General features: G+C 47.1%; 1 protein-coding gene across 1 annotated transcript; it reads left to right on the plus strand.

Annotated features, from left to right (window-relative positions):
* The first annotated feature begins 27553 nt into the window (after positions 1-27553).
* Positions 27554-201821, plus strand: LOC144496035 (cadherin-7-like). Its single transcript, XM_078216988.1, has 16 exons — positions 27554-27643; positions 28016-28231; positions 55344-55445; positions 60053-60122; positions 64921-65109; positions 114573-114886; positions 123937-124237; positions 133173-133292; positions 144669-144836; positions 149082-149269; positions 154634-154887; positions 161173-161309; positions 166705-166826; positions 178553-178670; positions 188873-189124; positions 201328-201821. Exons 1-16 carry the CDS (start codon positions 27554-27556, stop codon positions 201819-201821), a joined length of 3135 nt encoding a protein of 1044 aa, XP_078073114.1.
* Positions 201822-288358: the final 86537 nt, after the last annotated feature.

Here is a 288358-nt window from a genome sequence, read left to right on the forward strand (position 1 = left end):
ATGAATTATTTTCCCTCGTCATATTGCTCATTCAAATTAAAAATGGGAGACTATGGGGGCGAACTCATGAGGACGGCACAAGTCTGCGGGGCATGAGGATGTGACAGACCACAGCTATTATTTCTTAAATGTATCCATAGGAGAAAGACCTCTATTGGTGCATGTGGAGGTAAATTGGCAATGTTGTTTGGATTTATATCAGTGATGGGCAACCCAGGCTGGTGAGTGGGCTACAAGGGTGGCCCTCCTTCATCGCAGTGGGCTGCAAGATTGAAATAGGGCTTGTTCACTAATCATGACCCCATGAAGAAGGTTAAATACATTTATGCACACCAAATATTTCATAACGTGTTGTGGGCGGCATGGTAGCACAGTGGTTAGCGCTGCTGCTTCAGAGCTCCAGGCACCTGGGTTCGATTCCCGGCTTGGGTCACTGTCTGGGTGGAGTTTGCACATTCTCCTCGTGTCTGCGTGGGTTTCCTCCGGGTGCTCCGGTTTCCTCCCACAGTCCAAAGATGTGCGGGTTAGGTTGATTGGCCATGCTAAAATTGCCCCTTAGTGTCCTGGGATGCGTAGATTAGAGGGATTAGCGGGTAAAATATGAAGGGATATGGGGTTAGGGCCTGAGTGGGATTGTGGTCGGTGCAGACTCGATGGGCCGAATGGCCTCTTTCTGTACTGTAGGGTTTCTATGATTTCTATGAAAATGCTCAATCATTCATATATTAATAGGGCGGCACGGTGGCACAGTGGTTAGCACTGCTGCCTCACAGCTCCAGGGACCCGGGTTCAATTCCGACCTCGGCTAACTGTCTGCACATTCTCCCCGTGTCTGTGTGGGTTTCCTCCGGGTGCCCTGATTTCCTCCCACACTCCAAAGATGTGCAGGTTAGGTGGATTGGCCATGCTAAATTGTCCCTTAGTGGCCCAAGATATATAGGTTAGGGGAATTAGTGGGGTAAATATGTGGGGTTACAGGGAGAGTGCCTGGGTAACTTGCTCTGTCAGAAAGTTGGTGCAGGCTCAATGAGTTGAATGGCCTCCTTCTGCACTGTAGGGATTCTGTATCTATATCTAACAATCATGAACTTCAAATGGTTAAAAACAAGAGAAATGTTTACCCTTTGGACACAGAGGGAGCGCAGGGCTCCCACAGTTAGTGTTGTGAGCACTCAGTACCCGCCTCACTTCACTTTCCCTCGCTTTACACATGGATCACTTCAGTCACACCGGTAGGAAAAAACTGCATGGGTGGAAATCAGCGGAATGTGGCGAACCTGTTCGTGGGCAACGGTCAACAAAATGTCTCGTAGGGCCACACTCAGAACCCAGATGGGTTGCTTGTGACCCTTGAGCAACAGGTTGGCCAACACTGATTTATATTGATGTCTGTTTGGCCTCGTTGTTCATCTCTATGACAAAGTTACGTCAACATATTTAAGTACATTTAGGAGCGGCACGGTGGCATAGTGGTTAGCACAACTGCCTCACAGCGCTCGGGACCCGGATCCAATTCCCGGCTTGGGTCACTGTCTGTGTGGAGTTTGCACGTTCTCCCCGTGTCTGCATGGGTTTCCTCCAGGTGCTCCGGTTTCCTCCCACAGTCCAAAGATGTGCGGGTTAGGTAGATTGGCCATGCCAAATTGCTCCTTAGTGTCAGGGGGACTAGCTGGGATAAATGCATGGGGTTATGGGAAAAGGACCTGGGTGGGATTGTGGTCGGTGGAGACTCAAAGGGCCGAATGGCCTTCTTTTGCACAGTATGATTCTATGGTTCTCACTAAACTCTTTGAGACGAGACAAAGAATATTTTACAGAGGTGTGTGTATCAGTCTTATGTGAACAGCCTGATAGTTATTTTTGTTTGGCAGTTTAATATGTGGCACACTCTCTCAATATCACCACGTGAATTCCTTAACTGGAGATGGGCAACGGATTTGAAGCCAGCAGACCAAACATGAATAGACATTATTTTCCTGCACTGAGATTCTCTTCCTCTCTGAAAGACACTGGCTCGGACAGAGCTCTGGTTCTGGGATGTGACCATTCCTCCAGCACTTCACCCAAGTGATTGTCACACCAGCTACATGAACATGACAGGCGTCAGAATCTTACTAAATTCAGCCCTGCAGTCTGAACACAAACACACACACACACTGAGCAACAGAAAGCACTGGACTGGATACCTGCAATGATGCAAGCTCACAGAATCCGTCAGGAAAACAAAGGGCAATTATTATCAAGGGAAGACTGCACAGGCCGGCAGCCGTCCGGATCTTTCAGTCCCTACATGGATACTACATGTCTGCTGGATGCCTTTTGCCGAAGAGAGAACTCCACCCCGTGGGGTGATTACCCATTCTCAGTCCCAATTGGTGCCTCCCTTAGGGTCATAGTTTGAGGATAAGGGGTAAACCTTTTAGAACTGAGGTGAGGAGAAATTTCTTCGCCCAGAGGGTGGTGAATGTGTGGAATTCACTACCTCAGAATGTAGTTGAGGACAAAACATTGTCTGATTTCAAGAAGAAATTAGATATAGCTCTTAGGGCTAAAGGGATCAAGGGATATGCGGGGGAAGGGGGGGGATCAGGATATTGAATTTGATTATCAGCCATGATCAAAATGAATGGTGGAGCAGGTTCGAAGGGCCGAATGGCCTCCTCCTGCTTCTAATTTCTATGCTTCCCAAGCCAGGTGACCATCTTCTACTGAGCGGCATGGTAGCACAGTGATTAGCACCGCTGCCTCACAGGGACCTGGGTTCGATTTGGGTCACTGACGGCTTGGGTCACTGTCTGTGTGGAGTCTGCACATTCTCCCTGTGTCTGGTGGGTTTCCTTCGGATGCTCCGGTTTCCTCCCACAGTCCGAAAGACGTAATGGTCAGGTGCACCTCACTTCACTTGCCCTTGCTTTCATGCGTATCAATTCAATCATATAGTAGGAAAAAAAATCTTTACTTATACATTCTAACTGCTCATTTTATGGCACGTTGCCTCCCGAATTCCTGATAAATTTTGTTTGTGGCTATTCTGTATCTATGATCCCTTGACAGATGCTGTGTCAGGGCAGCACGGTGGCACAGTGGTTAGCACGGCTGCCTCACAACACCAGGGACCCGGGTTCGATTCCCAGCTTGGGTCACTGTCTGTGTGGAGTCTGCACATTCTCCCCGTGTCTGCATGGGTTTCCTCCGGGTGCTCCGGTTTCCTCCCGCAGTCCAAAGATGTGAGTGTTAGGTGGATTGGCCATGCTAAGTTTCCCTTTAGGGCTAGGGGGACTAGCTAGGGTAAGTGCATGGGGTTATGGGGATAGGGCCTGGGTGGGATTGCGGTCAGTGCAGACTCGATGGGCCGAATGGGCTGCACTGTAGGATTCTCTGATTCTATGACCAGTATGACCATTGCTGTGGCGGCATGTGGTTAACTGAACGCAGACCTGGGTTTGAGCCCTATGTGATTGCAGCTTAGACGATGCAAATACTGACTGCACCATCAGTGCAGCTAACACACAGAAAGACCAGATACAAAAACCAGCCGTTCCTGTGGGAGAATGGCTGCAACCTTTGAAGCTTGGGGACATGGCCCAGGGGATTTTGAAAGCACAATGTTCCTCTAACATGATGTGGAGATGCCGGCGTTGGACTGGGGTGGGGCACAGTAAGAAGTCCCATAACACCAGGTTAAAGTCCAACAGATTTACTTGGAGTCACGAGCTTTCGGAGCGCTGCCCCTTCATCAGGTGAGTGGAGAGGTAAAGTCCTTCACTCACCTGACGAAGGAGCAGCGCTCTGAAAGCTCATGATTCCAAATAAACCCGTTAGACTTTAACCTGGTGCTGTGAGACTTCTTACAGTTCCTCTAACATGACAACATTCTCCACAGTGGCAGCTGAGGGGAGCCCTTTTGACTTTGACTCAGTCCTACTCCAGAGGCGTGAGCACCAGTTGACAGCTCAGTTCTGAGGGACTGTTGCAGTGTCTGAGGTGCCATCTTCAGGAGGTGACATTAAATCGAGGACCCGTAAGTCTGCCCCTCCCAGCTGGACAGAAAAGATTCCGCGACACGAAGTCAAGGAATCAATCAGTGTCACTAATACAGATTATCTGATTGTTACCTGCACAAGGTCTTCGGAGGCAGAAGTCCCTTCATCCAAATCCCTTTATTTACAATTCCAACAGCAGTACACAGAGTGCTATCAGTCGGCAGTCTACCTTCGGAAGTGCCAGAGGAACTGACACTCCTGGTTAAATACAAGGAAAAGACTCCCTGATTGACCCATCAATTGACTCTTTAATCAGGGAGTTCATGTTCCAATTGGCCAACCTCAATGGCCTGATTGAAGTCATTACATTATCATATTATTTTTATTTTGGAGTCTTGCTGTGCTCAAATTGGCTGACACATTTCCCCCCCACCTTAGTAACATTGAAACATAGAAAATAGCAGCAGGAGTAGGCCATTCGGCCCTTCAAACTTGCTCCGCCATTCAACATGATCATGGCTGATCCTCTATGTTGACACCACACCCCAGCGCTCTCTCCATACCCCTTGACACCTTTAGAGTCCAGAAATCTCTCTCTCTCCTTCTTAAATATATTCAGCCATTTGGCCTCCACAGCCATCTGTGGCAGAGAATTCCAGAGGCTCACCATATCGAGTCATAGAGGTTTACAGCATGGAAACAGGCCCTTCGGCCCAACTTGCCCATGCCACCTTTTTTTTTTAACCACCCTCTGAGTAAAGATGTTTCTCCTCATCTCAGTCCTAAATGCCCTCCCCCGTATCCTGAGACTGTGACCCCTGGTTCTAGACGCCCCCTCCCCTCCCGCCCAACAACCAGAGGAAACAACATCCCTGTATCCAATCTGCCCAGTCCTGTCAGAAATTTATACGTTTCAATGAGATGCCCTCTCATTCTTCTAAGCTCCACTGAACACAGGCCCGGTTGACCCAATCTCTCCTCATACGGCAATCCTGCCATCCCAGGAATCCCGGACAACAATGACAGCATTTCAACAAAGAGTATTGCTTTTGTTATAAAACATTTTGAGGTGTTCTGAGATTGTGAAAAAAGTGCTATCTTGGTGGGAGTTTTGTTTGAGGCTGAAGTTTCTTGAGGGAAACAGTGTTCTGATTTCCATGAAGATACTACTTCAAAGCACTTGCCCTGTTTCACCTTGAAGAGGAAAGCTAACTCCAGCCCACTGACATATCCCCTTTTATCACACTCAAGAGTACAGTTCAAACCCACCCAACCAACAATGATACTGGAGAATTTTATGCCTTATGCTTCATCAGATGGCAAATTAATCTCATTTTCGCACTGTCGTCATAGAGTCCCGACAGTGCAGAAGGACAACATTCGGCCCATCGAGGCTGCAATGAGCCTCCGAAAGAGCATCTTACACAGGCCCAACCCCCATTTCCTTTCCCTCACCCCAGCCCTATCCTCGTAACCCCACGTATTTACCATGGCTAATCCTCCTAACCGACACATCTTTAGACACTAAGGGACAATTTAACATGGTCAATCCACCTAACCTGTACATCTTTGGAGTGTGGGAGGAAACTGGAGCACACAGGGAAAAGAAACACAGACACGGGGAGAACGTGCACACTCCACACAGTCACCCGAGGCCGGAATTGAACCCGGGTCCCTGGCGCCTTGAGGCAGCAGTGCTAACCACTGAGCCACTGTGCCACCTCAAAAGATGTGAAATGGGATTCTCTGGCCATTCACGCCAGCAGAATACTCACCAAATATTTCCCCTTGTGGGTGGTACGGTGGCACAGTGGTGAGCATTGCTGCCTCACAGCGCCAGGGACCCAGGTTTGATTTCTGGCTTGGGTCATTGTCTGCGCGGAGTCTGCACGTTCTCCCCGTGTCTGCGTGGGTTTCCTCCGGGTGCTCGGGTTTCCTCCCACAGTCTGAAGATGTACGGGTTAGGTTGATTGGCCATGCTAAACTGTCCCTTAGTGTCAAGGGGATCAGCAGGGTAAATATGTGGCATTGTAGGAATAAGGCCTGGATGTCATTGTGGTCAGTGCAGACTCGATGGGCTGAATGGCCTCCTGCTGCACTGTAGGGATCCTATGATTCTATGAAATGGCATGCCTGCTGAATTTGAGCTGGATGACATAGATCCACTCTTGTTAACTTGCAGTAACAGAGACAATTGCCTCGGCTAATTCTCGGCTTCTGGATCCAGTCTCTTCCTCTCGAATCTTCTTCAGTGTCTGTTCTGCTCCATTGGACTCAACAACTGCTGCTGCACAGCCTGGACTGACCCTGTGTCCGTTCATATCTGTCAGCAAGGTTTCAGGTTCCATTGCCCGCCCTCAGTCAGAGCTATGTCAGACTCCTATTTATTGACTACAGCTCAGCCTTCAACACTATTATTCCCATGAAACTCATCTCCAAACTCCGTGGCCTGGGCCTCGGCTCCTCCCACTGCGACTGGATCCTGAACTTCCTAACTCACAGACCACAATCAGTAAGGATAGGCAACAACACCTCCTCCATGATTATCCTCAACACCGGTGCCCCACAAGGCTGTGTTCTCAGCCCCCTACTATACTCCTTATACACCTATGACTGTGCGGCCAAATTCCCCTCCAATTCGATTTTCAAGTTTGCTGACGACACCACCGTAGTGGGTCAGATCTCAAACAATGACGAGACAGAGTATAGGAATGAGATAGAGAATCTGGTGAACTGGTGCGGCAAAAAAACCTCTCCCTCAATGTCAACAAAACGAAGGAGATTGTCATCGACTTCAGGAAGCGTAAAGGAGAACATGCCCCTGTCTGCATGAATAGGGACGAAGTAGAAAGGGTCGAGAGCTTCAAGTTTTTAGGTGTCCAGATCACCAACAACCTGTCCTGGTCCCCCCATGCCGACACTATAGTTAAGAAAGCCCATCAATGCCTCTATTTTCTCAGAAGACTAAGGAAATTTGGCAAGTCATAGAGGTTTAATGCATGGAAACAGGCCCTTCGGCCCAATTTGTCCATGCCGCCTTTTTTTTTTAAAACCCCTAAGCTAATCCCGATTGTCTGCATTTGGCCCATATCCCTCTATACCCCTCGCACCCATGCAACTATCTAAATGCTTTTTAAAAGACAAAATTGTATCTGCCTCTACTGCTACCTCTGGCAGCTTATTCCAGAGACTCACCACCCTCTGTGTGAAAAAATTGCCCCTCTGGACACTTTTGTATCTCTCCCCGCTCACTTTAAACCTCTGCCCTCTAGTTTTAGACTCCCCTGCCTTTGGGAAAAGATATTGATTATCTCGCTGATCTGTGTCCCTCATTATTTTATAGACCTCTATAAGATCACCCCTCAGCCTCCTATGCTCCAGAGAGAAAAGTCCCAGTCTATCCAGCCTCTCTTTATAACTCAATCCATCAAGTCCTGGTAGCATCCTAGTAAATCTTTTCTGCACTCTTTCTGGTTTAATAATATCCTTTCTATAATAGGGTGACCAGAATTGCACACAGTATTCCAAGTGTGGCCTTACCAATGTCTTGTACAACTTCAACAAGACGTCCCAACTCCTGCATTCAATGTTCTGACCGATGAAACCAAACATCTCGAATGCCTTCTTCACCACTCTGTCCACCTGTGACTCCACTTACAAGGAGCTATGAACATGTACCCCGAGATCTCTTTGTTCTGTAACTCTCCCCAACGCCCTACCATTAACTGAGTAAGTCAATCTACCAAAATGCATCACCTCACATTTGTCTAAATTAAACTCCATCTGCCATTCGTCAGTCCACTGGCCCAATTGATCAAGATCCCGTTGCAATTGGAGATAACTTTCTTCACTGTCCACTATGCCACCAATCTTGGTGTCATCTGCAAACTTACTAACCATGCCTCTTATATTCTCATCCAAATCATTAATATAAATGACAAATAACAGTGGACCCAGCACTGATCCCTCAACACTGGTGCCTGCTACGATGTCAGCTACGACTCTCACCAACTTTTACAGATGCACCACAGAAAGCATTCTTTCTGGTTGTATCACCGCTTGGTATGGCTCCTGCTCTGCCCAAGACCGCAAGGAACTGCAAAAGGTCGTGAATGTAGCCCCATCCATCACACAAACCAGCCTCCCATCCATTGACTCTGTCTACACTTCCCGCTGCCTGGGCAAAGCAGCCAGCATAATTAAGGACCCCATGCACCCCGGACATTCTCTCTTCCACCTTCTTCCTTCGGGAAAAAGATACAAAAGTCTGACGTCACATCCCAACCGACTCAAGAACAGCTTCTTCCCTACTGCTTCAGACTTTTGAATGGACTTACTTTGCATTAAGTTGACCTTTCTCTACACCCAAGCTATGACTGTAACACTACATTCACTCTCTCGTTTCCTTCTCTATGAACAGTATGTTTTTCTGTATAGCGCGCAAGAAACAATACTTTTCACTGTCTGTTAATACATGGGACAATAATAAATCAAATCAAATCAAATCAATCTGCTAGTGGTTTCCCAAACCTGGGATGTCATTTTCAATTCCGTGTTCAGTTTCATTTTCAGTTCAGCTTCTCTTTTGAGGTAGGGTCTGCCTCGAAAACACACAAATTAAATTTTAAAATATAGATTCCCACACGATAGACATTTCCAGTGGCAGCCATTTTGTCTCCCTCAAGCCGCGGCCAGTAACTTCACTGGGGTCAACTTTCCGATTTTCACATGTAACCGGGCAGTTGCTGCTCGCCTGAAGTTTCTGCCCCTTTTCCATTGGCCTCACTGTCATTTTGGCAGCGAAGTTTGAGCCAAATAATTCGACAGATGATCAGATGGATGAGTGAGAGTGAGAGTGTTAACACAAACAGCAAAGCTTAAAGGACCATCAGTGCTCTACGGTGTTTGAGAATTCGCTTGCAAATGTGTGATGTGAGGAAAACCATTTCACCTCCCGCCGTGCTCCAGAGACACGAATTCCGCAAGAGTTTCACCTCGAGCAGCTCTTAGATCTTCCATCTTCAGTGAAGGTTATTCATTAGACTTTCTACAGCACTAATTGATACACTAAAAAAAAAACACCTGCTGTAAATGGCTTTTTGTCCTGCTGTGTGTAAAGCTCTTTCTGTACTGGAACCATGGTGTGCAACGCTCCAGAATGAAAGGGCACAGAACAGATGGGCAGATGGCTTGAACCTTTGTTTAACTGTTTGATTTATAACTTGGTTTGATCCACCTCGGCAGTGAAACCATAAATGCAAATCTACTCCTCAGAGAGCCTGTCAGAAAATATATAGTCACAAGGGGTGGCACGGTGGCACAGTGGTTAGCACTGCTGCCTCACAGCGCCAGGGACTCGGGTTCGATTCCCGGCTTGGGTCACTGTCTGAGTGGAGTCTGCACATTCTCCCCGTGTCTGCGTGGGTTTCCTCTGGCTGCTCCGGTTTCCTCCCACAGTCCGAAAGACGTGCTGGTTGGACTGGTTAGGCCATGCTTAATTCTCCCTCAGTGTACCCGAACAGGTGCCGGAGTGTGGCGACTCGGGGATTTTCACAGTAACTTCATTGCAGTGTTAATGTAAGCCGACTTGTGACAAATAAATGAACTGAAAATTAAAACTTATAAAACAAGGCAAGTTCAAGTCCATCTTTGCTGACATCAGATTAGAACATCTGAGTTTCTTTTTCTGACAACATCAGGTTAAAGTCCAACAGCTGTTAACCTGGTGTTGTGAGACTTTTATCGTGCTTACCCCAGTCCAACGCCGGCATCTCCACATCATTCCTTTCTCTGGCCAGTTTATCTAAAATGAAAAAGTCCAAGTTGGCCGGGGGGTGGGCGGTGGGGGGTGGGCGGTGGGGGGGCGGGGGGGGGGGGGGGTGGTGGGGTGGGCGGAATCAAGATATTGAATTTGATGATCAGCCATGATCAAAATGAATTGAATGGAGGAACAGGCTTGAGGGGCTGAGTGGCCTACTCCTACTCCAGATGTTCATGTGTTCAGCTGCAGGTGACCGGTGCAGGCATGTTCGGTGGAGATGCGCAGTTGAAGTTTCTGACGTGTGCCCAATTGCTCAGTACTCAATACTTTGGGGCGGCACAGTGGCACAGTGGCACAGTGGCACAGTGGCACAGTGGTTAGCCCTGCTGCCTCACAGGGACCCAGGTACAATTCCGGCCTCAGGTCACTGTCTGTGCAGAGTCTGCACGTTCTCCCTGTGTCTGCGTGGGTTTCCTCCGGGTGCTCCGGTTTCCTCCCACAGCCCAAAGATGTGCAGGCTAGGTGGGTTGGCCATACTAAATTGACCCTACTGTTAGGGGGACTAGCTAAGGTAAATATGTGAGGTTACGGGAATAGAGCCTGGGTGTGATTGTGGTCAGTACAGACTCGATGGGTCAAATGGCCTCCTTCTGCACTGTAGGGATTCTATGATTCTATGACTCATTGTGACCATGCACACAAGGTGCACCCTTGGTAACAGGCTGTCCGTGGTGGCACATTACCTGGGCGTGTTAGTCGAGTGGGGCGGCACGGTGGCACAGTGGTTAGCACTGCTGCCTCGCAGCGCCAGGGGCCCGGGTTCAATTCCGACCTCGGGTCACTGTCTGTGCAGAGTTTGCACATTCTCCCGTGTCTGCGTGGGTTTCCTCCAGGTGCTCCGGTTTCCTCCCACAGTCCAAAGATGTGCGGGTTAGGTTGATTGGCCATGCTAAACTGAGCCTTGTGTCAGGAGCGATTAGCAGAATAAATATATGAGGTTATGGGCGTAGGGCCTGGGTGGGATTGTGGACAGCACAGGCTCGATGGACCGAATGGCCTCCTCCTGCACTGTAGGGATTCTATGACTCTACGAATAGTGCAATTTTATGACTTTGATGTGTCTGTAGGCATCTGCCCAGCAATGCCCAGGAGTCTAAGAATCGCAATCACTGAACAACATTCGATTGTACGCAGTGAGATCAAAGGGGAATACAAATTCTGAGCAACCAGATTTTTTATCATAACAAGGACTGTCATTACTAATTCTACAGAAACAGTGCTCTGTGGTACCATAATACATATTTATTGTATCTGTAATCTTGCCATCTATTACGAATAAATCCATGCTAAAACTACAGTAATGGTATCATATAGGAGGCTAATATTGTCTTGTCAACGTAACAGTCTCCAACACACAAGCATAGAAATGGTCCTGACAATTACAACACAACTTATAATTTATAACCATAAAAATAATAAACACAATAAGTAACAAATCACAGGCCCGGAGCCCAAGGCTATAATCTAATTTCAGCATTCAGGGTGATGTTTATAAAGCACTGGAGCTTTTCTTTTGCGTCTTGCCACATCAATTGAAAGCTTGGATTCAGTTCTAGTCTCCTGATTCACTCCCAGGTTTTCAGTATTCAGTGTGACCCACAGTGAATCCTACAAGACTGCAAAACAACAGAGAGAAAGAGGCTGGCTCAAGAGAACGAGGGATTGAAATTTCTCTTCAGAATTTGATTTGATTTATTATTGTTACATGAGATGCAGTGAAAAGTATTGATTCTTGAGTGCTACACAGGCAAAGTATACCGTTCATCATAGAATCCCTACAGTACAGGAGGAGGCCATTCGGCCCACCAAGTCTGCACCAACCACTGTCCCACCCAGGCCTGATAACCCCACATATTTACCCTGCTAATCCCCTGACACTAGGGTCAATTTTAGCATGGCCAATCAACCTAACCTGCGCATCTTTGGACTGTGGGAGGAACCCGGAGAACCTGGCGTAAACCCACGCAGACAGGGGGAGAATGTGCAAACTCCACATACTCAGTGACTCGAGGCCGGAATTGAACCTGGGATGCTGGCACTGTGAGGCAGCAGTGCTAACAACTGTGTCACCATGCCACCCATAGAGTACATTGTGAGAGGTTACGAGTACAGGAATAGGGAGGTGTTGTTGCAATTATACAGGGCTTTGGTGAGGCAAGAACAAGAGTATTATGTGCAGTTTTGGTCTCCTTTTCTGAGGAAGGATGTTCTTGCTCTCGAGGGAGTGCAGCGAAGGTTTACCAGGCTGATTCAAGGGATGGCGGGATTGATATATGAGGAGAGATTGACTAGGTTAGGATTGTTTTCGCTCGAGTTCAGACGAATGAGGGGGGAATATCATAGAGACTTATAAAATTCTAACAGGGCTAGACAGAGTAAATGCAGGAAAGATGTTCCCAATGGTGGGGGAATCTCGAACCAAAGGTCACAGTCTGAGGATTCGGGATAGACCATTTAGGACGGAGGTGAGGAGAGATTTCTTCACCCAAAGAGTGGTGAGCCTGTGGAATTCATTACAAGAGGCGGCTGGATAGAGCACTTGGGATGAATGGGATCAAAGGTTATGGGGAGAAAGCAGGATTAGGCTATTGAGTTGGACGATCAGCCATGATCGTGATGAATGGCGGAGCAGGTTCGAAGGGCCAAATGGCCGCCTCCTGCTCCTATCTTCTATGTTTCTATGTTTCTACACAGGGAAGAAGGAAAGGATAGGGTGCAGGATATTATATTGGAGTTAGAGGTAGGGTGTAGAGTAAGATCAGTTTAATGTATGCTAGGTCCATTCAAAAGTCTGATGGCAGCAGGGAAGAAGCTGTTCTTGAGTCGGTTGGTACGTGATCTCAAACTCTTTTATCTTTTTCCCGACGGAAGAAGGTGGAAGAAAGAATGTCTGGGATGCATGTGGTCCTTGATTATGCTGGCTGCTTTCCCGAGACAACCGGAAGTGTAGGCAGAGTCAATGGATGGGAGGCTGGTTTGCGCATTGGACTGGGCTACATTTTTTTATTATTGTCACAAGTAGGCTTACATTAACACTGCAGTGAAGTTACTGTGAAAATCCTCCAGTCACTATGCCCCAGCACCTGTTCGGGTACACTGAGGGAGAACTTAGCACGGCCAATGCACCTAACCAGCACAACTTCGGACTGTGGGAGGAAACCGGAGCACCTGGAGGAAACCTATGAAGACACGGGGAGAAAGTGCAAACTTCACACAGACAATGACCCAAGCTGGGAATCGAACTTGGGTCCCTGGCATTGTGAGGCAGCAGTGCTAACCACTGTGTTGCCATTTACGTGAGTATAAGGTGTGGAATTGAAAGCCAAATATTGCCCTGCTTGTGAACCCTACTCTTCACTCACCTGATAAGGGAGCAGCGCTCCGAAAGCTCGTGACACCAAATAAACCTGTTGGACTTTAACCTGGTGTCGTGGGACTACTCACAGAGACTCTAAGAATACAGACGAGAATATAACACTCAAGGGATGCCGGAATCCCAGGTATATTCTCACTGAACCTGGGTAAGGAGAAGTCATGCTGGGTTATGTGATGTTACTGTTCAAATAAATGCGAACAGTAAAACTCAGTCAGGGCACTTTTATGAACTCACATTTAAATCGCAGGCAACAAGCAGTTGCTATTCATGTGAGCGGGGATGTGCAATGTATTGTTGAATAGATAACAGGTTGATGCTGTTCACGCATTGTGTGTTTGTGTGTGTATAGCAGCAGGATGCCCTGGACATTGGCTGCCCAGAATGAGATGCTCTCTGCACAGCCAGAAGCACTGTCAATGAATGGAAGAGAGATTTCAGCACATAATTACCAAGCCACCTCACGCAGCAGAGTGAATTTGATGCCATGCACATTCCACCAGTTATATAGAATAACATTAAGATAAATATTTGGACACAGAAAGACCTAATATAGACGAAGGACTGTGTTTTGTATGAAATAGGCCCGAGAGTCATAGAGTCATAGAGGTTTACAGCATGGAAACAGGCCCTTTGGCCCAACTTGTCCATGCCGCTCTTTCTTTTAAACCCCTAAGCTAATCCTACTTGCCCGCATTTGGCCCATATCCCTCTATACCCATCTTACCCATGTAACTGTCTAAATGCTTTGTAAAAGACAAAATTGTACCCGCCTCTCCTCCTATCTCTGGCAGCTTGTTCCAGACACTCACCATCCTCTGTGTGAAAAAATTGCCCCTCTGGACACTTTTGTATCTCTCCCTATGCCCTCTAGTAGTAGACTCCCCTCGCTTTGAGAGGCTGAGAAAAATTCACAATGCATGAGAGCGCTCTTTAATTTGGACGAATGGTTGGATGGAACGGGGTGGGGACAGGGGAGAGACTGTGCAAGGTATTCTGGCCTGGGGGGACCATGAAGGTAAGGCGGGATGCAGGGCGTCACGATGGCACAGTGGTTAGCGCTGCTGCCTCACAGCACCAGAGTCAAAGGTTCAATTGTAGCCTCGGGTCCATGTCTGTGTGGAGTTTGCACTCTCCCCCTGTGTCTGCGTGGGTTTCCTCCAGGTGCTCCGGTTTCCTCTCACAGTCTGAAAGGCATGTGGGTTAGGTAGATTGGCCATGGCAAATTGCCCCTTTGTGCCAGGGGGTTTAGCAAGGTAAATATATGGGATTGCAGGGATAAGGCCTGGGTGGGATTGTTGGTGTTGTCTCGATGGGCCAAATGGCCTCCTTGTACGCTGGAGGGATTCTATCCTCTGACTTCTATGAGGCCTCCAGGCATTAAACATAGAACATAGAACATAGAACATAGAACAGTACAGCACAGAACAGGCCCTTCGGCCCACGATGTTGTGCCGACCTTCATCTGAAACCAAGATCAAGCTATCCCACTCCCTACCATCCTGGTGTGCTCCATGTGCCTATCCAATAACCGCTTAAATGTTCCTAAAGTGTCTGACTCCACTATCACTGCAGGCAGTCCATTCCACACCCCAACCACTCTCTGCGTGAAGAACCTACCTCTGATATCCTTCCTATATCTCCCACCATGAACCCTATAGTTATGCCCCCTCGTAATAGCTCCATCCACCCGAGGAAATAGTCTTAAACCAAAGGAACATTGGCGTGGGAGGAGGCCATTCAGCCCGTTGAGATTGGCCTGTCATCCAATCAGATCATAACCCAGCTGTTTCTTAACTCCACCTTCCCACCTTTAGGAAATTATAGAATCCCTACATGCAGAAAGAGCCCATCAAGTCCTCATTGACTCTCCGACAGAGCATCTTACCAAGGCCCACCTCCTACCCTCTCCCCATAACCCAAGCATTTATCCTGCTCATCCACCTAACCTGCACATCTATGGACTGTGGGAGGAGGCTGGAGCACCCGGAGGAAACCCACGCAGACACGGGGAGAATGTGCAAACTCCACACAGACAGTGACCCAAGACCAGGTGAACCCAGGTCCCTGGTGTTGTGCCAACCATTTTGTCACCATGCCGCCCCATACCTGGAATGGATGCGTGGTTATATCAGGAAAGGTTGGACGGGTTAGGTTTGTATCCACTAAAATTAGTATCCTCCCCCCCACCTCCCCCCCACCTCCCCCCCCCACCTCCCCCGCACCCCTCACTGCCCCCAAAACTGGCCTTCACCAACCCTGATGGCAAGACCAGCAAGTCTGGAGCCAGGGCCTCGACTGCACTGGCCCCCACAGCCTCTGTGACCTCGAGAGCCGCGACCTCCTGCAGGCCCCAAGCACTCCCTCCCCATTCCCCCTTCTACAACCACCCCACATTTCTAAAACTTAACTCCCACTGCCTAAAAATCACTAACACTGCTCTTTTAAATTCACTTGCAGTTCTAGAGATCCTCCAAAGGAAGACGCTGACCTGGCAGAGACCCTGAGGACCCCAACACATGAACCCGGCCATTGGCACAGCTGCAACCGCAACCCCAGAGACATCATCCACCTACTGGCCCTCGACGGGTCCATGCCAGAGCGTGGTCAGGACATCTTCCGACTTCCGAAGCCAAGCCGCAGCCCGACAGCGACCCGGAATGCTTGACCGCAGAGACCCATCTACCGACGCAGGAACCGCAAACAAGGCAACAAATCCTCCATCTGCACACCGACCAGAGTGAAGAACCTCATTGGACACAACTATACCCTTAACACCGCAAACTACTCTCACCGTCTCTCAGGCCCTAGAAGAAGCAGACACTCCAGGAAGCGTGGAGAACATGCAGGCCTGCAGGGGAGAGTGAAACAAGGCGGTTCCCAGCTCACTGCTCGCAAATGTCCAATCTCTGGAAAACAAGCTAGACAAACTTAAAGCCAGACTCACTTTTCATAGGGAGCTGAGGGACTGCTGTGTACTCTGTTTCACGGAGACGTGGCTCACTCCTGCTTCACCGGACTGTGCCCTACAACCAGAGGGCTTCCCAATCCTTCTCAGTTGGAGTGTTGGGTCTGTGGGATCTTTTTCCTTGCTCTGCCGTGTATATAGTTGTTCTGTCAACAAACCTTTGTCAGCTCACTGATCAGAATTTGAGACTTACCTCCCTACTCTACACAGACCGAGATAGATTTTTGATTTACAAAGGGGTGAAAGGTTATTGGGTGTTGGCAGGATTGTGAGGTTGAAGTTACAATCAATCAGTCATGATCTGATTGAATGGCGGAGCAGGCTCCAGGGGCCAAGTAGCCTACTCCTGCTCCTAATTCATATGTTTGTATTCAAAAAGCCCTCCTATATTCTCCCACCTTCCATTCTCTGTAAATCTGCCTTACCAGAGCTCTGGTGCCCAGACCTTAACTTACATCAATTCCCATCATCCATCATGCTGTTTTTTTACATTGGCCCCTGGTCCAAGATCCATCCATGGCCTTGGTGCTGCAACCTCCTCCAGGCCTACAACCGTCTGAGGCCTCTACACTCCTCTATCTCTCATGTGTTTCCTGATGTCCGTCGTCCCACTATGATGAGGAAGAAGAGAAAGGCTTCTAGCAAGTCAACTGCAGCCCTAGAGGGATCTCGGAAGTGCAAGAGGGAATTAAGGAAGCAATTGGAAGAGCAAAAGGGAATAAAGGACCTGCAAGCAGGATTAAGGAGAATCCTAAGATATTTTATAAATGCATTAAAGGGAAGAGGTTAACCAGGGAAAGTTTGAAGGATTGTGAGCAGTCTTGGACCCCGTATCTAAAGAAAACTGGGCTGGCCTTGGAAAGGGTCCAGAGGAGGTTCACAAGAATGATTCCTGGAATGAAGAGCTTGTCGTATGAGGAACAGTTGAGGTCACTGGGTCTGTACTGTTTGGAGTTTAGAAAGATGACGGGGGAACTTATTGAAACTTACTGCAAGGCCTGGATAGAATGGATAGAGAGGATGTTTCCACTAGTAGGAAAGACTAGAACCAGAGGGCACAACCTCAGGCTAAAGGGACAATCCTTTAAAACAGAGATGAGGAGGAATTTCTTCAGCCAGAGAGTGGTGAATCTGTGGAACTCTTTGCCGCAGAAGGCTGTGGAGGCCAGATCAATGAGTGTCTTTAAGACAGAGATAGATAGGTTCTTGATTAATAAGGCGGTCAGGGGTTATGGGAAAAAGGCAGGAGAATGGGGATGAGAAAAATATCAGCCATGATTGAATGGTGGAGCAGACTCAATGGGCCGAGTGGCCTAATTCTGCTCCTGTGACTCATGGTCTTATGGTCTTAAAGGTTCAGTTGATGTAGTTTTTATGGATTTTAGCAATGCTTTTGACAAGGTCCCACATGGGAGACTGATTGAGTTAAAGTATATGGAATTCAGGGAAACCTGGCTAGATGGATCAGAAACCGGTTTAGTAATAGGACACAAAGGGTAGCAGTAAAAGGCTGTTCGAGTGACTGGATGCCAGTGTCCAGCAGTGCACCTCAAGGATCAGTACTGGGACCCATATTATTTGTTATATACAGAAACAAAATGGATGAAAATGTGGGGGGAATGATAAGCATGTTTGCAGACAGCATCAAGATTGGTCGGGGGGTGAATAGTGAAGAAGATAGTTGGAGGTGACAGGGAGATATAGACGAGTTGGTCAGATGGGCAGAGCAGTGGCAGGTGGTATTTAACCCTGATAAGTGCAAGGTGATGCACATTGGGAGAAGAAACAAGACAAGGGAGTATTTAATGAATGACGGTGGTACACTGGGAAGCTCAGACGAACAGAGGGATCTGAAGTTGGGCAGAGCACGTGGATAGGATACTTAAGAAGGCACATGGGGCATTTGCTTTCATCAGTCATGCTGTAGAGTATAAGCAGTTTATTATGCCCTGTTTGTGAACTGAAATCCCACTCACCTGATGAAGGAGCAGTGCTTCGAAAGCTAGTGCCTTTTGCTACCAAATAAACCTGTTGGACTTTAACCTGGTGTTGTGAGACTTCTTACTGTGTTTACCCCAGTCCAACGCGGCATCTCCACATCATAGAGTATAAGAGCAGGGAGGTAATGTTGGAGTTGTACAGAGCTTTGGTTAGGCCACAGCTGGAGTACTGTGTGCAGTTCTAGTCACCTTACTATAGGAAGGATGTGATAGCATGAGAGGGGGTACAGAGGAGATTCACCAGGATGTTTCCTGGGATCATAGAAATCATAGAATCATAGAAACCCTACAGTACAGAAAGAGGCCATTCGGCCCATCAAGTCTGCACCGACCACAATCCCACCCAGACCCTACTCCCATATCCCGACACATTTTACCCACTAATCCCTCTAACCTACGCATCTCAGGACACTAAGGGGAAATTTTAGCATGGCCAATCAACCTAACCCGCACATCTTTGGACTGTGGGAGGAAACCGGAGCACCCGGAGGAAACCCACGCAGACACGAGGAGAATGTGCAAACTCCACACAGACAGTGACCCAAGTTGGGAATCAAACCCAGGTCCCTGGAGCTGTGAAGCAGCAGTGCTAACCACTGTGCTACCGTGCCGCCCTGCACGGATGGAGCATTTGAGCGATAAGGAGAGTCTGGATAAGCTTGAATTGTTTTCTTTCGAGCAGAGAAGGCAGAGGGGGGGACATGATTGAGGTGTATGAGGGATATGGACAGGGTGAGTAGGGAGCAATTGTTCCCCTTGGCTGAGGGGTCAATCACAAGGGGGCAGAGTTTTCAGGTGAGGGGCAGGAGATTCTGAGAGAATTTGAGAAAAAACATTTTCACTCAGATGATGGTGGGAATCTGGGATGCACTGCCTGGAGGCCAGAACCCTTACTACCTTTAAAAAGGTATTTGGATGAGCACTTGAAATATCGTAATATTCAAGAATATGGAACAAGTGCTGGAAAATGGCATTGGCGCAGCCTTTCTTGTCAATGAAGACTCAATGGGCCAATGAATGACTTCATACTCCGTGATCACTGGTGGCCATGTCTCCAGCTGCTTAAATGCTAAACTCTGGAATTTGCCCCTTAATCTTCGCCTCAATGCCCCCATCCCTCTGTGAAATCTTCCCTCATTCTAACTTTCCAATAATCTCTTCACATGACTCAGTGGCAATTGTTTCTTGACAATGCCCAACAACGCACCCTGGAAACTGCTATAGAAATGTAGGTTGTTGCAGTTAGTTCTAATTCTGAATCTGATACCCTGCACAGATCATAGAATCATACAGTACAGAAGGAGGTCATTCAGCCCATTGAGTCTGCACCAACCACAATCCCACCCAGGCCCTATCCCCATAACCCCATGCATTTACCCTAGCTAGTCCCCCTGACACTAGGGGGCAATTTAGCAAGACCAATCCACCTAACCCGCACATCTTTGTCTGTGGGAGGAAACCGGAGCACCCGGAGGAAACCTGGGCAAACATGAGGAGAATGTGCAAACTCCACACAGACAGTGACCCAAGCCAGGAATCGAACCCCGGTCTCTGGCGCTGTGAGGCAGCAGTGCTAACCACTGTGCTACCGTGCCACCCACATGATGATAAATTGTTAAATGTATTTGAAACTTTGAGCACAACTAGAATATAAATATTGGGGGCGGCACGGTGGCGCAATGGTTAGCACAGCTGCCTCACAGCACCAGGGACCCGGGTTCGATTCCCAGCTTTGGGTCACTGCCTGTGTGGAGTTTGCATGTTCTCCCCGTTTCTGCAGTTTCCTCCGGGTGCTCCGGTTTCCTCCCACACTCCAAAGATGTGCGGGTTAGGTGGATTGGCCATGCTAAATTGCCCCTTTGTGTCAGGGGAAATAGCTAGGATAAATGCATGGGGTTTTGGGGATGGGGCCTGGGTGGGATTGTGATCAGTGCAGACTCGATGGGCTGAATGGCCTCCTTCTGCACTGTAACTTTCGATGATTTAATGATTCTATGTGACTCGCTCATGCTGCTAATGATTCAACTCACAATATTAGTTCAGATGATGCAAATTGCTAATTGCTATTCTGACTTTCCTGGGTTTCCTCCGGGTGCTCCGGTTTCCTCCCACAGTCCAAAGGTGTGCGGGTTAGGTTGATTGGCCAGGTTAAAAATTGCCCCTTAGAGTCCTGAGATGCGTAGGTTAGTGGGATTAGCGGGTAAATATGTGGGGGTAGGGCCTGGGTGGGATTGTGGTCGGTGCAGACTCGATGGGCCGAATGGCCTCCTTCTGCACTGTAGGGTTTCTATGATTCTATGACTGGCTGTAGATATTATAGCACAGGATGCAAATGTATATTAGGCCAGATTTCTTTTATGCATTATTTTCCATCAGTTTAACTGAATCAGACTCACGGTGAAGGTTAGGCTCAACTGTATTGATGTTCCTGTATGAAAGCTCTGCTTTTAATGGTGAACTTCAACATTGAACTGCAACATGACAATAACCAGATTTATTTTTTAATTCTTTCATGGGATGTCCATATCCTTTCTTGGGGTCCATATCCACAGATCTCTAAAGGTTGCCACTCAAGTGGATAGAGCTGTGAAGAAGGCATATAGTGTGTTAGCTTTTATTAACAGGGGGTTGGAGTTTAAGAGCCGTGGGGTTATGCTGCAACTGTACAGGACCTTGGTGAGACCGCATTTGGAATATTGCGTGCAGTTCTGGTCACCTCACTATAAGAAGGATGTGGAAGCGCTGGAGAGAGTGCAGAGGAGATTTACCAGGATGCTGCCTGGTTTGGAGTGTCGGTCTTATGAGGAAAGGTTGAGGGAGCTGGGGCTGTTCTCTCTGGAGCGGAGGAGGCTGAGGGGAGACTTAATAGAGGTTTATAAAATGATGAAGGGGATAGATCGAGTGAACGTTCAAAGACTATTTCCTCGGGTGGATGGAGCTATTACAAGGGGGCATAACTATAGGGTTCGTGGTGGGAGATATAGGAAGGATATCAGAGGTAGGTTCTTCACGCAGAGAGTGGTTGGGGTGTGGAATGGACTGCCTGCAGTGATAGTGGAGTCAGACACTTTAGGAACATTTAAGCGGTTATTGGATAGGCACATGGAGCACACCAGGATGGTAGGGAGTGGGATAGCTTGATCTTGGTTTCAGATGAAGGTCGGCACAACATCGTGGGCCGAAGGGCCTGTTCTGTGCTGTACTGTTCTATGTTCTATGTTCTATGTTCTATGTTCTATGTTCTATGTGGACGTTGCTGGCAAGGCCAACAATTGTTGCTGTGGGATCCTCTGTGTGGTTTGCTTTAGTTAAAAGGCTTTATTCTAAGGTATTTCTGCCAAATGTAACTGATAGTGCTACGCTTTAACGCTAACTTGGCCACATTTTAAAACTTAGCTTGGAATTCTGGGTTTTGAGCTTAAAAAATTGACTACATTTGTAAGTACAAACAGAAGATTTCATGGTCACACAGCTATGAGTTGTTTTTGAAAGTTGGAGACTGCTTGTACCCAGTATTTTAATAACAAAAGATAACAAAACTCTTACATTGTTAGTAACAACTATTTGTTTTTCAGTTACTGTTCAGTCAAATGCTGCAAGATTTTTGGGTCTGGCTGCGAACTCTGTCCCCAACTCTTCCTCTCTCTCTCTCAAGTAATCCTTACTTCGCTTTCTGTTAATGCTAATTTTAAATGATGCTCAATAAAGAAGTCTTAAAATCGTACCAATTACCTATGGTCTATTTGGAGGAATGAATGGATCCTACAGCTTGTGGAGACAGTAGTGTAATGGCACTGTTGCTGGACTATTAATGCAGAGACCCAGGTTAAAGCTCTGGAGACCCCGGCTCGAATCCCACCATGGTAGATGGTGAAATTTGAATTCAATAAAGATCTGGAATATAAAGTCTAATGATGCCCATGAAACCATTGTCAATTGTTGTAAAAACCCATCTAGTTCACTGATGCCCTTATGGGAAGGAAATCTGCCGTCCTTACCCGGTCTGGCCTACATGTGACTCCAGACCCACAGCAATGTGGTTGACTCTTAAATGCCCCCAGGGATGAGTAATAAATGCTGGCCCAGCGGGCAACACTCACATCCCAAGAACAAATTGAGAAAAAGTTGCCCATCCCTAATTGCCCTTGAACTGAGTGGCTTGTTCGGCCATTTTGAGGGGCATTTAAAAGCACTTGCAGATTTCCTTCCCTCAAGCACATTGATGATGATGGGTTTTTATGACCATTGATGGTGGTTTCATGGTTATTATTAGAATTTGAACCCGGGCCCTGGGTAACAATTTGCGCTAAACCATTTAATTCTTCATACTTCATCCTATGTATTATAAGTAAATGCTAGGCCTAAGATCCATAAAATCTCCAAATCCAGCACTTGTCCAGGCCTGAACTTCCTGGATATGGGGTCCAGAAACACCGAATAGATTTGGATGCACCATAATAATAACGCAGCTTTATCCCAGGGTGGAAGAGTCAATTACTCGGGGGCACAGGTTTAAAGTGCGAGGGTCAAGGTTTAAAGGAGATGTACGAGGCAAGTTTTTTACACAGAGGGTAGTGGGTGCCTGGAACTCGCTGCCGGGGGGGCTAGTGGAAGCAGATACGATAGTGACTTTTAAGGGGTGTTTTGCCAAAGACATGAATAGGATGGGAATAGAGGGATATGGTCCCCGGAAGGGTCGGGGTTTTTAGTTCAGATGGGCAGCATAGTTGGTGCAGGCTTGGAGGGCCGAAGGGCCTGTTCCTGTGCTGTAATTTTCTTTGTTCTTTGATGAACTGGGATTAGAGGCATTTAGACTGGAACTTTCTCCTCTGTGCAGAGTGCTGACTGAGGTGGGAAAACAGGGGTGCAGCTCTCCAGCTGGAGGGCTGAGTTTTCTCAATAGATTCCCTGGCATTCTATGCACAGAAATCTGAGGGCGTGGTCTCCACCATCATGTTGGAGGGGGGGCATTGGGTGGCTGATAGAGCCAGCAATGCTGGTTCCCAATCTATGCTGAAATGAATATTTCCTGCACAACCCCCCACCCACCCGCACATGCACTGGGGCAACTCCGATAGACATGTGAATCACACCACCCCACTCCCTCCCTTGGAGTTCTCCAGAGAGACCATCCCTGGCGCTCCCCCCCTGGTTGACACTTCACTTAACAAATACATGCTGACCTGTCCTTGCTTAATCTCGAGCCTCTCAAAATAATGATTTATTTTTCCTCTGGCCAGAACTTTCCAGCCCCAACCCTGCACCGCACCTTCCTCCACCCCCCCCTCCACCCCCCCCCCCAACCCCTCCGGCCCCCTCCCCACCACAGGGAAACCCATGGCTTGGCAATGAGCCATTGACATCTCTGTTCATATTGGCAGGACTGGAATGTCCTGAAGAGCTGGAAAATTCTGGCCTGACTCTCAGGATCCTCGATTTGCCTACTCCCAAGGTTAGGCTAATGGGCCTATACTTAGCTGGGCTTTTCTCCTCCCCCTCCTTAAACAATGGTGCCACACGAGCAATCTTCCAGTCTGCTGGCACCATGCCTTGTCACCCGAGGGCACTGGGAAATGATGGTCAGTGTCTCGACTATTTCTTCCCTTCAGAGCCTCTGGTACATTTAATATGGGCCTGGTGGTCTATCCATCTTCAAGGAATGCAAAATATCTTAATATTTGCTCCCTCACAATGTCTATCCCATCCGACATTTCACATTCCTCTGACTTAATCACAATATCTGCTGCTCATTTGTGAAAGCAAGTGCAAAGTATTCATTGAGAATCATGTCCACAACTTCTGTCTCCACTCACAAGTTTTTAGATGTCCAGATCACCAACAGCCTGTCCTGGACCCCCCATGCCGACACTATAGTTAAGAAAGCCACCAACGCCTCTACTTTCTCAGGAAGCTAAGGAAATTTGGCCTGTTAGCTACGACTCTCACCAACTTTTATTCATGCACGGGATGTGGGTGTTGCTAGCTGGACCAGCAGCCCTTCCCTAATTGCCTTCGACTGAGGCCATCCCTGTGGACATTTAAGAGTCAACCACATTGCTGTGGATCTGGAGTCACATGTAGGCCAGACCAGGAAAGGATGGCAGATTTCCTTTCCTGAAGTGAACAAAATGGATTTTAAGTCAATCGGCAATGGTTTTGTGGTCACCATTAGACTTTTCAGAATCACAGAATGCTACCGTGAAGAAGAGGCCAATTGGCCCATCGAGTCCGCACCGATGCATGAAAGGCCCTGACCTGCCCACCTAATCCCACTTGCCAGCACTTGGCCCATAGCCTTGAATGTTATGGCGTGCCAAGTACTCATCCAGGTACTTTTTAAAGGATGTGAGGCATCTCGCCTCCACCATCCTCCCAGGCAGCACATTCCAGACCGTCACTACCCTCCAAATCCCCCCTAAACCTCCCACCCCTCACTTTTAACTTGTGTCCCCTCGTAACTGACCCTTCAACGAAGGGGAACAGCTGCTCCCTATCCATCCTGTCCATGCCGCTCAAGCTTGAACACCTCAATCAGGTCACCCCTCCATCTTCTCTGCTCCAGAGAAAACAACCCAAGCCTATCCAACCTCCCTTTATAACTTAAATGTTCCATCCCAGGCAGCATCCTGGTGAATCTCCTCTGCACCCCCTCCAGTGCAATCACATCCTTCCTATCATGTGGCGACCAGAACTGCACGCAGTACTCCAGCTGTGGCCTCACCAAAGATCTATACAACTCCATCCGCTTTTGTAATCTATGATGTGGAGATGCCGGCGTTGGACTGGGGTAAACACAGTAAGAGTTTTAACAACACCAGGTTAAAGTCCAACAGGTTTGTTTGATAGCAAATGCCATTAGTTTTCGGAGCCCTGTTCCTTCGTCAGATGGAGTGGATATCTGCTCTCAAACAAGGCACACAGAGACACAAAATCAAGTTACAGAATACTGATTAGAATGCGAATCTTTACAGCTAATCAAGTCTTAAAGATACAGACAATGTGAGTGGAGGGAGCATTAGGCACAGGTTAAAGAAATGTGTATTGTCTCCAGACAGGACAGCCAGTAAGATTCTGCAAGTCCAGGAGGCAAGCTGTGGGGGTTACCGATAGTGTGGCATGAACCGAAGATCCCGGTTTAGGCCGTCCTCATGTGTGCGGAACTTGGCTATCAGTTTCTGCTCAACGACTCTGCGTTGTCATGTGTCGTGAAGGCCGCCTTGGAGAACGCTTACCTGAAGATCAGAGGCCGAATGCCCGTGACCGCTGAAGTGCTCCCCCACAGGAAGAGAACAGTCTTGCCTGGTGATTGTCAAGCGGTGTTCAATCATCCGTTGTCATAGCGTCTGCATGGTTTCCCCAATGTACCGTGCCTCGGGACATCCTTTCCTGTAGCGTATCAGGTAGACAATGTTGGCCGAGTTGCAAGAGTAGGTACCGTGTACCTGGTAGATGGTGTTCTCACGTGAGATGATGGCACACGGATGCCATCATCTCACATGAGAACACCATCTACCAGCCACTTATCCACCCATTTGACCATTGATGCACCATCAATCAAACAAGAACAAAAACCATTGTTATCTGTTATCTATTATCTGTTGTGGTTAACCACTACCATCCCGTCTATATCTTCCTGTAACCCAAGACAATTAACCTCACTGTTAACTACCCAGCCAATCTTTGTGTATTCGGCAAACTTACTAATCCTACCCCCACATACTCATCTATGTCATTTATATAAATGACGAACAATAAGGGGCCCAGAACAGATCATGTGATATGCCACTGGTCACTGGCCTCCAGTCATTAAAGCAGCCATCTATCACCACCCTCTGTCTCCTGCCGCCAAGCCAATTATCACCCTGTATCCCCTGTGCATTTGCCTTCTGAATAAGTCTCCCATGTAGGACTTTGTCTAAGGCTTTGCAGAAATCCATGTAAACCACATCAATCGGGGTCTTAGCTATGAGGAGAGATTGGGTAAACTGGGCTTGTTCTCCCTGGAAAGACAGAGAATGAGGGGAGATCTAATAGAGGTGTACAAGATTATGAAGGGGATAGATAGGGTGAACAGTGGGAAGCTTTTTCCCAGAGCAGAAGTGACGATCACGCGGGGTCACGGGCTCAAGGTGAGAGGGACGAAGTATAACTCAGACATCAGAGGGATGTTTTTTACACAGAGGGTGGTGGGGGCCTGGAATGCGCTGCCAAGTAGGGTGGTGGAGGCAGACATGCTGACATCGTTTAAGACTTACTTGGACAGTCACATGAGCAGCCTGGGAATGGAGGGATACAAACGATTGCTCTAGTTGGGCCAAGGAGCGGCACAGGCTTGGAGGGCCAAAGGGCCTGTTTCCTGTGCTGTACTGTTCTTTGTTCTTTGTTCTAATCGCACTACCCTCATCCACACACTTACATGCTCAAAAAATTCAATCAAATTTGCTAGGCATGACCTTCCTCTGACGAAACCATGCTCACGAACCCTGATCAAACCTTGCCTTTCAAAATAGAGATAGATTCTCTCCTTCAGAATCTTCTCCAGTAATTTCCCAGATTTTTATTACATTCCAATTTCACTGCCTGCCGTGCTGGGATTTGAACCCAGGTTCTCAGAGGATTAGCCCGGGTCTCTGGAATATTAGTCCAGTGACAAAACCACCACACCACTGCCTCCCCACGTACCAAATCAATATAGAATTTACAGCACAGAAACAGGCCATTCAGCCCACTGAATCAATGCTGTCATTTACACTCCACATGAGCTCCCACTTGCTCGTCCCACTCTAACACCCTAATAGCAGCTGCAAATTTATAGTTGGAACAAAACTGTCCTGGTTCAGACCATTGCTGCATCTCTTTGAAGAATGGAAGGTCTCTGCAACCTTCCTGCCCCATTCCAGTGATCAAAACCTCTGACCGAAAGGATTTTAAAGGATCCTCTGGGAGTGCAGAGGGGCAAATACATTAGCACAGATGAAGAGTGAGGCTGAACCCTCGAGAGTCTGAACTAATTGAAACCGCGCTGTTTTGTATTCCCATTTCAGCGTTAAACAACACCACAGTCTTCAGAAGGTTAAGTGGAAAGTGGGATTAACATCTCTCATTACAGGCTCCTCATTCTTACTGACAAGGCTCGCTATTTTTTTTTTATTATTCGGGCAGGTTTTAAAAATGTACTACACACAACGTAATGGAAATTAATTTTAATGTCTTAACAGCTCCAGCGTATATGTTGCTGCCGTACGCATAGATCACTGTACAAATTAACGATTCCACTGGCTACGTTTGATCTATCACATCGAAGAATTATGCATGGATTTTGAGTGCCGGTGTTCTTGTGCATAATTGTATTTGCGCTACGCATGGTCGACGGTCTGTAGGAGCTTCAGAAATGCGTCAAGTTCCGACATGAGCAACATCACAAGAAGCCGAGAGATTTTTGTCCAGAAGGCAGTCGTTTGTATCCGTGAGCTACAGGCTGAGACTCCGGGCAGCACGGTGGCACAATGGATAGCACTGCTGCCTCACAGCGCCAGGAAGCCGGATTCGATTCCCGGCTTGGGTCACTGCCTGTGTGGAGTTTGCACGTTCTTCCCGTGTCTGCGTGGGTTTCCTCCGGGTGCTCAGGTTTGCTCCCACAATCTGAAAGACGTGCTGGTTAGGGTGCATTGGCCATGCTAAATTCTCCCTCGGTGTACCCGAACAGGTGCCGGAGTGTGGTGACTAGGGGATTTTTACAGTAACTTCATTGCAGTGTTAATATAAGCCTACTTGTGACACGAATAAATAAACTTTACTTTAGATTCCAACTTCACTGCTGTCCGTTCCCACAGCATTAATCTGAAGCTAAAGCTCTCATGGTTATTACAGAATGCTTTATCCCCAGTCATCACAGATGTAGATGTGACAGACTGCTTTTCTTCCATTGCATCTGATACCGCTCCCCTTTTAAGGGGGACTTCAAACAGCGAACAACGTGGCTTTCAAGTTAATCGACACAAACTGCCGACCCCACGGTCTTGCCAGCTGTTTGAAAAGGCCGGATTGTCGGCCAGTCAAACGGTCACGGAAATGCTTCTAGATGCGGTCAGGGGAAGAACGTGACATTTGACTTATTGTGCTGTGGAAAACCAGGGCTAATTGAGTTCCGACTCCAAAAGGTTGCAACAGAAGTGGGGAAAAATAAAAATAAAGTTCCCATTGTTCGCTGGCATTTGAATTTCAGTGCTGGTGCCAGGAGGCTGGCCAATCGGGTCTGAAGAAATCTTCTGGAAACTATGAGGCTGCCTTTTGGCCTACACTCACTCATTTTTGGCGTAGCACCAAATATGGCGGATGCACTGACTTGTTCAAGAGCCGTTCTCTCACACACACCAACACACACCATTTGCATTTAAATGCACCTTACCTCAAAGTTTCACTGGAGCATTATTAAACAAGGTTTGACACTGAGAACACCTTAGGCGGTCTCCGGGCAGGGGACCGAAGGCTTGATCAAAGGAATAGGTTCTGAGGAAAGGTCTTAAAGTAGAAGGTCGGAAGGCAGTGAGGGTGAGGGAAAGAGGTTCAGAGCTTGGCGGCTGTCAGTGGTGGAGTGATTAAAATTGAGGTTGTGCGGAAGGCCAGAATTGGAACGCAGTTATCTCAAAGCTCTGTAGACCATTGTCAAATGTTGGAAAAACCCATCTGGTTCACTAATGTCCTCTGGGGAAGGAAATCTACTGTTCTTACCTGGCCTGGCCTACATGTGACTCCAGAACCACAGCAATGTGGTTGACTCTCAACTGCCGTCCGAATAAGAGCAACTAGGGATGGGTAATAAATGCTGGCCAGTCAGCGACGCTAATGTCCCATGAATGAATTAATAAACAATTTGGGGGTCTAATCAAATAGAGTGAGAGATAGAATACCAGGGGTGTTATTTAATGGCTATTAAACTGGTGCTAGGCTACATTGGTGAAAGAAAGCCCCCCCGCCCCCGCCCCCGCACCCCCCCCCCCCCCACATCTATAATAATAAACGTCCTTCAAATTCAAGCCAATCCATTCAGAAAGAGAAATAATCAGATCAGATTATCCAAGTTGAAGGGCATGCGATACTTTCAATGCGGGGCCCATTTGAAAGCCGCACCACCCCCGTTATAAGTTTGGAGGTAGGGAAGGTGTTTAATCAGGCAGGAGGATGGCAGGTGGGGACCCTACCATGTTCCTGCCTCCACCCTGGTTAAGTCCATGGCAGGTAGGCCCATGGATTCCCTTCTTAGGCTACTGCCAATTGCGGCTCTTAAGTAGGCAATTATCATTTTATATTCTTCCATGTGATGTGTGTGTCACTGTCTGGCCCATCCCTAATTGCCCTTGACCCTGAGTGGCTTGCCAGGACATTTCAGAGGGCAGTTGAGAGTCAACTACATTGCTGTGGCCCTGGAGTCACATGTAGGCCAGACCGGGTAAGGACGGCAGATTTCCTTCCCTAAAGGACATTAGTGAACCAGTTGGGTTTTTCCAACATTTGACAATGGTCATCAGCAGATTCTAATTTCCAGATATTTTTTATTGAAGTTAAATTCCATCAAATGTCATGGCAGGATTCGAACCCAGGTCCCCAGAATATGAGCTGAGTTTCTGGATTAATAGCTGGCAATAGTATCACTGGGCCATCGCCTCCCGAACTGAAGGATTCCTCCCACTGCTTCTGGTATTAAACCACTGAATGGTGAGCCTGTCCCTACAAATGGAGCCTGGTCTGCAAAACCTGGTTTTCCAAGGAATGGGGGGGGGGGGGGGGGGTGGGGAGGGTCTCTTGTTCAAAGGGACTCAGGGAACTGGGAAGGATAGAAGCTGCTGAGAGCTGCGTAACCCCTGCCATTGCTAGCGATTGGCCTTACAACACTTCAATCGTGAAGCATATCCCGCCAATGATGCATTTTGGTAGATTGAACCAGGGCAGGACTTACTCTGTTAATGGTAGGGCATTGGGGAGAGTTACAGAACAAAGAGATCGAGGGGTACATGTTCATAGCTCCTTGAAAGTGGAGTCACAGGTGGACAGAGTGGTGAAGAAGGCATTCGGCATGCTTGGTTTCATCGGTCAGAACATTGAATACAGGAGTTGGAAAGTCTTGTTGAAGTTGTATAAGACATTGGTAAGGCCACACTTGGAATAGTGTGTACAGTTCTGGTCACTCTATTATAGCAAGGATTTCTAGTTTATTATTAAACTAGAAAGAGTGCAGAAAAGATTTACTAGGATGCTCCCGGGACTTGATGGATTGAGTTCTAAAGAGAGATTGGATAGACTGGGACTTTTTTCTTTGGAGGGTAGGAGGCTGAGAGGTGATTTTATAGAGGTCTATAAAATAATGAGGGGCATAGATTAGATAGACAGTCATTATCTTTTCCCAAAGGTAGGGGAGTCTAAACTAGAGGGCGTAGGTTTAAGGTGAGAGGGGAAAGATACAAAAGTGTCCAGAGGGGCAATGTTTTCACACAGAGGGTGATGAGTGTCTGGAACAAACTGCCAGAGGTAGTAGTAGAGGCGGATACAATCTTGTCTTTTAAAAAGCATTTAGATAGTTACATGGGTACGATGGGTATAGAGGGATATGGGCTAAATGCGGGCAATTGTGATGAGCTTAAGGGTTTTTAAAAAAAAAGGCGGCATGGACAAGTTGGGCTGAAGGGCCTGTTTCCATGCTGTAAACCTCTATGACTCTAACCCCTTCCACCATTACTGAATCCATGGCCGGAATTCTCCAGCCTTTCACGCTAGCACCAAGCTCTCCATCCTTGCCTGTAGCCAGGCTTGAAATGCCGGAGAATTCTGTCTCAAGATTCTAATACCAATCCGAGTGTTTTTCCCACAGCAGTCACTGCCTCCCTGGTGGCACTGCTGAGCATAAGAGCTGCTGGCCTGTGATTGGCTGACAATACTTGGTAGGTGGGACCTCCATTCTCAGTGTGTGATGTACAAGGACAGCATTCTTCTTCAGTGCCTGTTTCTGTGAGAGGCTTTATTGAACTGATCCTAAGATGTCTGCTTCCAGCAGCAGCCTCAAGGCTGAACACAGAAAACCAAAGATGCTTTTAAAGTTTTTTTTTACTTCATTCGTGGGACATGGGCATCGCTGGCTGGCCAGCATTTATTGCCCATCCCTAGTTGCCCTTGAGAAGGTGGTAGTGAGCTGCCTTCTTGAATCGCTGCAGTCCACGTGCTGTGGGTTGATCCACGATATCGTTAGGGAGGGAATTCCAGGATTTTGACCCAGCGACTGCGAAGGAACGGCGACATATTTCCAAGTCAGGATGATGAGTGGCTTGGAGGGGAACTTATGGTGTTCCCATGTATCTGCTACCCTTGTCCTTCTAGATGGAGGTGGTCATGGGTTTGGAAGGTGCTGTCTAAGGATCTTTGGTGAATTGCTGCAGTGCATCTTTTAGTTAGTACACACTGCTGCTACTGAGCGTCAAATGGGTTGGTTCAAAACCCAAACATCCCCCTTTTTCAAAACAAATGCCTAGGGACCTTGATCTCTGGGAAATGCCTGCAGCCGGCCTCTCAGATGCCTGATTGACATGTAGTACAAAGTTGGCCTTCCCAGACGGAGGGAAGACAGGTTTTTCACTGTCTCTCCAGGTGAGACTCCTGTCACATCTGTACAATCCTCCCCAGTGTGTGTGTGTGTTCTCCTTCAGATGTAAGCAGGCTACATCAAACTAGCAATTTAAATGCATGAGGCCCACAGCAGTCACAAACATTTGGAAGTAAATTAAATGAGTCCAACTCAACCAGGTGGAACTATTGTTTTTATTACCCATTGAATTATCATGACAACAGCACTCTTCCTCGCTGTATTTCCACAGATTTGTCTGTCTCAGCTTGTCTGCTGTTGAAACTCTCACTCATACAATGCTTACCTCTGGACCTGACCATTCCTACACATTCCTGGCAGGCCTCATACATTGAAGAAGTATTTACATGGGCCCTTGTGATGCCGAGGCCAATCGGCCTAACCCACACTTCTTTGGACTTTGGGAGGAAACCGGAGCATCCGGAGGAAACCCACGCAGACACGGGGAGAACGTGCAAGCTCCACACAGACAGTGACCCCAAGCCAGGAATCGAATCTGGATTCCTGGCACTGTGAGGCAGCGGTGCTAACCACTGTGCCACCGTGCCACCCTGTGCTTGCTGTCCTACACCGGCTCCTCATCAGGCAACACTTAACGTTCTGATTTTTGCTTTCAAATGGCTCCATGAACTTGTCCCTCTCAATCTCGGTCATTGCCTCCCGATCTCTCTGATCTCCTGCAACCCTACAGCTCTCTGAGGAAGCTGCACTCACCTAATCTGACCTTTGAGCTTCCCCGAGTTTAATCGTTCTACTCTGGCAGCGATGCCTTCAACTACCTCAGGTTCAGAATTTTCATATTTAACATTTCTGCCTCTCCACCTTGCTTTTCTCATTTAAGACACTTCATATAAATTTCACTTGACTATTTATATGTTTCTGGGACGTGAGGGTCACTGGCGATGTGAGCATTTATTACCCATTGCTGATTGCCTTTGAGAACAAAGAACAAAGAACAGTACAGCGTAGGAACAGGCCCTTCGGCCTTCCAAGCCTGCACCAATCATGATGCCTGCCTAAACTAAAACCGTATGCACTTACGGAGTCCGTATCCTTCCATTCCCATCCTATTCATGCATTCATCCAGTTGCCCCTTAAATGCTGTTATCAGACCTGCTCCCACCACCTCCCCGGGCAGCGCGTTCCAGACATTCACCACCCTCTGTGTAAAAAAACTTGCCTCGCACATCTCCTCTAAACTTTCCCCACGCACCTTAAACCTATGTCCCCTCGTACTTGGCTTTTCTACCCGAGGAAAGCACATCTGACTATCCACTCTGTCCATGCCACTCATTATCTGAAAGTTTATTTATTCGTCACAAGTAACGCTTGCATTAACACTGCGATGAAGTTACTGTGAAATTCCCCTCGTCGCCACAGTCCGGCGCCTATTTGGGTCAATGCACCTAACTAGCACGTCTTTCAGAATGTGGGAGGAAACCGGAGCACCCGGAGGAAACCCACGCAGACACGGGGAGAACATGCAAACTCCACACAGACAGTGACCCAAGCTGGGAATCAAACCCGGGTCCTTGGCGCTGTGAGGCAGCAGTGCTAACCACTGTGCTACCGTGTGGCATCTTGTAAACCTCTATCTGGTCGCCCCTCAACCTCTGTCATTCCAGTGAAAACAAACTGAGTTTATTCAACCTCTCCTCATAGCTTATACCCTCCAAACCAGGCAATATTCTAGTAAACCCCTTCTCTACCCTCTCCAAAGCATCCACATCCTTCTGGTAGTGTGGTGGCCAGAATTGTACACAATATTCCAAATGAGGCCTAACTAAGGTTCTGTACAACTGCAGCATGACCTGACAATTTTTATACTCAATGCCCTGACCGATGAAGGCAATCGTGCCATATGCTTTCTTGATTACCTTATCCACCAGCGTTGCCACTTTCAGTGATCGGTGGACAGGTACACCCATATTTCTCTGCCTGTGAATACTCCTAAGGGTTCTACCATTTACTGGAGAATTCCTACATGCATTGGACCTTCCAAAATGCATTACCTCACATTTGTCCGGATTAACCGCCATCTGTCATTTCTCTGCCCAAGTCTCCGACCGATCTGAGGTGGTGATGAGTTCAACCTCTGCAGTTTATGTGTTGTAGGTACACGCAAAATGCTGTTAGGGAGGGAGTTCCACCCAGCGACAGTGATGGAACTGTGATACAGTTTATTTACATATTTTTTCTGAGTTACTCCCAGGCTTAATGAATCAAATACAGTGAGCATCAATAATAAACAGACTCTCACAATCAAGCGCTTTGCAATTGAACACTCCAATGTGGTTTCCCGTGGCTTTCCCAATGTAGGCTGTTAAATAAAAAACACATTCCACTTCCTGAAGGAACCGCTCTTCCTTTTCATCCATTCACATTATGTGGATCTCGCTGGCTAAGCCAGCATTTATTGTCCACCCCTAGTTGTCCATGAGAAGGTGGTGGTGAGCTGCCTTCTTGAATTGCTGCAGTCCGTGTGGTATAGGCACACTCAGTGCTGTTAGGGAGGGAGTTCCAGGATTTTGACCCAGCGACAGTGAAGGAACAGTGATATGTTTGCAAGTCAGAGTGAGGAGTGAGTTGGAGGGTGGTGTTCTCAGGTATTTACTGCTCTTGCCCTTCTAGATGGGAGTGGGCGTGGGTTTGGAAGGTGCTACCAAAGGAGTCTTGTTGAGTTCCTGCAGAGTAAGTAGTCTCACAACACCAGGTTAAAATCCAACAGGTTTATTTGGTAGCACGAGCTTTCGGAGCATCGCTCCTTCATCAGGTGAGTGCAGGCACTCACCTGATGAAGGAGCGGCGCTCCGAAAGCTCATGCTACCAAATAAACCTGTTGGACTTTAATCTCAAGTTGTGTGATTACTTATTGTGCTACCCCAGTCCAAAGCCGGCAACTCCACATCATGAGTTCCTGCAGTGCATCTTGTAGATGGGGCACATAGCTGCCACTATGCTTCAGTGGTGGAGGGAGTGAATGTTTGTGGATGGGGTGCCAATCAAGTGGGTTGCTTTGTCTTGGATGGTGTCGAGCTTCTTGAAAACTGTTGGAGCTGCACTCATCCAGGGAAGTGAAGAGTATTCCATTACACTCCTGATCTGGGCCTTGTAGATGGTGGACAGACTTTTGCGGAGTTGGGAGGTGAGTTACTCACCGCAGGATTCCCAGCCTCTGACCTGCTATTTTAGCCACAGTATTTATGTGGGTAGTCCAGTTCAATTTCTGGTCAATGGTAACTTCTGGGATGTTGGCTACTGTGTTGAGTAGCTTGCTCACTTATTTTCGGAGGGCATTAAAGAGTCAACCATATTGCTGTGGGTCTGGAATAACGTGTAGGCCAGATCAGATAAGGATGGCAGAATTCCTTCCGTAGGGATATTAGTGAACTGGATGGGTTTTATTTAGATGGGGTTATGGGGTTTTGGGATTGTGGTCAGTGCAGACTCGATGGGCCGAATGGTCTCCATCTGCACTGTAGGATTCTATGATTCTATGCTTTTACAACAAGTGATGTTGGTGTCAATGTCATCATTACTGAGACGAGCTTTCAAGTCCAGATTCTTTGAAAATTAATCAAATCTTATAAATGAATTGTATTTGAATTCCACGAGTTGGCATGGTGGGATTTGAATCTGTGTCGCCAGTCTGGTTTTCTGGGTGACATTGCCAGTATGCCACTTTCTCCCCTTAATTATTCTTGCTCTTTGAATAAGTTATGCAACGCCTTTGCTGTATTTCCCCTTCTCTGCCAATAACAGACCCAAAGCACAGCTGAGAACTTAACCACAGCTGAGGACAGCTCATAAAACAAAGATCTTTAACAAAAAGTATTGGCCTTACAGGATAAATCGCTGGGTGCCTCAAACTTAATAAGACACAGCAGAGGCGTTCATCTGCAGCTTCAGTCAACGGTGAAGGAGCTCAGGGTCAGAAGATTGTTTCATTAAAGACCAGCCTCAGCTGGTCTTGGGATTCTGTACACATCATTTCCCAATACTCCATGCCTTTACTGTGACAAGTAGCTTCAGTAGTTGCCAGGCCAAGACCAACAAGGTCAGGGTTGTGAATGAAGCCCAGTCCATCACGCAAATCAGCCTCCCATCCATTGACACTGTCTACACTTCCCGCTGCCTCGGCAAAGCAGCCAGCATAATTAAGGACCCCACACACCCCGGACATTCTCTCTTCCACCTTCTTCCATCGAGAAAAAGATACAAAAGTCTGAGGTCACGTACCAACCTACTCAAGAACAGCTTCTTCCCTGCTGCTGTCAGACTTTTGAATGGTCCTACCTTATATTAAACTGATCTTTCTCCACACCCTAACAATGACTGTAACACTACATTCTGCGCTCTGTCCTTTCCTTCTCTATGAACGGTATGCTTTGGCTGTATAGCACGCAAGAAACAATACTTTTCATTGTATCCCAATACGTGACAATAATAAATCAAATCAAATCAAAATCCACTGCCCCGCCCCCTCCCGCACATTGAGGTCTGTGATTTTTGTTAAGGCCTGAGATTATTATTGAGGCCTGTGATTATTATTGAAGCCAGTGATTTTTGTTGAAGCCTGTGATTGCGATTGAAGTCTGTGATTTTTGTGGAGGATTGTGATTTTTATTGAGGCCTGTGGTTTTGTTGAGGCCTGTGATTTTGTTGAGGCCTGTGATTTTGTTGAGGCCTGTGATTTTTATTGAGGCCTGTGATTTTGTTGAGGCCTGTGATTTTGTTGAGGCCTGTGATATTTGTTGAGGCCTGTCATTTTATTGAGGCCTGTGGTTTTGTTGAGGCCTGTGGTTTTGTTGAGGCTTGTGATTTTTATTGAGGCCTGTGATTTTGTTGAGGCCTGTGATTTTGTTGAGGCCTATGATTTTGTTGAGGCCTGTGATTTTTATTGAGGCCTGTGATTTTTATTGAGGCCTGTGATTTTTATTGAGGCCTGTGATTTTGTTGAGGCCTATGATTTTGTTGAGGCCTGAGGATTTTTGTTGAGGCCTGTCATTTTGTTGAGGCCTGTCATTTTGGTTGAGGACTGTGATTTTGGAAAAGAGTGGGTTCTCTCCCAGGAAGCGAAGGGTTCACAACAAAACATAACTCACAGTCAGCAGATGTTTCTTGACAAGACAATTTAAAGATGGACTTCTTTTTGTCCCTTTCCATTTGTATCTTCTTTGGAAAAGCAAGACTTCAGAAGAGTCAAATGTGTTTCACCCCCTGCCACTTGCAGGACAATCTGTAGACTGTAGAGTCGCTTGGCACAGTGGCTGAGGAGAAAAGAAGTTGGCTTTGGACAGACTGAAGGGAGGGTCAGCTTTGGGGAGCTATTCACTGGGGTCAAGCTCCTTTCGCACTTGGCATCTGTTGGTGATTAGCGGAACAAATTGGAGCAAGCGGGACCACCGGCAGGGGAGCAGGATGGCTCCTTTCACAAGGCGAACCAAGATGGGATAGCCCCCACCCTCCCCCAGCCCCCCTTCGAGCAACAAGTCTGCTGACAATTCAGCATTGAGATAAATTAGTCACGCCGCTTCATCAAACGCAGCCCCAAACACAAGGAAACCCCTAAGTAGTCTGAGGGAAAAGAGTTCATGTCTCCGATGAACAGTTTACAAGGTGAGACGTGATTAAACTGATAGCTTTCTGCTTCATTCTCAAAGAATTACAGAGGTGAAAGCATATCGAAGCCCACAATCATTTAAAAGTCATTACCAGAAGCCTTAAACCACAGAAGCAAATTCATTTAAACAAGACAGAATCTATTCTCTTGTGATCTGTGATAATAATGCTCCAGAGAAAGGAATGGCGGAGAATCAGAATTACCAACGAGAAGGACTGGAAGCCTTAAAATGGATTCTTCTGTTGCAGCGTACCGTTAGTCGACCTCATATTTCTTGCAAGTGGCTCATTATTGACAAGAACATTTTTCAAGCCACCCCCAGTTAACCCGCTAATTAATTTTGATAAAATATTTTATTCTTCAACCAGAATCCCGACAGCACAGAAGGAGGCCATTTGGCCCATCGAGTCCCACCCAGGCCCTATTCCTGTAACCCCTCATATTTACCCTGCTAATCCCCTGCAGGGATTACGGGGTGGCACGGTGGTACAGTGGGTTAGCACTGCTGCCTCACAGCGCCAGGGACCCGAGTTCAATTCCCAGCTTGGGCCACTAGCTGTGTGGAGTTTGCACATTCTCCCCGTGTCTGCGTGGGTTTCCTCCGGGCGCTCCGGTTTCCTCCCACATTCTGAAAGACATGCTGCTTAGATGCATTGACCTGAACGGGTGCCGGAGTGTGGCGACTAGGGGAATTTCACAGTAACTTCATTGCAGAGTTAATGTAAGCCTACTTGTGACTAATAAATAAACTTTACTTTACTTTATTTTACCCTGACACTAGGGTTAATTTAACACAGCCAATCCACCTAACCTGCACATCTTTGGACTGTGGGAGGGAACCGGAGCACCCGGAGGAAACCCACGCAGACACGGAGAATGTGCAAACTCCACACAGACAGTGACCCATGGTTGGAATTGAACCCAGGTCCCTGGTGCCGTGAGGCAGCGGTGCTAACCACTGTGCATTTTGTGAGAAGAGGGAATGGGGATTAATCAGGTGTATTAGTGCAGGGAACCCGAAGCTTGGTGAAAGAGGAGGCAGAAATGTAGTGATTAGTCATCCAGAGGCCCAGGTTAATGCTCAGGAGACCTTGGTTCACATCCCAAAATCTGATGGAATTTAAATTCAGTGACTGAATCTGGAATTAAAAGCTAGTCAAAGGGTGACCATGAAGCCATTGTCATAAAAGATGTTTGATTCACTAATGCCCTTCAGGAAATGGAATCTGCCATTGTCACCTGGTTTGGCCCAGATGTGACTCTTAATGTCCTCTGAAATGCCCGAGCAAGCCACTCAGTTTTATCAAAGTCTACAAAAAGGAATTAAACTGGATGGACCACATAGCATTGAATAAGGTGCAAGAAACGGAAAGGCAAAACCACTCCACTTGACCCTACAGTGTCTTCTCTATTAACACCTTGTGGAGTTGTGGTGAAGAACCCCATTAGAGTATCACAGAACCCAGAAGGGTAATTTAGATACCAGTTCTTAAGAGTGCACTTTTTCAGTTTGCTACAATGTGAGGAAAGATATGCAAACCAGTGTAGAGAGATCAGTCTTGTTGTAACCATTCAAATAAATTCATATTTATTGATATGCAAAACACAGAACAAGAAAGGCCACAAAACACAAGGGCCAGAATTCTCCCAAAAAATTATCAGTGTCGAAAACTAGAGTAATTCACACTTTTTTTTAGTGGGAGTTCAAGGAAGAATCTCCCACATTCTGTGCACGACAGAGTGTACTCGTGTGTATATCATTAAAATTCAGTGGGTGGGCCCTATTCCCACTGAAGGGGCCGGCAGCATTTGCTGAGTGGGCCACTGTGCATGTGCCGATCTGTTAGCGCTGAGATCGACGCATGCGCAGTAGCCACGCACTGTCGGCCTTCCGATTGCTGGCCAGCTCAATCCCCCCAAAGCCCAATCGCTGGCCCCCTGCCAGTCCGGGTCAGCCTCGAGCCCTCCCCTCCTGGCCCACCTTGATTGTCAACCCCGGGGATTTCACCCCTCCCTGCAGTCCCGAAACTCCCCACTGTTCCAACCCCCCCAGCAGGCTTACCCACCCACATTGCCCATAACCCGCCCCGTTCGCTGGCCCCCCTCCTTCCCCCATCGATCCCTATGCAGAGTGGCAGCAGGACCCTCCCACCTCCACTGATTTCCCCACGAGGCCCCACCCCCACCAGGCCCTACCCTCTAGGCCCTGCCACCTTTGCCCTGCCTCATGCTTCATATGCAGTGCCAAAGTGCACCTTGGGCATTGGCACTTAGCCCCTTGGGCAGTGCCAGGGTGCCTAGGCTGGCAGGCCAGGGTGCTAATGCCCACGGGACAGGCCCCCACTGCCTGACCCTCGGGGGACCCTGATTGTCCCCCTTTATTCCAGCAGGTTCGGGATGCTGGTCCCCTTTAGTGGGGAGCTACTGTAATCCCCGCTGGAGTGAACCACACCGGCCGGCGGCGGGGGAGATGCTCGCGGACCCGGAGACTTCAGTCCTGGGCCCACTAATTACAGTTAACTTATATTAAAATGACAATTTAAATTGTCTTTACTCCTTCCCGTTGATTTCCGACACGGATGTAATGCTGCTGGAAATCCGGTGCTGGGAGACGCTATCGGGGCAGGAATGCACACATGAACCCCACGAATCGATCGACGTGAGAATCACCTGGCCCGTTGTGCTAATTTCTTGGGAGAATCCACCCCCCCCCCCCCCCCGCCAAGAGGTACACTTAACTGTAAAATGCAGTCAAACAAATGATGACAGTTACACAGAAACTGGAGAAGCTGGGGTTGTTCTCCTTGGAGCAGAGAAGCCTAAGCGGAGAATTGATAGAGGTGTTTAAAACCACAAAGGGTTTAGATGGAGCAGATAAGGAAACTCTTTGCAGGATTAAATATCAGAGTCATAGAGTCATAAGAAGACAAGAACATAAGAACTAGGAGCAGGAGTAGGCCATCTGGCCTCTCGAGCCTGCTCCGCCATTCAATAAGATCATGGCTGATCTTTTCGTGGACTCAGCTCCACTTACCATAACCCTTACCATAACCATAACGCTCACCATAACCCTTAATTCCATTACTGTTCAAAAATTTATCTATCCTTGCCGAAGAAACATTCAATGAAGTAGCCTCAACTACTTCACTGGGCAGGGAATTTCACAGATTCACAACTCTTTGTGTGAACAAGTTCCTCCTCACAGTGTCATAGAGGTTTACAGCATGGAAACAGGCACTTCGGCACAACTTGTCCATACCGCCCTTTTTTAAAATCCTGAAGAGAGTCACAGTTGCCCGCATTTGGCCCATATCCCTCCATACCCATCATACCCATGTAACTATCTGAATGCTTTTTAAAAGAAAAAAATTAAGTCTGCCTCTACTACTGCCTCTGGCAGCTTGTTTCAGACACTCATCACCCTCTTTGTGAAAAAATTGCCCCTCTGGACACTTTTGTATCTCTCCTCTCTCACCTTAAACCTATGCCCTCTAGTTTTAGACTCCCCAACATTTGGGAAAAGATATTGACTGTCTACCTAATCTGTGCCCCTCATTATTTTAAAGACCTCAATAAGATCACCCCTTAGCCTCCTACGCTCCAGAGAAAAAAATCCCAGTCTATCCAGCCTCTCCTTATAACTCAAACCACCAAGTCCCTGTGACATCCCAGTAATTCTTCTCTGTACTCTTTCTAGTTTAATAATATCCTTTCTATAATAGTGACCAGGACTGTACACAGTATTCCAAGTGCGGCCTTACCAATGTCTTGTACAACCTCAACAAGACCCAACTCCTGTATTCAATGTTCTGACCGATGAAGCCAAGCATGCTGAATGCCTTCGTCACCACTCTGTCCACCTGTGACTCCATTTTCAAGGAGCTATGAACCTGTACCCCCAGATCTCTTTGTCCTATAACTCTCTCCATTAAGTGAGGCTAAAGATTAACAGAGGATAAAGATTGAAGGCACTCGGCCCGAGAACCAGGCATGATGTGAGGAAAAACATTTTTATGCAGTTCAAGATTCTGAGCACAGGTATTTACTGATAATTTTATGATTTGAACTTTTCACCGGTCGAGTCTGCCCAATTGGTGAGCCCGGAAGTGGGCTGAAGTTGTGGCTGTGATCTGCGCCGGAGCTCCCTGGGGATGGCCAACTCATGGCCATCGAGCATGAACTGTGCTCTGTGAAAAGCTGAGAGCTGTCACTGAGGGCAGGAAGAGGGCAGGCACGGGGAAAAGGGAGGTTGTGGCCTGGCGATTCTGCTGTGCTCAGGCCCCTGCCGAGCTGCCTCAGGGAGCCGCAGATCTGTGAAAAAATAACTAGCGACATGTAAACGAGGCCACGAGTGTCTGGGCAGCACATTCATTTACAGGGAGGCGATGGCCTAGTGGTATTATTGCTAGGCTATTAATCCAGAAACTCAGCTAATGTCCTGGGGACCCGGGTTCGAATCCCGCCACAGCCAATGATGGAGTTTGAATTCAATAAAAAAATCTGGAATTAAGTATCTACTGATGACCATGAAACCATTGTCGATTGTGAGAAAAACCCATCTGGTTCACTAATGCCCTTTAGGGAAGGAAATCTGCCGTCCTTACCTGGTCTGGCCTACATGTGACTCCAGAGCCACAGCACTGTGGTTACTCTAAACTGCCCTTCGGCAACCCGGGGTGGATAATAAATGCTGGCCAGTTGGGGCGGCACGGTAGCACAGTGGTTAGCACTGCTGCTTCACAGCTCCAGGGACCTGGGTTCGATTCCCGGCTTGGGTGACTGTCTGTGTGGAGTTTGCACATTCTCCTCGTGTCTGCGTGGGTTTCCTCCGGGTGCTCCGGTTTCCTTCCACAGTCCAAAGATGTGCGGGTTAGGTTGATTGGCCAGGTTAAAAATTGCCCCTTAGAATCCTGAGATGCGTAGGTTAGAGGGATTAGCGGGTAAATATGTGGATATGTGGGGGTAGGGCCTGGGTGGGATTGTGGTCGGTGCAGACTCGATGGGCCGAATGGCCTCCTTCTGCACTGTAGGGATTCTATGATTTCTATGATTTCTATGTCCCATGAATGAATAAAAATCAAGGAGACTTGATGGACCAAATGGCCTACTCCTGAATAAAAAACATTTCAAACTCAAACCTCAGTCTGCAGACACCTTTTTAACCTGATTTCAGTCCTGACATTCAGCCCTGACAGCCCTGATAAGTGGGGGGCGTCGGATGATCCGTGGGGCTGGTGGAGTGGTCAGTGAGCACTGGTGTTGGGTGTTCGGGTCTGACAGTGTGCTGGGGGGGGTGGAGGTCAGCTGGCCAATGGCGAGGTGGGGATTGGATTGCCAGAGGGCTGAACAGCAGCGGGGTGGTCGTTAGGGGTTGTAAGATGATCAGGGTGTTCTGCGGTGGGGAGGGAGGAGTGGGGGTGGTGGTGGGGATTGTGAGGGTGGGAAAGTCCTGTGTGAGTTCTGAAGGAGGGTCCTTATTCTAGCTGCCCAGGAGTGAGAAGTGATTTTAATTCTTCTAACTTCTCCTGGGTACCATGGTGGCACAATGGTTAGCATTGCTGTCTCACAGCACTAGGGATTCGGGTTCGATTCCCGGCTTGAGTCGCTATCTGTGTGGAGTCTGCATGTTCTCCCTGTATCTGCATGGGTTTCCTCCGGGTGCTCTGGTTTCCTCTCACAGTCGAAAAGACGTATTTTTTCGGCGCATTGGCCATGCTAAATTGTCCCTCAGTGTACCCGAACAGGCGCCAGAGTGTGGAGTCATAGAGTCATAGAGAAACAGGCCCTTTGGCCCAACTTGTCCATGCCGCCTCGTTTTTTAACCCCTAAGCTAGTCCTAATTGTCCGCCTTTGGCCCATATCCTTCTATACCCACCTTACCCATGGAGACTAGGGGATTTTCACAGTAACTTCATTACAGTGTTAATGTAAGCCTACTTGCGATTAATAAATAAATAATAAATATTACTGCAAGACAGTCAGAACCATTTGAGGTTTTCGATTGCAATCAGTTTTGGATGGTTCTGATTGCGGAGCAATTGTCCAATGGAAATTTGAATTTCCGGGACGATTGTGGTGCAGTCATTAAGTAGGAACTTCCAGGTGGTGTGGGACAGAGGTGGAGTGGGGGGAGGTGGAGTGGGGGGAGGTGGAGTGGGGGGAGGTGGAGTGGGGGGAGGTGGGGGTTATTGGGTGCAGGCGGCACGGGTCAGGGGGATGGCGTTTACCCCTCGGCATCTTTCGGGACCTCCGCAAAGTTACTGTGCCCCGGAACTCAGAAGCTCCGCAGTAAAATGTGACACCCTGAGATTTCTACTCATATAATATTTCATTCCTGGTCTTTAATGAATATCATGGAACAGATCGTGTGGTGGATACAGGTTCAATCGTGGCATTGAGAAAGGAATTGGATAAATATTGTCCAGCAGGGATATGGGGAAACAGCGGGGGAGTTGGATACTGGCAGTAGCCAGCACAGGCTTACATAGAAACATAGAAGGTAGGAGCAGGAAGAGGCCATTCGGCCCTTCGAGCCTGCTCCGCCATTCATCACGATCATGGCTGATCGCCCAACTCAATAGCCTAATCCTGTTTCTCCCCATAACCTTTGATCCCATTCGCCCCAAATGCTATATCCAGCCGCCTTTTGAATACATTCCAAGATACAATTGACTTGATGGGCTAAATGGCAGCTTTCTGTGCTGCTACAATGCTGCTATCTGAGATACTCAATAAAACAAAGATTTGTGATCCGGAATACACCGACTGTGGCAGAAGCAGATTCAGTAATAATTTTCCGAAGAGAATCGGAAGAAGAAAGCGGGAAGAGGGAAGATCTTCAGGGCTTGGGTGAAAAGTAAGGGATGTGGGACTAACTGGAAAGCCCTTTCAAGGGGACAGCACAGACATGATGGATCGAATGTCCTCTTGTACTCTACAATTCCACCAATTAACTTCCCTTCGTCATGAACATGAAAAGATTTTCAAAACAGCATGCTTTGTTTTCCATGTGATACTTCCTGTGGAAATAATGATTAAGTAAATTCAGGTCCTCATGGTAGCTATGGGAACCAATGACACATGTGCCGATGTTGGGATTTAGCAGTGAGTTACTCACTTTCCGGCAGCATTTAACATGCTCTGTGCTTGCTGCGCCGCCGGACTGATTTCTTTCCAAACTTAAATCTCCTCTGTTTTGGTAATTAAGGTACACTTCACATCTCTGCATCCCACCCCACCCCCTCCTGCACTGAAATGTTATTTACCAAATTGCTTCCCTTAACCCTGTGTGTGCTGAATATTACAAACCCCACACATATGAACCGAGGAGCAGGAGTAGGCCATTCAGCCCCTTGAGCCCGCTCCACCATTCAATAAGATCATGGCCTAACTCCATGTACTTGCCCGAGGCCCACCTCCCTTCTTACCCCTGCTCGGTAAAAATTTGTCCACCTCAGGCTTAAACTGAACAATTGAACCAGCATCTGCCGCCGTTTGAGGAAGAGAGTTCCAAAGCTCCACCGCTCTCTCCGTGTAGAAGTGTTTTCCAACATCTCTCCTGAATGGCTTGGCCCTAATTTTTAGATTATGGCCCCTGGTTCTAGAGTCTTCAACTGGAGGAAACAATTTATCCTTATCCACCCTGTCCTTCCCCATAAATATTTTGTAGACTTCCATCAGATCACCCCTCAACCTTCTGAACTCAAGAGAATAAAGGCCTGTTTTGTCTAATCTCTCCTCGTAAACTAACCCCTGAAGTCCAGATATCGTTCGTGTAACCTGTGTTGAACTCCCTCCAGGTCCAAAACATCCTTCCTCAGGTGTGGTGCCTATCTTTGCCCTCTTTGGTTTCTCGTGGAAACTCTTTTTGTGAGAAGCAACAGCTGTACTGGGGCGAATCTTTCACTCACCAGGTAGTACGTCTGCCTCCGCAGTCTGTAGATGTCAGCATCAAATCTCCCCTGGATCATCCCAGGTGAAGAGATCTCTGGCTTGGCACCTGGTGCCACGCCTGTGTTGATCCAACCCCAAGCGGGTTAGTGAAGTACGAAACTGGACACTTGATTATCGGTCTATTCACAGAACGCAGCGTTTTATATCGGGCAGCGGTTAGCACTGCTGCCTCACAGGGCCAGGGATCCGGGTTCGATTCCCGGCTTGGGTCACTGTCTGTGTGGAGTCTGCACGTTCTCGCCGTGTCTCCGTGGGTTTCCTCCGGGTGCTCCGATTTCCTCCCACAGTTTGAAGGATGTGCAGGTTAGGTGGATTGGCCGTGCTAAATTGTTCCTTAGTGTCCCAACATGTGCAGGTTAGGTGGATTGGCCATGGTAAATGTGTGGGGTTAACAGGGATGAGGTGGGGTTGCGGGGTGGGGGAGAGGGCCTGGGTAAGATACTTTGGCAGAGAGTTGGTGCAGCCTCGATGGGCTGAATGGCTTCTTCTTCACTGTAGTGATTCTATGATATAATTCTATGATATATATAATACATATATCCACACACATGTCTGCTTCCTACCTCCCTGTTCAGTGTTCTAACAGTCTCTCTTTATATGTGCACACTGTATTCTGGAGTTATGGATATTTGGTTGAGTCTCTAATGTTCTTCCTATCACTTGGCTGGCCAGGATTCTTTCTCCCTGTTACTCCCTGCCATTGGTGTGTGTTTGGAAGGATTTGCGGGTTGACGCTCAACCTGTTTGCCTGTTCCTGGCTGGCAAATGGGACTTGAATTTGGAACTTCTGACTCAGAAACGGGTACACTGCCAACCCTGCCGTAAGACCTCCTCAGCCGCTCTTCAGTAAGTTCTGAACTAAACAGTGTTACTCCTCATCTGTGCATCTTAACAAGATAATTGAAACTCCATCAGCAACCTGTTTCTGGTGAGTTGGTAGCCCCATTTTCACTCATCCTGGATCATTGGAGCTTTTAAACCCATCTCACCCATTTTCTTTTTCATTCAATCATGGGACATGGACATGGCTGGCCATGCCCATTTACAGTTGCCCTTGAGCAGGTGGTGGTGAGTTGCCTTCTTCAGCGTGGCACATTGGTTAGCATTGCAGCCTCACAGGGCCAGGGACCCATGTGGATACAAAACTGGCTCAGTCAAAGAAGACAGAGGGTAGCAGTGGAAGGGTGTGTTTCTGAATGGAGGGCTGTGACAAGTGGCATTCCTCAGGGATCAGTGCTGGCACCTTTGCTGTTTGTAATATATATAAATGATTTGGAGGAAAATGTAACTGGATTGATTAGTAAGTTTGCAGACGACACAAAGGTTGGTGGATTTGCAGATAGTGATGAGGACCATCAGAGGATACAGCAGGATATAGATCAGTTGGAGACTTGGGCGGAGAGATGGCAAATGGAGTTTAATCCGGACAAATGTGAGGTAATGCATTTTGGAAGGTCTAATACAGATAGGAAATATACAGTAAATGGCAGAACCCTGAAGAGTGTTGATCGGCAGAGTGATCTGGGTGTACAGGTACACAGGTCACTGAAAGTGGCAATGCAGGTGAAGAAGGTAGTCAAGAAGGCATACGGCATGGCTTGCCTTCATCAGCCGGGGCATTGATTTTAAAAATTGGCAAGCCCTGTTGCAGCTTTATAGAACCTTAGTTAGGCCGCACTTGGAATCTAGTGTTCAATTCTGGTCGCCACACTACCAGAAGGATGTGGAGGCTTTGGTGAGGGTACAGAAAAGATTTACCAGGATGTTGCCTGATATGGAGGGCATTAGTTATGAGGAGAGGTTGGAGAAACTTGGTTTGTTCTCACTGGAGCGACAGAGGTTGAGGGGAGACCTGATAGAAATCTACAAGATTATGAGAGGCATGGACAGAGTGGATAGTCAGAAGCTTTTTCCCAAGGTGGAAGAGTCAATTACTAGGGAGCACAGGTTTAAGGTGCGAGGGGCAAGGTTTAAAGGAGATGTACGAGGCAGATTTTTTACACAGAGGGTAGTGGGTGCCTGAAACTCACTGCCGGGGGAGGTAGTGGAAGCAGATACGGTAGTGACTTTTAAGGGGCATCTTGACAAATGCATGAATAGGATGGGAATACAGGGATATGGTCCTCGGAAGGGTAGGGGCTTTTAAATCAGTGGGGCAGCATGGTCAGTGCAGGCTTGGTGGGCCGAAAGGCCTGTTCCTGTGCTGTAATTTTCTTTGTTCTTTGTTCAATTAGTAGCTTGGGTCTCTATCTGTGCGGAGTCTGCACGTTCTCCATGTGTCTGCGTGGGTTTCCTCCGGGTGCTCCAATTTCCTCCCACAATCCAAAGACGTGCTGGTTAGGTGCATTTACTGTGCTAAATTCTCTCTCAGTGTACCCAAACAGGTACCGGGGTGTGGCGACGAGGGGATTTTCACAGTAACTTCATATTAGCATGGTGAGAATTTGCTGGAAGGAGTTCTCCCTTTACCTCTCTGGCCTGCAGTGTGGCGGTTAGTGGCAAATGCCAAAAGACAAGTACAGAGCCCGTCGGGACAGGAATTTCCATCTGTTCTCCGTGAATCCTTCACAACAACCGTGGAACGATCTCCCTCTATACCCACCCCCCTCACTACTGGCCCCCCCCAGACAAACAACATATTTGGGCGGCACGGTGGCACAATGGTTAGCACTGCTGCTTCACAGCTCCAGGGACCCGACTTGGGTCACTGTCTATGTGGAGTTGGCACATTCTCCTCGTGTCTGTGTGGGTTTCCTCCAGGTGCTCTGGTTTCCTCCCACAGTCCAAAGATGTGCGGGTTAGGTTGATTGGCCATGCTAAAATTGCCCCTTAGTGTCCTGAGATGCGTAGATTAGAGGGATTCGCGGGTATAATATGTAGGGATATGGGGGTAGGGCCTGGGTGGGATTGTGGTCGGTGCAGACTCGATGGGCCAAATGGTCTCTTTCTGCACTGTAGGGTTTCTATGGTTCTATTTATGGGGTAAACAGACTCATGTTTGCCAATGGGCACTCAGAAGGAGAAGTGCTTATTTTCACAGCTTTCTTGATTTTTCCCCACTATGGCGTGAAGACGATCCCTTTGCCTTTTGGCATTGAAGGTTCATTCCAATACCTCAACAGGGAACCAACATGTGGAATTCTGCAGGCCTCCAATGCCCTCCATCACCACCGTTATTTATTGTCGCAGTTTAAGGAAAGATTTGAAGAGTCTGACCATTTTAATGGCACAGACGGGAGCTTCTGCAGAATGGATTATAAACTCAGACATATCTCTCTCTCCCTCATCTCTTGAACATAGGAAGTCATGCTGGAGTGCGGTTTTCCAGCTGTTTCTGCTTTCTGATACCTCATTCAACAAGCCATTCTTCAAGTGTGGACTTTCGGCAATAAACCATAATGAGTTAATTCAACTGTGCAGACATGGGGCGGGATTTACCAGTCCCCCCGCGCTGTGTTTTACGGTGGTGAATGTGTACCACCATTGGCTGGCTGCGGGATCTTCCAGTCCCGCCACTGTCAATGGGGCATCCCATTGTTTGCACCCTCCAGCACCGGGGAACCTGCAGCTAGGCTGGGTGAGGGAGGGTCATCACCCTCAGCGGGACTGGAAGATCCCACCAGCGGCAACAGCTGGAAAATCCTGCCCCAAGGTAACGATATCTAATTCTGTCCACATTCGATATAACTAAGGAAGAGATGGAATTTGCATTTATACAACACTTTTCATGTTCTTAGGATATCCTGAAACACTTGACAACCAATGAATTTCTCCTGAGGTGCAGTCACCTGTAAGTTGGGAAATGCAGCAGCTAATTTGTGCACAGCAAGCTTCCACAAACAGCAAGGTGACAATGATTGGAATGCTATAGTTCAGGTTGGAAACTCCAAAGTGTTTTATGAAGTCCGCCTGGATCATAAGCTTTGCTCTTTGAGTTTGGCGAGGGTGAGCATGAGATGTTTCATTTCAGGTAGGATTCAAATGACCCACTGGGGAGCTTTTAGAGTCATAGAGGTTTACAGCATGGAAACAGGCCCTTCGGCCCAACTTGTCCATGCTGCCCTTTTTTTTAAACTGCTAGTTTACTGTCGTAAACTGGCTTGGGTCACTGTCTGTACAGGGTCTGCACGTTCTCCCCGTGTCTGTGTGGGTTTCCTCCGGATGTTCCGGTTTCCTCCCACAGTTCGAAAGGTGTGCTGGTTAGCTGCATTCGCCATGCTAAATTCTCCCTCAGTGTACCCGAACAGGCACTGGAGTGTGGCGACTAGGGGATTTTCACAGTAACTTCATTGCAGTGTTAATGTAAACCTACTTGTGACAGGATGCTGCCTGGGATGGAACATTTCATAGAAACCCTACAGTGCTGAAGGAGGCCATTTGGCCCATCGAGTCTGCACCGACCACAATCCCGCCCAGGCTCTACCCCCACATATTTTTACCCGCTAATCCCTCTAACCTACACATCTCAAAGGGGCAATTTTTAACCTGGCCAATCAACCTAACCTGCACATCTTTGGACTGTGGGAGGAAACCAGAGCACCCGGAGGAAACCCACGCAGACACGAGGAGAATGTGCAAACTCCACACAGACAGTGACCCAAGCCAGGAATCGAACCCGGGACCCTGGAGCTGTGAAGCAGCAGTGCTAACCACTGTGCTACCGTGCCGCCCCATAACATTTGAGTTATGAAGAGAGGTTGGATAGGCTTGGGTTGTTTTTGTTGCAGCAGCGAAGACTGAGGGGCGACCTGATCGAGGTGTACAAGATTATTTACTGTCGTAAACTGCTAGTTTACTAGCTAGTCCCAATTGCCTGCATTTGACCCATACCCCTCTATACCCATCTTACCTATGTAATTATCTAAATGCTTTTTAAAAGACAAAATTGTGCTCACCTCAACTACTAGCTCTGGCAGCTTGTTCCAGACACTCACCACCCTCTGTGTGAACAAATTGCCCCTCTGGACACTTTTGTATCTCTCCCCTCTCACCTTAAACCTATGCCCTCTAGTTTTAGACTCCCCTACCTTTGGAAAAAGATATTGACTATCTCACTGATCTGTGCCCTTCATTATTTTATAAACCTCCATAAGATCACCCCTCAGCCTGCTACGCTCCAGAGAAAAAAGCCCCAGTCTATCCAGCCTCTCCTTATAACTCAAACCATCAGGATTATGTGGCAGGATTTGAACTCAGGTCCACAAAGAATTATCCTGGGTCTCTGGATTACTAGTCCAGCGACAATCCCACTACGCCACCACTTCGCGATCTGAATAGCACTTTTCCCAACCTCAGGATGATCCGAAGCACTTTACAGCCAATGAGGTGCTGTTGAAATGCAGCCCATGTCAGAAGGCAGGAAACTCAGCAGCCAATTTATGTACAGCAAGCTCCGACAAACAGCCATGACCAGAGAATCCATTTTTATTGATGGTAACGGAGGGGTGTCATGCCCAGTAAAGATAATCATATTGCTAACTAACGTTATGCCATGTGGAGCTTTTGAAATTGACTGTAAATAATGGGCAGAATGCTCTCAAAATAGTTGCCGCAAACCCAGTGACTTCTGTTTGTGGTTTTCGAACAGACAGAGACTTTGGGTGGGATTTTCTTCTTCCCCAATGGCAGATGCAGTGAACCAACTAAAGGTCCATTACTGTCGGCGGCACTGGTAAATCCCACCGATGGCTGAGATCAGAATCAAGATGGATGGCACGGTGACACAGTGGTTAGCACAACTGCCTCACAGCACCAGGGACCCGTGTTCGATTCCTGGCTTGGGTGACTGTCTGAGTGGAGTTTGCACGTTCTCCCCGTGTCTGTGTGGGTTTCCTCTGGATGTTCCGGTTTCCTCCCACAGTTTGAAAGATGTGCTGGTTAGGTGCATTGGCCATGCTAAATTCTCCCTCGGTGTACCCGAACAGGCACTGGAGTGTGGCGACTCGGGGATTTTCACAGTAACTTCATTGCAGTGTTAATGTAAGCCTACATGTGACAGGGTGTTGCCTGGGATGGAACATTTGAGTTATGAAGAGAGGTTGGGTAGGCTTGTGTTGTTTTTGTTGCAGCAGCGAAGACTGAGGGGCGACCTGATCGAGGCGTACAAGATTATGAGGGGCATGGACAGGGTGGATAAGGAGCAGCTGTCCCCCTTAGTTGAAGGGGCGGCACGGTGGCACAGTGGTTAGCACTGCTGCCTCACAGCGCCAGGGACCTGGGTTCGATTCCCGGCTGGAGTCACTGTCTATTGTGCGGAGTTTGCACATTCTCCCCGTGTCTGCGTGGGTTTACTCCGGGTGCTCCAGTTTCCTCCCACAGTCTGAAAGACGTGCTGGTTAGGGTGCATTGGCCGTGCTAAATTCTCTCTCAGTGTATCCGAACAGGCACCGGGGGAGTGACGACCAGGGGATTTTCACAGTAACTTCATTGCAGTGTTGATGGAAGCCTACTTATGACACTAATAGATTAAAAAAAATGTCTGAGGTTAATTAAACATGTGGATGGGTTTTCCAGGTGTCAATTGGCTGCCCTTGCCAGCTTAGTGGAAGAGATATACCAATCAATGTCTGCCAGATGTGCCAGGGCCCTGTGGAAGGAACACCGAGGAATGTCTTGCAGTGAGTTCATCATAATTAGTATGCTGAAGGGTTATTAATTATTCTCCCATTGTGTATCAATCACCCAGCAATGGGAGACACTGAAACTTGCTGTCGTATGATCAAAACTAGCTGGAGGTCAGTCCAGAGATTACCACTCTGCAAGAGAATGCAGTCAATCAGTCTGGAAACCAACAGGATGCGGAGAGGATGTTTCCACCAGTGGGAGAGAGCAGAACTCGAGAGCACAACCTCAGAGTGAAGGAACGCTCCTTTAAAACCGAGACGAGGAGGAATTTCTTCAGCCAGAGGGTGGTGAATCTGTGAAACTCTTTGCCACAGAGGGCTGTGGAGGCTGGGTCCTTGAGTGTCTATAAGCCAGAGATAGCTAGGTTCTTGGTCAATAAGGGGATCAGGGGTTATGGGGAAAAGGCAGGAGAATGGGGATGTGAATCATATAACCATGTTTGAATGGCGGAGCAGACTTGATGGGCCGAATGGCCTAATTCTGCTCCTATATCTTATGGTCTTTGGACACAAGCCGTATCGTACATCCAACAGAAAGAATAGAACCTTCCCTGAATTGGGACGTCTTGTTGAAGTTGTACAAGACATTGGTAAGGCCACACTTGGTATACTGCGTGCAATTCTGGTCACCTATTATAGAAAGGATATTATTAAACTCGAAAGAGTGCAGAAGAGATTTACTAGGATGCGACCGGGACGTGATGGTTTGAGTTATAAGGAGTGCCTGGATAGACTGGGACTTTTTTCTCTGGAGCGTAGAAGGCTGAGGGGTGATCTTTTCGAGGTCTATAAAATAATGAGGGGCACAGATCAGCTAGATAGTCAATATCTTTTCCCAAAGGTAGGGGAACCGAAAACTAGAGGGCATAGGTTTAAAGTGAGAGGGGAGAGAGTATGTCTGTGGGTTGAGTATGTGTGTGTGTGAGCGTGGGTGTGTGTCCGTGGGTTGTGTGTGTGTGTGTGTGTGTGTTTGTGTTGGGTGTGTGTGTGTGAGGGAGTGAATGTGTGTTTGTTTATGTGTCTGTGGGTTGGGTGTGTGTGTGTTTGTGTGACTGTGTTGGGTGTGTGTGTGTGTGAGGGAGTGAGTGTGTTTGTGAGTCCGTGGGGTGTGTGTGTGTGTGTGTGTGTGTGTGTGAGTGAGTGAGTGTGTTTTGTAAAATATATTCTTTTCTACTGACTTAAACTTAGCTGAAAACCTGCTTCATGTTTACTACTGAAAATCACAACACTCACTAAAGGTTTAAACCACTCTCTCTGAAACACATCTTTGTTCCAGACACCCGAGAGATGTGGAGAAAAAGGAAAAGTGATTCCATCATCTCTCTCCCTGTCTGTAACAGGGCTGAATATCAGGCAAGATTACATCTAACAAAACAGCCACAGAAGAGTCTGAATAGAACACTACCATCCAGAGAGATTCCACTGTTGTGGAGAATCTGGATTACTCCCTATAGAAACAGAGCGGGTTAAAGGGAGGATTTTTAAACAAGTGTTTACGATCATTAATGGTCTTGCTCGAGTAACTAAGGAGAGGTTATGTCCGGTGGCAGGCGAGTTGTGAACCCGAGGACATAGATTTAAGATAATTAACATAATTAACAGGAGTGCAATGGTGGAAAGTTAAGGAGAATTTTTATTGCAGTGTGTTGTTGGTCTGAAGCTCAGTGTTTGAAACATTGGCAGAGTAGTAACCTTCAGAAGGGAACTACTTAACGGAAAAAAAAGCAACCACAGAGTTGTGAGGAACATAGAACATAGAACATAGAAAGCCACAGCACAAACAGGCCCTTCGGCCCACAAGTTGTGCCGATCACATCCCTACCTCCAGGCCTATCTATAGCCGTCAATCCCATTAAATCCCATGTACTCATCCAGAAGTCTCTTAAAAGACCCCAACGAGTTTGCCTCCACCACCACCGACGTCAGCCGATTCCACTCACCCACCACCCTCTGAGTGAAAAACTTACCCCTGACATCTCCTCTGTACCTACCCCCCAGCACCTTAAACCTGTGTCCTCTTGTAGCAACCATTTCAGCCCTTGGAAATAGCCTCTGAGAGTCTACCCTATCCAGACCTCTCAACATCTTGTAAACCTCTATCAGGTCACCTCTCATCCTTCGTCTCTCCAGGGAGAAGAGACCAAGCTCCCTCAACCTATCCTCATAAGGCATGCCCCCCAATCCAGGCAACATCCTTGTAAATCTCCTCTGCACCCTTTCAATGGCTTCAACATCTTTCCTGTAATGAGGTGACCAGAACTGCGCGCAGTACTCCAAGTGGGGTCTAACCAGGGTCCTATAAAGCTGCAGCATTATCTCCCGACTCCTAAACTCAATCCCTCGATTAATGAAGGCCAGTACGCCGTACGCCTTCTTGACCGCATCCTCCACCTGCGAGGCCGATTTAAGAGTCCTATGGACCCGGACCCCAAGGTCCTTCTGATCCTCTACACTGCTAAGAATGGTACCCTTCATATTATACTGCTGCTTCATCCCATTGGATCTGCCAAAATGGATCACTACACACTTATCCGGGTTGAAGGAGCAGAGGAGTGGGACTGATTGGATAGCTCTTTCAAAGGGCTGGAACCAGCAAGATGGGACAAATGGCCTCGCCAGGTGCTGTATAATGCGGATTTCTACAATTCGATGAGACCAAAAACATGAAAATCGATTAGCGCACGTAAGCCTCAGCCATCGGGATAATGTAAAGAGCGATTGCAGACTTTGCTCTGGAATAGCTTAACTTGCGTAATTTACTGAATACTTGGCTGCTCTCATCTGCAGGCAGACCGTTCCTGAAATACCTGCTAACCTCGCGTGTTTACATTGCTAGTGCGGCAGTGAATGGAAACACAGAGCCAGTGAAACGATCCTAAGAGGAAAATATATTTTTTTAAATGAATCGTATAATCAGGTCTCTGCTTGCTGTCTGGGGCTTACGCCGGTCTGAAGAGGGTTAGCACACATTATTAATCAGCATATTCTCCAAAAATACCCCCTCCGTTATGTTACTAAAAGAAATAATGGCAGGAGAGTCAATGGGGAAAATCATCGCCTGAGGCAAAGTTTTCCGCCGAGATTTCTTTCTCCTTTCATTACTTTCTCTCGAGTCTGTTGCGTCCCTAAATTGATTATTTATTCTCTGACAAATCACTGAATGGAAGACACGTTTGTTGCACTCGCAAATAGTTTAACACAAGATGAATTGCCTCTTTGCCAGAGCGGCACTCTTTCCAATAAGTGACTGATTCTTCTGTGAGGAATTCCATTTGTGCTCTGCCTTGGCTGCATTGTAATTAAGGACACTGAAATGTCCAGCCGGGGACTGATTCATGCACGACAAAAGTTCTCTTGTTGTCCCCCAAGCGTCACCCGCTGACAGTGAGCAGAACTAGCACCGAGAAGGAAAGGTTGGAAGTAGATATTGTAACTGGCAGCTTTTTTGGCAGAACTGGGCGCGTCAGCTGGGTAGTTTGTGGTGAGCAGAAAGTTCTCCATCAGTGATATCCACGCAGCAAAAGACCCACGCCGATTCAACTTGTGGCAGCGTCCAAGTTGTGCGTCGACTGTGCAGATACAGGGGCACAGTTCCGCACACACTATCAAAGGTAAGATCTTGTTCAACTTCTTTATAACTTTCCCTGCAAACTGTTTTCTTACTGTGAAGGCGCTGTCACTGTTACAACAAAGACCCTCCATGAATGCAAATCACTTATTTATTGCCAGCTAGCTTTCAGGAAGGTGTGGTGGCACAGTGATCAGCTTCACAGCGCCAGAGACCCAGGTTTGATTGAGTGTCTGTGTGGAGTTTGTCGGTTCCCCCGCCCCCTCATCGTGTCTGCATGGGTTACCTCCGGGTGCTCCGATTTCCTCCCACAGTCCAAAGATGTGCTGGTTAGGTGGACTGGCCATGATAAATTGCAGTGAGAAGTTTAACAACACCAGGTTAAAGTCCAACAGGTTTATTTGGTAGCAAACGCCACTAGCTTTCGGAGCTCCAAGCCCCTTCTTCAGGTGAGTGGGAATTCTGTCCACGAACAGGGCATATAAAGACACAGACTCAATTTAAACTGCCGGCTCCAAGTGGAGAGGATCTCCAAGAAGATCTCGCATATCGACACAGACATCAAGTTTCTACAAAGGTGCAAGAAAGCAGACAAGATACCGAAAGGACTACAGATCACGAATCCACATCATGATAAATTGCCCCTTGGTGTCATAAGATGTGCAGGTTGGGTGAACAGGCCACGATCAATTGCCCGTTAGGTACCCGAGATGTTTAGGTTAGATAGATTAGCAGGGTAAATATGTGGGGTTAGAGGGATAGGGCAGGGGAGATGGTCTGGGTAAGATACTCTGTCAGAGAGTCAGTGCAGACTCGATGGGCTGAATGGCCTCCTCCTGCACTGTCGGGATTCTATGATCCTATGCTTTTCTTCCCCCCCACCCTCAATATTCCATCCACTGAAGTTCGCAGAATGATAGTTCAAGCTTCTTTTTCCGGAGACTCATTTTCAAATCTCACTTTCGTTTGGACTTTATGTGGAATTGAAAATTTCGACAATATTTTCCAGTTCTGTGAAATGAAAGCTCGCGTGATGGAAACCGGACTGCGGCTGATTCACGATGAACCCATTCTGCGCCGCTGGCATCGGCCAGCTCCCCCCACCAATAGCGCACTCCAAGTATTTGTTGACAGAAACCGTGCATCTTCAATCGATAAAGCTTTGATGGAGATTACGCAGAATTGCTCGTTGTATTAGACCTGTGCATTGACTATTAATCTGTCGTGATTGACTATGACACTGAGATCTGAGCATTTGAACATAAAAACTCGGAGGAGCAGGCCACTCAGCCCTTCAAACCCCCTCTGCCATTCAATGAGATTGCGGTTGATGGGCAGCACGATGGCATAGTGATTAGCTGCCTCACAGCGCCAGATGCTCCAGTTTCCTCCCACAGTCCGAAGATGTGCGGGTTAGGTCGATTGGCCATGCTAAGCTGACTCGAGCATCAGGGGATTAGCAGTGTAAATGTGTGGGGTGATGGGAATAGGGCCTGGGTGGGATTGTGGTTGGTACAGACTCGATGGACCGAATGGCCTCCTTCTGTACCATAGTGTTTCTATGATTCTACCACAACGCCACTGTAATGACTTCAATGAGGCACATGAGATTGGCCTCTTGGAGTACGAGCTCCCTGATTGGGACAGCAAATATGACCTCAAATAGGGATCTCATCCTCCAATAGGCTAACCTCATGGCCCTCGTTGAAGGCATCAGGGTCACGTTCCTGCACTATCTCTGTATCTCTTGATGTCTTTCATATGTGGAAACCTCTTGATCTCAGTCTTGTACAAGTCCAATGAATAAGCCTCCAATGCCCACTGGGGTGAAGGATTCCAAAGATGCTGAGTGAAGAATTTCCTCCTCATCTCATTCCTGAATGGCTTGCCCCTTACTCTGGCACTGCGTCTCCTGGTTCTAGATCCTCCCCTCCATCCCCCCGCCAGGGGAACATCCTTTCTGTGTCTATCCTGTTGTATCTATCTTGTAAGAATCTCGTCTCTATGGGTGAAATTGCTTCTCCTCCACCTAAACTCTAAGGGTCCACCCAATCTATTTAACCTTTCCTCATCGCACAACCTCTCCATCCCAGGAATTAATTCAGTGAACACTTGTTGCGCTCCGTCTATGGCAAGCATGTATTTCCTCGGGTAAGGAGACCAGAAACGTACTCAATACTCCAGATGTACAAAGAATAAAGAAAATTACAGCATAGGAACAGGCCCTTCGGCCCTCCAAGCATGCACCTACCATGTTGCCCGACTGAACTAAAAACCCCTACTCTTCCGGGGACCCTCCATTCCCATCCTATTCATGTATTTGTCAAGATGCCCCTTAAAAGTCACTATTGTATCTGCTTCCACTATCTCTCCCGGCAGCAAGTTCAAGGCACCCACTACTCTCTGTGTAAAAACCCTGTCTCGTACATCTCCTTTAAATCTTACCTCATGCACCTTAAACCTATGCCCTCTAGTAATTGACTCTTCCATCCTGGGAAAAAGCTTCTGACTATCCACTCTGCCCATGCCCCTCATAATCTTGTAGACTTCTATCAGGTCAGCTCTCAACTTCCATCATTCCAGAGGGAACAAACCAAGTTTCTCCAACCTCTCCTCATAGCTAGTGCCCTGCATACCAGGCAATATCCTGATAAATCTTTTCTGTACCCTCTCCAAAGTCTCCACATCCTTCTGGTAGTCACACCAAGGCTGTGTATGACTGGCTGTATACAATTGCGTTAAAGCATCTTGGTCAAGCCACAACTGTGATTCTGTGATGGAACTGTACCTTTAAGAAATGTATTTTTGTCATTATTATTTGTGTCGCTTTGTCTGTCCCTGGCAGCCCCTGTTGTTATTGCATCAGCATCACTGATCCTTATTGCTAAAATAATTGTTTTAATCTGGACTAATGCAGGGTTGTTATTTTAGTATTTCCCCCGTGATTTTTCAGAGCGGGGCTTGATTTGGGTTTTGACAGCAAAAACCATGTGACTGGACAGGGCTAGGCTCACAGAGAGAAACCCTGCTCTGTGGTAGTTTGGGAGCTGTAGGGAGATGAAATAACTCTGAGCCTCTGGATTTGGAGACTGGGATCTGCCAGAAAGCAGGTCTCTTTCTCTGAAGATCTGCTGTTTAAAGGAAGATCTTTCTCTGGAAACCGCTGTATGGGAGTCAGAAGGCAGGTGTCTTTCTGTATCTGTCCAGGAGGAGTTAAAAGGCTGGAAATCTAGCATCCACATGAGCATATCTATTGCTGGTGCCATTTGGTTCTGAAGAATGATGTATGTCTATGGGGATATTGCTTAAATTGGAACTATAGAGATACTTGGCCATGTTTAAGTATTTTCAATTGGTAAAAGTTATGTTAATTATTTTTGTTATATTCTAACTGTGTTCTTAAATAAAGTTTGTTTTAATAAAAACTACCCAGTGGGGTAATGGAATCATGCCTGGAGTGAAACTCCTTATGCTCACAGTAATGCCAAAATCAAATAAATTGGGATCTACGCTAACTTCATAAGATACCTTGGAGTTTCTTATCTGGTCCCTAACAATTGGGGTTTCTTGTGGGATTAAAATCTATAATTTATAATAACAGTTCTCCACCTGTGAGTCATTGAAAATCAATGAAAATAGCCGCAAAAAAACCGGAACCATCTGTGCATGCTAAACAGCGAGCAGGATTCCTGCCCCACTCCTCTGCCCAGGATGAGTTTCTGGAGCAGAGGCAGCTCTCCATAGGCTTCTGTGTAACTTTCCAGTCCAAATGATGTCCAAGACATGTCATGTGGCTCAGCTAGGTGGGGGGTCGGGAGGAGTAGGTATCACCTTTGGTTGGGGACTGAACAATCCTCCTGGCAGGAAGGGCCAGATAAATCCTGCCCGGTGTCTTAGTAAAATAAACATTTTGTGATGCAAGAAAGCTTTTACATTGTAAGTACTAGTGTGCCTGTGAACCTTAGAGGAACACAGAAACATGGAAAGAATCATATAGTGCAGAAGGAGGCCATTCGGCCCATCAAGTCTGCACTGACAACAATCCCACCCAGGCCTTATCCCTGCAGCCCCACATATCTTCCCTGCTAATCCCTCTAATCTACACATCCGGGGACATTAAGGGGCAATTTGGCATGGCCAATCAACCTAACCCGCACATCTTTGGACTGTGGGAGGAAACCGGAGCACCCGGAGGAAACCCACGCAGACACGGGGAGAATGTGCAGACTCCGCACGGACAATGACTCAAGCCGGGAATCGAACCCTGGGCCCTGGAGCTGGGAGGCAGCAGTGCTAACCACTGTGCCACCGTGGATGAGATTAGTTTGTGAAGTATTCTGGACCAGCACAATCGGAGGAATCCCACAAAGTCCACCTGGGCCAACGACCATTTTTGTGGATGAAATCTGAAGGAATTGAATCTTGAATCAGTCCATTAGATCATGAAAACTTGAATACATGGGATTCTGGGCCTAACTCACGAAATGTATAAAAACTCGATCTTTTGCAGGCCCTGAAGGATTGTGCTGATACAGCAACTGCTGGACATGATAAAGAACTCAAAGCAGCTACCTCAGGATGTAAGTCTGCAGGTCCGGTGTGAACTTATAACATGTCTGAATTCATCGCTGTCTAATGGAGGTTTAGTTTCGCTGTCATAGATCTTTGAGTATCAGTGCACACTGGACAGAGAATGTATCCGTCACCAGGATGCTGCCTGGGATGGAACATTTAAGTTATGAAGAGAGGTTGGATAGGCTTGGGTTGTTTTTCATTGGAGCAGACAAGACTGAGGGGCGACATATCAAGGTGTACAAGATTATGAGGGACATGGATAGGGTGGCCAGGGAGCAGCTATTCCCCTTAGTTGAAAGGGCAGCACGGTGGGGGGCACAGTGGTTAGCACTGCTGCCTCACAGTGCCAGAGACACGGGTTCAATTCCCGGCTTGGGTCACTGCCTGTGCAAAGTCTGCACGTTCTCCTTGTGTCTACATGGGTTTCCTCCGGGTGCTCTGGTTTCCTCCCACAGTCTGAAAGACTGGTTAGGTATATTGGACATGTTAAATTCTCCCTTAGTGTACCCGAACACTGGAGTGTGTGGCGACTGGGGGATTTTCACAGTAACTTCATTGCAGTATTAATGTAAGCCTGCTTGCGACACTAAATAAAATAAATTTATGAAGGGTCAGTCACAAGAGGACACAGGCTCAAGGTGAGGGGCAAGAGATTTCGGGGGATGTGAGGAAAAGCTCTTTTTACCCAGAGGGTGGTGACGGTCTGGAATGCGCTGCCTGGGAGGGTGGTGGAGGCGGGATGCCTCACATCCTTTAAAAAGTACCTGGATGAGCACCTGGTACATCATAACATTCAGGGCTATGGGTCAAGTGCTGGTAAATGGGATTGGATGGGAGCTCAGGTGTTTCTCATGTGTCGGTGCAGATTCAATGGGCCGAAGGGCCTCTTCTGCACTGAATGATTCTATGATTCTATGAATGGACAGTCTCCTAGTACCATCTTCAATCTCTCCTCTGTGTCTCATCTCCAACTTAGGTACCCAATCTGACACTTGTGTGAGGGGCAGCACAGTGGTTAGCACTGCTGCCTTACAGTTCCAGAGACCCGGGTTCGATTCCCGGCTTGGATCACTGTTCATGTGGAGTTTGCACGTTCTCCCTGTATCTGCATGGGTTTCCTCCAGGTGCTCCGATTTCCTCCCACAGTCCAAAAATGTACGGGTTAGGTGCATTGGCCATGCTAATTTCTCCCTCAGTGTTACCCGAACAAGCGCCAGGGTGTGGCGACGCGGGGATTTTCACAGTAACTTCATTGTAGTGTTAATGTCAGCCTACATGTGACTAATAAATAAACTTTAAACTTTTTCCAAACTTGTATGTTGTTGCGTTATCTATAAATATCTGTAAAGTGCCAGGAATTAATCAGCTAGGAACTAGTTGCTGTGTATAAGTGTTCCAGGGGAGCCACATGTTACAGCTGCAGTAGAGACTGGTGTGACGCATCACAGAACAAGTTCATTCTGGTCCTTCTTTGTATTAAAGTTGCAGAATTACAAAATTAAACATGAATGGTTTCTGATGTTTCCAAGCTTAAAGTGTAATCATGAACAATATCTGGGGGCCAAAAGAAAAGAAGAACAGTAGCACCAAGCTCAAAATTTCAAAACTAAATCTATTGGTAGCTCAGGCAACTATATTTTGAGCACAACTCAAGCATTCAGCTCCCAGCCTGTTGATACAACAATTACATTCAAGACAACAACAGGATTACATCTTGGAAAGTGTAATGACTCACCAAGTCTGATTGGAAAGGGATACAGTTTATTACAAAATGCAAAATAAAAACACAACTGAGGCGTACACACACTAATGAATATCTCTCATCAGTATTTACTGTTGAGAAAACCATGGATGTTAGGGAACTTGGGGACATAAATAGCGATGTCTTGAGGAGTGTACATGTTACAGAGGAGGAGGTGCTGGATGTCTTAAAGCGTATCAAGGTAGATAAATCCCCAGGACCTGATGAAGTGTATCCCAGGACATTGTGGGAGGCTCGGGAGGAAATTGCGGGTCCGCTAGCAGAGATATTTGAATCATCGATAGTCACAGGTGAGGTGCCTGAAGATTGGAGGGTGGCAAATGTTGTGCCCTTGTTTAAAAAGAGCTGCAGGGAAAAGCCTGGGAACTAGGGCCGGTGAAGTCCCTGAATCTTGATCAATTGGGCCAGTGGGCTGACGAATGGCAGATGGAGTTTAATTTAGATAAATGCGAGGTGACGCATTTTGGTAGATTGAACCAGGGCAGGACTTACTCAGTTAATGGTGGGGCGTTGGGGAGAGTTACAGAACAAAGAGATCGAGGGGTACAGGTTCATCGCTCCTTGAAAGTGGAGTCATAGGTGGACAGAATGGTGAAGAAGGCATTCGGCATGCTTGGTTTCATAAGTCCCTGTCATAGAAAGGATATTATTAAACTAGAAAGTGTGCAGAAGAGATTTACTAGGATGCTACCGGAACTTGATGGTTTGAGTTACAAGACGATGCTGGATAGACTGGGACTTTTAAGTCCCTTTTAAAGGCCGGTGAACCTCACATCTGTGGTGGGTAAGTTGTTGGAAGGTATTTTGAGAGACAGGATTTACAGGCAAGGACTGATTAGGGACAGTCAGCATGGCTTTGTGAGTGGAAAATCATGTCTCACAAATTTGATTGAGTTTTTTGAAGGGGTAACCAAGAAGGTATATGAGGGCAGTGCAGTTGATGTTGTCTACATGGACTTTAGCAAGGCCTTTGACAAGGTGCTGCATGGTCGGTTGTTACATAAGGGTAAATCTCACGGGATCCAGGGTGAGGTAGCTAAATGGATAAAAAACTGGCTTGATGACAGAAGGCAGAGGGTAGTTGTAGTGAGTTGATTTTCAAACTGGAGACCTGTGACCAGCGGTGTGCCTCAGGGATCGATGGTTATTTGTCATTTATATTAATGATTTGGATGAGAATATAGGAGGCATGGTTAGTCAGTTTGCAGATGACGCCAAGATTGGTGGCATAGTGGACAGTGAAGAAGGTTATCTCGGATTGCAACGGGATCTTGATCAATTGGGTCAGTGGGCTGACGAATGGCAGATGGAGTTTAATTTAGATAAATGCGAGGTGATGCATTTTGGTAGATTGAACCAGGGCAGGACTTACTCAGTTAATCGTAGGGCGTTGGGGAGAGTTACAGAACAAAGAGATCGAGGGGTACAGGTTCATAGCTCCTTGAAAGTGGAGTCATAGGTGGACAGAATGGTGAAGAAGGCATTCGGCATGCTTGGTTTCATTGGTCAGAACATTGAATACAGGGGTTGGGACCTCTTGTTGAAATTGTACAAGACATTGGTAAGGCCACACTTGGAATACTGTGTACAGTTCTGGTCACCCTATCATAGAAAGGATATTATCAAACTAGAAAGTGTGCAGAAGAGATTTACTAGGATGCTACCGGAACTTGATGGTTTGAGTTACAAGAAGATGCTGGAGAGACTGGGACTTTTTTCTCTGGAGTATAGAAGGCTGAAGGGTGAGAGGTCTATAAAATAATGAGGGGCATAGATCAGCTAGAAAGTCAATATCTTTTCCCAAAGGTAGGGGCGTCTAAAACTAGAGGGCATAGGTTTAAGGTGAGAGGGGAGAGATACAAAAATGTCCAGAGGGGCAATTGTTTCACACAGAGGGTGGTGAGTGTCTGGAACAAGTTGCCAGAGGTAGTAGTAGAGGCAGGTACAATTTTGTCTTTTAAAAAGCATTTAGACAGTTACATGGGTATGATGTTTATAGAGAGATATGGGCCAAATGCGGGCAATTGGGACTAACTTAGGAGTTTACAAAAAGGGCGGCATGGACAAGTTGGGCCGAAGGGCCTGTTTCCATGCTGTAAACCTCTATGACTCTAATCCCTGCCTGGGACTTCAGTACAGCAGGCCCAGTCCTGGGTCTGCCTTATAAATCGCTCAGGTAATCAGTCCCAGTTGGGCAGGCCAGTGCCTGTTACCAGGGGAACTCATACGCAACAATTCCCACAGGGAGATCAATCAGTGATTCCCCACAGGTGGCACAGGTGCACAGTGGTTAGCACTGCTGCTTCTCAGCGTCAGGGACCCGGGTTCAATTCCGGCCTCGGGTCACTCTCGGTGTGGAGCTTGCATGTTCTCCCCGTGTCTGTGTGGGCTTCCTCCGCGTGCTCTGGTTACCTCCCACAGCCCAAAGATGTGCGGGTTAGGGGGATTGGCCATGCTAAATTGAGCCTAGTGTCAGGGAGATTTTCAGAATAATTATGTGGGTAATGAGAATAGGGCATGGTGGGATTGTGGTCGGTGCAGACTTGATGGGCCGAATGGCCTCCTTCTGCACTTCAGGGATTGTATTGTATTGTATGGACCTCGTAGGGGTTATCACAGAAAGATTCTCCTTTACTCTCGCCTTAAAATAGGCTTTGCTGCACAAGACTGACCAGAATTGCCAAAGACCCAACTCAATAAACTGCTTGGAACCCCGTTGGTAATATTTGTAAGATAATGTACAATGTGTGCCTCCCCCGCTTACTGCGTGCAAATGACCAGTCTCTGGAAAACAAGCCAGACAAACTTAGAGCCAGACTCACTTTCCAAAGAGAACTGAGAGACTGCTGTGTACTCTGTTTCACGGAGACGTGGCACACTCCTGCTTCACCGGACTGTGCCCGACAACCAGAGGGGCTTCTCAATCCATCGAATGGACTGTACAGCAGCCTCAGGCAAGGCTATGGGAGGTGGGGTCTGCTTCCTAATCAACACCTCATGGTGCCTAGACGTAGCAACACTGGCAACTTTCTGCTCCCCAGACCTGGAATACCCGACGCTAAAATGCCGCCCCTACTATCTTCCACGGGAGATCACCTCTGTTATCCTGATGGTAGTTTACATCCCACCCCATGCGGGTGTGAAGATCACGCTGGACAAAATATTCCCCATAACGAATAGCCTTGAGACGAAACATCCCGAGGCCTCGTTCATCATGGCTGGGGATTTCAGTCAGGCCAAGCTCAAGAGCGTACTCTCAAGTTACCAAGAGTCAATTATTAGGGGGCACAGGTTTAAGGTGCAAGGGGCAAGGTTTAAAGGAGATGTCCGAGGCAGATTTTTTACACAGAGAATGGTGGGTGCCGGGAACTTGCTGCCAGCGGAAGTAGTGGAAGCAGATACGATAGTGACTTTTAAGGGGCGTCTTGACAAATACATGAATAGGATGGGAATGGAGGGATTTGGTCCCCGGAAGGTTAGGGGGCTTTTGTTAAGTTGGGCAGCACGGTCAGTGCAGGTTGTTCCTGTGCTGTAATTTTCTTTGTTCTTCGTTCTATTTAATACCCTCTGGCTCTATGCGTAGATTCCCTCCCCTGTCCTTGAATGGGCCAACCTTCTCCCTGGCTACCCTCTTGCTCTTCATATATGTATAAAAAGCCTCCTTAATCCTGCTGGCCAATGATTTTTCGTGACGTCTTTTAGCCCTCCTTACTCCTTGTTTTAGTTTCTTTCTACTTTCCTTGTATTCCACACTTGCTTCGTGTGTTCCCAGCCTCCTAGTTTTGACAAATGCTTCCTTGTTCTCTTTGACTAAGCTCACAATATCTTGCGTTATCCAAGGTTCCCAAAACTTGCCATACTTGTCCTTCATCCTTACAGGAATGTATCGGTTCTGCATCCCTATCAACTTACACTTGAAAGCCTCCCGCATGCAAGAGGTTGATTTGCCCTCAAACATCTGCCCCTAATCTACATTCTTCAGTTCCTGCCTAATATTATTGTAATTAGCATTCCCCCAGTTTAGCACCCTAATTTGAGGACTACACTTTTCTTTATCCATCAGTACCTTAAAGCTTACTGAATTGTGGTCACTGCTCCCCTACTGAAACGTCGACAAGCTGACTGGGCTCTTTTCCCAATACCAGGTCCAGTATGGCCCCTTCCCTAGTTGGACTATCTACATACTGTTTCAAGAAGCCCTCCTGGATCCTCCTTACAAACTCTGCCCCATCCACGCCCCTCGCACTCAGTGAGTCCCAGTCAATATCGGGGAAGTTAAAATCTCCCCACCACAAAAACCCAGTTATTTTTACACCTTGCCAAAATCTGCCTACATATCTGTTCCTCTCTCTCTCGCTGTGGATGAGTGGCCTATAGTAAACCCCCAACATTGTGACTACACCCTTCCTATTCCTGAGCTCTACCCATATTGCCTCACTGTATGAGTCCTCCGAGGTGTCCTCCCACAGTACAGCTGTGATATTCTCCTTAACCAGTAGTGCAACTCCCCCACCCCTTTTACATCCCCCTCTATCCCGCCTGAAACATCTGTATCCTGGAATCGTTACATTTTAACTTCTAGAACTTAGAAAAGTACAGCCCAAAATGTTGTGCCAAACATGATGGCAAATTAAAGTAATCCTTTCTGCTTGTCCTTGGTCCATATCTATCTATTCCTTGCACATTCATGTGTTTATCTAAAAGCCCCTTCAATACCCCTAACCTATCTGCCTCCACAATCACCCTAGCAGCACATTCCAGACACCTACCATCCTCTGTGTAAAACCTTGCCCCTTACATCTCATTTGAACTTTCCCTCTCTCACCTTCAGTGCATGACCCTTAGTATTAGACATTTCAACTCTGGGAAAAAGATTCTGACTGTCAACCCTATCTATGTCTCTCATAATTTTATAGACTTCTATCAGATCTCCCCTCAGCTTCCACCACTCCAGAGAAAACAACCCTAGTTTGTCCAGCCTCTCCTTATAGTTCACACTTCTGGATTTCCCATCTGAAACTCCAATATAACCTGCCATTGTTAACGTTCAGGCTGTAGAATCCCAGAATAATACCTGACGGAGGGAGACTGTTTAACTATCGAGTCTCCACCACCTAGTTTGAAAGATCAATCCAGTTTGCCCCACGTTCTCCCTTTTCCCGTCTCTGCAATTTATCTCTTTCAAGCATTTATCTAACTCCTGTTCAAAGGCCACAGTGGAATCTGTATTACCAGGCCGTGCAGTCCCAGTCTAAACTGCGACTTACATAAAAAAGATTTTTCTCATGTTGACTATGTCCCTTTTGCCATTTACTTTCAAGCTCAGAGCCCTAGGTGTCAATCCAGCATAGGTTCATAAGATATAGCAACAGAATTAGCCCATTCGGCCCATCGAGTCCGCTTCGCCATTCGATCATGGCTGATATGCTCCTCATCCCTATTTTCCTGCCTTCTCCCCATAACCCTTCCACCCATTACCAATTAAAAATCTGTCTAACTCCTCCTTAAATTTACTCACTGTCCCAGCATCCACCGCACTTTGGGGCAGCGAATTCCACGGATTCACAACCCTTTGGGAGAAGTAGTCTCTCCTCAACTCTGTTTTAAATTTACTGTCCCTTATCCCAAGACTATGACCTCTCGTCCTAGAATGTCCCACAAGAGGAAGCATCCGCTCCACATCTACTTTATCCATACCTTTTATCATCATGTATACCTCAATTTGATCTCCCCTCATTCTTCTAAATTCCAGAGAGTATCGGCCTCAACTGTTCAATCGCTCTTCATACGACAAGCCCCTCATCTCTGGGATCAATCCAGTGAACTTCCTCTGAACTGCCACCAAACCACGTGCCTCCAAACCACGACACCTTTCCTCAAACAAGGGGACGAAAACTGGGCAGTCAATTTGAAGCACAGACTGGATTCTATGAGGTTAGCTGACAAATTCTGATCTTTACCAGTCGGTTCAAAGTGACCAAATTTAGCTCAGTTTGGATGCAAGGGGCTGAATTGTATTTGGGGCAGGAGGTAAGGGAGAGAGGAATTGGGTGCGTGGTAACAGGGTGGGGATGGGGGGAGGGCGGGGGTTGGTAGGGGAATCATACAATGCCTACAGTGCAGAAGGAGGCCATCCGGCCCATTGAGTCTGCACTGACTCTCTGACAGAGCATCTTACCCAGGCCCACACCCACCCTATCTCCACAGCCCTATGTATTTACTCCACTAATTGTCCTAAGCTACACATCTTAGGACACTAAGGGACAATTTAGTATGGCCAATCAACCCGCACATCTTTCGGACTGTGGGAGGAAACCGAGCACCCAGAAGAAGCCCACGCAGACACGGGGAGAACATGCAAACTCCGCACAGTGACCCAAACTGGGAATCGAACCTGGGTCCCTGGTGCTGTGAGGCAGCAGTGCTAACCTAGGTAATGGTTGAGGGGAGAGTGGGGCTGATAAGCCCATGATTGGCACAGGGGTGGAAAGCCCTGTCCAGTGACATGACTCACTTACATCCAACTATTTTTTTTATTCAATTCGTGGGCCATGGGTGTCACTGGCTGGCCAACATTTATTGCCCATCCCTAGTTGCTCTTGAGAAGGTGGTGGTGAGCTTCCTTCTTGAATCGCTGCAGTCCATGTTCTGTGGGTTGACCCACAATGCCGTTAGGGAGGGAATTCCAGGATTTTGATCCAGCGACTGCAAAGGAATGGCGATATATTTCCAAGTAAGGATGGTGAGTGGCTTAGAGGGGAACTTGCAGATGGTGGTGCTCCCATGTATCTGCTGCCCTTGTCTTTCTCGATGAAAGTGGTCATGGGTTTTGGAAGGTGCTGTCTAAGGATCTTTAGTGACTTGCTGCAGCGCATCTTGTAGATGATACACGCTGTCTGTGGAGATGTGACTGAGCCTGGCTAGTCCTGGCCAGGCAGGCAGGAGCGGACATTTATGGCAGGAAGCTGGGAAAGTTTCCGGGTACAGTTAAGCAGGAGGGGAGCGGGGAGGACTCTGGCGGTGACTGAGATTGGGCTAGGGTATCGCAGTGGAGACAGTCAACTCTGCCAAAGACTGGGGTTCAGGAGAGCCCAGTACACATGAAATAAAACTACCACACGTGGCTTCTGTGCTCTTGTGACCCAGGATCCAGCTCCCAGCAGCTTTGCTCTGTTGGGGGAACTAACACTGCCCTCCCACCACACCTCAAGCCTTGAATTAAAACTGCAGATAGGGCCTGGATTTTAAAGTGGGACGCTGCTTCCTTCCTGTGGGTGTCTCACTCAAAGTTAAAACTGGACGTGGTGAGAAGATGGATGAAAGTGGCTCATTTTATTTTAATGACCTCCCAGACCCAATCATTGCTGCCAGGTGGGGGCAGTTAAAAGTGGGCCTAGGGCCTCAGATCGGCAAGTAATCCATGTAGTCTCTGGCGCAATTGGTTAGCGCGTTCGGTCGTTAACCGAAAGGATGGTGGTTTGATCCCACTCAGGGACGAAGTGCATTCGTCTTAATGGTGGCACGGTGGCACAGTGGTTAGCACTGCTGCCTCAAAGCGCCAGGGAACCTGGTTCAATTCCAGGTCACTGTCTGTGTGGAGTTTGTACGTTCTCCCCATGTCTGTATGGGTTTCCTCCGGGTGCTCCGGTTACTTACCACAGTCCAAGGATGTGAGCACATGGTTGACTGGCCATGCTAAATTGCCCTTTAGTGTCAGGGGGACTGGCAGGGTAAATGCATGGGGTTATGGGTGTAGGGCCTGGGTGGGATTGTGGTTGGTGCAGTCTCAATGGGCTGAATAACCTCCTTCTGCACTGTATGATTCTATGACTATAAAGGTATTTTAATATAGTGATAATTTGAAAAATCTGCAGAGGTACATTGTACAACAGGAACATTGGACACCCATGCCACCGTGTCATGGAGTAGGTGATACCTTAATAATGATGGTCCTTCAACACTCCAGATCTGAAATAGAAAACATTGTCACTGTAACTGGGAAGGTGTAAGCTTTACTAATTGTGTTAAAAGCAATGCCTTAAATAAAACCTTTTCTGGCCACCTAAATTAGTAGCTATGTGCCAGGGAACTGTCTTATCTTGGTGTGAGCAGTCCAGTTGCTCTTTGAATACGCTGGGGGCAATTTTAACCCAGCGTGCCCAACCGCAAACTGGCAAGATCTGGTTTCACACTCACCCCCCATTCCAGTCAGCCGGGAGAAATGTTAGAAGGGTTGTGAATCTGTCAATCCATCGCACCCCAGGGCCTGGAGAGTCAAATTAAAATAATCCCTTATTTTCTTTTATTATTCATTCATGGCACATGGGCGTCGCTGGCTGGCCAACATTTATTGCCCATCCCTAGTTGCCTGAGAGCAGTTGAGAGTCACCACATTGCTGTGGCTCTGGAGTCACATGGAGGCCAGACTAGGTAAGAACAGCAGATTTCCTTCCCTAAAAGACATTAGTGAACCAGATGGGTTTTTCCAATAATCGACAATGATTTCATGGTCATCAGTAGATTCTTAATTCCAGATATTTTTTATTGAATTCAAATTTCACCATCTGCCGTGGGGGGATTCGAAGACCAGAAGATCATGATAGGAGCAGAGGTAGGCCTTTCAGCCCATCGAATCTGCTCTGCCATTCAATGAGATCATGGCTGATCTGATGTGATAATCCTCAACTCCACTTTCCTGCCTTATCCCCATTACCCTTGATTCCCTTAATGATTAAAATTTTGTCTTTCTCAGCCTTGAACATACTTAATCACCCAGCCTCTACAGCCCTCTGCGGTAAATTCCACAGATTCACAACCCTCTGATGGAAGAAATTCCTCCTCACCTCTGTCTTAAATGGGTGTCCCCCTGACTCTGAGATTATGCCCTCTGGTCCTTGACTCTCCCACAAGGGGAAATAACCTCTCAGCATCTATCCTGTCAAGTCCCCTGAGAATCTGATGTGTCTCAATAAGGTTGTCTTTCATTCTTCTCAATTCCAATGAGTGCATTCCCAACCAACTCAACTTCTGCCCTCATAAGTCCCTGTATATCGGGATCAACCAATGAACCTTCTCTGGACTCCCTCCAGTGCCCATATGTAGATAAGGGGACCAAAACTGTTCACAGTATTCCAGGTGTGGTCTGACTCGTGCCTTGTATAGTTTCAGCAAGACTTCCCTATTTTTATACTCCATTCGCTTTGAAATAAAGGTCAACATTCCAATTGCCTTCCCTCTTACTTGCTGAACTTTATGCTGGCTTTTTGTGTTTTATCTGTGAAAACCCCCAAATCCCCCCGTGCTGCAGCTTTCTGCAGTCTCTCTCCATTTAAATAATATTCAGCTCCTTTATTCTTCCTACCAAAGTGCATAATTTTACCTAACCAGTCTATATCCCTCTGTCAACTCCTTTTGTGTCATCCTCACCACTTACCTTCTCACCTATCCACAAACCTGGCAATTGTACATTCACTTCCCTCATTCAAGTCAATAATATATATTGTAAATCATTGTGGCCCCAGCACTGATCCCTGTGGCACTTCACTAGTTACGGGTTGTCATCCTGAAAATGCACCTCTCTTCCCAACGCTCTGTCTTCTATCAGTTAGCCAATCCTCCATCCATTCTAGTATACTACCCCAATATCATAGGCCCTTATCTTATTAAATAGCCTTTTGTGTGCTGCCTTAATGAACATTTTTTTGAAATCTAAGTATTTTACATCTACTGGTTCCCCTTTATCTTTCCTGCTCATTACCACCTCAAATAATTCTAACAAATTTGTTCGGGAAGAGTTCCTCTTCATGAAGCCATGCTGACTCTATTTGATTATCATATTATATATTTCTAAATTATCTGCTATTATATCATTTATAATGGACTCTAACATTTTCCCAATAACAGAATTTAAGGCATCTGGCCTATAATTAGCTGCTTTTTTATCTCCCTCTCTTTTTGAATATTGGCAATTTTCTAATCCTCTGGGATTTACCCAGATTATATAGAGTCATAGAGTCATAGTGGTTTACAGCATGGAAACAGGCCCTTCGGCCCAACTTGTCCATGCTGCCCTTTTTTTTAACCCCAAAGCTAGTCCCAATTGCCTGTGTTTGGCCCATATCCCTCTATACCCACCTTACCCATGTAACTGTCTAACTGCTTTTTGAAAGACAGAATTGTACCCACCTTTAGTATTACCTCTGGCAGCTTGTTCCAGACACTCATTGCAGATAGCTACCAGTGCATCCACTGATGAATGAATTTCCCATAGGTCACTTTGTTCATCGCACAGATTCCGTGTTTCATAGATTGGGAGTGCCTGATGGGATACAAATCCCACCTTTCTCAAGCTGCCAGGTGTCATGTTCCGAGAGCAGATGCAAGTTTGAGTTATAAGAAGAGGCTGGATAGACTGGGACTTTTTTCTCTGGAGCACAGGAGGCTTAGGGGTGGTCTTATCGTGAACTAGAAAATAATGAGGGGCATAAATCAACTAGATAGTCAACATCTTTTCTCAAAGATAGGGGAGTCTAAAACTAGAAGATATAGGTTTAAGATGGAGAGGGGGAAAAATGCATAAGAACATAAGAACTAAGAGCAGGAGTAGGCCACCTGGCCCCTCGAGCCTGCTCTGCCATTCTATAAGATCATGGCTGATCTTTTCGTGGACTCAGCTCCACATATCCGCCCGCTCACCATTACCCTTAAATCCTTTACTGTTCAAAAATGTATCAACCCTTGCCTTAAAAACATTCAATGAGGTAGCCTCAACTGCTTCACTCGGCAGGGAATTCCACAGATTCACAACCCTTTGGGTGAAGAAGCTCCTCCTCAACTCAGTCCTAAATCTGCTCCCCCTTATTTTGAGGCCATGCCCCTAGTTCTAGTTTCATCTACCAGTGGAAACAACCTCCCTGCTTCTATCTTATCTATTCCCTTCATAATCTTATATTTTTTGTATTATGTCTCCTCTCATTCTTCTGAATTCCAGTGAGTATAGACCCAGTCTACTCAGTCTCTCCTCATAAGCCAACCCTCTCAACTCCAGAATCAACCTAGTGAATTCCCTCTGCACCCCCTCCAGTGCCAGTATATCCTTTCTCAAGTAAGGAGACCAAAACTGTACACAGTACTCCAGGTGTGGCCTCACCAGCACCATACAAAGGGATCCAGAGGGGCATTTGTTTCACACAGAGGGTGGTGAGTGTCTGGAACAAGCTGCCAGAGGTAATAGTAGAGGCAGGTACAATTTTGTCTTTTAAAAAGCATTTAGACAGTTCCTTGAGTAAGATGGGTATAGAGGGATATGGGCCAAACACGAGTAATTGGGACTAGCTTAGTCGTTAAAAAAAGGGGTGGCACGGATAAGTTGGGCTGAAGGACCTGTTTCCATGCTGTAAGCCTCTATAACTCTATGACGTTAAGTGTAGAATGTAAGAGCATGTTATATATACAATGGTATTTTATACACACAAGCAGATCTCGCGTGAGTGAATGCATTGGATTTCTTTTTCATTTTGTATATAATAATGAAGAAGAATCTGTTTATTAGTGATGTTGGGTGGGGATATATATTTACTTGGCTAAGCCCCTTTATGCATTATTGATTGCGAACTCAGGCATCCATTACTTTGCCGAAACAGCTGCACGCAAGGCAAAACATTGCTTGATTGATAGCATTTTCACTTAGATCTATTTATTTAATGATTTATTGTTTATTTCCACAAGATAAGCAGCTGTCAAGTGCTTTTGATACTTAGAACATAGAAAGCCACAGCACAAACAGGCCCTTCGGCCCACAAGTTGTGCCGATCACATCCCTACCTCCAGGCCTATCTATAGCCGTCAATCCCATTAAATCCCATGTACTCATCCAGAAGTCTCTTAAAAGACCCCAACGAGTTTGCCTCCACCACCACCGACGTCAGCCGATTCCACTCACCCACCACCCTCTGAGTGAAAAACTTACCCCTGACATCTCCTCTGTACCTACCCCCCAGCACCTTAAACCTGTGTCCTCTTGTAGCAACCATTTCAGCCCTTGGAAATAGCCTCTGAGAGTCTACCCTATCCAGACCTCTCAACATCTTGTAAACCTCTATCAGGTCACCTCTCATCCTTCGTCTCTCCAGGGAGAAGAGACCAAGCTCCCTCAACCTATCCTCATAAGGCATGCCCCCCAATCCAGGCAACATCCTTGTAAATCTCCTCTGCACCCTTTCAATGGCTTCAACATCTTTCCTGTAATGAGGTGACCAGAACTGCGCGCAGTACTCCAAGTGGGGTCTAACCAGGGTCCTATAAAGCTGCAGCATTATCTCCCGACTCCTAAACTCAATCCCTCGATTAATGAAGGCCAGTACGCCGTACGCCTTCTTGACCGCATCCTCCACCTGCGAGGCCGATTTAAGAGTCCTATGGACCCGGACCCCAAGGTCCTTCTGATCCTCTACACTGCTAAGAATGGTACCCTTCATATTATACTGCTGCTTCATCCCATTGGATCTGCCAAAGTGGATCACTACACACTTATCCGGGTTGAAGTCCATCTGCCACTTCTCCGCCCAGTCTTGCATTCTATCTATGTCTCGCTGCAACTTCTGACATCCCTCCAAACTATCCACAACACCACCTACCTTGGTGTCGTCAGCAAACTTACCAACCCATCCCTCCACTTCCTCATCCAGGTCATTTATGAAAATGACAAACAGCAAGGGTCCCAGAACAGATCCCTGGGGCACTCCACTGGTCACTGACCTCCATGCAGAGAAAGACCCCTCCACAGCCACTCTCTGCCTTCTGCAGGCAAGCCAGTTCTGGATCCACAAGGCAACAGCCCCTTGGATCCCATGCCCTCTCACTTTCTCAAGAAGTCTTGCATGGGGGACCTTATCGAACGCCTTGCTGAAGTCCATATAGACCACATCCACCGCTCTTCCTTCGTCAATGTGTTTGGTCACATTTTCAAAGAACTCAACCAGGCTCGTAAGGCACGACCTGCCCTTGACAAAGCCGTGCTGACTACTTTTGATCATACTAAACTTCTCTAGATGATCATAAATCCTGTCTCTCAGGATCCTCTCCATCAACTTACCAACCACTGAGGTTAGACTCACCGGTCGGTAATTTCCCGGGCTGTCCCTGTTCCCTTTCTTGAATATAGGGACCACATCTGCAATCCTCCAGTCCTCCGGAACCTCTCCCGTCTCCATCGACGATGCAAAGATCATCGCCAAAGGCTCCGCAATCTCCTCCCTCGCCTCCCACAGTAACCTGGGGTACATCCCATCCGGTCCCGGCGACTTACCAACCTTGATGCCATTCAATAGTTCCAACACATCCTCTTTCTTTATGTCCACATGCTCGATCCTTTCTGTCCACCGCAAACCAGCAGTACAACCACCCAGATCCCTTTCCACCGTGAATACCAAGGTAAAGTATTCATTAAGCACCTCCACCATTTCTAACGGTTCCGCACAAACTTTTCCCCCTTCACCTTTTAAGGGTCCTATGCCTTCACATCTCATCCTTTTACTCTTGACATATTTGTAGAAAGCCTTGGGATTCTCCTTAATCTTACCCGCCAAGGTCTTCTCATGACCCCTTCTCGCTCTCCTAATTTCCTTCTTAAGCTCCTTCCTACATCCCGTATACTCCTCTAAATCCTTAACACCTCCTAGCTCTCTGAACCTTCTGTACGCCTCTCTTTTCTTATTCACCAGGTTTATCACAACCTTCGTGCACCACGGTTCCCGTACCCTACCAACACCCCACTGTCTCATCGGAACGTTGTCATGCAGAGCTCCAGACAAACATTCCTTGAAAATCCTCCACTTTCCTTCGGTACTTTTCCCCAAGAATGCCTCCTTCCAATTTACCCGTCTAATTTCCTCCCTGATGACACTGTATTTCCCTTTACTCCAGAGAAACACTTTCCTAGCCTGCCTGATCCTATCTCTTTCCAATGCTATCGTGAAGGAGATAGAATTATGATCGCTATCCCCAAGATGCTCACCCACCGAGAGATCCTCCACCTGTCCAGGTTCATTAGCCAGCACCAGATCAAGTACAGCCTCTCCTCTAGTAGGCTTATCCACATACTGTGTCAGGAAACTCTCCTGGACACACCTAACAAACTCCTCTCCATCCAAACCCCTAGCCCTAGGGATATTCCAATCTATGGTTGGGAAATTAAAATCTCCCATCACGACAACTCTGTTATTCCTACATCTCTCCAGGATCTGTTTCCCCATCTGCTCCTCAACATCTCTGTTACTATTGGGCGGCCTATAGAAAACACCCAGCAAAGTTACCGACCCCTTCCTGTTCCTAACCTCCACCCACAGAGACTCCGTAGTCAATCCCTCCACGGCGTCCACCTTCTCTACAGCCGTGACACTATCCCTGATCAACAGTGCCACTCCCCCCCCTCTCTTGCCTCCCTCCCTGTCCTTCCTGAAACATCTAAAACCCGGCACCTGAAGCACCCAGTCCTGTCCCTGAGACATCCAAGTCTCCGTAATGGCCACCACATCACAATTCGAAGCAGCAATCCACGCTCTAAGCTCATCCACTTTATTCACTACACTCCTGGCATTGAAATAGACACATCTCAGACCTTCAGCCTGAGCACTTCCCTTCTCCATCACTCGTCTAACCTCCCTCTTACCCTGTCTACATTCCTTATCTATTTGCGAGCTAACCTCCTCGCTCTCAGTCCCCTCATTTCGATTCCCTCCCCCCAACCTTTCTAGTTTAAAGTCTCTCCAGTAGCCTTAGCCAACCTTCCCGCCAGGATATTGGTCCCCCTGGGATTCAAGTGCCACCCGTCTTTTTTAAACAGGTCACACCTGCCCCAAAAGAGGTCCCAATGATCCAAGTACCCAAATCCTTGTCCCTTGCTCCAGTCCCTCAGCCACGCATTCATTCTCCACCGATTCCTGTTCTCACTCTCCCGCGGCACAGGCAGCAATCCCGAGATTACTACCTTTGCATTCCTCTTTCTCAGCTGTCTACCTAACTCCCTATATTCTCTTTTCATGACCCCTTCCCTCTTCCTACCTATGTCAGCAGTACCTATATGCATCACGACCTTCGGCTCCTCTCCCTCCCCCTTCAGGATTTCTGGGACTCGACCAGAGACATCCCGGACCCCTGCACCAGGGAGGCAAACCACCATCCGAGAGTCCCGTCTGTGTCCGCAAAAACGCCTATCTGACCCCCTCACCGTAGAGTCCCCAATTAGCACTACCCTCCTTTCCTTACCCTTTTGCACTACTGGGCCAGGCTCAGCTCCAGAGACACTGCCACCGCTGCTTCCCCCAGGTGGGCTGTCCTCCCCAGTAGTACTCAGACAGGAGTACTTATTATTAAGGGGCACATCCACCGGGGTGCTCACCATCAACCGAGCTTTCTCCTTCCTCACTGTTACCCAGTTACCCTCCTCCCGTGGTCCCGGTGTGACCACCTGCCGATAGCTCCTGTCAATGACCTCCTCACTATCCCTAACCCGGCGAAGGTCCTCGAGCTGCAATTCCAGTTCCCTAACATGGTCCCTTAGGAACCGCAGCTCAACACACCCAGCACAGATATGGTCGTCCGGGAGGCTAGGAGCCTCCAGGACCTCCCACATCCTACATTGGGAACAACATACTGGCCTCACACTCATAATTGCCCTTTTAAACACACAGGGAAAAAAAAAAGTGAATGAAAATTTTAAACTTACCTTTCCTCCTCCTGTTTTCTCCAAAGCCCTGCTCTCACTGGGTCTTTTTTTTTAGGTTAGAGGAGGAGGGAGGGTGGGATACTCTACAAGTGTAGAGTATCGGGATTCCTCTCTGTTCCAAATTATTGGGGAAAAAAAAAATCTCTCTCTCCCAGACCTCCCTGCGCGACCACTTCCGGGTTTAGATATTTTTTAAAAAACCCGCGAAAAAGTAAGTTAAAAAATAAAAGCGCTTACCCGCAGCACTCCTCTCGCGAATCTCTCCCTCTCTGCTGTACTTCCAAGAAGCAATGAGGCCGATTCACTGAGGTGAGTAACTTTTAAAAAATCTCTCTCTCCCAGACCTCCCTGCGCGACCACTTCCGGGTTTAGATATTTTTTTAAAAAACCCGCGAAAAAGTAAGTTAAAAAATAAAAGCGCTTACCCGCAGCACTCCTCTCGCGAATCTCTCCCTCTCTGCTGTACTTCCAAGAAGCAAATACTTGATAGGTCTGGCTGATTGACACTTTTATAGGGTTGTACTAACAGCAGTTTTATTTAAAGAAAGCTATGAAAGTTCCACACGTGCCAGTATGATATGTTCATTGAGGCAAAGAGAGTGTATACAGTGTGAATGGGCATAGAAGGGCTATGAGTTGGAATGGAAGGAATAAGGGGCCATGGAGGGAGAGCATGGGTTGGCATGGAGAACATGAGGGGCCTTCGTGGGTGAGTGGGAGGGCATACAATAGCAAGAGAGACGTGGGAAAGCATTTTGAAGTCATCCTTCAAAGGCTCCTGCTGAGGCTTCACAAGCCATGAGCTCTTAAGAAGCTTGACTGATCAGGATTCACTGATACCTTCCCCAGTCAGACAAGATGAAGCTTAGGGAACTCAGCCACATTTAAGATTCACATTCAAGTTTCAGCATCTGCCGAGCATTACCCGAGGATTACAGTGATAATACCACTACGCCACTGTCTCCCCTGCACAGGATTCAATGGTGATACTCTCTGGGTGTTCTGCTGCCTGCTCTATAGCAGCCACTCACAGGGCAGTACCACTCTCTCAATCACATGGGCTGGGTTTTACGATGGGTTGGGTGAGGTGGACCAGAAAGTGAGCGGTTCCCTCCTTCCAGCCGCTGCAAACTCACCCTCGCGAATTAAATCTCAGACAACCAATCAATTAGGAAGACAGTAAATTAGTGACACAAATGCGGCTTTGCTCCATATAGGGGGGGCCAGAGTGGTGGTGGTATGGTGGCATTATGGTTAGTACTGCTGCCACAAAACTCCAGGGACCCGGGTTCAAGTTTGGCCTTGGGTGACTGTCTGTGTCAAGTTTGCACATTCTCCCCGTGTCTGCGTGGGTTTCCTCCGGGTGCTCGGGTTTCCTCCCACAGTCCAAGTATGTGCGGGATAGGCTGATTGGCCATGATAAATTGCCCCTTAGTGTCAGGGGGATTAGTGGGGTAAATACATGGGATTACGGGGAAAGGGCCTGGGTGGGATTGTTGCCAGTGCAGGCTCGATGGGCTGAATGGCCGCCTGCAGGGATTCTGTGATTCTAATCGTGTGCTTCAGCTCCTACATGGTCCTACATGGGAGAGAGTTTACACCGTGAAGAGGAAGTCGGTCACGGCCACCAATTTAAAGGCTCGCAGTCTCTCCTTACTTCTTACTGCAAGCTCCAAACTGAACAAATAGAAACATAGAAACTAGAAGCAGGAGGAGGCCATTCGGCCCTTCAAGCCTGCTCCACCATTCATTTTGATCATGGCTGATCATCGAATTCAATATCCTGATCCCTCCTTCCCCCCTTATCCCTTGATCCCTTTAGCCCCAAGAGCTGTATCTAATTTCTTCTTGAAATCACACAAAATTTTGGCCTCAACTACTTTCTGCGGTCATGAATTCCACACATTCACCACCCTCTGGGTGAAGAAATTTCTCCTCACCTCAGTTCTAAAAGGTTTGCCCCTTATCCTCAAACTATGACCCCCTAGTTCTGGACTCCCCCACCATCGGGAACATTCTTTCTGAATCTACACTGTCTAACCCTGTTAGAATTTTATAAGTTTCTATGAGATCCCCTCTCACTCTTCTAAACTCCAGTGAATAGAATCCTAACCGACTTAGTCTCTCCTCATATGACAGACCTGCCATCCCAGGAATCAGCCTAGTAAACCTTCGCTGTATTCACTCTATAGCAAGGACATCCTTCCTCAGATAAGGACACCAAAACCGTACACAATACTTCAGGTGGTGGCCTCACCAATGCCCTATAAAACTGCAGCAAAACATCCCTATCTCTATACTCAAATCTTCTCACAATGCAGGCCAATATACCATTTGCCTTCTTTACTGCCTGCTGTACCTGCTGGCTTGCTTTCAACGACTGATGCACGAGGACTCCAAGGTCTCACTGAGTATCTCTCAACTTACACCCATTCAAGTAATAATCTGCCTTCCCATTATTGCTACCAAAGTGGATAACCTCACATTTATCCACATTACTCTGCATCTGCCATGCAGATGTCCACACACTCAGCTTGTCCAAATCACGTTGAAGCATCTCTGCATCCTCCTCACAGCTCACCCTCCCACCCAACTTTGTATCATCTGCAAATTTGGAGATAATACATTTAGTTTCCTCTTCCAAATCATTCATATATAATTTGAATAGTTGAGGTCCCAGCACAGATCCCTGCGGAACCCACTAGTCACTGATTGTCAACCAGAAAAAGACCTATTTTTGCCAGCTCTTTGCTTCCTATTTGCTAACCAGCTTTCTATCCATCTCAAGACAATACCTGCAATCCCATGTATTTTAACTTTACATAGTAGTCTGTTATGAGAGACTTTATCGAATTGTTTTAGAAAGGACCCAAATCCTAGCACTCCAGCAGCACTCTCAGCTTCCACATGCAGCCAGGGTTCCGTTGGCAAGTCTTTTCTTCTGTCCCTTCTGCCACTTCCTCAGACCCGGCATAATGGAACTCCCAAACCTCTTCCCATCCAATACCTGGAAAATAGAGCAGACAGTGAAACAAAAAACTGTGCACAATTGGCTCTTTAACAAGCTCAGTGGTGGTTGAGTAGTTATTTCAAAATGGCGGAGAGGCATCCCAGTTCCCTGGCCTTTGCTAATATCGGAGGCTAAATTGACATTTATAAAGTTTATTCATTAGTGTCACAAGTAGGCTTACATTAACACTGCAATGAAATTACTGTGAAAATCCCCGAGTCGCCACACTCCGGCACCTGTTCGGGCACACTGAGGGAGAATTTAGCATGGTCAATCCACCTAACCAGCACGTCTTTCGGACTGTGGGAGGAAACTAGAGCACCCGGAGGAAACCCACGCAGACACGGAGAATGTGCAGGCTCCGCACAGGCAATGACCCAAGCCGGGAATCGAACCTGGGTCTTAGGAGCTGTGAGACGGCAGTGCTAACCACTGTGCCACCGTTGGATTGCTGACCCAGGCCATCACACTGTAGTTTATGTAAGCACAGCCTGATGGGTGCACTGAGGAGGCGGAGTGGTGGTGCAGTGTGCGTGTGCCCAATTTTGTGCTTGTAAGATCCAGCCCATGAAGAGTTTAGATTTCCTACCCTCTAACTGCTTTCTGTATCATACTGTGTGCTAAAATAAGGAATAATAAATTAACTTAATAAAAGAGAAACTTCAAATGCTGGGAAATCTTGCTGTAGGGTATAAGACTGCAAATGATTAATATACTCACCTACAACTCCCCTGTGTTAAAGTATTGGGTTAATGGGCCCACTAAAATAATGGAGAGAGGAATTTCAAACGGTTTGCAAGCAACTTCACAGCCAGCATTGATAACTTGGTGTCCCATGGTATAACGTCAGGCCAAAGGGATTAATGCTCTTCACTGGAAAGGACGGAATTTTTATAGAAAATGCAGAAGTTGTATAAATACTGATGTGAAGTGGCACAAGATTTTCCCAGGGTAGGGGGGGTTGAAAACTAGAGGGCATTGGGTTAAGGTGAGAGGTGGAAGATTTAAAAGGGACCTGAGAGACAACTTCTTCACGCAGTGGGTGGTGCGTGTATGGAATGAGCTGCCAGAGGAGGTGGTAGAGGCAGGTACTTATCCGAATGCTTTAAAAAGCATTCGGATAAGTACATGGATGCGAAAGGATGAGAGGGATATGGGCCAAATGCGGGCAATTGGGACTAGCTGGGAGGGCGCCATGGTCGGCATGGACCAGTTGGGCCGAAGGGCCTGTTTTTGTGCTGTGTTGCTCTATGACTCCATGGCCGGAATTGTATCATCCCACCCGCCACAGGATTCGCAGCAGGCGAGGGACGGACCATAGAAAGGTCCGTTGACCTCCAGGGGGATTTTACTGTTTCAGGACAAGTGTGGCCGTAAAATCCCGCCTCATAACCTATGATTCTAAGTCAATATATTTGAAAGAAATTGAAGGAATAAAAGGATTTGATTTGATTTGATTTACTGACTGTCACATGTATTTGTATAAAGTGAAAAATACTGCTTCTTGCACACCATACAAAGCATACCATTCATAGAGAAGGACGGGAGAGAGTGCAGAATATCGTCTTACAATCATAGCTAGGGTGTAGAGAAAGATCAACTTAATGTGAGGTAGGTCCATTCAAAAGTCTGATGGCAGCAGGGAAGAAGCTGCTTTTGAGTCGGTTGGTACGTGATCGTAAACTTTTATATCTTTTTCCCGATGGGAGAAGATGGAAGACAGTATGTCCGGGGTGCGTGGGGTCCTTGATAATGCTGGCTGCTTTTCCGAGGCAGCAGGAAGTATAGACAGAGTCAATCGATGGGAGGCTGGTTTGAGTGATGGACTGGGTTTCATTCACGACGCTTTGTAGTTTCTTGCGGTCATGGACAGAGCAGGAGCCATACCAAGCTGTGATACAACAGGAAAGAATGCTTTCTATGCTGCATCTGCAGAAGTTGGAGAGAGTCGCAGTGAACATGCCAAATTTCCTTTGTCTCTTGAGAAAGTCGCGGCATTGGTGGGCTTTCTTAACTGCGGCGTTCACATGGAGGGACCAGGACAGGTTGTTGGTGATCTGGACACCTAAAAACTTGAAGCTCTCGACCATTTCTATTTCATTCCCATTGATGTAGACAGGGACATGTTCTCCTCTACACATCCTGAAGTCGATGACAATCACCTTCGTTTTGTTGACATTGAGGGAGAGATTATTGTCGTTGCACCAAATTCTCTCTCTTTCCTGCCCTGTGTCTCATCATTGTTTGAGATCCGACCCACTATGGTGGTGTCATCAGAAAACATGAAGATTGAGTTGGAGGGGAATTTGGCCGCACAGACATAGGTGTATAAGGAGTATAGTAGGGGACTGAGGGCATAGCCTTGTGGAGCATCGGTGTTGAGGATGATCGTGGAGGAGGTGTTGTTGCCTTTCCTTACGGACTGCGGTCTGTGGGTTCAGAAGTCAAGGATCCAGTCGCAGAGGGAGGAGCCATGATTAGATTGAGCAGAGTGGTAAACTGAGAATTGCAAAGCCAATATTAACACGGAATATTGAGAAAACAATTCCAAAAGTGAAATTGTTTTGTAAAATGCAAGTAGCTAGGTGTAAACAAGCAGATAATTTTGTAATACTTGACTAAATATTTTTAACATTGCATTGAGAGTTTTTTTTGTCCATGATTAATGTCATGGTGCATCAACGAGTCTTAATTAAAAAAGCCTTTGCACTGAAGAAAAATAATTATTGCCGCTGAATCATAGCAATGTCACTAAAGGCTACGTTTTAATTAATTCACAACATCATCCCTTTCATAAAAACTGGAATAGCAATTTTGGTGTGGGAACCACTCAAGGCATCTCACCAGAATTAATAAAAATGCCATTTTTCTCACGGCAACACATATTTCTGCCATTATCTGACACCGGAAACATAATAAAAATAATATATTAGGATGGGTTTTTTATGACATACTGAGTAAGTTTGCTGATTGTGCTATTGAGAGCATTAGAGTCCTATGTTCCAACTCCATGATGTACTTTACTGTGTTTGCTGATCTTAGAATCATAGAATCATAGAATCTATGACATGAACCCAGGCCCTTTGGCCCAAACTGGTCCATGCCGACCAAAAAGCCCATCTAAGCCCATTTGCCTGCATTTGGCCCATATCCCTCTGAACCTTTCCGACCCATGTATCCGTCCAAATGCCTTTTAAATGTTGTCACAGAACCTGCTTCGACCACTTCCGCCAGCTCATTGCACATCGTACCACCCTCTGTGTAAGAAAAGTTTCTCCTTAGGTTCCCATTAATTATTTCCTCTCTTAACTTAAACCTACGCCCTCCAGTTCTCGATTCCCCAACCCTGGGAAAAAAGACTGAGTGCATTCACCCTATCCATGCCTCTCATGATCTTATACACCTCGATCTTCCCTGCTGCCATCAGATTTTTGAATGGACCTATTTTGCATTAAGTTGATCTTTCTCCACACCCTAGCTATGACTGTAACACTACATTCTACACTCTCTCGTTTCCTTCTCTATGAAAAGTATGCTTTGTCTGTATAGCGCGCAAGAAACAATGCGTTTCACTGTATGATAATACACGTGACAATAATAAATCAAATCAAACCAAATAAGATCACCCCTCAGTCTCCTGTGCTCCAAAGAAAAAAGTCCAATCTGTCCAATCTCCCGCTATAACTCAATCCCTTGAGTCCTGGCAATATCTATTCTGCACTCTCTCCAGTTTCATAACATCTTTTCTATAGCTAGCTAATATATTCCTATAGCTTGTCTAATGTAAATATAAATATCTAATATAAATATACATATATATACATGAACATTTACATTTTCGCCGCTCTACCCAAGGTTTTATATCAACTTATATCCGAACTTGCAGCAAATTCCATCCATCCATCAGTCCTGTACTCGCTAGCATACACTGGATGAGATTTTATGGTTCCATCCAGCAGTGGGGTCACCTATTTCCACGAAGACGACCTCTCCCACCGACCCCCACCGCCGCCCCCCCCCCCCCCCCCCCCCCCGCCCGCCGCCCCCTACCAATGATGGCACCGTAATCTTGCGTTTCTCTGAAATCCGCTCCCTAAGCCTCGGCATCTCCCTCGCTTTGTTTAATACTCACCTACAGAATCATCTCTTTAACCAAACGTTTGGTCACCTGTCCGAATTGCTCCTCAGGTGGTTCAGTGACAAATATTTTGACTGTTTGTTCTCCTGTGAAATACTTCAAGATGTTTTACTATGTCAAAGCCAACGACAGAATCTTAGAATCCCTACAGTGCAGTAGGAGGCCATTCAGCCCATCAAGTCTGCACCAACTCTCGAAAGGGCATATCACCCAACCTATCCCTGTAACCCCACGCATTGACCATGGTTAATTCCCTTAACCTATACATCTTTGGACACTAAGGGGCAATATAGCATTGCCAATTCACCTAGCCTGCATGTCTTTGGACACTAAGGGAAAATTTAGCATGGCCAATCCACCTAACGTACACACCTTTGGACTCTAAGGGGCAATTTAGCATTGCCAATCTACCCAACCTGCACATCTTTGGGCTGTGGGAGGAAACCAGAGCGCCCGGAGGAAAGACACGGGGGAGAATGTGCAAATTCCACACAGACACACACCCGAGGCTAGAATTGAACCCGGGTCCCTGGCGCTCTGAGGCAGCAGCACTAACCATTGTGCCACTGTGCCACCCACTTACTTGATCTATCAATGCCCTGTTGAACCTTCCTGCTCCCACCACTGTGCAACTCACCCGGTGTACAGCTCTTGTTCCTTCGTATGAGCCATTTACCACAACAGTGGAAAGCAAAAGCCCAGGACACCATGAGACACATCCTGCCAATTTGAGTACATACCCAATATCAATACTCTCTGCGAACTAACCTTCATGCTGGAGGTGCTTCACTGAATCCTCTTTGTCGCAATCAATAAATCTATTGTCTAAGATAGATGAGACATTGCGACCAATCACTATAACAGATATAAATGGTGCAAGGTAATTATTCTCATCATTCCCTGTCAACTCACTGCGAAGAAAACCTTAAATCTTTCCCACCGCTTACACCAGTGGGTCTTTGTGCTGCATCTGCCATGAGTGAGAGGAAATAATCAACCAACCATCAGAAAATCAGTATCAGATTGGGTGGGGATGGATAGGAGAGACCGTCTGAGGATTAGCAGACTGAGAAACATCTTCCCCCTGTTGTGTGTTTCTGGTAGCCATGATGTGGAGATGCCGGCGTTGGACTGGGGCAAACACAGTAAGAGATTTAACAACGCCAGGTTAAAGTCCAACAGGTTTATTTGGTATTTGCTACCAAATAAACCTGTTGGACTTTAACCTGGTGTTGTTAAATCTCTTACTGTGTTTCTCCCAGCATTCAACACCCAGCTTGGCTAATCCATGAATTACCAGTGCAGGAATGTCAAGCAGGAAGCAGGAAAGAAGCGGGAAAAGTAAATAGGGAAAACAACAGTAAGTAAGGTCTGCCTGATCCATTCAGTCGTTGTATCAGCGCCCAGCTTGACAAGGATCACTCAATAACTGCTGAGGGCAAGCTTTGGCAGTGATGTCCCCATGGTCACCTTTGTCCTTGGCCGGTGTTGAGTAGACGGTACGCCCACTGAACATTACAGCCAGAGTTTTATGCTCTCTCCCCTCCCCTTGCGGGTTCAAGCGCTGGGGGTTTGCCGGGGGTTGGGGAGGAGACAGAATGGATGTGACTCTCTCCGGGATCCCACCTACTCCTGTTCTGGATGCAATTTTACACTGGCAGGGGGAAGGTACTCAGACTGGAGACCCACCCTTACCGGAACAATCTCATTAGTGACAGACAGCATGGTTTTGTAAGAGGGAGGTCGTGCCTTACAAATTTGGTGGAGTTTTTTGAGGAAGTGACAAAAACGGTTGATGAAGGAAGGGCCATGGATGTCGTCTATATGGATTTCAGTAAGGCATTTGACAAAGTCCCACATGGCAGGTTGGTTAAGAAGGTTAAGGCTCATGGGATACAAGGAGAAGTGGCTAGATGGGTGGAGAACTGGCTTGGCCATAGGAGACAGAGGGTAGTGGTCGAAGGGTCTTTTTCCGGCTGGAGGTCTGTGACCAGTGGTGTTCCGCAGGGCTCTGTACTGGGACCTCTGCTATTTGTGATATATATAAATGATTTGGAAGAAGGTGTAACTGGTGTAATCAGCAAGTTTGCGGATGACACGAAGATGGCTGGACTTGCAGATAGCGAAGAGCATTGTCGGGCAATACAGCAGGATATAAATAGGCTGGAAACTTGGGCGGAGAGGTGGTAGATGGAGTTTAATCCGGATAAATGCGAAGTGATGCATTTTGGAAGAAATAATGTAGGGAGGAGTTATACAATAAATGGCAGAGTCATCAGGAGTATAGAAACACAGAGGGACCTAGGTGTGCAAGTCCACAAATCCTTGAAGGTGGGCCTGATGAAATGTATCCTAGGATTCTGTGGGAGGCAAGGGATGAGATTGCAGAGCCTTTGGCGTTGATCTTTGGGTCCTCGCTGTCCACGGGGATGGTGCCAGAGGACTGCAGAATGGCGAATGTTGTTCCTCTGTTTAAGAAAGGGAATAGAAATGACCCTGGTAATTATAGACCGGTTAGTCTTACTTCGGTGGTTGGTAAATTGATGGAAAGGGTCCTTAGGGATGGGATTTACGACCATTTAGAAAGATGCGGATTAATCCGAGATAGTCAGCACGGATTCGTGAAGGGCAAGTCGTGCCTCACAAATTTGATAGAATTTTTTGAGGAGGTAACTAAGTGTGTTGATGAAGGTAGGGCAGTTGATGTCATATACATGGATTTTAGTAAGGCGTTTGATAAGGACCCCATGGTCGGCTTATGATGAAAGTGAGGAGGTGTGGGATAGAGGGAAAGTTGGCCGATTGGATAGGTAACTGGCTGTCTGACCGAAGACAGAGGGTGGTGGTCGATGGAAAATTTTCGGATTGGAGGCAGGTTGCTAGCGGTGTGCCGCAGGGATCGGTGCTTGGTCCTCTGCTCTTTGTGATTTTTATTAATGACTTAGAGGAGGGGGTTGAAGGGTGGATCAGTAAATTTGCTGATGACACCAAGATTGGTGGAGTAGTGGATGAGGTGGAGGGCTGTTGTAGGCTGCAAAGAGACATAGATAGGATGCAAAGCTGGGCTGAAAAATGGCAAATGGAGTTTAACCCTGATAAATGTGAGGTGATTCATTTTGGTAGGACAAATTTAAATGTGGATTACAGGGTCAAAGGTAGGGTTCTGAAGACTGTGGAGGAACAGAGAGATCTTGGGGTCCATATCCACAGATCTCTAAAGGTTGCCAGTCAAGTGGATAGAGCTGTGAAGAAGGCCTATAGTGTGTTAGCTTTTATTAACAGGGGATTGGAGTTTAAGAGCCGTGGGGTTATGCTGCAACTGTACAGGACCTTGGTGAGACCACATTTGGAATATTGTGTGCAGTTCTGGTCACCTCACTATAAGAAGGATGTGGAAGCGCTGGGAAGAGTGCAGAGGAGATTTACCAGGATGCTGCCTGGTTTGGAGGGTAGGTCATATGAGGAAAGGTTGAGGGAGCTAGGGCTGTTCTCTCTGGAGCGGAGGAGGCTGAGGGGAGACTTAATAGAGGTGTATAAAATGATGAAGGGGATAGATAGAGTGAACGTTCAAAGACTATTTCCTCGGGTGGATGGAGCTATTACAAGGGGGCATAACTATAGGGTTCGTGGTGGGAGATACAGGACGGATATCAGAGGTAGGTTCTTTACGCAGAGAGTGGTTGGGGTGTGGAATGGACTGCCTGCAGTGATAGTGGAGTCAGACACTTTAGAAACATTTAAGCGGTTATTGGATAGGCACATGGAGCACACCAGGATGATAGGGAGTGGGATAGCTTGATCTTGGTTTCAGATAAAGCTCGGCACAACATCGTGGGCCGAAGGGCCTGTTCTGTGCTGTACTGTTCTATGTTCTATGTTCTATGTTCTAACACAGGTGGAGAAGGTGGTGACGAAGGCATATGGTATGCTTGCCTTTATAGGACGGGGTATAGAGTATAAAAGCTGGAGTCTGATGATGCAGCTGCATAGAACGCTGGTTAGGCCACATTTGGAGTACTGCGTCCAGTTCTGGTCGCCGCACTACCAGAAGGACGTGGAGGCTTTAGAGAGAGTGCAGAGAAGGTTTACCAGGATGTTGCCTGGTATGGAGGGTCTTAGCTATGAGGAGAGATTGGGTAGACTGGGGTTGTTCTCCTTGGAAAGACGGAGAATGAGGGGAGATCTAATAGAGGTGTACAAGATTATGAAGGGTATAGATAGGGTGAACAGTGGGAAGCTTTTTCCCAGGTCGGAGGTGACGATCACGAGGGGTCACGGGCTCAAGCTGAGAGGGGCGAAGTATAACTCAGATATCAGAGGGACGTTTTTTACACAGAGGGTGGTGGGGGCCTGGAATGCGCTGCCAAGTAGGGTGGTGGAGGCAGGCACGCTGACATCGTTTAAGACTTACCTGGATAGTCACATGAGCAGCCTGGGAATGGAGGGATACAAACGATTGGTCTCGTTGGACCAAGGAGCGGCACAGGCTTGGAGGGCCGAAGGGCCTGTTTCCTGTGCTGTACTGTTCTTTGTTCTTTGTTCTTTGTTCAATTAAAGCCTTTTAGTGGCCATTGAATGGCCTTTTCCTACCTGGCCTCAATTTCTAAGCTGGCAGGTGCCTGATAGATCAGGGGGGAGGTGGGGGATACCTGAGAATAGATTAAGTTCAATCTCAGATGGGAAGGTGGGGGAACTGGGCTCCTTTATGACTGGGATGCCCTCCCCTCAAGGTCCAGTGACAATTGATCTACCCTTTATGAACTCCAAGCTGGTGCCAGAGTGTGGCGACCTCCTCTTGCAAGCTGTGCCCAACATACCTGGGGTGGCACGGTGGCACAGTGGTTAGCACTGCTGCCTCTCAGCGCCAGGGACCTGGGTTCGATTCCCAGCTTGGGTGACTGTCTGTTTGGAGTTCGCACATTCTGCCCGTGTCTGCGTGGGCTTCCTCCGGGTGCTCCGGTTTCCTCCCACAGTCCAAAGATGTGAGGGTTAGGTGCATTGGCCATGATAAATTCACCCTCGTACCCGAACAGGCGCTGGAGTATGGCGACCAGGAGATTTTCACATAACATTGCAGCGCTAATGTGCTACTCACATTAACATTGCAGTGCTATCTGTGACACTAATAAATAAACTAAACTCAAACTAAACTTGTAATTCTATCTTTTACTCTCATCGCATTTTCCACTCTCTCCTTTCCTTCTCTATGAACGGCATGCTTTGTCTGTATAGCGTGCAAGAAACAATACTTTTCACTGTATACTAATACATGTGACAATGATAAATCAAATCAAATCAAAATCCCCCCACACAACCCGTTCCCCCCGAGACCACGATTACCTCCCTCGCGACCCCCCCCGAGGCCTTCTTTCAGATTGGCTCATAGCTCTCCAACTCTTCTTAGCCAACCAATTAAACTAAATTAAATAAACTGAGGGATAAACAAGAAGGACAACCTCTTAAAAGGGGAACTGCTCCAAACAAAGTGCAGTGCCCAATGGGCATGGAAAGCCTCAATGGTGCCCATGGACACCACATGGTCCCTATCCAGGGACACCCGGCCATGAATGTAGCCGTGGTAAAGGGGCAGAGAGTCTGATCGGACAGGCCCCTCGATCGCCCGCTGCCTGGACCGGTTGATGGCGAGTCTGGCCAGGCCCAGGATCAGGTTCACGAGGAGGCCAGCCTGCTCTCCAAGGTGGGACTTCCTCTCTGCCAATTGCCCCATATTAGAGTCAGCAGGGACATGTTCTCTGAGTGCCGGGCGTCCTTAAATATCAGGCCTGCCTGTGTACAGGGATTTAACTGGGCAAAGAAACATGAGGCACTCTAAAAGCTCACTTCAACATTTGGATCTGCGTTTCCAGAGGCAAGTATATCAGAATAAATTAAATCCTTTTAAACCAAATGAGCAACTCTTAATTGTTGATGAGTTCAAGACCTTGGTGAAACTGTACTTCCTTGCCAAATTACTCCTTCCAAAATCATAGAATCATACAATCATCGAATCCCTACAATGCAAAAGGAGGTCATTCAACCCATCAAGTCAGCACATACCACAATCCAACCCAGGCCCTATTCCTGTAACCCAACATATTTACCCTGCTAATCCCCCTGGCACTATGGGGCAATTTCCCATGGCCAACCAACTAATCTGCACATTGTAGCATCTCACACTTTTCAAGGGTAAATTCCATCTGTCACTTATCCACTCATTTGACCATTCCGTCCACAACTTCATGAAGACCTTCCCCCAATACGGAATCGCACATGTCCCAAGCACACATCCAGCACTTTAAATGTTAATTGGAATCGAGTGGGAAATGGGTAAAATCAAGAGAGCGGGAGTGAGGAACTCTTTCAGTTCTATCATCGTAAACGGCACACCTCTGATAACATTCTACCCGAACTGGGGGAGGCAATGGCCTAGTGGTATTATCACTAGACTATTAATCCAGAAACGCAGCCAATGTTCTGGGACCCGGCTTCGAATCCCGCCACGGCAGATGGAGGAATTTGAATCCAATAAAAAATATCTGGAATTAAGAATCTTTTGATGACCATGAAGCGATTGTCAGAAAAACACACCTGGTTCACTAATGTCCTTCAGGGAAGGAAATCTGCTATCTTTACCCGGTCCGGCCTACATGTGACTCCAGAGCCACCGCAATGTGGTTGACTCTCAATTGCCCTCCAAGGGCAACTCGGGATGGGCAATAAATGCTGGCCCAGCCAGCGACGCCAGAACCCCACAAATGAATAAAGAATAAGCTCATTTGTTCGTGGTGGAGTTTGATTTTCCATTGAACGGTTAACCCTGTGCAGCCTCTTTCTGAATCCAGCTCAAGGTTCTGATATTGGAAACTCAGCCACTTTAACTTTCCTCTGTGTAAACCATGATAAATGAGCTTGTAATTTTCTCCAAAAAAAAAGGCTGCAACAAACAACTTGCTCTGTGGTGTGGCCACAATTCCCCAGTGTGTAAATCTGTGTCAGTATGCAGCTCAGGATTGCCAGTGAGAGGGAGCGTAAAGTACTGACTGCTGGGACGACGTCAGGACATCACTCAGTTTGGTCCAAATGTTAAAAATAATCTGCCCAGGCTTGAAAACAGGACAGCTCGGATGAAAAATGAAGATAACAAAACCCCTAAAATAAAAAAGCGCACCTCCTGTGGGAACAGGCCGCACGTTTGTCTAACCAGACAGCTGACCCACCAGAACAAAATAAAATAACACATTTCACGTTCCGTGGCTCCCTTGGGGTTTCAGAAAAAATTAAGAGGTTTGCCCTCAATGACCAGAGGCGAGGGTTGAGGTGACGGCATTTTTCAAGGATGCAAGCGTGAAACTGAAATTAGTTTGAGAAGATATGGGCCAAGTTTTCAGGCAGCGGAACACAAAGGGAAGGGAGCCAGGGAAGGTTGCTTGTCTAGAATGGTTGCCAAGGTTTCGTTTTTTGCACGGTTCGTGGGCACCATTGGCTAGGCCAGCATTTAGTTTTGTTTGTTTTGCTGCTCTTTTTGTAGTGGTTTTGTTTTTTTTTAAATCCAACCTCAGTATGATGAGCTTTAAACTTTATCTATTTATTAGTGTTACAAGTAGGCTTACATTAACACTGCACTGAAGTTACTGTGGAAATCCCCTAGTCGCCTCACTCCGGTGCCTGTTCGGGCACACTGAGGGAGAATTTAGCATGGCCGATGCACCTAACCAGCACGTCTTTCAGACCATGGAAGGAAACCAGAGCACCCGGAGGAAACCCACGCAGACACGGGGAGAACGTGCAGACTCCGCACAGGCAATGACCCAAGCCGGGAATCGAATCCGAGGCAGCGGTGCTAACCACTGTGCCACCGTGCCACGCCTAATGTCCAATGAACTAATGTCAAAGACTGCTGAGGCTGAGCTGTGAGGTGGTGACAGACATATGTCAGGAATGGCACAAGCCGCAATCCATTGACCCCCCCATCGCCCCATGCCCTTCCAGTGGCTGTGAGCGTACCCGTCTCTCTGAACTTTTACACCTCAGAGCCTCTCCAGGGTTCAGTGAGGACCCAGCCAGCAATACAAAGCTGTTTGATGCCCTCTCAGTCAATTTGGTGTTTCAGACCAAGAGGGGAACAACTTTTCCCAATTAGCAGGCTTCCCTCATGTGTCGGGCATCATTAATTCTACCCATGTCAACATAAAGACTCCAACTGGGCAGCATGGTGGCACAGTGGTTAGCACTGCTGCCTCACAGCGCCAGGGACCCGGGTTCGTTTTCCAGCTTGGGTCACTGTCTGTGCGGAGTCTGCACGTTCTCCCCATGTCTGCGTGGGTTTCCTCCGGGTGCTCCGGTTTCCTCCCACAGTCCGAAGGTTTGCAGGGCAGGTGGATTGGTCATACTAAATTTCCCCTTAATATTCCAATATGTGAAGTTTAGGAGGATTAGCCATGGGAAATTGTCTCTTAATGATGAGCCGAGGAAAAATAATGGGATAAGTTTGAGTTTATTTTATTAGTGTCACAAGTAGGCTGACATTAACACTGCAGTGAAGTTACTGTGAAAATCCCCTCGTCACCACACTCCGGTGCCTGTTCGGGTACACTGAGGGAGAATTTAGCACGGCCAATGCACCTAACCAGCACATCTTTCAGACTGTGGGAGGAAACCGGAGCGCACGGAGGAAACCCACGCAGACACGGGGAAAACGTGCAGACTCCACACAGACAGTCACCCTAGACGGGAATTGAACCTGGGTCCCTGGAGCTGTGCGGTAGCAGTGGTAACCACTCAGCCATCGTGCCACCCTGAAGATGCTCTGTTAGAGAGTTGGCGCAGACTTAATGGGCTGAATGGCCTCCATCTGCGCTGTAGGGATTCTATGGAACTCGGCATAGGCACACCTTCAGCAACCAAAACCACACCAATCTCTTCCAGAAATGTAATCCTCCCATGCAAGATAGCTGGGATCTGTCTCTTCATCAGTCCTGATGTGGTCTCCAGTCAGATCCCTCTGTTTGGTTTAATTTAATTTAATTTGATTTGGTTTATTATTGTCATATGCATTAACATACAGTGAAAAGTATTGTTTCTTGCGCGCTATACAGACAAAGCATACCGTTCATAGAGAAGGAAATGAGAGAGTGCAGAATGTAGTGTTACAGTCATTGCTAGGGTGTAGAGAAAGATCAACTTAGTGCGCAGTAGGTCCATTCAAAAGTCTGATAAAAAGCACAGATGAAATGAAACACAGAGAATGACAAATCAACTGTGCTCAGGAAAAGTGTAGATATTCCGTGATCGGACTATTACTGTGTGTCATCGGGAGAGTCAGACTCTCTCATTGGGGTGTCTGAGCAGCACTCTTAACCTCTGGGGTAAAGGTTAGGTGGATGATGAAAGGATTATCTGGAAATTACAGATATTTCATGCACCCAGCATCACAGAAGTTGAAAGCTCTGTTGTGAGATGCTAAAGTTGATAAAGAATACAACTCTCCTCTTGAATAAGTTACTGTGCAATGTGGCATCAGAATCATTGAATCCTTACAATGCAGAAGGAGGCTATTCGGCCCATCGAGCCTGCACCGACAACAATCCCACCCAGGTCATATCCCCCTAACCCCATGTATATACCCCACGGGCCCGATTTTGCCAACAATTTGCGCCCATTTCTGGGCGCGTAATCGCAGTAAAATTGGGCGTGAGGCCTTTATTGCGATCTGCACCCGCGTCCGAGCAAATCGCGACTTTACCGACATCCGGTTCGGGCGCGGATCCGTTCCGCGCCCGAATCGATTTAATCTACCGCCCGCCCAACCCTATAATCAATTCCCATTTTACCGTCTTCTGTTCCGTTCCAGAATCCGAAACCGATTTTTATTTTTCAGGGGAAACTCCGAAGCGGGTTCAGAGCCTGCAACGGCTCTCTGACCCAGATCATCCTCTGGGAGGAGAGAGGGGGGGGCGGGGGGGCAGGAGGGGGCCGGGTCAGATCATCCTCTAGTGGGGGGGGAGGAAGAGGGGGGCAGGTCAGATCATCCTCGGGGGGCGGAGGAGAACGGAGGTGGGTCAGATCATCCTCTGGGGGGGGAGGAGAAGGGGGGCGGCTCAGATGTATCTCTGGTTGGGGGGAGGAGGAGGGGGGCAGGTCGGATCATCCTCTGGGGGGGAGGAGGGAGGCGTGTCGGATGGAACTCTGGGGGGGAGGAGGGAGGTGGGTCGGATGGATCTCTGGGGGGGGTAGAGGGGTCTGCTGCCACTCTGTGGGCAATCGGTGGGGAGGGGAGGGGCAGGGGTGTCCGTTGCCACTCTGCGGGTGATCCCTCCTCCCCACCGGAGGAACGAATCCCTCCTCGCGGAGAGGATGGCCTGTGTCAGAGAGCCGCTCTCTCCGCTTTCTGCTTTTTTTTTCCCTGTAACTGGTTTTCATGATACATCACACAAACAAGTAAATATATGCAAGTCAAATCCACACAAATGTAGTCAGGAACAGGAGGCACAGAATTAATGTGAATGGGTACTGTCTCATTAACATTCAAAGCATTTTCTCCTTGCAGTTAAGCCATGTAATAGTAGAAATAAAAACAGGAATCTATATTTTCATTCCCTGTATCCTTCCTGTAGAAACACATTTTAATAAAATAAATGGATTAGATCATAAATAAAAAACACAACTTATTAATGACATCACAATAATATGTGCATTTGTCAAAGTTCCACTGATGTCAACACCAGTCAAGCAGTCCGGTGATGGTTGTTTCTCAAATCCAAAATTTTGAAGATGACTTTTTCTTCCAGAATTTGCTATAATTGTCAACTTTAAATTCATCTTCAAATTGCTCCTCTTTCATTCCAGCTCTTTTGGGAACACGTTTGCGCATTCTAGCTTTCCTTTCAGCTTCTGGCAGAAGGGAAACATCGACTGGCATCATAATAATTTTTTAGGCTCCTTGTATCAGATATTGATAGTGGACCCATCAGGTCGAACCAGCAAAACAGGATACAGCCTGGCATAGACCTGCCTTCCAAAGCGAACTACTGATGTTCTATTCGAATGGTTCCGCCTGGGTACACTGGACACAGGATACACAGCAGGAAGCAATCGTTCAGAAACATTTGGCTGTAAAGAAGGCACAGACCGCCACAGCCGCGAGCTCCAGCCCAGCGCCCGGACGCGCTTTTTCAATTTTTTTTCGAACTGCGCATGCGCAGTTCAGAGCTCCGATCATTCCAGCAGCGCTAAGCCCCGCCCACAACGCGGATCGGACTGGAGCCGGCTGAAAGCGTATGGGCGCGCTGGAAAGCGGATTTCGAGGTCGGATCTGTACTACGTCCAGATTCGGCACTTAGAATCAAAATGGTAAAATCGGGCCCTACGAGCCCCCTGACCCGAAGGAGCAATCTATCCTGGCCAAACCACCTAGCCTGCACATCTTTGGAGTGTGGGAGGAAATTGGAGCACCTGGAGGAAACCCACGCAGACACGGGGAGAACGTGCAAACTCCACACAGACAGTGACCCAAGCTGGGAATCAAACCAGGCCCCTGGCGCTGTGAGGCAACAGTGCTAACTACTGCACTACCATTAGCCTTAAATATTGAAGGAAACTGCCACATCCTGTTGCAAGCCTGCGACTGGGCCAGGGAATGTAATGAGGCAGTGGCAACTGACTTTAAAAGACAAAGATAGTTTTTTTATGTTTTGCTACAGTTTGTAGATATGGCAACGAGATTTATTAACAGAACCATTGTGGACAAGGTCATGGAGACATAGATGGACACTGGATTAGGAACATTGACAAAGTTCCTGACAGAAAATGGAGGAGAATTTGCAAATGATGAATTTTGGGACGTGTGAAAATATGAATTTCATTGAACCAAAGAATTCCTGCAGTGTAAAAGGAGGCCATTCAGCCCATTGAATCTGCACCGACTCTCTAAAAGAGCACCTTGTCCAGCGCCCCCCCTCCACCTATCCCCATAACCCAGTGCATTTTACCATGGCCAGTCCATCTAACCCACACATCTTGGGACACGAAGGGGCACGATCTTATCGGCTTTCCACGCCGGTCGATCGGCAGGACGAGCCGGTAAGATTGCAAGAGAGGCAAAAAATCTGGGTTTGCGCCGGGTTTCTCGCCACTCCCAATATGACCGGCCGTAGATTACCGGCAAAATTTAAATATTTAAATCTTTATTTAAATATGATTAGTGAGTCCCAGCTCGCTCTTACAGGTAGGAATCCAAAGTAGCCTTCAGTGCTATCAGGTGTTCCCTCTGCTCTTGAAGGAGCAATGACCATTAACTTTTTATTTCCATGCCTTGCATGCAGACAGGAAAGCTTTCATCAAGGATAAGCATTCAGGAAGAAGAAGTGGAAAATTGGAACACAGCACAAGGTCATCACAGGGAGAATTTGACTTTGGGTGAGCTTATTTTGTGAGGGGCAATGGGAATGGAAAGACTCAGGAATGGTTCTAGGATGGTAGTGGTTAGCACCGCTGCCTCACAGCTTCAGGGACCTGGCTTCGATTACTGGCTTGGGTCACTGTCTGTGTGGAGTTTGCACTTCCTCCCCGTGTCTGCGTGGGTTTCCTCCGGGTGCTCCGGTTTCCTCCCACACTCCAAAGATATGAGCACATGGTTGATTGGCCAGGCTAAATTGCCCCTTAGTGTCAGGGGGACTGGCAGAGTAAGTACGTAGGGTTATGGGTATAGGGCCTGGGTGGGATTGTGGTCGGTGCCGACTCGATGGGCTGAATGACCTTCTTCTGCACTGTAGATCTGAAGGTGGATAAACCACCTGGACCGGATGGACTACACCCCAGGGTTCTAAAAGAGATAGCTGAGGAAATTGTGGAGGCATTGGTGGTGATCTTTCAGGAATCACTGGAGGCAGTGGGGGGTACCAGAGGCCTGAAAAGTAGCGAATGTAACACTGCTGTTTAAGAAGGGAGGGAGGCAGCAGACGGGAAATTATACGCCGGTTAGCCTGACTTCAGTCATTGGCAAGATTTTAGAATCCATTATTAAAGATGAGATCGCAGAGTATTTGGAAGTGCATGATAAAGTGGGACTGAGTCAGCACGGCTTTGTCAAGGGGAGATCATGTCTGACAAATCTGTTAGAGTTCTTTGAGGAGGTAACAAGGATGTTAGATAAAGGAGAACCAGTGGACGTGATTTATTTAGATTTCCAGAAGGCCTTTGACAAGCTGTCGCATAGGAGACTGTTAAAGAAGTTAAGTATCCATGGTGTTAAGGGTAAGATCCTGGCATGGATAGAGGATTGGCTGACTGGCGGAAGGCAGAGAGTGGGGATAAAGGGCTCTTTATCAGGGTGGCAGCCGGTGACTAGTGGTCTACTTCAGAGGTCAGTGTTGGGACCACAACATTTCACAATATACATTAACGATTTGGAGGAAGGAACTGAAGGCACTGTTGCTAAGTTTGCAGATGATACAAAGATATGTAGAGGGACAGGTAGTATCGAGGAAGTTGGGGGGGGGGGGGTGGGGGGAGGGCGGCTGCCGAAGGACTTGGACAGGTTAGGAGAGTGGGCAAAGAAGTGGCAGATGGAATACAATGTGGAAAAGTGTGAGGTTATGCACTTTGGAAGGAGGAATGGAGGCACAGACTATTTTCTAAATGGGAAAATGCTGAGGAAATCAGAAACACAAAAGGGACTTGGGAGTCATTGTTCAAGATTCTCTTCAGGTTAACGTGCAGGTTCAGTCGGCAGTTAGGAAGGCAAATGCAATGTTAGCATTCATGTCGAGAGGGCTCGAATACAAGAGCAGGGATGTACTTCTGAGGCTGTATAAAGGTCTGGTCAGGTCCTATTTGGACTATTGTGAGCAGTTTTGGACCCCATATCTAAGGAAGGATGTGCTGGCCTTAGAAAGGGTCCAGAGGAAGTTCACAAGAATGATCCCTGGAATGAAGAGCTTGTCATATGAGGAACGGTTGAGGACTCTGTGTCTGTACTCATTGGAGTTTAGAAGGATGAGGGGAGATCTTATTGAAACTTACAGGATACTGCGAGGCGTTGGTAGAGTGGATGTGGAGAGGATGTTTCCACTAGTCGGAAAAACTAGAACCAGAGGCACAACCTCAGGCTAAAGGGACGATCCTTTAAGACAGAGATGAGGAGGAATTTCTTCAGCCAGAGAGTGGTGAATCTGTGGAACTCTTTGCCGCAGAAGGCTGTGGAGGCCGGGTCATTGAGTGTCTTTAAGACAGAGATAGATAGGTTCCTGATCAATAAGGGGATCAGGGGTTATGGGGATAAGGCAGGAGAATGGGGATGAGAAAAAAAATCAGCCATGATTGAACGGAGCAGACTCGATGGGCCTCGCGGGGCATCAGAATGAATTTGTGAATAAAAGCAAAATACAGCTGGAAATCTGAAATATAAACAGAAAATGTTGGATGAACTCAGAAGGGTTGGCAGCTTCTGTGGTGAGAGAAACGAAGAATGGGATTTTCCGACCTCCCCCACCCCTCGCTCTTTGTGCATCCCCTAGCGGCGGAGTGCACAGATATCCGAAAACCCCAGTGACAGCGGCGGGGCTGGAAGATCCCACGGCCAGCCAATGGCAGGCCACCCCTGCCACCATAAAATATGCTGCGGGGGGAGGGGGAGGGGGGTTGGTGGGGATAGCGACGGCACGCGGAATATCCCAGCCAGGGTTAACGTTACGGGTCCACCCGATTCCTCTTCAGAGTTGGATTTGCGAAGACTGACAGTGTGACAGGAGATGCTGAGGCACGCTCATATATTTTGTGGGACAGAGTCAGAGCGACAAGACAGGATGGATCAGGAGTTGGATCAGGAGTTGGATATCAATAGAAAATCTGATTGTGATAAGCAATAAGCTGCCTTGTCCATATGTCAGTTACTCCAAATTTTGATTTGATTTGATTTATTATTGTCACATGTATTAATATACAGTGAGAAACATTGTTTTTTGATTGCCATACAGACAAAGCATACCGTTCATAAAGAAAGAAAGGAGAGAGCGCAGAATGTAGTGTTACAGTCATAGCTCAGGGGAGAGAAAGATCAGCTTAATGCGAGGTAGATCCATTCAAAAGTCTGACAGAGCAACAGGGAAGAAGCTGTTCTTGAGTCGGTCGGTACGTGACCTCAGACTTTTGTATCTTTGGAAACAAAATGGATTCTCGGGCATTGTCTCATCCAGAAGGATCAAGTAACTGGAGGGGTTTCAACAATTATGGGGACTGGCAGGAAAATAGAAGAATGGGCTGAATGTCCAGGATGATGGACAGGCAGCGAAAGCCATGGACTGGGAGCATAAAGAATGGAAAAGAGGGAAGTGTGCCCTAAGCTGCAGTGTTGGATCAGGTGACGAATCTTGGTTGAGGAAAGATTCACGCACGGTAGATAAGGGCTGAGGTGGGGGATATGATGTGGAGATGCCGGCGTTGGACTGGGGTGAACACAGTAAGAAGTCTCACAACACCAGGTTAAAGTCCAACAGGTTTATTTGGTAGCAAAAGCCACTAGCTTTTGGAGCGCTGCTCCTTCGTCAGGTAAGTGGGAGTTCTGTTCACAAACAGGGGGTATAAAGACACAAACTCAATTTACAAAATAATAGTTGGAATGCGAGTCTTTACAGGTACCAAATAAACCTGTTGGACTTTAACCTGGTGTTGTGAGACTTCTTCCTGAGGTGGGGGAAGCAGGGGATCTAACTGGAGGAGCCCAGAAAGACTTCATAGAATCGAATCTTCACAGTGCAGAAGAAAGCCATTCGGCCCGTCAAGTCTGCACCAGCAACCATCCCACCCAGGCCCTATCCCCGTGACCCCTCATATTTACCCTTGCTAATCCCCCTGACACTAAGGGGCAATTTAGCGCGGCCAATCAACCTAACCCACACATCTTTAGAGTGTGGGGGGAAACCGGAGCTCCCGGAGGAAACCCACGCAGAGACGGGGAGAACATGACAAATTACACACCGAAAGTCACCCGAGGTGGGAATTGAACCCGGGTCCCTGGCGCTGTGCTAACCACTGTGCCACCATGCCACCCTCAACAAGAAAGCAGAGATTGCAGCTTAACTAGGCGACACAATGACTTGGAGAGCGGGAAATACTGCCCAGGTCTCTCTTCAGTTTTATTTTCTATCTGACCAGAAAATGCACTTGTTACAGTGAGGGAATGTGCGAGTGTTGGAGTTGCTTCACGTCGGAATTTAAGAGCAGCGGTTCCTAATTGAGGAAGTATTTTGGGCTTCATTACAGAATTATAAAGAGGTGTTCACACTGGGATGTTGGGGCTTTCTGGAAGAGTCTGTCACTTTCCTCTGCATGCTTGGAGATCAAGCTGTCTTAAGCTCCAGGCTGGCTTCAGAGTCATTCTTTCCTCACACATCATTCCTGGAATTAACACTTCACAGAAAGTATTTCACTCTCTCTCAACTTGCCTCGGGGCACCCTCAGGCCGTGGATGCGAGCCTGGTTTGTGTGATGGATTGGGCTTCATTCACAACATGCTTGCCAGTCACATATATCATTATTTAATTCAATGAGATTTGGAGACAATATTAAACATAATAGGGAATGTCAATGTTTGTTGACATTCATAGATTGTTCCCTCATTGACAAGTTACAACTTTTCCACATCAAATCTAATGCATTACTGATTTTCAATGTCTATTTGATTTGTTGGTTTTGTAGGATATTATCATGTTGCCCCTGTGTTTTAACTTAGAAACTTAGAAACCCTACAGCACAGAAAGAGGCCATTCGGCCCATCGAGTCTGCACCGACCACAATCCCACCCAGGCCCTACCCCCATATCCCTACATATTTACCCACTAATCCCTCTAACCTACGCATCCCGGGACACTAAGGGTAATTTTAGCATGGCCGATCAACCTAACCCGCACATCTTTGGACTGTGGGAGGAAACCGGAGCACCCGGAGGAAACCCACGCAGACACGAGGAGAATGTGCAAGCTCCACACAGACAGTGACCCAAGCCGGGAATCGAACCCAGGTCCCTGGAGCTGTGAAGCAGCAGTGCTAACCACTGTGCTACCGTGCCGCCCGTTGTGCTACCATGCCGCCCAATCAATATGGATTCCAGCTCTGTGCTCGAGAGCATTATTGAGAGCCTTGAAGCATTTCTGGTGTGGAGATGCCAGCGTTGGACTGGGGTAAACACAGTAAGAGTTTTAACAACACCAGGTTAAAGTCCAATAGGTTTATTTGGTAGCAAATGCCATTAGCTTTCGGAGCGCTGCTCCTTCGTCAGATGGAGTGGATATCTGCTCTCAAACAGGGCATACAGAGACACAAAATAAAGTTACAGAATACTGATTAAAATGCAAATCTCTACAGCCAACCAGGTATTAAAGATACAGACAATGTGAGTGGAGGGAGCATTAAGCACAGGTTAAAGTGATGTGTATTGTCTCCAGACAGGACAGCCAGTGAGATTCTGCAAGTCCAGGAGGCAAGCTGTGGGGGCTACTGATAGTGTGACATAAATCCAAGATCCTGGTTTAGGCCGTCCTCATGTGTGCGGAACTTGGCTATCAGTTTCTGCTCAGTGACTCTGCGCTGTCGTGTGTTGTGAAGGCCGCCTTGGAGAACGCTTACCCGAAGATCAGAGGCTGAATGCCCGTGACCGCTGAAGTGCTCCCCCACAGGAAGAGAACAGTCTTGCCTGGTGATTGTCGAGTGGTGTTCATTCACGTTTGGACTCATGATGAACAATCACTGAAACAACTATTTGATGACATCAACAAGTTCCATCCCACCATCAGACTCACCATGGACTACTCTCCGGAATCGGTTGCATTCTTGGACACACGCATCTCCATTAAAGACGGTCACCTCAGCACCTCACTGTACCGCAAGCCCACGGATAACCTCACGATGCTCCACTTCTCCAGCTTCCACCCTAAACACGTTAAAGAAGCCACCCCCGACGGACAAGCCCTCCGAATACACAGGATCTGCTCGGATGAGGAGGATCGCAACAGACACCTCCAGACGCTGAAAGATGCCTTCATAAGAACAGGATATGGCGCTCGACTCATCGATCGGCAGTTCCGACGTGCCACAGAGAAAAACCGCACCGACCTCCTCAGAAGACAAACACGGGACACGGTGGACAGAGTACCCTTCGTCGTCCAGTACTTCCCCGGAGCGGAGAAGCTACGGCATCTCCTCCGGAGCCTTCAACATGTCATTGATGAAGACGAACATCTCGCCAAGGCCATCCCCACACCCCCACTGCTTGCCTTCAAACAACCACGCAACCTCAAACAGACCATTGTCCGCAGCAAACTACCCAGCCTTCAGGAGAACAGTGACCACGACACCACACAACCCTGCCACAGCAACCTCTGCAAGATGTGCCGGATCATCGACACGGATGCCATCATCTCACGTGAGAATACCATCCACCAGGTACACGGTACATACTCTTGCAACTCGGCCAACGTTGTCTACCTGATACGCTGCAGGAAAGGATGTCCCGAGGCATGGTACATTGGGGAAACCATGCAGACGCTGCGACAACGGATGAATGAACACCGCTCGACAATCACCAGGCAAGACTGTTCTCTTCCTGTGGGGGAGCACTTCAGCGGCCACGGGCATTCAGCCTCTGATCTTCGGGTAAGCGTTCTCCAAGCGTGTCTTCACGACACACGACAGCGCAGAGTCGCTGAGCAGAAACTGATAGCCAATTTCCGCACACATGAGGACGGCCTAAACTGGGATCTTGGATTTATATCACACTATCAGTAACCCCCACAGCTTGCCTCCTGGACTTGCAGAATCTCACTGGCTGTTCTGTCTGGAAACAATACACATCTCTTTAACCTGTGCTTAATGCTCCCTCCACCCACATTGTCTGTATCTTTAAGACCTGATTGGCTGCAGAGATTCACATTCTAATCAGTATTCTGTAACTTGATTTTGTGTCTCTGTGTGCCCTGTTTGAGAGCAGATTTCCACTCCATCTGATGAAGGAGCAGCGCTCCGAAAGCTAATGGCATTTGCTACCAATTAAACCTATTGGACTTTAACCTGGTGTTGTTAAAACTCTTAAAGCCTTTCTGGCACAGGGAAGTTCTGAATTGAAGTCACTTGGCACAATCTGGCCCTATTTGTTTAATAAGGCAAAATCTTTTGAAGCAGCTTTGGCCTCGGCTTTGACCAAGTCTTGGGACTAAAATCATCGTCCCTTTAATTCATTCATTCAGGGGATGCGACCAAGGTCCGCTTTTGTTGACCATCCCTTGAAGGTGGTGGTGAGCCGCCTTCTTGAACCACTGCAGTCCATGAGGCGTAGGTACAGCCACTGTGCTGTTTGGGAGTGAGTTCCAGGATTTTGGCCCAGTGACTGTGAAGGAACAGCAATATATTTCCAATTCAGGATGGTGCGTGGTTTACAGAGAACATAGAACAGTACAGCACAGGAACAGGCCCTTCAGCCCAGTGTTCTGCCAAACATGACACCAAATCAAACTAATCCCTTCTCTCTGCCTTTGGTCCATATCCCTCTATTCCCTGCACATTCATGTTCTTATCTAAAAGCCCCTTAAACGCCCCTATCGTATCTGCCTCTACCACCACCCCTGGCAGCGTGTTCCAGACATTTACCACTCTCTGTGTAAAAAAAAACCTGACCCCTCACATCTCCTTTCCCCCTCTCACCTTAAGTGCATGTCCTCGAGTATTAGACATTTCAACTCTTGAGAAAAAAGATTCTGACTGTCAACCCTATCTATGTCTCTCAAAATTTATAGACTTATATCAGGTCTCCCCTCAGCCTCTGTCACTCCAGAGAAAACGACTCGAGTTTGTCCATATAGCTCATACTCTCTAATCCAGGCAACATCTTGGATTCTGCACCCGCTCCAAAGCCTCCACTTCCTTATTGTCAGGTGGTGACCAGGTTTGATGTGATTTGATTTATTATTGTCACATGTATTAGTATACAGTGAAAAGCATTGTTTCCTATGTGCTCTACAGAGAAAGCATACCATTTATAGAGAAGGAAATGAGAGAGTGCAGAATGTAGTGTTACAGACATAGCTAGGGTGTAGAGAAAGATCACTTGGAGAGGAACCTCCAGGTAGTGGTGCTCCCACGTGTCTGCTGCCCACGTCCTTCTAGATGGTGGAGGTTGCGGGTTTGGAAGGTGCTGTCGAAGAAGGCTTGGTGAGTTGCTGAAGTGCGTCTTGTGGAGATGATACGCACAGCTGCCACTGGGCACTGGCAGTGAGGGAAGTGACTGGTTAAGATGCGGATAATCATTTGATCATCTGTTGCTGGTGGCTTGTGGACAAACAGACTAGTGACAAATAAAACTTGTCTGTTTTGCTTATACCGTTTCCATCTCCTTGTCCAGATAATCTATTTCCCATCCAGCTTAGCACTGGATGTTAATTACACTTGACCTGAGCTTTTTAGCATTCTCGGATTCCATTCTCCCCAGGCCTCGAATAGTTTGGGAAATTGCCTTTGGTGTTCTGTCTTTTGCACTCCATTGCACTGATTGGTTTTGCAGACGGTCAAATTCAGTCTCATCCTTGAGGACCCACAGGAACATCCTGCTCCAATTTCAACATCGATGTCTCCTGGATGACTGTTAAGTGACAGGTTCACTCTCCATGTCCAGGCTTGTTTTGCTGCTAATTGTCACAGCCAGACGAAAACTTGCTTCAAGCGCATCTCTCCCGGCTCAATTTGCAAATATTTCTGCACTGGCCTGTCTTTGAGCATATGGCTGGACTAATCAAACATTCATCCCTGAGATGGATAGGCCGTTTATCACGCTGTATAAATAACATTGCTACAGAGCTTTTGGCTTTGATCGTGGCTTCATTGTTTGGGGATTTGCCTGCTTTCTCTTAACTCCACGTACACATTTGATCGTGCCATTGGGGATCTTCTTAAATGCTTCTTTTTGCTGTGCCTGATTGATAGCTTTCTCCGCATTCAAGTCAAACCCTTTGGGAGCCTTTCAGAGACCAACTCCCAGATAAACCACTTGATCTTAAGTATAGCTGTGTCACCATAAGAGGCACAATGATCAATGAATTAACAGGTTAAACTGAATATTACATTTCCATGTGCCACAAGGTCGTTTTGCTCGAATGTCACTTGTACAACTTTGTATGTTGCCAATCTGAAGGTTTGCGTTGTGCTTTCTGGTTCATACTGCTTGAATCTTTCAAAATATCTTATCTATTTTAGCACTGCTGCCTCACAGTGCTGGGGAGCCTGCTTCGATTCCTGCCTTGAGTGACTGTGTGGAGTTCTCCCTTGAGTGACTGTGTGGAGTTCTCCCCGTGTCTGCGTGGGTTTCCTCCAGGTGCTCCGGTTTCCTCCCACACTCCAAAGATATGCGGGTTAGGTTGATTGGCCATGCTAAATTGCCCCTTAGTGCCAAGGGGATTAGCAGGGTAAATACGTGGGGTTCCGGGGATAGGGCCTGGGTGGGATTGTGGTCAGTGTAGACTCAATGGGCTGAATGGCCTCCTTCTGCACTGTAGGGATTCTATCATTCTGTCCTTGTGAAATCACTTTATTCATTTCAACTGAATTAATAAGTATTATTGCATATGTGTAGTTTGACAATGCTTTGACCTATATATAGCATGTGTACAGCTACAGACAGAATTTCATGTGTACAGTTATTTTTTCCTCTGTATTGCAAAATTCTTCAGTTTTGGTTGGAATGACTGTATTTGATAACTTGCTACTTTGTAGTACTTCCATTCAGGGCTTCTAGTACTGACTGAGGCTATTCATGTAGGCCCTTGTCCCTTGCCACTCACCTGTGCACCATCTACAAGGCACAAGTCAAGAGTGCGATGGAATACTCCCCACTTGCCTGGATGGGTGCAGCTCCAACAACACTCAATAAGTTCGACGCCATCCAGGACAAAGCAGCCCACTTGATTGACACCACATCTACAAACATCCACTCCCTCCACCGCCGACGCTCAGTAGCAGCAGTGTGTGCTATCTACAAGATGCACTGCAACACCTTCCAAACCCATAAACACTTCCATCTGGAAGGACAAGAACAGCAGATAAATGGGAGCACCACCACCTGCAAGCTCCCCTCAAAGCCACTCGCCATCCTGACTTGGAAATATATCGCCGTTCCTTCGCAGTCACTGGGTCAAAATCCTGGAATTCCCTCCCTAAAGGCATTGTGGGTCAACCCACAGCACGTGGACTGCAACGATTCAAGATGGCAGCTCACCACCACCTTCTCAAGGGCAACTAGGGATAGACAATAAATGCTGGCCAGCTGGCGACGCCCATGTCCCACGAATGAATAAACTTAGATGGGAGTTCAGGTTTCTCGCGTATCAGTGCAGACCCGATGGGCCAAAGGGCCTCTGCTGCACGATACGATTCTCTGATTCCATACATCCGTTGCCTTGGGAAACACTGTTTCCTCGGAACAGCATGAGAAAAAAACAGAATACCTGATTATTTCTCCCTGCGCCCTTTGTGGGATCTTGAAGATGAACTTGCCAAGGATGAAATTTGATTTGGCATGACAAGTGTAAAACAATGAAGTGAGATTGAATCAGCTTCCTATTTTACACAATTTTAATTTCCACTGAGGACCACCGTACTGTCATACACAGTCAAAATTATCCCCATCTTTCAGATGTGTTGAGGAAATGATAAGGAATTACGATATACATTTCTCAACTGAGATCTACTGAAACGATTCAGAGATAACCTTGACTGCTGAGTGAGCTTATCCAGTGATTAGCTGAGCTGTAGTCATTAAATAGTGCTTACAGCTCTGGGCAACGCCACTCAACCCAATCGATCTCTGTCAGTACGTGTGTTCCACACAACCCTCCTCCCACTGCAAGTGGCAAGCTTCATCAGCTTCTTGTTTCAATTATATCAAGGGATTGATAATCAGTGCCATCTATATCAATACTTGAGGGCCAGCAAGATGGCACAGTGGTTAGCACTGCTGCCTCACAGCGTCAGGGATCCGGGTTCGATTCCCGGCTTGGGCCACTGTCTGTGCGGAGTCTGCATGTTCTCCCCGTGTCTGTGTGAGTTTCCTCCAGGTGCTCCAGTTTCCTCCCACATTTTGAAAGACGTGCTGGTTGGGTGCTTTGGCCATACTAAATTCTCCCTCAGTGTACCCGAACAGGCGCCGGAGTGTGGCGACTAGGGGATTTTCACAGTGACTTCATTGCAATGTTAATGTGAGCCTACTTGTGACACTAATAAATAAACCTTAAAAACAATTATATCAAGGGCTTGATAATCAGTAAGAAGTTTAACAACACCAGGTTAAAGTCCAACAGGACTTTAACCTGGTGTTGTTAAACTTCTTACTGTGTTTACCCCAGTCCAATGCCGGCATCTCCACATCTTGATAATCAGTGCCATGTTTTTCCTAAATCTTCATGAATACTTGCCCAAGGAAACATGTCACAATTCCCTATGGAAAAGATACAGTTTTGATCCGAGAATTATAGAATCCTACAGTGCAGAAGGAGACCATTCAGCCCATTGAGTCTGCCGACCACAATCCCACCCAGGCCCTACCCCATAACCCCATGCATTTACCCTAGCTAGCCTCTCTCCTGACACAAAGGGCAATTTAGCATTGCTAATCCACCTAACCCGCACATCTTTGGACTGGCAGAGGAAACCGGAGCACCCGGAGGAAACCCACACAGACACAGGGAGAATGTGCAAACTCCACACAGAGAGTGACCCGAGCCGGGAATCGAACCCGGGTCCCTGGCACTGTGAAGCAGCAGTGCTAACCACTGTGCCACTGTGCTGCTCGTGATCCGATGATTTTTTTTAGGCACTCCCAAAATGATAGGGGGTGGCACTGCTGCCTCACACCGCCAGGGACCCGGATTCAATTCCGGCCTTGGATGACTGCGTGAAGTTTGCACATTCTTCCCGAGTCTGTATGGGTTTTCTCCGGGTGCTCCAGTTTCCTCCCACAGTCCAAGTAAGTTTTAAGGTTTATTTATGATTGTCACAAGTAGGCTTACATTAACACTGCAATTAAGTTACTGTGAAAATCCTCTAGTCGCCACACTCCCGCGCCTGTTCGGGTACACTGAGGGAGAATTCAGCATGGCCAATGTACCTAACCAGCACGCCTTTCAGACTGTGGGAGGAAACCGGAGCAAACCCACGCAGACACGGGGAGAATGAGCAGACTCCACACAGACAGTGACCCAATTCGGGAATCGAACCCGGGTTTCTGGCGCTGTGAGGCAGCAGTGCCAACCATGGTGCCACCGTGCCGCCCATGAGGTTAGGTGGATTAGCCATGGAACATGTGTGGGGATACGGGGATAAGGCGGAGGGGAGGGCCTGGGTGGGATGCTCTTTTGCAGAATCAGTGCAGACTCGATATGCCGAATGGCCTCTTTCTGCACTGTAGGGATTCTGTGGTCCTATGGTTCTCTCTTAAGCATGCAGTGATGATAGTTGATCGGATAGTTTGTCCAGAAGAGTATCATTCAAAGAGAACTTGCAAATAAGAGTAACATGACTCAAATTAGATGCTTGGTGGTATAGAACTTTAGTATTTCTGAAAAGAGTCACATATTGTCAAAATTTTCAGTCTTACACTCATCAGAACAAATACAAGATTGCCAAATTTCAAAGGAAACAGCAATTTCTACTGCATGAGAAAAGGGTTCTGATTGGTTGGTTAGTCAGCTCTGATTGGTTGAGGTTTTGTAAGGAAGAATGCACCAGGGAGTTATTGTTCCTCTTGCTTTTGTTTAATTAAAAAGGTTCAATTCCTGGACAAGTTTCTTTTGCTGACCCTGTGAATGAATATATATATAGCATTGAGCAAGTGAACAACTGAGCTACATTGTGAGCCTTCATTGGGTGCAGGAGTAGGCCATTCGGCCCCTTGATCCTGCACCAACATTTAATATGATCATGGTTGATCATGCACTTTCAGTATCCCACTCCCGCTTTCTCTCCATACCCCTTGATCCCTTTAGCCACAAGGACCACAACCAGCTCCCTCTTGAACATATCTAATGAACTGGCTCCAACAGCTTTCTGTGACAGAGAATTCCACAGGTTCACAACTCTCTGAGTGAAGAAGTTATTTTTCATCGCAATCCTGAATGGCTTACCCCTTATTCTTAGACTGTGACCCCCTAGTTCTGGACTTCCCCAACATTGGGATCATTCTTCCCACATCTAGCCTGTCCAGCCCCATCAGGATTTTATATGTTTCTGTGAGATCCCCTCTCATTCTTCTAAATTCCAGTGAATAGAATCCAGTTGATCCAGTCTCTCTTCAATATGTCAGTCCTTCCGTTCCAGGGATCAGTCTGGTGAACTGTCTTCTGAGAGAACAGAATCACAGAATCTCTACAGTGCAAAAGGAGGCCATTTGGCCCATCAAGTCCACGCTGACTCATACCCCAGTTTACCCTGTAACCCCATGTATTTATCCTGCTAAGGATGTGATTGCACTGGAGGGGGTGCAGAGGAGATTCACCAGGATGCTGCCTGGGACGGAGCATTTAAGTTATGAAGAGAGGTTGGGTAGGCTTGCATTGTTTTCATTGGAGCAGAGAAGACTGAGGGGAGACCTGATCGAGGTGTACAAGATTATGAGAGGCACGGACAGGGTGGATAGGGAACAGCTGTACCCCATAGTTGAAGGGTCAGTCACAAGAGAATATAGGTTCAAGGTGAGGGGCAGGAGGTTCAGGGGGAGTGTGAGGAAAAACTTTTTTACCCAGAGGGTGGTGACGATTTGGGATGTGCTGCCTGGAAGGGTGGTAGAGGTGGGTTGCCTCATATCCTTTGAAAAGAACCTGGATGAACACTTGGCACATCATAACATTCAGGGCTATGGGCCAAGTGCAGAATCATAGAATCTCTACAGTGCAGAAGGAGACCATTCAGCCCATCGAGTCCACACTGACCAAATTCCCACCCAGGCCCGATTCTCGTAATTCCACATATTTACCCTGCTAATCCCCTGACACTAGGGTTAATTTGGCATGACCCATCAACCTAACCCACAATCTTTGGACGGTAAATGGGATGAGGTGGGAGGTTAGGTGTTTCTCACGTGTTGGCGCAGGCTCGATGGGCTGAAGGACCTCTTCAGCACTGTGTGATTCCACGATTCTATGATTAATCCCCCTAACCTATATATCTTGGGATAAGAAGGGGCAGTTTAGTTTGGCCAATCCGCCTAAACTGCACACCTTTGTGGAAATGCCACCTCTCGATACAGGTCGCTAATCGTATGCCAATATGGGGGAATCAATGTCAGCTTGCACCACTGGCAAGACTAAGAACAAAGAACAAAGAACAACACAGCACAGGAACAGGCCCTTCGGCCCTCCAAGCCCGTGCTGCTCCCTGGTCCAAACTAGACCATTCTTTTGTATCCCTCCATTCCCACTCCGTTCATATGGCTGTCTAGATAAGTCTTAAATGTTCCCAGTGTGTCCCCCTTCACCACCTTGCCTGGCAGCGCATTCCAGGCCCCCACCACCCTCTGTGTAAAATATGTCCTTCTGATATCCGTGTTAAACCTCCCCCCCCTCACCTTGAACCTATGACCCCTCGTGAACATCACCACCGACCTGGGGAAAAGCTTCCCACCGTTCACCCTACCTATGCCTTTCATAATTTTATACAGGTCTATTAAGTCTCCCCTCATCCTCCGTCTTTCCAGTGAGAACAACCCCAGTTTACCCAATCTCTCCTCATAACTAAGCCCTTCCATACCAGGCAACATCCTGGTAAACCTCCTCTGCACTCTCTCCAAAGCCTCCACGTCCTTCTGGTAGTGAGGCGACCAGAACTGGACGCCGTATTCCAAATGCGGCCGAACCAACGTTCTATACATCTGCAACATCAGACCCCAACTTTTATACTCTATGCCCCGTCCTATAAAGGCAAGCATGCCATAAGGGGGGTGGATGAGTGTTCGGGCCGATAGCAGGGGAGAGGAGTGAGATGGGTCTATCAGACTATGCCCGATCTGGGCTGGCTTTGTGTCAGAATCAACAACACAGAAGTCACACACGAGATAGACAAAGATAATGCATTTGAATCCTTTGAAAAGGTTCCCTCACAAAGGGACAACTTGTGCCATCAATTAAACTGACAAGCGGAGGAGCTGGCTTTTCAAGATCTATCCTTCCCTTGTCTATTCGAAAAAACATTGAATTGCAAAGGCCACCAAACAAGATGAGGCAGTTAATTCTAACTGACTCACAGGCAGAGCAGTGATGCAGCTGCTTTACCTTGTTTTTTTTTGTCGCTTTTGCAGGGTTCTTTCCTTCGCTGTATTTTTTTTTGGCTTTTAAATTCATTCAGCTGTCCTGCTGGGAGAGACGGGAAATGGAGGGGAAAATATATTCAGCATTCGTTCTTTACACAGGCTCAACAGGACCCACCAACATGCCTCCTACACCGCGGGCGGATCATGCAGGCAACCCACTGGCAAACGACACGCGTCCAAATAATCATTTTGTTTTTGAGTGCATTAACATCGCTGCCTCGTCGTTTGCAGGGAAAAATATTTATCTGTCTTGGAGCTAAAGGAGCTATTTGTTCTATACCTGCCCAGGGAAGCAGCCATCAAGCATGCTTCTACCTTTGGATTGCATCCCTTCCAGCTATTTCCTTCCCTAATGAAATATAGATCTTATCCCAATACAGCAGACATTTCATAAAAAGGAAAGGCACGCCCCCTTCCTGACCCATTCTAACTTGTAAATGCCAGGAATGCGTGACTTTTTTTCCACAAATGAAATGCAGCATTACAAAACTAACAATCCCGAACGGTGGGAGGAAAAGTCACTGCAGCCACCACTCACTTATGTGCAGCTCCTTCCACACAAATGTACGCGGTAGGCCATTCAGTCTCTCCGTCCTCCTTGATCATCTTTTTTTAAGTTTATTTATTCGCGTCCCAAGTACAAAGAACAAAGATTTGATTTGATTTGATTTATTATTGTCACATGTATTAACATATAGTGAAAAGTATTGTTTCTTGTGTGGTCTGCAGACAAAGCATACCGTTCATAGAGAAGGAAAGGAGAGAGTGCAGAATGTAGTGTTACAGTCATAGCTAGGGTGTAGAGAAAGATCAACTTAATGCAAGATAAGTCCATTCAAACGTCTGACAGCGGCAGGGAAGAAGCTGTTCTTGAGCCGGTTGGTACGTGACCCCAGACTTTTGTATCTTTTTCCCGAAGGAAGAAAGTGGAAGAGAGAATGTCCGGGGTGCGTGGGGTCATTAATTATGCTGGCTGCTTCGCCGAGGCAGCAGGAAGTGTAGACAGAGTCAATGGATGGGAGGCTGGGTTGCATGATGAATTGGGCTACATTCACGACCTTCCGTAGTTCCTTGCAGTCTTGGGCAGAGCAGGAGCCATACCAAGCTGTGATGCAACCAGAAAGAATGCTTTCTATGGTGCATCTGTAAAAGTTGATGAGAGTTGTAGCTGACATGCCAAATTTCCTTAGTCTTCTAATCTGGAGAAATTTATAACAACCTGCGTAATGGATATCGTCTGTTTCAGAACCATATTCACTCCCACTTTGCACGGCAACATGAGATATTGACTCGGATGAGAGAATCATAGAATCCCCACAATACAGGAGAGGCCATTCAGCCCTTCGTGTCTGTACTGACTCTCTCTGACAGCGTATCTTATCCAGGACCTCTCCCTCACTCTATTCATGTAACCCCAACCATTTATCATGGCTATTCCCCCATCTTGAGACACTAAGGGGCAATTTAGCATGGCCAATCCACTTAACCCGCACATGTTAGGAGTGTGGGAGGAAACCGGAGCACCTGGAGGAAACCCACGCAGACACAGGGAGAATGCGCAGGCTCCACACAGACAGTTGCCTGGTATGGAAGGGCTTAGTTATGAGGAGAGATTGGGGAAACTGGGGTTGTTCTCACTGGAAAGACGGAGGATGAGGGGGTGACCTAATAGAGGTGTATAAAATTATGAAAGGCATAGATAGGGTGAACGGTGGGAAGCTTTTTCCCAGGTCGGTGGTGACGTTCACGAGGGGTCATAGGTTCAAGGTGAGGCGGGGGGGAGGTTTAACACGGATATCAGAAGGACGTATTTTACACAGAGGGTGGTGGGGGCCTGGAATGCGCTGCCGGGCAAGGTGGTGGAGGCGGACACACTGGGAACGTTTAAGACTTATCTAGACAGCCACATGAACAGAGTGGGAATGGAGGGTTACAAAAGAATGGTCTAGTTTGGACCAGGGAGCAGCGTGGGCTTGGAGGGTTGAATGGCCTGTTCCTGTGCTGTATTGTTCTTTGGTCTTTGTTCTTTAGTTACCCGAGCCGGGAATCGAACCTGGGTCCCTGGTGCTGTGAGGCAGTAGTGCTAACCGCTGTGCCACCATGATGATTCTACGTCAATAGTGTGGGTTCGATTCCCATTCTGCCTGAGGTAGACTTGGCACCTACCTCCTCGCACCCCACTACTTCCCCCCCACCTCCCCACCCGCAAAACGGAACCAGCTGAACAAAATTGCATAAAAACATGAAGCATTTTCTGCTTTCACTGCCTGTCTAACTTAAAATAATACATCGTCTCAAATGCAATGAGGGATGTGCGACATATGCTGGTCTAGCCAGTGACAGCCACATCCCATGGATAAAAATAGAATTAAATCCTGTCACAATAGAAGATCACATCTCTTGTTTTCTTTTCCTTGGCTTCCAGGAATGTGAAAAGTTGAAAAAATCGGGCACCTTTCTGTGTAAAATTCTCCCCGGTGCGTTCAGAACCGTTCAGCACTTTATCAGTGTTTAGCAGACTGGTACCAGAAAACAGCAGTCCCCTCGGGAAATTTTCCCCGCTAACTCAATCTGCCAGACGGTCTTCGCCACTGCCAGGAATGTTAAGCTGCCACGAGTGGTGGGCCGTCCTGATGGGATGTGCGATGCTGGAGTATCATATCACCACCTCGGTCCACGCAGGACGCAAGCAAGCAGGCAACCAGCCTCCCTCTCACCCTCACGTCAGACAGAAATTGTTGTGGAACCAACTCTTTGTCTTGGAAGAGTACCTCGGAACAGAACCTCTCCACATTGGCAAGGTAGGTCACTGATCATAACGAGTTCAAAGAAAGACGGATTTATATGCTTTGAATTGCTTTGATTGGATTTCATTGTCGCATGTATTGGGATACATTGAAAAGTGTTGCTTCTTGCAAGCTATACAGACGGGGCAGCACGGTGGCTCAGTGGTTAGCACTGCTGCCTCACTTCAACCCTTATCTCGTTATTGGAAGTGTTTTTCACATGCTGTCTCCATCTAGAAAAACAATCCTCACAGCTACTGTTATAGAACTGTGTTATGGGAAACTGTTGTTTGCCTGTGTTGTGTACCCTTCAGGAATGTAGTCAATTTTTAGCTAACCCATTCTGATTCTGCATGTAGTCAAGCTAGCTACAATTGTTCAGCTTAGCAGAGTTAGTTAACCCCTACAGTCTAGCATTTAAATATAATTGTGCATAGGCAGAAATATTTTAAAATGAAGCCTTTGCATACAGGGCTAAGCAGACATAGGATCCCTCATGTGTCCATTTATAGTTGAGCCAAGGCACATTATCTGACTTTAACAATGTTGTAGGTTTAACAAACTAATTGCCAAAGGACGCAATTGCTGATATATTGACAGCATCAGCACCGGCACCGTGTCGCACCCCAAGACTTGCTGGCCACAGAAGATGTGTTGATAATGTGGTCCTACAGATTGATTCTCAACTTGGACATCCTTCTAATATGCCTGATGGCAGGCGGTAAGAGTGGGAGAGTTTCCTGCTCAGCCACACCGCAGAAGGCAACGGCAAACCACTGCAATACCTTGCGAAGCATAACCATGGATCAAACCAGATGTCTATGGTCACCAACACCCTTCCGTGGTACCTGAAGATCCCATCACTAGCCAACTGCAGGCCGCCTCCGCCCCCGCAAAACATGCCTTGGGACGGCGGGCAGAAAATCCTAGTTTAAGCCCCTGCATGGCATAAAATGGGGTGTGGTTCAGAGCACCTGGCCAGATGTGTGTAGGCTCTATTCATTCTTCAGAATAGACGTAGGCAGCACTTGGTGCGATTTTAAAAATAGTTTTCTTGATTTAATAAAACTTAAAATTAATACTACAGAAGCGAAGAGAGAGAGAGATTTGGGACTAGCTTCTCAGCCAGGCCTCATACTAATCTTGAATACTCACTGAATTTGGGAACGCACACTGAAATGCACAATATATGTTATTGGCAATCTGTTTTATTGAAATTGCTGGTACAAATCGTGTCCCGAGCCTTCATAAACAATTGGCAGCTCTGTGGCCGTGAAAAACTTTGTTTATGAAAATGTTGATTCTGCTAACATGGTATTTTCAAAGAATGCAGTCAATTTCTACGCTCATCCCAAAATTCCCAGCTGAGTTTTAAAATGTGGCCAAGTTAGCTTTGGAGCTCAGCAGAGTTAGTTACATAGGCAAAAATATCTTAAAATGAAGTCCTTTAACTGAAGCAAACCATACAACGGATCCCACAATGTGATTCTGAATAATGTCAACAGTGTGTGTTTGATTCACGGGCGGCACAGTGGCACAGTGGTTAGCACTGCTGCCTCACGTGCCAGGGACCTAGCTTTGATTCTGGCCTCAGGTCCCTGTCTGTGTGGAGTTTGCATGTCCTCTCTGCATCTGTGTGGGTTTCCTCCGGGTGCTCCAGTTTCCTCCCACAGTCCAAAGATGTGCGGGTTAGGTTGTTTGGCCATGATAAACTGTCCCTTAGTGTCAGGAGGACTAGCAGGGCAAATACATGGGGTTATGGGGATAGGGCCTGGGTGGGATAGTCGGTGCAGGCTCGATGGACCAAATGGTCTCCTTCTGCACTGTAGATTCTATGATTCTATGATTCTCATTCTGCTTGAGGCGGACTTGGGACCTGCCTCCTCACAACCAATACCCCCCTCCCCGTTCCCCCCCCCGACCCCGCTCCCATTCCCCCCTCAACTGGAAGGCAATGAAAAACGTGAAAAACCCACCAATGATAAAAACTGCCCGGAAAATTGTTCTGGATGAAACATCAGGGCCAATGAGTCAAAGACCTGGCTTTGGGCAAAGCACATATGGATTGGAATGGCACATAATACTATCTTAAAGTGGAAAACTAGCCTTTGTACTCTGTGAAAGTCCACACTCCTGCACAGAGAGCTGTGTCAACAAAGCCACTTTGCAATGTGCATCATCTTGCATGTGAAATAACCTGGGGCTGATTTTCAAACCCTGCCATAATATTTCAGTGTGTCCCGACCGGAGCGTTGTGACACGAGAGATAGAGGGAGGCTGTTTCGTGATGCTTGACAGATCGTTGACACTGCATGCTACACATCTTAAATAACAAAGCTTACTTTTAACCCTGTGAGCTTCTTATTGCCACCAGAGAGACCACCAGAAGGTGCAGCTTAAGGTTCGTTCCAGAAATTGGCAGAACGGACAGGGATAAATGACTCACCACGGGTGGAATATTCCCGTCCTGTCTGCCACTGGAATCGTAGCGGGCAGGACACAGACCCATACAAAGGTCCATTGACCTCAGGTGGGTTTTTCCCATCTTGGGGTGAGTGCGGCCGGAAAATGTCCCCCCCTCCACATCCCTGAGGAAAGACTCCTTGAGCTTGATGGGAATTGCTGGAAGTATGACAATACCAGAAGTATTGTCGAAATAGTTGGGGCCCTGATTCTGCCATCCTGGTGCTCTCCGCGCTGGGCACCCGGGCCTGAGCATCTTTCCCAACCCCGGATATCCGGAGCTGTCAGCTCTACGCCGGAAATAGGTGCGCAGCTGAATAAATTATGCAGCCCCTAATTTTAATATAATCTAAATGCAATTAGCAGGCCTGGGATTGAAGTCTCCAGGCCCACTGGCACCTCCCCCCCACCAAGAGTCGCTCATTCAGTGGGGTTTAAGTAGCTCCCCACTAACAGGGAGATGGCGGCCCGACCCCGCTGGAGCGTAGGGGGCAATTGAGGCCCCTGAGGGGGGCATTTATTGCCCATCCCTAATTTCTCTTGAACCGAGTGGGTTGCTAGGCCATTTCAGAGGGCAGTTGAGAGTCAACCACATTGCTGTGACTCTGGAGTCACATGTAGTCCAGACCGGGTAAGGACAGCAGATTTCCCTCTCTAAAGGACATTGGTGAACCAGATGGGTTTTTCCGACAATCGACAATGGTTTCATGGTCATCAGTAGATTCTTAATTCCAGATATTTTTTATTGAATTCACATTCCACCATCTGCCGTGGTGGGAATCGAATCCGGGTCCCCGGAACATTAGCTGAGTTTCTGGATTATTAGTCTGGTGATAATAACACTGGACAATTGATTCCCACTAGTCGAGGCAAGAGATAACAAAGGCATGAATGATTGTGCTAAGTGCTTACCTTTTTGTTTGCTATGCAAGGAGTGACACGGGTTGCATCTTGGGCAGGTCCCTTGCTTGCACGTGCAAATCATCCCATGCGTACTTCAAGCCTGGGTAAAAGTTATTGTTTCCCTTGCCCAGAATGAGAGTCAAACAGCTCTGGGTAGAATCATGTGAAAACTTCATCTCTGCGATCACAGGGCCTTGAAACATCTGGAAATCCTGCTATTTGGCGCAGTTTTAGCCCTGCACACAGTTTCAGAATCTTCTGACAGCAAAAGCCTTTCTCTTAAAATTGAAGCATCGAAACTAGCAGCAGGAGGAGGCCATTCGGCCTTTCGAGCCTGCTCCGCCATTCATCTTGATCATGGCTGATCATCGAATTCAATATCCTGATCCCCCCGTTTCCCCCATATCCCTTAATCCCTTTAGCCCCAAGGGCTATATCTAATTTCTTCTTGAAATCGCACAATGTTTTAGCCTCAATTACTTTCTGTGGTAATGAATTCCACACATTCACCACCCTCTGGGTGAAGAAATTTCTCCTCACCTCAGTTCTAAAAGGTTTACCCCTTATCCTCAAACTATTTTTTTGAATCTCATTTTTTTGAATCTCATTCTTTCCGAATCTACCCTGTCTAACCCTGTTAGAATTTTATAAGTTTCTATGAGATCCCCTCTCACTCTTCTAAACTCCAATGAATACAATCCTAACCGACTGAGTCTCTCCTCATATGACAGACCTGCCATCCCAGGAATCAGCCTGGTAAACCTTCACTGTGCTCCGTCTATAGCAAGGACATCCTTCCTCAGATAAGGACACCAAAACTGCACACAATACTCCATGTTCCTAACCGACTTAGTCCCTCCTCATATAAGACCACAAGACATAGGAGCAGAATTAGGCCACTCGGCCCATCGAGTCTGCTCCGCCATTCAATCATGGCTGATATTTTTCTCATCCCCATTCTCCTGCCTTTTCCCCATAACCCCGATCCCCTTATTAATCAAGAACCTATCTATTTCTGTCTTAAAGACACTCAATGACCTGGCCTCCACAGCCTTCTGCGGGATATGACAGACCTGTCATCCCAGGAATTGGATATCCTGATCCCGAAGCAGATGCCCAGGTTTTACTGACTGACAAGGTGCAGGGAAGATAGGAAGTATAAATTTGGTCGCTGCACAGTGTCAGCACAATCTACAACTGCTCAGTCCCTGACAGCGGCTCAAACTCTCTGCATTCTGGATCACTCGAAACATGTTCTGCACTGAAGGAGAATTGGGATCTTGAGGATGATTGCTTCCCATCACTGAAGTGGAATAAATGTATTTCGGAAGCACACGCAGATTAAAGGTGCCATTATACCGCACATTCACAGTGAAATGAAGTGACTTTGACCATTCATCGACCGATAGGCAACATTCATCAAAATCCACCTCATGCTGGATGGAAAATCTGAGTTGTATACAACCCCCCCCCCCCCCCCCCCCCACCCCCACCCCCCACCCACACCGAGGAGGCCATTGTACTTCACCTGGATTTGCTACAGTGTCAATTACAAGTCTCCAGGAGTGACCTGAAATCTCCGGGGTCTGAAACTTCATCTCCAGGATATGGTTACACGATGGTGGAGTTGTGAGGTTCACAGAATGATTTTTGAATTTACTGACTGAAAACCCCAAACGGATTTTTTAAGTTTGAGAATAGAATCCCTACAGCGCAGAAAGAGGCCATTCGGCCCATCAAGCCTGCGCCGACAACAATCCCCCCCAGACCCTATCGCCGCAATCCCACCTGTTTATCATAATAATCCCCCTGACACTACGCATCAACTTAGCCTGGCCAATCAACCCAACACGCACATCTTTGGACTGTGGGAGGAAACCGGAGCACCCAGAGGAAACCCACGCAGACATGGGGAGAATGTGCAGACTCCACGTAGACAGTGACCCAAGGCCAGAATTGAACCCAGGTCCTTGGCGCTGTGAGGCAGCAGTGCTAACCACTGTGTCAGCGTGCCACCTGTGCTGTCATTTTGTAAATGATTGAAGCCACATTGCAGGAACCGGGGCTGACAGTCACAGATGGCTGTGAATTTGCATCACTGTACATTCCAAAATGATTGAAATGGAAATAACTTGTGTGAAAAACTGCAGCAGCAATAATTTGTCTTCAGAGAGGTGAATGGGGGAGAGCTCCTACCCCATTAGCAAATTGTCCAGACAGCTTCCTGGAGACAAACCATTAGGCTTGATCATTTACCCAATAGGGCCCTGGCTGATTGAGGAATTCCCAGCCATGATCGAATCAAGATAAAAAGAATACATTAGCCAGGACCATATTTGAATCACTGGGCAGTTGGTGAGAGAAGGTCATGTGACAAACCAATGTTTCAAGTACTTGCTTTCTCTGCCAAAGAGAACGAGCAACTGAGACTTGCAAGGAATAAGACCATGAGTGCATCCTTTCTCTCTCTTTCTCTTCCTTTCATTTGCTCCCTCTACTTCCAGCTTGCAAGTTGAACCCTGTCTTTGGGTTTTGACCATCTCCAGTCCACAGAGAGAGATTTTTAAAAAGAACTCAACCCAGTGCTGCTGCCTCCTGAAGAACAGATCAATCTTCTGTCCACCATTTTAAACCCCCTCAATGTCGACAATGGCAGGGCTACTGAGTTCAGCAGGAAACCAGCGGAGTTATTAACCTTCAGGAGCCGTATATCCCTTTAATTTTACCCAATTCTAAATTACTTAATCTATCCTCCTCATTCTGTGATTTCTTTGTGCTTATGAACTTTGAGCATATGTACATGTGAAATTCAGAGCATTTTTAAAATCATAGAATCATAGTATTCCCCCCAGTACAGAAGGAGGCCATTCAGCCCATCGAGTATATACCGACCATAATCCCACCCAGACCCTATTCCCGGAAGTCTCATTTACCCTGTTAATCCCCCTGACACTACGTACAATTTAGCGTAGCCAATCAACCTAACCTGCACATATTTGGACTGTGGGAGGAAACCGGAGCACCCGGAGGAAACCCATGCAGACACGGGGAGAACGTGCAGTCTCCGCACAGACAGTGACCCGAGGCTGGAATTGAACCCTGGTCCCTGGCGATGTGTGGCAGCAATGCTAACCTCTGTGCCACCGTGCCACCCATTATCATTTTACTTACACCAGGTTCAGTGGTATCAAAGCTATTCCCTCCTTTTAAAAGCTGGAAAAAACCCGACTGTGCATGTCTTTTACAGTCACAGCACATAAACAGTTAAACACTCATGGAACTGGCACTTCTTGACATAAATCTGCTGCAGTAAATGGAAGAGGAGGAAAAGAAGAGAGCATTCCTATCCCCTCCTCACCTGACTGTGACAGTGGTATAGTGCGAACGTCACTGAATTAGCAACCTAAAGGGCCCCAGGCTGATGCTCTGAGGGCATGGGTTCAAACCCCACCACGGCAGCTGGTGAAATGTTAATTCCATTAATAAATCGGGAACATAAAGCAAGTCTGACAACTATCGTCGATTGTTATAAAAACCCATCTGGATCAAATGGGCATCTGCCACTCTCACCTGTGACTCCAGATCCTCAGCAATGTGGTTAATTCTTAACTGCCCGTCAACATGGGCTAATAAACCGTGACTCAGTTGTAGCACTCTCGCCTCTGAGTCCAAAGGTTCCAAGTTCAAGTCCCGTTCCAGAGACTGAAGCAGAATAATCTAGATTGACGTTCCAGTGCAGCACTCTGCTGGAGGTGCTGGCATTTGGGTATGGGTTTCAATGGAGCCTCTATCTGCCTGCTCGGGTGGATGTAAAAGATCCCCTGGCCCTTGAAGAAGGGGAGTTATTTTCTGATGAATATTTATCCTTCAATCAACACCATTGATAAATGGATGACTTGGTCATTATCATGTTATTGTTTGTGGGACTTTGCTCTTGTGCCTCTCTTTTGTAATTCATTCATGAGACATGGGCTACACTGCCTAAATCAGCATTTATTCCTTATCCCTAATTGCCCCTGTGACCTGCCTTCTTGAACCGCTCCAGTGCGGCACTGCAGCACACCCACAGTGCTGTTAGGGTGGCAATTCCAGGATTTTGACCCAGCGACGGTGAAGGCATGGTGAGGCATTCCCAAGTCAGTGGGCGATTCTCCCATCCCACTGCGCTGTGTTTTTAGCGTAGTGGGCCGGGAGATTCGAGCAGCTGCTGAATCGCGTGATACGCGCTTGGCGCCTGGGCCTCTGCGCGTTTCCCGGTGCAGAGCTGCCTAATATATGCAGCAGGTAATTTTAATATTAGTTAAACCCTGTCAGTGGGCCTGGCACTGAAACCTCTGGGCCCGCTAGCCTCATCCCCCGACCAGGAGTATTTCACTCCAGCTGGCGGCCCGACCCGACTGGAGTGAATGGGGGAGGGGGCAATCGAGGCCCCCCCAGAGGGTTGGGTGCTGGGGATTGCCCCCTGGGCGTTGCCACCATGGCAGTGCCAGCCTGACCCCCTGGCACTGCCCAAGGGGCAAAGTGCCAATGCCCAGGACGCATCTTGCCACTGCCCATTGGGTATTGGGCAGGGTTTAATCGGGGCAGGACCTGATAGAGACTGGGCTTCTGTGGGAGGGGGTGATCTGTGGGGGTGGAGGGTCCCGTCCCACTCTGCAGTCAAGATCGGTGGGGGAATGAGAGAGGTCAGCGATCAGGGTGGGCCTTCCGGGTGGGGGGAAAGGCAGCCTGCTGGGCGAGTTGGTGCTGCAGTGGGGGTGGTGGGCACTGTGGGGGGGGGGGGGGGGGGGGGGGGGCAGGGGGGGGGGGGGGCAGGGGGGGGGAGCGGGACTGCCGGTGGGGCGGGGGGAATCAGGGGGGTGGTGGGGCGGGAGTCGAGGCTGGGCCCGGACATATTCGGGGAACCACCAATCGGGCCATGGGTGAGGGGTCACATGGCAGACAATGCAGGATCGCGGGGCTAGCCAGCAATCGGGAAGGTGGCAGTGCCGGGCTACTGCGCATGCGCAGTGGCCCACTCAGCGCTATGCTGCCGGCCTCTCCAGCGGGAATAGGCCCTGCCCCCTGAATTTCAGCATGATTCACGCTAGGGCACTCTGCCGTGCACCGAGGTGGGAGATTCATTCTGAAACTCCTGCTGAAAAAACCAGCAGGTGTTACTCCAGTTTTTACGCAAATCCAACACTTAAAAAGCTTTTGGGAGAATCCCACTCAGTGTCTTTGAAGGGTTTTTTAATTCATTTATTGCCCACACATGAGGACAGTTAAGAGTCAACCACATAGCTGTGGCTCTGGAGTCACAGGTAGGCCAGACCGGGTAAGGATGGCAGATTTCCTTTCCTAAAGGACATTAGTGAACCAGGTGGGTTTTTCTGGCAATCGACAATGGTTTCATGGTCATCAGTAGATTCTTAATTCCTGATTTTTTTTATTGAATTCAAATTCCACCATGGTGGGAGTTGAACCCGGGTCCCCTGAGCATTACCCAGTGCCTGGGTTACTAGCCTAGCAACAATAACACTAGGCCATTGTCTCCCCTGGTGGTGTTCCCATGCATCAAACTGCCTTTGTCCTTCTCGGTGGTAGAGGTCGCCAGTTTGGAAGGTGATTTGTTTGCTTAGCTATTTGCCAATATTGTAACTACATGTGACCCCAGATGAATTATCTGATACTGATTTAACTATTTACATGAATTCCAGCTCCAGCTTCACTCGGATTCGAACTACGGCAATGGTTCTCTGAGGTACAACCTGACAGGTGACGGAGCTGGATCTCTATTCACCATCGATGAGGATAAAGGTGACATTTACCTCATAAAGAGGCTGGACCGAGAGGTGAAGCCATTTTATATCCTGCAAGCGCAAGTGGTGGACAGAGCGACCAACCAGCACGTCGAACCAGAATCCGAGTTCATGATTAAAGTTCAGGACATCAATGACAATGAACCCCAGTTTCTGGATGGTCCATATGTTGCCACGGTTCCTGAAATGTCACCTGATGGTAAGGGAGGACAATTTAAAGTTTTACATTTTATTCATTGGCATCACAAATCTCATAGAATCGCTACAATGCAGAAGGAGGCCATTTGGCCCATCGAGTCTGCACCGACCACAATCTCACCCAGGCCCCATGCCAAAAACCCCATGCATTTACCCTAGCTACTCCCTCTGACACTAAGGGTCAATTAGATTGGTCATTCCACCTAACCTGCACATTTTTGCACTGTATGAGGAAACTGGAGCACCCAGAGGGAACCCACGCAGACACGGGGAGAACGTGCAAACTCTGCACAGACAGTGACCCAAGCCGGGAATCGAACCCGAGTCCCTGGCGCTGTGAGGCAGCAGTGCTAACCACTGTGCGACTGTGTCTCCCTTATACAGCCTTAAGTCGGCTTACATTAACATTGCAATGAAGTTACTGTGAAAATCCCCCAGTTGCCGCACTCTGGCGCCTGTTCAGGTACACAGAGAGAATTTAGCATGACCAATGCACTGCACCAGCACATCTTTTGGACTGTGGGAAGAAACCCACGCAGATGCGGGGAAAAAGTGCAGACTACGCACAGACAGTGACCCAAGTCGGGAATGGAACTCGAGTCCCTGGCGCTGTGAGGCAGCAATGCTAACCACTGTGCCACCGTGCCACCCTGTCAACCCGAGAAGAAAAAGTAGATGAAGCCAAAGGCACCATTTCTGAAAAAGAGTTCTATTGGACTGGGCGGGATTCTGTGGCCTCGCTCATCCCGAAACCATAAAATCCCGCCCGAGGTCAACAGACCCTCCCATTGTCCGCCCTCGCCCGCTCTGGTACCCATGGGCGGGCAGGGCGGTAAAATTCCAGCTGTTTACTCTGTTTTTCTCTCCTCACAGATGCCACCAGGCCTGCTGAATTTTTCCAGCGTTTTCTCTGGATTGATTGGTCAATCCTTCACTGTATAAGTTCTCCATCTGCCTGACTGAGTGCAGCTTCAAACTGAAATGTTTACTCTGCTTAACTCTCCATAGATGCTGCCCAACCAGTCGAGTATTTCCAATATCTTCTGTTTTTATTTTGGATTTCTGTCAGTCACAGCATCTTGCTTCTTTTGGAGTTCAATTTACACCTCATCCTTCCTCTGGATCAGGCTTTCCATCATTGACGATTGAGTTTCCCACCCATCATTCGTTTCCAAAGCTCTGTCTCTCCAGCTGCCTCTCTTTTCACCGCACAACACACCTCGCGAATGTTGCTGAAAAGAAAGACATGAACGGCAAACATTTATTAGCTTTTCCACCCATCAGATCAAACACAAACTGTTTTTTTATTCATTCGTGGGACATGGGCGTCGCTGGCTGGCCAGCATTTATTGCCCATCCCTAGTTGCCCTTGAGAAGGTGGTGGTGAGCTGCCTTCTTGAATCGCTGCAGTCCACGTGCTGTGGGTTGACCCACAATGCCGTTAGGGAGGGAATTCCAGGATTTTGACCCAGCGACTGCAAAGGAACGGCGATATATTTCCAAGTCAGGATGGTGAGTGGCTTGGAGGGGAACTTGCAGGTGGTGGTGTTCCCATGTATCTGCTGCCCTTGTCCTTCTAGATGGAAGTGGTCGTGGGTTTGGAAGGTGCTGTCTAAGGATCTTTGATGAATTGCTGCAGTGCATCTTGTAGATAGTACACACTGCTGCTACTGAGCGTCGGTGGTGGAGGGAGTGGATGTTTGTAGATGTGGTGCCAATGAAGGGGGCTGCTTTGTCCTGAATGGTGTCAAGCTTCTTGAGTGTTGTTAGAGCAGCACCCACCCAGGCAAGTGGGGAGTATTCCATCACGCTCCTGACTTGTGCCTTGTAGATGGTAGACAGGCTTTGGGGAGTCAGGAGGTGAGTTACTCGCCACAGTATTCCTAGCCTCTGACCTGCTCTTGTAGCCACTGTGTTTATGTGGCGAGTCCAGTTGAGTTTCTGCTCAACGGTACCCTCAAGGATGTTGACAGCGGGGGATTGAGTGGTGGTTACACCATTGTATGTCAAGAGTGCCAAATTTCAAACTATCACAACAATTTACACTTCAGGAGTAAAGTGTTGGTTGGTAGGTTGACTCTGATTGGCCAAGACGTTTCCATGGAGAAAACAACGGGGAACCATAGGCTCCCCATCTCCCAGGTAATTTTAAAAAAGGTGCGTGGCCTGAACATACTCTTTTTGTCCAAACCCCTGTATATGAATGTATGCTGTGATCGCTTGAAATCTGACATCTTTGTGGTTGTCCTGATGTGTGCAGGATGAAAAACTTCAGAATTTCATATTTTGATCCTCCCTGTGTGATGCACGCTGAGATTTTCTTTGGCATTAGAGGCATTATATGAACGCTAGTTCCTGCTGTTATCCTGCATTTCCCCCAATCGTGCCTCAGATATGTTCAGAACACAAGCACACGTGCATCAGATACTTCCTTCTTGAGTTCTCCCTCCGAAGGCAGCCCTGACTCACAGTGGCATGGTCTCCAGTGTAGATAGGGCAGTCACGCAGCTCCCAAATCCACCTGCTCCAGCATAGGGATTGTCGAACCCTGTACTATTGGCATCAAAATGATCCGCATGAGCTGTCTCCCACCCATCCCTTGCCTCGCTGACAACGTCCTTATCGTTGAGTAACCTGGAAGGTTGGCTAATCCTTGCCCTCCCAGTTGGTCATTGTTGAGTGCGTACTTTTCCAATGGGGCAAAGTGATAGGTTTGGTGTCCTCTCCCGAAGGCCTGTTTCAGCAATATCAACCTGAAATATACAGCCCCCAGAAGAGGGACAGAACAGTTCCCACGAGATGGGACTCTGTGTCATTAGAGGCTTGTGAATTATATCATTGTGGTGCATGGACAAGGAATTTTTTGAATTGATTTATTGTCACATGTATCAGCATACTGTGAAAAGTATTGTTTCTTGCGCGCAACACAGGCAAAACATACCGTTCATAGAGAAGGAAATGAGAGAGTGCAGAATTTTCTGTTACAGTCATAACCAGGGTGCAGAGAAAGATCGATTTAATGTAAGGTAGGTTCATTCAAAAGTCAGAAGGTAGCAGGGAAGAAGCTGTTCTTGATTCAGTTGGTACTTGACCTCAGAACTTTGTATCTGTTTCCCGACGGAAGAAGGTGGAAGAGAGAATGTCCCGGGTGCGTGAGGTCCTTGATTATGCTGGCTGCTTTTCCGGGGGAGCAGGAAGTGTAGACAGAGTCAATGGATGGGAGGCTGGTTTGCGTGATGGATTGGGCTACATTCACAACCCTTAGTAGTTCCTTGCAGTCTTGGGCAGAGCAGGAGCCATGCCAAGCTGTGATACAACCAGAAAGAATGCTTTCTATGGTGCATCAAAGTAAAAGTGCTGTAAAAGTTGGTGAGAGTCGTAGCTGACATGCCAAAGTTCCTTAGTCTCCTGAGAAAATGGAGGCATGGTGGGGTTTCTGAACTATAGTGTCGGCATGGGGGGACCAGGATAGGTTGTTGGTGCTTGGTTGCTAGAATTTCCATGGAGCAGCTTCTGTTCTTTTGCTGTATTTTAACGAAAGTGCAGCGGGAATCCTGTTTGCCCTCCAGGCCAGAGCCGGAATCAAATTGAGGATTTGAGAAACAATTCTATCCCAATGCAGTTCAAACCAACCTCCCAAATACCACTGCCCCCACCCATGTATACTTGGGATGTCTTAGGTTTTGCCTCTCCACATCTCTCCCCTCGCTAAACATTTTGGCACGGGCAGCACAGTGGCACGGTGGTTAGCACAGCTGCCTCAGAGCGCCATGGATTCGGGCTCAATTACCGGATTGGGTAACTGTCTGTGTGGAGTTTGCACGTTCTCCCCGTGTCTGCGTGGGTTTCCTCCGGGTGAGAACAAAGAACAAAGAAAATTACAGCACAGGAACAGGCCCTTCGGCCCTCCAAGCCTGCACCGACCATGCTGCCCGACTGAACTAAAACCCCCTACCCTTCCGAGGACCATATCCCTCTATTCCCATCCTATTCATGTACTTGTCCAGATGCTCCTCAAAAATCACTACCGCATCCGCTTCCACTACCGCCCCGGCAACGAGTTCCAGACACCCACCACCCTCAGTGTAAAAAACATGCCTCGTACATCTCCTTTAAACCTTGCCCCTCACACCTGAAACCTATGCCCCCTAGTAATTGACTTTTCCACCCTGGGAAGAAACTTCTGACTATCCACTCTGTCCATGGCCCTCATAATCTTGTAGACTTCTATCAGGTCGCCCCTCAATTTCTGTCGTTCCAGTGAGAACAAACCAGGTTTCTCCAACCTCTCCTCATAGCTAGTGCCCTCTAGAGCAGGCAACATCCTGGTAAATCTTTTCTGTACCCTCTCCAAAGCCTCCACATCCTTCTGGTAGTGTGGCGACCAGAATTGAACACTATATTCCAAGTGTGGCCTGACTAAGGTTCTATAAAGCTGCAACATGACTTGCCAATTTTTAAACTCAATGCCCCGGCCGATGAAGGCAAGCTGCCATATGCCTTCTTAACTACTTTCTCCACCTGCGTTGCCAGTTTCAGTGACCTGTGTACCTGTACACCCAGATCCCTTTGCCTATCATACTCTGAAGGGTTCTGCCATTTACTGTATATTTCCTATCTTTATTAGATCTTCCAAAATGTATTACCTCACATTTGTCCAGATTGAACTCCATCTGCCATCTCTCCGCCCAAGTTTCCAACCTATCTATATCCTGCTGTATCCTCTGATGGTCCTCATCGCTTTCCACAAATCCACCAATCTTTATGTCGTCCGCAAACTTACTAATCAAACTAGTTACATTTTCCTCCAAATCATTTATATATATTACAAACAGCAAAGGTCCCAGCACTGATCCCTAAGGAACGCCACTTGTCACAGCCCTCCATTCAGAAACACACCCTTCCACTGCTACCCTCTGTCTTCTATGACCGAGCCACTTCTGTATTCAACTTGCCAGCTCACCTCTGATCCCATGCAACTTCACTTTCTGTACCAGCCTTCCATGAGGGACGATGTCAAAGGCCTTACTGAAGTCCATGTAGACAACATCCACTGCCCTACCCTCATCAATCATCTTCATCACTTCCTCAAAAAACTCAATCAAGTTAGTGAGACATGACCCTCCCCTTCACAAAACCATGTTGCCTCTTGCTAACACGTCCACTTATTTCCAAGTGGGAGTAAATCTTGTCTCGAAGAATCCTCTCCAATAATGTCCCTAGCACTGATGTAAGGCTCACCGGCCTGTAATTATCTGGGTTATTCTTGCTACCCTTCTTAAACAAAGGAACAACATTGACTCTTCTCCAAGCCTCTAGGACCTCCCCTGTAGAAATCATAGAAATCATAGAAACCCTACAGTGCAGAAGGAGGCCATTCGGCCCATCGAGTCTGCACCGACCACAATCCCACCCAGGCCCTACCCCTACCCCCACATATTTACCCTCTAATCCCGCTAACCTACGCATCTCAGGACTCTAAGGGGCAATTTTTAACCTGGCCAATCAACCTAACCCGCACATCTTTGGACTGTGGGAGGAAACCGGAGCACCCGGAGGAAACCCATGCAGACACGAGGAGAATGTGCAAACTCAAACAGACAGTGACCCGAGCCGGGAATCGAACTTGGGACCCTGGAGCTGTGAAGCAGCAGTGCTAACCACTGTGCTACCGTGCCGCCCCCTGTAGCCAGTGAGGATACAGAGATTTCTCTCAAGGCCCCAGCAATTTCCTCCCTTGCTTCTCTCAGTATTCTGGGACTCTGGGGACTTGTCTAACCTAATGTTTCTCAAGATCCCCAAAATCTCTTCCTTTGTGATCTCAACATGACTCAAATTATCTACACCCCTTTCCCCAGACTCATCATCCACCAAGTCCTTCTCTTTGGTGAATACTGACGCAAAGTACTCATTTAATACCTCGTCTATTTCCTATGACTCCATGTATAGATTCCATCCCCTGTCCTTGAGTGGGCCAACCCTCTTCCTGGCTGCCCTCTTACTCTTTATATATGTATAAAAAGCCTTGGGATTTTCCTTAATTCTGCTGGGTTCTCCGGTTTCCTCCCACAGTCCGAATGACATGCGGGTTAGGCTGATTGGCCTATGTTAAATTGCCCCTTAGTGTCAGGGGGATTAGGACGGTAAATATGTGGGGTTATGGGGATAGGGTCTGGTTGGGATTGTTGTCAGTGCAGACTCGATGGGCCGAATGGCCTCCTCCTGCACTGGAGGAATTCCATGACTCTATTTCTGCCTCTCTTTCTCTCCTTCCTCGATAAACGTTTCTATCTCTCCAACTTTCTTCCCTCGTTAAATCTTTCTGCTTCTCCCCCACTCTCTCCTTTAAGACATTCCTTAAAGTACAATTCCAAGGCCAATTCTCTGAATATTTCCTCCTCAGCATTCATTATTTTGTTACTGTCTCTCGAGGTATGTCTCTCAGAAATAATAAAAATGCCTTTTTTGTCACTGCAATGCATATTTCTGACAGCCCTGACACACAAAATTATAATAATATATTCGGGTAAGGTTTTTTATGATGTACTGGATAAAATATGCTGAGAGTGCGACTGAGAGTATTGGACTCCTATAGTCCTCCTTTGGTATTTACTGCCCTGAGTTTCTAGATCTTCACCAGATTTAAATAGATTTGCCATTGTCATTTCATAGAATCCCAACAGTGCAGAAGGAGGCCATTCAGCCCATTGAGCCTGTCCCAACAACAATCCCACCCCAGGCCCGAACCTCATTTACTCCGCTAATGCCTCTAACCTACACATCCCGGGATAGTAAGGGACAATTTAGCATGGCCAATGCACCTAACCCGCACATCTTTGGACTCTGGGAGGAAACTGGAGCACCCGGAGGAAACCCACTCAGACACGGGGAAAATGTGCAACCTCCACACAGACAGTGACGCTGTGAGGCAGCAGTGCTAACCACTGTGCCACCGTGCAGGTATTCGTACACAATCATAGGCTTATTATAAAAACTAACATGTTGGACTGAGAAGAGAAGAATTTTCTTCACTCAGAGGGTTGTGAATCTTTGGAATTACTATCTACTTACTAGCTACTTAAGAGGGAAATCAGGAGGGCTAAAAGAAGACATGAGGTTGCTTTGGCAGACAGAGTGAAGGAAAATCCAAAGAGCTTCTATAGGTATGTTAGGAGCAAAAGGATAGTGAGGGATAAAATTGGTCCTCTTGAAGACCAGAGTGGTAGACTGTGTATGGAACCAAAAGAGATGGGGGAGATACTAAATGGTTTTTTTGCATCTGTATTTACTGAGGAAACGGACATGGAGTCTACGGAAATAGGGCAAGCAGGTAGGGAGGTTATGGAACCTTTACAGATTAAAGGGGAGGAGGTGCTCGCTGTCTTGAGGCAAATCAGAGTGGATAAATCCCCAGGACCGGACAGGGTATTCCCACGGACCTTGAGGGAAGCTAGTGTTGAACTTGCAGGGGCCCTGGCAGACATATTTAAAATGTCAGTATTCACGGGGGAGGTGCCGGATGATTGGAGGGTGGCTCATGTTGTTCCGTTGTTTAAAAAAGGTTCCAAAAGAAATCTGGGAAATTATAGGCCAGTAAGTTTGACGTCGGTGGTGGGCAAGTTATTGGAAGGTGTGATAAGGGATAGGATCTACAAATATTTGGATAGACAGGGACTTATTAGGGAGAGTCAACATGGGTTTGTGCGTGGTAGGTCATGTTTGACCATTCTATTAGAGTTTTTCGAGGAGGTTACCAGGAAAGTGGATGAAGGGAAGGCGGTGGATGTTGTCTACCTGGATTTCAGCAAGGCCTTTGACAAGGTCCCTCATGGGAGGTTAGTTAGGAAGGTTCAGCCGCTAGGTATACATGGGGAGGTAGTAAATTGGATTAGACACTGGCTCAATGGAAGAAGCCAGAGAGTGGTTGTGGAGGATTGCTTCTCTGAGTGGAGGCCTGTGACTACTGGTGTGCCGCAGGGATCGGTGTTGAGTCCATTGTTGTTTGTCATCTATATCAATGATCTGGATGATAATGTGGTAAATTGGATCAGCACGTTTGTTGATGATACAAAGATTGGAGGTGTAGTGGACAGTGAGGAAGGTTTTCAAAGCTTGCAGAGGGATTTGGACCAACTAGAAAAATGGGCTGAAAAATGGCAAATGGAATTTAACGCAGACAAGTGTGAGATATTGCACTTTGGAAGGACAAACCAAAGAAGAACGTACAGGGTAAATGGTAGGACTCTGAAGAGTGCAGTTGAACAGAGGGATCTGGGAATACAGGTACAGAATTCCCTAAAAGTGACGTCACAGGTGGATAGGGTCGTAAAGAGTGCCTTTGGTCCATTGGCCTTTATAAATCGGAGTATCGAGTATAAAAGTTGGAGTGTTATGGTAAGGTTATATAATGATGTGGAGATGCCGGCGTTGGACTGGGGTAAACACAGTAAGAAGTCTCACAACACCAGGTTAAAGTCCAACAGGTTTATTTGGTAGCAAATACCATTAGCTTTCGGAGCATTGCTCCTTCGTCAGATGGAGTGGATATCTGCTCTCAAACAGTGCACAGACACAGAAATCAAGTTACAGAATACTAATTAGAATGCAAATCTCTACAGCCAGCCAGGTCTTAAAGGTACAGACAATGTGGGTGGAGTTCTAGGGGATTTTCACAGTAACCTCCTTGCAGTGTTAATGTAAGCTTACTTGTAAATAATGTAAGCTCACTTATAAATAAACTTTACTTTGCTTTACTTCTATACAGCTGCAACATGACGTGTTTCAGTTCTGCTTGTTTGGACTGCGTCCCTTTCTATTTGGATAATCTTCTGTACTGATGTCTCTGTGCAGAAACGCACATTCAGTCTCGCGGCATTGGAAAGAGTTGATGCTGCAGAGGAAAGCTTTAATGAACTCATTATTCATACTCTGTGCAGGGACCTTTGTTACTCAAGTGACAGCGACGGATGCTGATGACCCTTCCTATGGGAGCCATGCCAGGATACTGTACCACATCCTGCAGGGACAACCATATTTCTTGGTGGAGCCAACAACAGGTGAGATAAGTATCTTGTACCTCGCAGTAAGGAAGACTTAATTGGCTTGCTTGCGCAATAAGAGACATTGAACTTGGAAGGTGTGCACAGGACTTTTAAAGTAAAAGTTTATTTATTAGTCACAAGTAAGGCCTACATTAACACTGCAACAAAGTTACTGTGAAATTCCCCGAGTCCCACACTCCGGCGCCTGTCCGGGTCAATGCACCGTTCCCAGGACGTCTTTCAGGCTGTGGGAGGAAACTGGAGCACCTGGAGGAAACCCATGCAGACATGGGGAGAATGTGCAAACTCCACAGAGACAACAAGGGCGTTGGTGAGGCCGCAGCTGGAATACTGTGTGCAGTATTGGTCCCCTTATTTGCGGAAGGATATATTGGCATTGGAGGGGGTGCAGAGAAGGTTCACCAGGTTGATACCAGAGATGAGGGGTGTTGATTATGAGGAGAGACTGAGCAGATTGGGTTTGTATTCGTTGGAATTTAGAAGGCTGTGGGGGGATCTTATAGAGACCTATAAGATAATGAAGGGGCTGGATAGGGTAGAGGTGGAGAGATTCTTTCCACTTAGAAAGGAAGCTAGAACTAGAGGGCACAGCCTCAAAATAAAGGGGGGTCGGTTCAGGACGGAGTTGAGGAGGAACTTCTTCTCTCAGAGGGTGGTGAATCTCTGGAATTCTCTGCCCACTGAAGTGGTGGAGGCTACCTCGTTGAATATGTTTAAATCACGGATAGATGGATTCCTGATCGATAAGGGAATTAGGGGTTATAGGGATCAGGCGGGTAAGTGGAACTGATCCACTTCAGATCAGCCATGATCTTATTGAATGGCGGGACAGGCTCGAGGGGCTAGATGGCCTACCCCTGCTCCTATTTCTTATGTTCTTATGTTCTTCTTAACAACCGAAGCCGGGAATCGAACCTGGGCCCCTGGCGCTGTGAGGCAGCAGTGCTAACGACTGTGCCACCATGGCACCCATTACATGGGTGATTGGTATTAGACTGAGATTTGAAACCACTGCTTGTGATTGTTCACACAACCAGGATGGAGACAGAGAGGAGGAAGACATTCAGTACACTTTTGTCCGTGAAGTGCTTTGGAACGTCTTGGAAGGTGCTACATAAATGCAGGTCCTTTATTCTGAGCAGGGATGTAGGGGCGGCATGGTGGCAAAGTGGTTAGCACCACTGCCTCAGGGGCAGAGCTCAGGGGCCCTGGTTCAATTTCGGCCTCGGATTACTGTCTGTGTGGAGTTTGCACATTCTCCCTGTGTCTGCGTGTGTTTCCCCCGGGTGCTCTGGTTTGGTCCCACACTCCAAAGATGTGCAGATTAGACGGATTGGCCATGCTAAATTTCCCCTTTGTATCAGGGGAATTAGGGTAAATGCATGGGGTTATGGGGATAGGGCCTGTGGTCGGTGCAGACTCGATGGGCCAAATGGCCTCCTTCTGCATTGTATGATTGTGTAATTCTTTGGGAATCTGCCACCCTTACCTGTGACTCCAGATCCTCAGCGATGTGGTTAACTCTTAACTGCCCGTCAATATGGGCTAACAAGCCATGACTCAGTTGTAGCACTCTCGCCTCTGAGTCCAAAGGTTCCAAGTTCAAGTCCCGCTCCAGAGACTGAAGCAGAATAATCTAGATTGACGTTCCAGTGCAGCACTCTGCTGGAGGTGCTGGCATTTGGGTATGGGTTTCAATGGAGCCTCTATCTGCCTGCTCGGGTGGATGTAAAAGATCCCCTGGCCCTTGAAGAAGGGGAGTTTTGAATATTTATCCTTCAACCAACACCATTGAAAATTGGATTAATTGGTCATTATCATGTGATTGTTTGTGGGACTTTGCTCTTGTGTCTTTCTATTTTAATTCACCCATGAGACGTGGGCTACACTGTCACATGGGCCGAATGGCCTCCTTCTGCACTGTAGGGATTCTATGAATGGGAGGAGGCCATTCAGCCCCTCAAGCTCGTTCTCCCATTAAGTGAGACCATGTCTGATCTGCACACATATATCTACCTGTCTATACCCCATATCCCTTATCACCGACGGATAAGAATAACTGATCAATCTCAGGTTTAAAATGAACCATTTTAGCATCAATTGCCAGTCACCAACAAGGGTTCAGAACTTCTGTCACCCTCTGCTTGAAGAAGAACTTCCTAAGTGGGGAGTCAGGTAGAGGAGGGAGGGATTGGGCCAAGGAGTCAGGTAGGTGGTGCAGTCTATTGATGCCTCTGGAGAGGGGGAAAGAGATGTCTGGGTGTGGCTGAATGTTAGGGTCCTTTAAGATAAGGGGTGGCAGATTTAAAACAGAGAGCAGAGTTGTCTAGTTGTGGTTGAATTTCTAAGAATGGATTTGATTCAGCCCCTAACATTTTTGATTTTGATTTGATTTGATTTATTGGGGGTGACATGGTGACACAGTGGTTAGCGCTGCTGCCTCACAGCGCCAGGGACCTGGGTTCAATTCCCGGCTTGGGTCACCGTCCGTGCGGAGTCTGCACTTTCTCCCCGTGTCTGTGTGGGTTTCCTCCGGGTATGCTAGTTTCCTCCCACAGTATAAAGATGTGTGGGTTAGGTGGATTGGCCATGCTAAATTGACCCTAGTTTCAGAGGGATTAGTAAGGTAAATATGTGGGGTCATGGGAATAGGGCCTGGGTGGTATTGTGGTCGGTGCAGACTCGTTGAGCCGAATGGCCATTTCTGTGCTGTAGGATTCTATGATTCTTCGAAGAACACTTGCATTTGTAATTTGGGGAGGGGCGAGGGTGTGGGGGAGGCAGGGTCAGGGGGCGCGGGGGTTGCGGCACAGAGTAATTTCCAAGCCTTACAGTTGAGGCAAGGAAAGTCTTCGTATTTAAGTGAAAACCACTTTTCATAGAATTCCTACAGTGTCGAAGGAGCCCGGCCATTCGCCACATGGAGTCTGCACTGACCACAATCCCAACCAGGCCCCATCCCCATGACCCCACATATTTACCCTGCTAGTCCCCCTGACACTCAATGGCAATTTACCATGGCCAATCCACCTAACCTGCACATCTTTGGAGTGTGGGAGGAAACTTGAGCACCCGGAGGAAACCCACGCGGACACAGGGAGAATGTGCAGACTCCACACAGACAGTGACCCAAGCCGGGAATCGAACCCGGGTCCCTGGCGCTGTGAGGCAGCAGTGCCAACCACTGCGCTGCAAAGAAAGAAAACCGTTCCAATCAAATGGGAAATACAAAGTACTTGTGTAATAGATTTTAGACAGTTTCTACAAATTGCCCAGGGTTAGTTTACTGCGAGATAAAACCACAAAAAAAAGAGTTGATGACTTTCGAAGGGAAATTAGCATTCTAAATTAGGAGCACCGGGAAAGGATTCATGTCTTTGTAGCTCACGCAGATGCTCCTGTCATTAATATTCACCACATTCCCATGAAAAACATTGTATCAGTTCATATTTTCCCGTAGGGTCCCTGACTGCACGTTCTGGAAACGGAGAGAAACTGAAAAATCCCATCTTTCTCTTCTTGAGGAAACAGGAAATCATTAAACTCCTGTTTTCCTCAAATTAGTTACTACCCCCCCCGAATATAAATCCAGCAGGCCTGGCAGCATCTGTGGAGAGAGAAACAGAGTTATCATTTTGAGTCCGAATGACCCTTCTACAGTTATTAGGCAGGTTATCACAAGAGGGTTTGAGTACCGGAGTAGTGAGATCTTGCTTTATTAGGGACGGTATGGTGACACTGTCGTTAGCACTGCTGCCTCACAGCGCCAGGGACCCAGGTTCGATTCCCGGCTTGGGGTCACTGTCTGTGCGGAGTCTGCACATTCTCTCCGTGTCTGCGTGGGTTTCCTCCGGGTGCTCCAGTTTCCTCCCACAGTTCAAAGATGTGCTGGTTAGGTGGATCGGCCATGCTATAATTGCCCTTTAGTGTCAGGGGGACTAATTTAGGTAAATGCATGGGGTTGTGGGGGGTGGGGCCTGGGCGGGATTGTGGTTGGGTGCAGACTCGATGGGCCGAATGGCCTCCTTCGGCACTGTAGGATTCTATGATTCTATGATTCAATTGTATAGGACCTTGGTTAGACCGCAGTTGGAGTAGTGTGTGCAGTTTTGGTCCCCTTACCTCATCAGGGATACTAATGCATTGAGGGTGTGCAGCAAAGGTTCACCAGACTTGTTCTGGGGATGGTGGGACTGTCTTACGATGAGAGACAGGGCAAACTGGGCCTGCATTCTGTAGAGTTTCAAAGAATGAGATCTCATTGAAACGTACAAAATGATGGCAGGGTTCCACAGTGGTTACCGCTGCTGCTTCATGGCGCCAGGGACCCAGGTTCAATCCAGCCTTGGGTCACTGTCTCTGTGGAATTTGAACGTTCTCCCTGTGTCGGCGTGGGTTTCCTCCAGGTGCTCCGGTTTCCTCCCACAGTCCAAAAATGTGCGGGTCAGGTTGATTGGCCATGCTAAAATTGCCGCTTAGTGTCAGGGAAATTAGCAGGGTAAATACATGAGGTTACGGAGATCGAGTCTGGGTGAGCTTATTGTCGGTGCAGGCCTGATGGGCTGAATGGCCTCTTTCTGCACCGGAAGGATTCTATGGTTCTATGACACTCAGCATATTTGGCCACGTTATGACCACACATTTCTTGGCCATCAAATCCTGGAGTGAGACTTGAAGTCGGAGCTTCTGGTTCAGGGACAGAGATGCTACTCATTATTTTTATATTCATTTATGGGATGTGGGTGTAACTGGCTGGCCTGCATTTATTGCCCATCCCCAATTGCCCTTGAACTGAGTGGTTTGCTGGGCCATTTCAGAGAGCATTTAAGAGTCAACCACATTGCTGTGGATCTGGAATCACATGTGGACCAGACCCAGTTAAGGATGGCAGATTTTGTTCCCTAAAGGACATTAGTGAACGAGATGGGTTGATGATCATCATTAGACTTTTAATTCCAGTTTTATTTTATTGAATTCAAACTTCACCATCTGCTGTGGCAGGATTCGAACCCGGGTCCCCAGAACATTACCCTGGATCTCTGGGTTACTAGTCCAGCAAAAATACCACCACGCCACTTCTTCCACCTGGGCAAAAGGAGGAAAACGGGCTGGTGCTATGTAGGAAAGGAATTTCAGCACTTGAGGCCAAGGTAAATGAAAGAAAGGCCACCAATGTTGGAACAATTATCATTGAAAAAGCCCAAAGGGCCTGAATTAGAGGAACGCAGACATCTCGGAATGTTTGAGGGCTGCAAGAGATTTACAGAAATAGAGAGGGGTAAGGTAAAGGAGGGATTTGAAAACGCGGCTGAGAATTTTAAGACCCAGATGCTGCTTGGGCAGAAGTCAACATACGTCAGTGGGCACAGGATGAGAGGGAAACGGGTCTTGCAGCGAGTTAAGACATGGGGAAGAGAGCTTTGGTTAACTTCAAGTTTACGAAGGTTGGAATGTGGGAGACCAGCCAGTCGAGTCTGGAGGTAACCAAAGGCATGAATGAAGCATTGGAAGAGGAACCACTTCCATTGGTACCACAAATCCATAAACTTCGATCCCTGCCAAAACCACTCCTCGGAAACTGGCAGCAGCTCAGAGATATCCACTCCTGAGGAAGCCAGTGAGTCAGAGAAAGACTGCTGAGGAGATGAGAGTCTTGAAGGATTGCAATCTTCCTTGACTAAAAATCAACAGACCCACTTGTTGCTTCTGACCCTCATGTGTCATCTAATCATTGACTCATGGAGTGACAGCATGGAGAATGGCCATTCAGCCAAGCATTCCTGTACCAGCCCTTTGAGAGAGCGATGCAATTAGCCCATTCTCCCTACAGTTGTTTACTTTTGATCTTCAGTCCCCTATTGAGGTCATCATTGAATCTGCTTCCACTGCCCTTGGAGTCAATGCCAATGTTTGTTTCTTGTGGAACAGTCGAGGACCAGAGGGCATAATCTCAGAGTGAGGGTCTCCCATTTAAGACAGAGATGAGGAGGAATTTCTTCTCTCAGAGGGTAGTGAATCTGTGGAATTCTTTACTGCAGAGGGTTGTAGAGGCTGGGTCATTAAGTGAGATAGAGAGATTTTTAATCAGTAAGGGAATCGAGGATTATGGGGATAAGCTGGGAAAGTGGAGTTGAGGATTATCACATCAGATCAGTCATGATCTCATTGAATGGTGGAGCAGACTAGATGGACTGAGTGGCCTACCTCTGCACCTACTTAGAATCCCTGCAGTGCAGAAGGAGACCATTTGGCCCATCGAGTCTGCACTGATCCTCTGACAGAGCATCCTACCCAGACTCCTCCCTCTGCTCCATATCCGCAACCCCACATATTTACCCGGTTACACCCGAAACCTGCACATATTGTGACACTGAGGGGCAATTTATCGTGGCCAATCCACCTTAACCTGCTCATCTTTGGAGTGTGGGGAGGAAACCGGAGCAACCCGCAGGAAACCCACGCAGACACGGGGAGAACTCCGCACAGACAGTCACCTGAGGCCGGAATCGAACCGGATCCCTGGCGCTATGAGGCAGCAGTGCTAACCACTGTGCCACCATGCCACCCATACTTCTTTTTGATTTTCATTTGATTTGATTTGTTATTGTCACATTGTGGTGAACCATAGTTGGTTACCACTATGAGTGCTGAGCCATGGATGGTCAGCACTATGGGTGTTTGTAGATATGTTACTGTAGTTACTGTTGGGGTTAGGGTTGGGCTGTTCTACCTGTTGATATTGTTCTGTGGTACACTCCAGTTGGTTCCGCCTACCAGGGGAAGTATAAAGGTCACTGCACTGCCTGGTGACCCTTTAGTCTGGGATTGTATTGTATATAGTGTGCTCCATTCTTGTCAGTAATAAAAGCCTTTATTTCCCGGGTACAATCTAGCCTCCCGAGTGATTTAATCGCGCATCACACATGTATTAACATACAGTGAAAAGTATTGTTCCTTGCGCACTATACAGACAAAGCATACCATTCACAGAGAAGGAAAGGAGAGAGTGCAGAATGTAGTGTTACAGTCATAGCTAGGGTGTAGAGAAAGGTCAACTTAATGTGAGGGGAAACATTAGCTTCTATCATCAGTGAGTGACCCACTGAGCTGTCTCGCCGTGGAACCTGAGGCAAGATGATAAAGTCAGTTTTGTCAATTCTGCCAAGCAGGTTGAAAAGTAACAGTTGGTTGCTCCGTGTGTTGCCACTGGGCAGCCGGCAACATCCGTGGCTCATGCCAGGGAAATCTGCCAAGGGGAAGGCAGCAGACATCTTTCGAGAAGTATCCCACAGATGAGGTTTCGGGAGCACCAAGCACAAGATGTGATTAAGTCCAAGATTTGATGCGCAGTTGGGATGGGCATTGGGAAGGTTCCTGACAGCTGGTGCGATGGTCCATGTGAGGGGGATCGATGGGCACCTTCACAATTCATTCTCTGGGAAGCAATAGACCATGTGGAAAAAGCACAGAGGAAGCCAGGCAGCCTTCAAGTTGTTTCCAGTCTCTTGTCAGCTTTTGCATCTTAATATCATAAAATTAATGTTTAATGTTATTTGTGCCATCATGTCTGTGTGGTCTATCTGAATGAGCTATCTGTCATGAGTACAACTGATATTCAACGCCAAATCCTAGAACAGAAACTTGGAGTGCCTGCTCTCAACTATATTTTACAATTTGTCATAATACGATGGAAAGGTGTGAAGACCAGTGAAAGACGACCCAGACATTTCTGTGATGATTTGGAACAAACAAAAAATGAACGGCACGGTTAGCGCTGCTGCCTCACAGCGCCAGGGACCTGGGTTTGATTCCCGGCTTGGGTCACTGTCTGTGCGGAGTTTGCACGTTCTCCCCGTGTCTGCGTGGGTTTCCTCCAGGTGCACCGGTTTCCTCCCACAGTCTGAAAGCAGTGCTGGTTAGGTGCATCGACCTGAACAGGCGCCGGACTGTGGCGACTGGGGGAATTTCACAGTAACTTCATTGCAGTGTTAATGTAAGCCTTACTTGTGACACTAATAGATAAACTTTAGTTTTACTTTACTTTGAAATGTTTATCAAATAGTAAAATACACAACAAGAAGGTCAACTAAAAATACACTTTACATTCATGGCTATATGTGGAAGTCATAGAACCATAGAAACACCTCAGTGCAGATAGAGGCCATTCAGCCCATCGAGTCTGCACCAACAACAATCCCACCCCAGGCCCTATCCCCACAACCCAACACATTTACCCCACTAATCCCTCTAACCTACACATCCCAGGACACTGAGGGGCAATTTATCATGACCAATCAACTTAACCTGCACATCTTTGGAGTGTGGGAGGAAACCCACGTGGACACGGGAAGAATGTGCAAACACTACACAGACAGTGACCCAAGCCGGGAATTGAGCCTGGGGTCCCTGGAGCTGTGTGGCAGCAGTGCTAACCACTGTGCCACCTTGTCGCCAATTTTACGCTGCCGTAAACTTTAAATTTACCCCATTTTGAATCCTCCCCCATTTTCTTAATCTCAGAGCTAAACCTCCCCAAGCAACATCCTGTAGGTTTTGAAACAATAAACAAAATCCAGCAGAAGCTACCACACCAGGCACCTATATCTTTGCAGGATGTTAGTACACTGGTACACAAAGGGAAAATTTAGCATGGTCAATGCACCTAACCAACTTTTGGACTGTGGGAGAAAACTGGAGCACCCGAATGAAGCCCCCACAGACATGGGGAGAACATGCAGACTCCACACAGACAGTGACCCAAGCCAGGAATTGAACCCGTGTCCCTGGTGTTGTGAGGCAGCGGTGCTGACCACTGTGCCACCATGCCAGAACTATTCCTTTTGTTCCAATTTTTAGATTCCTACGCAACAGCAGTCAAAGGGTTCCAGTTACGTTCAAACCATGTTGGACGAATATGCAAACATTGCCCCAAAGCATTCTTTCTGGTTGTATCACAGCTTGGTATGGTCCACAAGAAACTACAAAATGTAGTAGCCCAATGTAATGTAGCCCAGTCCATCACGCAAACCAGCCTCCCATCCATTGACTCTGTCTACACTTCCCGCTGCCTCGGCAAAGCAGCCAGCATAATTAAGGACTCCACACGCCCCGGACATTCTCTCTTCCACCCTCTTCCATCGGGAAAAAGATACAAAAGTCTGAGACCAAAAGAGAAAATGCTGGAAAATCTCAGCAGGTCTGGCAGCATCTGTAAGGAGAGAAAAGAGCTGGCGTTTCGAGTCCAGATGACACTTTGTCAAAGTTAAAAGGCAGAGAAAGTGGGAGATATTTATACTGCAGGAGGGTCGGGGGTCGGAGAGAAGAGCAATACTTCTTCAGGATCGGCATTCCTGGAAGAGAAGTGGGAGCGAGTTAAACACTGGATAAAAGCAAATTACTGCGGATGCTGGAATCTGAAACCAAAAGAGAAAAGAAAAAAGTCTGAAGTCATGTACCAACCGACTCAAGAACAGCTTCTTCCCTGCTGCTGTCAGACTTTTGAATGGACCTACCTTGCATTAAGTTGATCTTTCTTTGCACCCTAGCTATGACTGTAACACTACATTCTGCACTCTCTCCTTTCCTTCTCTATGAACGGTATACATTGTCTGTATAACGGACAAGAAACAATATTATTCACTGTATACTAGTACATGACAATAATAAATCAAATCAAATCGAAATCCGTTTATGTTCGAACATGTGTGTGTATGAATTGGGGCAAATTTGAGTTGAATGTGGCCTTGACAGAAAGGGTATAGGAATGGGTGCAGTTTTGGATCTAGCAATTGGTTTGGTTTGATTTGATTTGATTTGATTTATTATTGTCACATGTATTGGGATACAGTGAAAAGTATTGCTTCTTGCGCGCTATACAGACAAAGCATACCATTCATAGAGTACATAGGAATGAAGGAAAGGAGAGGGTGCAGAATGTAATGCTGTAGTTACAGATAGGGTGAAGAGAAAGATCAGCTTAACATATTGTCACTCCATTCAAACGTCTGATGCATTATTAGACAGTTTAAAAGACCAACAATTCAGTTTTAGAAGTGCAGAATGGCCATAAAGGATAAAATTAGGGGTATGGTGGGGACAACTCGCAAGAAGTCACCTCACTCCTGCGCCATTTGTTTTTTTTGTTGTCATGCAAGAAACTTTGAGCCTAGATTTTTTAAAAGAACAAAGAACAAAGAAAAGTACAGCACAGGAACAGGCCCTTCGGCCCTCCAAGCCTGTGCTGATCATGATGCCCTAAGTAAGATAAAAACTCCTACTGCCCTTATTCGGTCCGTATCCCTCTATCCTTCCCTATTCGTGTACCCATCCAGAGACCTCTTAAATGTTGCTAATGTGCCTGCTTCCACCACCTCCTCTGGCAGCGCATTCCAGGCACCCATCACTCTCTGCGTGAAAAACATGCACCGCACATCTCCCTTAAATATACCCCCCTCACCATGAACCTGTACCCCCTTGTAATTGACTCATCCACCCTGGGAAAAAGCCTTATACTCTCCACCCTGTTGATGCCTCTCACAAATTTGTGGACCTCCTACAGGTCTCCCCTCAGCCTTTGACTTTCCAGCGAAAACAGTCCCAGTTTATTCAACCTCTCCTCATAGCCAACACCCTCGAGACCAGGCAACGTCCTGGTGAACCTTCTTTGCACTCTCTCCAAAGCTTCCACGTCCGTCTGGTAGTGTAGAGACCACAACTGCATGCGATACTCCAAATACAGCCTAACCAAGGTTTTGTATCGCTGCAACATGATTTCCCAACTCTTGCGCTCAATGCCCTGGACGATGAAGGCAAGCATGCCATCTGTTTTCTTAATCACCTTGGCCACCTGCGTCGCCACATTTAGGGAACTGTGGAACTGCATGCCCAGTTCCCTTTCCCTGACAGCCATCGTTAAGCCAACCCAAGAGGAAGCCAGTGATGATCTAACTTTGATTGCGTGGAATAGGCCTGAGGCGGCCGATTACTTAGGCAGAATAGGAATTATTTAACCTGCAAAGTAAAAAAAAACACACTCATGTTTCATCTACAACTGGCATACGTCCTGTCACATTGTATGTGCTCCCAGATAGAAATATTGAACAAAATAGGTTTGACCTGATTTAGATAGCTGAAAAATCATTTCATAGAGAAGAATAAACCTTGAATTCCTTACCCAAGTAGATATTACCTTTCAGTGATTCTGACACACCGTTCCGTAGGGAAATCCTTCCCAATTGCGACTGACTTTAGCAGAGATAATAGAAGTGCTTGGAAATTCATTTTCTTGTTTGTTGTTGAGTGAGTTCTCAGCTAACTTGTTGCAGAAGAATGTGTTGTTCCTTTTAAACTGAGTGTGAATGTATTCCACAGGCATAATCCGTGTTGCTTTACCTAACATGGACAGAGAGGCCAAGGAACATCATATGGTTATTATAGAAGCTAAGGATATGGCTGGGCTGAAGGGAGGTCTCTCAGCCACGACGACTGTGACCATCACCTTGTCTGATGTTAATGATAACAGACCCAAATTCCAGCACAGTGAGTAGCTCCGAGCTCGACGGGAATTCTCATTATCATAAAAGTTATAAATATTGAAGACGCGGCTTAATGTCTTCCTGGATCCATTAGCATATACTTGTAAGCATAACTGCTTTTTCAAACATACAGTGAAACGTGTTCTCAATGGCCACCTGGAGTGGCAATCTGTCAACCTAAAACAAAAGGAAAGATAAATAATGCAGGGACTTGGAGACCATGCCAAAATCTTCTCAGCTCCACCAGTTATGTACACTTCCCATCATATCTCGAAGACGAGAGTTGAGGGATCTGGCTTTGTTATAGAATCCCACGGGGCAGAAGGAGGCCATTTGGCCCCTCGGTTCTGCACTGACCACAATCACACCCAGACCCAATCCCCAAAACCCCATGTATTAACCCTAGCTAGTCCCCCTGACACTAAGGGGCAATTTAGCACAGCCAATCCACCTGGCCCCGCACATCTTTGGAGTGTGGGAGGAAACCGGAGCACCCGGAGGAAACCCACACAGACAGCGGGAGAATGTGCAAACTCCACACTGACAGTGACCCAAGCCGGGAATCGAACCCCATGTCCTTGGTGCTGTGAAGCATCTGTGCTAACCACTGTGCCACCATGCCGCCCCTTGATCTTCAGTGAATACTGAGATTCGGGTCATCATTTCTCCCCCCCCCCACTCAATGTGTAAGTTGGTTGGTAGATGTTCCCGCTTGAACTCTGTCACTCACAGCCAGAAGATTCCAAGTTCTTCCCCCCATCTCCACCCCCGCTCATTCCACATTGAGTTTCTTTTTATTCTTTCATGGGATGTAAATATTGTTGACAACGCCAGCATTTGTCGCCTATCCCTAATTGCCTTGATGAAGTTGGCGGCCTTCATCAGCCCATGTGATGTTCCAGAGTGCTGCCAGCGAGAGAGATCCCAAATTCCGATCCAACAACGGTGAAGGAGTGGCGGTGTCCTTCCAAGTTGGGAAGGTGTGTGGATGGTGCCTTGTAGACTGTACACACTGCTGTCACTGTTGGCAGAATTTTCCCATCCCACCATGGGAATCATTGCGGGCAGTGGAGGGGACTGGCCATGCAAAGGTCCGTTGACCTCGGGTGGGATTTTCAGGCTTTGGACGAGCCCGGTCGAAAAATCTGTGTGTCACTGGTGGGGAGAGTGAATATTTAAGGTGGTGTTTGGGATGCCAATCAAGTGGGGCTGCTTTGCCCTGGATGGTGTTGAGGCTCCTGAGTGATGTTGGAGCTGCACCCATCCAGGCAAGTGGGGGATATTCCATCACACTCCTGACTGGTGGCTGTTGATGGTGGACAGGCTTTGGGGAGTCAGGAGATGAGTTACTCACCTCATTTCCTTATTATTCTCTATAAAAACGATGAAGCTCCTTTTCCTGTGTCCATCTCTTCAATAGGTTAAATTGTAATCTTGGTGGCACAGTGGTTAGCACTGCTGCTTCACAGCGCCAGGGACCTGGGTTCGATTCCTGGCTTGGGTCACTGTCTGTGCAGAGTCTGCACATTCTCCCCGTGTCTGCGTGGGTTTCCTTCGGGTGCTCCAGTTTCCTCCCATAGTCCGAAAGACGTGCTGGTGAGATGCATTGGCCGTGCTAAATTCTCCCTCAGTGTACCCGAACAGGCGCCGGAATGTGGCGACTAGGGAATTTTCACAGTAACTGCATTGCAGTGTTAATGTAAGCTACTTGTGACACTAATAAATAAACTTTAAACTCAATGTCACTCATTCCCAATGCACAGGTGCTGATGTCTCTGTTTCCAGCCGCGGGCTGTGTAATCAATATCGTCATCTCCAAGTTTGAATCACAGAATTGTTACGGCGCAGAAGGAGGCCATTCGGCCCATCGCTCTCTGACTGAGCATCATGACTCAGTGCATTTCCCCTGTCTTTCTCCCTTAACCCCTGCACATTGTCTCCATTCAAACAATCATCTCATGCCCTGCCGAACGCCTCGATTGAACCTGCCTCCACCACACTTCCAGGCAGCGTATTCCAGACCCCAACCACTCGCTGCGTGAGAAAGATTTTTCTCACATCACGTTTGCTTATTTTTCTTCAAATCCGTATCAAATCAAATTCTCGATCCGTTTAGGAGTGGGAGCAATTTCTCCCTTTCCACCCTGTGGCCCCAGTCCAGAGTCTGTGCCACATAAATGTTCAGCGCGCATCAGAGCAGACATGGGGGAGAAACTAGTTCCCCCTCCACCCTCCCACATCCCACCACTCCGTCCACACATCCCCACCCCCACCGACTCCCCATTTAAACTCACTATCGGTGCTTTATTTTCTCTGGAGCTTGCAGCAGATGGCACTCCACAGCAAGTGAAAATAAAAAGGCTAATAAATAAAATGGATAATGTGCTGGATTGAGAGAAGCAGAGAGTGATGATCGCGCAGTTAGAACAGGCATGCCAGCACCAGAAAGGGAATACAAACATTTGGAAAATCGCGTTGTCTGCTCAGTACATAAAACAAATAGCTAATGACCCGCTTGCTTAGCATAGCGTCGGCCCGGCAGCTAACGTGCATTTATTACGTCGGTGGCGGTGGAGGCAAACTTGTTGGGGTCTTTTAAGAGACTTCTGGATGAGTACATGGGATTTAATGGGATTGAGGGCTATAGATAGGCCTAGAGGTGGGGATGTGATCGGCGCAACTTGTGGGCCGAAGGGCCTGTTTGTGCTGTGGCTTTCTATGTTCTATGTTCTATGTTCTATTACCTGAGAGGATGGGTTGCTGATCTGAGATCTTAAAGAGTGTGGCTGCTCCAAGACCCCTTTCTTCACTCACGCCGGTTTCTGTACAACTTTAAGCCAGCACCTTGAACAAAGAACAAAGAAAAGAACAAAGAGCAGTACAGCACAGGAACAGGCCCTTCGGCCCACCAAGCCTGCGCCGATCATAATGCCTGCCTAAACTAAAACCGTACGCACTTACGGAGTCCGTATCCTTCCATTCCCATCCTTTTCATGTATTCGTCTAGTTGCCTCTTAAATGCTGTTATCAGACCTGCTCCCACCACCTCCCCAGGCAGCACGTTCGAGACATTCACCACCCTCTGTGTAAAACACCTGCCTCACACATCTCCTCGAAACTTTTTCCCCACACACCTTAAACCCATGTCCCCGAGTACTTGACTTTTCTACCGTAGGAAAGAGCATCTGACTATCCAACTGCAACTTTAAAGGCAAAACACTTGCGGCATGGTGGCACAGTGGTTCGCACTGCTGCCTCACAGCGCCAGGGACCCGGGTTTGATTCCCGATTTGCATGTTCTCCCTGTGTCTGCGTGGATTTCCTCTGGGTGCTCTGGTTTCCTTCCACGGTCCGAAAGATGCGCTGGTTAGGCAGATTAGCCATGCTAAATTCTCCCTCAGTGTACAGACATGTTAGTGACAATTAAGGCTTATCTGGATAGACACATGAAACAGGCAGGGAATAGAGGGATACAGGTAGTTGGTCTAGGTAGGACAACGTGATCGGCGCAGGCTTGGAGGGCCAAAGGGTCTGTTCCTGTGCTGTACTGTTCTTTGTTCTTTGTACCTAAACAGGTGCCGGAATGTGGCGACGAGGGGATTTTCACAGTAACTTCACTGCAGTGTTAATGTAAGCCTACATTAACACTGCAATGAAGTTACTGTGAAAATTAGTGTGACACTAATAAATAAACTTTAAAATTAAAGAAAGGACGAGTTACACAAAATGCACGTTTTTTTGTGGATTAACACTTTGTTGGCCAAGTGAATGAAACAACACCAAGTTAAAACTCTTAAATACATTGTGAGGGATAGATTATAAAGAAAAGGAGAAAAGTAGAAGGTTAGGTTCAATTACGCTGGTTCATGGAATAACACATATCAGTGTAAACCAGCCCAACCAGCACAATTTCGGGGACTTGAGGTTGCAATTCCGTGATTGCACTCAAATGGGAAACACTTGCCGGATGTTGTGAGAGTGTGGCTCTCTGTCCTTATTAGAAATGGGAGCTGTTTGCATTGCAATTGCTGCCCAGCTATCATTGATGCCCTAAAACTCATTCCAAAACTCCAGACTGACTACTTTCTCCTCATTGCCTAATTAGTGCATCTGGAGAAGCTAATTGAATTTAATTTGCTTGTGTTTGTTTATTGGGCTGATGGATAATACCTTCCCAGTAACGCGCACAGTGCTGAGTGCCGGTCTCTGAGACTGAGTCGCATTTTTCTTAATCACCTTTTCCTTTCAGAGCTGTACCACTTCTCTGTGCCGGAATCAAGCAGCATCGACACCACCGTGGGGCGGATAATGGCGACGGATGTCGACATTGGGCCAAACGCAGAAATGAACTACACGGTTGAGGCTGGCGATGGCTCAGATTCATTTGGCATGTTTACAGACAGGGAGACGCAGGAAGGTGTCATCATGTTGAAAAAGGTCGGGTTTAAGGATTATTCTGGGTTTTTCTTTTTCTGCATCTCTCTCTCGACACTGGTTACCGCTGCTGCCTCACAGCGCCCGGGGACCTGGGTTTGATTCCAGCCTCGGGTCACTGTCTGTGTGGAGTTTGCATGTTCTCCCCATGTCTGCATGGGTTTCCTCCGGGTGCTCCGGTTTCCTCCCACAGTCTGAAAGACGTGCTGGTTAGGTGCATTGACATGAACAGGCGCCGGAGTGTGGCGACTAGAGGATTTTCACAGTAACTTCATTGCAGTGTTAATGTAAGCCTACTTGTGACACTAATAAATAAACTTTAAACTGGGTCCATACTTTATTGAAGTGTTTGAATGATGTTTTGACATGAACTCAAGTCTCTGGCCAATGTTCAAGCTTATGTAACCATGTCAATTCTCCTGGCTTCAAGTGTCAGTTCGCAGTCCCTATCGATAATCATAGAATCTCTACAGTGCAGAAGGAGGCCATTCGGCCCATCGAATCTGCATTGACCACAATCCCGCCCAGGCCCTATCCCCGTAACCCCACATATTTACCCCGCTTATCCCTTTAACCAATGCATTCCGGGACACTAAGGGGCAATTTAGCACAGCCAATCAACCTAACCCGCACATCTTTGGACTGTGGGAGGAAACCGGAGTGCCCGGAGGAAACCCACGCAGACACAGGGAGAACATGCAGACCCCGCACAGACAGTGAACCGAGCTGGGAATTGAACATGGGTCCCTGTGCCACCGTGCCGCCCGTGTTCGGGTACACTGAGGGAGAATTTAGCATAGACAATGCACCCTAACCAGCACGTCTGCTTATCGGAAGTTTAATCTTTCCAAGCAATTCCCACAGAGGCCTGTACCTCAGGCCTTCCACAGGATCCCGACACACATCTTTATTCATTCATCGGGTCTCTGACAATCTGAAGATTAAAAGATTTGGCCCTTTTTATAATTCTTTCATGAGATGTGGGTGTCAGTGGCAAGGCCAGCATTTGTTGCCCATCCCTAACTGCCCTTGAACTGTACGGCCTGTTAGGCCTTTTCAGAGAAATTAAATATAGAATTAGGAAGAGGAGAAATAATTTCAGTTTATTTTTAAGTTTAAGTTTTATATATTAATGTCACAAGAAAGCTTATGTTAACACTGCAATGAAGTTACTGTGAAAATCCCCAAGTCCCCACACTCCGGCACCTGTCTGGGTACATAGAACATAGAACATAGAACATTACAGCGCAGTACAGGCCCTTCGGCCCTCGATGTTGCGCCGACCAGTGAAACCAATCTAAAGCCCCTCTAGTCTACACTATTCCAATATCATCCATATGTTTATCCAATGACCATTTAAATGCCCTTAATGTTGGCGAGTCCACTACTGCTGCAGGCAGGGCATTCCACGCCCTTACCACTCTCTGAGTGAAGAGCCTACCTCTAACATCTGTCCTATATCTATCACCCCTCAATTTAAAGCTATGTCCCCTCGTGCTAGCTATCACCATCCCACGAAAAAGGCTCTCACTATCCACCCTATCTAATCCTCTGATCATCTTGTATGCCTCTATTAAGTCACCTCTTAACCTTCTTCTCTCGAACGAAAACAACCTCAAGTCCCTCAGCCTTTCCTCATAAGACCTTCCCACTATACCAGGCAACATCCTGGTAAATCTCCTCTGCACCCTTTCCAATGCATCCACATCCTTCCTATAATGCGGTGACCAGAACTGTACGCAATACTCCAAGTGCAGCCGCACCAGAGTTTTGTACAGCTGCAACATGACCTCCTGGCTCCGAAAATCAATCCCTCGACCAATAAAAGCTAACACTCCGTATGCTTTCTTAACAACCCTATCAACCTGGGTGCCAACTTTCAGGGATCTATGCACATGGGTACACTGAGGGAGAATTCAGCATGGTCAATGCACCTCACCTGCATGTCTTTCGGACAGTAGGAGGAAACCGGAGCACCCGGAGGAAACCCTCGCAGACATGGTGAGAACATGCAGACTCCGCACAAACAATGACCCTTTGAAAGTTACGTTTGAATCTACATTCAACGTCCTTTAAGACTGTGCCTTCTCAATCATTATACCTCGCCTCATCAGATAAATTCTTTCCTTACCTCACCCTCTGTTTATTTTTTGCTAGCCACTATAAATCTTCTTGGGTTACTGACCACAGCAACCAGCCCCACCCCCTTCAGTGGAATTGGATTCTCTCCAAATCAACTCCATCAAACAGTCAAGCATATAAACACTGAAAACCTCCGACCTCGCCCGTGGCGGGGATTCTCCAGTGCCGCTGCAGTGGATAGCATTGTGGCTGAGTGCCCAGTTCTCCATTCTCGCTGCCAGCGGGGACAACCATGGACAAGATTGGAGAATCTGGAGAGGGGGCACGATGGCACAGTGGTTAGCACTGCTGCCTCACAGCTCCAGGGACCCAAGTTCAATTGGGTCACTGTCTGTGTGGAGTTTGCACATTCTCTCCGTGTCTGTGTGGGTTTCCTCCGGGTGCTCTGGTTTCCTCGACAGTCCAAAGATGTGCGGGTTAGGTTGATTGGCCATGATAGATTGCCCCTTAATGTCCTGGATTGCGTAGGTTAGATGGATTAGCGGGGTAAATATGTGCGGTTACGGGGTTAGGGCCTGGGTGGGATTCTTGTCGGTGGAGACTTGATGGGCCGAATGGCCTCCTTCTGCACTGTAAGGATTCTATGATTCTATGAATCCCGTCCAGAGTGTTCCACTGAGGATCTGATCAAACTCTGTAACACATATGAAACATAAGAATTAGGAGCAGAAGTAGGCAATTCAGCCCTTCGAACCTGCTTTATTTTTCATTCATGGGACATGGGCATCACTGGCTGGGCCAGCATTTATTGCCCATCCCTAGTTGCCCGAGGGAAGTTGAGAGTCAACCACATTGCTGTGGCTCTGGACTCACATGTAGGCCAGACCGGGTACAGACGGCAGATTTCCTTCCCTAAAGGACATTAGTGAACCAGATGGGTTTTTCCAACAATTGACAATAATTTCATGGTCACCAGTAAATTCTTAATTCCAGATTTCTTTTTTGTTTAATTCAAATTCCACCATCTGTCGTGGCGGGATTCGAACCCGGGTCCCCAGAACGTTAGCTGAGTTTCTTGATTTAATAGTCCAGCAGTAATACCACTCGGCCATTGCCTCGCTGCCATTCGATCAGATTGTGGCTGATCTCTCTCTGGTCTCAAATCCACCTCCCTACCTGTTTCATAGAATCCCTACAGTGCAGAAGGAGGCCATTCGGCCCATCGAGTCTGCACTGACCACACCCAGGCCCTATCCCCGTAACCCCACATATTTACCCTGACACTGATAATCCTACTGACACTAGGGTCAATTTAGCATGGCCAATCAACCTAGCCTACACATCTTTGGACTGTGGGAGGAAACTGGAGCAGCCGGAGGAAACCCACGCAGACACGGGGAGAAGGTGCAGACTCCACACAGACAGTGACCCGAGGTCGGAATTGAATCCGGGTTCCTGGTGCTGTGAGGCAGCGGTGCTAACCACTGTCCTGGGCAGATTTGAGTGAGAGGCATCTCACATTAGGAAGCCAGCCACATCCTTTTAACCCTTTTATTAAGATCAGAAATATATCTATCTCCTTCTTGAAAACATTCAATGATTCAGACTCCACCGCGCGATGGGGCAGCGAGTTCCACAAATTCACCCCCCTCTGCGAGAAGTCGTTCCTCCTCATCTCAGTTTTAAATCTACCGCCTCTCGACCTCTACCTGTGACCTCTTATTCCGGAAGGATTCTGGAAGGATTTGAAACCTTCAGTCGCATTCTTGGCCACATTCTTATGCGGCGACTGTAAAGAATTTAATCAAAACATCAGCAAAGCCTGTACAGATGTGGCTCAGTGGGGGCTGCTTATCTTGAAACAGTGTAATTAAATTGAGTGCAAGCACCAAGCGGGGAAGAGGTATGAATTCATGATATATTTGCATATGCGTTGGACCCTGCACAGCTAGAAGCTGATTTCAGGGTCATTCCCCCCCCACCTCCCCCCACTGTACTTGCACCTTCTCCGACCTGGTACTCATTAAGGGAAAAAACAAATGAAGCTGTGGGCATCCTCCTGGTTTGCGCGAGAGTGCGGTGAAAAGGTGGGAGAGGAGAAAGGAACTCTGTTCAGTCTATCAGCCCAGCAATTATATGCCTGGCTTCCTAATGTGAGATGCCTGTCGCTCAGATCTGCCCAGGACAGTTGATGCGAATTTTATTCATTTTCACTTGCGTGGTGATTTGTAATTCAGCACCTGATGATTAAAAATAAAAGTTGGGATCAGGAACCGTGAACATGAACCTGCAGAATTAGCACAATAAAGGGGAAGGAAATCCGCCATCCATGTCTGGTCAGGGCTAGCACGTGACTCCAGACCAACGCCAATTAACAACTTCCCAAAGCGGCCCAACTCAGTTGTATCTCATGCTGGGTGACTCACGATAATCAGTTCACTTTATTTATTAGTGTCACAAGTAAGCTTACATTAAAACTGCAATGAAGTTACTGTGAAAATCCCCTAGTCCCCACACTCCAGCGCCTGTTGGGGTACACTGAGGGAGAATTTAGCACGGCCAATCCACCTAACCAGCACGTCTTTCGGACTGTGGGAGGAAACCAGAGCACCCGGAGGAAACCCATACAGACACGGGGAGAACGTGCAGACTCCACACAGACAGTGGCCCAAACTGGAAATTGAACCCGGGTCACTGGCGCTGTGAGGCAGCAGTACTAACCACCGTGCCACCCATAAACCCAAATTGTCAATCACAATACATGCCAGGGACACCCACATTCTGACAATTTAAACAAATAAAAGGGACAAATCCCTTAAAACCCAAACATTAAAAGGGATTTGGGGTGGCACAGTGGCACAGTGGTGAGCACTGCTGCCTCACAGCGCCAGGGACCCGGATTCGATTCCAGGCTTGGGTCACTGTCTGTGCAGAGTCTGCACGTTCTCCCCGTGTCTGCGTGGGTTTCCTCCGGGTGCCTCTGGTTTCCTCCCGCAGTCCGAAAGATGTGCTGGTTAGGTGCACTGATCGAGCTAAATCCTCCCTCAGTGTACCCGAACAGGTGCTGGAGTGTGACGAGTAGAGGATTTTCGCAGTGACTTCATCGCAGGCCGACTTGTGACACGAATAAATAAACTTTAACTTTAAGTCTAAAAGCGTTACAACTGATTAATCAGGGTAGTGGGGAGTGATCCATCTTGAAGCACGAGGCCGGTCGATAAGTGACGCCCTTTTGCACTGGGAATGAGTAATGGAGAGGAGAATTGTGTCTGTGCTTTGCTGCAGCGATTGGACTATGAGCACAAGAGGAGACTCAGCATTAGAGTGGAGGCAATCAACAAATACATCGATCGGCGACTGCTCCACCTCGGGCCGTTTAAGGATGTCACAAACGTCAAAATCAATGTGCTCGATGTTGATGAGCCGCCACTCTTTACCTCCCCGGAGTACGTCTTCAAGATCCGGGAGAACGGGGAGGCCGGGGCCTTTGTCGGCAAGGTGACGGCGAGGGATCCGGACGCGGTAGACAATTCAATCAGGTAGGCGCTGCTTAAACTGCAGAGTTGATTGCCCATTCTGTCAAACGGTGTGGAAGCCTATTCTCCACCCTTCACTGATTGCCCATACCCTGCTGCCCTTCAGAGAACAGAAAGAAAATTGCATACTTAAACCATGCCATTAGGTTACTTTAAACAATACAAGGAAAGATCCAAGCCGGTGAGAAGGCTTGGCTGGAACGGGGTAAGTGGGGACCGCTATTAGTTTTCAGTTCTGTTTAACGGGCTTTCAAAATCTTTAAAAATGATTGACTTCCAAGTGCCTCATTACTTATTTATGACTGACATGATTGCGCTGATGTTTCTTTTCATATTTCACTTCTCCGAACATTATCTGCAAGCCTATTCAGGTGTAATGTGTCAAACCTCCCCCTCCAAATCAATAGAATCCCGGTGCCAATATTGCAGCAAACAAGTCAGTTATATCAGCAGGTGTTTTCCCCAGAGTACACTCCCCAAGCTTGCTGGCAATGACTGTCGGCACGCCAAGGCAAGTCGGACGCGCATCACTTCCGGCTCTTCTTCAGAGATCTGAGTGAGCAGCGATCGCGCGGGTAGAACTGCCTGCAAGGTGCCATGTGCGATTCAAGTACTCGCACTAAAGTCGGGTGTGGAGGCCAAGGAAGCAACAGCCCAAAGTGAAGACATGGCAGGATTCGGGAACCATGGATGGCAAGGGAAATTGTAAGCTTAGTCAATAGGAAAAGGGAAGTCTAGGCATCTGAAAACTGACGAAGCCCTTGAGGAGTACAGTGAAAGTGGGAAGAAACTTAAAAACAGAATTAGGGGGGCTAAAAGGGGCTATGAAATGATATTAGCAAACAGTAAGGAGTCTCACAACACCAGGTTAAAGTCCAACAGTTTTAATTGGAATCGCGAGCTTTCGGAGCACTGCTCCTTCATCAGGTGAGTGGAGTTTAGTACGCAAACACGACATATATAGGCAAAGACACAATTACCCTTTAGCAAACAGGGTCAAGGAGAATCCCAAATCTTTTACTGCATATATTAGGAGCAAGAGGGTAGCAAGAGAAAGAATAGACCCACTCAAGGACAATGGAGGGAAGTAATGTGTGGAGACACAGGAAGTGGGTGAGATCCTTAATAAGCACTTTGTATCAGTATTTGCCAAGGGGAAGGACATGACAGATGTTGAGGTCAGGGATCGGTGTGTGAGTGCTCCAGGGAATGTTAATATACCGAAGGAGGAAGTGTTGGGCATCCTAAATTGCATTAAGGTAGACAAGTCCCCGGGGATGGATGGAATCTAACCCAGGTTACTGTGGGAGGCAATGGGAGAAATAGCTGGGGCCTGAACAAATATCTTCACACCCTCTTTACCACAGTCAAGGTCCCAGAGACTGGAGAATAGCAAATTATTGTTTCTTTGTTTAAGAAAGGAAGCAGGGATAATCCTGTAAATTATAGGCCGGTGAGCCTGATGTCAGTGGGTGGGGAAGCTTTTGGAGAAGATACTGGGGGACAGTATATGTGCACATTTGGAAGAAAATGGACTAGTAACAGGCAGGTTTTGTGCAGGGAAGGTCATGTCTCACCATCTTGATTGAGTTTTTTGAAGAGATGACAAAGATAATTGATGAGGGAAGGGCTGTGGATGTAGTTTATATGGACTTTAGTAAGGCATTTGACAAGGTTCCACATGGCAGACTGGTACAAGAACTAAAATCACATGGGATTTGGGGTGGGTTGGCTAGATACAGACAGAATAGGAGACAGAATAGCGGTGGAAGGGTGTTTTTTAGAATGTAGCTAGTGGTGTTCTGCAGGGATCAGTGCTGGGACCTCTGTTGTTTGTAGTATATATAAATGATCTGGAGGAAAATGTAGGGGGTCTGATTAGTAAGTTCGTGGATGACACGAAAATTGCTGGAGTTGCTGATGGTTCCTGGGATTATCGGAGGACACAACAGGATATAGATAGATTGCGGCACAGAAATGGCAGATGGAGTTTAATCCGGACAAATGTGAGGTGATGCATTTTGGAGGATCAAATTTAGGTGTGAATTATACTGTAAATGGCAGAACCCTTAGGAACATTAACATACAGAAGGATCTGGGAGTGCAGGTCCACAGTCCCCTAAAAGTGGCAACACAGGTGGCCAAGGTGATTAAGAAAGCATGTGGCATGTTTACCTTCATCAGCCGGGGCATTGAGTACAAGAGTTGGGAAATCATGTTGCAGCGATATAACACCTTGGTTAGATCACATTTGTAGTATTGCGTGCAGTCTCGTCACCACACTAGCAGAAGGACGTGGAAGCTTTGGAGAGAGTGTAAAGAAGGTTCACCAGGATGTTGCCGGGTCTCGAGGGTGTTGGCTATGAGGAGAGGTTGAATAAACTAGGATTGTTTTCACTGGAAAGACGGAGGCTGAGGGGAGACCTGATAGAGGTCTACAAAATTATGAGAGGGATAGACAGGATGGATAGTCAGAGGCTTTTTCCCCAGGGTGGAAGCATCAATTACAAGGGGGCACAGGTTCATGGTGAGAGGGGGAAAGTTTATGGGAGATGTGGGGGGGAAGTTTATGGGAGATGGGCGGCATGGTAGCACAGTGGATAGCACTGCTGCTTCACAGCTCCAGGGACCTGGGTTCGATTCCCGGCTTGGGTCACTGTCTGTGTGGAGTTTGCACATTTTCCCTGTGTCTGCGTGGGTTTCCTCTGGATGCTCCGGTTTCCTCCCACAGTCCAAAGATGTGCGGGTTAGGTTGATTGGCCATGCTAAAATTGCCCTTCGTGTCCTCGGTTGCGTAAGTTATGCTGCAACTGTACAGGACCTTGGTGAGACCACATTTGGAATATTGTGTGCAGTTCTGGTCACCTCACTATAAGAAGGATGTGGAAGCGCTGGAAAGAGTGCAGAGGAGATTTACCAGGATGCTGCCTGGTTTGGAGGGTAGGTCTTATGAGGAAAGGTTGAGGGAGCTAGGGCTGTTCTCTCTGGAGTGAAGGAGGCTGAGGGGAGACTTAATAGAGGTTTATAAAATGATGAAGGGGATAGATAGAGTGAACGTTCAAAGACTATTTCCTCGGGTGGATGGAGCTATTACAAGGGGGCATAACTATAGGGTTCGTGGTGGGAGATACAGGAAGGATATCAGAGGTAGGTTCTTTACGCAGAGAGTGGTTGGGGTGTGGAATGGACTGCCTGCAGTGATAGTGGAGTCAGACACTTTAGGAACATTTAAGCGGTTATTGGATAGGCACATGGAGCACACCAGGATGATAGGGAGTGGGATAGATTGATCTTGGTTTCAGATAAAGCTCGGCACAACATCGTGGGCCGAAGGGCCTGTTCTGTGCTGTACTGTTCTATGTTCTATGTTCTAAGTTAGAGGGATTCGTGGGTAAATATGTAGGGATATGGGGGTAGGGCCTGGGTGGGATTGTGGTCGGTGCAGACTCGATGGGCCGAATGGTCTCTTTCTATGCTGTAGGGTTTCTAAGATTTCTAAGAAGTTGTTCATGCAGAGAGTGGTGGGTGCCTGGAACATGCTGCCAGAGGAGGTGTTGGAAGCAGGCACATTAGCAACATTTAAGAGGCATCTGGATGGGTACCTGAATAGAGAGGGAATAGAGAGATATGGATTGAGTAAGGGTAAAAGGTTTTATTTTAGTTTAGTTAGGCCATCATGATTGTCACAGGCTTGGAGGGCCGAAGGCCCTGTTTCTGTGCTGTGCTTTTCTTTGTTCTTTGTTCCAAGACAAGGGCCTGGATTTTGCAGTGGGAACGGTGACAAAATCCATCCACGTTCACCACCATTGCTCCTGTGAAACTGACAGCAAGTTCTGGAGTCCACACCTGTGCGGTTAAATGTGACACTCCAGGAGTTACTGTCAGTGATTCTGTGCTGCTTCAGACAGTGTACTGCTGAGGTTCCCCCAAGCGCAACCAATTAGAAATCACTGAACTGTCTTCGGTTCTTAGTTTCACAGTAAAAGCCTGAGAGAAAGTTACACTGGTTGAATGAGGTGTTGGCGACAATTTTAACAATGCACTCATTTCGTAATTACGGCTAAACAATCAAAGAACACGTTATATATTCTTTTACCATTTTTAATTGGACAATAACTAACTCCCCTTCTGATGCTGTGGGTGCGTCTGTGTGTTTACATGTGCATGTGAGTGTGGATGCGTGAGCATGCAGGTGTGTGCGTGTGCCCAAATGACCTCAAATGCCAGGCCACTAAGGGGCAATTTAGCACGGTCATTCCAGCTAACCACACATCTTTGGAGTGTGGGAGGAAACCCACACAGACACAGGGAGCGAGACTTACTGCCTCGCTCGAGCGAGACCAGAAATTCCCGCCCAAGGTCAACAGACATTTCTATTGTCCGCCCCTCGCCCGCTCCGATTCCGTGGCAGGCGGGACAGCAGAATTCTGGATGAGAAGAACGTGCAAACTTTCTCACAGACATCCAAGGCTGGAATTGAATCCGGGTCCCTGGCACTGTGAGGCAACAGTGCTAACCACTGTGCCACCTTGCCGCCCATATTCAGAGGGGGTCCTTCCTGCTGCTGAAGGCATGTTCAGCCATATATGATTAAGAGGGGGCTTTAACTGGAACCATGCTGGTATCAAGCCAACATTGATTGACATCATGAACTGCCTACTCTGCATGCTTACAGTGTATGTTCACTGAGGTCTCGCTCAAGATGACATCTGGCGTGACTCAGCCCTGCCGTGTTAGCACAAAGCTCCAATGTCATTTTTCAGGTAAAATATGTGGGGGTAGAGCCTGGGTGGGATTGTGGTCGGTGAAGACTCGATGGGCCGAATGGCCTCCTTCTGCACTGTAGGGTTTCTATGATTTCTATGAGTGGCAGGTGGGATGGGAGAATTCCGGCCACAATCTAAAACAGAATTTGTTCTGGGATGTCACACAGAAACACGTCACTCGCCCGGTTGATGAGGTGACATTGTTTTCAAAATGGCCTCAAGGAACTACCATTTTGGGTTCTGTGCCACAGAACTGCACGCAATACTCCAAGTACGGCCTAGTCAAGAACCTAGTCGGGGTTCTCCGGCCGTGCTGGTCTAAAAGATGGAAATTCTTGCCCGACTGTCAATGGGGTTTCACATTGTCCGCGAGCCGCCCACTAAAATTCCAGTAGGGCGGCACGGTAGCACAGTGGTTAGCACTGCTGCTTCACAGCTCCAGGGTCCCGGGTTTGATTCCCGGCTTGGGTCACTGTCTGTGTGGAGTTTGCACATTCTCCTCGTGTCTGCGTGGGTTTCCTCCGGGTGCTCCGGTTTCCTCCCACAGTCCAAAGATGTGCGGGTTTGGTTGATTGGCCAGGTTAAAAAAAAAAATTGCCCCTTAGAGTCCTGGGATGTGTAGGTTAGAGGGATTAGCGGGTAAAATATGTGGGGGTAGGGCCTGGGTGGGATTGTGGTCGGTGAAGACTCGATGGGCCGAATGGCCTCCTTCTGCACTGTAGGGTTTCTATGATTTCTATGAGTGGCAGGTGGGATGGGAGAATTCCGGCCACGATCTAAAACAGAATTTGTTCTGGGATGTCACGCAGGAACACGTCACTCGCCCGGTTGATGAGGTGACATTGTTTTCAAAGTTTTGAGTTTATTTATTAGTGTCATAAGTAGGCTTACATTCACACTGCAGTGAAGTTACTGTGAAAATCCCCTAGTCGCCACACTCCGGCGCCTGTTCGGTTACACTGAGGGAGAATTTAGCACGGCCAGTGCACCTCACCAGCACGTCTTTCGCACTGTGGGAGGAAACTGGAACAGCCGGAGGAAACCCACGCAGACGCGGGGAGAATGTGCAGGCTCCGCACAGGCAGTGACCCAAGCCGGGAATCGAATCCGGGTCCCTACTGCTGTGAGGCAGCAGTGCTAACCACTGTGAGAACTGTCTGCTTCATCAGATGAACTCTCCGTATTAGTGAGGGAAGGGTCATGAATCCTTTAAAGTTTGGCTTTTCAGAATAGCTGCAGAGTGGGAAATATCCTGGGGATTACTGATCAAGAAGACTGGAAATTACAACGTTTCAAAAATAGCTTCCGCTTCTGGAATGTTGATCCAAAGGAAGAGATTTGACGGACCCGTGTGAATCAAGCGTCTCTAAGCAAATTAATTTTGTGGGAAATTTCTGGCAGGTTGGGGCCGCCCGCAGAATCCTGTGTGAGCGTCATTTATTGGCCAGGTGTCTGAATGCTGGAGCTCTCAGCTTTAGCAAAGTACAAATCACATCTGAATTCTTCTGTGTAAATTCTGCAGGTACTTCATCGACCGGCATACTGAAGTGGACAGAATCTTCAACATTGATGCAAAGAATGGAACCATAACAACATCTCGGTCCCTTGACCGCGAGGCAGTTCCTTGGTACAATTTGACAGTCTCAGCATCCGAAGCAAGTAGGTCCCTCCTGAATCTTGAAGTCAATTTCTCCGATTTCATCAAATAACTTTCAATTTTACACAGAGTCAGAGAGGTTTACAGCATTGTCCATGCCGCCCTTTTTTTTTAACCCCGAAGCTAGTCCCAGTTGCCCGCATTTGACCCATATCTCTCTATACTCATCTTACCCATGTAACTGTCTAAATGCTTTTTAAAAGACAAAATTGTACCTGCCTCTACTACTACCTCTGGCAGCTTGTTCCAGACACTCACCACCCTCTGTGTGAAAAAATTACCCCTCTGGACACTTTTGTATCTCTCCTGTCTCACCTTAAACCAAGACCCTTTAGTTTTAGACTCCCCTACCTTTGGGAAAAGATATTGAGTATCTAGCTGATCTGTGCCCCTCATTATTTTATAGACCTCTATAAGATCACCCCTCAGCCTTCCACGCTCCAGAGAAAAAAGTCCCAGTCTATCCAGCCTTTCCTTATAACTCAATCCCTCAAGTCCCAGGAGCATCCTAGTACATTTTTTCTGCACTCTTTTTAGTTTAATAATATCCATTCTATAATAGGGTGACCAGAACTGTACACAGTATTCCACATTCGTTTAGCAACCTACTCCCTTAGTAACCACATTCCCTTAGTACACATTCGCTTAGTAACCTATTAGATTTTTTTTAGGAGGGCATTTCTTTTATAGGCCACATATATCAAGCCTGCTGCCTATCTTATCGCTATTCAATCCTTTTCACCCCAACAGGCAGGAATATCAATGGTTTTGCAACCAATGGGTAGATGGAGTTGGGATACAGGTCAGTCATTCTTAAATTGAATGATGCTCAAGAGACCAGGCTTAGGCAGGGGAGATAGTGGTGTACTGGAATTGTTGCTGGACTAGTAATCCAGAAACCCAGGGAAATGCTCTGGGGACCCGGGTTCGAATCCTGCCGCATCGGGCAGTGAAATTTGAATCCAATAAAAAAAACAATGGCCAAGAAACCATTGTTGTTAAAACCGATCTGGTTCACTAATACTCTTTAGGGAAGGGAAATCTGCTGCCCTTGTCTGGCCTACATGTGACTCCAGATCCACAGCAATGTGGTTGACTGTCACTGAAGTGGAGGGCAGTGAGGGATGGGGAATAAATGCTGGTCCGGCCAGCGATGCCCGCATCCTGTAAATGAATTTTTAAAAAGAGCGCAGATATTATACTGGGATGTGGGAATGGAGGAGGAGATTGCACAGATATAAGAAGATTGTAGAGATAGGGGATGGTGAGGCCACGAGGGATTGAAAACAAAGGTTAGAATTTTAATCATAGAATTCCTACAGTGCAGAAATCTGCACCGACTATCCGACAGAGCATCTTACCCAGGCCCTATCCCCATAACCCCATGTATTTACCCCACTAAGCCCCCTAACCTACACATCTTGTCACACGAAGGGGCAATTTAGCATGGCCAATCCACCTAACCCACATATCTTTGGACTGTGGAAGGAAACAGAAGCACCCAGAGGAAACCCACACAGACACGGGGAGAATGTGCTAACTCCACACAGACACCCAATGCCGGAATTGAACCCGGGGATCCCTGGCACTGTGAGGCAGCAGTGCTAAACAGTTTGCCACAGTGCTGCCCATGAAGACGCTTCTTGACTGAGTGCTAGTGTTGGTCACTGAGCACAGGAATGGGACTTGATGTGATTTGTGAAACAGGGAGCAGAGGTTTTGATAACCTCGAGCTTATGGACAACAAGGAGGTTTACGAGGCCTGCGTTGAAATAGTCAAGGCGAAAAGTAGTAATTAAGGTTCTGGTTTCAGCAGGAGGTGAGCTGAGGCAGGGGGTAAGTGGTGGCATGGTGGCACAGTGGTTGGCACTGCTGCCTCACAGCTTCAGGGACCTGGGTTCAATTCCCAGCTCGGGTCACTGTCTGTGTGGAGTCTGCACGTTCTCCCCGTGTCTGCATGGGTTTCCTCCGGGTGCTCCAGTTTCCTCCCACAGTCTGAAAGACGTGCTGGTTGGGTGCATTGGCCATGCTAAATTTTCCCTCAGTGTACCCGAATAGGCGCCAGACTGTGGCAATTAGGGGATTTTCACAGTAACTTTATTGCAGTGTTAATGTGAGTCAACTTGTGACACTAATCAATAAACTTTAAAAACTTTAAAATGTATTAAATTAGTAAGTGAAAAGGCTGGAGAGGGTAGGTTCGAATCCATTCAAGTTTAGAAGTGTAAGAGATGACTTAATCAAAATCTTCCAGATCCTGAGGGGTATTGACAGGGGGGGGTGTTGGGCGGATGTTTCCCCTTGTGGGAGAATCTAGCACTGGGGGGATCGCAGTTTAAAAATAAGGGGTTGTTCATTGAAGACAGAAATGAGGAGAATTTTATTCTCTCGGAGGGCAATGAATCTCTGGAACTCTCTTCCTCAAAAGGCAGATCTTTGAATATTTTTAAGGCAGAGCAAGATAGATTCTTGATAGACAAGGGGGTGAAAGGTTATCAGGCGTTGGCAGGAGTGTGGGGTTGAGGTTACCATCAGATCAGCCATGGTCTTATTAAATGGCGGAGCAGGCTCAAGAGGCAGAGTGGTCGAGAGGTCTATTTCTACTCCTAATCCGTATGCAAGCAAAAACAGACTTAAGAGTCAACTGAAAGTTTCAAGGAGATAGGCTTTAAGGAGGACTACCTTCCCGTTACTTGAGTTTGCTGTGCTACTGGATACAAGATGTTTCATGATAAAGTTTAGGTCAAATTCAGCCTTAGCTAAGCCATTTTTGCCAACCATAGTCCTCATGCCTCTGCACTCCTTCAGTGCAAAGTTCAAATCTGAGGGAGTGCTCCACTGCTGGAAGTGAGTTCCTCCAGATACAGCGTCTGTCCTTTCAGGTGAGCATAAAAGATCCCACAGCTTTGAAAAGGAATAACTGGACTTATCGCCAGTGTCAACATCACTAAAATCGACAAATTGAAGCAAAATACTGCGGAACTGGAGGTCTGAAATAATATAAGGAAGTGCTGGGAAGACGCAACATATCGGGCAGCATCTGTGGAGAATAGGCCTTAGAGTTATCAAGGTAGATTAATCCCCAGGACCTGATGAAGTGTATCCCAGGACGTTGTGGGAGGCTAGGGAGGAAATTGCAGGTCCCCTAGCAGACATATTTGAATCATTGACGGCCACAGGTGAGGTACCTGAAGATTGGAGAGTGGCAAATGTTGTGCCTTTGTTTAAAAAGGGCTGCAGGGAAAAGCCTGGGAACAACAGGCCAGTGAGCCTTACATCTGCAGTGGGTAAGTTATTGGAAGGTATCCTCGGAGACAGGATCTACAGGCATTGAGAGAGGGAAGGACTGATTAGGGACAGTCAGCATGGCTTTGTGAGTGGAAAATCATATCTCATGAATTTGACTGTGTTTTTTGATGGGGTAACCAAGAAGGTAGATAAGGGCAGTGCAGTCGACGTTGTCCACATGGACTAGCTTAGTGGTAAAAACTGGGCGGCATGGACAATTTGGGCCAAAGGGCCTATTTCCATGCTGTAAACTTCTATGACTCCAGTTAGTCCGATTTGACTTCTCTGGAGCTCCAGAGAAGAGTTCCAAGGAAGAGTCATATTTTGACTTTGAAACTTGGGCCGGAATACTCTGACCATTCACGACCCGCCGTTGCTGCAAGCATGGACAAAGAATTTTGCACTCAGCCAAATCTCCGATCACTCTAGCGAGGCCAGAGAATCCCGCTGGCAAAAATAGCTGGAAAATTCCGGCCAAGAACTCTGTTTATTTGTACACAGGTGCGGCCGGACCTGCAGAGATTTATTCACTCTCTGATTTCCTTTCACTAAAACAGATTATCTGGTCAACATCACATTGCTGTGTGTGGCAGATGGCTGTGCACAGATTGGCGGCACGGTAGCACAGTGGTTAGCACTGCTGCTTCACAGCTCCAGGGTCCCAGGTTCGATTCCCGGCTCGGGTCACTGTCTGTGTGGAGTTTGCACATTGTCTGCGTGGGTTTTCTCCGGGTGCTCCGGTTTCTTCCCACAGTCCAAAGATGTGCAGGTTAGGTTGATTGGCCAGGTTATAAATTGCCCCTTAGAGTCCTGGGATGCGTAGGTTAGAGGGATTAGTGGGTAAATATGTGGGGGTAGGGCCTGGGTGGGATTGTGGTCGGTGCAGACTCGATGGGCCGAATGGCCTCCTTCTGCACTGTAGGGTTTCTATGATTCTATGACTGCTGCGTTTCCTACATTACAAGAGTGACGTCAAATCAAACGTACTTTTCTGATTTCAAATGCTGCCGGATGTTAGGAAAGGCGCCATACAAATGCAAATCGTTCTGTCGATACATTTGGGCAAAAGCCCTGATTGCTAGATGGATCAAAATCGATTTTCCCTCAGTATGCCGTTACCGATAACATTCAAAATACATTTACCTTATCCAGCCTTATTGGCCAAACCTAGCAAGCCAGATTCTGCTGGCCGATTGCTCACCGCGGGATTGGAGGGGAATCCCTGCCAGAGGATCAGCCATGATCTTACTGAATGGCAGAGCAGGCTCAATTGGTCAAATCTTGCTCCTATTTTCTCTGTTTCTAAAGTGCAAACCATTAAGGCTAACACTGCTGCCTCACGGTGCCAGGGCCATTGTTCCATTCTGGTCTTGGGTGACTGTGGAGAGTTTGCACCTTCTCCCCATGTCTGCGTGGGTTTCCTCTAGGTGCTCCGGTTTCCTCCCACAGTCCAAAGATTAGGTTAGGTGGATTGGCCATGCTAAATTGTCCCTCAGTGTCTAAAAATGTGTAGGTTAGGTGGATTGGCCATGCTAAATTGCCCCTTAGTGTCCAAAGATGCACAGGGTAGGTGGATTGGCCATGATAAATTGTCCCTTAGTGTCCAAAGATGTGTAGGTTAGGTGGATTGGCCATGCTAAGTTGCCCCTTAGTGTCCAAAGATGTGCAGGTTAGGTGGATTTGCCATGCTAAACTGCCCCTTAGTGTCCAAAGATGCGCAGGTTAAGTGGATTGGCCATCCTATCGAGGTTTGTAACATCTCCTCGTGTCAGAGTGAGTTTCTGAGTGAGTGCTCTGGTTCCTCCCAGAGTCCAAAGATGGATAGGTTAGGTGGATTGGCCATGCTAAAGATGTCCAAAGATGTATAGGTTCAGGGACTAGCCAGGTAAATATGTGGAGTTACAGGGATAGGGCCTGGGATGCTGTGTCGGTGAGTCAATGCAGACACGATGGGCTGAATGGCCTCTTTCTGCACTGTAGAGTTCTATGATTAACAAAGGATCTGCAAGGACATAAAATTAAATGGTTTCCCATCCTAACAAAACCTGTAAAGATAACTAATCTCACACCTGATCCTCAAACTCTTGACTGTTGGCTGTTTCCATCCAGGTGACCCAAAGAAAGTGACTTCGATCCAGGTGCACATTCGAGTTCTCGATGACAACGACCATGCTCCGGTATTCCCGATTCCATACGAAACCTTTGTGTGTGAAAACGCAAAGCATGGACAGGTAAGAATTCCCAGGAATGGGAGATTGTCCCAGTTGTCCGTGTGGAAACGCGTCACAGCTGAGTGGGCCAGCCAAGAGCCTGGCGATTGCTTTGATTGGATGATACATGCCACCCTCTGAAACAATCGCTGCTCGAAACGAAAAACTCATTTCAGCAATAACTGGTCTAAAAACTGAAATGGTGGGCAGGACGTAACCTCACAGGCTTCAGAACCTCGTTGTCACAGGGTGGCACGGTGGCACAGTGGTTAGCATTGCTGCCTCACAGCGCCATGGAGCCGGGTTCAATTCCTGGTTTGGGTCACTGTCTGTGTGGAGTTTACACATTCTCCCCGTGTCTGCGTGGGTTTCCTCCGGGTGCTCCGGTTTCCTCTCACAGTCCAAAGATATGCAGATTAGATTGATTGGCCATGTTAAATTGACCCAAGTACATAGAACATAGAACATAGAACATTACAGCGCAGAACAGGCCCTTCGGCCCACGATGTTGCACCGACCAGTTAAAAAAAAAACTGTGACCCTCCAACCTAAACCAATTTCTTTTCGTCCATGAACCTATCTACGGATCTCTTAAACGCCCCCAAACTAGGCGCATTTACTACTGATGCTGGCAGGGCATTCCAATCCCTCACCACCCTCTGGGTAAAGAACCTACCCCTGACATCGGTTCTATAACTACCCCCCCTCAATTTAAAGCCATGCCCCCTCGTGCTGGATTTCTCCATCAGAGGAAAAAGGCTATCACTATCCACCCTATCTAAACCTCTAATCATCTTATATGTTTCAATAAGATCCCCTCTTAGCCGCCGCCTTTCCAGCGAAAACAATCCCAAATCCCTCAGCCTCTCCTCATAGGATCTCCCCTCCATACCAGGCAACATCCTGGTAAACCTCCTCTGCACCCTCTCCAAAGCCTCCACATCCTTCCTGTAATGTGGGGACCAGAACTGCACACAGTACTCCAAGTGCGGCCGCACCAGAGTTGTGTACAGTTGCAACATAACGCTACGACTCCTAAATTCAATCCCCCTACCAATAAACGCCAAGACACCATATGCCTTCTTAACAACCTTATCTACTTGATTCCCAACTTTCAGGGATCTATGCACACATACACCTAGATCCCTCTGCTCCTCCACACTATTCAAAGTCCTCCCGTTAGCCCTATACTCAACACATCTGTTATTCCTACCAAAGTGAATTACCTCACACTTCTCCGCATTAAACTCCATCCGCCACCTCTCGGCCCAACTTTGCAACCTGTCTAAGTCTTCCTGCAAACTACGACACCCTTCCTCACTGTCTACCACACCACCGACTTTGGTGTCATCAGCAAATTTGCTAATCCACCCAACTATACCCTCATCCAGATCATTAATAAATATTACAAACAGCAGTGGCCCCAAAACAGATCCCTGAGGTACACCACTTGTAACCGCACTCCATGATGAATATTTACTATCAACCACCACCCTCTGTTTCCTATCCGCTAGCCAATTCCTGATCCAATTTCCTAGATCACCCCCAATCCCATACATCTGCATTTTCTGCAGAAGCCTACCATGGTGAACCTTATCAAACGCCTTACTAAAATCCATATATACCACGTCCACTGCCTTGCCCCCATCCACCTCCTTGGTCACTTTTATCAGTATCAGGGGGTTAGCTGGGTAAATGTGTGGAGGTGCGAGAATAGGGCCTGGGTGGGATGTGGTTGGTACAGACTCGATGGGCCAAATGGCCTCCCTCTGTAATGTAGGGATTCTATGAAATGGGAATGAGAAGTCTGCACTCCGGACAAAAACATAAAATTGAAAATAGAGGGTCTCAGTAAAACTTGTCCAGAACGGTCTTGTGTATCTAAAAATTGAACTCCTGATTTTTACTCCGATTTAAACATTTTTAACTACTTTTTCCTTCTGGGTCACTCGAATTTGATTTTCTCCAAGTTGAATGATTAATGGACGAGGGAGTGCTGGCTCATTGTCCAATTCGACATTGCCAGTGCGCTCTCGGAGGTGGAAGGTCAGTTGACGCCCTCCAGATGATGGTACGTAAGTGTTGCGAGAGGGGGGGGAGGAGGGAAGGGCACCTCCATTTTGGAGACCCCTTCCATATGGACAGCCAGACCTTATGGCGGAAGTCAAGTAGACAGGGAGTGTTTATAAAGATCACAATATTGAATTTGATGATCAGCCATAATTCAAATAAATGGCGAAGCAGGCTCAAAGGGCCGAATGGCCTACTCCTGCTTCTATTTTCCATAATTCTATGACCTGCCTGGACAACTGGTTTCCCCTCCCTGCTGTTGGGATTACACCACCAAATTGCTGGCCCACTCCTCACTGCCTGGGCGGATTTGGAGGCTGATTGGAAGCTCCAACAGTCATAGAATCGCTATAGTGCAGGAGGAGGCCATTCGGCTCATCGAGTCTGCACCAACTCTCCGACAGAGCATCTTACCTAGGCCCATCTCTCGCCCTATCCCCATGATCCCAAGCATTTAGCATGTTGATCCCCTAAAACCTTGGGGCACAAAGGGGCAATTTAACATAGCCAATCAACTGAACCCGCACACCTTTGGACTGTGGGAGGAAACTGGAGCACCCAAAGGAAACCCATGCAGACACGGGAAGAATGAGGAAACTTCACTCAGACAGTGACCTGAGGTCGGAATTGAATCCAGGTCCCTGGCACTGTGTGGCAGCAGTGCTAACCACTGTGTCACTGTGCCGCCCACTAAATGTGCATTAATAAGCTATCGACTCCTAGAATCCACCACCTGAGAGTTGCCCTGCCGCTGCTCCCGTCCTATCTCCAGGAAGATAACTGAAGGGAAAAGTATAAAGTTTATTTATTAGTCACAAGTAGGCTTACATTAACACTGAAAAGAAGTTACTGTGAAAATCCCCTAGTCGCCACACTCCGGCGCCTGTTCGGGCACACTGAGGGAGAATTTAGCACGGCCGCTGCACCCTAACCAGCATGTCTTTCAGACTGTGGGAGGAATCCAGAGCACCAGAGGAAACCCATGCAGGCATGGGGAGAATGTGCAGACTCCACACAGACAGTGACTCAAGCCGGGAATTGAACCCAGGTCCCTGGGGCTGTGAGGCAGCAGTGCTAACCACTGTGCCACTGTGCCACCCTAAGGAAGCATCAAGCTGGGGATTTGGCATGTCGCCTGGTGATATCATGTCCTTCCCTGTCCACCTCCATGCCCATCAGAGTCTAACAATTCCACTCTGCGGTTCAATTTTGCTTAACAGTGTATCAAGTGAGATTGACTGACAGAAACCAGAGTGACAAAAGGCCAGGGAAACCTACTAACTAAAATACAGCATCAAATTCCAATTCGTAGCTTGTGATGATATGTGTATCTGAAAACCTTTGCAGTGACACTCTCTCCCTCTCTCTGTCACACCTCAGATGATACACTTTCAATCTTTGATAGAAATCGTTTTGAAAATTGTCAGAGAAGGAAAAGAAAGCAGGGGACAAATGAGAATTTCTTTTATATTCAGAGAGTTGTTATTCTCTGGAATGCACTGCCTGGGACTCAATGGTAACTATTCAAAAGGGAGATGTACTTAAAAAACAGGAGTCATTTCCAGGAGTGGGCTCGGGGGTGGGACTAATTGGACAGCTCTCTTAGACAATCTCGCAATGCTCACTGATATGTAATAGGGAGGCGATGGCCGAGTGGTATTATTACCAGACTACTGATCCAGCAGCTTAGCTAATGTCTAATGTTCCGGGACTCGGGTTCGAATCCTGCCACGGCAGATGGTGGAATTTAAATTAATTTTTTTTAAAGTCTACTGACGACCATGAAACCATTGTCGGAAAAACCCATCTGGTTCACTAATGTCCTTTAGGGAAGGAAATCTGCCTTCCTTACCCGATCTGACCTACATGTGACTCCAGAGCTGCAGCAATGTGGTTGACTCCTAACTGTCTTCTGAACAAGGGCAACTAGGGATGGGCAATAAATGCTGGCCAGCCAGCGACGCCCATGTCCCATGTATGAATAAATAAAAAGAATGGTTTCCTTGCCATTGTTGCAAACATCTGGTGTGTGATTCGTCTGGTTTGGAATTGTTTTCAGTTTTATGAAATTTAGTTGTAGAAAATGGGATGAATGCAATTAAAACAAACTTGGAGCCAATTACACTGAAAAGCTTGGGGTCATCTCGCCTTAAGAAGTTAACAGCCAGAAGGGTAAGGTCATCTAAATGCTTGGAGTTAGGGATTATCCAAATAAGAAAAGGCAGTTCTAAAGGTGACCCACATTTTTAATACAGTCAGGACAGGAGAGATAGAGCCACACAACAGCAGATAGACTGGAGTGCGGCCGCATGGTAGCACAGTGGTCAGCACTACAGTCTCACAGCACTAGGGACCTGGGTTTGATTCCCGGCACTGTCTGTGGGGAGTTTGCACGTTCTCCCCGTGTCTGTATGGGTTTCCTCCGGGTGCTCTGATTTCCTCCCACGTCCAAAAGAGGTGCTGGTTAGGTGCATTGGCCATGCTAAATTCTCCCTCAGTGTACCCAAACAGGCGCCGGAGTGTGGCGACTGGGGGATTTTCACAGTAACTTCATTGCAGTGTTAATGTAAGCCTACTTGTGACATTCATAAATATATAGATAAAGGACTCGTTATATAATGTCTGCAAAGCTTGCCATAACAGCAGCCTTGAGGGATGTTTCTGTTTGGGAGGTAGGGCTAAATTAGTTTAAAAGTTTTTTAATAAACAATTGGGATACCAAATCGAAACCCTGAGGTACATTTGAAGTCAGCCAATAATTTTTCTATTTTGTCATAATTGTGAGGGCAAAATATTTCACTCCAGGCCTGGTTCTACTGACAAACCAGGGAGTTTTTATCAAAACAAATTTTACTTAATAATACACTTTAACAAACAAATTAGTTTAACATTTAGGAGTTGAACAATACTTAAACTAGACAAGATACAATTCTTAACTGCTAACCTCTCACTTTGAGTTCCAATTCAAGCAATATTCCTCTGACAGACTTAAGCCACTGAAGAACATAAGAACTAGGAGCAGGAATAGGCCATCTGGCCCCTCGAGCCTGCTCCGCCATTCAATAAGATCATGGCTGATCTTTTCGTGGACTCATCTCCACTTACCCGCCCGCTCACCATAACCCTTAATTCCTTAAATTCCTCTTCTTTAGAATTAGTCAGCAAAACACAGGTTTCCTTTCTTTTACTTCAGTTAACAGTCTTAGAGCTTTTAGAACAGAGCGAAGACAGAGAAACATGCCTGACTTTTCTTCAGAACCAGACAGCAGCTGCTTGAACAAAGAACAAAGAACAATACAGTACAGGAACAGGCCCTTCGGCCCTCCAAGCCTGCGCCGCTCATGTGCCCAACTAGACCATTCGTTTGTATCCCTCTATTCCCAGTCTGTTCATGTAGCTATCTAGATAAGTCTCAAACGATCCCAGCGTGTCCGCCTCAATCACCTTGCTTGGCAGTGCATTCCAGGCCCCCAACACCCTCTGTGTAAAATACGTCCACCTAACATCTGTTCACTCTATCTATGCCCTTCATAATTTTATACACCTCGATTAGGTCGCCCCTCATCCTCCGTCTTTCCAGGGAGAACAACCCCAGCTTACCCAATCTCTCCTCATAGCTAAGACCCTCCATACCAGGCAACATCCTGGTAAACCTTTTCTGTACTCTCTCCAAAGCTTCCACGCCCTTCTGGTAGTGTGGCGACCAGAACTGGATGCAGTATTCCAAATGTGGCCTAACCAACATTCTATACAGCTGCAACATCATATGCCAAGTTTTATATTCTATTCCCCATCCAATAAAGGCAAACATGCCATATGCCTTCTTCACCACCCTCTCCACCTGTGCTGCCACCTTTAAGGATCTGTGGACTTGTACTCCCAGGTCCCTCTGTGTGTCTATACTCTTGATGGTTCTGCCATTTATTGTATAGCTCCCCCTTACATTAGATCTACCGAAATGCATCACTTTGCATTTATCTGGATTAAATTCCATCTGCCATTTCTCCGCCCAATGTTCCAGCCTATCTATATCCTGCTGTATTCTCTGACAAATGTTCATCACTATCCGCAACTCCAGCAATCTTTGTGTCGTCCGCAAACTTACTGATCACACCGGCTACATCTTCCTCCAAATCATTTATATATATCACAAACAGCAGAGGTCCCAGTACAGAGCCCTGCGGAACACCACTAGTCACCGACCTCCAACCGGAAAAAGACCCCTCCACTGTTACCCTCTGTCTTCTATGGCTAAGCCAGTTCTCCACCCATCTAGCTAGCTCACCTTTTATCCCGTGAGATTTAACCTTTTGCACCAGCCTGCCATGACGGACCTTGTCAAACGCTTTACTAAAATCCATATAGACGACATCCACGGCCCTTCCCTCGTCAATCGTTTTTGTCACCTCCTCAAAAAACTAACCAAATTTGTGAGGCATGACCTCCCTCGTACAAAACCATGCTGTCTATCGCTAATGAGATTATTCAGTTCTAAATGCGCATATATCTTATCTCTAAGAATCTTCTCCAACAATTTCCCTACCATGGACGTCACGCTCACCGGCCTATAATTACCCGGGTTATCCTTGCTACCCTTTTTAAATAACGGGACCACATTTGCTATCCTCCAATCCTCTGGGACCTCACCTGTGTCCAGTGAAGAGACAAAGATTTCTGTTAGAGGCCCAGCAATTTCATCACTGCCTTCCTGAGGAGTCTAGGATAGATGCCATCCGGCCCTGGGGACTTGTCTGTCTTAATGTTTCCTAAAAAACCTTCCTCCCTTATAATTGAGATTTTTTCTAACGGGTCAACACATCTCTCTGAGACAATACCAGTTAACATGTCCCTCTCCTTTGTGAATACTGATGCAAATTATTTGTTTAGGATCTCTCCTACTTCCTTTGGTTCTAAGCATAATTCCCCTCCTTTGTCCCTGAGAGGTCCGGTTCTTTCCCTAACAACCTTTTGCTCTTAACATATGTATAAAATGCTTTAGGATTCTCCTTAATCCTGTCTGCCAAGGACATTTTGTGACCCCTTTTTGCCCTTCTAACTTCCTGTTTGAGTTCTTTTCTACTTTCTCTGTATGCCTCCAGTGCTCCATCTGTTTTTAGCTGCCTGGACCTCATGTATGCCTCTTTTTTCTTTTTGATTAGACCCACAATTTCACTGGTTATCCACGGCTCTCATAGAACATAGAACATAGAAAGCCACAGCACAAACAGGCCCTTCGGCCCACAAGTTGCGCCGATCACATCCCCACCTCTAGGCCTATCTATAGCCCTCAATCCCATTAAATCCCATGTACTCATCCAGAAGTCTCTTAAAAGACCCCAACGAGTTTGCCTCCACCACCACCGACGTCAGCCGATTCCACTCACCCACCACCCTCTGAGTGAAAAACTTACCCCTGACATCTCCTCGGTACCTACCCCCCAGCACCTTAAACCTGTGTCCTCTCGTAGCAACCATTTCAGCCCTTGGAAATAGCCTCTGAGAGTCTACCCTATCCAGACCTCTCAACATCTTGTAAACCTCTATCAGGTCACCTCTCATCCTTCGTCTCTCCAGGGAGAAGAGACCAAGCTCCCTCAACCTATCCTCATAAGGCATGCCTCCCAATCCAGGCAACATCCTTGTAAATCTCCTCTGCACCCTTTCAATGGCTTCAACATCTTTCCTGTAATGAGGTGACCAGAACTGCGCGCAGTACTCCAAGTGGGGTCTCGAATCCTACCTTTCCTATCCTTCCTCTTTACAGGCACATGCCTGTCCTGCAGTCCTATCAACTGCTCCTTAAAAGACTCCCACATGCCAGATGTGGATTTACCCTCGAACAGCCTCTCCCAATCAACAGCCACCAAATCCTGCCTAATCCGGCTGTAGTTAGCCATCCCCCAATTCAGCACCTTACCCATAGGACAACACTCATCTTTTTCCATTACTATCCTAAAGTTTACAGGATTGTGGTCACTATTTGCCACATGTTCCCCCACTGAAACTTTGATGACCTGACCGGACTCAACCCCCGTACTAGGCTTGTTGTAAAAATGAAAGAGAAAGTGTACATTGTCCCTGAAACGGTGGAAAGTGATATCTTATCAATCCATTTTTATTACTTTAGATTCGAGTATATATTTTAAATTTTAATTTTGTCCCTCTGTCCACTTCTTTATCTCATTTTCCAGTTTGTTGCACTTTGCCACCCCACCCACCTCACAAGGCGATCTGTCACAACCTCAGGTTGTCCTTTGACACTGTGCACCTTTCACCTTTGTTCTGGCTTTTACACATTCTGATCTCTTAATGGACGCTATCAGCACCATTATCAGCCTTTATAACCACCATTTACATTCTCTTTGTCCGTTTTCTATGACCCCACGCCCCCCCCCCCCCCTCCCATCCCTCCCACAACAACCATAATAAAAATCCTGCCCTATTTCCTTTGTCTTTAGCTTTGACGAAGGGTCATCTGGACTAAAAGCATTGGCTCTATTCTCACTCGAGAAAGTGGATGTGTTGGATTCCTCTTTGCCTCCTTCACTCTCCTGCTCCTCATAGAAATCATAGATCCCCTACAGTGCAGAAGGAGGCCATTCGGCCCATCAGGTCTGCATCGAACACAATCCCACCCAGGCCCTTCCCCCACATCCCTACATATTTACCCACTAATCCCTATATCCTACACATCTCAGGACACTAAGGGGCAATCAAGCTAACCCGCACATCTTTGGACTGTGGGAGGAAATCGGAGCACCCGGAGGAAACCCACGCAGACACGAGGAGAATGTGCAAACTCCACACAGACAGTGACCCAAGCCGGGAATCGAACCCAGGTCCCTGGAGCTGTGAAGCAGCAGTGCTAACCACTGTGCTACCATGCACTGTTCTCCATGTTTCCGGTTTCCAGTGACCAAGGCTCTTCAATCATGATGCTGAGTTTGTGCAGGGTTGTAACACATGCTCTGATGAGTATTGCAAGAACATCCCTTAAACGCTCCAATGATCTTCGAGCTGGTGTTTCATGTGGCAGTTTGCTCCTTATTGTACACATGTTGTCCACATCTGGTTTAGTTGTGCGCCAGACTCAGGAGCCAGATGTGAAACACCCTGCAACCAACCCCTAATTTGATGTGATGGTTTACATACTGTAACACTAGTGTACCTTTAAGAAATGTATTTTTTAAATCATGTTCTCTGCAGTTTGTAAGCTGGCCTTTTGGTTTCATTGTGGCACCGGCTGTCTGCTAAAAGTCCTTTTTTGCTGCTTCAATGGCTTAAATGGGTCTTGTTTATTTATACTCTGGACTTTAGGTACTTTTTGGGATTTTATGACCATTTGCATTGTGGGGAGGAAGACTGATTGATAAGTCAAAATCAGGTGGTTCCTCCAGAGCCGAACCAAATGGTTCATTTTCAGTTTTGGTTTGGAGTCAGAAGCTTCCTGGGTTGTCAAGTAGCAGGCAGGTTTTCTCTCTCTCTCTCCCTGGGATTGGAAATTCTGCTGGCCAGCTAGAAGCAGGCCTCCTGGCCTTCTTGGAGTGAAAATTCTGCTGTTTGCTGGTTAGTATCTCGAGCCTCTTACTCTCCCTGGTGTTTTGGGAAACTGTTCTGGCTACAATCCTGTCTGTATGTGCATCAAGAGAACTGAGCATTGAACCAAAGGACTAGGTTCCAGCTTCACGTGAGCATTTGTATTTTCTGTGCTAAACCTATGGTAAGGGTTTTGTTTATGGGATTTGTTGGAACGGTATTTAGCTGTTAAGGTTTATGCAACATTATGGTTGTTTCTTCCCCCTTGTTTGTAATCAGTAAAAGTTATTGCCGATTTTCTTTCTATACATGTTAACTATATTCTTAAATAAACTTTGTTTGATAAAAACTCCCTAGTGGATCAGTTGAATTATACGTGAAGTGAAACATCTCATGCTCACCCTTACCAAATTCAAAGTGCAAAGCTTATGATCCAGGGGGACTTCATAAAACATTTTGGAATTTCTGATCTGAATTATAACAATACTGAGGACTGTGTAGACTGGAGGCATCATGACCGTACCCAGCACAGTGGGCACTCCTGTAGGGAGTGGGCAGGAAAATAGAGTTGAAGCCTAAGATTACATTGTAAGGCAGAGCGGGCTCGGTGGACTCTGTGGTCTTCACCTGCTCCTATTTCTTATATTCCCCCGTTCTTAATCACCTGCGTAAGCATGGGGTTGAACACCAAATGCACAAGCAGGGGCGGCACGGTAGCACAGTGGTTAGCACTGCTGCTTCACAGCTCCAAGGTCCCGGATTCGATTCCCGGCTCGGGTCACTGTCTGTGTGGAGTTTGCACATTCTCCTCGTGTCTGCGTGGGTTTCCTCCGGGTGCTCCGGTTTCCTCCCACAGGCCAAAGATGTGCGGGTTAGGTTGATTGCCCAGGTTAAAAATTGCCCCTTAGAGTCCTGGGATGCGTAGGTTAGAGGGATTAGCGGGTAAATATGTGGGGGTAGGGCCTGGGTGGGATTGTGGTCGGTGCAGACTCGATGGGCCGAATGGCCTCCTTCTGCACTGTAGGGTTTCTCTATGATTCTATGATTCTATGAATGGAACACTTTGAGATACATCTCCACATTTAGAATTGGTGCCCACAAAGCCATGTGGCGGCATAGTATAGTGAATAGCACGGCTTTCTCACAGCAACACGGACCCGGGTTTGATTCGATTCCCAGCTTGGGTCACTGTCTGTGCGGAATCTGTACATTCGCCCCATGTCCGCATGGGTTTTCTCCGGGTGCTCTGGTTTCCTCCCAAACTCCAAAAGCCGTGCTGGTGAGGCGCATTGGCCGTGCTAAATTCTCCCTCAGTGTACCCGAACAGGCGCCAGAGTGTGGCAACTAGGAGATTTTCACAGTAACTTCATTGCAGTGTGACACTAATAAATAAACTTAAACTTACAGTGCAGCAAGAAGCTATTTGGCCCATCGAGCCTGCACCGATAACAATTCCACCCAGGCCCTATCCCTGTAACTCCACCTATTTACCCTGATAATCTCTGTGACATTAAGGGGCAATTCTCATAGTAATTCCATTGCAGTGTTAGTGTCAGCCTACTCGTGACTAATAAATAAATAATTTAAAGTGTGTGTTCAGTCGATGGCACCTGGAACCACAATGATGTGCACTATCTTGGGCATGGAGACCAACCCTACCCAGGTTGCCATCTGTCGTGAGCCAATGCCAGTAGTGTCTGCATGTGATGCAGATACCATTTTGAAACCAAGATGGCACCCTTGGCACAGAAATTAGCAATGAAACCGCGCCACGGAGCTAAGCTTAGCTGGCTATGCTGCAGAAATCAGTGCCTTTCATTTATTGTGTCCCCAATCTCAATAGCCTGTCCTCCTCCAGGGCATGTGCAATGGCAGAACAGCCACCATCATCCCAGAGGTTTCCCTGGCAACCAGAGCTTTGAATTGCCCTTCCAGGTGTGCTTATTAACACGATTCCTCAGGGAGAGTACCTAAAACAGTGACGTTAAAAGAGACACAGCAAAGCACAGCACCATCCTAACAGCTGAACATCATGGCTGTGCTCCAGGCTCCAGTTTCCCAATCAGTTACCCTTGTCGTGAAGAGTGAGGCGCGATGTGTGAGGTCTGTTTTTGACTCATCTCAAATCTCTCCTGCTCTAGCTCGTTCAGACTATCAGCGCAGTGGACCAGGACGAGCCATTGGAGGGACATCGCTTTCACTTCGCCCTGGCGTCGGATGCTGTCGGGAATCTCAATTTCACTGTTAGAGATAATCAGGGTAGGACACTGGGGGCGGACCGCAGTAAATGGGCTTTCTCTTCCATCCTCTGATGATCCCTGCTGTGCGCGAGATTGATCTTCGAGTGCTAACTGGGTTCTGCGCCTTATCGGCACGCATTCTGGTGTATGATGGGCAATAACTGTGAAAGATGCAGCAACCACAGTGGCCACAGACAGCCTCATTACTGCAGAGGCAGCAGGTTGCAGGCTGCTGCCTGTTCACCGGTCAAAAGGAATCAACTATTTCCGCCCCCTGGAACACTAAACTGCCGGTGGCTCCAGGGAAGTTTCTGGCTGTCCGTTTACTGTTAAAAAAACCTTTGGAGTTTTGCTTTTAGAGTGTGGCCAATCCATCTGAATGTCAGCTGGAACAAGATTTAATTTGCTGTGTACATGTTGTGATGTACAGCTCCTCTGAACAAGCCCACTGTTCAATCCAAATTCATCAGACAATGTCAGCCTGAGTAATCTTTCATCTCTCTCTTTCTCTCTTAATCTCTCTCTTGCTGTCTCTCCTTTACTAATTAACTCTTTCTCTCTTCCATTCCCTCTTAATTTCTCCCTTTTCCTTCTTTCTTTCTCTCTTTCTGTCTCTCTCTCTTTCACTAATCCACTCTTTCTCCCTTTCACTAAATCACTCTTACTTTTACTGTCTCTCTTTCCCTCTTTCTGTTTTATTCTCTCTTTCCCTCTTTCCTTTCTCTCTTTCCCTCCCATACAAACATACTGTCGTGAATTCCATAGATTCCCATTCTCTGACTGAAGAAATTCCCCCTCTCAGTTCCTTTAATCTGAGGCTGTAGCCTCGGATCCTAGTCTCGCCTCCTAATGGAACTAATGGAAGCTAATTGGCTCTGCCAATTATAAGGGATAGGATTTATAGTTATTTGGAGAGTAATGAATTGATAGGTGATAGTCAGCATGGTTTTGTGGCAGGTAGGTCGTGCCTTACTAACCTTATTGAGTTTTTTGAGAAAGTGACCAAGGAGGTGGATGGGGGCAAGGCAGTGGACGTGGTATATATGGATTTTAGTAAGGCGTTTGATAAGGTTCACCATGGTAGGCTTCTGCAGAAAATGCAGATGTATGGGATTGGGGGTGATCTAGGAAATTGGATCAGGAATTGGCTAGCGGATAGGAAACAGAGGGTGGTGGTTGATAGTAAATATTCATCATGGAGTGCGGTTACAAGTGGTGTACCTCAGGGATCTGTTTTGGGGCCACTGCTGTTTGTAATATTTATTAATGATCTGGATGAGGGTATAGTTGGGTGGATTAGCAAATTTGCTGATGACACCAAAGTCGGTGGTGTGGTAGACAGTGAGGAAGGGTGTCGTAGTTTGCAGGAAGACTTAGACAGGTTGCAAAGTTGGGCCGAGAGGTGGCGGATGGAGTTTAATGCGGAGAAGTGTGAGGTAATTCACTTTGGTAGGAATAACAGATGTGTTGAGTATAGGGCTAACGGGAGGACTTTGAATAGTGTGGAGGAGCAGAGGGATCTAGGTGTATGTGTGCATAGATCCCTGAAAGTTGGGAATCAAGTAGATAAGGTTGTTAAGAAGGCATATGGTGTCTTGGCGTTTATTGGTAGGGGGATTGAATTTAGGAGTCGTAGCGTTATGTTGCAACTGTACACAACTCTGGTGCGGCCGCACTTGGAGTACTGTGTGCAGTTCTGGTCCCCACATTACAGGAAGGATGTGGAGGCTTTGGAGAGGGTGCAGAGGAGGTTTACCAGGATGTTGCCTGGTATGGAGGGGAGATCCTATGAGGAGAGGCTGAGGGATTTGGGATTGTTTTCGCTGGAAAGGCGGCGGCTAAGAGGGGATCTTATTGAAACATATAAGATGATTAGAGGTTTAGATAGGGTGGATAGTGATAGCCTTTTTCCTCTGATGGAGAAATCCAGCACGAGGGGGCATGGCTTTAAATTGAGGGGGGGTAGTTATAGAACCGATGTCAGGGGTAGGTTCTTTACCCAGAGGGTGGTGAGGGATTGGAATGCCCTGCCAGCATCAGTAGTAAATGCGCCTAGTTTGGGGGCGTTTAAGAGATCCGTAGATAGGTTCATGGACGAAAAGAAATTGGTTTAGGTTGGAGGGTCACAGTTTTTTTTTTTAACTGGTCGGTGCAACATCGTGGGCCGAAGGGCCTGTTCTGCGCTGTAATGTTCTATGTTCTATGCCTCTCTCAGTTAGATCCAAATGTATACATGGTTTTCTAATTTATAGCGATTTATAGACAGCCCCTAACAGCAATTGCTTACCAACAAGCGAACTTATGGTTTCCCTGTACTGTTGCTCTTTTTTGTAAACAATAATAACTGACTGCAGGACACTCTTCCCAGAATGCTTCACCACGATGCTGACTGGAGGACACTGTTCCCAGACTGCTTCACCATGATGCTGACTACAGGACACTGTTCCCAGACTGCTTCACCATGATGCTGACTGGAGGACACTGTTCCCAGACTGCTTCACCACGATGCTGACTGCAGGACTCTGTTCCCAGACTGCTTCACCACGATGCTGACTGGAGGACACTGTTCCCAGACTGCTTCACCACGATGCTGACTGGAGGACACTGTTCCCAGACTGCTTCACCACGATGCTAACTGCAGGACTCTGTTCCCAGACTGCTTCACCATGATGCTGACCACAGGACACACTTCCCAGACTGCTTCACCACGATGCTGACCGGAGGACACTATTCCCAGACTGCTTCACCATGATGCTGACTACAGGACACTATTCCGAGACTGCTTCACCATGATGCTGACTGCAGGACACTCTTCCCAGACTGCTTCACCGCGATGCTGACTACAGGACACTGTTCCCAGACTGCTTCACCGCGATGCTGACTACAGGACACTGTTCCCAGACTGCTTCACCGCGATGCTGACTACAGGACACTGTTCCCAGACTGCTTCACCGCGATGCTGACTACAGGACACTCTTCCCAGACTGCTTCACCATGATGATGACTGCAGGACACTCTTCCCAGACTGCTTCACCGCGATGCTGACTACAGGACACTGTTCCCAGACTGCTTCACCGCGATGCTGACTGGAGGACACTGTTCCCAGACTGCTTCACCACGATGCTGACTGGAGGACACTGTTCCCAGACTGCTTCACCACGATGCTGACTGGAGGACACTGTTCCCAGACTGCTTCACCACGATGCTGACTGGAGGACACTCTTTCCAGACTGCTTCACCACGATGCTGACCGGAGGACACTGTTCCCAGACTGCTTCACCACGATGCTGACTGGAGGACACTCTTCCCAGACTGCTTCACCACGATGCTGACCGGAGGACACTGTTCCCAGACTGCTTCACCACGATGCTGACTGCAGGACACTGTTCCCAGACTGCTTCACCACGATGCTGACTGGAGGACACTGTTCCCAGACTGTTTCACCACGATGCTGACTACAGGACACTCTTCCCAGACTGCTTCACCGCGATGCTGACTGCAGGGCACTGTTCCCAGACTGCTTCACCATGATGCTGACTGGAGGACACTGTTCCCAGACTGCTTCACCATGATGCTGACTGGAGGACACTGTTCCCAGACTGCTTCACCATGATGCTGACTGGAGGACACTGTTCCCAGACTGCTTCACCGCGACGCTGACTGGGGGACACTGTTCCCAGACTGCTTCACCGCGATGCTGACTGGAGGACACTCTTCCCAGACTGCTTCACCATGATGCTGACGAGAGGACACTATTCCCAGACTGCTTCACCACGATGCTGACTACAGGACACTCTTCCCAGACTGCTTCACCACGATGCAGACCGGAGGACACTATTCCCAGACTGCTTCACCACGATGCTGACTACAGGACACTCTTCCCAGACTGTTTCACCACGATGCTGACTGCAAGACACTGTTCCCAGACTGCTTCACCACGATGCTGACTACAGGACACTCTTCCCAGACTGCTTCACCACGATGCTGACTACAGGACACTCTTCCCAGACTGTTTCACCACGATGCTGACTACAGGACACTCTTCCCAGACTGCTTCACCATGATGCTGACTGCAGGACACTGTTCCCAGACTGCTTCACCATGATGCTGACTGCAGGACACTGTTCCCAGACTGCTTCACCACGATGCTGACTGCAGGACACTGTTCCCAGACTGCTTCACCACGATGCCGACTGCAGGACACTGTTCCCAGACTGTTTCACCACGATGCTGACTGTAGGACACTGTTCCCAGACTGTTTCACCACGATGCTGACTGGAGGACACTCTTCCCAGACTGCTTCACCACGATGCTGACTGCAGGACACTGGTCCCATCTCAATTTAACACGTTGAGGTTCTCAACTCATCCAATCAGGAAGTGACAATATATCTGGGAAACAATTAGAATATTTAAACACTATCTAGAAATGGAAATAGCGCCACTCACCTGGAGAAAGCTATCGTTCCAATAATTAGTCTTATTAATTTGATAGGATTAATTAAAAAATGTAATTATACATTTCATTAAAAAAAAATCCCTGATCTCTTAATAAACATACAACCCATTGGATCGACCACCCTCACTGAGGCCACATTTATTTTGGATCTGTTCAGCCAGAATAATCCTTTCTCACTTCTCTTTCTCATCTTTACTCCCCATTCACAAACTCAATCATGATGTCGACTGGGGTCATTGCAGAGTCAATATAATGGGATGGAGATTTCCCTGAGCTTCTCTGCTCCCCCATTTGGAGAAGCAATCAATTTTCAGCATGGGAGAATTGAGAATCTTCAGCTGAAACTTTAGGTATTGGTCTGTTTATCTTAGTCCAAGAAAATAAGTCCCAACAAAGCCTGCGTGGCATTAGGAGATTGGATGAAAAATCATTGACCTGAAATGTTAACCATGTTGCTCTCTCCTTTAAGTAGCTTGATTCTGGTACCAAATGTGCCTCGCAACAACAAATCCATTTACTGTGTTCACCAGGTGCAGAACTGTGGTGCTTGTCCCTTTAAGAGCAACACAGCGGAGTTTAGCTGCCAACATGTAGCTCTTCACGACTACTTGTGAATAAATTATTTTTTCTTCCACTCATGAAAGTGCAACATTGCAGAAATATTCCTTCAGCGAGTGAAATCTGCCGTCCTTACCTGGTCTGGCCCACATGTGACTGCTCACCAAAAACTGTAAGAGGAATTTTCTGAGGTGTCCCACTGAGTTGCCCTGTATTTAGTTGACCTCACTGAATCAATACATAGACTACAAAAGATAGTGTACAGTAAAAGAATGAAAGGAATTTAGCTACCAATGCATGCACAGGACAGAGACACAGTCAATGGCTGTCCTCTCCTGAGTTAACCTCGCAATTGTAAAATTGTTATACTATTCTGAACAATTCAACATCCCGCCCAGTTGTATCAATCAGACTGGAGGGTCCAATTACAATATTACACATGATTATCTTAGCCAATAATGTTCCACCTGTCAACAAGAATAGGAGATCATTAACTCATTGCCACTATAGGTTCCTCCCCCATTATCTAGGAAACCTAACCCACAACCATTCCCGTAACCAAGGCCATAGCTAACATCTATGAATTTTAATTGGTGAAAGAAGTCATTCTCTGCCCGAATCTGGCCTCTTCTTATCAGCTTGAAACACTCCTCCAGCCTCGCTCCCCAGAGATGAATCCACTCCCTCACACACCAGGCCTATTAAATTCATTTTTGCTGCCTTTCTGTGCTCCATTGTATTAAAATAAATTGGTCTGCCTACCACTATGTTTCCCATCATGCTGCATTCAGAACAAAGTTGGCCAAGGCGCACTGTACATATATATTGAAAATACAGTTTAAGCTTCTAATAATTGGTTAATTTGTGGTTATACAGTTTATAATGCATCTACAGTTCACAATACCTTTGCATATTTTGTTCCAGGCACTTTGTGAATTCTCACTATATATCAGACACTTTATAATTACCTTAACCTAACCTACTTATTATCCATAAACTAAAATGAAGGGCCTCAAAGTAAGAATTCCATACTAACCCCCATCACAGCCCTCTGAAAAGGCCTAACAGGCCGTACAGTTCAAGGGCAGTTAGGGATGGGCAACAAATGCTGGCCTTGCCACTGACACCCGCATCTCATGAAATAATTATAAAAAGGGCCAAATCTTTTAATTTTCAGATTGTCAGAGACCCGATGAATGAATAAAGATATGTGTCGGGATCCTGTGGAAGGCCTGAGGTACAGGCCTCTGTGGGAATCACTTGGAAAGATTAAACTTCCGATAGGAAGACGTGCTGGTTAGGTGCATTGTCCATGCTAAATTCTCCCTCAGTGTACCCGAACAGGCACCGGAGTGTGGTGACCAGGAGATTTTCACAGTAACTTCATTGCAGTGTTAGTGTAAGCCTACTTGTGACACTAGTAAATAAAATTTAAACTTAAAAGAAACTTAAAACATTTCGTAGTTCCTTAAGATTCTCTGTGATGTCTCAAACTCTGAGTTAGAGTAAGAAACCTTGGGCAGTTCTGACTTACTTACCTGGACAGCTACCAAGGAGATGTTAGACAAAAATATCCTAGTCTAATGCCTGGGTGACTAAAAAGTTTTAAAGTTTATTTATTAGTCACAAGTAGGCTTACATTAACACTGCAATGAAGTTACTGTGAAATTCCCCTAGTTGCCACACTCCGGCGCCTGTTTGGGTACACTGAGGGAGAATTTAGCATAGCCAATCCACCTAACTGGCAATGGAGAGGGATAGGGCCGGACGGCAGGGCAAGGCTTACAATTGGGGGAGAGGTAATTATGATGCGATTAGGCAAGAATTAGGGGGCATAAGATGGGAACAGAAACTGTCAGGGAAAGGCACTGATGAAAAGTGGAACTTTTTCAAGGAACAAATACTGGGTGTCCTTGATAGGTATGTCCCTGTCAGGCAGGGAGGAAATGGCCGAGTGAGGGAACCGTGGTTCACAAAAGAGGTGGAATGTCTTGTGAAAAGGAAGAGGGAAGCTTATGTAGGGATGAGGAAACAAGGTTCAGATGGCTCGACTGAGGGTTACAAGTTAGCAAGAAACGAGCTGAAAAAGGCGCTGAGGAGAGCTAGGAGGGGACATGAGAAGTCCTTGGCGGGTCGGATCAAGGAAAACCCCAAGGCTTTTTACTCTTATGTGAGGAATAAAAGAATGACCAGGGTGAGGTTAGGGCCGGTCAAGGACAATGGTGGGAACTTGTGTATGGAATCAGTAGAGATAGGCGAGGTGATGAATGAATACTTTTCTTCAGTGTTCACCAAGGAGAGGGGCCATGTTTTTCAGGAAGAGAAGGTGTTACAGGCTAATAGGCTGGAGGAAATAGATGTTCGGAGGGAGGATGTATTGGCAGTTTTGAATAAACTGAAGGTCGATAAGTCCCCTGGGCCTGATGAAATGTATCCTAGGATTCTTTGGGAGGCGAGGGATGAGATTGCAGAGCCTTTGGCTTTGATCTTTGGGTCCTCGCTGTCCACGGGGATGGTGCCAGAGGACTGGAGAGTGGCGAATGTTGTTCCTCTGTTTAAGAAAGGGAATAGAAATGACCCTGGTAATTATAGACCGGTTAGTCTGACTTCGGTGGTTGGTAAATTGATGGAAAAGGTCCTTAGGGATGGGATTTACGACCATTTAGAAAGATGCGGATTAATCCGGGATAGTCAGCACGGATTTGTGAAGGGCAAATCGTGCCTCACAAATTTGATAGAATTTTTTGAGGAGGTAACTAGGTGTGTTGATGAAGGTAGGGCGGTTGATGTCATATACATGGATTTTAGTAAGGCGTTTGATAAGGTCGGCTTATGATGAAAGTAAGGAGGTGTGGGATAGAGGGAAAGTTGGCCGATTGGATAGGTAACTGGCTGTCTGATCGAAGACAGAGGGTGGTGGTGGATGGAAAATTTTCGGACTGGAGGCAGGTTGCTAGCGGAGTGCCGCAGGGATCAGTGCTTGGTCCTCTGCTCTTTGTGATTTTTATTAATGACTTAGAGGAGGGGGCTGAAGGGTGGATCAGTAAATTTGCTGATGACACCAAGATTGGTGGAGTAGTGGATGAGGTGGAGGGGTGTTGTAGGCTGCAAAGAGACATAGATAGGATGCAAAGCTGGGCTGTAAAATGGCAAATGGAGTTTAACCCTGATAAATGTGAGGTGATTCATTTTGGTAGGACTAATTTAAATGTGGATTACAGGGTCAAAGGTAGGGTTCTGAAGACTGTGGAGGAACAGAGAGATCTTGGGGTCCATATCCACAGATCTCTAAAGGTTGCCACTCAAGTGGATAGAGCTGTGAAGAAGGCATATAGTGTGTTAGCTTTTATTAACAGGGGGTTGGAGTTTAAGAGCCGTGGGGTTATGCTGCAACTGTACAGGACCTTGGTGAGACCGCATTTGGAATATTGCGTGCAGTTCTGGTCACCTCACTATAAGAAGGATGTGGAAGCGCTGGAGAGAGTGCAGAGGAGATTTACCAGGATGCTGCCTGGTTTGGAGTGTCGGTCTTATGAGGAAAGGTTGAGGGAGCTGGGGCTGTTCTCTCTGGAGCGGAGGAGATTGAGGGGAGACTTAATAGAGGTTTATAAAATGATGAAGGGGATAGATCGAGTTAACGTTCAAAGACTATTTCCTCGGGTGGATGGAGCTATTACGAGGGGGCATAACTATAGGGTTCATGGTGGGAGATATAGGAAGGATATCAGAGGTAGGTTCTTCACGCAGAGAGTGGTTGGGGTGTGGAATGGACTGCCTGCAGTGATAGTGTAGTCAGACACTTTAGGAACATTTAAGCGGTTATTGGATAGGCACATGGAGCACACCAGGATGGTAGGGAGTGGGATAGCTTGATCTTGGTTTCAGATGAAGGTCGGCACAACATCGTGGGCCGAAGGGCCTGTTCTGTGCTGTACTGTTCTATGTTCTATCTTTCGTACTGTGGGAGGAAACTGGAGCACCCGGAGGAAACCCACACAGACATGGGGAGAACGTGCAAACTCCACACAGACAATGACCCAAGCTGGGAATCGAACCCGGATCCCTGGCGCTGTGAGGCAGCAGTGCTAACCACTGTGCCACCGTGCCATCCCAAGAGACTACACAAGAGATTTCCCAAACAGCCCCATGACCTCCAAACTAGATACCTGCATACCCAAGCAGACTACCTGCCGCCCCTCCTTCCCCCCACCTCAAATACCAGACCACCACTTTGACCCACCTACCCTCGACCCAAACTGACATCCCTCCTGACCCAACTACCCTTCGATGTCAACTATTCACTCACTTGCTAACCCCTCTACCCAATTACACATTTACCCTCTTACCGACCTCACTCACCTACTCATCTCATCTACCTACCCATCTATTGACTTACCCACTGACCCACCTTTTTTTTCGTTCATGCTAAAGCTGCGTAGCTAGTTCTGCAATGACTTTCAATCTGTTTCTTATACAAACCCCCAGCTAAAGTGTCAGCATGTCCTCCACTGGACAAAGTGAAGCTCGTGATAGTTCCACAGGGACAGGTAAGCCATCAAATGGTCATGAATATGGCTGAGTGGTTAGCACTGCTGCCTCACAGCACCAGGGACCTGAGTTTGATTCTGGCCTTGGGTCACTGTCTGTGCGGAGTCTGCACATTCTCCCCGTGTCTGCGTGGGTTTCCTCCAGGTGCTCCGGTTTCCTCCCACAGTCCAAAGATGTGTGGGTTAGGTGGATTGGCCGTGCTAAATTGCCCCTTATATCCAAGGATGTGTAGTTTGGGTGGATTAGCCATGATAAATGCACGGGGTTACAGGGATAGGGCGGAGGTGAGGGGTTGGGTGGGATGCTCTTTTGGAGAGTCGGTGCGGACTCGATGGGCCGAATAGCCTCTTTTGGCACTGTAGGGATTCTATGGTTCTATCGTTAAATGGATAGAGATGGAATCACAACCAAGATTAACGTTGGGCCAATTACCAGATTCACTTGGTGTTGTGTTGTCACTGTGTACCAACCAGTAGAGGGCTCCCTGCTTCCCCAATGCAAAAGCTGATGGTAGCATCTTTATCAATACCTTGGCTGTACCAAGCAGACAGTAGTGCAAAAGGAGGTCGAGACTGGTACTTTAAGGATTCTTGTGACTATTGTCTCTGCACTTTTCAACCAGGCCATTGCTTATTCTCGTTTATGGTTATTTGCTAGATAACACCGCTGCGATTCTGACTCAGAGAGCTGGCTTCAGTCGAGGAGAACAGGCCACTCACTTCCTGCCCATCCTGATAATGGACAACGGGACTCCCTCGCTCAGCAGCACTTGCACACTCACTATCCGAGTGTGTCGGTGCAACAGCAACGGCATTGGACAGTTATGCAACGCGGATGCCTTTTTCCTGCCAGCTGGCCTCAGTACTGGCGCCCTCATTGCCATACTGGTTTGCATCCTGATGATATTGGGTGAGTAGCGTCACAGTGTCCATTGGAGCCCCATGTCGGCTGGGGAGTTGAACGTTGGGGCAGGGCCTACAGCAGAGATCTTGATATCTTTCGCACCATCATTGGCTTCAGCAGATTCTGATAGACGCTTGTGTGAACGTGAAGGAGACTCCAGGATGAGATGTTGCCTCCCTGATGCCAGGGTCCAGGATGTCTCTGAACGGGCAGAAAGCATTCTGAAGGGAGAGGGTGAACAGCCAGTGGCTGTGATACATAATGGTATGAATGATGTAGGCAGGAAGAGTGATGAGGTCCTGCAGCAGCAGTTTAGGGAGTTAGGTAGAAAGTTAAAAAGCAGGACCTCGAGGGTTGTAATCTCAGGATTACTCCCTGTGCCAGTGAGGCTAGAAATAGGAAGATAGTAGAGCTCAATACATGGCTAAACAGCTGGTGTAGGAGAGAGGGTTTCAGATATCTGGGCCATTGGGGTCTCTTCCGGGGCAGATGGGACCTGTACAAGAAGGACGGGTTGCACCTAAACTGGAAGGGCATAAATATTCTGGCCGTGAGGTTTGCTAGTGTCACACGGGAGGATTTAAAATAGTTTTGCAGGGGTTAGGAACCAAAGCAAAGGTGAATTAACTGAAGGGGAACCAGAGAGTAGGGCCAGTAAGACTCAGAGAAACAGCAGGCAGGGTGGGATTGCAAATCAAAGAGGGTCTGGTGGACTGAAGTGCATTTATTTCAATGTAAGAAGTGTAACAGGTAAGGCAGATGAACATAGAGCTTGGATTATACTTGGAACGCTTATATTGTTGCTATTACAGCGACTTGGTTAAGGGAAGGACAGGATTGGCATCTTAACATTCCAGGATGCAGATGTTTCAGGCGGGATAAAGGGGGATGTAAAAGGCATGGGGGAGTTGCACTACTGGTTAAGGAGAATATCACAGCTGTACTGCGGGAGGACACCTCGGAGGGCTCATGCAGCGAGCAATATGGGTAGAGCTCAGGAATAAGAAGGATGTAGTCACAATGTTGGGGGTTTACTATAGGCCGCCCAACAGCCAGCGGGAGATAGAGGAACAGATATGTAGGCAGATTTTGGCAATGTGTAAAAGTAACAGGGTTGTTGTGGTGGGAGATTTTAACTTCCCCTATATTTTCTGGGACTCACTTAGTGCTAGGGGTGTGGATGGGGCAGAGTTTGTAAGGAGCATCCAGGAGGACTTCATGAAGCAGTATGTAGATAGTCCAACTTGGGAAAGGGCCATACTGGACCTGGTACTGGGGAATTAGCTGGGCCAGGTGGTTGACGTTTCAGTTGGGGAGCAATTTGGGAACAGTGACCACAACTTGGTCAGCTTTAAGAGACTGATGGATAAAGATCAGTATAGTCCTCAAGTTAAGATGCTAAATTGGGGGAAGGCTAATTACAACAACATCAGGCAGAATGTAGATTGGGGCAGATGTTTGAGGGCAAATCCACATCTGGCATGTGGGAGGCTTTCAAGTATAAGTTGATAGGGATTCAGGACTGGCACATTCCTGTAAGGATGAAGGATAAGTATGGCAAGTTTTGGGAACCTTGGATAATGAGAGATATAGTGAACCTAGTCAAAGAGAAAAAGGAAGCATTTGTCAAAGCTAGGAGGCTGGGAACACATGAAGCAAGTGTGGAATATAAGGAAAGTAGAAAGAAACTTAAGCAAGGAGTAAGGAGGGCTAAAAGGGGTCATGAAAAGTTATTGGCCAGCAGGATTATGGAAAATCCCAAGGCTTTTTATACATATATAAAGAGCAAGAGGGTAGCCAGGGAAAGGGTTGGCTCACTCAAGGACAGGGGAGGGAATCAATGCGTGGAGCCAGAGGAAATGGGCGAGGTATTAAATGAGTACTTTGCGTCAGTATTCACCAAAGAGAAGGACTTGGTGGATGATGAGTCTGGGAAAGGGTGTGTAGATAGTTTGAGTCATGTTGAGATCAAAAAGGAGGAGGTATTGGGGTTCTTTAGAAACAGTAAGGTCGACAAGTCCCCAGGGCCTGATGGGATATACCCCAGAATACTGAGAGAGGCAAGGGAGGAAATTGCTGGGGCCTTGAGAGAAATCTTTGTATCCTCATCGGCGACAGGGGAGGTCCCAGAGGATTGGAGAATAGCCAATGTTGTTCCTTTGTTTAAAAAGGGTAGCAAGGATAATCCAGGTAATTACAGACCGGTGAGCCTTACATCAGTGGGAGGGAAATTATTGGAGAGGATTCTTCGAGACAGGATTTATTCCCACTTGGAAATAAGTGGACGTATTCGCAAGAGGCAACATGGTTTTGAGAAGATGAGGTCGTGCCTCACTAAGTTGATCATGATTTTAGAGGAAGTGACGAAGGTCCCTTAAAAGTCACTATTATATCTGCTTCTACTATCTCCCCCGGCAGTGAGTTCCAGGCACCCACCATCCTCTATGTAAAAAACTTGCCTCGTACATTTGATGAGTCAGACTCAAGGTCCCTCATGGCAGACTGGTACAAAAGGTGAAGTCGCTTGGGATCAGAGGTAAGCTGGCAAGGTGGATACAGAACTGGCTCGATCATAGAAGACAGAGGGTAGCAGTGGAAGGGTGCATTTCTGAATGGAGGGCTGTGACAAGTGGCATTCCTCAGGGATCAGTGCTGGGACCTTTGCTGTTTGAAATATATACAAATGATTTGGAGGAAAATGTAACTGGATTAATTAGTAAGTTTGCGGACGACACAAAGGCTAGTGGATTTGCAGATAGCAATGAGGACAATCAGAGGATACAGCAGGACATAGATCGGTTGGAGACTTGGGTGGAGAGATGGCAGATGGAGTTTAATCTGGACAAAGGTGAGAGAATGCATTTTGGAAGGTCTCGTACATATAGGAAATATACAGTAAATGGCAAAACTTTAAGAGTATTGATAGGCAGAGGGATCTGGGTGTACAGGTACACAGGTCACTGAAAGGTAGTCAAGAATGCATATGACATGCTTGCTTTCATCGGCCAAGGCATTGAGTTTAAAAATTGGCAAGTCGTGCTGCAGCTTTATAGAACCTTAGTTAGGCTGCACTTGGAATATAGTGTTCAATTCTGTTCGCCACACTACCAGAAGGATGTGGAGGCTTTGGAGAGGGTACAGAAAAGATTGACCAGGATGTTGCCTGGTATTGAGGGCATTAGCTATGAGGAGAAGTTGGAGAAACTTGGTTTGTTCTCACTGGAACGATGGAGGCTGAGGGGCGACCTGATAGAAGCCTGCAAGGTTATGAGAGGCATGGACAGAGTGGATAGTCAGAAGCTTTTTCCCAGGGTGGAAGAGTCAATTACTAGGGAGCATATGTTTAACGTGTGAGGGGCAAGGTTTAAAGGAAATGTACGAGGCAAGTTTTTTACATAGAGGATGGTGGGTGCCTGGAACTCACTGCCGGGGGAGGTAGTGGAAGCAGATATAATAGTGACTTTTAAGGGGCATCTGGACAAATACATGAATAGGATGGGAATGGAGGGATATGGTCCCCGGAAGGGTAGGGGGTTTTAGTTCAGTTGGGCAGCATGGTCAGTGCAGGCTTGGAGGGCTGAAGGGCCTGTTCCTGTGCTGTAATTTTCTTTGTTCTTTGTATTTTGTTCTTTGTTTTCTGAAGGGCTTTGACAGGGTAGGCACTGAGAGGTTTCTTCCTCTGGCTGGGGAATCTAGATGTGGAGATGCCAGCGTTGGACTGGGGTAAACACAGTAAGAAGTCTCACAACACCAGGTTAAAGTCCAACAGGTTTATTTGGTAGCAAACGCCACTAGCTTTCGGAGCGCTGCTCCTTTGTCAGGTGAGTCACCTGTTGGACTTTAACATGGTGTTGTGAGACTTCTTACTGGGGAATCTAGAACATGGAAGTACCATCTCAGAAGAAGATGTGGCCAGTTAGGACAGCGAAAATTCAATCTCCATTCAAAAGGTCGTGAAACTTTGAATTCTCACAGAATTACAGAATACTGCAGTGCAGAAGAGGTCCTTCAGCACATCGAGTTTGCACCGGTGCATGAAAGACCCTGACCTGCCCACCTAATCCCACTTGGCCCATAGCCTTGAATGTTATAGCATGCTAATTCCTCATCCAGGTACTTTTTAAAGGATGTGAGGCATCCCACCTCCACCACCCTCCCAGGCAGCGCATTCCAGACTGTCACCACCCTCTCGGTAAAACGTTTTTTCCTCAACTCCCCCCTAAACCTCCCAGCCCTCACTTTTAACTTGTGTCCACTTGTAACTGACCCTTCAACTAAGGGGAACAGCTGCTCCCTATCCACCCTGTCCATGCCCCTCATAATCTTGTGCACCTCAATCAGGTCGCCCCTCAGTCTTCTCTGCTCCAATGAAAAAACCCAATCCTACCCAACCTCTCTTCATAACTTAAATGCTCCGTCCCAGGCAGCATCCTGGTGAATCTCCTCTGCACCCCCTCCAGTGCAATCATGTCCTTCCTACAATGTGGTGACCAGAACTGCACACAGTGCTCCAGCTGTGGCCTCACTAAAGTTCTATACAACTCCATCATGACCTCTCTGCTTTTGTAATCTATACCCCGATTGATGAAGGCGAATGTGCCATATGCCTTTTTCACCACCCTATTAACCGGCCTTTCCGCCTTCAGAGATCTATGGACAAACACACCAAGGTCCCTTTGTTCTTTGGAACTTCCCAGTGTCAGATCTTTCATGGTATACTTCCTTGTCAAATTACTCCTTCCAAAGTGCATCACCTCACACTTTTTGGGGTTAAATTCCATCTGCCACCTATCCGCCCATTTGACCATCTCAGCTCTATCTTCCTGACTTCTCCATCGCAGAGGAGTGTGGATTCTCCGTCGTTAAATACATCCCTGAATTGAGTAAATATTTGATCTCTCAGGGAATTAGTGGATATAGGGCACAAAAACAGAAAATGCTGTAAAATCTCAGCAGGTCTGACGGCATCTATGGGGAGAGAATGGAGCCAACATTCTCAAGTGTAGATGATCCTTCGTCAGAGCTTTTTCTGCAGTATTTTGCTTTTATCTTAGTGGATATAGGAAGCAGGTGGGAAAGTGGAATACAGGCCGAAAATCAGCTATGATTGTAAAGAATGACCATAGAGTCATAGAGGTTTACAGCATGGAAACAGGCCCTACGGCCCAACTTGTCCATGCCGCCCAGTTTTTACCACTAAGCTATTCCCAATTGCCCACGTTTGGCCCATATCCCTCTATACCCATCTTACCCATGTAACTGTCTAAATGCTTTTTAAAAGACAAAATTGTACCCGCCTCTACTACTACCTCCGGCAGCTTGTTCCAGACACTCACCATCCTCTGTGTGAAAAAATTGCCCCTCTGGACACTTTTGTATCTCTCCTCTCTCACCTTAAACCTATGCCCTCTAGGTTTAGACTCCCCTACCTTTGGGAAAAGATATTGACTATCTAGCTGACCTATGCCCCTTATTATTTTATGGACCTCTACAAGATCATTCCTAAGCCTCCTACACTCCAACGAAAAAATCCCAGTCTATCCAGCCTCTCCTTATAACTCAAACCATCAAGTCCCGGTAGCATCCTGGTAAATCCTTTCTGCATTCTTTCTATCTTAATAATATCTTTTCTACATTAGGGTGGAACAGGCTTGATGGGTCTGCTCCTGCTCCTATTTCTCATGTCCTTAAATTATTACAAATGCATAGGAACATAGGAATTAGGAGCATGAATAGGCAATTCAGTCCTTCGAGCCCACTCTGCCATTCTATATGATCATGGCTGATCTCCATCTCATCCTAACTCCACTTCCCTGCCGTTTCCCCATAGCCCTTTAACCCGCATTTGATCAAACATTTATCTCTCTCTTTCTTGAATCCATCGATTGATTCTACATCCACTGCACTCTGGGGCAGTGAGTTCCATAAATTCACAACCCTGTGTGAGAAGTAGCTTCTCCTTATCTCTGCCTTGAACCTCCCCCCTCCTACTCTACAATTGTGACCTCTTGTCCTGGACAGTTCGAGAAGGGGGAACATTTGGTTAACATTTACTTTATCAATCCCGTTGAGTATTTTATATACCTCAATCAAATCCCCCCTCATTCTTCTGTGCTCCAGTGAGTAGAAGCCCAATCTACTCAACCGCTCCTCATGCGACTGCCCCTTCAAACCTGGAATCAATCTAGAGAACCTCTACTGAACCGCCTCCAGTGCCAACACATCCTCCCTCAGAGAAGGTGACCAAAGCTGAGCACAATGCTCCAAGTGTGGTCTCACCAATGCCTTATACAATTGTAACAACACTTCTCTGCTTTTATATTCTGGGTAAGAAGTTTAACAACACCAGGTTAAAGTCCAACAGGTTTATTTGGTAGCAAAAGCCACACAAGCTTTCGAGGCTCTGAGCCCCTTCTTCAGGTGAGTGGGAATTCTGTTCACAAACAGAACTTATAAGACACAGACTCAATTTACATGAATAATGGTTGGAATGCGAATACTTACAACTAATCCAGTCTTTAAGAAACAAAACAATGGGAGTGGAGAGAGCATCAAGACAGGCTAAAAAGATGTGTATTGTCTCCAGACAAGACAGCCAGTGAAACTCTGCAGGTCCACGCAACTGTGGGAGTTACAAATAGTGTGACATAAATTCTGATTCTAGGATCGCATGATAAAGACTCAGGAGGAAAAAAGCAGAAATATTTATGTGAAATAGTGTGACATAAACCCAATATCCCGGTTGAGGCCGTCCTTGTGTGTGCGGAACCTGGCTATCAGTTTCTGCTCCGCGACTCTGCGCTGTCGTGTGTCGCGAAGGCCGCCTTGGAGAACGCTTACCCGAATATCAGAGGCCGAATGCCCGTGACCGCTGAAGTGCTCCCCAACAGGAAGAGAACAGTCTTGCCTGGTGATTGTCGAGCGGTGTTCATTCATCCGTTGTCGCAGCGTCTGCATAGTTTCCCCAATGTACCTATTAAAAATATTCTGGACCCTTTGCAATAAAGCAAGATTCCAAAAATCAGAAAAAAAATCATAATTTCTATTCACAGATTCAATCCAGTCCTCCGAGACACCCTATTTTGTAAAAAAAACACACACACACAGAAGGAATTGTTAGTCATACTGGAACACAGTCATCCGTTTCTTCGTAAATTGGTTTTAAAAATTGCTCTCGAGAGCTTTTTAGAAAATTTGCCTCATGGTGTTCTTGCACCCAAAGGAATCGCTTTAATTTTGGAGTCTCCTCAGAGAACTGTAACAAACACAGAGACTCCCAATGGTGATGAATTCATTTGGGGATGGAGAGGAGTGGGAGGGGGGAGGCGGGGCGGGGGGGGGGGGGTTGCGTGGAAGGGGGGGTGTGGGGTGGGGGGGGAGGAGGTTTGTCTATTTAAACGGGGGGGGGGATCTGTTTCTCGTGCAATGTTTCTAAAACCAGTGCAACAAATCATGGAAGCTTGAGATGTGCTGCAGCTTAATCATGGTTCCAGCTCCGTAAGCCTTGTGCCCCAATCATGCTGATTTTGGACAAATTGTGCTGAAAAATAGGTTTTTTAAGGTTTCAAGTTTATTTATCGGTGTCGCAAGTGAGCTTACGTTAACACTGCAATGAAGTTCCTGTGAAGATCCCCGAGTCGCAACGCTCCGACGCCTGTTTTTGATCTCTCAGGGATTCAATGGACATCAGGACAGGTGGGAAAGTGGAGTGCAGGCCAGGGATCAGCTATGATTGTAAAGTGTGGTGGAGCAGGCCTGATGGGTCTGCCTCTGCTCCTATTTCTCATGTTCTTAAGTTCTTACAAATACAAGAACGAAAGCAGCATAATAGAATGGAGACTTTTTAAAAATTCATTTGTGGGACATGGGCGTCGCTGGCTGGCCAGCATTTATTGCCCATCCCTAGTTGCCCGAGGGCAGTTGAGAGTCAACCACATTGCTGTGGCTCTGGAGTCACATGTAGGCCAGACCAGGTAAGGACGGCAGATTTCCTTCCCTAAAGGACATTAGTGAATCAGATGGGTTTTTCCGACAATGGTTTCACTGTCATCAGGAGATTCTTAATTCCAGATTTTTTTTGCTGAATTCAAATTTCACCAGCTGCCGTGGGGGGATTCGAACCCAGGTCTCCGGAATTTCTGGATTAATAGTCTAGCGATAATACCACAAGGCCATCACCTCCCCAGGCCAAAGAGTTTAACTTGCACGGAATAAATTAATCTCAGTCATGGTACTGGGCAAAATGTCCACTTTTTTCTCATTTGATTTGCTATAATTATTTTGATTTGATTTGATTTATTATTGTCACATGTATTAGTATACAGTGAAAAGTATTATTTCTTGCACTCGATACAGACAAAGCATACTGTTCATAGAGAAGGAAAGGAGAGCGTGCAGAATGTAGTGTTACAGTCATAGCTAGGGTGTAGAGAAAGATCAACTTGGTGTGAGGTAGGTCCATTCAAACGTCTGACAGCAGCAGGGAAGAAGCTGCTCTTGAGTGGGTCGGTACGTGACCTCAGACTTTTGTATCTTTTTCCCAATGAAAGAAGATGGAAGACAGAATGTCCGGGGTGTGTGGGGTCCTTAATTATGCTGGCTGCTTTGCCGAGGCAGCGGGAAGTGTAGACAGAGTGAATGGATGGGAGGCTGGTTTGAGTGATGGATTGGGCTGAGGTGGGGGTGTTGGGTATTGTAATTGTGAATGTTGTTACTGATCTGCAGAAGAAGTTTCACTTTGAGGAATCTGTATCTACAGATACAGCAACAAATCTAAAATCAATATAACATCTCAACAGGAACATCTTGAATTAATGATATGGTTGCAATTACTTTGAAGAGTCTGAGCGAGGGAAATCTAGTTGTCCAAGTTAAATCCTGTCTTTTCATAATTGCACAGAACCTGCTGGTTGCCCACTCCATACTGTTGCCTATTTCTCCGTTAAGATTCTGGTGTAATGGTATTTTGCATTATCTAAAGGTAATACCCCTGGTGTGAAGATTCTATAAACAAAATATATTTGCCCGTTTCTGTAGCAATTGCCTTCAGAGGTGGTGGCATTGTGGTATTGTCAAACTGGACTAGTAGTTCAGAGGCCCAGGGTGGGATTTTCCAGCCACGCTCGCCCCAAAACTGGAAAATCCCATCCGAGGTCAATGGACCTTTGCATGATCCGCCCCACCACCTGCTACGATTCCCGTGGCCAGCAAGATGGGAAAATTCTGCCCCCGGAATGATGCTCTGGGCACCTGAGTTCAAATCCCATCATGACAGATGGTGAAAGTTGAATCCAATAAAAATCTGGAATTAAAAGTCTACTGGCAACATTGTCGATTGTTGTAAAAACCCATCTGGTTCACTAATGTCCTTTCGGGAAGGAAATCTGCCGTCCTTACCCGGTCTGGCCTACATGTGAGTCCAGACCCAGAACAATGTGGTTGACTCTCTAATGACCCGAGCGAGCCATTCAGTTCAGGGGCAATTAGGGATGGGCAATGAATGGTGACCCAGCCAGCGACACCCACACCTAATGAATAAACAAAAGCATGTGTTTTACAGTAAGCTGTGTATAGAGAGGCTCAATGACCCAACATTCTTGGAAGACAGTTGCAGTGGGCAGCCTTTGTTCTTTTTTGTTTGCAGTGGGTGGATGGATGGGCAGGTTCTCTCTGTCCCATTACTCTCAACATTGAAAAGAATTGGCAAGGACTGAGTCCCTCAACACCCTGCCAGCTGTTTAGATTTTTTAAAGATGCGACACCATTATTAAAGACCATCCCGGTACACAAGAGTATAAGTAGAACAGCCCCCCACCCCACTCCCCAGCCACACTGCAACTGCCCCCCACACCCCCACCCCCACCCCACTTCCCCCCCCCCCCCCCCCGCCCAGAACTCCCCCTGGCCATTGCCAGGGGCCATGACAAGGGACATTGCCAAGGAGCAGTGCCAGGGGACAGTGCCCGTGCACTGGAGGAGGGGACCAAGTGTAGGGTAACAAAGTTTGCGAATGACACAAAGATGAGTGGGAAAGAGAATTGCGTGGAGGATGCGGAAAGTCTGCAGAGAGTTTTGGATAGGCTCAGTGAGTGGGCGACGATCTGGCAGATGGAGTATAATGTTGACAAGTGTGAGGTTATCCATTTTGGAAGGAATAATAGTAAAATGGACTATTATTTAAATGGTGAAAAATTACAACATGCTACTGTGCAGAGGGACCTGGGGGTTCTTGTGCATGAATCGCAAAAACTCAGTTTGCAGGTGCAGCAGGTGATCAAGAAGGCAAATGGAATGTTGGCCTTTATCGCGAAGGGGATGGAGTATAAAAGCAGAGAGGCCTTGCTGCAATTGTACAAGGTACTGGTGAGGCCGCAACTAGAGTGCTGTGTGCAATTTTGGTCCCCTTATTTGTGAAAGGATATATTGGCCTTGGAGGGAGTACAGAGAAGGTTCACCAGGTTGATACCGGAGATGAGGGGGTTAGCTTATGAGGAGAGATTGAGTAGACTGGGCCTGTACTCGTTGGAGTTTAGAAGGCTGAGGGGAGATCTTATAGGGACATATAAGATAATGAAGGGGCTAGATAGACAGGGTAGAGGCAGAGAGATTCTTTCCACTTAGAAAGGAAACAAGGACTAGAGGGCACAACCTCAAAATAAGGGGGAGTCAGTTTAGAACAGAGTTGAGGAGGAACTTCTTCTCTCAGAGGGCAGTGAATCTCTGGAATTCTCTGCCCATTGAAGCAGTGGAGGCTACCTCGTTAAATATGTTTAAGTCACAAGTAGATAGATTTCTGATCAATAAGGGAATTAAGGGTTAAGGGAATTAAGGGTTATGGGGAGCGGGCGGGTAAGTGGAACTAAACCACTATCAGATCAGCTATGATCTTATTGAATGGCGGGGCAGGCTCGAGGGGTTAGATGGCCTACTCCTGCTCCTATTTCTTATGTTCTTATGTACCGTGGGGGCATGATCCTTTCCCCCCTGAGCAATGCCCTCACCTGAGCTTCTCCAGAAGGTCTGACCACTAGTGCATGCCGTGGGAGACCAGTGAATGGATGATGTAATGGGGGTGGGGGTACTATCAGGCATAGAAACCTGATAAATAGATTTTAATTTATTCCAATGGGGTTCCCGATGTTCCCCAGTTACATCAGGAGCGGGGCACGGAGAGTATTGTGACTTCCCGCCAACATACAATACGATTTGGACCTCTTGCGCGATGTGCGTTCCTGTCACCATTCGCACCCAATATGAGCAGGAGCGCAAAATCCTGGCCAATGTTTTGTGCAGAGGAGTTAATCAACTGCTGAATGAAACAATGGTCAGTCGGCTTTTCAGATGTTTTTCTGAAGCATCTGGAAGCTTCAGATATAATGAAGACAATTCTCACTTCATCTGGGTGAAGGAATTGGAAATCAGATTTGACAGACACTAAGTCCACTGCGCCAACCCGTAGCTCAAACTGGTGTAGCTGAAATCTAACTGTTTCTATTCAAAGTAGGACGCATTAATACATCTTGTTTTAATGCCATCCAACCAGATTCTTCTTGGTAAATTTAAGAGTAACATTGTCCTTCAGTAAGAATTCATTGATTGGATCTCTTTAAAGTTAATGTATTAATCACAAGTAGGCTTACATTAACACCGCAATGAAGTTACTGTGAAAATCCCCTAGTTGCCACACTTCGGCGCCTGTTCGGGTACACTGAGGGAGAATTTAGCACGGCCAATGTACCTAACCAGCACATCTTTCAGATGTGGGAGGAAACCAGAGCACCCGGAGGAAACCCACGCAGACACGGGGAGAATGTGCAGACTCCACACAGACTGTGACCCAAGCTGGGAATAGAATCTGGGTCCCTGGTGCTGTGAGGCAGCAGCGCTAACCACTGTGCCATCAGGATCTTGAGCTGCCATACACGGGTGATGTATATGGAAGGCCTGACATGCATGAGTTGGATAATTATTATGCTTTCAGGTTTCCCTTAATAAAAATCTTGTTACGAAAAGCTAAGACATGTGTTGAAAAAGAACTGTTGAGGCTTATTACAACTTATTACGACGACTTGTTACTTTCATATCACCAACAGTCAGAGTATAAAGTGTTTGGATGAATGTACAGTCCACCAAAAAGTTTGTTTAGTGACCAAGTACCACCAAACATAAAACAAGTCACCTGAAGGCTTTCTTCTTTGTTTCCTCCTCAGCACTTGTCCTGCTTCTCCTGGCGCTCAGACGACACCGGAAGGATCCTCACTTTGCCAATGAGGGTGATGACGTCCGGGAGAACATGGTCAGGTTCAATGATGAAGGGGGAGGTGAGGAGGACACGCACGCTTTCAGCATGGCCACCTTGCGGAACTCCCGCGTAGGGCGCAGGCCCAAGGCACGAAAAGACGTAAAGTCCGAAATTCCGTCCCTGTACAGGCAGTCACTCCAGACGATGCCGGATGCTGCCGTCTTTCGAGAGTTTGTCAAGGAAAGGCTGCATGAGGCTGACACTGACCCCTCTGCCCCCCCGTTTGATTCCCTACAGACCTACGCCTATGAGGGGACCGGCTCGGTCGCGGGCTCCTTGAGCTCCTCATCCTCCTTGGCCTCCAGTTCGGACGAGTGTTACGATTACCTCAGTGACTGGGGGCCGCGCTTCAGAAAGCTGGCGGACCTGTACGGCAATAGTGGAAATCGCCCGGCGACATGAGGCTGGAGAAGGGCAGTGGCAGATCCTCCTCACCGTGTGCTTCAGGTGTTGGGCCTCATTTCCCTGTAAATGCGTGTTGGAAGGTCAACCACGCCCACATACGATATATTTTTAACCATTTCCTTTAAAGTCCAGAAAGTCAGTTGAAGCAACAACCAAGTTTCAGACACACACCATCCAGCAATGACTCTTGGTCAATATCTGAAAGTTAGCTGAAATGTTTCCCACCTACAATTTAAAGTTTATTGATCAGTATCACAAGTAGGCTCACACTGCAATTAATCCCCCAGTCGCCACACTCCGGCGCCTGTTCGGGTGCACTGAGGGGGAATTTAGCACGGCCAATGCACCTAACCAGCACGTCTTCCAGACTGTGGGAGGAAACCGGAGCACCCGGAGGAAACCCACGCAGACACGGGGAGAACGTGCAGACTCCGCAAAGACAGTGACCCAAGCCAGTAATCGAACCCAGGTCCCTGGCGCTGTGAGGCAGCAGTGCCAACCACCGTGCCACGTGCCAAGCCTCCAAACGTTTGGAAGGGGTGGGGGAGAAACTTCGCAGGAGCAATCCGCGGGATAAATGAGCTTTCGGTAGGCATGCCTTGAGGAAATCATAGTCATGGAGTCATAGAGGTTTACAGCATGGTTCAGGCCCTTCGGCCAATTGTCCATGCCGTCCTTTTATTTAAACCCCGAAGCTAATCCCAATTGCCCGCGTTTGGCCCATATCCCTCTCTCCCCATCGTACCCATGTAACTGTCTAAATGCTTTTTAAAAGACAAAATTGTACCTGTCTCTACTTCTACCTCTGGCAGCTTGTTCCAGACACTCACCACCCTCTGTGTGAAGAAATTGCCCCTCTGGACACTTGTATCTCTCCCCTCTTACCTTAAACCTGTGCCCTCTAGTTTTAGACTCCCCTTCCTTTGGGAAAAGATGTTGACTATTGAGCTGATCTATGCCCCTCATTATCTTATAGACCTCTATAAGATCACCCCTTAGCCTTCTACGCTCCAGGGGAAAAAGTCCCAGTCTCTCCAGCCTTTCCTTATACCTTAAACCATCAAGCCCCGGTAGCATCCTAGTAAATCTTTTCTGCGCTCTTCCTGGTTTAATAATATCCTTTCTATAATAGGGTGACCAGAATTGTACACAGTATCCCAAGTTCTTGTGTGGTCATCCCACTTCATTCAAATTCAACCATGTGACATCGATTTGGTGCATCTGATACTAAGGAATGAAGAGAAATATTTATCACACTCACAAATACGCTCATGGGACTGATGAATGTGAATTCACAAGTCCAAATAAGATCCTCCTCACATCACTAACCAAAGTTGTTCTGTTTGTGAGCTACAGAGTTAGGGGGTAAGGGTAGCTCAGTGGTAGTATTCTTGTCCCTGTACCTCGAAGGTTGTGGGCTTGCATTCTGCTGCAGACAGTTGAACACATAACCCAGGCTGAACCCCCAGTACTGAGGGAATGCTGCACTGATGGAGGTGCCTGGCCTTCCGGTGGGTTTTTACTCCAGCTCCCAGGTGAACGTTAAAGATCCGATGGCACTATTTTGAAGGGAAGCTGGGCTGCTCTCTCCCTACTGTCCTGGCCAAATATTTATCACTCATCTGGTGCTCCTAAAGAACAAATATTGGGTGATAATTGTGTTCCTGTTTGTGAGACTTTCTGTGCGAGATTTCTCTGCTTCCTACATGACAATAGCGAAGACACCTCAGCAAGTATTTCATTGGCTGTAAAGTGCAATGATACACCTGAGGTCATAGAAAGTGCTAGATAAGTTCATGCCCTTCACATGCCACATTTAGTGATCCCACCGCAGCGGTTGGAAAAGCCAGTCTCAGGATTGGTGACTGTGAAACAATTGGGCGGAATTCTCCTAAAGTTTTGCCCCCAGGGAGATTCCCGCTGGGAGGGTCAGAGCGATTCAATTCACACTTCAACCACATGTTGGGCGCAATTCTCCCGTTTGCACTCGTTCTCCGGCCAGTGGGAAAATCGGCATGTTTCCCGTTGGCGTTAGCAGTGCCGGTCACCTGGGATTCACCCACCTGAACCATTTAAATTTATGCTGAATGTAAATCATACCGACCACTCCGGCTTTATAGCGATTGGGACACCATTTTTAAAGGGTGCACTGATCTCCGCGCTGACAGACAGGACTGACAAAGGACATGGTGACACCCACTGGCAAAGCTGGCATTGCCGCCAACTCCTCAGTACAGAGAGGCATCCTCCCCCCCCTCCCACTGAAAGAATAGGTCACCACCCCACCATACCACGCAGGCACAAGGATGAACTGTTCTATTATATCCGCAATACTTAAAGTGGGCAGGACACTTCAAAGGTTTTAGAGGACAGAAACAATAATGGATCTCTTACCCCAGAATGGTGTCTGAATTCACCATCCTGAACATGAACAACACTTTTCCCAGAGGCAACAAGGACAGGTGCAGCCACCAGACCTCCATCCATGGGGGAGAGAACCCTAAGGTCAAGCCCTTCACTCCCCCTCCCAAACCCCAACTCACCGAACCCCTATGCCGCTTAGAGGACCCTTTCTCTGCAGCTGGCAGTGGCAGAGAGGCACAGCATCCCCCCCTACCCCCACCCAGAGTGCAAAGTACCAAGTGGTTGTTTGCCAGGACTGCCCAATGGACGTCACGCTGGGGGTGCAGGGGGTGAGGGAAGGGGTTGCAGCAGTGGTGGGTATATCGGTGGAGGCCACAGATTGAGGCTTCCAGCCTGATAATCATGTTACAATGAGCAGCTTTGTATATTCAACGGGTTCCTGATCAGGGCCGACGGGGCACCTCGATCTTAAAGGTAAGTTGAAGATTCCCCTCCACTCCCCACAGACATGTGGAACACCCCCAACCCTTGACCTCGGAGCAGCAACCCATCACTTAGGGGAGGTGATGGCTCAGTGGTATTATCGCTAGACTATGAATCCAGAAACTCAGCAAACGTTCTGGGGACCTGGGTTCGAATCCCGCCACGGCAGATGGTGGAATTTAAATTCAATAAAAATATCTGGAATTAAGAATCTACTGATGACCATGAACGCATTGTCGAGTGTTTCACGAATGTCCTTTCGAGAAAGAAATCTGACATCCTTACCTGGTCTGGCCCACATGTGACTCCGGATCCACAGCGATGTGGTTGACTCTTAACTGCTCTCTGAAATGGTGTGACAAGCCACTCAGTTTGGGGGCAATTAGGGGCAATTAAGCTACTTAGTTCGAGGGCAATAAATGCTGGCCTTGTTAGCTAGACCCACATCCCAAGAAAGAATACAATTAGTACACTCCAATCATGTTATAAAGAGGTTATTGGCTTTGTTGTAACAGCAGAGGTAAAAGTTTGATGGGAGTACATTAGTGCCCTTCTGTAGCATCAACAACAGTTATTTATAGATTTTGATAAATGTTTCATGAGGAAAATATTCAAGCATTGTTATTTCCTTGTGAGAACATGAGAACAGGCATTTGGAACTGACAATCTCTCACTGAAGGATGTGCTGGCCTTGGAAAGGATCCAGAGGAGGTTCACAATATTGATCCCTGGAATTTTTGACCTTGTCGTATGAGGAACGGTTGAGGACTCTGGGCCTGCACTCATAGAATCATAGAAACCCTACAGTGCAGAAGGAGGCCATTCGGCCCATCGAGTCTGCACCGACCACAATCCCACCCAGGCCCTACCCCCACATATTTACCCGCTAATCCCTCTAACTACGCATCTCAGGGACAATTTTTCTTTTAACCTGGCCAATCAACCTAACCTGCACATCTTTGGACTGTGGGAGGAAACCGGAGCACCCGGAGGAAACCCACGCAGACACGAGGAGAATGTGCAAACTCCACACAGGCAGTGACCCAAGCTGGGAATCGAACCCAGGATCCTGGAGCTGTGAAGCAGCAGTGCTAACCACTGTGCTACCGTGCCGCCCCTACTCGATGGAGTTTAGAAGGATGAGGGGGGGGATCTTATTGAAATTTACAGGATACTGCGAGGCCCGGATAGAGTGGACGTGGAGAGGATGTTTCCACTAGTAGGAAAAATTAGAACCAGACTGCACAACCTCAGGCTAAAGGGACGATCGTTTAAAACAGAGATGAGGAGGAATTTCTTTAGCCAGAGAGTGGTGAATCTGTGGAACTCTTTGCTGCAGAAGGCTGTGGAGGCCAGGTCATTGAGTGTCTTTAAGACAGAGATAGACAGGTTCTTGATTAATAAGGGGATCAGGGGTCATGGGGAAAAGGCAGGAGAATGGGGATGAGAAAAATATCAGCCATGATTGAATGGCAGAGCAGACTGGATGGGCCGAGTGGCCTAATTCTGCTCCTATGTCTTATGGTCTTATTGTGAAATTCCTTGGAATTTTTGGCTACTTTTCAAGTAAAGGAAGCCAGAAGGAGTGACATGTTGGCACTGCCAGGGTGTCAGTAGCACTGGAAAGTCACAGGTCCTGAAGAGAGAGTCTGAAGGGAGCAAGGCCTTAGTCGAACCCACGGTGGGGTATCATTCACTTGGAGGGGTGCTCGATTCTCTGATGCCAGTGAGGATCAATGGGTTGGGCGGAGGGAATGGTTCTGGTCACCCTGATGCCTATGTGGTGTGGCAGGATGGGGGGGAGCTGATGGGGGAGGTGACCCGAACATTTTGTGATGGTGGAGTTTGCCCCTCTGGGGCCAAGGGCTGAGGGTGTTCCACATTCTTCTTTGTTTTCATTTTTGCTTTTCATGTTCTTGGAGAAGCTTGGGGCTTATTCAGGAGAAACGTTGTTGGTGCAAGGGGATGGGAGGCTTCTTATCCTTGTTATGCTGCTGCTGCAGCGAGCTTTACCAGGTTTGCTCTGCACCCTCGCTCCACAGTGAGACCTACTCGACTTTAGCCCAATCTAGAAAGATCATTTGTTGCACCTTCGCTGTGATATTGACAATTCGGTGTTGATTAGTCGCACATTAGGGATGGTTTTGTGACTGATCACTGTACTGGATGGGGAATAGCATTGATAAATGCACAAGGTCCATCTTAAAGACAACCCTTACACTTAAAAATTGTCCATCCGACTGCCATCAAAATCGCTTCCACTTTTTTAAAAAATTCATTTAATTTTGTGGTGCCTTGTTACAACCTTGCCAAGTATTGGAAACAATCTATCACCATGGCGGGGGGGGGGGGGGGGGGGGGTGACATGGTGGCACACTGGTTAGCACTGCTACCTCACAGCGCCATGGACCTGGGTTCAATTCTGGTCTCAGCTAACTGCGTGGAGTTTGCACATTCTCCTTGTTTCTGCGTGGGTTTCCATCGGGTGCTCCGGTTTCCGCCCCCCCCCCCCCCCCCCCCGCACAGTCCAAAGATGTGTCCAAAGTTGATTGACCATGGTAAATTGACCCTTAGTGTCTCAAGATGCATAGGTTAGGGGGATTAGTGGGCTAAAAATGTGGGGTTAGGGGCTAGGTGCAGACTTGATGGGTTGAATTGTCTCCTTCTGCACTGTAATGATTCTATGATTTGTCATAGAATTGCACTTAATTTACAGCACAGAAACAGACCATTCGGCCCAAAAGCTCCATGCCAGTGTTAGTGCTCCTCTTGAACCTCCTTCCACCCAACTTCCACTCTCTTCATGAGCACATCCTTCTATTCCTTTCTCCCTCATCAGCTTTTCCAGCTTTCCCTTAAACTCCTTGTGGTCGCGAAGTCCACATTTTCTCCGTGTGTGAAGACGTTTCAATTAAATTCTTCACTGGATATGATAGTGACTATCCAAGGGAGGCAATGGTGTTGCAGTAATCCAGAGAACCAGTATAATGCTCTGGCATCCCAGGTTCGAATCCCACTACGGGCGTGAGATTTGAATTGAATAGAAATAGTTCAAAGATGTGCGGGTTAGGTGGATTGGCCATGCTAAATTGACCCTGGTGTCAGGGGGTTTAGCAGGATAAATATGTGGGGTTATGGGGATAAGGCATGGGTGGGATTGTTGTCGGTGCAGGCTTGATGGGCTCCCTTATGCACTGTAGGGATTCTATAATTCTATGAGATATCTGCAATTGAAAGTCTAATGATGACCATAAAACCATTGTCATTAACAACCCATCTGGGCTCACGAGTTTGCTTGAGCCAGGGAAATCCTTATCTGCTCCGGCCTCCACTATACTCACGATCCACAACAATCTGATTGACTCTTATTTGGCATGGACAATAAACGCTGGCCCACATCCCATGGGCGGCACGGTAGCACAGTGGGTAGCACTGCTGCTTCACAGCTCCAGGGACCTGGGTTCGATTCACAGCTTGGCTCACTGTCTGTGTGGAGTTTGCACATTCTCCTCGTGTCTGCATGGGTTTCCTCCGGGTGCTCTGGTTTCCCCCACAGTCCAAAGATGTGCGGGTTAGGTTGATTGGCCATGCTAAAATTGCCCCTTAGTGTCCTGGGATGCGTAGGTTAGAGGGATTAGTGGGTAAAATATGTAGGGATATGGGGGTAGGGTCTGGGTGGGATTGTGGTCGATGCAGACTCGATGGGCCGAATGGCCTCTTTCTGTGCTCTAGGGTTTCTAAGATTTCTAAGAAAAAATATAAGGAAAAAGCTGAGTTTTTGAGGAGGAAAGGCAGAGAAGAAATTTCTTTCTCAAGAAATAATCAAGTGTATACCAATCAAATATTTTATTTTTAGAATCTGGCTTGAGTTATTTGGAGACCTATAGTTTCAAGTATGAATGTAATCACAATTCAAATGCAAAATCATAGACTCATACACCGGAATTTTACTGGCAGGTCCGCCCCAATTCCGGGGGCGGGCAAGGCTCGGAAAACAGCATTCTCCGTTGGCCTCGGGTGGGATCGTACGAACCTCGGGCAAACATGCCGGCAAAATTCTGCCCATAGAATCCCTACAGCGCAGAAAATAGGCCATTCTGCATCGCGCCTGCACCAACAACAATCTCATCCAGGGTCTCTTCCTGTCATCCCATGCATTTACCCTGCTAATCCCCTTGACACTAATGGTCAATTTAGCCCGGCCAATCCACCTAACCTGCACATCTTTGGACTGTGGGAGGAAACCCGAGCGCCCAGAGGAAACCCACGCAGACATGGGGAGAACATGCAAACTTCTCGCAGACAGTGACCCAAGGCCAGAATTTAACCCGGGTCCCTGGCGCTGTGAGGCAGCAATGCTAACCACTGTGGCACCATGCTGCCCCTAAAATGGATTTCACTTAAACATCCATTAGGAAGTTGGGAACTTAGGATCACCCCTTGGCTCCCCAAAGCCTGTCCACCATTTCCAAGGCACAAGTGAGGAGTGCGATGGAATACTCTCCATTTGCCTGGATGAGTGAAACTCCAACCACACTCAAGAATCTCGACCCCTCCAGGACAGTGCTTGATTGGCACCTTATCCACCTTTTTAAACCATCCCCGGCAAATATAGTACAGAACAATAGTGCAGAGAGAGGCCATTCAGCCCATTGTACCTGTCCTGGTTCTTTGGAAGTGTTGCCCATTATTCTTTTTTTTATTCATCCATGGGACATGGGCGTCGCTGGCTGGGCCAGCATTTATTGTCCATCCCTAGTTGCCCTTGGAGGGCAGTTGAGAGTCAACCACATTGCTGTGGCTCTGGAGTCACATGTAGGCCAGACTAGATAAGGACAACAGATTTCCTTCTCTAAAGTACATTAGTGAACCAGATGGGTTTTTCCAACAATTGGCAATGGCTTCATGGTCATCAGTAGATTCTGAATTCCAGATATTTTTTATTGGATTCAAATTCCACCACCTGCCGTGGTGGGATTTGAACCCGGGTCATAGAAACCATAGAAACCATAGGTCCCCAGAACAATAGTTGAGTTTATGGATTAATAGTCTAGCGATAATACCACTAGCCATCGCCTCCACCTCTCCTCTTTTTCTAGCTCTCCGCACCCCAACCCCCGCAATGGCATTTTGCCAATTATCTGGAATCGTTATTCTCTGTTTACCAAGACAGGGGAAACAGTTTACTCTGGTGGTTTGTAATATTAGCAAACAATCAGTTTGTGTCTGTGTGAGTTATTCCTCTCTGCACCTAATTTGAAGGAGTCATTAACCCACTTAAAATAATGGATTTATACATCTCTCTTGTCTAAACAGAGCTGGAAAGTGCCTATGAAGGTGTGCAGTGCCTGTATGCTAATACTACACAAAGTCATCTCTCCGCTATGTATATATATTTTTCCCCACAGCACTGGGCATTATTAGTGTTCCAATAATTCACTCCTTGTGAGTGTAAGAAGAGTGATCTAAATGTAAACATCATGTTGAATTTTCCTTCTCCTTATCTGAATCACAGATCAATGTTGCTAGGAATCACTGTGAATTTAAATATATCATTGAAGCTGACAGCACCTGATATTATTAAGCTGTCGTTTTAAAGGAATCAGATACCTCTGAGAGTGCCTCTGGGCAAACGGTTTCTAAACGAACCTTTGCAAAGGCTGTCAGTGGAGATATTTCCAACAATCCTTTTAATATCTGCTGAAATAGACCTGATGGATGAAAAGAGAGAGGGAGAAAAAACTCTGCATCTGTTTCTGCAACGGTTGGCATGGTAGATGGAGCGTCTTATATTCTGTAATAAGCACCAGTTTGGGATGACAGTCAGCAACTGCACATCCTGTTGTTTACAGAATCATAAAACCCCAACAGTGTAGAAGGAGGACATTCGGCCCACTAGGTCTGCAACAATCCCACCCAGGCTCTATCCCTGTAAATCCCATGTTGGGGATTTTCACAGTAACTTCATTGCAGTGTTAATGTAAACCTACTTGTGACACTAATCAATAAACTTTAAACACCCTGCTGGTCCCCCCTGACACTAAGGGGCAATTTAGCATGGCCAATCTATCTAACCTGTACATCCTTGGACATTAAGGGGCAATTTACCATGGCCAATCCACCTAACCTGTACATCTTTGGACACTAAGGGGCAATTTATCATGGCCAGTCCACTCAGCCTGCACATCTTTGGACACAAAGGGGCAATTTAGCATGGGCAATCTACCTAACCTGCACATCTTTGAACACAATTTAGCATGGCCAATCCACCTAACCTGCACATCTTTGGACACTAAGGGGTAATTTAGCATGGGCAATCTACCTAACCTGCACATCTTTGGACTGTGGGAGGAAACCGGAGCACCCGGAGGAATCCTGCTCAGGAAACCCTGAGCAGATTGAGGAACTGACCTGTTATTGAAAAGCACCCTGATTTCATTACTAAATGACAATGCCCAGGAACGTACAACCTGGAAAAATCAAAAACCTCTTGCGGCATTTAACCCTTTCTGTATGAATTCTTTAGATCACCTATATTTAAGCTTGAAGCTCTGTTTTTTTTGTGCCACAGAATTGCTGAAAAAAATGAAAGCTTTTACTGCCTGTAAATTTGAAATGTATATTACCACTTTTATATTTATATCCATATAAAAATAAAATATTTTTGCCTGCAGTAATAGAGTCAGTTCTTGTACTGTTCACAAGAGAATATTAGAGTTTGAGAGAATAAGGACGCAGTTTGTGTTATTCTGGTGATTTTGTGTTGTCTGTGTGGAAATGTAAGTCAGCACTGAAATGGACCATTCAGCCCAACACATCAACATTGGTGTTTAAGCTCCACACAATCCTCCTCAGGCCCCAATTTTCACCCGACCTTCACAGAATTTCCTTTGATATCTTTCTCCCTCGTGCACCCCTGAAACACAGAGCTGTGTTCATTGGGAAGCATCTCAGTTTTAAGTTTATTTATTAGTGTCACAAATAGGCTTACATTAATACTGCAATGAAGTTACTCTGAAAATCCCCCAGTCGCCACACTCCGATGCCTGTTCGGGTACACTGAGGGAGAATTTAACATGGCCAATGCACCTAACCAGCACGTCTTTCAGACTGTGTGTGGAAACCGGAGCACCCGGAAGAAACCCACGAAGACACGGGGAGAATGTGCCGACTCCACACAGACAGTGGCCCAAGCCGGGAATCGAACTCGGGTCCCTGGCGCTGTGAGGCAGCAGTGCTAACCACTGTGCCACCATGCCACCCAGAAACAGGTGGGCACATAGCACATGATTTTCTATCTGATGATGTGTCACTCTTCTATGGTAGCTGAATCCTGCAGAGTGGGTTAATTGACCCAATGACTAATTGATTTATGGACAAAATGGAGTCAATGAGAATCAGGGGGAAACTGTCCACTGGTCAGAGTCATGCCTAACACAAAGGAAGATGGTTGTTGTGGTTGGACGCCAATCATCTCAGCTCCAGGACATCTCTGCAGGAGTTCCTCAGGGTAGTGTCCTAGGGTCAACCATCATCAGCTGCTTCATCAATAACCTTCCTTCCATCATAAGGTCAGAAGTGGGGATGTTCGCCAATGATTGCACAATGTTCAGTGACTCCCTCAGATACTGAAGCAGTTCATGTCCAAATGCCGCAAGATCTGAACAATATCCAGACTTGGGCTGACAAGTGGCAAGTAACACTTGCACCACACAAGTGCCAGGCACTGACCGTCTCCTACAAGAGAAGATCTAACCGTTGCCTCTTGACATTCATTGTCATTCCTGAGACCCCCACTATCAACATCCTGGGAGTTACCATCGACCAGAAACTGGACTAGCCATATAAATAACCAGAGCTGATCCAAGGCTAGGAATTCTGTGGCATAGCTGGATCGTTATTGATATCGAGTTATTCATTTCCTAAAGTACAGAGGCAAAATCTGGCGGAGTTCTAATAAAAACAATCTATTCTTAAAAACTCTTATCAGCTGATCTTTACAGTTACTCTCTGGCCATGTACATCCTTTTCAGTAGATATACTGATACACCATTGTGAGTTATAATCATTGATCTATGGGTTACTGTTTAACTTGCTCACTGGTCAATTAAGGTACCGATTTTTCACCATATGCTTATTTTCCATGTGGCATGATGCATAGAAGGGGAACAATTTTGAATAACTTAGGTGGCCAGCGGTTTTGGGAACATTACAATTCGTAACGCAAAACCAGGAGAGCGCAGACAAACTAAGGTGGACAGCGTGACTGTTTGACAGCAGATTTACTGGGGTTCACTACAGGAAGTTGCCGCAGGGAGAAGACATCATAGGCAACTCCAAACACATTTACACACCTCCCGATTGAGAGATAAGGTGACTTGGGAACGGGCGGCTGTGCTACCTCCACATTCTCACAGCTTCTGTTGTTTACAAAGATTTTAATAGGCTCATATAAAATCCCTCTCTGCACTTGTTGGAAGCAAGAGTTAAGCTGGGAGGTAAATCTGAATTGATCATTTTTGATGTACTGCCCTGTATAATGTACGGTGGGATTTGATAGATGCTTGAGTGTTTGCAGAGGAGCGTATACCCCAAGGATTGATACGGATTTATAAATGTGATGGGAAGCTGGTTGTCTGAGGAGGGGTTGAGTAGAATATTCTCCAGAGTTTGGAAGAATGGGAGATCGAATTGAAAAGTAGAAAATTCTCAGAGTGTTTGACAGGGTAACATAGAAACATAGAAGCTAGAAACAGGAGGAGGCCATTCAGCCCTTTGAGTCTGCCCCGCCATTCATTTTGATCATGGCTGATCATCAAATTCAATATCCTGCTCCCTCCATATCCCTTGAGCCCCAAGAGCTATATCTAATTTTTTCAGACAACGTTTTGGCCCCAACTACTTCCTGTGATAATGAATTCCACACATTCGCCACTCTCTGGGTGAAGAAATTTCTCCTCACCTCAGTCCTAAAAGATTTACCCCTTATCCTCAAACTATGATCCCTAGTTCTGGATTCCCCCACCATTGGGAACATTCTTTCTGAATCTACCCTGTCTAACCCTGTTCGAATTTTATAAGTTTCTATGAGATCCCCTCTCATATCTTGTGTTCGGGCAAGGCTCGTAAAATCTCTCCCGAGGCCAACAGAGAATTCCATTCTGCGAGCCTCGCCTGAGGACAGGCAAGGCGGTAAAATTCTGACCTATGACTCTATGAGTCTGTGTCTTATAAGTTCTGTTTGTGAACAGAATTCCCACTCACCTGAAGAAGGGGCTCAGAGCCTCGAAAGCTTGTGTGGCTTTTGCTACCAAATAAACCTGTTGGACTTTAACCTGGTGTTGTTAAACTTCTTACTATGACTCTATGACAGGTTTAAGGTTATTACGGATGCCAAAATACATTTGAAGTTACAATTGTCTCATTGGCACAATTTTTGTCAATATTTGCGAATTTCTTCTCAGATGATTGTCGAATGAGAGGGTCGAAACTTCAATTCCAGAAATAGGCTTTCAAATCTTCTCTCACAGTGATATCTTCACTTAGTGATCCGCATTCCAAAATCCGGTTCACCTTTTCCAAAGTCTCCACTGACCGGACCTTTCATTCCACTTTTACTAGTGAGTCTGTGCCAGGATTTTTGCCCAGCTCTTTGTAACTTCTACTGCCTTGATGAGACTATACTCTTCTACTATTTTTGAGACCTCATTCACGACTTGACAATTTGTTCACAGGCAGTAATAAAAATATTTCACCCAGTAGAGTTACTTTTAGAAAAATCCTTTTTGGATGTTTTTCACCAACTGATCTCTGTGTCTCGTTTTCTGAAACAGAAGTCTGTTCTTCAGCATAGAAACCATAGAAACCCGACAGTGCAGAAGGAGGCCATTCGGCCCATCGAGTCTGCACCGACCACAATCCCACCCAGGCCCTACCCCCACATATTTTACCCGCTAATCCCTCTAACCTATGCATCCCAGGACACTAAGGGGCAATTTAACATGGCCAATCAACCTAACCCGCACATCTTTGGACACCTGATCACTGAGTTTCAGGTAAGATATTCTGAAATCTTCTTGTTACGGCTCTCTGGATCCCTGGACCTTCTTATGGTTCCCTTCTTGTTTACTCTGTAGAATTCTAGCCCTGGCTAGATCAGTCCATTATAAGGTTCTCGCTTCAAGCAGATATTAGAGACCCATTCTCTCTCTTCCAGTCACCAACTCAACTGAATGAGATTTTTGCTACAGGTTTTAAGACAAAGGAAGCTCCTCCCATGGTTTGCTGGGCAATTATCTGGAGTCTGCATTCCGAAGCTCGAAAACGCAATAGAGTCCGAGCTGGAAATTGAAATGAAACCCTCACACAGGCAAATATTGTTTGCTCAGCCTGAAAGCTAACCACAGCCACCTTGCAAGAACAGAAACATTCAATTAAACCTACCTAAGACTATAGCTCTGATGAAGAGTCTTCCAGACTCGAAACATTGGCTCTACTCTCTCTCCACAGATGCTGTCAGATCTGCTGAGATTGTCCAGCATTTATGTTTTTGCTATCTAAGACTATAACTTTTTTCTAATGTTTACCCATACAAATCAAGTCTGAGGACACGTAAACCAACTCAAGAACGGCTTCTTCCCTGCTGCTGTCAGATTTTTGAATGGACTTACCTTGCATTAAGTTGATCTTTCTCTACGCCCTAACTATGACTGTAACACTACATTCTGCACTCTCTCCTTTCCTTCTCTATGAATGGTATATTTTGTCTGTATAACGCGCAAGAAACAATACTTTTCATTGTATGTCAATACATGTAACAATAATAAATCAAATCAAACCAAATCAAAAATATAAATACCTTAAAACTAACTCTGGTTTCCTATCACCTCCTCCTTTGAAAGAAAGAAATCTTCATAACCATTTTACAAACTTGATTTGATTTGATTTATTATTGTCACATGTATTAACATACAGTGAAAAGTATTGTTTCTTGCGCGCTATACAGACAAAGCATACTGTTCATAGAGAAGGAAAGGAGAGGGTGCGGGATGTAGTATTACAGTCATAGCTAGGGTGTAAAGAAAGATCAACTTAATGCGAGGTAGGTCCATTCAAAAGTCTGACGGCAGCAGGGAAGAAGCTGTTCTTGAGTCGGTTGGTACGTGACCTCAGACTTTTGTATCTTTTTCCCGACGGAAGAAGGTGGAAGAGGGAATGCCTGGGGTCCTTAATTATGCTGACTGCTTTTCCAAGGCAGCGGGATGTGTAGATAGCGTTAATGGATGAAACTTAACAGGACAAATGTCTAACCACATTGCTTTATTACGCTGCACATGTATGTTTTTGTCCTGCCAGAATTACACAGGTCGTAAGTATAATCACAATGATTTCTCAAAAACAAAGGTAACATTGTTGACAGCATCATCAGAATCGAAAGATGGGAATGTTGTCACACACAAACCTTGTGTTTTTCTTTTGATTTTCAGTTTTTAACTCAGAAAAGAATGATTCATTTCAGTCTGCAGTTCAATTGTGTTTTTTCTCATTGTCAACCCCACTTTTCAAATTCACATGTGGAAAATTAGCGTTTCGATTTAACAAAGAGAAAAAGTAATTTTTGTGCATTGTCATTTCAGTTCTTCTCCCATCAAAGTTTATTTTTAATGTTTCAAGAATATTGTTAAAGTTCTTCTTATGTTCGCTCAGAAGAGTATTGTATTCCTGCTTTGTTTGTTCTTTGAACTATTTGTGATTTCGTTATTTTCCCCAATCCCATTTCAAGCGAGTTCTTTTCAGCTCGGAGCCATGTCAATCATATCCTCTCTCTGAAATCTCATCATTCATTGTAATCCTTCAACTTTTTTTGCACAATGTCTGAACTATCTCAGTTTTCTTTTATTCGTTCATGGGACATGGGCGTCGTTGACTGGCCAGCATTTATTGCCCATCCCTAGTTGCCTAAGGGCAGTTGAGAGTCAACCACAGTTCTGTGGCTCTGGGGTCACATAAAGTAAAAGTAAAGTTTATTTATTCGTCACAAGTAAGGCTTACATGAATACTACAATGAAGTTACTGTGAAATTCCCCTAGTCACCACACCCCAGGTCAATGCACCTAACCAGCACATCTTTCAGACTGTGGGAGGAAACCGGAGCACCCGGAGGAAACCCACACAGACACAGGGAGAACGTGCAGACTTCACACATTCGACTTTGGCCAACTGTTCAGTTGCTTTTCTTCCTGGGGAGGCAGTGGCCTTGTAGCATTATCACTGGACTAGTAATAAAGAGACCCAGGGCAAGATCTGGGACCTGGGTTCGAATCCCACCACTGCAAATGGTGGAATATGAATTCAATAAAAATTATCTGGAATTAAGAATTAAACCATTGTCGTAAAAACCCTTCTGGTTCACTAATGTCCTTAGGGGGAGGAAATCTGCCGTCCTTACCTGGTCTGGCCTAAATGTTGATTTATTAATGTCACAAGTAGTCTTACACTAACACTGCAATGAAGTTACTGTGAAAATCCTCCAGTCGCCACACTCCGGCATCTGTTTGGGTACACTGAGGGAGAATTTAGCATGGCCAATGCATCTAACCAGCACGTCTTTCAGACTGTGGGAGGAAACCGGAGCACCCGGAGGAAACCCACGCAGACACGGGGAGAACATGCAAACTCTGCACAGACAGTGACCCAAGTCAGGAATTGAACCTGAGTCCCTGGTGCTGTGAGGCAGCAGTGCTAACCACTGTGTCACCACGCTGCCCACTCCAGAGTCACAACAATGGGGTTGACTCTCAAATTCCCTCTGTAATGGAGGGTAGTTAGGGACGGGCCATAAATGCTGGCCCAGCCAGTGACACTCATGTCTTGTCAATGAATAATAAAAAAACATACAACATCTGGTGCAATATCGCCAACAAGAATTTTTACACCAGGGTCTTTGGTCACTGACTCAGAAAAAGTATTTTACAATGTCAGCACCTCTTCTTAATAATTCTCAGTTTTCAATTCTGCTGCTATTTTAGTTGTTTTCTTTGCCAACTTGGATTCAACAGTGTGTCAAAAGTAAAGTTTATTTATTAGTGTCACAAGTCAGCTTACACTAACACTGCAATGAAGTTACTGTGCAAATCCCCCAGCTGCCACACTCCGTTGCCTGTTCGGGTACACTGAGGGAGAATTTAGCCTGGCCAATGCAACCTAACCAGCACGTCTTTCGGACTGTGGGAGGAAACTGAGACACCCAGAGGAAACCCACGCAGACACGGGGAGAACGTGCAAACTCTGCACAGACAGTGACCCAAGCCGGGAATCGAACCCGGGTCCCTGGCGCTGTGAGGCAGCAGTGCTAACCACTGTGCCACCACTAATATCACTTGGGTCAGTTCTTTACTCATCTTGATCACTGTTCAGCAATGAGGTTTTATTCACAGGCCAACTTTCAGATTGTGACACTCCGTACCATCCAGCTTGTTCATTCCCTCCATTGTGTTTTGAAGTTCAAAGGTCACACTGAGCTTTCCATGATGAGGTGTGAGAACTTTGTTAGTTCTGTTTGTTAATTCTGCATTCAAGCAATTATCTGGATTTACCAGAACCTCCTTTCCTTATTCAAGGCACTTTGCACAACACTTCATAAATACTTCTGATGGTTGCGTTTAATTCAGCTTTTCCTGGATAAATATAACTGTTATAATCTTTTGAGATATTCCATCCAGTTATAACACCAACTGGGTTCCGAAGATCTTCTGGTCATGCCATTGTCAAGGTATGCACCCTCACCCCTGCTGCCGGGACGTCCATAGTAGGGGTACGACATTGGCGGTGTAGTGGGAATTTTTCTTTTAAAATGGGGGCCAATTTCTAAAATCTTAGATTCTATTTAAAAAACTCGCAATAGGCAAAGCCTCTGTTCAAAAGACAGAATCAAACTTTATTTAAACATAAAAAATCATACAGAGCAGACAATACATTAACCGACAGCCGTGGGAGGCCTTCAAAGGGTCAGATAGGCCAGGTTCAGCGCGATGAGACCACTGCAAAGATCTGAGGCATTCAGTCAAATTACAGGGGAATTCTACTCTTCGTTGTCCAACATACACCTCCTCATTAGCTTAGATTCAGTTTCATTCAGTGTTAACATGTCAGTCCAGTACAAGACAGGTTACCTCAGTCAATCGCAATATGCCACTTCATATAATAATATTTTATTTGTCCATTTAATTCCAGACATTTTCTCACTGGCTAAGTCCACTTCCTGGTTGCTATGTAGTTAGGGACACTTCTATAGCTAGGCCTTTCCCAGAGGCGCATTGCCAAGACAGAGGGGTATGCGCCATATGGGCCCTTAGAAAGACATTTTCTTACACCTGGACAATAGATGCCTCTGTAATATTACAATATGTTTCAATATTTGTCCCGGGACTTGAAACTTCTAGGGCCCGATTTTACCATTTTGATTCTAAATGCTGAATCTGGGCACAATTCAGATCCAACTTGGAAATCTGCTTTCAGGCGCCCCCATACGCACTTAGCCTGAAAAATGAATCACGGGTCTGAATTGCGCTGTTGGCGGGGCTTAGTGCACCTGAAACGATCGGAGCTCTGAACTGCACATGCGCAGTTAGAAAACAAAATAGAAAATCGTGTCTCTATCACATTGCTCCCGGGCCGCAAAAAGCGGATAAAGTGGCTCGGGAGCGATGGTCCCCATAGACATCAGCCCCACCCCTACAACATAACTTTCCCCCTTATCCACCCACTCCCCCACCGCTATCCAGACTGATCGTGACCCCCTGCCCCCTTTCCCTCCCACCGATCGCCCACAGAGTGGCAGCGGACCTCCCTGCCCCCGCCCCCTTGCCCCCCCCCTTGCCCCCCCCCCCACCAGAGATCAATCTGGCCTCCCTCCCAGTATATTTCACATACTCACAGCTGAGTACTTTGAGGGTTTCACTAATTAAGTGCACGTGCACTATTATAGCTGTGGAATCCCTTCCCTCTGCTGCCTGTACTTGCAAAATCCACCCAGGTACATATCCAGGCCTTTATTGAAGTTGTGAAATGAAACATATAGGTGCGTGGACAAATAACCGTTGCTTGATTCAACAACCTTTGCAACCTTTGCAACCTTTGCGGTGTTTAGCAACAACCAACTTGCAGTAAATTCTAAGAGTGCATTTCCAAGTTTAAAAGATAATTTGGGAAATGATAATAAGATAATTTCTACTTCTTCTGAACTTGCTGGTGTAGGGGAAAAACATTCATGGCAAGTGAAATATAATCTAAGTAGCATTTATAACAGGAATGATCAGAATTAGAAATGTGATGGAATAGAATTAACTGCCCCCCCCCCCGCCCCCCAGAAAATGATTGGGCCTCCACCCACACCCCCAGAGAAAGTTTGGGCTTCCCTCCCCCCCCCCCCCCCGCCCCACTACCAGACAACGATCGGGCCTCCCTCCTCCCCCCTCCCTACCTCACCAGACAATGATCTGGCCTCCCTTCCCCCCACCAGAGAATGATCGGGCCCGCCGCCCCCCCCGCCCCCCCCAACAGAAAATGATCTGGCCCGTCTCCCCCCCCCCCCATCCCCGCCAGAAAATGATCTGCCCCCGCCCCGCAAACCAGAGATACATCTGACCCACCTCCTCCTCCCCCTCCCAACAGAACTGATCTGGCCTCCCTTCTTCCGCCCCCGCACTGCCCCCCCCCCCCCCGCCCCCCCCCCCCCCCCCCCCCCACCTCCCCAACCAGAGAATGATTTGAAAAGATTTACTAGGATGCTACTGGGACTTGGTGGATTGAGTTATAAGGAGAGGCTGAAAAGACTGGGACATTTTTCTCTGGAGCGTAGGAGGCTGAGAGGGGACCTTATAGAGGTCTATAAAATAATGAGGGGCATAGACAAGGTAGATAGTCAATATCTTTTCCCAAAGGTAGGGGAGTCTAAAACTAGAGGGCATACGATTAGTTTCAACCTGATTGTGGATAAGGATAGATCTGGTCCTCGGGTTGAAGTTCTGATCTGGAAAAAGGCCAAATTTGATGACATGAGAAGGGATCTGGGAAGTGTGGATTGGCACAGGCTGTTCTCTGGTAAGGATGTAAATGGAAAGTGGGAGGCCTTCAAAGGAGAAATTTTGAGAGTGCAGAGTTTGTATGTTCCTGTCAGGATTAAAGGCAAAGTAAATAGGAATAAGGAACCTTGGTTCTCGAGGGAGATTGTAACACTGATTAAGAGGAAGAGAGAGTTGTATGAAATGTACAGGCAGCAAGGAACAGATCAGATGCTCGAGGAGTATAAAAAGTGCAAGAAGCTACTTAAGAGGGAAATCAGGAGGGCTAAAAGAAGACATGAGGTTGCTTTGGCAGACAGAGTGAAGGAAAATCCAAAGAGCTTCTATAGGTATGTTAGGAGCAAAAGGATAGTGAGGGATAAAATTGGTCCTCTTGAAGACCAGAGTGGTAGACTGTGTATGGAACCAAAAGAGATGGGGGAGATACTAAATGTTTTTTTTGCATCCGTATTTACTGAGGAAACGGGCATGGAGTCTACGGAAATAGGGCAAACTGGTAGGGAGACCATGGAACCTTTACAGATTAAAGGGGAGGAGGTGCTCGCTGTCTTGAGGCAAATCAGAGTGGATAAATCCCCAGGACCGGACAGGGTATTCCCACGGACCTTGAGGGAAGCTAGTGTTGAACTTGCAGGGGCCCTGGCAGACATATTTAAAATGTCAGTATTCACGGGGGAGGTGCCGGATGATTGGAGGGTGGCTCATGTTGTTCCGTTGTTTAAAAAAGGTTCCAAAAGAAATCCGGGAAATTATCGGCCAGTAAGTTTGACGTCGGTGGTGGGCAAGTTATTGGAAGGTGTGATACTGGATAGGATCTACAAATATTTGGATAGACAGGGACTTATTAGGGAGAGTCAACATGGCTTTGTGCGAGGTAGGTCATGTTTGACCAATCTATTAGAGTTTTTCGAGGAGGTTACCAGGAAAGTGGATGAAGGGAAGGCGGTGGATGTTGTCTACCTGGATTTCAGCAAGGCCTTTGACAAGGTCCCTCATGGGAGGTTAGTTAGGAAGGTTCAGTCGCTAGGTATACATGGGGAGGTAGTAAATTGGATAAGACACTGGCTCAATGGAAGAAGCCAGAGAGTGGTTGTGGAGGATTGCTTCTCTGAGTGGAGGCCTGTGACTAGTGGTGTGCCGCAGGGATCGGTGTTGGGTCCATTGTTGTTTGTCATCTATATCAATGATCTGGATGATAATGTGGTAAATTGGATCAGCAAGTTTGCTGATGATACAAAGATTGGAGTGGACGGTGAGGAAGGTTTTCAAAGCTTGCAGAGGGATTTGGACCAACTAGAAAAATGGGCTGAAAAATGGCAAATGGAATTTAACGCAGACAAGTGTGAGATATTGCACTTTGGAAGGACAAATCAAAGTAGAACGTACAGGGTAAATGGTAGGACTCTGAAGAGTGCAGTTGAACAGAGGGATCTGGGAATACAGGCACAGAATTCCCTAAAAGTGACGTCACAGGTGGATAGGGTCGTAAAGAGTGCCTTTGGTACATTGGCCTTTATAAATCGGAGTATCAGTATAAAAGTTGGAATGTTATGGTACGGTTATATAAGGCATTGGTGAGGCCGAATTTGGAGTATTGTGTACAGTTTTGGTCACCTAGTTACAGGAAGGATGTAAATAAGATTGAAAGAGTGCAGAGAAGGTTCACAAGGATGTTGCCGGGACTTGAGAAGCTGAGTTACAGAGAGAGATTGAATAGGTTGGGACTTTATTCCCTGGAGCGTAGAAGATTGAGGGGAGATTTGATAGAGGTGTATAAGATTTTGATGGGTATAGATAGAGTGAATGCAAGCAGGCTTTTTCCGCTGAGGCTAGGGGAGAAAAAAACCAGAGGGCATGGGTTCAGGGTGAAAGGAGAAAAGTTTAAAGGGAATATTAGGGGGGGCTTCTTCACGCAGAGAGTGGTGGGAGTGTGGAATGAGCTGCCGGATAAAGTGGTAAATGCTTTTAACATTTAAGAAAAACTTGGATGGGTTCATGTATGAGAGGGGTGTGGAGGGATATGATCCAAGTGCAGGTCAGTGGGACTAGGCATAAAATGGTTCGGCACAGACAAGAAGGGCCAAAAGGCCTGTTTCTGAGCTGTAATTTTCTATGGTTCTATGGTTCTATGGATTAAGGTGAGAGGGGAGAGATACAAAAATGATCAGAGGGGCAATTGTTTCACACAGAGGGTGGTGAGTGTCTGGAACAAGCTGCCAGAGGTAATAGTAGAGGCGGGTACAATTTTATCTTTGAAAAAGCGTTTAGATAGTTACATGGGTACGATGGGTATAGAGGGATATGGGCCCGACTTTACCACAATTTCGCACCCGAAAATGGGCGTGACACAATGGTAAAATCGGGCCCCTAATGCTTATTTTGCTGACTAATGGATTCCCAGCTCTGAACTACTGACCTTACCATTATATTTTTGCAGCACTTGGATTTTTGACTGTGACAAACAATACATTTTTATTAAAAATACATTAAAAATAAATTTCATACTTCAACATGCACTTTAAAATCATATTCATTTTGTTTTAATACTGTTATTGCATTCACATATGAGCAAACCTTTGATTTGATTTGATTTGATTTGATTTATTATTGCCACATGTATGAACATACACTGAAAGGTATTGTTTCTTGCACACTATACAGACAAAGCATACCGTTCACAGAGAAGGAAAGGAGAGAGTGCAGAATGTAGTGTTACAGTCATAGCGAGGGTGTAGAGAAAGATCAACTTAATGCAAGGTAAGTCCATTCAGAAGTCTGACAGCAGCAAGGAAGAAGCTGTTCTTGAGTCGGTTGGTATATGATCTCAGACTTTTGTATCTTTTTCCCGAAGGAAGAAGGTGGAAGAGAAAATGTCTGGGGTGCGTGGGGTCCTTAATTATGCTGGCTGCTTTGCCGAGGCTGCGGGAAGTGTAGACAGAGTCAATGGATGGGAGGCTGGTTTGCGTGGTAGATTGGGCTGCATTCACGACCTTTTGCAGTTCCTTGCGGTCTTGGGCAGAGCAGGAGCCAGACCAAGCTGTGATACAACCAGAAAGAATGCTTTCTCTGGTGTATCTGTAAACGTTGGCGAGAGTCGTAGCTGACATGCCAAATTTCCTTTGTCTTCTGAGAAAGTAGAGGCGTTGGTGGGCTTTCTTAACAATAGTGTCAGCATGGGGGGGACTAGGACAGGTTGTTGGTGATCTGGACACCGAAAAACTTGAAGCTCTCGACCCTTTCTACTTCGTCCCCATTGATGTAGACAGGGGCATGTTCTCCTTTACGCTTCCTGAAGTCGATGACAATCTCCATCATTTTGTTGACATTGAGGGAGAGATTATTGTTGCCGCACCAGTTCACCAGATTCTCTATCTCATTCCTGTACTCTGTCCCGTCATTGTTTGAGATCTGACCCACTACGATGGTGTCATCAGCAAATTTGAAAATCGAATTGGAGGGGAATTTGGCCGCACAGTCATAGGTGTACAAGGAGTATAGTAGGGGGCTGAGAACACAGCCTTCTGGGGCACCGGCGTTGAGGATGATCGTGGAGGAGATGTTGGTGCCTGTCCTTACTGATTGTGGTCTGTGAGTTAGGAAGTTCAGGATCCAGTCGCAGAGGAAGGTGCCGAGGCCCAGGCCACGGAGTTTGGAGATGAGTTTTGTGAGAATAATGGTGTTGAAGGTTAAACTGTAGTCATAGAAATCATAGAAACCCTACAGTGCAGAAGGAGGCCATTTGGCCCATCGAGTCTGCACCGACCACAATCCCACCCAGGCCCTACCCCCGCATATTTATCCGACAGGAAGCAAAGAGTCGGAATAAATGGGTGTTTTTCCGGTTGGAGGAAGGTAACTAGTGGCGTGCCGCAGGGATCGGTACTCGGGCCGCAACTATTTACCATTTATATAGATGATCTGGAGGAGGGGACGGAGTGTAGGGTAACGAAGTTTGCAGACGACACAAAGATAAGTGGAAAAGTGAATCGTGTGGAGGACGGAGAAGATCTGCAGAGAGATTTGGACAGGCTGAGTGAGTGGGCGAGGATATGGCAAATGGAGTATAACGTTGATAAATGCGAGGTTATACACTTTGGAGGAAATAATAACAAATGGGATTACTATCTCAATGGAAACAAATTAAAACATGCTACCGTGCAAAGGGACCTGGGGGTCCTTGTGCATGAGACGCAAAAGCCCAGTCTGCAGGTACAACAGGTGATCAAGAAGGCAAATGGGATGTTGGCCTATATTGCGAGGGGGATAGAATATAAAAGCAGGGATGTCTTGATGCACCTGTACAGGGCATTGGTGAGGCCGCAGCTGGAATACTGTGTGCAGTATTGGTCCCCTTATATGAGGAAGGATATATTGGCATTGGAGGGAGTGCAGAGAAGGTTCACCAGGTTGATACCGGAGATGAGGGGTTTGGATTATGAGGAGAGGCTGAGGAGATTGGGTTTGTACTCGTTGGAGTTTAGAAGGATGAGGGGGGATCTTATGGAGACTTATAAGATAATGCGGGGGCTGGATAGGGTGGAGGCGGAGAGATTCTTTCCACTTAGTAAGGAAGTTAAAACTAGAGGACACAGCCTCAAAATAAAGGGGGGTCGGTTTAAGACAGAGTTGAGGAGGAACTTCTTCTCCCAGAGGGTGGTGAATCTCTGGAATTCTCTGCCCACTGAGGTGGTGGAGGCTACCTCGCTGAATATGTTTAAAGCGCGGATGGATGGATTCCTGAGCGGTAAGGGAATTAAGGGTTATGGGGATCAGGCGGGTAAGTGGTACTGATCCACGTCAGATCAGCCATGATCTTATTGAATGGCGGGGCAGGCTCGAGGGGCTAGATGGCCTACTCCTGCTCCTATTTCTTATGTTCTTATATTTACCCGCTAACCTACGCATTTTAGGATTCTAAGGGGCAATTTTTAACCTGGCCAATCAACCTAACCCGCATTTCTTTGGACTGTGGGAGGAAACTGGAGCACCCGGAGGAAACCCACGCAGACATGAGGAGAATGTGCAAACTCCACACAGACAGTGACCCGAGCCGGGAATCGAACCCGGGACCCTGGAGCTGTGAAGCCGCAGTGCTAACCACTGCGCTAGCGTGCCGCCAATAAATAGAAGTCTGACATAGGTGTCCTTGTTATCTTGGTGTTCCAGGGTTGAGTGCAGGACCAGGGAAATGGCGTCTGCTGTGGACCTGTTGCGGCGATAGGCGAACTGTTGTGGATGCAGGTAGTGCAGGAGGCTGGAATTGATTTGTGCCATGACTAACCTTTCGAAGCACTTCATAATGATGGATGTCAGAGCCACCGGCCGATAGTCATTAAGGCACAATGCCTGGTTTTTCTTAGGTACCAGGATGATGGTTGTCTTCTTGAAGCAGATAGGGACCTCAGATTGTTGTAAACTGTTAACATTAACTCATTCGATAGAATCATTTAACCCCTTCTCGCTACTCTGCCACTATAAGACTAAATCTGTTTGCGAATCTAACTCGCTGATCTAAAATTCCCTTCCACAAGCGAGACTGGAAGATTCTGCCAGTGGGAACAGTCAGACAATTCCGGCCAATGGTTTGAATTGGAACTCTGTTAACCTCATCACTCAGCTGATGAAGGAGCAGTGCTCCGAAAGCTCATGATTCCAAATAAACCTGTTGGACTTTAACCAGGTGTTGTGAGACTTCTTACTGCGCCCACCCCAGTCCAATGCCGGCATCTCCACCTCTGTTAACCCAGCCAGTACATGGGCATCAGTCTAGATTCCAATATTCCACAAGACCTGTCTTCAGGACTTCATAATCTTAAAGAGGGAACAGAGCCAAGCGTAATAGAGGCTCTGTCAATTTTACAGGTGTAAGTTGTCTTTATCTCAGATAGAATAATGTTATGCTCAATGAACTGCTCCTCATAATGTCTTAATTGAGGCATCAGAGAGGGAGAAACAGCAGTTTCATTGCAATAAGGGAAATGCATGCTTACAGATGTCTCCTGAATTACCACATCCATCAACTGTAATATAGAAACCTATACAATTGGTTCCCTGGGTTGAGATTGCTATGATGACTCACGACATGTGCCAGGTCAGTCATGTTCCAGTGTGTAATGAGGTATACTGGTGGGGACTGTACAGTTAGCAGTGTCAGATTAGTGGCCTGTTACTCACCCTATTCAATCTGATGCCAATGTCGACAGGGTGAATTTTTGATTTGATTTATTTTTGTCACATGTATTAGTTTACAGTGAAAGATATTGTTTCCTGTGTGTTAGAAAGACAAAGCATACCGTTCATAGCGTACATCGGGATGAAAGAAAGGAGAGGTTGCAGAACAGAATCACAGAATCATAGAGGTTTACAGCATGGAATCAGGCCCTTCGGCCCAACTTGTCCATGCCGCCCCTTTTTTTAACTCTAAACTAGTCCCAATTGACTGCGTTTGGCCCATCTCCCTCGATACCAATATACCCATGTAACTGCATAAATGCTTTTTAAAAGACAAAATTGTACCCACCTCTACTACTGCCTCTGGCAGCTTGTTCCAGACACTCACAACCCTCTGTGTGAAACAATTGCCCTTCTGGACCCTTTTGTATCTCTCCCCTCTCATCTTAAACCTATGCCCTCTTGTTTTAGACTCCCCTACCTTTGGGAAAATATATTGATTATCTAGCTAATCTGTGCCCCTCATTATTTTTTAGACCTCGATAAGGTCACCCCTCAGCCTCCGACGCTCCAGAGAAAAAAGTCCCATTCTATTCAGCATCTCCTTATAACTCAATCCATCAAATCCTGGTAGCATCCAAGTAAATCTTTTCTGCACACCTTCTAGTTTAATAATATGTCACCGTAGACAGGGTGACTTTTTGATTTTAGTTATTATCGTCACATGCATTGGGATACAATGAAAAGTATTGTCTCTCGTGCGCTATACAGACAAAGCATCGCAATCATAGAGTACATAGGGGAGAAGGAAAGGAGAGGGTGCAGAATGTCCTGTTACAGTCACGGCTAGCGTGTAGAGAAAGATCAACTTAATGCGAGGTAGGTCCATTCAAGAGTCTGACAGCAGCAGGGAAGAAGCTGCTCTTGAGTGGGTTGGTACGTGACCTCAGACTTTTGTATCTTTTTCCCGACGGAAGGAGGTGAAAGAGAGAATGTCCGGAGTGCGTGGGGTCCTTAATTATGCTGGCTGCTTTTCCGAGGCAGCGTAAAGTGTTGACAGAGTCAATGGATGGCCGATTCAATATCCTCAATTTTTGCACCTTCTTCAAGTTGAAACTCTCCTCCCAAATTTCCCATCTTGTTATGGCACATTCCTGAAATCAAAATCATAAGCAGTCGGATTTCCCTCCTGGCCTGTTCACTATGTTCCTCATTTGGCCAGAGGGAAAACGGAGTTGCACTGAATGTGAAATGCACCATAAACGTATGTTCTAACTGAAGGGGTATAGTAGCATAGTTGGGATGGAGGCCTGGATAAAAAGTGCAGAACGAGTTTTAACAACACCAGGTTAAAGTCCAACAGGTTTATTTGGTAGCAAATACCATTAGCTTTCGGAGCACTGCTCCTTCGGCCTAAACCGGGATGTTGGGTTTATGTCACACTCTATGACATGTGTCATGTGTGACATAAACCCAACATCCTGGTTTAGGCCGAAGGAGCAGCGCTCCGAAAGCTAATGGTGTTTGCTACCAAATAAACCTGTTGGACTTTGACCTGGTGTTGTTAAAACTCTTACTGTGTTCACCCCAGTCCAACGCCGGCATCTCCACATCATAAAAAGTGCAGAGACAGGCGTTCACATCTCAGATTACAGTCGTAGGGAGTTTAAATTCAACAAATTCATTCAACCTGGAATAAAAAGCTTGTGTCGGGAATGGTTCTCTAATGTCCTGGAGGGAGGCAAAATTTACCATTCTTACCCGTGACTCCGGACTCATTGCCCTGTGATTGATTCTTAACCAGAAAGGCACACAAGACAGTACTTAAAGGAGCCAGTGGACTGCCAGTGAGGCTCAACCACTGGCTGGTGAACAAGCCAGGGGTGGCATCATTGCACAGTGGTTAGCACTGCTGCCTCGCAATGCCAGGAGCCTGGGTTCGATTCCCGGCTTGGGTCATTGTCTGTGCGGAGTCTGCACGTTCTCCTCATGTCTTCATGGGTTTCCTCCGGGTGATCCGGTTTCCTCCCACATTACTACCTGAATGGCTGTAAATTGGGAGATGGTTGTGTGCAGCGGCACCTGGGTGTCCTTGTGCACCAGTCACTGAGGATAAGCATGCAGGTGCAGCAGGCGGTAAAGAAGGCAAATGGCATGTTGGCCTTCATTGCGAGAGGTTTTGAGTACAGGAGCAGGGATGTGTTGTTGCAATTATACAGGGCCTTGGTGAGGCCACACCTAGAGTATTGTGTGCAGTTTTGGACTCCTTTTCTGAAGAAGGATGTTCTTGCTCTCAAGGGAGTGCAGCGAAGGTTTACCAGGCTGATTCCGGGGATGGCGGGACTGATGTATGAGGAGAGATTGACTAGGTTAGAATTGTTTTCGCTGCAGTTCAGATGAATGAGTGGGCATCTCATAGAAACTTATAAAATTCTCACAGAACTAGACAAAGTAGATGCAGGGAGGATATTCCCGATGGTGGGAGGAGTCCAGAACCAGGGGTCACAGTCTGAGGATACAGGGTAGACCATTCAGGACGGAGGTGAGGAGACATTTCTTCACCCAAAGAGTGGTGAGCCTGTGGAGTTCATTACCACAGGAAGTAGTTGATGCCAAAACATTGAATGTATTCAAGGATATAGCACTTGGGGTGAATGAGATCAAAAGTTATGGGGAGAAAGCAAGATTAGGCTATTGAGTTCAACAATCAGCCATGATTGCGATGAATGGCAAAGCAGGTTGGAAGGGCCAAATGGCCTCCTCCTGCTCCTATCTACTATGTTTCTATGAAAGGTGTGCAGATTAGGTTGATTGGCCATGCTAAATTCTCCCTCAGTGTACCCAAACAGGCGCCGGAGTGTGGCAACGAGGAGATTTTCACAGGAACTTCATTGCAGTGTTGACGTAAGTCTACTTGTGACTCATAAATAAACTCAAAATTCGCCATCTTACATGATGGGATTTGAACCTGGTTTTGAACCTGGGTTCACAATAGCCCTGGCTCTCTGGATTACAAGTCCAGTAACAATACCACTACACCACCACCTCTCCAAGAACGCAGCAGGGCTCCCCAAACTGCAGAAGAGGGAATCGGAGGGAGCTAATCAGATTTGCTGCCAGATGAGGGTGGAATGTTGGCCTCAGTAACTGGAGAATTCCCTGCTCCCCCACTCTTCCACATATCCTCTCAATCCTGTTTGTGTGTGTTGTGCCAATAAGTGGTTTGAGCTACTTGTTTAGCTCACTACATCTGTTGTGTCAGCAGCATGAGCCAGTGATGTAGGAATTGTGCACTTATTCAATCTTCTCAAAGGTGGACTGGGGAAACACTTGGCAAGGCACAGCAGATATGAATTATTATGCTACTTCATTACATGGTTGGGTAAACGCAGTAGACAGTTGTGATTGGATTTACTTAATTAAGTCAATATAACTTATCATCATGTAACGGCACAGAATAAAGAGATGATACAGTTTTGATTTTACTTAAACAAATTGACTACCAACTATTCTGCAACATGGCGAACCTCTTAATCTTGGCAAAAGCCCTCATTATTGTTTCTTTAAATGCATTGAGTGCTTGGCAGCTTACTACACAGAACCAGATATACAAGTGATTGAGCCTCTTGGGCCTGCCTGTAAGAATGCTTTGGAGAGGGTACAGAAAAGATTTACCAGGATGCTGCCTGGTTTGGAGGGCATTAGCTACGAGGAGAGGTTGGAGAAACTTGGTTTGCTCTCACTGGAACGACGGAGGTTGAAGGGCGACCGGATAGAAGTCTACAAGATTATGAGGGGCATGGACAGAGTGGATAGTCAGAAGCTTTTTCCCAGGGTGGAAGAGTCAATTACTAGGGGGCATAGGTTTAAGGTGCGAGGGGCAAGGTTTAAAGGAGATATACGAGGTACGTTTTTTACACAGAGGGTGGTGGATGTCTGGAACTCGCTGCTGAGAGAGGTAGTGGAAGCAGATACGATGGTGACTTTTAAGGGGCATCTTGACAAATACATGAATAGAATGGGAATGGAGGGATATGGTCCCCGGAAGGGTAGGGGGTTTTAGTTCAGTCGGGCAGCATGGTCGGTGCAGGCTTGGAGGGCCGAAGGGCCTGTTCCTGTACTGTAATTTTCTTTGTACTTTGTTCAATGGTGTGACATTTTATTGGTACATAGGGAAGGTGATAGCTTCGTGCTATTAGACCATGAGACATAAGAACAGAGCTAGGAGCAGCACTAAGGGCAGAAGGGCGGCAGTAGCAAAATGGTTAGCACTGCTGCCTCACAGCGCCAGGAACCCAGGTTCAATTCCAGCCTTGGGTGACTGTCTGTGTAGAGTTTGCACGTTCTCCCCATGTCTGCCTGGGTTTCCTTCGGGTGCTCTGGTTTCCTCCCACACTCCAAAGATGTACAAGTTAGGTGAATTGGTCATGCTAAATTGCCTCTCAGTGTCCAAAGATGTGCAGGTTAGACGGATTAGCCATGTGTGGGATTAGGGGGAAAGGGTGTGAGAAGGGGCTTGGGTAAAGTACTCCATCAGAGAGAGTCAGTGCAGACTTGGTGGGCCAAATGGCCTCCTTCTGCACTGTAGGGATTCTATGGGATTCTATTATTTGGTCCATCAAATCCGCTCTGCCATTGTTTTTTTTGTATTAATTCATGGGCCATGGGCATCGCTGGCTGGCCACCATTTATTGCCCATCCTTAGTTGCCCTTAGAGGGCAGTTGAGAGTCAACCACATTGCTGTGCCTCTGGAGTCACATGTAGTCTAGAACAGGTAAGGATGACAGATTTCCTTCCCTAAAGGGCATGAGTGAACCAGATGGGTTTTTCCGATAATCGACAATGGTTTCATGGTCATCAGTAGATTCTTAATTCCAGAATATTTTTATTGAATTCAAATTCCACCATCTGCTGTGGCGGGATTCGAACCTGGGTCCCCAGAACATTAGCTGAGTTTCTGGATTAATAGTCTAGCGATAATACGACGAGGACATCGCCTCCCCATTGTCACTGGACCCGTGATCCAGAGACCCAGGGTAATTCTCTGGGAACCTGGGTTTGAATCAATAAAGATATTTGGAATTAAAAGCCTGATGATGACCAAGGAATCATTGTTGTAAAAACCCATTTGGTTCACTAAAATCTGCCATCCACACATGGCCTACATGTGAATCCATACCTTGACTCTTAACTGCCGTCTAAAATGGCTTGGGCAATAAATGCTGGCCCAACCAGTGACACACGAGGGGTGGTGATGGCCTAGGGATATTATTGCTTGACTATTAATCCATAAACTCAACTAATATTCTGGGGACCCGGGTTCGAATCCTGCCACGGCAGATGGTGGAATTTGAATTCAATAAAAAATCTCTGGAATTAAGAATCTACTGATGACCATGAAACCATTGTCGATTGTCAGAAAAACCCATCTGGCATCTGAAATCCGCCGTCCTTACCTGGTCTGGCCTACATGTGACTCCAGAGCCACAGCAATGTGGTTGACACTTAACTGCCCTCTGAAGTGGCCGAGTAAGCCACTCAGTTGAATCAATCGCTCAGTGTAAGAAGGCAGCTCATCCCCACCTTCTCAAGGCCAACCAGGGATGGGCAATTAATGCTGGCCTGCCAGCGAGGCCCACGTCCCATGGATGAATAAAAAAAACATCGAATCAATAAGTTACAAAAATCTGCACCTCAGGTCCAATGGTTATGGTGGTTCAGGCAAGAATGTGGAGCTGAAACCACAGCCAGATCAGCCATTGTCTTCTTGAAGAGTGGAGCAGGCTCAAAGGGCCAAATACTTTTTTGTTCACTATCCTTCGGTAGCCTTACCAATCAGCTATTAATCTGTGTCGACTCAGCAACTATCTGGGGCGACCCCGAGATTTGGATTGTGGAATTTGCATCCTCATTTCATGCCCACATTCATGTCCCAATTTTAGGATTGCACCTTCTTGTTTTGGATACCCACACCTGAACAAATCGGGCATGAGTTTCCAGCCCCGCTCATCCCAAATCCGGAAAATCCTGCCTGAGGTCAATGGACCTTTCCATGGTCCACGCCCCCCCCCCCTCCCCCCCCCCCGCCGCCCCCACCCCCCCTCCCCCCCGCCCGCTCCGATTCCCGTGGCATGCGGGGTGGGAAAACTCCCCCCATAGTTTCTTTATTTTTTCATTCATTTCTGGGATGTCGAGTTGGAGAGGTTTAAGGATGGAATTCCAGAATTGAAGGCCCAAGCAGCTGGAGGTAGACCACCGCTAGTGTCGCGATGAAAATCAGACCAAGAAGCCAGAATCAGAGGAGCACAGATGTCTCAGCGGGTTCCGGGGCGAAAGGAAGTTATGGCGATATGGGGAAGTGGAGGGGATGGGGAGTGGTGTGGATAAGGGAGCATTATGGTGGTGAGCAAGGACATAAAGGGGCAAGGGAGGTGATAGCCTCGTGGTATTATCGTTAGACTATTAATCCAGAAACTCAGCTAATGTTCTGGGGACCCGGGTTCGAATCCCGCCACGGCAGCAGACGGAATTTGAATTCAATAAAAAGTATCTGGAATTAGGAATCTACTGATAACCATTGTCGATTGTTGGAAAAACTTATCTGGTTCACTAATGCCCTTTAGGGAAGGAAATCTGCCATCCTTACCTGATCTGGCCTACATGTGACTCAACAATGTGGTTGACTCTCAACTGCCCTCCAAGGGCAACTAGGGATGGGCAATAAATGGTGGCCAGCCAGTGACGCCCATTTCCAAAGAATGAATTTAAAATAATTAAAACAGAAATTGTAAGGAAATTATGCAAATGGCTAACTGCTTATTCCATTTCCCTGGGGGCTCTGCTACTGAAAATGGAAACTAGGAAACTGGGACAACATTATGGAATTCCTGGGTCACTATATTTTTTATTAGTGTCACCAGTAGGCTTACATTAACTCTGCAAATGAAGTTACTGTGAAAACCCCCAAGTTACCACACTCCAGCACCTGTTTGGGTACACTGAGGGAGAATTTAGCATGGCCAGTGCACCTTTTGGACTGTGGGAGGAAACTGGAGCACCCGAAGGAAACCCACGCAGACACGGGGAGAACGTGTAGACTCCGCACAGACAGTGACCCAAGCCGGGAATCGAACCCAGCTCCCTGACGCTGTGAGGCAGCAGTGCTAACCACTGTGCCAACCTTATGCAGAGGCATTGATGGAATATAATGCACAAACTATTGAATACTGGAATACTGCATTCCAAATGTAGCCTTTTAATCTGCCAAAACTCAATGCTTCCCAAAATCTGTTTCTCAAGCAAAGGCAACAGCTTTCTCAGAAAGAATGAACTCTTTCACGCCTGGGCTTGTGGCCTGCCAGTTTGATGGTTCATACACAAAGACTATACGGATTCAGTTCTGACGAAAGGTTACCAACTTGAACCATTCATTCTCTTTTCATCTGTCTCTCCAAAACTGCTTGCACAATGATCACTGTCGTTGGGTCAAAATCCTGGAACTTCCTCCCCAGCAGTATTGTTGGCACACCTTTTTCTTATTCATTCGTGGGACATGGGTGTCGCTGGCTGGCCAGCATTTATTGCCCATCCCTAGTTGCCTTTGAGAAGGTGGTGGTGAGCTGCCTTCTTGAATCGCTGCAGTCCACGTGCTGTGGGTTGACCCACAATGCCGTTAGGGAGGCAGTTCCAGAATTTTGACCCAGTGACTGTGAAGGAACGGTGATATATTTCCAAGTCAGGATGGTGAGTGGTTTGGAGAGGAATTTGTAGGTGGTGGTGTTCCCATGTATCTGCTGCCCTTGTCCTTCTAGATGGAAGTGTTCATGGGTTTGGAAGGTGTTGCCTAAGGATCTTTGGTGAATTGCTGCAGTACCTACACCTCAGAGACTACAGGGGTTCAAGAAGGAAGCTCACCTGCTCCTTCTCAAGGGAATGGGCGGCACAGTGACACAGTGGTTAGCACTGCTGCCTCACAACCACCAGGGATTTGAGTTCATTTCAGGCCTCGGGTCTCTGTCTGTGCGGAGTCTGCATGCTCTCCCCGTGTCTGCGTGGGTTTCCTTCGGGTACTCCGGTTTCCTCCCATAATCCAAAGATGTGCTGGTTAGGTGGATTTTCCATGCAAAATTGCCCCTAGGATAAATGCGTGGGGTTATGGAGATGGGGCTTGGGTGGGATTGTTGTCGGTGCAGGCTTGATGGGCCAAATGGCCTCTTTCTGCACAGTAGGGATTCTATGAATTAGGGATGGGAAACAGATGCTGGCTAGTCAGCAACACTCACATCCTGTGAACAAATAAAGTAAATTCTTATTTTCCTGGTGAGTGTTTTCAGCATGTACTGATCCTATGATTGAAGTTTCAAATTGATCGATTCAGTTCTTTCCTTGTTATATGTTTTCTGAGCTGTTGTGGCATGCGTGCGTGCATTCATTGGGATTCTCTGCCCTTAACGCTATAATATCCTATTTACGACATGGAAATTTATGCTCTGAAAAACCTCTTCAGCTGCATGGAAAATGTCAGAGGATTATTACTGCTGAAGGTTTATAATTGGCTGTGTCTCTTCCCCAGCCCCGATAAACAATGTCACATTCTCAGATGTCACAAGACACTGAACTATTAATTCCCAAGATGTTGTTGATAGGCCACAGATAGAGGAAGGTTGGCCATTCTTTTCAATGCTTGGCCCAATTAAGTTATGGCGTGCCACCGAGAATCTATTAATTCTCAAGGTATTTGCACAATCGAAGCTTCTCGAGCAATATGTAATCCCTCTTATAAGTCATAGAATCATAGAATCCTGACAGTGCAGAAGGAGGCCATTTGGCCCATCGAGTCTGCACTGACTCTCTCTGGCAGAGTACCTTACCCAGGCCCTTTCCCCCACCCGATCCCCATAATCCCACACATTTCCCATGGCTAATTCATCTAACCTACACATCTTGGAAGACTAAGGGGCAATTTAGCATGGCGAATCCACCTAACCTACACATTTCTAGACTCAAGCAATTAAAACAGAATTAAGTTATTCTTTGTGATTTCTTGGATATTTTCAGTGGTTTATGATTTGAAATCTCCCAAATACCTGTTTAGGAACATAAGAGCAGGAGTAGGCCCCTCAAGTTTTTTTAAAAATTCATTTGTGGGATTTGGGTGTGACTGGCATTTATTGCCCATCCCTAGTTGCCCTTGGAGGGCAGTTGAAAGTCAACCACATTGCTGTGGCTCTGGAGTCAAATGTAGGCCATACCGGGTAAGGATGGCAGATTTATTTCCCTAAAAAACATGAGTGAACCAGATGGGTTTTTCCGACACTCTTTGCCGCAGAAGGCTGTGGAGGCCAGGACATTGAGTGTCTTTAAGACAGAGATAGATAGGTTCTTGACTAATAAGGGGATATGGGGTTATGGGGAAAAGGCAGGAGAATGGGGATGAGAAAAATATCAGCCATGATTGAGTGGCAGAGCAGACTCAGTGGGCCAAGTGGCCTAATTCTGCTCCTCTGTCTTATGGTTTCATGGTCATCAGCAGATTCCTAATTCCAGATATGTTTTATTGAATTCAAATTTCACCAACTGCAGTGGCAGGAATCGAACCCGGGTCCCCGGGCATTAGAAGCATTAGCCGAGTTTCTGGATTAATAGTCTGGCAATAATGTCCCTAGGCCATCGCCTCCCCATCATTACAAGAGAAAGCTGATCGTCAGGATATTGAAAACAGCGTAAGAATACAGTGAGAAATCTGAATGTCAGCTCGGAGCTCCTGAGGTGATATCAGGATTCAAAAGTGACACGGAGCAGGTGGAAGCAGCTGATTGGGTGGTACGGTTGTTTACATATTTACTACTTTTGTCACTTATAGTTTGCAAGGTCTTTATTTTGTGATCTATAGTTTGTAACGAATAATAACAAGGAGCGGGAAAAAAGGGCCGCAGAGTAGTTAATCTTATTTGATTTCAAATAATTTCCAAAAGGTTTATTTCAAGGGATAAGTCATGTCAGTAGAACTCAAAGCCATGGTGTGCTCCTCCTGCTCGACGTGGGAAGCTGGGAACATTTACAATACCAGGGACCAGCAGTGTGCAGGAAATATCTCCAGCTGCAGCTCCTGGAAGCTGAGGTTTCAGAGCTGGAGTGGCAGCTGGGAACACTGTGGAGCACCCGCGAGGTGGAGAGTATCATGGTTAGCATGTATAAAGGAATGGTTATACCACAGACTCAGACTCCACAGGCAGGGAGGGAATGGGTGACCAGGAGGATCAGGCAGGCAGTGCAGGAATCTCCTATGGCCATTTCACTGCAAAGTAGATATATCGCTTTGGATACTGTTGGTGGGGAGGGTGGCGGGGGGAATGGCCTAATAGGGGAAAGCAGCAACAGTGGTTAGATCTGCTGCACAGGGGAGAGGAGTAAAACTGTGGAAATGCAATAGTTACAGGGGATTCTATTGTAAGGGGAACAGATAGGTGTTTCTGTAGTTGCAAACAAGACTCCAGGATGGTATGTTGTCTCCCTGGTGCTAGGGTCAAGGATGCCTCAGAGAGGTGACAGAACATTCTGGAGGGTGGGGGTGAACAATCTCACATTGGTGCAAACAACATAGTTAAAAAAAAGATGAGGTCCTAAAAGCAGAATATAGGAAGCTGGGAAGCAAACTGAAAAGTAGGACCTCAAAAAGAGTGATCTCAGGATTACTATCAGTGCCACGTGTTAGTCAGAGCAGAAATAGCAGCATGTATTGGATGAATATGTGGCTGAATAGATGGTGTGAAGGGGAGGGTTTCGGGTTCCTGGGTATAAATAGGTTGATGAAGACAAATGTAGGTCCCTTACATCAGAAAGAGGGGAATTTATAATGAGAAACACAGAAATAGCTGACCAACTACATACATAATTTGGTTCTGTCTTCGCAAAGAATCATAGAATCCCTACACTGCAGAAGGAGGCCATTCGCTCCAACAAGCCAATACCGACAACAATCCTCCCCCCGCCCCCCCCAGGCCCTATCCCTGTATTTACCTTCTAATTCCACTGACACTTTAAGTTGAGTTTAGCATGACCAATCCACCCAACTTGCACATCTTTGGACTGTGGGAGGAAACTGGAGCACCCGGAGGAAACCCATGCAAACAAAGGGACAACATGCAAACTCCACACAGTCACCCGAGGCAGGAATTAAACCCGGATCCCTGGTGCTGTGAGGCAGCAGTGCTAACCACTGTGCCACCGAGGACACAGGTAACATCCCAGAAATGTTGGCAAAAACAGTGTTTGGTGAGAGGGAAAAACTGAAGGAGATCAGTAGTAATAGAGAAATGGTGTTGGGGAAATTGATGGGATTGAAGACCGATAAATCCTCAGGGACTGATAATCTACATTCTAGAGTAGCTAGAGTACTACAGGCTGGTGAGCCTTACGTCAGTGGGAGGGAAATTATTGGAAAGGAGTCTTCAAGAGAGGATTTACTCCCACTTGGAAATAAGTGGACGTATTAGTGAGAGGCAACATGGTTTTGTGAAGGGGAGGTCATGTCTCACCAACTTAATCGAGTTTTTCGATGAAGTGACGAAGATGATTGATGAGGGTAGGGCAGTGGATGGTGTCTACATGGACTTTAATAAGGCCATTGAGAAGGTCTGTCATGGCAGACTGGTGCAGAAGGTGAAGTCGCATGGGATCAGAGGTGAGCTGGCTACATGGATACAAAATTTGCTCGGTTAAAGAAGACAGAGGTCAGCTGTGGAAGGGTGCATTACAGAATGGAGGGCTGTGACAAATGGTGTTCCTCAGGGATCAGTGCTGGGACCTTTGCTGTTCGTAATATGTATATAAGTGATTTGGAGGAAAATGTAACTGGCTTGATTAGTAAGTTTGCGGACGACACAAAGGTTGATGGATTTGTGGATAGCGATGGGGACTGTCAGAGGATACAGCAGGATAGAGATCGGTTGGAGCCTTGGGCGGAGAGATGGCAGACGGAGTTTATTCCGGACAAAAGTGAGGTAATGCATTTTGGAAGGTCCAATATAGATGGGAAATATACAGTAAATGGCAAAACCCTTTAAGAGTATTGATAGGCAGAGGGATCTGGGTGTACAGGTACACAAGTCACTGAAAGTGGCAACGCAGGTGGAGAAGGTAGTCAAGAAGGTAGACGGCATGCTTGCCTTCATCGGCCAGGACATTGACTTTAAAAATTGGCAAGTCATATTGCAGGTTTATAGAACCTTAGTTAGGCTGCATTTGGAATATAGCGTTCAATTCTGGTCACCACACTACCAGAAGGATGTGGAGGATTTGGAGAGGGTACAAAAAAGATTTACCAGGATGTTGCCTGGTATGGAGGGCATTAGCTATGAGGAGAGGTTGGAGAAATTTGGTTTGTTCTCACTGGAATGACGGAGGTTGAGGGGCGACCTGATAGAAGTCTACAAGATTATGAAGGGCATGGATAATCAGAAGCTTTTCCCAAGGTGGAAGAGTCAATTACTAGGGGGCATAGGTTCAAGGTGCGAGGGGCAAGGTTGAAAGGAGATGTGCGTGGCAAGTTTTTTACCCAGAGGGTGGTGGGTGCCTGGAACTTGCTGCTGGGAGGAGGTAGTGAAAGCAGATACGATAGTGACTTTTAAGGGGCGTTTTGACAAATACATGATTCGGATGGGAATAGAGGGATATGGTCCCCGGAAGGGGAGGAGGTTTTAGTTCAGTCGGGCAGCATGGTCGGTGCAGGCGAAGAGAGCCAATGGCCTGTTCCTGTGCTGTAATTTTCTTTGTTCTTTGTTCTACTTAAGGAAGTGACCTGAGAAAAAATGGATACATTGGTGATCATCTTTCAAGGTTCTATAGACTTTGCAACAGTTCTTACCGATTGAGAGGAGCTGATGTAACCCCACTATTTAAAAAGGAACGTAGAGAGAAAACAGTGAGTTATGGAACAGTGAGCCTGACATCGGGAGTGGGGAAAATCACAGAATCACAGAGTACTGCAGCGCAGAAGAGGCCCTTCGGCCCATCGAGTCTGCCCCGACGCTTGAAAGGCCCTGACCTGCCCATCTAATCGCAGTTGCCAGCACTTGGCCCATAGCCTTGAATTTTATGGCGTGCCAAGTACTCATCCACACACTCATCTTGGTACTGTCAAAGTTAAAGTTTATTTATTAGTTACAAGTAATGTTTACATTAACCAAGAACAAAGAACAATACAGCACAGGAACAGGCCCTTCGGCCCTCCAAGCCCGCGCCGCTCCCCGGTCCAGGATTGAATCCTGAATCCAGGATCCCCGCCCAATTTTCCAGCCTATCTACATCCTAATATCCTATCCACCGAGCTGTCCCTCACAGCTACGATGCTTTGTTCATTACAACCTATTAACTCACCCCCACCCCCCCCATTCCAGACCATGTGATCTCCAGGGAGAGGCGAAAACCCAGAGTGAAAAACCCCAGGGCCAATATGGGGAAAAAAAATCTGGGAAATTCCTCTCCGACCCCCTGAGGCGATCGAAACGAGTCCAGGAGATCACAATGGCCCTGATCGGAAAATGCTTCCCAACCCTAGTCATTTCCACTTCCACGAACACCATCTGAATTCCCTGCCCCCGAGACAGGTTCCCAACTATCCGCAGTCTCGCTTTCTACTGGCACCAGCAAGATGATCATAGAATGAAGCCTTGAAACGAGAAACAAGGAACAATTAGCCCGCGCTGCTCCCTGGTCCAAACTAGACCACTCTTTTGTATCCCTCCATTCCCACTCCGTTCATATAGCTGTCTAGATAAGTCTTAAACGTTCCCAGTGTGTCCGCCTCCACCACCTTGCCCGGCAACACATTCCAGGCCCCCACGACCCTCTGTGTGAAATATGTCCTTCTGATATCTGTGTTAAACCTCCCTCCCTTCACCTTGAACCTATGACCCCTCGTGAACGTCACCACCGACCCGGGGAAAACCCTGCAATGAAATACTGTGAAATTCCCCAAGTCGTCACAGTCCAGCGCCTGTTCGGGTCAATTCACCTAACCAGCACATCTTTCAGACTGTGGGAGGAAACCGGAGCACCCGGAGGAAACCCACGCAGGCACGGGGAGAACACGCAACCTCCACACAAACAGTGACCCAAGCCGGGAATCGAACCCGGGTCCCTGACACTGTGAGGCAGCAGTGCTAACCACTGTGCCACCGTGCCGCCCCATGCTGTTATAAAAGACATCGCAGTCCTCCTGAATGAAATCTAAGCGTTGCCGCCAGTGGGAAAGTCATAGAAATCATAGAAACCCTACAGTGCAGAAGGAGGCCATTCGGCCCATCGAGTCTGCACCGACCACAATCCCACCCTACCCCCACATATTCACCCGCTAATCACTCTAATCTACGCATTTTAGGATTCTAAGGGGCAATTTTTAACCGGGCCAATCAACCTAACCCGCACATCTTTGGACTGTGGGAGGAAACCGGAGCACCCGGAGGAAACCCACACAGACACGAGGAGAATGTGCAAACTCCACACAGACAGTGACCCGAGCCGGGAATCGAACCCGGGACCCTGGAGCTGTGAAGCAGCAGTGCTAACCACTGCGCTACCGTGCCGCAGTCTGAGTGTTTCCCGCTGTTCTTGGAGTGTTACTGAGCTGGGATTCAACGAGTTTAAAACGGGGAAAAAGTGCCCCCATGTCAGTCACGCCAAACACACCGGACATGTGAGGCTCCCAAGTTGGAGATCAGCTGTTCAGCTGACATTCTGGAACACTTCCTGCTTTTTATTTTCTCAGGATAACTAGAGGAAAAATATCCCAGTCCCACATTAATGCAGCAAGCAATTCATGTTATGACACCAGTCCTTTTGAGTTATATCTGTGGATTTACCTCTGACAATCTCTCCTGCAGGAAGAACCTAGAAAACATTATTGAAGCCTGTGACTGAATTTCCCTCCAAAAATCTCATTCATCACCAGACTAATTCGAAATGTCCAGTTAAAGCATGTGATTATTATTGAACCAATGACAACTGCAGCTCAATGGTTCTATCTTTCACACATACCCATGATAATAGAATGAGGTATGTTTCTTTAATTGTACCCAGTGCAGGAGTATCAGACTGGCACAGTATACTGTTTTTGTATATAATAAGGCAGAGAGATATAGATCAGCACATATGATGCCTCACAAATTTCCAATCTCATCTAATCATTGGAAGGGAAACACAGGGAGGGAGAGTTACCCCAATACCAGCCCTTACGTGTCTTCTTGTGACCAGCTGCCCACTGTCTAGAAATCTTAGAAACCCTACAGCACAGAAAGAGGCCATTCGGCCCATCGAGTCTGCACCGACCACAATCCCACCCAGGCCCTATCCCCATGTCCTTACATATTTACCCACTAATCCCTCTAACCTACGCATCCCAGTATACTAAGGGCAATTTTTTTTTTTAGCATGGCTAATCAACCTAACCTGCACATCTTTGGACTGTGGGAGGAAACCGGAGCACCCGGAGGAAACCCACGCAGACACGAGGAGAATGTGCAAACTCCACACAGACAGTGACCCAAGCCGGGAATCGAACCCAAGTCCCTGGAGCTGTGAGGCAGCAGTGCTAACCACTGTGCTACCGTGCCGCCCTGTGCCTAAAGTAAAGTTTATTTATTAGTCACAAGCAGGTTTACATTAACACTGCAATGAAGTTACTGTGAAAATCCCGTAGTAGCCACATTCCGGCACCTGTTCGGATACACTGAGGAAGAATTTAGCATGGCCAAAGCACCTAACCAACATGTCTTACGGACTGTGGGAGGAAACCGGAGCACCCGGCGGAAACCCACACAGACACGAGGAGAACATGTAGACATGGGGCAGCACAGTAGCACAGTGGTTACCACTGCTGCTTCACAGCTCCTGGGACCTGGGTTCGATTCCCGGCTTGGGTCACTGTCTGTGTGGAGTTTGTACATTCTCCTCGTGCCTGCGTGGGTTTCCTCCGGGTGCTCCGGTTTCCTCCCACAATCCAAAGATGTGCGGGTTAGGTTGATTGGCCATGCTAAAAAAATTGCCCCTTAGTGTCCTGGGATGTGTAGATTAGAGGGATTAGCGGGTAAAATATGTAGGGATATGGGGGTAGGGCCTGGGTGGGATTGTGGTCGGTGCAGACTCGATGGGCCGAATGGCCTCTTTCTGTACTGTAGGGTTTCTATGATTTCTATGATTTCTATGACTCTGCACAGACAGTGAGCCAAGCCGGGAATCACAACCACTGTGCCACGGTGCTGCCCACTCATCGTGCAACTCACTCATCGATGCTGAAAATGATGAGAAAATCATTTTAAAAAGACTTTCATTCTTGCAAAGCATCTTACCATGGGTGGCACGGTGGCACAATTGTTAGCACTGCTGCCTCACAGCGCCAGGGACCCGGGTTCTATTCCCGGCTCTGGTCACTGTCTGTGTGGAGTTTGCACATTCTCCCCGTGTCTGTATGGGTTTCCTCCGGGTGCTCTGGTTCCCTCCCTCAGTCTGAAGATGTGCTGGTTAGGTGCATTGGCCATGCTAAATTCTCCCTCAGTGTACCCGAACAGGCGCCGGAGTGTGGGGACTGGGGGATTTTCACAGTAACTTCATTGCAGTGTTAATGTAAGCCTTCTTGTGACACTAATAAATAAACTTTTAATCTTGTCCCAGAGTGCCAGTGAATTACATTGAAACATTATAAACAATTCTTAAGAAGGCAAACATTGATGTGGAGGAAGCAAAACCATATCAAAAGAGTCTGGTACTTCAATTAACAGTTCTTGCATGTAAAATAGAAGATAGGAGCAGGAGGAGGCCCTTTGACCCTCTGAGCCTGCAATAGGGTCTGACATGTTTGTTAAGATTGATATTAGAATCCTACAGTACAGAAGGAGGCCATTTGGCCCATCAAGTTTGCACTGACTACTATCCCACCCAGGCCCTATCCCCATAACACCATGCATTTACCCTAGCTAGTCTCCCTGGCACTAAGGGGCAATTTAGCATGGCCAAATCGGGTGCGGCACGGCATGGTAACACAGTGGTTAGCACTGCTGCTTCACAGCGCCAGGGACCCGGGTTCGATTCCCAGCTTGGGTCACTGTCTGTGTGGAGTTTGCACGTTCTCCCCATGTCTGCATGGGTTTCCTCCGGGTACTCCGGTTTCCTCCCACATTCTGAAAGACCTGCTGGTTAGGTGCATTGACCCGGACTGTGGCGACTAGAGGAATTTCACAGTAATTTCATTGCTGTGTTAATGTAAGCCTTACTTGTGACTAATAATTAAACTTTAAAACTTTAATCCAATATTGTCATAACTTTGAGGTTAATTTGAAATCCAAGGAAGTCACCACAAAATTCAGAGTTGTGAAACTTCTCAGAGCCAATTAAATACCAATGTTGAACTGGACAAACACCTGCAGCCTCAGGTACGTCAATGACAAAATTATTTAGATGCCTTATTTAACTTTTATGAATGGTCCTTCTAAGGGTCCCATTCGATAAAGTGAGATGATTGGCTGTAGACTTACGGAAAATAATAGTAGAGGAGGTGACCATTCAGCCCATCAGATGTCAGCCAGTTGAAAGAGAATAATATTTCAGCCATTGGCAGTAACACTGTAGACCATGGTACTTCCAATGGATAACCCCATGTGCTGCATGTTTTAGAATCTTTCTACCCCTACCCTCCCCTTCCCCCCACCCCCACTCCCTGCTCAGAATAATTTCCCCTCCACTTTCCTTTAATCCCTCAACCCAACACTTTTAATCAATTCACCCCAGTGATTCCTCTGCTTTTACACATAGGTCCTTCCATTTCTGCTCTGGTAAAGCCCCCTTATTATTTTATTCACTTCAATTTAATCTTTCCTCAGCCTCCTCTACCTTAAAGATTAAAACCCCACCCTATCCAATCTTGAAGCTTGGTAAGAGTTGAAAAAGAAGCAGTAAGGAAAAAAAAAGCGGTGATATGAAGCTTGTTGGGTCCAGTGAGAAGATTTGCCGACAAGTTGAATAAAAAGCCAATGGGAAAACAAATGGTAATGGACAGAATATCTGCTTTCTAGGCTGGGTCAGAGACTTGTAAAAACAATGCAGTGATAAGAAAATGGGGCCAGACAGGACACATGTGGTGAAAGGAGGAAGCACTTCAGGCTTTATGGAATGTGAACTGATTGTGCGCTATTTTATGACCTCGCTCGGACGAGCCTCGTGAAATAGTGCCTGAGGCGGACATAGAATTCCGCTCTGCGAGCCTTGCTCGCCCCATTCCGGAATTCTTTGAGGATGTAACTAGTTGAGTAGATGGGAGGGAGCCAGTAAACTTGGTTTATTTGGATTTTCAGAAGGCTTTCAACAAGGTCCCACATGAGAGATTAGTGTGTAAGATTAAACCATAAAATCCCAACAGTGCAAAAGAAGGCCATTCAGCATCCTAGTCAATTTTTTCTGCACTCTTTCTAGTTTAACAATATTTCTATAATTGGGTGACCAAAACTGTACACTGTATCCAAAGTGTGGCCTTACTCATGTCTTGTACAACTTCAACAAGTGGTCCCAACTTCTATATTCAATATTCTGACCATTGAAACCAAGCATGCCGAATGCCTTCTTCACCACTCTGTCCAAATGTGGCTCCATTGTCAAGGAGCTATGAACCTGTACCCCTAGATTTCTTTGTTCTGTAACTCTCCCAAATGCCCTACCATTGACTGAGTAAGTCCTGTGCTTGTTCGATGTACCAAAATGCATCACATCGCATTTACCTAAATTAAACACCGGCTATGATTCCCGGGAAAACTCCGCCCTTTGTGTCATCCTCACCACTTGCCTCCCCATCTATTTTTGTATCATCTGCAAGCTTGGCAATCGTACATTCACTTCCCTCATCCAAGTCATTAATATATATCGTAAATAATGGTGGCCCCACCATGATCCTTGGTTACAGGTTGCCAATCTGAAAATGCCTCTCTTATCCCAACTCTCTGTCTTCTATTAGATAGCCAAGCTTCTCTCCATGCTAATGAATATACTACCCCCGTCAGGGAAATGGATCAAAGTGCATTGCTGTGCTCTGGGGAACGACTATTGTTCTCTCGTTGGTGTTTCTAAGCGATGCTGTGTGAAGGTAAGGCTTAATGCTGCTTGTGAACTGTCAGCATTGCTGGGGATAACTGTAAGTCATAAATGTGGAAGGAACATTTGAGGTCCCATAGTTAAACTCTAATTAGGTTCAGCAACTTTTTCAGCAGTTGCATTTGAAGGAAGTAAATGTGGACAGTGCAGCTGACATCATGTACTAATCCTTTCTAACAGGATTTTGCTTTTCAAAAAAAAATGTAAGGTTGCATTCAAGTTTCTGCTTCTAAAAAAAATTCATTTGTGGGACATGGCCGCAATGGCTGGTCGACATTTATTGCCCATCCCAAGTTGCCCTTGTTCGGAGGGCAGTTGAGATGCACCCCTCAGCCTCCTGTGCTCCTTTTCTCTGGAGCATAGAAGGCTGTGGGGTGATTTTATAGAGGTCTATAAAATAATGAGGGGCATAGATCAGCGAGATAGTCAACATCTTTTCTCAAAGGTACAGGAGTCTAAAACTAGAGGGCATAGGTTTAAGGTGGGAGGGGAGAGATACAAAAGGGTCCAGAGGGGCACCTTTTTCACACAGTGGGTGGTGAGTGTCTGGAACAAGCTGCCAGAGGTAATAGTAAAGGTGGGTACAATTTTGTCTTTTAAAAAGCGTTTAGACAGTTACATGGGTATGATGGGTAAAGAGGGATATGGCCAAATGCGGGCAATTGGGACTAGCTTAGGGGTTTAAAAAAAAGGGCAGCACGGACAAGTTGGGCCGAAGGGCCTGTTTCCATGCTGTAAATCTCTATGATTCTATGACTCTACGAGAGTCGACCACGTTCATCTGACCCGATCAGCCAATAGGGCTGAGTGTGGGCTTTCCCAGTCAGTCTGAGATTGGAATTGGTATGGTCAATAGCACATTTCTTTCACTCTGTTCATGAACATAGAACATAGAACATAGAACATTACAGCACAGAACAGGCCCTTCGGCCCACGATATTGTGCCGACCTTCATCTGAAACCAAGATCAAGCTATCCCACTCCCTACCATCCTGGTGTGCTCCATGTGCCTATCCAATAACCGCTTAAATGTTCCTAAAGTGTCTGACTCCACTATCACTGCAGGCAGTCCATTCCACACCCCAACCACTCTCTGCGTGAAGAACCTACCTCTGATATCCTTCCTATATCTCCCACCATGAACCCTATAGTTATGCCCCCTTGTAATAGCTCCATCCACCCGAGGAAATAGTCTTTGAACGTTCACTCGATCTATCCCCTTCATCATTTTATAAACCTCTATTAAGTCTCCCCTCAATCTCCTCCGCTCCAGAGAGAACAGCCCCAGCTCCCTCAACCTTTCCTTATAAGACCGACACTCCAAACCAGGCAGCATCCTGGTAAATCTCCTCTGCACTCTTTCCAGCGCTTCCACATCCTTCTCATAGTTTATTCGTTATAATAAATAGTTTGTTTACTTACTAAACCTGGTGGTCGCTTATCCCTTGAGAGATCACATTGGCGATGAAGATTAATAGGAGAGTCTTCAGATTGTTACAAAGAAAGACAGAGCAGACCTCGCGTGTAAGTCATTCAAGCCAGGTGCATTCAAGAGTCAGTAAGTTACAACAATGCCTCTATTCGGAATATTACGGCCCTTGGACACTAATTTGGAATACTGGGTTCAATGCATCGAATGCTTGCAATATGTTTTCAAAGCTAACAAACTAGCGGGGGAGGAGAAGAAGAGAGTAATATTGTGAACAGCCTGTGGTGCCCAAACCTACAATTTACCAAAGGAGCTTGACTTGCCCCGACTCTAAAACCTTCAAAGAGCTTGTTGGAATAGCAATAGGGTACGATCACCGAAAGCCCTCTCTAATCATGCAGAGATTTGAGTTCAACTCAATAGCCAGAGCCCCTGGGGAATTAATTGCAGCTTTTATGGCAAGATTGAAGCAAACAGCTAAACGTTGTGAATTTGGATCTTCCCTTAATGATATGTTGAGAGACCGTCTGGTGTGTGGGGTAATGATATTGCTTTACAGATTGTAACTGTTGGTAGTGGCAGAAATAACTGTGAAGGAGGTGCTAGAAATTGCCTTTGCTATAGGAAATGCAGAAAAGGGTGCAATGGATCTTCAAGGCATGCGAGGCAGCGAGGTCCACCTTTGGGAGGGTGGTATAGGCGGGTTACCTCACAATGTGGTGCAGACCCGAAGGGCTAAATGGCCATCTCCTGTGCTGTCCCATTTTCTGATCCCAAAGTTCTATGGGGACGTGATGGCCTAACGGCGAATGGCATTATCGCTAGACTATTAATCCAGAAACTCAACCAATGTTCTGGGACCCAGGTTCAAATCCCACCTCAGCAGATGGCAGAATTTGAATTTAATTAAACATATCTGGAATTGGCAACTGGCCCTGTATACCCATCTTAACCCGTGTAACTGTGTAAACACTTTTTAAAAGACAACTGCCTGGATGGGGTACCCGGGCATGCACTCAGATCCTGCGCGGATCAGCTGCTGGAGGTATTCACAGGCACCTTCAACCTCTCTTTACAACAATCTGAGGTCCCTATCTGCTTCAAGAAGATGACCATCATCCCGGTACCTAAGAAAAACCAAGCCGCGTGCCTTAATGACTATCGGCCGGTGGCTCTGACATCCATCATTATGAAGTGTTTCGAAAGGCTAGTCAAGGCACGAATCCATTTCAGCCTCCTGGACTACCTGGATCCACTACAGTTTGCCTACCGTCGCAACAGGTCCACAACAAATGCCATTTCCCTGGCCCTGCACTCAATCCTGGAATACCTAGGTAACAAGGACACCTATGTCAGACTTCTATTTATTGACTACAATTCCACCTTCAACACTATTATTTCCACGAAACTCATCTCCAATCTCCGTGGCCTGGGCCTCGGCACCTCCCAGTGCAACTGGACCCTGAACCTGCTCACTCACAGACCACAATCAGTAAGGATAGGCAAAAACACCTCCTCCACGAGCATCCTCTCAACACCGGTGCCCCACAAGGCTGTGTCCTCAGCCCCCTACTATACTCCTTCTACACCTATGACTGTGCGGCCAAATTCCCCTCCAATTTGATTTTCAAGTTTGCTGACGACACCTCCGTAGTGTTTCGGATCTCATACAATGATGAGACAGAGTACAAGAATGAGATAGAGAATCTGGTGAACTGGTGCAGCAACAATAATCTCTCCATCAATGTCAACAAAACGAAGGAGATTGTCATCGACTTCACGAAGCGTAAAGGAGAACACGCCACTGTCTACATCAATGGGGATGAAGTAGAAAGGGTCGAGAGCTTGAAGGTTTTAGGTGTCCAGATCACCAACAACCTGTCCTAGTCCCCCCATGCCGACACTATAGTTAAGAAAGCCCACCAACTCCTCTACTTTCTCAGAAGCCTAAGGAAATTTGGCATGTCAGCTATGACTCTCACCAACTTTACAGATGCACCATAGAAAGTATTCATTCTGGTTGTATCACAGCTTGGTATGGGCTCCTGCTCTGTCCAAAATCGCAAGGAACTACAAAAGGTCGTGAATGTAGCCCAATCCATCACGCAAACCAGCCTCCCATCCATTGACTCTGTCTACACTTCCTGCTGCCTCAGCAAAGCAGCCAGCAGAATTAAGGACCCCCGACATTCTCTCTACCACCTTCTTCCTTCGGAAAAAAGATACAAAAGTCTGAGGTCACGTACCAACCGACCAAGAACAGCTTCTCCCCTGCTGCTGTCAGACTTTTGAATGGACTTGCCTTGCATTAAGTTGATCTTTCTCGACACCCGAGCTATGACTGTAACACTACATTCTGTACTCTCTCGTTTCCTTAGCTATGAACGGTATGTTTTGTCTGTATAGCACGTAAGAAACAATACTTTTCACTGTATGTTAATACATGTGACAATAATAAATCAAATCAAATCAAAATCAAATCAAATTGAGAATCTACTGATGACGGTGAAACCATTGTCGATTGTCGGAAAAACCCATCTGGTTCACTAATGTCCTTTAGGGAAGGAAATCTGTCGTCCTTACCTGGTCTGGCCTACATGTGAGTCCAGAGGCACAGCAATGTGGTTGATTCCCAACTGTCCTCTGAAATGACCTAGCAAGCCATTCAGTTCAAGGGCAACTAAGGATGGGAAAAAAGTGCTGGCCAGCCAGCGACACAATGTCCCACAAATGAATGAGAAAAAGATAAACTAACTTTCTCTCTCTCCTTGGTTAGAGAGAGCTCAATGGCTCAATGAGGGTGGCACACTGGCACAGTGGTTAGCACTGCTGCCTCACAGCGCCAGGGATCCGGGTTCAATTCTGGCCTTAGGTGACTGTGTGGAGTTTGCATATTCTCCCCCCACTCAACAATCACCAGGCGAGACTGTTCTCTTCCTGTGGGGGAGCACTTCAGCGGTCACGGGCATTCAGCCTCTGATCTTCAGGTAAGCGTTCTCCAAGGCGGCCTTCACAACACACGACAGCGCAGAGTCGCTGAGCAGAAACTGATAGCCAAGTTCTGCACACATGAGGACGGCCTAAACCGGGATGTTGGGTTTATATCACATTATCTGTAACCCCCACAGCTTGCCTTCTGGACTTGCAGAATCTCAGTGGCTGTCCTGTCTGGAGACAATACCCATCTCTTTAACCTGTGCTTAATGCTCCCTCCACTCACATTGTCTGCATCTTTAAGACCTGGTTGGCTGTCGATATTCGCATTCTAATCAGTATTCTGTAACCTGATTTTGAGTCTCTGTGCCCTGTTTGAGAGCAGATTTCCACTCCATCTGACGAAGGAGCAGCGCTCCGAAAGCTAATACAAAGAACAAAGAACAATACAGCACAGGAACAGGCCCTTCGGCCCTCCAAGCCCGCGCCGCTCCCTGGTCCAAACTAGACCATTCTTTTGTATCCCTCCATTCCCACTCCGTTCATATGGCTGTCTAGATAAGTCTTAAACGTTCCCAGTGTGTCCGCCTCCACCACCTTGCCTGGCAGCGCATTCCAGGCCCCCACCACCCTCTGTGTAAAATATGTCCGTCTGATATCTGTGTTAAACCTCCCCCCCTTTACCTTGAACCTATGACCCCTCGTGAACGTCACCACCGACCTGGGGAAAAGCTTCCCACCGTTCACCCTATCTATGCCTTTCATAATTTTATACACCTCTATTAAGTCTCCCCTCATCCTCCGTCTTTCCAGGGAGAACAACCCCAGTTTACCCATTCTCTCCTCATAACTAAGCCCCTCCATACCAGGTAACATCCTGGTAAACCTCCTCTGTACTCTCTCCAAAGCCTCCACGTCCTTCTGGTAGTGTGGCGACCAGAACTGGACGCAGTATTCCAGATGCGGCCGAACCAACGTTCTATACATCTGCAACATCAGACCCCAACTTTTATACTCTATGCCCCGTCCTATAAAGGCAAGCATGCCATATGCCTTCTTCACCACCTTCTCCACCTGTGACGTCCCTTTCAAGGATCTGTGGACTTGCACACCCAGGTCCCTCTGCGTATCTACACCCTTTATGGTTCTGCCATTTATCATATAGCTCCTCCCTACATTATTTCTACCAAAATGCTAATAGAACATAGAACATAGAACATTACAGCGCAGAACAGGCCCTTCGGCCCACGATGTTGCACCGACCAGTTAAAAAAAAAAAACTGTGACCCTCCAACCTAAACCAATTTCTTTTCGTCCATGAACCTATCTACGGATCTCTTAAACGCCCCCAAACTAGGCGCATTTACTACTGATGCTGGCAGGGCATTCCAATCCCTCACCACCCTCTGGGTAAAGAACCTACCCCTGACATCGGTTCTATAACTACCCCCCCTCAATTTAAAGCCATGCCCCCTCGTGCTGGATTTCTCCATCAGAGGAAAAAGGCTATCACTATCCACCCTATCTAAACCTCTAATCATCTTATATGTTTCAATAAGATCCCCTCTTAGCCGCCGCCTTTCCAGCGAAAACAATCCCAAATCCCTCAGCCTCTCCTCATAGGATCTCCCCTCCATACCAGGCAACATCCTGGTAAACCTCCTCTGCACCCTCTCCAAAGCCTCCACATCCTTCCTGTAATGTGGGGACCAGAACTGCACACAGTACTCCAAGTGCGGCCGCACCAGAGTTGTGTACAGTTGCAACATAACGCTACGACTCCTAAATTCAATCCCCCTACCAATAAACGCCAAGACACCATATGCCTTCTTAACAACCTTATCTACTTGATTCCCAACTTTCAGGGATCTATGCACACATACACCTAGATCCCTCTGCTCCTCCACACTATTCAAAGTCCTCCCGTTAGCCCTATACTCAACACATCTGTTATTCCTACCAAAGTGAATTACCTCACACTTCTCCGCATTAAACTCCATCCGCCACCTCTCGGCCCAACTTTGCAACCTGTCTAAGTCTTCCTGCAAACTACGACACCCTTCCTCACTGTCTACCACACCACCGACTTTGGTGTCATCAGCAAATTTGCTAATCCACCCAACTATACCCTCATCCAGATCATTAATAAATATTACAAACAGCAGTGGCCCCAAAACAGATCCCTGAGGTACACCACTTGTAACCGCACTCCATGATGAATATTTACTATCAACCACCACCCTCTGTTTCCTATCCGCTAGCCAATTCCTGATCCAATTTCCTAGATCACCCCCAATCCCATACATCTGCATTTTCTGCAGAAGCCTACCATGGTGAACCTTATCAAACGCCTTACTAAAATCCATATATACCACGTCCACTGCCTTGCCCCCATCCACCTATTTGCTACCAAATAAACCTGTTGGACTTTAACCTGGTGTTGTTAAAACTCTTACTGTGAACACCACTAGTTACAGACCTCCAACCGAAAAAGACCCCTCCACTGTTACCCTCTGTCTTCTATGGCTAAGCCAGTTCTCCACCCATCTCGCTCGCTCACCTTTTATCCCGTGAGATTTAACCTTTTGCACCAGCCTGCCATGAGGGACCTTGTCAAATGCTTTACGAAAATCCATTTAAATGACATCCACGGCCCTTCCCTCATCAATCGTATATGTCACCTCCTCAAAAAACTCAACCAAATTTGTGAGGCATGGCCTCCCTCGTACAAAACCATGCTGTCTATCGCGAATGAGATTATTCAGTTCTAAATGCGCATATATCCTATCTCTAAGAATCTTCTCCAACAATTTCCCTACCACGGACATCAAGCTCACCGGCCTATAATTACCTGGGTTATCCTTGCTACCCTTCTTAAATAACGGGACCACATTTGCTATTCTCCAATCCTCTGGGACTTCACCTGTGTCCAGTGAAGAGACAAAGATTTCTGTTAGAGGCCCAGCAATTTCATCTCTTGCTTCCCTGAGGAGTCTAGGATAGATGCCATCTGGCCCTGGGGATTTGTCTGTCTTAATGTTTCCTAAAAAACCTAACACTTCCTCCCTTGTAATTGAGATTTTTTATAACGGGTCAACACATCTCTCTGAGACACTACCAATCAACGTGTCCCTCTCCTTTGTGAATACTGATGCAAAGTATTCGTTTAGGATCTCTCCTACTTCCTTTGGTTCGAAGCATAATTCCCCTCCTTTGTCCCTGAAAGGTCCGATTCTTTCCCTAACAACCCTCTTGTTCCTAACGTATGTATAAAATGCCTTAGGATTCTCCTTAATCCTGTCTGCCAAGGACATTTCGTGACCCCTTTTTGCCCTTCTAACTCCCTGTTTGAGTTCTTTCTACTTTCTGTGTATTCCTCCAGTGCTCCATCTGTTTTTAGCTGCCTGGACCTCATGTATGCCTCTTTTTTCTTTTTGATTAGACCCACAATTTCACTGGTTATCCACGGCTCTCGAATCCTACCTTTCCTATCCTTCCTCTTTACAGGCACATGCCTGTCCTGCAGTCCTATCAACTGCTCCTTAAAAGACTCCCACATGCCAGATGTGGATTTACGCTCGAACAGCCTCTCCCAATCAACAGCCACCAAATCCTGCCTAATCCGGCTGTAGTTAGCCTTCCCCCAATTCAGCACCTTACCCATAGGACAACACTCATCTTTTTCCATTACTCTCCTAAAGTTTACAGAATTGTGGACACTATTTGCCACATGTTCCCCCACTGAAACTTTGATGACCTGACCGGGTTTATTCCCCAGTACTAGGTCCAGTATAGCCCCCTCTCTAGTTGGACTGTCAACATATTGTTCCAAAGAACCTTGCTGTATGCATTTTATAAATTCTTCCCCGTCCAGGCCCCCAGCCCTAAGCGATTTCCAGTCTATGTGAGGGAAATTAAAGTCTCCCACTACAACAACCCTATTTTTTCTGCACCTGTCCAGAATCTCCTTACATATCCATTCCTCAACTTCCCGTGGGCTGTTGGGAGGCCTGTAGTATACCCCCAGCATAGAGACTGCGCCCTTCCTGTTTCTCAGCTCCACCCACAGTGACTCATTACCTGACCCTTCCAAATTGTCCACCCTCTGTACCGCTGTAATATGCTCCCTAACCAGCATTGCTACTCCCCCACCTCTCCTAGCCCCTTCTCTGTCTCACCTAAAATACTTATACCCCGGAATATTCAGCTGCCAGTCCTGTCCTTCTTTTAACCAAGTCTCCGTCACTGCAACCACATTCAAGTTCCGCACAAGCATTAAGGCTCTAAGCTCGTATCTTGCCCGTGACGCTCCTCGTATTGAAGCAGATGCACTCCAGACCTCCAGGCCCACTGAGGTCATCCTCCCCCAGAATGGTCTTCCTCTTAGACAGCCTTGTCTTGGCCCCAACCTCGTCCCCAGCCTCTATGCTTATTGACCTATTGTTCTGATCCCCACCCCCCTGCCACATTAGTTTCAACCCACCCGAACCACACTCGCAAAACTCCCAGCTAGGATATTTGTGCCCCTCCAGTTTAGGCGTAACCCGTCCTTCTTGTACAGGTTTGTACAGGTTGTTTGTCATCGATATCAATGATCTGGATGATAATGTGGTAAATTGGATCAGCAAGTTTGCTGATGATACAAAGATTGGAGGTGTAGTGGACAGTGAGGAAGGTTTTCAAAGCTTGCAGAGGGATTTGGACCAACTAGAAAAATGGGCTGAAAAATGGCAAATGGAATTTAACGCAGACAAGTGTGAGATATTGCACATTGGAAGGACAAACCAAAGTAGAACGTACAGGGTAAATGGTAGGACTCTGAAGAGTGCAGTTGAACAGAGGGATCTGGGAATACAGGTACAGAATTCCCTAAAAGTGACGTCACAGGTGGATAGGGTCGTAAAGAGTGCCTTTGGTACATTGGCCTTTATAAATCGGAGTATCGAGTATAAAAGTTGGAGTGTTATGGTAAGGTTATATAAGGCATTGGTGAGGCCGAGTTTGGAGTATTGTGTACAGTTTTGGTCACCTAGTTACAGGAAGGATGTAAATAAGATTGAAAGAGTGCAGAGAAGGTTCACAAGGATGTTGCCGGGACTTGAGAAGCTGAGTTACAGAGAGAGATTGAATAGGTTGGGACTTTATTCCCTGGAGCGTAGAAGATTGAGGGGAGATTTGATAGAGGTGTATAAGATTTTGATGGGTATAGATAGAGTGAATGCAAGCAGGCTTTTTCCGCTGAGGCTAGGGGAGAAAAAAACCAGAGGGCATGGGTTAAGGGTGAAAGGAGAAAAGTTTAAAGGGAATATTAGGGGGAGCTTCTTCACGCAGAGAGTGGTGGGAGTGTGGAATGAGCTGCCGGATAAAGTGGTAAATGCGGGGTCACTTTTAGCATTTAAGAAAAACTTGGACGGGGTCATGGATGAGAGGGGTGTGGAGGGATATGGTCCAAGTGCAGGTCAGTGGGACTAGGCATAAAATGGTTCGGCACAGACAAGAAGGGCCAAAAGGCCTGTTTCTGAGCTGTAATTTTCTATGGTTCTATGGTTCGAGGTGTCAGCCCAGTGATCACTTCCCAGTGATCCACGAATTTGAAACCCTCCCTCCTGCACCAGTCCTTTAGCCATGCGTTCAGCTGTACAATCTCCCTGTTCCTAGCCTCACGAGCATGTGGCACTGGGAGTGATCCAGAGATCGCTACCCCAGAGGCCCTGCTTTTTAGCCTACTACCCAACTCCCTGAATTGCTCTTGCAGGACCTCCCTGCTCTTTCTGCCTACGTCATTTGCACCAATGTGGACAATGACATCTGTCTGGTTACCCGCCCCTTTTAGGATGCTTCCTACCCGCTCAGAAACATCCAGGACCCCGGCACCAGGGAGGCAGACTACCATCCTGGAGTCTCGTTCGCGCCCACAGAACCGCCTGTCTGTGCCTCGAACCATTGAGTCCCCCACTACTATTGCTCTCCTGGTTCCCCTCTTTCCCTTCTGAGCCACAGAGCCCGATTCCGTGCCAGTGACCTGGTCGCCGTGGCTTACCCCTGGAGGGTCATCCCCCCCCACAGTATCCAAAACAGTATACTTATTTTGGAGGGGGACAACCACAGGGGATCCCATCACTGACTGCTCTCTCCCCTCCTCTCTCCTGTCTGTCACCCATCCCTTACTGTTAAGGGGGACAACCACCGGGGTACTCTCTGGTACGTGGCCTTTACCCTACCTAACCGTGACCCTCGTGTCTTCCTCTCGTGGCCCTGGTATGACGACCTGCCTGTAACTTCTCTCTATTAACTTCTCATTTTCCCTGACTAGACTAAGGTCATCGAGCCGCAGCTCCAGTTCCCTAACGCGGTCTCTCAGGAGCTGCAGTTCGACGCACCTGGTGCCGATATGGACTTCCGGGAGGCTACATGAACTCTCACATCCGACCCTGACAGCAACAAACTGGCCTCCCACTCATAATTACCCCTTTCTCTAAATTACTGGAAAAACGAAGAATAAAACCTACCCTGCCTCTGCCTGTTTACACCAAAGCCTGTTGAGCCAAAGCCCTTCAGCTCTCACTCTGCTCCCTGCTCACTCCGCTGCCCGCTACAACGCTGCCCGCTGAATAGTGCGGCCTGCTTTTAAACCTCCCGCGCACTAAAAAAGAAACACTCCAAAAAACCCTTCCCAGATCACCCCGCAGCCGACTTCCGGTTTACAGTTTGAGACTAGCTCGGGTAAGTGGGTTAGGGGATAGGACCTGGGTGGGATTGTGGTCGCTGCAGGCTCGATGGGCCGAATGGCCTCCTTCTGCACTGTTGGATACTATGATTCCACTTGACGGCGTAAAATAGCTTTGTTTTTGGACTTGGACTCACTGTGGGGAAAAAAATGCATTGTTGAGAATCCAACGCATAAACCTCACTATGATCAATCATTATGATGGCTAGTGCAGAAACTGTAAAGCTACACAGTGGTGCAGTGAGGCTGCACCAGTTTTGGGAGGTTGGAGATAAGTCACATTGCTGAGACAGTCCTTCACTACATATATCGCTGTGATATATGTGATGTGTGAATTGTGAATGCTGACATTGGGTGGCCAGAACATAGAAAAAGCATTCCATTCTTTTGCAATAATATATTTCACCTCATGTCCAGATCAAGAAATGGGAGTTTAAACAAAAATACTCTTCTGCTACCAATCTACAATTGGTTAATTGAGACGTCAAATGTCTATAGTGAGAGGTGGTGAGGATTCAGCATGAATTGGCCATTAATGCTGTGACTGAGCAGTGGAAAGTGCGTTGATAATGTTCTATAGTTCTGATGTATGAAGCGTTGAATTAAGATGGAAAGGAAGTGAGGATTGTATTTGAATTCTGAGTATGTTTGATTGTGTCGCTGTACAATGAAAAAAAAGTGGACAAAGCTATCTCTCTTACTGATTTAGCACACGATTCATTGTGCGGCTTTACAGTAACTCAGAACAAATTGTTGCCATGGGCAATATTTGAGTCCGTAAAGAATTGATGTTTTTAAAAGGTGGCTGTTTCAGATGGCAGCGTACAGAAAATGACTGCCGCTGATATTAGACAGGGGATAGTTCATGCAATAATACGACCTTCATCTCTCTCTAATCTACTTAAATTCATCTGCCGCAGAGGCTCCATATTAGTGTAAAACATCAATCCCTGGAACTAAAGGAGGAAGTGACGTAGTGGTATTCTCATATACATGGGGCGGCACGGTAGCACAGTGGTTAGCACTGCTGCCTCACAGCACCAGGGACCCGCATTCGATTCCCGGCTTGGGTCACTGTCTGTGTGGAGTTTGCACATTCTCCCCGTGTCTGCGTGGGTTTCCTCTGGGTGCTCCGGTTTCCTCCCACAGTCTGAAAGATGTGCTGGTTAGGTGCATTGGCCGTGCTAAATTCCCCCTCAGTGTCCCTGAACAGGCGCCGGAGTGTGGCGACTAGGGGATTTTCACAGTAACTTCAATTCATTGTTAATGTAAGCCTACTTAGAACCATAAAAACCATAGAAAATTACAGCTCAGAAACAGGCCTTTTGGCCCTTCTTGTCTGTGCCGAACCATTTTTTGCCTAGTCCCACCGACCTGCACTTGGACCATATCCCTCCACACCCCTCTCATCCATGAACCCGTCCAAGTTTTTCTTAAATGTTAAAAGTGACCCCGCATTTACCACTTTATCCGGCAGCTCATTCCACACTCCCACCACTCTCTGCGTGAAGAAGCCCCCCTAATATTCCCTTTAAACTTTTCTCCTTTTACCCTTAATCCATGCCCTCTGGTTTTTTTCTCCCCTAGCCTCAGCGGAAAAAGCGGAAAAAACTTGTGACTAATAAATAAATACATAAATTAAAAAGGTTAGGTGGATTGGCCATGCTAAATTTTCCCATAGTGTCAGGGGGACTAGCTAGGGTAAATACATGGGGTAAGTGGGATAGGGCCTGGGTGGGATTGTGGTCGTTGCAGACTCCTAGGCCGAGGGCCAAATGGTCTCCTTCTGCACTGTAAGATTCTATGATTCTCAGTGAATTTGTAACTCAGAGACCCAGGGTAATGATCTGGGGTCCTGACTTCGAATCCCGCAGTGGATGGATTTTGAATTGAATAAATAAAAATCTGGAATTAAAAGATTAATGGTGACTGTGAAACCATTGTCGATTGTCGTAAAAACCCATCTGGTTCTTTCGGGAAGGAAATCTGCCGTTCTTACCTGGTCTGGCCGACATGTGACTCCAGATGCCCTCTGAAATGACCTATCAAGCCACTCAGTTCAAGGGCAATAAATGCTGGACCAACCAGCGACATCCCCATTCCATGAATGAATTAAAAAAAGAGAATGTTCTACTTTTGAAAACCTGTCATATTTAATCAGTTCATTGTCGGTGAGTGAATTATGTGATGCTTTTCGCATCGTCTGGATGTCTTGAAGTAATTTAAAGGCTTTGATCTGCAGTGTGGAAGTGCCAGTTATGTTTTAGTTGGTAGCTCTCTCAACTGTGGATTTAATCTCAACTTCAGAGGCTTGGTGGCGGCACGGTGGCGCGGTGGTTGGCACTGCTGCCTCACAGCACCAAGGACCCGGGTTCAATTCCAGCCTTAGGTCACTGTCTGTGTGGAGTCTGCACGTTCTCCCCGTATCTGTGTGGGGTTCCTCCAGGTGCTCCGGTTTTAAAGAGAAGAACTGTACAGCGCAGGAACAGGCCCTTCGGCCCTCCAAGCCTGCGCCAATCATACTGTCCTACATAGACCTGTATCCCTCGATTCCTCAGCTGTTCATGTGCCTATCCAGATAAGTCTTCAATGTGGCTAAAGTGTCTGCCTCAAACACCTCACTTGGCAGTGCATTCCAGGCCTCCACCACCCTCTGTGTAAAAAACTTCCCCCACACATCTCCACTGAACCTTTCCTCCCACAGTCGAAACCCTACAGTGCAGAAGGAGGCCATTCGGCCCATCGGGTCTGCACCAACCACAATCCCACCCAGGCCCTATCCCTGTAACCCCATGGATATACCCTACTAATCCTCCAAATGGTCAATTTAGCATGGTCAATCAACTTAACCTGCACATCTTTAGATGTGTGGGCTAGGTTGATTTGCCATGTTAAAGTACCCGTTAATGTCAGGGTCATTGGCAGGTTGGATAGGTGGGGTGACAGGGATAAGTAGGATCTGGGTGGGATTGTTGTCCGTGAAAGTCCAATAGGCTGAACAGCCTCCTTCTGCACTGTGGTGATTCTATGACTCTACAAAGTTTGACACTCTACTGCAGTGATGTGGAGTTGCCGGTGTTGGATTGGGGGAGGCACAGTAAGTAGTCTCACAAAACCAGGTTAAAATCCAACAAAATAAACCTGTTGGACTTTAACCTGGTGTTGTGAGACTACTTACTGACTCTACTGCAATGGTGAGGGACTGCTGTCTTTTGAAAGAGCTATTAAACTGATGTAAAAAATCACGTAGCATGATTAGAGAGAATAGCAGGGTAGTTATCCTTTGTGGCCTGACCAATATAATCCCCAAACAACATCATTAAAACAGAAAATCTATTCACTCCCAGGTTGCTTTCTTTCTGCAAATTGGTTGCCATACTAACGTTCTTAATTAGCTATGAAGAGCTTTGGTACATCATGTCACCATGATAGGTTATATTTAAATGTACAAATGAACAAGGGGCAGGAGTAGGCCATTCAGCCCCTCTGCCATTTAAAAAGTTCATGGCTGATCTGATAGCAACTTAAAATCTTCATCCCATCTCCCCCCAATAAACTTCATCCCCTTGCTCCGAGAATCTATCCACCACTGCCTTAAAAATGTTCAAAGCTCTGCATCTGCTGCGTCACGGACAGGACGGGGAGTCCCTGCTCTCAGTTCCCCACTCTCTCGCCATCCATAAACAGAAAGATTTTTTTTACTGATTTCCCCCTTTATAAATCATGGCATATTTCCCCAACCCTTAAATTTGGATCCTTTATTAATAACTTACAGCAAAGTAAGTACAGTAAACCACAGCAAACTCAAGCGATATGAAAATAAAAGGGTTAGTTTATTTTTACACACACAATAAATGGGGGACAGGGAAAAAGGAAGAGGGTTCAGGACATGGCCACAATAAAATACAAGTATGGGGTTTACATGTGTCCGGAGTCCAGAATCATGAGTCAGCTGAAGTATTCCTGCCAGGGGGGAGGTGGGCTGATTGTAGAATGCCCCTGGCCTTTGAGAGCAAGCCTTGCATCACAGGAGAAGGCGGCACGGTAGCACAGTGGTTAGCACTGCTGCCTCACAGCTCCTGGGACCTGGGTTCGATTCCCGGCTTGGGTCACTGTCTGTGTGGAGTTTGCACATTCTCCTCGTGTTTGCGTGGGTTTCCTCCGGGTGCTCCGGTTTCCTCCCACAGTCCAAAGATGTGCGGGTTAGGTTGATTGGCCATGCTAAAAATTGCCCTTAGTGTCCTGAGATGCATAGGTTGGGGGGATTAGTGGGTAGATATGGGGGTAGGGCCTGGGTGGGATTGTGGTCGGTGCAGACTCGATGGGCCGAATGGCCTCTTTCTGTACTGTAGGGTTTCTATGATGATTTCTAAGGCATGTAGACTGAATTATTCTGGAGGCACTAGTTGGGAGGTTTCAGCAGGTTTGATGAGGGTCCACGTTCTTTCTGCAGTCACCGGCTTGATGGTGGACAGCACAGGCTGTTGCCTGGAGTTCTGGTCACTTTGGGAAGCCAGACTTTAGCTGCCAGGGTTGTGTTCCAGCAGACCTTTCCACAGTGCCGCGTGGGGAAGGTAATGTGACATGCCTCCTCGATATTGGACACTGGATGTATATTCCCAAGGTTGGAAACTACGTGTTTAAATGGAGTCGGAATTTACAGAACCTCAGAATCCTACGGTGCAGAAGAGGCTCTTCAGCCCATCGAGTCTGCACCGACGCATGAATTCCCTTTGCTTTTGGAGACTCTGCTGTTGGGTTAATTAACTGTTGCTCTATTTGTTGAACCCGTGGTGTTAGGTCTGATAGAGCCAATAGCATCATTATGGGAGGTTACATCTGGTAAAGGTTTTCTTTGTGTGGAGATAGCTGGATTAGACACCTCATCACCATGGCTATTGTTATCTTGAACTGCTGCAAGGCATCAGGCGAGTAGCTGAACCATTTGTTAGTTCAACAATTCTCCATGTTTAACAACACAGGAAAAAAAGACTAAAATAGTCCAGATGATGACTAAACATAAATATATATATTTCCCACCACGTTGTGATTGTGACACACCACCTTTTCAAGAAGGGAGTTCCAAACGCTCATGACCCTTTTACAGAAAACAGGTTTACGCATCTCCATTTTTAAGGCAGTGGTGGATAGATTCTTTTATTTTTAAGCAGTGACTCCTAGTTCTAAATTCTCCCACAAGTGGAAGCATCCTCTCCACATCCACCCTATCAATGCTCCTCAGGATCTGAAATGTTTCAATCAAGTCGCCTCTTACTCTTCTAAACTCCAGCAGATACAAGCCTAGCCTGTCCAACCTTTCCTCATGGGACAACCCACCAATTCCAGATATTTGCCAAGTAAACTTTCTCTGACCTGCTTCCATCTTTCCTTAAATAAGAAGACCAAACAGTACAGATGTGTGTGTGTGTGTGTATGTGTGTTGGGAGGGGAGGTGAGTGGGGGGCATCTTACCAGAATTTGCCAAAGGGGTTATTTCCGGCGAGAAAAATGGTGTGTTTATCTCCAGATGTTAACATGTTGTCAAAAAAAAAATAGCTGGCATATTTCACGCCATCATGCTAGAAGCAGAGCCAAAATGCGGCAGCAAGGCCCGGCTGTACTGGGTTCGGGGTGCCATGTTTAAAAGGGCGTCCCAATCAGATCATGAATAAATCTCTCCCCCAACTCACTATGGATGTCTCAGGTCTCCCCCCTTCCCAGCACCTTACTAGATTTGGCACCTCTCCCCCCCCCCAACCCCACTCCCCTACCCCAAGAGAGCCGCAATGGGGGTTAGAGGTGCAGACAGAGAGAGGGTTCAGCACGTTCTTCAGGATACTATGGATTTTCTCACCATACAGAATGCTGTATAGTGAGACAGAGTTAATAGGAATTATAGGATGCGACCGGGACTTGATGGTTTGAGTTATAAGGAGAGTCTGGATAGACTGGGACTTTTTTCCCTGGAGCACAGGTGATCTTATAGAGGTCTATAAAATAATGAGGACATAGATCAGCTAGATAGTCAACATCTTTTCCAAAAGGTGGGGGTGTCTAAAACTAGAGGGTATAGGTTTAAGGTGAGAAGGGAGAGATACAAAAGGGTCCAGAGGGTGGTGCGTGTCTGGAACAAACTGCCAGAGGTAGTAGTAGAGGCGGGTACAATTTTGTCTTTTAAAAAGCGTTTAGACACTTACATGGGTAAAATGGGTATAGAAAGATATGGGCCAAACATGGGCAATTGGGACTAGCTTAGCGGTTCAAAAAAGGGGCGGCATGGACAAGTTGGGCCGAGCGGCCTGTTTCCAATCTGTAAACCTCTATGACAGCTTCCAAACTGTCATTAAACATGTTTGTTTTATCTTTCATGTTTAAATATACTGTTCTTAAATTTCTTTGCAAGTCCCCTTCCCCAAGAATATAAAAACAAAATAGCTAAACTTCAATTCAGTCCCGTATCTTCTAATGCAAATTTCTATTCCTGCTGCTTGCTGGTGTCCCATTTGAGCTTTGCTTACCTCTACTTCAACAAGCTTGATTTCACATCTACTCCCTTTTAACTCTACAGCCTGTCTTCAGGTTAATTCAATTCATCAAACCATCCCCAATGCCCCTCACCACACATAAGCCTGTTTCACAGTGTACAGGAAAATGGGATATATCTCTGCATTAAATTCTAGCTCTTTACATACACACCCTTACAGCAGATACTAACTTACCAACTTAAGGTTTTCTTCTGAATCCTAATTAATTGATATAACTCCTATTAATGCTGAATACAGCTTAGTTGCTGTACTAATCTGAAAAAAAAACAGATACACCTGTTTCATCCAGAGTTTAAACAGGAAATACTCACCAGCCAGTCACCTACCTGCTTCCCTGTAAAGTCATATTTCAATTTCTCTTTACGTTCTGACTGGTTCCTCTTCATTCAATCAACATTGGTGCTCTCTGATTCTCACTCTATCTCTCTGTGTCTGTAACCCCCGTTGCTGCTCTCTCTCTCTCTTTCTGAATCTCACACTGAGATCTCACTCTGTCTGCACCTTTAACCCCCATTGCTGCTCGCTCTCTGATTCTCACACTGAAATCTCACTCTGTCTCTCTGTGTCTGTAATCCCCATTGCTGCGCTCTGTTTCTCGCACTGTAATCTCCCTCTGTATCTTCTATGATTAATGGCTCTTAGCTTTGGTCTCCTCACAAATAGTAACAAAGTTCCAAAGATGTGCGGGTTAAGTTGATTGGCCATGCTTAAATTGCCCCTTAGTGTCCTGAGATGTGTAGGTTAGAGGGATTAGTGGGTAAAATATGTAGGGATATGGGGGTAGGGCCTGGGTGGGATTGTGGGTGGTGCAGACTCGATGGGCTGAATGGCTTCTTTCTGTACTGTAGAGTTTCTATGATTTCTATGATGATTTCTATGAACATCTCCTCAATGTCTACCGCATCAATCCCCTTCATAATTTTGAACCACTCCTTCGGGTTCCCATTCTTTAAGATCATAAGACATAGGAGCAGAATTAGGCCATTCAGCCCATCAAGTCTTCCCCCATCCATTCAATCATGGCTGATAAGTTTCTCAATCCCATAACCCTTGATCCCCTGACCAATCAAGAACCTATCTATCTCTGTCTTAAATACGCTCAATGACCTGGCCTCCACAGCCTTCTTTGGCTATGAATTCCATAGGATTCACCACTTTCTGGTTGAAGAAATTCCTTCTCATTGCAGTTCCCAGGGAAAAGCCATGCAGTATATTCAATCACTTCTGACATTTCTCACCTAATTTCTAGCTATGTTGAGTGACATTGAAAAATGCTCTGGATTTTGTGTTTAGTATGGTTGGTGTAGGAGGGAATGAACACACTGAGACTTACAAGACCATATAGAACCTCAACAAAAACAGCCTTATTCAACATGCATGAGAGAGAGCAGAACCTGGAGCTATAATTCCAGCTTTCTTCCGAGCTACTCTACTAATCATTGGTTCTTACATATTCTTATACCCCTTTCTTTATATTACAAAGTGTTACATTTACATTCGGTCATCAGTTTGTTACTTTGAATTGGTTACAGTTCTGCTTTTGATCACATTATACAGATCCATTGCCTTGTGTGCTTTAGCTTTAATCTTTTTCTGGGCATCTCCTATCTACCTGTTTACAATATCAAAGTGTTGTGTTTGTCAAACCGATTTTGATGGCGTGTTAATTGTTCCATCTCCCTGATACTTGATTAGTTTTTCAGAGGCACAATGGCTCTTTGAGACTTTTTGGAGCCTTGATCAATTCCCATATGGTTGCTGTAACCTTGGAACGATCTCACCTGGGGTGTGACTATTTTAGTGCCGTCTGAGATGTAGTCATTGTATTTTGTCCTGTCTGCTTGCAGTGAGTGTGGATACAACAGTGATGTCTGTTTTGCCCTTCCCATACCTTCCTCTCCTGCTGTGGTCCACACACTGCCTGGGTTTGCCTGACTACAGTTGGTCATGTATAATTCTTGATGCCATACGCAGAACTTCAGACTTCGCGTTCCTGTTAAAATGTAAGTTCACACTGCAAACATTGACTTGCTTTCCTTAAGATACACTTACAGCACAGAAGTGTGAAGTTGATTAGACAATGGCGAGACACCTTTTACCATTTGTATACCTCTGTTGTGCAATTTTGCAATAAGAAACTGTCCAATTAACCTTAATTCTTAATGATCGCTTGACTCGAAATGTTCCTTCAATTTCATTTCATTTCGAGGTTCAGCGCTAATTCTAATTAAACCGCTCAACATGCATTGCATGAGCTTGTCATGAAGGTTTTGATAGGCTCAAGGTGTATTTAAATGATGGCAAATTAAGGTTGTTCTTTGGCCATGATCGAAGTTGAAAAGTATCCACTGATCTTCAATGAGATAATGCTGACCTATGTGAGGAGATTAAACCTGACAGAATGTGGAAAGAAGTGGCAAAGCCAGGTGACCTTTGCCAGGTACATCACAAAAGCAAAGCTACAGCCACATTAACACAATCATTATAAGGCAGGTACTAAATGCGAGACCCGCGTTAATGGCTGCAGCTAAAGGTCAAGAGGCTTTTTTTTCTCTCGCTTTCGCTCCCCTCATCTGGTTATTCAATACTTTGCAGTGTGAGCAGATTAAATGCTGTTAGTCATGGATTTGGCCATCCGTGAATAAAAAGATTATTCTTTTCTTCACGCTCACAGCTTTTAGCATAGCAAGGAAGTATTAGAGTAAAATGAGGGACGGTGCTTGTAATTGTTAGCCAACAGCACCTAATCCACCAGTGAAATTCCAAAAGAGACCGCTCGATGGTTCATTCCACTTGTGGCTCAGACCTTCTTCGAGTCACACACAGGAACACCCTTGACATTCCATGGTGTTACCATCTTTGAATCCCCACTTTCAACATCCTTGGGGTTACCATTGGCAAGAAATTCAACTGGACTCACCGCATAAACACAGTGGCTACAAGAGCAGGTCAGAGGCTAGGAATATTTCAGCGAGTAACTCACCTCCTGACTCCCCAAAGCCTGAAGACCCTCTACAAGACACAAGTCAGGAGCTTCTTCCCTGCTGCCATCAGACTTTTGAATGGACCTACCTCACACGAAGTTGATCTTTCTCTACACCCTAGCTATGACTGTAACACTACATTCTGCACTCTCTCCTTTCCTTCTCTATGTACAGTATGCTTTGCCTGTATAGCGCGCAAGGAACAATACTTTTCACTGCATACCAATACTTGTGAAAATAATAAATCAAATCAAGGAGCATGATGGAATACTCCCCACTTGCCTGGATGGGTGCAACTCCAACAACACTCAAGAAGCTTGACACCATCCAGGGCAAAGCAGCCCGCTTGATTGGCATCACATCTACAAACATCCACTCCCTCCACCACCGACGCTCAGTAGCAGCAGTGTGTACTATCTACAAGATGCACTGCAGCAATTCACCAAAGATCCTTAGACAGCACCTTCCAAACCCACACAGCGATGCCCATGTCCTACGAATGAATTAAAAGAAAACTAGGCCACCAGACCCAATTTTAAGTCTGTGCAGGTGGATCAAGGGAGTTAAAATCGAGCCCAGTCACCAAAGCCTGAATTTTCGTAAAGCACACCTAATATGTATGCACCTATCGAGTTAGAATGCATGAAGAATCACAAGGTAGGCTTGGTAACTTGAACACTGGGAGCTCTTTATCAGAGGTGTGCACTGTTCCACAGTCAGATCCAAGACTGCCCAATTGGGTCCCACACTGGGAGGAGCTAATTGCCCATGGGTCACCTGACCCACTCTCTCAAAGGGGCAACCCACACCCCAACATACATTATATTCATATATCACAACACCTTCGACAAATTGGCTCCCATCCCTGAACCCTGCACCTGCCATTTTCAATGGTGGAAGGGGTGGTTGAGGGATAATGGGGGCGCGATACCTTTCAGACATACATTGTTCACAAAGGCAGCTGCACATTTCAAAGCACAGTTGCCTTCTAACAAAAGCAATTTTAGTCACCCAGTTTACTGAGACACAACCCATGGGCTTTAAGCATTTAAGGAGGAGCTCTAAATCTACTGGAGTAATTTGGAGAGATGAGGTACCACTTTGAGACTGACATGAATGTGCATAAAAATTGGATAAGTTATGTGAAAATTTCAAGCAACTCAAATCTTCTGCCCTTTAAATTTTTAGAATAAAAGCAGCAAGCCAGCAGTTGAAAAACATCATTGCTTGCAATTTCAGTGGATGTTTTGACATAATTCTGATTATAGTATTAGTGTTGTTTGACTGCTTCAACAGCCAATCATTATCATAGTATGTGGCTATACATTCACAGTTTGATGAACAGCTTGGAGAGGTTAAGAAAGGATAAGTTGTCTTTGATGTAGGGCTATGAGTGCAAACGCTTGTTTTTATAAGGAAGTAAATATTTGATTTTATAGGGGATTAAGTTGGTTGAACTAAATGACTGTTTTTATAAGAGATTGCATACTTGAATGGATTTAAATATATTGAATGGGCTTTTTTCAATTATAGCATTTTGATAATATAGTGAAGTCTGTAATAGAAACTTAGAACTTTATTATATCCCACAATAGCTCCTGAGGTCTGCCCATAAGACCATAAGACATAGGAGCAGAATTAGGCCACTCGACCCATGGAGTCTGCTCCGCCATTCAATCATGGCAATGGTGGATGCTGCTATCATAGGGTCAAAGGGCATGGGTTGGCAGGAGATGGCATAGTGAGTAAAAAGTGCTATGGGAGTAAGTGGGGTTGCCCTGAGTTGGCATAGGATGTTCAAAGGGGATGAGTGGGGGAGTCCTGAGTTGATACTAAGGTGGCATGGAGCGTATGAGGGGTGTGGGCGTGGGTACAGGAGCATAGGTTGGGAATGGAGAGTATAAGAGACAGAGGGGCATGGTTGCGTGAGCCATGCGGTAGAATGTATTGGCATGCACCCGGCCAGGGGAGTGCATGTGATGGCATGTGATGGGTGATGGAGAGATGGATGTCTTTAGCTTTACTGCTAGTTTCACACCGAGGATAAAATCCCAGCGCACTGAGGCGTGCCTTTTGAAGAGCTCACCTTGGCATGTGGCAGACCCTGTGGCTGCCTCGGAACCCCTTCGGGGGGCAGTGAGCCCAACGCATGTTAGCAGCCACCCCCTGGAATAAAAATCCAACCATTCATAGCACAACGCTCCCGAGTCAGGTTTATACAAGAATGAAAATTTGGACGCAAAGACACTGTGCTGCCATGTCAGTGTTTACAAGACAGATCCAATTTCTTTTAATTCTCTCAGGAGACAATGCATTTAATCGGTCAGACAGCATCTGTGAGGAGAGAAATGGAGTCAACAAGACATAATTTGTCATAATAAGCACTTAACTGCATCAACCATTAATTAGACTTTTTATTATTTTTACATAATTTTGATTATTCATTCACGAGACGTTGCCATCGCTGGGCCAGCATGTATTGTCCATCCCTCATTGCCTTTGAACTGAGCGGCCATTTAAGAGGGTAGTTAAGTGTCAACCACATTGCAGTGAGTCTGGAGTCACATGTAGGCCAGACTGGGTAAGGACGGCAGATTTCCTTCCCTGAAGGGACATGAGTGAGACAGATGGATTTTTCTGACAATCGACAATGGTTTCATTGTCATCAGTAGATTCTTAATTCCAAATATTTTAAATATTTATTGGATTCAAATTTCAACAGCTACCGTGGCAGGATTCAAACACTGGTCACTAGTCCAGTGAAAATACCACAGGGCCACTGTATGTGGAAGCTTTATTTTTTGGCATGGGGCAAGTTGTTGATGGTCATAGGATCATATAATCCTTACAGTGCAGAAGGAGGCCATCGAGTTTGCACCAATCACGATCCCACCCTGCCCCTATCCCCATAGCCCCACATATTCACCCTATCTAATCCCCCTGACACTAAGGGGCAATCTAGCATGGCCAATCAACCTGACCAGCACATCTTTGGAGTGTGGGAGAAAACCGGAGCACCCGAAGGAAACCCATGCAGACACGGGAGGGACGTGCAGGCTCCGCACAGACAGTGACCCCAGCCGGGAATTGAACCGGGGTCCCTGGTGCTGTGAGGCAGCAGTGCTAACCATTGTGCCACCGTGCCACCCCATGGTGTGAGCTGAAAACAGCGCAGTGAAGAAAACCAGGCATCCGAGACCCATGTGAATCATAGAATCGCAGAATCATAGAATCCCTACAGTGCAGAAGGAGGCCATTTGGCCCATTGAGTCTGCACCTTCTGCAATCCCACCCAGGCCCTTTCCCCGCAGCCCCAGGTATTTACCCTGCTAATGCCCCTGACACTAAGGGGCAATTTAGCATAGCCAATCCACCTAACCCGCACATCTTTGGAGTGTGGGAGAAAACCGGTGCACCCGGAGGAAACCCATGCAGACATTGGCAAGCAATTCCATTTCTCCTTAATCCATCAGAGTGGAGCATCAGGCAACAGCACAAGGATTGAGACTAAAGTTTAAATCAGAGCAGGCAAATTCAACGTCAAATCAGTACGGATGGAGAAAGGGGAAAGAAAGATTCAATTAAGAGACAGAAAAGAAAAGAGACTGAAAGAAAAAGTAAAAATAATTAAGGCCGTGATTCCTTGGCCCCGCCCACTCACATGCAAATCATATTGGGGTCACGCGGGGTCGCGCAGAGAATTGTGGGAGAGGGGACATAACATGTTTAGCGCTCGGAGAGCAACTTTTGGGATTCTCCCAGCCCCCGCACCTTTATGTAATCGGGTTGAAGCGTAGGTTTTAGCCTAAATCTCCCTGCTCCCAGGATTCCCTGACCCTCAGACACAGCAGGAACCCAGTGCCAATCACCACTGATTTCCACAAACAGAGACCAGTCATGATGGCCATGCCAGGGAGGCTCAGAGGCCATTGAAACCCCTGAGTGGTCGGGGACATGGCTGGGCAGTGCCCCTGGCATTGCCCCCTAGCACCCTGACAGTGCCAATCAAGCTGGCACTGGCAAGGGGGCAGTAACTGAATGGGATGCCTAAAGGGGGGGTGGGGCCTGAGGCGACTCCATTGTGGGGCTTCGCTTTCTTGTGCAGGGATGATGCCCTGCCACTGACGAGAATGGATGGGCGGGGGACAGGTCCCCTGCATAGTGTGGGGTGGCGGGGTGTGTAAGTTTTAGGGCAAATCCTCCATGATTAAAGAACCCAGGGATAAGGAGAATGGACAATTTGTTAAAATGGCCGGCTGGCTGTCAGGACCTTTACAGCCATATGAATATGCAAGAGGCTGGGAATAACGAGAAGGTCGAGACAGGGATGATCTAATCAACAGGAAACAAAGGAGAAACCACGGCCAGCAGACGAGGAGTAAATAGCCCAGCAGCAAGACAATGAGAACAGAGATCAGTCCATTCACAGACAACATTAAGACCCATCTCACTGATGGGATACCAATCAGGCTGATTCAGAAAACATTTAAAAGACATTAAAATATCGATTGAGGGCGGCCCCGACAGTTCCGGCTCTTTGTTACAGTCGATCGAAACTACCAGTGATCAGAAACTGTTTTATGTGAGAGAATCACCGGTGAGGTTTTAAAAAGGGACAAGCGAGCAAGGGCTCGCGCTCTCTCTCTTGCTCCCAATGTGTGCTCTCTTAGCTTTTCGCCTCTTCCTCCTGGCACTGGGCTCTTCAGCTCTCGCACCACGTGTACCCGCTCCTGCCCGCCAGCTGGACTCGCATCAAGACAAGTAAAGCCGCTCTCAAAGTTATAAGTACCTCCGCCGGCTGAAGTTCCCGATATAAGGTAGAGGACGAGGGTTGAAAGGGGGTGGTGTTTAGTGAAGTTAAGTGTGATAAGACTGTGTAAAAGTAAGAATTTACGTTGTGCCGATCGTGTTTCCTCCCATAGAAAATAGTTTAAAGTATAAGCTTTGTTATTGTATGGTGTGGTGTTGGGAAGGTTGATTTGCTGTTTGAATAAATTATTGTAACTTTGAAACCCGTTTGGAGCTCGTCTTGTTTTTCTGTTCTCTCATCCGTGTACTCTGGCGGGGTGACAATTTCAAGAGCTCTCACCGTAAACCCAGAGTCTAGAACCAAGGGTGATCTGAGTGCCTCGAAAACGCTCACTCGGGGGAAACGACTGGTCAGGGATAAACAGTGCAGTTTCCCTCTTTCTTTCTCTCGTGGAAAGTGTGGAAGAGTACAGTGAGAATCTCCCCAAGCTCCAAAGAAATTTCCAAGTGCGGTTGAATTGAGAACTGAATCGCACCGACCCTGCCAGCGGGCATCTCACCGGTTTTCACGCTGGGGACAACACCCTCGTCCGCAGCTGAGATTCTCCAGCCTCGCTGCAGCAAATGGAGATTTCACTGAGCACCAGATTCTCCATTCTTGTTGGCAAAATCTCCAACAACAATTAAAACCTGAAGGAATGATACACCACACTTTTGATAGTTAATTGTCAGTGCTCGAGAGATTGATTGGCAACCCCCAACAGTTATCACATGGTTAAGAAGATATTTAGATGGAAAAGACTGAACATTCTGTGTTGAGTTTAGTTTGTATCAATCAAACAGATGAAGTAACTTCACCCTACTCGATGTATCTCAATGGGGAACAAGACAGTAGTGTAGAATTCGTTTTTCGGAAGTCGGTTCAAAAACTGAAGAGACACAGGTTTCTCCGAAAGCCTTCTTTATTGCAACGGAGGAGAGATCGCAAGACCATGCGCATCCAGCATGGGTTCGTGAGTCTCTGTCCGACTTACAAAACAGTTTTCAGTTATACCCAACGGAGATACATCCACATACTTCTGTTAGCCAATAAGCTGTATTGTTACATTTTGATTAGATTACTTTCAAGAACAAAAAAGCGATAGCCACATAAAGACGTGACTATTAAAGTTTCTGATTAGATTACTTTCAAGGACAAAAGGCCAATTGATAAGGCCCTGCCCTCCGAAGCCAGAACCACAATTACCTATTAGCAGTTTCTTTAACGTGACCATTAGTTTCGCTTGTCTCCCTCGCCTCAGGCCCTTTCCAAAACCAGTTAATCCCTAAACTGATTTCTAGTTACGCATCCCAATTTTAACCCTTTCCTCTTCTCAATCTATCTGATACACATTCTCATTCCCTCCTGTTGTCATTTCATGACAACCCTCAGTGTCCATAAATGGGTCAAGGGCAGGGGTTAGGGGATCGCATTCGGTTATGTTAATGAACAAAGCCCATTTTCCAGGTAACAGATCCTGCATAGAAGAAATCATATGTTGTAGAATGCACTTAAGGACAGCAATTCCCACGAATATTCCCATGACCACCATTCCTATGTAGATTGCAGCATTAATTAACCAATCACCCCATCCACCGTATCCCCAGTTTCCCCGGCTGCCCCATCCTTTTCCTTCCTTTATAACCCCTAACTGTTGGTCAATCTGGCTCACAAAACGGGTGATGTTAGCTGTGGCATCATCCAAACCCAAAATACACTTTCCCTCAACAATGGAGCATACCCCACCTTGGCGTGCTAATAGATAGTCCAGGGCATACCGGTTTTGCAGTGAGAACAGTCTGAGATTTTCCAGGCTCTGGGTAATCACCTTAAGGGCTCCCTGGGTTGAGTTGCCCAGAGTGGTGAGGCCACAAGCAAGATATTCCCGGTTGTCAGCGGCCATCCGTCCAGAGGCGGCTCCCAGTGAGAAGAAACCAGTGGCACCATAACCATGAACTTGTCCTGGCGAAAGGGCTGCCAACTCTTTATAGTCTGTTGATGTGCTTGACAGAAGTAGTTGCCGGTGATGTGGTTCTGGGGATGGGGAAGGTCCAGAACATCCAGGTTAGGGAATTCTCGTTTCTGTCGGACAAGGGAGTCGTCTTCCGCTCTTTCCTGCAGGAGGGGATCATCCACTAAGGCTTCCCTGAAGCACTTTCCGTTATAGAGAAAATATTTTCCCTCCGAGGGTTCTCTTTTACAGGTAAATTCGAATTTGCATCCCCAGTACCAACATGGTAAGGTCCAAAGATTGCGTTTGTCTAAAACCAATTTTCTATCTGCCTGGACAAGGTACCCGTTACAGAAGTCTATTGTAATCACATTCCACCATCCAAATAAGCCTTCACGGGTGTCGCTACAAACAAGAACATCCCGTGAGCACAATGATGTACCTGGTTGGATTGATTAGCCTTGCAAATAATGGTTCCAGCTTCTGTCTCAAGGACGAGAGCCACTAGAACTAGCACCTTTACCCATAAGCCCATTCCCTTTATACTAACTCCAATTTCCTTCAACTTTTCCTTCCTTTATAACCCCTAACTGTTGGTCAATCTGGCTCACAAAACGGGTGATGTTAGCTGTGGCATCATCCAAATAGACATCATCCAAATATGACCTGATAGAGGTTTACAAGATGTTGAGGGGTCTGGATAGGGTGGACTCTCAGAGGCTATTTCCAAGGGCTGAAATGGTTGCTACGAGAGGACACAGGTTTAAGGTGCTGGGGGGTAGGTACAGGGGGGATGTCAGGGGTAAGTTTTTCACTCAGAGGGTGGTGGGTGAGTGGAATCGGCTGACGTCGGTGGTGGTGGAGGCAAACTCGTTGGGGTCTTTTAAGAGACTTCTGGATGAGTACATGGGATTTAATGGGATTGAGGGCTATAGATAGGCCTAGAGGTGGGGATGTGATCGGCGCAACTTGTGGGCCGAAGGGCCTGTTTGTGCTGTGACTTTCTATGTTCTATGTTACCTGCAGCGAGGGCGAGAGCAACGATAAGATCCCACTTTATAACAATCAAAAAGCGTTGGGGAGGAACAGTTAGAAAGTCCAGAAAAAGTCTGAGATCCTGGTTTTTGAAGTTGACAGGTCTTTCTTCATTAGTCGTTCTGGATTAGGTGTGATCAAGCTGTCCAACGCTTACAGTCACTCACGTGCATCCATCTTTCCTGCCCTTTCACCTTCACCGCGGTTGGGGCCTGTAGCAGAACTTGGAAGGGTCCTCTCCAGCGAGGTCCTAATTTGGGTCGTTCCCAGTCACGAATCAGCACCCAGCCCCCGGTTTCGACTCCTTCCCAATCTCCGTCCTTGTCGGGAGGAGGCCTGGTAGATTCCTTCACCTGAGTGTGTAAAAACTTAAGAGGCATAGTCAATTGTTTAAAATATTGCTGGAGTTGGTCAGACATGACGTGTAGCTCTATCTGGGGAGGAGGAGGTGTAGCGCTATCCCGTGGGGTTCGAAGTGGGCGTCCATATATTATCTCAGCGGCATTTAAACCGGTACCGGTATGGGGGGGTTCTGATAAATGAGTAGGGGCGGTATCCAAGAAGGTGGCGGGATGAAGGACGGAACGAAAGGCAAAGGTCAATGGAAGGAGATACAAAAGATGATGCAAGTCAAAGTAATGGAGACTTTAGGATGAGGTTCTGGAGTGAAAGGACGTGGAGGGATTTAAACATGAATGAGAACTTTAAATTTGCAATACAGCAGCAAAAGTAAATCAGGGGAGAGGCAATGGATGAGTGGGACACGATACTGGCAGCAGAGTTTTAAATGAGCTAAAGTTAACAGGAGGCAAAGAATGGAAATCTAGCCAGATAAGGTTGTGATGATTGCATTGATAAGGTATCAGCAGCAGATGGACCAAGGCACACAATGTCAAAAATGATCCTCAGGCATTTCAAAGGGCCGATACTATTACATAGTTCCTCACAAGCAGAAATGTGACACCACAGAACAACTTACCACACACCTCAGACTTCTTTTTCACAAACAGCAGCAACTTATATATGCTCATAAGCCCCTTTAACATAATAAATCATTCCAAAGCAGTTCAAAGCAGCACTGTAAAAAAAAAGTCAAGAGTTAATTTCTGCCACTGTAAACAAAATTACTGCAAAAAAAAAACCCAGAAATCTTTTGGTGAATCTCATAAATTAACCCCTGAGGATCTACTGACTTGGTTTTCCTACTGCTTTTGAGGTAGAAACAAAAACAAACTGCAGTTAGAAAAAAAAGGGTTGTAGCCAAACTTAATCAACTCCAGCTTGCTGCTCTTAGCTCAACCACTATTTCTCAGAACACTCACCTAAGTATCCTGTAACTCCATTCGCCAATGCACCATATACATCATCATTTTACACCTGTTTACACCATTGTTACTAATACAAGTCCAATCATCTAATCAGTCAAAGGTAACCTTGACATATTTTATTCAATTTTATTACTCTGATTGACAATCACAGTACCAGTGTATTTGGTTGACTGATCAGCTGATAAGCATAACCACTTGAACAATGGCTCATAATAAAATTCTCATTTCATCCTTGCCCAGAAAATCTTACCAAAGCCCAAAGGACACTTTAAATCAAATTTAATAACTTAATGAAAACCACAAGGCTTAATCCAGAATACTCTTTGAAAGCAGCACAAGTCAGCTGGGGGAGGTAGAGGCTTTCCAAGTGGACCTGAAGAAAGTGGACAGCAAGGAGGGCAAACGCAAGTGGGAGATGCAGATTGACACAGTGCACAGCTCCACAAGAAACAGCGACAAGAAGGCAAAGGGGAGAACCGGTTGGCTGCGGCAGGTCTGGCCTCTGGAACTGATGTGGAGATGCCGCCGTTGGACTGGGGACTGGTGTTGTTAAACTTCTTACTCTGGAACTGAACCAGTGACGGCGAGACTGCAAATGGTTTTCGTACATTTTTGTTCAAACTCGGGAGGACTGGAGTTGATCACAAAAGGATCGCTTTCCCCCCCAAACAAAAACTCAGCAGCAAACCACTACAGCACAAGTGCAATTTTAAATCCGTTTAAAGTCACCACGCACAATCGGGGGTGGGGGATAATTCTTGTCTATCTTTGCAGCTAAATTTCATGCAGTGTAAAACTGACCATTCCTCACTTGGAGGTCTTACACTTCACTAAATCCCAAGTACCTCCCAATGGCCATAATTCGTTACCCAATTTCTTACTTAGGCGCGCACTTAATCTCCGATACTTCTGATCTTCCTGTGGGTTTTCCTGGCATAATTTCCCCAGCGGGGTGGATGGACCCGCTTTATCTAAAGTTTGACCCATACGGACTGCACAGTCTTACTCTTACGAAGATTTCAATCGTTACAGTAACTCGAACCCCCACGATCGCGAAGTTAACTGCCTAATTCCCTGAGGACTCGAACCTCTTTCTTGTTCACCCACTTATTTCCTACTAGGGACTTGAACACTTTAGTATTAGCTCGCCAATTGTAAACCTGTGGACTTTAACCTCCAGGCACATGTGGGGGACTCGAACCCTCCACTTTCTTGTTACCTGTGTCTCTCCGACTGTCTTATGTCCAGGTTTGAGGAGCCCGTAGGATAGTTACTAGTTCGCCGAAGGGATTGAGATAGAAGCACAGGATGGTAGAGAGGAACCAAGGTTAATCTTACCTTGTAACGCTGTCCGTCTCTGTCCTTTCTCACCCCGTCTCAATCGCTGACGCCGGTCGTCCAGTACTATGCGTTTGGGCTCCTGGCTGGCTCGCCAATTGTAGAATTCATTTTTCAGAAGTCGGATCAAAAACTGAAGAGACACAGGTTTCTCCGAAAGCCTTCTTTATTGCATCGGAGGAGAGATCGCAAGACCATGCACATCCAGCATGGGTTCGTGAATCTCTGTCCGATTTACAAAACAGTTTTCAGTTATACCCGACGGAGATACATCCACATACTTCTGTTAGCCAATAAGGTGTATTGTTACATTTTGATTAGATTACTTTCAAGAACAAAAAGCGATAGCCACGTAAAGACATGACTATTAAAGTTTCTGATTAGATTACTTTCAAGGACAAAAGGCCAATTGATAAGGCCCTGCCCTCCGAAGCCAGAACCACAATGACCTATCAGCAGTTTCTTTAACGTGATCATTAGTTTCGCTTGTCGCCCTCGCCTCAGGCCCTTTCCAAAACCAGTTTATCCCTCAACTGATTTCTAGTTACGCATCCCAATTTTAACCCTTTCCTCTTCTCAATCTACCTGGTACACATTCTCAGTAGGAAGCGATTTTTACACAGATCAAAGCTTAAGTGAGGAATATCCAAGAGCAACATTGAAATTTTCCAATGTAATCACGCAAGATTGTTGTAACATGTCCCCTTGAATAACGGCAAGCATTCTTTGCCTTGGTGTTACTTTGGCAACAGATTCTGGCCCATCGCCTCAGAACTTCTTAAGAACTGAGAGAGCTTTAACAGTCTTGAAATAAATGTAGAGGGAGGGCAATGGGTGGAGGGGGCAAGGTAGTGTGGAGGAGGGAGGAAAGGGCAAATGGGAGAGTCCATAACAAGATGGAAGGCAGGAGTGATTAAATAGCTGAAGGAATGATGGTGCAAGGCAAAATGGAGATGATAGTGGGACAATTAAAGAAACAAATGATGGGGTGGGTGCAGAAATATTCACAGCAGCTTGTGTCTGAAAAACAGGGAGAATTGTGATTACCACCTCAAATTTAGGGGTGGCATGGTGGCACAGCGGTTGGCACTGCTGCCTCATAGCACCAATGATCCGGGTTCAGTTCCAACCTTGGGTGATTGTCCATGGAGTTTGCATGCTCTCGCCGTGTCTGCATGGGTTTCCTCCGGCTACTCCGGTTTCCTCCCTCAGTTGAAACATAGAAACTCGAAACAGGAGTAGGCCCTTTCGAGCCTGCTCCACCATTCATTTTGATCATCGAATTCAATATCTTGATTTCCCCCAATTCACCCCATATCCCTTTATCACTTTAGCCCCAAGAGCTATGTCTAATTTCTTCTTGAAATCACACAACGATGAGCAGGTTAGGTAAATTGGCAGCAGTAAATTAGGTAGCACAGTGGTTAGCACTGCTGCTTCACAGCTCCAGGGTCCCGGGTTCGATTCCCGGCTCGGGTCACTGTCTGTGTGGAGTTTGCACATTCTCCTCGTGTCTGCGTGGGTTTCCTCCGGGTGCTCCGGTTTCCTCCCACAGTCCAAAGATGTGCGGGTTAGGTTGATTGGCCAGGTTTAAAAAATTGCCCCTTAGAGTCCTGGGATGCGTAGGTTAGAGGGATTAGTGGGTAAAATGTGTGGGGGTAGGGCCTGGGTGGGATTGTGATCGGTGCAGACTCGATGGGCCGAATGGCCTCCTTCTGCACTGTAGGGTTTCTATGATTTCTATGATTTCTATGAAATTGGCCATGCTAATGCACTCAATTCCTGTGTGGATCAGCTGGCGGGAGTATTCGCAGACATCTTCAACTTCTCTTTACAACAATCTGAAGTCCCTATCTGCTTTAGGAAGACAACCACCATCCTGATACCGAAGAAAAACCAAGCAGCGTGATGATCAGCAGGTGAACAAAGAACAAAGAAAATTACAGCACAAGGACAGGCCCTTCGGCCCACCAAGCCTGCACTGACCATACTGCCCGACTGAACTAAAACCCCCTACCCTTCCAGGGACCATATCCCTCTATTCCCAAAATATTCATGTATTTGTCAAGACGCCCCTTAAAACTCACGATCGTATCTGCTTCCACTACGTCCCCTGGCAGCGAGTTCCAGGCAGTCACCATGCTCTGTGTAAAAAACCTGCCTCCTTTAAACCTTGCCCCTCGCACCTTAAACCTATGCCCCCCAGTAATTGACTCTTCCACCCTGGGAAAAAGCTTCTGACTATCCACTCTCTTCATGACATGGTGGCTCTGACATCCATCATTATGAAGTGCTGCGGAAGGATAGTAATGGCACGAATCAATTCTAGCCTCCAGGACTACCTAGATCCACTACAGTTTGCCTACCGCCGCAACAGGTCCACAGCAGACGCCATCTCCCTGGCCCTGCACTCAATCCTGGAACACCTAGACAACAGGGACACCTGGGAATGGAGGGATACAAACGATTGATCTCGTTGGACCAAGGAGCGGCACAGGCTTGGAGGGCCGAAGGGCCTGTTTCCTGTGCTGTACTGTTCTTTGTTCTTTGTTCTTTATTCAGATTCCTATTTATTGACCACAGCTCAGCCTTCAACACCATTATTCCCACGAAGCTCATCCCCAAACTCCATGGCCTGGGTCTCGGTTCCTCCCTCTGCGACTGGATCCTGAACTTCCTAACTCACAGACCACAATCAGTAAGGATAGGCAACAACACCTCCTCCACGATCATCCTCAATGCCGGTGCCCCACAAGGCTGTGTTCTCAGCCCCCTACTATACTCCTTATACACCTATGACTGTGCGGCCAAATTCCCCTCCAACTCGATTTTCAAGTTTGTTGATTACACCACCCTAGTGGGTCACATCTTAAACAATGACGAGACAGAGTACAGGAATGAGGCAGAGAACCTGGTGAACTGGTGCGGCAACAATAATCTCTCCCTTAATGTCAACAAAACAAAGGAGATTGTCATCAACTTCAGGAAGCGTGAAGGAGAATATGCCCCTGTCTACATCAACGGGGACGAAGTAGAAAGGGTCGAAAGTTTCAAGTTTTTAGGTGTCCAGATCAGCAACAACCTGTCCTGGTCCCCCCGTGCCGGCATGATAGTTACGAAAGCCCACCAATGCCTCTACTTTCTCAGAAGACCAAGGAAACTTAGGTTAGGTGCATAGGCCATGCTGAATTGACCCTCAGAGAACCCGAACAGGCGCCAGAGTGTGGCGACTGGGGGATTTACACAGTAATTTCATTGCAGTATTAACGTAAGCCTTACTTGTGATGAATAAATAAACTTTATTTTACTTTTACTTACCCTAGCTATGACTGTAACACTACGGGCCCGATTTTACCAAAGATTCACGCCCGTTTTCGGGCGCGAAATCGCGGTAAAGTTGGGCGCGGGCCTATACAGCGATCTGCACCCGATTCCAAGCAGATCGCGGCTTTACCGACACCCGATTCGGGCACGGGTCCAGCCTGCGCCCGAATCGGGCGGCCCGACGATTTAAATGCATTTGCATGCATTTAAATCGACTTAATGAACTGCGCGCCCAACTCTACCGCCAAATCCCACTTTACCACCGCGCGGCCCAATCCGGATCCGCGTTTTTAGCGACCTGCAGAATAAAAGTCCGAAGCGGATTTCTATTCTGCAGGGGAATCTCCGAAGCCCATCCTCCCCGACCATTTTTCGCGGACTGCCCCGCTAACCACCCCGGCAGACCCCTCACCCTCGGATCAGACCCCCCTGGGAGGTAGGCCCCCCCCGGCAGACCCCCCCCTCGGGATCGGACACCCCTGGGAGACAGGCCCCCTTCGGCAGAGCACACCCCCAACCTACCTCAATCGCTGGTCTCCCTCCACCATCCTTCCGACCTGCAGTCCTTCGAGAGCCTGCAGCACCTTCCTGGCCTTCTGCTGGAGTCTGCCGGAGGAGGAGGCGGGCTCAGATGGATCTCTGGTTGCGGGGGGGGGGGGGGGGGGGGGGGGGGGGGCGGAGGTGGAGGATGGACTTGGGAGAATTTTGCAAACTGCAAATAATGTAGCATCTTCTTTGTGCTGCCTAATTATCGATGGGAAAGGTAATTAAACTACAGTGTCCCTAGTGAGCAAGTAGTGGCCTGTATAATACATTTGTGATCTGTAACTGGATTGTTGATGCTCAAATGTTCAGAGTCCTGTGGTGAACTTGGAAGAATTGTCCCCGTGGTGGAACTTGGTTGGAAATAAGATTCAAGGAGATTATTAAATCTTGTTTTCATCTGAACTTTGCACAGAATTAGAGGAATTCCCTTTGGAAGATAATGTCAAAATTATCATTGCAGGAACTAAAAACCCTGACAGTCAAAAATCTGGGAAAATATTTCAAAATATGGATGGGGGGATATATATTTTGAAATATTTTCCCAAAATGTATCCCAGTGATGGTGTATCCCTGTAAAGGGATACACCATCACTGGTACACTACCAGCCACAGATCACTCTTCCCTGCAGGGGCAAGAGAGTGGGAGAGATGGCTGTGGCTGGTAGTGTACCAGTGATGGTGTACCCCTTTACAGGCCCAGCTTGGTCCTTCTCCAGTGTCTCCTCTTGGCCTTGTACTGACCTTGTAGCCGGTTTTCATGCGGATCCACTGTGGAATCGGTCGGTTCTGCTTCATCTTCTTAGCGAGGAATCGCTTCATCGTGAAGGTTTTGTGGGATGGCATGGCCGCATGTCCACTCCGGCAGGAGGGATTCATTCCTCCGGTGGGGAGGAGGGATCAGCCGCAAACTGGCAGCGGACCCCACCCCAAGGATGATCTGGGTCCCCCCACCCCTCCTCCTCCTCCCCCCCCACGCCCCCCCCCCCCCCCCCCCCCCCCCCGCCAAGAGGAGGAGCTGGGTTAGAGAGTCGTTGCAGGCTCTGACCCCGCTCTTCAGAAGCTGCAGAGACAACTTCAGACTATTATTTTGCAGGTCGGTTACAGCGCGGACGCGGATCGGGCCAGAAGACGGTAAAGTGGGATTTGGCGGTAGAGTTGGGCGCGCGGTTCATTAAGTCGATTTAAATTAATGCAAATGCATTTAAATCGTCGGGCCGCCAGATTCGGGCGCGGGCCGGACCTGCGCCCGAATCGGGTGTCGGTAAAGCCGCGATCTGCTCGGAATCGGGTGCAGATCACGGTATAGGCCCGGCGCCCAACCTTACCGCGATTCCGCGCCCGAAAACAGGCGTGAAGTTTTGGTAAAATCGGGCCCTACATTCTGCACTCTCTCATTTCCTTCTCTATGAATGGCATTCTTTGACTGTATAGCGTGCAAGAAACAATACTTTTCACTATATATTAATACATGTGACAATAATAAATCAAATTTTTAAAAATAGTGTCCAAAGATGTGTGGGTTAGGTTAATTGGCCATGCTAAATTGCCCCTATGAATTGTTGAACTCCTTGTTAAGGCTGGAAGACTATCAGGTGTCTAATCGAAAGGTGAGGTGTATTCCTCCAGCTCACGTTAAAATTCTTTATTTTTTGTTACGTGGCCCGTCGCATTTTGCTAATGATACAAAGAGGCACATTAGATATTTCTTTCGACACCAATCAAGTAAACGAACTCAAATTAACTTAGAGACAAAGTAAATGGGGCAGCTCCCCAAAAGGAAGGGGGGAACAGCCCGAACCAAAAACAAAGTCGAAAGGAAACTTAAAACGTCAAACCAAAAGGTGATTATCGGGGTCGATAATACACCCCAGCCCCTGCGGCGCCCAGCGGTCGCGGAAGGCGTCAACCGCGCCCGTGTACACCGCATGCTCCCTCTCCAGAGACACCTGGCCGCGAATGTAGCCGCGGTAGAGGGGCAGACAGTCGGGATGGACGGCCCCGTCGATCGCCCGCTGCCTGGACCTATTGATGGCGCGTCTCGCCAGGCCCAGGAGCAGGTTCACGAGGAGGTCGGCATCCCGACCCGCCCCTCTCCCCACCAGGTGCCCGTAGATCAGGAGCGTGGGACTGAAGTGCGAACAAAACATCAGTAAAAGCTGTTTGAGGAAACCAAAAAGGGTGTGCAGCCTAAACACAGAACGTAGACATGGTCCACGGACTCCACGAGGCCACAGAAAGGGCAGTCTCGGGAGCCCGTGTACCGGAAAAACCTACGGTTGTACGGCACTGCTGCGTGCAGCACCCTCCACCCCAGGTCCCCGAGATAATTGGGGGAGATCCCTCCGTAGAGGGACCTCCACTGGGGACCTCCGTCGCCCGGCGGCAACAAGGCCCGCCAAGGTGTATCCGGGCGACGGGCGAGGACGCGGTAGTGAAAGGTGTGCAGCAGTAGCCCGTACAGGAAACGCCTCCGCGCGGTGGAAAAGGGCACGGAGGGCATTTCCGCGAGGCGGCACACGCAGTGGGGCACCTGACCCGGGGGGGGAGGTCTAGGCTTCGGGCCAATGTGAAATTCCGTCCGAGCAGGGGAACGCTAGGGCGGGATCCCACCGCACGCCTGCGCCGCCTCCAGACCGCGTGCGCACTCGGGGCCGAGCACGACCGTCCTAAGGTCTTGGATGGCTTTGGCCGCGCGCCGGACGGTCACCCCCGCGCGCTCAGCCAGCACGTCGGGGCTCATCCAGCCCGCTCCTCCGCCATCCAGCATGTCCCTGATCCTGGTCACCCCGGCGTCCACGGCCCTCCTCTCCGCCAGCCACCTGAAGTCGGAAGGCTGGAGGTGCGGATTCCTGAGCAGCGGCTCTCGCACGAGAGCCGCTACTCCTGACGGGGGAGAGCTGCGTCGCGAGGCGACCGTGTTCCAGACCGTGAGGAGGTCCTGGTAAAAGACGGGCAACTCCCGCAGGGAGGTGGGAATACGCCCCAGGTTGATGTGCAGGAGCTGCACGTCGTAATTGAGGCCGTGCAAGTGGCGGAAAAAATACGTCGCCATCGCACGCCATCGTGGAGGAGGCTCGACGTAAAGGTATCGCTGCAGGGTCTGGAGGCGGAAGGTCGCTAGCTGCGTGCGGAGGCCTTGTCCGCCCTCCTCAATCGGGAGATGCAGCACCTCGGCAGCGACCCAGTGCAGTCGGTTGTCCCAGAAAAACCGCACGAGGGCTTTCTGCATATCGGTGACAAAGCCAGGGGGAGGGGTCAAAGTGACCAGCCGGTACCACAGCATGGAGGCGACCAGCTGGTTTATGACGAGAACTCGCGCCCTGTAGGACAGCACTCGGAGCAGTCCTGTCTAGCGACCCAGGCGGGCGGAGACTTTGGCCTCCAACTCCTGCCAGTTCGCCGGCCAGGATTCCTCGGCTGGGCAGAGATGGACCCCCAGGTAGAGGAGGTTGGTCCTGCTCCAGGTGAAAGGCCTGAGCTCCTCCGGAAGGGGGTCCGTCTCCCACGGACCGACCAGGAGTCCGGAGCACTTGGCCCAGTTGATCCTGGCGGAGGACGCGGCGGAGTACACCGCCTGGCATTCTCGCATCCTCCGCAGGTCAGCCGGGTCTGTGAACATGAGGAGCACGTCGTCGGCGTAGGCAGACAGGACCACCCCTACGTCCGGTCCGCGCAGAGTCAAACCCGACAACCTCCTCTGCAAGAGGCGCAGGAATGGCTCCACGCATATAGAATAAAGTTGGCCGGACAAGGGGCAGCCCTGCCGTACTCCTCTCCCAAAGCGAAGGGGCGCCGTCAGGGACCCGTTAACCTTAATCAGACACTCTGCGGCAGATTAGAGTAATCGGATCCGGGCAACAAACTGCGTCCCGAACCCGAATGCCCGCAGAGTCACATTAGATAGAAACGTAGGAACATCTTCAATCTTCTTCACCCTCCCCGATCGAGTCGCATAAATGAGTGAGGATAATATCTCTGTTTAGAGCGAGGCACTCGATAACAATTTCTGCAATAAGGTTTCTGCCAAAATGATGATCGTTAATGGCTGAAATACGTAATTATGATAAAAAAATTATAATTACCAGTCTGTTTCGGGTTCCATCCTGAGCACTTTAACACAAACTCCACACAGGAATCAGCTGTAATGTGATTACAGATCGGTACAGGTGATTCATGAGCAATATTTAAATGTGCTGTTGACTCAAGCCATTAAAATGTCATTACCTCTTCCCAGAGTCTTGCTCAGCTTATTACAGCAGATTATGAGGATGTATTTTGACGCATTATTTGTGTGGTGTTATGTGATTGCTGCTTTTGTTTCTTTTGTTTGTCGTTTTGCAAATTCCAGGTTGATTAATAAAGGATTGTTTGCATCGGTGACTTGTGCAGAGAGTCAGTATTCGGAACCCCTCAGGACGTGTAGCGCACAGCTCTCTGAGTAAGCCTCTGAGTCCTAATTGTCAACAATCTGACACAGCCCGAAAAACCCACAGCCCAAACTGCAGCAGCGAAAGATGAAATGGCCAATTTAATGCCAATTAGTGCCACGTTGCCCCACGCCAACTGGGAACTGGCTTCATACATCCCAACCTCATTGCCATGTGACATTTTGACAACTCATCCTCGGAGAATTCAGGCATCCCAGCAGTCTGCACTTGATTTTAACTCTGAGATGGAAGGTTAGTATCTAATCCTGTGAACTATGCACACCATTTATACTCTCTTCCTCTCTGAAGATGGTAATTCACACTGAGAGTTCCAGTCTTTGGATATTTTCTGCCTTGGCAGTTGCTCATTCTTAACTGTGTGTGTGTGTAGGCTGGCTGTTTGACTGCAGTGGCTGTGCCGTTGTTCCCACAATTCTGTTAGGGGTGGCACAGTGGCACAGTGGTTAGCACTGTTGCCTCACAGCACCAGGCACCCGGGTTTGATTCCCGATTTGGGTCACTGTCTGTGTGGAGCTTGCACATTCTCCCCGTGTCTGCGTGGGTTTCTTCCGGGTGCTCCGGTTTCCTCCCACAGTCCAAAGATGTGCAGGTTAGGTGCATTGGCCATGCTAAATTGCCCCTTAGTATCAGGGAGATTAGCATGGTAAATATATGGGGTTGATTTTGATTTGATTTGATTTATTATTGTCACATGTATTAACATACAGTGAGAAGTATTGTTTCTTGCGCGCTATACAGACAAAGCATACCGTTCATGGAGAAAGAAAGGAGAGAGTGCAGAATGTAGTATTACAGTCATAGCTAAGGTGTAGAGAAAAATTAACTTAATGCAAGGTAAGTCCATTCAAAAGTCTGACAGCAGCAGGGAAGAAGCTGTTCTTGAGTCGGTTGGTACGTGACTTCAGACTTTTGTATCTTTTTCCCGGTGGAAGAAGGTTGAAGAGAGAATGTCTGGGGTGCGTGGGATCCTTAATTATGCTGGCTGCTTTGCCGAGACAGCGGGAAGTGTAGACAGAGTCAATGGATGGGAGGCTGGTTTGTGTGATGGATTGGGCTACATTCACGACCTTTTGTAGTTTCTTGTGGTCTTAGGCAGAGCAGGAGCCATACCAAGCTGTGATACAACCAGAAAGAATGCTTTCTATGGTGCATCTGTAAAAATTGGTGAGAGTCGTAGCTGACATGCCAAATTTCCTTGGTCTTCTGAGAAAGTAGAGGCATTGGTGGGCTTTCTTAACTATAGTGTCGGCGTGGGGGGACCAGGACAGATTGTTGGTGATCCGGACACCTAAAAACCTGAAGCTCTCGACCATTTCTACTTCGTCCCTGTTCATGTAGACAGGGGCATGTTCTCCACTACGCTTCCTGAAGTCGATGACAATCTCCTTCGTTTTGTTGACATTGAGGGAAAGATTATTGTTGCCGCACCAGTTCACCAGATTCTCTATCTCATTGCTGTACTCTGTCTCATCATTGTTTGAGATCCGACCCACTACGGTGGTGTCGTCAGCAAACTTGAAACTTGGGTTACAGGTATAGGGCCTGACTGGGATTCTTTTTGGTGCAGGCTTGATGGGCCGAATGGCCTGCTTCTGCACTGTAGGGATTCTATGATTGTTTGCTGTTCCCACCTGGGATGAAGTATAGGTGTCGCCAGCGATTCAGTTGGTAACACTGATGCTTCCATGTTACAAGGTTGTGGATTCAACCAAGGACAAATGGGTAGGTCCATAAACAGATGGAGGGTAGCAGCGGTTTTGCAGGGGAATATCAGTGTCAGGAACCCCTCAAGACAAGTAATGCACTGCTCTGAGTAAAGATCTTTGATTTCCAGACACCTGAGCACAAACAATTTGAGGTGTGGTCAACGATGACACATTGAACAGAGGCAATGTCTGCTCTGTCAGGAGAATGTAAAAGATCCCATGGCATTACTTGGAAGGGTGACATTGTGGTACAGTGGTTAGTACTGCTGCCTCACAGCACCAGGGATCCAGGTTCAATTTCGACCTCAGGTGACTGTGTGGAGTTTGCACGTTCTCTCCGTGTCTGTGTGGGTTTCCTCATACAGTTCAGAGATGTGCGGGTTAGGTGGATTGGCCATGGTAAATTGTCCTTTGGTGTCCCAAGGTGTGTAGGTTAGGTGGATTAACCACAGTAAATGGTGACGGGGATAGGGCGGGGGAGCGGACCTGGTTGAGATACTTGTAATGACCTCCACAAAGCCACGAGGTTGGTCTCTTGGAGCATAGAATCATAGAATCTCGACAGTGAAGAAGGAAGCCATTTGACCCATCGAGTCTGCACAGACAACAATCTCACCCAGGCCTTATCCCCATAACCCCACACATTTACCCTACTACTCCCCCGACACTAAGGGGCAATTCAGCATGGCCAATCCACCTAACCCGCATGTCTTTGGACTGTGGGAGGAAACCGGAGCACCCAGAGGAAACACACGCAGATACGGGGAGAATGTGCAAACTCCACACAGACAGTGACTTGAGGCCAGAATTGAACCCGGGTCCCTGATGCTGTGAGGCAGCCGTGCTAACCACTGTGCCACCAGCCATACAGAACCTTAGTTAGGCCTTATTTAGAAATTGTGTACAATCCTGGTCCTACACTACCAGAAGGATGTGGATGCTTTAGAAAGGCTACAGAAGAGGTTTACCGGATGTTGCCTGGTCTGGAGGGTATTAGCTATGAGGAGAAGTTGGATAAACTCACTGGAACGAGGGGTGACCTGATAGAAGTCGACAAGATTATGAGTGGCACGGACAGAGTGGATAGTCAGATGTTCTTTCCTAGGGTAGAAAAGTCAAGTACTAGGGGACACAGGTTTAAGGTGCGTGGGGAAAAGTTTAGAGGAGATGTGCGAGGCAAGTTTTTCACACAGAGGGTGGTGATTGTCTGGAATG

This window comes from Mustelus asterias, chromosome 7 (assembly GCF_964213995.1).
Source record: "Mustelus asterias chromosome 7, sMusAst1.hap1.1, whole genome shotgun sequence".
Classification (NCBI taxonomy): Eukaryota; Metazoa; Chordata; class Chondrichthyes; order Carcharhiniformes; family Triakidae; genus Mustelus; species Mustelus asterias.

Coding starts and splice junctions, on each gene's coding strand:
- LOC144496035 (XM_078216988.1), top strand. CDS start 27,554: ATGAGCAACATCACAAGAAGCCGAGAGATTTTTGTCCAGAAGGCAGTC. Junction 55,446..60,052: donor GAACTGGGCGCGTCAGCTGG/GTAGTTTGTGGT, acceptor GATCTTTTGCAG/GCCCTGAAGGATTGTGCTGA. Junction 178,671..188,872: donor CACTGTTAGAGATAATCAGG/GTAGGACACTGG, acceptor GTTATTTGCTAG/ATAACACCGCTGCGATTCTG.